The sequence below is a fragment of the Elgaria multicarinata genome, chromosome 3 (assembly GCF_023053635.1).
Source record: "Elgaria multicarinata webbii isolate HBS135686 ecotype San Diego chromosome 3, rElgMul1.1.pri, whole genome shotgun sequence".
NCBI classification, from domain to species: Eukaryota; Metazoa; Chordata; class Lepidosauria; order Squamata; family Anguidae; genus Elgaria; species Elgaria multicarinata.
The window spans coordinates 60,770,650-61,059,007 of NC_086173.1; the positions used below are offsets into that span (position 1 = coordinate 60,770,650).

The following is a 288,358-nucleotide window of genomic DNA, read 5'->3' on the forward strand; positions in this document are numbered from 1 at the left end:
TATGATTTATTACATTTCTGTACCAACACCCAATGGCTGGATCTCTGTGGGCAGTTCACATAACCACCACCTCATTTAAAGCCCCACTGGCTCTGATATGCCGTTTTGGCTCCTGCCACCAACAGAACATTTATGCCTCAGGAGCTTTTTGCAGGCATAAGGGGCATCCGGCAGCATAAGTGCTCTCCTGCCAGTGGGCCTTGCTGTCTGCCAGCGGAGTCATACATGCTACATCCTGGGATTCCTCTGTCAGCCAAATCCCAGGATTGTACTCGTACAGTGTAATCTTATGTATGTTTATTCAAAAAAATGGCCTCACTGGGTTCAATGGGCTAAATATACTTACCCCCAAATAGCATGTTTATGTTTGTACTTTTAGCTACTGTACTACCCTAGCTCTCAAATGGGAAACAAGCTTAGGTAGCTATTATGACTTACCACATCTCTTTTGCTCAGTATTCTTCCTCTGCTTTTCCCAGTGCTAATCTGTCATCTTTTCTCCAAGGGCTGGTTCTTTAGCAATAGAGGGCTGGTTCTAGATTTAGATGCATGGAACAGGGCTGGCAAAAATGCTATGCAGGAGGTCAGAGGACCCTACTGAATGGGGAGAACCCCCAAATTGGGCTGGGGCACTTTCCATCAGTAGTAGGGTGACCATATGAAAAGGAGGACAGGGCTCCTGTATCTTTAACTGTTGTGATGAAGAGGAAATTTCACCAGGTTCTCCATATATACAAATGACATCTGCTGAAATTTTCTTTTCAATACAACTGTTAAAGATACAGGAGCCCTGTCTTCCTTTTCATATGGTCACCCTAATCAGTAGAGCCCTTCCAACCAAGTAACAAAGCAATTTATTTCCTCCCCCAAATCAGCCACTGCATTTGCTAAAGCAGAAATGTCACCAAGAAACCTAAGGTAACTCGAGTCAATCCCACTGTTCGGGTGTTTGTATCTCTTAGCATATGAAACTGTAAATTGCCTCCAGTGACTTGGCAGAAAGGTGTATGTAAGTGTAATAAATGCATAAAGAATGACTTTCTATAAGGAAAAACACACCACCAAACCATAAACAAGTATCGTCTCTCTTCCTTCTAAATTAAAGCTGTTTACAAATGTGTCTTACAGCATCCTGAATTGTCCCAGTCTACAATGAAAGAAAGCCCAGTCTTTCATTTTCTTCATTCAAATTATCTAGATGGGTAGGACTGTGCATGTTCTGCAATTCCATGCAAGCATTCAAGTGCAAATTTAATTCAGGGTGCAAAACACAATTCAACTTTAATTTTCAAATGTATGTTTCTAGTCCACATGTTTGCGAAGATAGGCATGGACATGCCCCAAGTTTCTGATGACATCTCAGGGATGTCATTTCTGATGACGTCTCAGGGATGTCATCTGTATCAAAATGGGGTAGGAGTGGAGTAGAATTTTCCAGGATTGGTGTGGAGGAAACCTGGAAAGGCAGGTGTTACCCTATAAGTATGTTAGCTTTGCCTAAAAATAGTGGGCAGTCCTTCAGATCCTCTGAGGGCCGTCACCTTGCAGAATTGCAGGCTGCTAGTAAAAACTTGAGAAACCTTGTCTTGGAGTTTTTGGCCTCCACTCAGCGAATCCCAATTAGAGCAAATCCCAATTTCCAGGGTTCCTCCACATTGGGTCTTCAATGTCTTGTATAGTTCCTTGCCTCTTCCTATGACTAGCAGCTGTAAAATACATTATGCACATATGCAAATATATACATTTTTTGTAATTAATAGAAGTAACAGAATCCAGATTTTTCTTGAGGCTGAATTTGGGTGTGTTTTTAGTCCAATTCACACAGAACTGTGCTAATGGATTTCATCTGATCAGTCTCCTTACAGCTAGATCCAATTAGCCCTGTGAACTCTCACAGTGTGCTTGACCTCTCCAAACAAGCATACATGTAAGCCAACCATACTGCTGTTGTACTGAAACCAAGTATGATCATTAGGGTTTAAGAAAATACTTTCTCTTTCTCACACACACAGCTTTTCTTTTGACATTTGCATTGGTTCTGGTTTTCTCTGTCTTGAGAGATCAGAAGCAGCTCTAAAACAGTTAGTTCAAGCTATAAAACATTTTGCAAAATAACCAGAGATGCATTGCAAATAAATGATAGCATATATTATTGGCATAGGTAGTTCAAGCATGACCAGGCAGAGAAGGTGTGCAGATTGAAGTAAAGGAGCTAGGGTGGAGTGTAAGGTATTGATCAAGACATATCTGAGGTGGTCAGTTCGGTAGGGTGACCATATGAACATGAGAACAGGGCTCCTGTACCTTTAACAGTTAAAGCTGCAGGAGCCCTGCCCTCTTGTATTTGGTCATGCTAGGCAGGGCTCATGCAGTGTTAACTGTTGTGATGAAGAGGGAATTTCACCAGGTGCTGCATGCACACAAATGACACCTGCAGAATTCCCTTTTCTATAAAACTGTTAAAGATACAGAACCCCTGTCTTCCTTTTCATATGGTCACTCCAGTTTTGGGGGAGTGCAGTATTATGTACAAATCTGCAAAGGCCCTCAAACCGGAAGGACAGGGGGAGATGTTGCATATGGAAATAGGGGGGGGGGGAGGGGAGAGGAGGGATTTGCACTGGCAGTCGACCGCAAAGGGAAGTTTTCCATTCAGTGCAAGAAAGCAACGCATCATGCGCACTTTGTAGTGGTTATGAGGAAGGTCATTGGAGATAGCGTGCGAAGTAGGGGTGTGTAAACAGCGCACAAGTGTATAGGTGCGGCCAATGCAGGGTCTTTGCTGGCTGCAGCACCACGGCCTATATGTGGCGGTGGGGGCGTTACATTCAGCATACCTCCAAGGCCTTGCCCAGGGCTATTCCCACGCAAAGCTACACGGAGCTTCAAGCGATCTGCGGCAGCAGCGCATTACACCCACCGCTCTAGCGTTCTAATTATGCCACCATGCAGCAGGCAGGGAGAAGGCGGGTGCGCCTGCTGCAGCTCCCCCGGCAGTGCAAGTGGGCGGGGTGGGTGCTGCATGCGACTCCATACCAAGGAACGCCGACATTGTTCCTCCACAGCCGGACCCGCGCGAGCGCTCTGTGATGCCGGCCGCTACAGCTGACCTCACCTGCCCCCATTCGGGCCCGGACTAGCTTAGTTGACCCCAATCAAGAAAACCCCCCAAAAGCAAACAACAACAAGAAAAGGAAAAGGTGACTGCAGCTGCGTGTGCACCCTAGATCCTCCACGTCCCGCCTCATTCTATGTGCGACAGTGACAAGCATAAGTCGCCCGCCATTGGAAGCAAAGCTTTCTCTTAACAGGCAGGGGCAGCCAGCCAATCGGAGCCTTCGGTCGGGATGGCGAAGTTGGGGGAGAAATTCGATGGAGAAGCTTGAGAAGGTTGCTATGAGCCTGGCTTGGGGCGGGGCTGCCTAGGGGCCAATAGGCGGCGAGGGAGGACGTCGGTGGGGGAGTGAGGCGCCAATGGGAATCTCGGTAGCTTTTTGGGGGGGCGGGACAAGAGAGGAGGTGGGGAGTGCTCGGTGTGGCGCTAAAGGCGCCGGGAGCGGGGGCGGGGCGGCTACAGTGCGGAGTCGGTTCGAACGCGCGCCGGAGAGAGACGGCTCCGCACGGCGGACCGGCTTCACGGTTGAGAGGCGCCCCCGCGCGCGCACACACACACCGCGTACAGGTGGGGCGCGTGAGTGAGAGGAAGAAGCGGGGAGGGGGAGGCTGAGGCTGTAACCGTCGCTCCGTGTACCCCCGCCCCCGTTCCCTCCATTTCCCGCCTAGTCTGGGCCGGGGGTGGGGGAGGATGCAAGAAGCCGGGGCTTAGCTCGTGCCAGTGTCTCCCTGGACCTGGGTCGCCGTCCTCTGCCTTTCTCTCCTTCCCCGGTATTCAGACCCTCCCCCCTCTCCCGTTCCCACCCTCTCCCTTTCGGAGTGTTGTGTTAAGGCGCATGAAACGAGCGACCCCTCTTCGCTCCTTGGGTATGTGTGGAATGGGATTGGCGGTAATGGTCTCCCCCCTTCTCTCCCGCCCTAACGATACGAGGCAGTACATGTATCAAAACGGCTGTCTGTCGTGGGGCCGGGTCGTAGAAAAACGCACGTGTCCCTTTGTTTAAGGGGGTGGGGTGGGGTTGTCTGGGGCCGGTTGAAGTCAGACGATGCACACCGTTTGGTTTGTATGAGAATGGCGTAAGAGGATTGGGGCCGGGGATGCTGCTCCATTCATCTCTAAACCGCTCTTTGTGTGGCTCCCGGTTGTTCTCCGCCTGTGTAGGTTAGCCGTCCCCCGCCCCGTAATCTCTCTGCCCTATGAAGGTCTTTCTACACGTCCATGGATGGCGTTTGTTCCGTTCTGTTCTACTCTTGAGTGAGGAAGATAGATTTTAGCACAGCTCGCTTTCCCTTCATCACTGTGAGTGCTGGCCAGAACTGGTTCCAAATTGGAGCTTACACCACTTTATTCCCCCAAAACTGGCCAGCTCACCTTAAAGGAGCAAAGCTGTTTAATCTATTAGACCGATTGGTACAGCATGCGAGATGCTACAAATATATGAGAGGTGTTCTATGTCCTTGAAAGGGCAGCATGGAACAAACACACACAGACACCCAATTGCTACATCTGTACTTTTCTTTTTCAAGTCACTTCTTTTTGAGGATGTGAAATGAGAGGTGCAGCCTGATAAATGAGGGTTGTTGGGTGTGTGTGTTTTCCTAATTGGGAGAAATGCCTAGTGATGTTGATTATTCATGACAAAGTTTCTATCCCAGTGTGGCATAAAATAAGGTTGCCAAGTTATCCAGGTAATTGGGTAGCCAAAAAAGGGAACGTGACTATTTCTGTTCTTCTGAACTTGAATGGTGGCTCTTTATTTGTAAATAGTAGATGATGCATTCAAAGGATGTGGTTGTAAGTTAGTTTCACAGTGCAGCTATGGGACACAATTGTCTTGGACTAGAATGACACCAGAATCTGTTTTGAAGATCTGTTTTTTACATTGCTGGTTTACAAGGAAGAAAATGAAATGGCTACCAATTGGGTATTGTAAATAGAAAGTGTATGCAAAACAATTGTTCATGTGGGATCCCATTAGACGAATGCTGCTATAGGTGTGTTCATCAGTATTTTCAAAGGTGCCATCTTGATTTACCTTACAGCAATTTGGTTTTAGCTTTCTTTACTATTCTATTGTTCCTGCTTTCTGCATTACTTATTTTGGTTCTGAATTCAACTGGAGCAGCCTTACAAATGCTCCTTCCCCTCTGTGGGTCCTGCTTTGCGAGCATTTTTTCCTAAAGCATTGTACCATCTTGGCTAGGCGTACTGTGGTCGGTTCTTGGTCTAATGATGTGAATTCAACTGGTCTGCAGTGAAGCAGGCTGCTTCATGGCCCTCTGGTGGATTGAATGACTTCACGCTTGCTTTGCATTTGTTAAGTTTTCGTGACTTATCAGGCTGACGTGCTGTCAGTGTAGACACTAGTAATGTACTTTACAGAATGCTCATTTAAAGGAGGATGAGCTGAATTCTGTTTGAATGCATCATTTTTAAAATTTTCTATATAGAAACGTTTTCACTCCTCCTTAGAAATAGGTGTTAAAGAATACTACACTGTATTAATTTTTAAGGGATGAGATGCTTGGGTTGTGTTTAATGCTGTAGATAAAACTCATTCCAGTATGGAGGGGAACAGTTAGGCACATAGTAACTACTAAGCATTGATTCAGCATCTACCTGTTTCTGTCTAAAACTGTACAGGCAATACAGGGAGTATTAGGGGGAGGGCTGCACATTTTGCAACTTACCTGCATGTTGGAGTGCACTGCTGTTTGCATGAAATAAATCTTATGGTGAGCAACTTTTAATGTAACGTTTAATCTTTATACAAGTATCTCTACTTTAGTCAGATGAGTTATATGTGAAATGAAAACCCTAGCAAAGTGATGCATTTAGAAAGTGCATTCCAACCTGCAGATTAGCAAAACACAGCTTCATGATACACGGTTAACACTTTACCTTGCATAGAGGGAGTTGTCTTCCCATGTTAACTTGGTTGACCATGTTTTTTGACAGAGGGTTGGATGTAGTAGTCATGGAGTGCATGGAAGAAATAAAGCAACAATTTTCTTCTGTAATTTTAGATAATGTCATCTTTACTATTGAATTTGGTACTTTACCAGATGTTTCAAGGGCCTCAAATCTGACTAGTTGCTCTTTTTAACTCTAGAGCACATCAAAATAGCATGTCTTTAATTAGTTTTACATAGCTAATTGCACAGCACAGAACTTGACTTCATCTTGCATTGTCCTTTAAGCTTCACTGTGTACATAATGACAAACCATGGGTTGTTGGGGCTGTGAGCGAGGGAACAAGCGCACTGTCTCCCGTGTGCTTGCCACTTCCATTTTGAATCAAGTTTAATCAAAACTGAGGAATGGGTTTTTTGATGTGACATCTGAACCTCTGGGTTGTTTAGAGTTAAACCAGTGTTTAACCCAACAATCAAATCTACAACAACCAAGAGGTGGAAGCGATGAGAAAGTGGGAGGCAGCACACTTGCTCCCTTGCTTGTGGCTCTGCCAATTCATGAATTAAAACAACTCATGAATTGGCTTTTCCCGTGAACCAAATCAGTTTATGTTCGATGAAGCTGATGCCATGCTGATCATAATACACTTCTAAATGTGTACACTTGGCTATGGAAGAAAATATGCTGTTTCATTAAAAGAACTGTAATTGATTCTATGCTTTGAGTTCTTTGTGTATTTACATGCATGATGGGGAAGGCTTATGACTCATGCATTCTTAATGTTGGAGTATATAAATACTATGAATACTTTAAATAGTCCTTTGACAGTCATTCTCTTTTCTAAAGTATTACCTATTTCATTATAGATTACTATTCCTTAGTTTATGTGTTCCAGTATTACATACCATCTCAAGATTCATTTTACACACACATACACCAATTTGCATTTTCAGTCACCATTGTTTTAGTGTCATGCAGAAGTTATGCTGTTAACTTTGGATGTTTTGTTTTGAGACTTATGACCAAACAAATCAGAGAATAAGAACTTTATTTGAGCTGCTGTCCTGAGGTTTTGGTGTGGGTGATATTAGGGTATATTTTTTTTATTAAAAGTATTGAAGAGGTAAAAAGTCACCAGATTAATCAGGTGTTTCCCGATTGGAAGGGAAAGGAGCTAGGATGAGAGGATCTTTGTTCCATGTTGGTGCACTATCTTTATCTAAAATCCATAAACTATGAGGTGCAGTCTGCTAAATGATGTTTTGGAACTTTTGCTTATCATTCTTAACAGAGGAATAAATACTGCAATGGGGGCAGACAAACTAAAGAAAGGGCTAGGAAATTTCAGAGAATGGAATTAAAATGTAACAAACTAAAGTCCCATCTCATAGTAGGCCTGCTTGATGTTGGTGAATATAGGGGTGTTCCCCATGCTCCCACCTAGCAGCATCATAAAATTATCTTCCAAGGACTTTTTTATTTTGTATTTCAAGTGTTCTTGGGCTAGAATGGCAGAATTGTTTTCTGTCTGTATTCTAGCAGGTCCTTGTTGGCAACTTGGGGGTGACTCATTTCATGATGCCGTCTTCCTCAGAAGTTGCTTTCAAAGTCCAAAATTCTCATAAGAACACAGAAGCTAGCTCTGTTTGAGCAGCTCTTGGGTATATCAGAGGCTGGCAAAATACACTTACCTTTTCTTGGTATCCTTGTAGGGATTATATCTATATGGTACTGACAATTCTGATTATGTCAAAAACTTACTGTATAACTTAGTTTTAGTAGAAGTGAAATTAATGCAGGTATGACGTGGGAAATGCATTACTTGTTTAACATTTGCATAATGAGTGCATGGAACTTGTCAGTGTCCTAATTATGGATTGGTTAGGTAGCTGTGGAACGGTCACTGGGTGCTGCTCCATTCTGTTATTGCACTAAAAATGAATTATCCTATGATAAATACATATATTTAATATAAAGTGAAAACAGTTCTATTCAGAAACTGGTAACCTGCATCAAAGTAATTTGTCATAGGAGACTTCGGTGCATTCCTATGCATGCTTACTTGGGAGTAAACATTTAATATGGTGAAACTACTGGGAGGTATCTACATGGAGCTTTTACTTGTCTTCTGCTCCACCCCAGTCAATTGTGTCAGATGATGCCTGCCCCTCTCCATAGCTAGTGCAGAGTTTCTTGTCCTAAATCTGTTTCCCACATCCCCCCCCAAATCATTTTGTGATAGATTTTCCTGTCACTGTGGATTCAGTACAGTTTGGGAGACTGTGTGACCTCGCTTGCTTTGGTGGAAGCGGTGCCAATTGGCCAAAGGGAATGTTGCATGGGGTGTGGGTGTGGTGAGAGCAGAGAGCTAAACATGGTTACCTGGAATTAACTCATTGCCTTCCATTGCATTTTGTTGAGTACGGCAGTGGGGAGGGGAGCCAGCCCTGCAGCTTTGAAACTGCTGTTGCGAATGTGGGCTCAGTTGCTGACTTTCCCCTCTTTGTTGCTGCACTATTTTGCAGTTGTTGGAGGCTGTTGATTCAAAGCTTCGCAACTACGAAGGAGCACAGCTGAGAGAGGGTGGAATCAGCTACCTAGGGAGGTTGTGGGCTCTCCCACACTAGAGGCATTCAAGAGGCAGCTGGACAACCATCTGTCAGGGATGCTTTAGGGTGGATTCCTGCATTGAGCAGGGGGTTGGACCCGATGGCCTTGTAGGCCCCTTCCAACTCTGCTATTCTATGATTCTATGATTCTATGACTTATTGATTTGAATCTGTGTACGTGCATGCAGGACTCCTTTCACTGAGCAGAAGGGGGGAAAATCCTTTCAGAGTCCCATCATTAGTCACTATTTTCTCTGCATTATGTCCATATAACCAATCCTGCCAAAGTGTTCCATGTTCAATCATACCCTTGTATTGTCTTGGTTGTTGCTTTACAACTGCAATGCTGTGGGTTTTGGTGGGGTATCAGCCATGAAAGTGGTGCCTTATAGATGGGCCCCCTGATTAGAGATGTGAAAGCTTGGGGGGAAATGGAGAAATTCGGGGAAAACTTTTTCCTGTCCCCACCCCCCAAAAAAATAATTGGGAAAAATGAACAGCTTTGGATTATGAAATATTTTCTTTTAGAATTTAAGAGAAAGCCCCAGTTTTTATCCAGCCTTTACTCCCCAAAAATGATTTCTAGAAATGATGTAGAAAGAATAGAAATGTAAAATATCTGCAAATAATGAAGCCATGGGATTTGTAATCCTCTCTAAGATTCTCAGCATTAGTTCTTTTATTTCTTAATAAAATTATTGATCTAAAACATATTTTACTGATATACATTTATGCTTCATTTCTCAACATGTGAGTAGAGTCACCATTGTGCATTCTTGACTGTTTAGGTTTTGTTCTATAGAGCCCTGTGTTTCTGATGCTGTGGCAGTCATTTAATGTAGTTCTAATCTAGTCAGACAATAATTACAAATTTACTGAGTTTACTTTTAAAACTTTTAAAATATGATATTTTTTAGACATAGGTTATACATACAATAATTATAGGAACAGAAAGGCTGCTTTATGTTCTTGAAGCAGCCCTCCACAACCTGGCGCCCTCCAGATGTTTTGGTGTGCAGTGCTGAGCATTCCTGACCATTGGCCATTCTGCCTGAGGCCAATGGTCCATTCTGGGAGTTGAAGTCCAAAATAACTGGAGGGCACAAGGTTGTGGAAGACTGTCTTAAAGCAACGAAAAGGACTTTAGATCTGTAAACAATCCAATTTCCCCCCAAGTTTCCAATTTTATCGAAACTACCTGGAAAGAAAACAGTTCTTTTTCATGGCCTCAATTTCATTTAAGTTTACATCTCTACTTCTGATTAAACATGTGTAGCATGGGCGGACAACTTGTGACCCTCCAGATGTTTTGGCCTACTGTTCCCATTTGCCCTAGCCAGCATAGTCAGTGGTGAAGGATGATGGAAGTTTTAGATCAAAGCACCTGGAGGGCCACAAGTAGCCCAGCCTTGATATATAAGATTGGAATATATGATATATAAGATATATAAGATTGTTATATGTTGGAAACATTGGGACAAAAAAAAGCTGAGATGCAAGCACTTCAGTGGGTTATAGATTAGTATAGAAATTGCATTTCATTGGGGCATTGATGCTTTCCTCTGAAGATGAGATGAAAGCTTCATAACTGGCTAGGTTTCATATACTTTCTTTCTATGAGTAGCAAAATTCTACAGATTTTCCTAAATTCCCCTTCTAGATTAAATTTAATATTACATACCCAATAAATTTAATATATACCCAATATTATCTTAATTTATCGTGTCTGCTAACTTTGAGAAGCTAAAGAATGTTTCTTGATTACTAGTAATTAACATTTTTTCCTTTCCTTTTTACTAGGTTGCAGTTGTTGGATATTTCCATTATGATGGCGCAGAGGACAGTACAGGAGGACCCTGAGAGATACCTCTTTGTGGACAGGGCAGTAATCTACAACCCTGCTACTCAGGCTGACTGGACTGCTAAAAAATTGGTGTGGATTCCTTCAGAACGTCATGGCTTTGAAGCTGCCAGCATCAAAGAGGAAAGGGGAGATGAAGTATTGGTTGAACTGGCAGAAAATGGAAAGAAAGCAGTTGTAAACAAAGATGATATTCAGAAGATGAATCCTCCCAAATTTTCTAAAGTAGAAGACATGGCAGAATTAACCTGTTTAAATGAAGCCTCTGTTCTGCATAATTTGAAGGACCGATACTACTCTGGGCTCATTTATGTAAGTATGTAGTAGCCTACAAAGCTACCTCATTGGCTAAAATGTGAAAAAAGGAGTACCTCTATAATCTTTAAATGATCATTCAAAATGTAAGCTTTGGGCCTTTGTAACTTTAGCTGCAGTGTGGTTTTGATTCTGATTAACACTATTTCTGTTTGATTTTTCTCTGGCCCTTAATACCTTTGATTATAGGCAATGCTAATATGACTTTAGGATGTTGTAGAACTCGATGTAAACACTTTTCAGTGCTTTAGCAAGCTTCTTTTTTAATCTGTTGATGAGAATTGATCATTGTGCGTCTGAAAACTTTTCTGTAAAGGACTCTATTTTGTTCTTTATATTTTTCATCTCAAGTTTAATGTTTGAGGCCACTGGACTAGATCATTTAGATCATCGAGACAAGAGGTATTTGGTGTCACCAGTATGGTGATGGCACAGCTACTTCCAAACCAGGACCTATATTCAGAATGCTTATTCAGTGTTTGGACTGGATAGGGAGGTGGATTTAAGTGTTACACCTAAAGGTGAATCCCGACAAGGTGGAGTGGTGGTGACTGGCAGAACCTATGATCTTTGGAAGTTTGGGACTCCAATCATAGATGGGTTTCACTTCTCCTCATTGGCCAAATTGAAGTCATAGGATTCTGATGCATCATTATCTGTGCTTGGAAAACTGGATTACAGTTAGAGGTGACTTCCACCAGTTCCATCTGCTGATTTGTCTGCAGCTCTTACTGCTGGATAAGGAATTGGCAATCATTCAAACATCAACTAAGGGTTAGACAACTGTAATTCTATTTGGGATACCTTCTAAAGTTTCCAGAGGCAGAGTGTGGAAAATATGAGCCCTTGGTGGCAGGGAGCACATTATGTCTGTGCTCTAATATCTGCACTGGCTCTATATTGTATTTTGGGCACAATTAAAGCTGCTGGTTTTAACTTAGATGTCATCAAATCATTTTATTGTATTTGACTAATAGCCATTACAAAGAGAACAGCTTGATAGACCATGCAATAACAGAATAAAACCATGCAATAACAGAAATCAAATTAGTGAATCACCTGCACAGTCCACTGCAATAGCATTCAGTGTGATTGCGCAAATATGTTTGGCGGCTTTAGAAAGCAAAGCTGTTCTGTGTGTAACATAAGGGTCACAATCTGACAATAGCCAGAAAATTTACACATAGGAACTTTTCCACTGTAAGGATGCCAAAATCTGCCCCAAGAATCTCTCCCTGGGATTTTTATATAGGAGATAATACAGTAAATAGTGTGTGATATCCTCTACGTCTCCCATACCACTGATACAGAACCGTAATTTTCTTGGAACATGTCTGTACCTGCCATCCAAGAATGCTGTGAGCATGGTTTAGAAGTGTAGTTCTGTAAATGAGGTTCTCAAAAAGGCAAAAGTATGTAGGTATTGAGCTCTTTCATGATCTGTTTTAAACAAGTAGTACCATTGAGTAAAATGTGAAGCTTTGATTAAATTTAAATCCTGGCTGTTACCTATTCCATATATAAGAACGTAAGTGCCATGCTGGATCAGACCAAGGGTCCATCTAGTCCAGCACTCTGTTCACACGGTGACCAACCAGCCATTGGCCAGGAATGAACAAGCAGGACATCGTGCAACAGCACCCTCCCACCAATGTTCCCCAGCAACTGGTTCACACAGGCTTACTGCTTCGAATACTGGAGATATGCAGTCTCTCAATTTGTTTTTGGCTCCCGATATGGTAAAATATCTGGTAGAAGTTTTTTGGAAGTTAGCAACTCTTGGCATGATTTAGCCCAGCCACACTTCTTCATTCATTCTCTCAAGCAATGCTTGGGGGGGGGGTCTTCTGGCATATCCAGGACCCTCTTATAATACACAAGAGCTGCCTTCTGAGCCCTGGCTTCTACAGATACTACACCTGTCTCTGCTCTGAGGAAGTGAGCTGTTGTCCCTGGAGGTACTGCCAGCAATAATCTCAGAAACTTATTTTGTCAAACCTCCAACTCCTTCAAAGTCTTATGCCTTACCCCCCAAATCTCAATCCCATATTGGATTTGGGCAACTACTTTTGCAAGAAAACCCTTCAGTGCTGGACCGACCAACCTGCCTCCCCTGAAGTAGAAGAATTTCAGGTTAGCTCGAGTTGTCTTCTGTGCTGTTATTTTAATGTTCTGGAGCTGAATCTTCCAAGAACTGGTCTCATCAAAGTATACACCCAGGTATTTGAAGGAGGAAATCTGATCTATCTTATTTCCACCTAGCTTCCAATTGTATGTGGGGGGACGTTTACCAAAGACCAACACCATGGATTTAGCGTAGTTAATTCTGAGCTGTTCCATTTGGCAGAAATCATAAAGTTTGTTCAGACTTCCCTTTAGCCCAATTTTGTTCATGGATAGCAGTACCAAGTCATCTGCATAGATTTATATTGCAACTTTACGGTTGCCTACTGTGGGAGGGAAGTGCTCTGGGCAATTTAACTCATTTACAATATTGTTAATGTAAAGATTAAACAGACGGTAAATGTAAAGATTGTTCGACTCCTTTGGCTGTACAGATTTCTTTTGATAGACACCCATCTGTGCTGACCCTTAACCTCATAGTTGTATTTGTATAAAGTTCCTGAATCAGGAATAGCAGTTTCATACCAATATTGATCCCTGCAAGCTTGTCCCACAATCGACTCCTATTAATTGAATCGAAGGCTGAGGAGAAGTCAATGAAAGCAGCAAAGAGCCTTTTGGAAGTACCAGTAGTATATTTATAAATTAAATGGTGCAAATCAAAGACCTGGTCCACCATACTATGGCCTTTCCTAAACCCAGCTTGTTCCTGATGTAAAATATTATTTTCATTTTCCCAGTCAAACAACTTTTGGAGGAGGAAACGGCTGTAGATCTTGGAGCTAATATCCAATAAATTGTTTGGCTGATAGTTCTGAGGTTTAGATTTATCTCCTTTCTTATAAATTGGAAATATTATGCTCATCTTCCATCCTTCAGGGAAGATTCCTGTAGAATTGATATGAGAAACTTATTCCTGTAGAATTGATATGAGTAATCCACCATTCAGGATTACTCTTAAAAACCTCTGGTGGGATCATATCCTCCCCAGGTGCTTTGCCCACTGCTAAAGCATGGATAACTTTGCTCTTGTTCTGTGATGGGGGGCCATTCTGGATGTGCAGCCATGTTATGGATGGAAGCTGAACCAGTATTGTCAGCACTTGCGTCATTCCCAATGATATTACTGAAAAAGGAATGCCAAGTATTAGCTGAGACACATGCCTCTAATATGGGATGTGCTCCATTATCTGTTACAGTAATCAAATCCCCAAACATTCTCGCATTTTTTCCATGGCTGCAAGACCCAACTCCTTCCATTGAACTGTCCTAAACATCTTTTCTTTTCTTTTTTCATTTCTGAGGAGGTTCTTGTAAGCTAAGTGACAGGAAGCCAGTGCTTCCAGATCTGCTTTCAGTTTCAGTTGTCTTACCCTCCTAGTAAATTGAGATAGGTTCTTTTTAGCTTGTCTGTATCCAGTGTCATACCATCCACCTTTTTGAGAAACCAGTCCAGATTGATGGACTGTTTTTGTTAGGAATGGCCTTAAGGTATTGGCTATAATTATGCTGTCGTCAATAGGATCTGCACGCCCTTCAACAATGCTTTGGTGTATTCCCAAAAGATAAGTGCTGTTGAGATGCTGCTGAATAGACTGGCTAACAGAAGAGGACCATCTTAAACGTTTCCCACTTATGATTGTTCCCTCAGTTGTGTCCATGGGTAGTGGAGACTATTGGGGAGCTTGTAGAAGAATGGACCAAAGTATAAGTAAGTGATCACTTTCTGGTTGGTCTATAATGTTACAGCTCGCCTTATAAGACGCTGAATTTGGCAAGCAGAGGATGTAATCAATAACACTACCTGACCTACTGTTAAGGAATGTAAAGTATCCATTAGACTTATCCTGCGAACTGCCACGAAGGCATATCAGCTGGAAGCAGGACATTAGCTCAACTAGTCTCCTACCTTCTTCGTTAGCTATTTTGACATGTGAAAAGCAATCGTGTGGAAAGACATCACTACAATCTGGACCAAAAGCAGTTCCATTTTCATTAGGTCTTGAGCCAATACGAGCATTGAAATCACCACAAACCACCATACTTGCTTCAGGAAACTATTTCACTGAGGTGCAATACCTCTGTCAATTCTTCCCAGAGAATCCTTGAGCTAAGTGAAGATTTATCAGGTGGAAAGTAAACATTAAGGCAAATTAAGGTGCCCAGCTCGCACCTCCACCTACCTTTTACCAGTACAGAGAAAATGAAATTACTTTTGGATTGATAGATTACTTCAGTCTCAACATCAAGCTTCACTGAGGGTAACATATCCAGGCCTGCCCTGGCTCTTCCTTTCTTATGGAGTTTCATTGCAGGAAGCAGAGAGGAACTGATCCCCTGCAGCAAAAGAGTTGAGGTTTCCGGTAACCAAGTTTCTTGAAAACAGAATGTTGAAAGACAAAAGAAATTTGCTAAACCCTTGATCTACTAACTTGTTCTGCCACCCAGCAATATTCCATGATAAAATAGAAAGGGGGGAATATGAGTCCAACCCATCTAGTCAGGGAAGTTGCTGGAAGCGATGCTGGGCTTTGGGGGAAAGTAAATAGGGTTTTCCCCATGTTTTTCCTATGCCATTGCCCATCTCCCAAGTTTGAATAATTGTTCAACTGTTATTTGAATCGTGTATATTTATGTCCAAGTTATAATTGGCTTGACTACCCCCAACATAATTTCTAGGGGAAGTGATAGAATTATAAGTAGTAAATAAAGGAGATGGGTCTCCCCAACACTCAGAACCATCTCCTCGTCTGTGTTCTGGGATTGGGATGTTATTTGGATCAGTCACATATGTAGGCATGGCTCCCCCAGTTATGTGGAATCTCTTTGTGGGAATTGACTCTATTTTGCCAATTTGGGGGGCAACTAATGACCTACTTTTGTTGGACCACTTCTTGGTGTGAATAGGTGAATGTAGGTCTCTGTGCTAGTGTGTGCTTACTCCACTTAAAAGACACATTATTATTCTTAAAATGAGAAAGTAAATTCCAAAAACCTTGGCAATGCTCCAAACAAGGGAAGGTTAGTTCAATTGTACCTCTTGTTTTCCTATGTCCCAAGGGGTACAAACAAGAGCAGGTCAGCACCCCCTTATTCTCCCATAATGTCCCAACTATGGATAGTAACTCTGAAAGCACCTCTGAACCTTCTTTCCATGAGCTATTCATCTGTTTCAGTGGCCAATTGTATATGGAGACACAAAAATCAGGCTTACCCAGGAAACCCTTTGTCTGGGATGCCCTTATTAAATCAGATTCAATGTCTACCTGTTTCAACTTCTCCCCCAATTTCCCATACTCAAATTGTATTCTATTCTGCCCCATGATGTTGTCTGGAACACTGGTTTCTATTACTGGGACTTCTTTCCATTCATCTAATATAATTAGGTCCGGGTTAGAAAAAGTAAGGTGGGAAATTTCATTAATTTTTAATTTTTATTTTATTTAAAGTGATACAAAAAAGGAATGAGTACAAACAATCCCCTAACAATATCAAACCAACGGTTATATGAATATGTATAATATACAAAGAAAAAAAGTTGATTGATACAACTTCTAGGGGAAAGAGGCTTAAGAAAAAAGGAGACAAAAAGGAAAAGAAAAAGAGAAAGAAACAAAAAACAAACAAACCCTAAATCATAAAAGTGCTGTATTCCTTCATTTGTTATTACAAGTCCATATATTCAGAGCTGAAACAGACATACATTGTTGTACATTCGGATGTGATACATATTGAATGAATCTCCCCCATATGACTTCAAACGACATTGATTCTGGTTTTCCTTGAATTTGAAGCAAGTCATAAGTTAGGTGGGAAATTTCATTAATGTTATCCTGGTTTTCTTCGACTTCTACTATATCTGACCATGACATCCCCTGTCTTTCCCAGTCCAGTAAAAAATCACTCACATAGTCCCTGAGATGCTGCTTATCAATGAAAGAAATATGAGCCTGCAGCTCTCTCAAATCAGTAATGTTAGTAGTTTCTTGGCTGAGCAGGAGCTGTTGTCAGAATCCCAGTCTCAATTAGGCCTACTATGACTTGCATGCTGGCCTTAAGACTAGAGAGCTCCTTCTTTAATATGTCCAAATTCTTAAATATTTTCTTATTAACTTGGGCTGTGAGGAAACATTGGTCCCTAAGAAATTTGTACACTTTAGCAAGGACTACCTGATTTTTCTTTTCTGTGCTCTTATCCATTGGGTTATCCTGCTGCACAGAACCAGAATTATGCTGGAATATACCATGTCCAGGGACAGAGGGTAAGAACGTTCACACAAAAACATGGGGTCAGGGGACCAATTGTCCACCATTTTCTGTTCTTGTGTTTCTACGAAGTCATCCAGTTGAAAATCCCTGTTATCTTCACCTCTCAACATGCGGATATGATTCAGTGTGTTTACCATAGCAAGAGTGAATTTGTCTTCATTTGGGTTGTCTTCATTATCACTAGATGTTCTGTCAGATTCTGGTGGGAGACAGTATTCCAATATTGACCTCTGTGTAGGTACAGGGAGAGGTTCTTTAAATCTCTTTTGCCCTTTCTGGGATCTGGTTACTACCATAGTGACCTGATCACTCTGAATTCACACCAATAGTTTAAAAGAAAAGGGGGTATGGGAAAAAGAGCAATAGAAAACTCATAAATAGGTTAAAAATAAAAGAAAGGGTGAAGTTAAAAAGGAATGCTCTTTACTAAAATAAAAAAGGGGGGAATAAAAGCAATAAAAACTATTGCAAACTAAAAATGCAATAACAATGTGGACCAAATCCAGACAATCATCCCAGCAATATATATCCAAAACTTTGGGATGGTGCTGGCCATAAATCCAAATATATAAAGGCTTTATAGTTCTTATTTGATATAAGTACTCCATGCATAATTACTAGAGTTCTTCTAATTAAACAATCAAAAGGAAAGAGGAAATGAGACTTTAGTTTGTCTAAAAACAAACATAACTAGAGTCCAAAACTTTTTTAAAAATGCAAATGATTTAATAAAAGTGAGTGAATATGTAGATGTTCTGAATCTGCAGGCACTCCAGTTCTTGATCCCCAAGGATCAATTTAAGCCTGTTTGAAACAGGATACACTGCTAATGTAGAAATGCATTGTACAAAATAGAATGCTTGTGTACAAGTTGCACTCTGTTTAGGGCCAATCTGCTGTACTATACTACCTGTGAGTTTTCAATATTATACATGTTACTGCTTATCACAATATACTTAAGTTAATTGCAGAATTGTCTTAAGAAAAATTCCTTGCTGTATCTTTCCTAGTTTCACTCCTGCCATGGCCTTTGCCAAACTCACTTTCATAATAGGGCTGTTCATGCATTATGGTGGCATTTGGTAGAAAATCATGGGTAAATTAATAACCCACAGTTTGCACGACTGCACACTACATGTAAGTTGTTTCCATTTTCTGTAAGCAAATGTTGATCTGTACAATTGGAGGTTGTCAGCGTGATATATGAACCTGGACAGCTGAGTTCTTTAGGAGCGAAACAACCCAGCAGTTAACCCAACAACAAACCATGGGTTAACCCTCCTAAACAACCCATCAATTTGGGTTTGCATGTCACACTGACAGCCTCCGATTTGTGTTGATTGGAAGTTGTTTACAGAAAATTGAAGCAGCACACAGATGATGTATGGCCATATTAATTGTGGATTAAATAACACAAAATTTGCTGCTGTGACCAGATCATTGTGCCTGGTGGTGGAAGATGCCCTTTTTTTGATGCCCTTTTTTTGATGCCCTTTTTTGTAGTTGATGTCTGCTGCAATGTCTTTGTGCCCTTAAAATTTAAGGTCTTAAATCCTTATTTGAAGATTCAGAGAATCTGTTGGTCTCAGTGAAATAAGAATGCCGCCTCCTTACATTGTTTTGATTTTTAAAACCAGTGAAGTTTTGAATACAATAGATATAAACAATGACAATCTTTGCTAATCTCCAGTCTACCCAAATAATTTTATTTATTTATTTATTTATTTAATTACATTTATATACCGCCCCACAGCCGAAGCTCTCTGGGCGGTTTACAACATTTAAAAATAGTAAACATTAAAAGTATACAATTTAAAAACACACACACACACACACACACACACACATAAAAACAGTATAAAAACAACAGTATCCATTTAAAAACAACAATTGTGGGGTCCATTAATTCCTGTGTTACACTGCCATCTCTTACATAGTCATATGCATCAAAGTTTTCAGCACCTTTGCCCCCCTCACTGGAAATAGGTAGTGTTAGTTATTGTCTCCTACCTTCCCAAATACTCTTTTCCATGTATACATGTTCATATATTGAGAGAAAGCACACAAACTTTAAACTTCAGATTCTTTTCTGCCTCTCACTAAGTAGAGTAGAAAAGGAATATCTAGCTGAAAAAGCAAGGAAGAAATGCAGGGGAGAACCAGAAGTATACTATCTTCTGGTTCCCCCTAGATCACATCCTATATTTATCTATTGGCATATTTTGAGTTGGTGGTGAGAGGTCATTGAGGAATGTGTGGAGTGTATTTTAGTGGTAGAGCACATAATTTGCATGTAAAAGATACTAGGTTCAATTCCCCACATCTCCATTAAAAAGCAGGTCTTGGTTATTCGGATCCTTGAAGAGCCACTGCCAGTCAAAATAGACAGTACTACATTAGATGGGTCAATGAACTTGACTTGTTATAAGGCTAGTTCATGTATTAATATGAAGTATTTAAACTAAATATTGAAATGAACATGAATGTTGAATGTCTCTTCTGCTCTTATGTCAAAGGGACTCTAGAAATAATGCATTCTAATATTAAGCAAAGTGAAGTTCATTTATAGCACATCGGAAATGTAATTTATCACTGGGCTAGTTCAGACCATTGTCACTTCTTACAGTGTTTCTAGCAAAGCAGCTGCTGAACCTGGCATATTCATGGTTGCATGTGTGGTGGCTGAAAAATGTACCATTTCATTTACACACATTACTTCTAGAAAATAGCAAATGTAAGCAGGGGTGCAGTATTGCATCTGGTATTAGTATGCCTACACTGCTGCATCCCAGGGAATTCTTGGTTCATTCCACATGAAGGAAGCAGCAAAATTTAACCCAGCCTATTGTATTTCTCTGACTTTACAGGTCAGATGTGCAGGCAGCAGCCATTGGGCAGTGGCTAATGGAAGGAGAGCAATTGTGAGTTGCCCCTTGCCATACTTCTCCGTTGCAAATTAATAACTTACTTGCAGTACTAGTATCAGTGAATACATCTCAATTTATTGTCTTGAATGGGTGACTTTTTTTAAAAAAAATTTTTTTTTGCTGTTTTAAAGTTTGTATTTATTGTAATTGGATTTCTCCGGCCACACAGTTTCCAACGTGTGAAAAACCTGCCTGTGACACTAGGAGATGAAAACTGTTCTGACACTGCTGCAAGCTTTGCTTTTCAGTGTCTTTAGGGGGCTTTTTTTGCCCCCTTAGTTTTCTTTCCATTGTTGTTGCCAGTGGGACATAGCCTAAAAAGTATAGCAATTTGGTATTTCTCTCAATAATCCTATTTAACTTTTCTCCCTTCATTTAGTCAGTCTGTGAGTGTTTATTGTTGGTTACATAGTATCAGGCTAGAACTGCATGCTTGGTGGCAGATCTAGATCTGGGAATCTGGGTCTGTGCTAAAGAGCTGCAAAGCAGTGTTGTGAGGGGTGGCTTGTGGTGGAGAAGCAGCAAGCAGGAGGAGAGTTGCTTAATCCTTCCCTGATATCTCTGTTTCCCTGAACTAGGGTCTGGATGCACGTTCACTTTATCACAAAGAGAGTTACACCCCCACTTATTGTTTCTCTGCTGCAAATTGTTCATTACCTGGCCACTTTGCTCGACTACTAAATGTATTGATCTACCATTTTGGAGAAATGTGGACATCACAGGGACTCTCACTGTGATACTATAGCTCTTGTATCTGTTACATAGCAGATAGCGGTAGTTCTCATTGGTCAGACAATTATAGATTGAGCAGACTTGTGCCGTTGCTAGTGTGGTGGGATAGAACGTTTGAGCACTGGGCGGTCCTCAAATCCCATTACTAGTAATGAGTGTCCTGCCCATGAGTTCTCTGAACTACAGAGAGCACAGATGTGTGTGAGGAGGTGTGTCTCCCTTCCCAGTGGCTAGGCAGAAGCCCTGTTAAAAATCAAATGAGAGTCTGACCCATGTGATCAGCCTGTGCCAAAGGACTTTTCAGAGTAATGGTAGGTTTTGTTTCACCTTGTGCATGTCTTCCGTGTAGACAAAAAGTGGCACAAATCTCTCAACTCGTCACAATTGTGGAGGCAGCATTTATGAAGGTGGAAGTTGTGAGCAGAAGTTGCACACTTCTTGCTATATCTGAAGTCCTACAGGATGGGAAACAAGACCCTGCTGTTGCTGGGTCCTTTGTGTATGCTGGAGGACCAGGGTAGAATCAGGTTTGTTTTATTTTGCATGGGGTGCTGCCTTTTGCTAAATGACATGCAAAAGAGGAGTCTGATGGTGACTTCAAATAATGGCTGACAGGTAAGCTAACTAAAAATGTGGGAATCTCTACTTTAAACACTTAAAGCAAAACACTCTTCCAGCGTGATCCCTCTGGGAACATTCAATTTCTACTCTCTACCTCTTGTATTCTCAGAAGTAAGCTCATCCCACCCTGGAAATGAGTTTATAAAGGCCTTCAATGCTTTTCATTATTTTGAATACATGAGTAAATATGAATGTGATTTGCTAATGAGGATAAAGAGACAAATCTCTAATGGATACTGTCATTTTGGTGAAATTATGCTATAAAGAAATATCAGAGGCAGTGGCATACTAGTGGAAGTGGATGAGAGCTTGATTTCTGCATGGAAATTATGCAAAGTAGTCAACATGAAGAACACCTAAAATGAAAAGAAAGATTTAAATTGCATAATTCAGACTTAGTCTCATGCAAATCTTATGCTATATAGTCTACAGTCTAAACAGTTTCAGAACCATCTGATATAGAACTTGAAATTTAAATCTTAGTAATGAAAAAAATATGTTTAGTGCATAAAGTTTTTGGAAGAAGGGCGATAGATTGACTTACATGTATCCTGTTATGAAATTATAATTGAATTGATGTATTCATTACCTAATTGAGAGGCAGTTGAAAACACTGCAAAATTCAAGTAACTGATTGTTCCCTTTTCCTGAAGAACAGGTCATAGGCCTTATTGTTCAAAGGGGGCTAGGAATGCTGGAATGTAGTCTTGACAGGGTTCCACAAACACACACACACACACTCAAGCGATACTATGATAAATTATACAAAAGTTTCCTTCAGGATGCTAACAGTGTCCTGCCTGAATGATTCCAGATGCTTTCGGGGCTTTACAACATAGTATACAAACTTCAAATTACTAAGCAATTAACTGTCAAGTGTTGTAGTATTGCTCCACAATTTCGCGAAGTGGCAGCTGAGATGATGGTCCTACAAAAATCCAGAAAGAGAATATAGATGCAAGCAAGAGTATTCTTGTAGGGTAACACTGAGGATCATATGCTGCTAGTGCTACATACACACTTAAGTATATATGTGTGTATGCAAATAATAAATACATGAGAAGCGGAATAAAGATATTTGTGCTTGTGTTTCTGAGAATGTGTCTGTTTTTAGCTTAAAATCCAGCAAGACTAGCTGTCTGCCACAAATGGGACATCTAGCAATGAAGTAAGTTTTTCACAACAAATAAACCCATGTGAACATGTGCCAACTTTTAATGTAACTAATTTTGATTTCAGTCAGCCTTGCATATGCATAACAAATTCTACCTTGGTCAAGGTCTGTAGTGTTTAGACTTAACAGTTAAAGCCTTCTATAAGAACCCTCATTGTTTCCGTGCTTCTTCACCTCTATCTAGGTAGAAGTTAAATGGCTGTAAACTAACAGTGAATTGTATCTCCCTCAGTTTTGAAGTGCATATAGTATACTTTCTGTACCCCACAGTAGCAAATCTGGTATTAAATAATAGATATGAGGGGGTTATGGATCTGTAAAGTGAGATGACTTTCTGTATTGGTGAACACATTCCACCACCCCATAATTACTGAAGTCTGATCCTTGCCTGAGCACTGTAGTCTGTTTGGCAGTTTAGAGTGTTTCTGAGCTCGAGGTCATGCTGTAAGCCACAGATACAAAGTGTCATGGGAAACAAGCAGTATAGTGATGATTCTATGCATTTTGTTGCATTAAACATTACTAGGAGAGGGAGGTATAGGCTACACTTTTTGGTGGTAGGCATCATTGTTCTAGTTCAGCCATTTTTTCTACTTGAAATTTTCCACTGTGGATTTGCCAGGTTATGGGTATAAAGAGTAATGTTGGTTTTGGGGGTGCGGTAGGAGAAGAATGCATTATAATAAATCTAAGTGCTAAACTGCGTGTGTTTCTTTTTTTCTTTTCTTTTTAATGAAAAACAGCCTGTGAAGCAATGGGCAAGACTAGGAGGGAGCAGCTTAACCTTTTCCTTCCAGCCTTCTTGTCTCAGCCATTCCCATTTCCAAGCTGATTTTCTGCCTGTTTTACAGGCAAATCAAATAGGTATTTATAGAGTTCTGGAAGTGGTTTCAGAGGCACTGTTCCAGTGGGTGGACTATTTCGGATGGAACTATTGTCCCCTTGACCACTGTGTTTCAGATGCTTGAGCTTTGATCTTCATTTGATACAGCTACATTTTAGGGGAGAGAAAGGCTGGGGAAAAATGTGCAGGGAGATGTCATGGGATTTGCTTTATTGGGTGTTTTATGCCAGGCAAAAACAGTCTCTGGTATTGGCATCCTATTTGTTTCCTGAAAGTTCTGCCTTTGGTGTGCATATATCTTGGAGCCTAGTGGTCCCATCCAGTCTTTGGTGGGATTTGAAAAACTCCCATGGAGTTGTGGGGGTAACTTATATTATCTTGCTAGGAAGTTTTATTCAAGTCATATAAATGAATTTTAATCTAAGAATAGGTTTCTACATACAACGTATTTTGCACGGTGACTGGTAAGCTATGAGGTGTTGTAGCTTAGTAGTAGAGCACATGTTTTGAGTGCAGAATTTCTCAGGTTCAATCCCCAGTGTCTCCAGGTAGGGTAGGAAAAACTCCTGCCTTAAATCCTGGAGAGCCACTGTCAGTCAGTGCCAACAGTCTGGCTCGGTATAAGGTCGCTTCTTATGTTTCTAAGAATATTAAGTCCTACTATGTACATCTCACACAACCCACCCCAACATAGCATAATTGGTTTATATGGAGCTGAAAACAATTGGCTATATGAAGCACTCTATCTGTTTTTTCTTCTCTATATATATTTTGTATATTTAGACCATTTCAGCTTATTTACTGCTGGCTGTATATTGCTTTTACCCTTAACATCTCTAGTAAATGGTTTCATTAGAGGGTTTCTTTAAGAAGAGGATGGACAGCAGATGAGACAAAGCTCATTCTAAGTGACTTTCTGTCAGACCTCTTTATTACAGCTGACACTTCCTCTAGCTTTCTTTGCCTCCAGGTTTGCAATTAGGGATTGTGTGCCGAGAAGTTGCTTAATTACTGATCCCTTTTTCCATACATTAAAACCTATTAAACCTCCAGGTCGACAGGCTTTTAATTTCTATTTTAACTTTATAGTTCTGTTTAAGAGTCATCTCCAAGTCTCCTGTAGGCCAGTACTGCATACTTTTGAATGTGGAACTGAAGAGGCTAATCAGTGTCATATTTTTTTCTCTCCCTGCAGACATACTCTGGACTCTTCTGTGTAGTCATAAATCCTTACAAAAACCTCCCAATTTATTCTGAGAATATCATTGAAATGTACAGGGGAAAGAAACGCCATGAGATGCCTCCTCACATTTATGCAATATCTGAATCTGCATATAGATGCATGTTGCAAGGTAAGAAGCTTATTTGTATATTGTGTACCAGCATTCACTGTGGCCTGCAGTTTAGAGTTTCTGCTAAATATATATGGAATAGAACAAAAGTCTGTGGGATTCATAGTACTGTACTCTCACCTAAAATACTTTGATAAAAATGTTCCAGTTGTCAAGTGCCTTTCCTTTGGGAAATGGGAGGGCCTTCCTTATTTGCATATTTCCCATGCTCCACTGCGTGGAGTGCCTACCAGCCTAGTGAAAAGGATCACATTTTATGCAGCTTTTAAGTCTACTAGTGCTACTGCCCTGGGATTGGACATGTTCAAAAGCCCCATACAAGATAATAACATAATAATACTTAACATTCATATGATGCAGTCAAGTGTTCAAAGTGCTTCACATGCATTATCTAATTTATTTATTGTCTGGATTGAGTCTCAGTTTGTTGGCCCTCATTCAGCCCATTACTGTGCCCAGGCACTTCCTCGCTGGGTTTGATGAAAAACAGAGGTAAGGCTTGGTGTCAACCTTACGATCTTGTAAGTTAGTATTTCCCATATTGCAGGAAGTGGGAAGCAGAGGAAGCTGAGGTTGAGAAAGGCTTGTTTAAGACAATGTAGTGCAGGAGTCCCCAACCTTTTTGGGTGTTATGGGTGACATCAGAAAAGGGCAGCTGTGCTCAGTGTTGCCAGTTACAACACCCATTTCATAGAAAAGCAAACTGGTGAGACTAAAAGACAAGTGACTTGCCCAAGAAACCTGAAAACAAGGCAGGTGGGGTCTGAGTTGAACATAAAACTATTCCAACAGTTTTCTGTCCAACAGATCACCCATTTCACAGAATAGCAAGCCACTTAATGCCACTTTAAACTTAAAAAATCATCTCATTTATTTCTCCAAATTAACAGGAATATCACACCCAAATAACACACAAGGACTCACACTGCAAAACACAGCCTCTCTCTCTCTCTCTCTCTCTCTCTCTCTCTCTCTCTCTCTCTCTCTCTCATATCTTTGAAGCTGAATTTGTAGGGTAAGATAAATACATTCAAGATGAATACTGTACCAACAGCAGATTCCTTTATCTATGCATGGCAAATATTTTCAGAAAATCAATGCTTTGTTTCGTAAATTTTTGGGGGGATTCCTCTCGGCCACTATTACCTTTGAAAAGCATGCAACTTCTGGATTTGGTTTTGTTGATCTTGCTCTTTATCATTGGGCTTATCTGTTGACCACTACAGAATTTTGGTATTTCCTGATCTGCTTTGGTCAGTTTTGGACTAAATTTTACTACTTGTAGAAAATTTGCCCCTTGGGAACTTCTTGTTTCATACTTTGAATTGTTTTTGTTTTTGTGAACTGCCCAAGGAGCTTCGGCTATTGGGCGGTATAAAAATGCAATAAATCATCATCATCATCTTGGATGATGATATTGACACCTTGGATTTTTCAGAAGAATGTTTTATGAATGGTAAAATCTTTAATGGACTTTAGTGCAGTCTTCCCCAACCTGATGCCCTCCAGATGTTTTGGACTACAACTCCTATAATCCCTCTGGGAGCTGATTGCAATTGTAGTCAAAAACATCTGGAGGGTACCACATTGGAGAAGCCTGCATTTGTGTATTGAAATCTGTTAACTTTAGGATGCTAGATATTAATTAGAATCCTTGAGCATTGGCCTTTCTCAAAAGGAAATGAGAATTAATTTTTGGACAATAGGCATTCAGTAGATAATTTTCTTCCATAACTTCATTGCCAAGAGAAGATAAAATCAGAGAATGAAACACTTGGCTGTTGTTCTTTGGTGCTTGACATTATTAAATACAGTTGTTGTTTCTTGTAAATCAGAGGAAGAGCACTGAAAAGAAATGCTCCATCTGTATCTGCCTGTGGTTATTATGGGGCACTTGTACAGAATTGAAGAGGGAAGCAAACAGGCTGCTCTGGGTAACAAAGCCCTTTAACTTAGAAGGGAGTAAGCACTGATGTAGTAATTTCTGAATAATATTGGGGCTTTGTGCTGATCACTTAGCTGTTTTAAGGGTTTTCTTGATTGAGGCTTTGTCAGGTTTTCCTCTTGATCTGTGCAGCTATGGCTGAAACTGTCCCACCTTCTTTAGAGTCATGTAAGTCCTTTCTGTTGGAGAGCGGAGGAGTTTTGGGGAGTCTTCGAACTGGCATGATGCCCGGGTTGGCAATTTCCTGGGAAAAACTACCCTATTTCTTTGATTCTAAGATGCACTTTTCCCCCCAAATAAACATCTCTAAAAATGGGGTGTGTCTTAGAATCGCGGGCGTGTCTTAGGTTTTTTTTTTCTGTTGGTGGTACTGAAAAACTACCCTATTTCTTCGATTCTAAGATGCACTTTTCCCCCCATATAAACATCTCTAAAAATGGGGTGCGTCTTAGAATCGCGGGCGTGTCTTAGTTTTTTTTTTCTGTTGGTACTGAAATTAGTGTGCGACTTACAATCGATGGCCTCTTACAATCGAAGAAATACGGTACCTTCAGACAGAGTGGACTGCAGTATTTACAAGTAAAGTGAGGAAAACTACATTCTACTAATGAAAATCAGTGAACCCTATACTTAAACTGAAATGAGGTTATCAAGATAACACTAACTGAAAATTAGCTCTCTTAGGTTGTAATCCAATGCATGTTTAGACAGAAAAAGGGCCTATAACTCCCAGCTTGCCTACCTTAATCTGGTGGAGATCAAGCTACATCCAATCAGTGAGTCATATTCCACACTTCCCCAATTCCCTGGAATGTTCCATCTGACTCCAAAGCCTAGTGTCAAATTCTGGTGTGTTTTGCCCCAGAATTCAATAGTACTAACGCATGCAGGTAGGGCTGCTAATCTCTCTCACTATGCTACAATAATTGTGCTACAATAATTTTACCCTGACATTTATACTATATCAATATACTTGTTGTTCTGAACCTGTTATTCTCCTTGTATTCCCTCTAGCTTTATAGGTAGCTAAGAACTCCCAGAGCAACCTGGTGGCTTTTCTTTTGCCATTCTTGTGATTTTATTTTCTTTGCACGGGAACGGGTTGCAGTTGTGCCTCTGTCAAACCACCAGCCCCATTAAAGCCTCATTTTACCCATTTACGTATTTACTTGACGAGACTCTGACAGATAACAGGAGTTAATAAACAAAGTCTGCTTCTCTAAAATGTAATGCTGGTGTTCTGGTGGATTAGAATTAGACTAGCTTCTTAAGTGTGTAGGGAAGAACTGGCAAATGTCAGATGAATTCTGCCTTTGTAATATGCAGGAAGTAGAACAAGAGTCTGGCTATTCTCTCTTAGAGTTGGCATGTCAACTGTGTTTAGTATGGTATATTCAGTTAAAAGAAATTAAATTCTTCTTCATGATCTCAGTGTAGTGCAATGCCTACACAGAGCTTGACTTGAAACATTCTAGAGCTTTACGTCAAAAGCTTGTACTTGTCCCTCCTGTTCTATAGGGGAGGTCCTGAGTGTATGCACATGTTCTGTCTTGGTCAGGAACAAGCAGGAATCTGGTTCCATTCAAATGTCTTCCCTTTAAGCCCTGCCACTCTCAATAGACCTTTCACAGATCTGCCCCATGAGACTCTGTGAGCAAACAATGCAGTAAAATGCCCCACACGTAGGGTATGCCAGACTGATGAAACAAAAAGAAAAGTAACTTGCTCAAGAAAGTAAGTTTAGCACTTGCTCAGACATGTATTTTTGCCTTTTGGACTGTTGGAAGGTGAAGGCATACAGCAGGGGCGGGCAACCTGTGGCCCAAACGGAGACCTAGTGTGGTATAGTGACTGGAGTGTTGGATTGGGACTGGAGAGACCCAGATTCATGTCCCCACTCAGCCATGAAGTTCAATAGGTGACTTTGGGCCAGTTGTTGACTCTCAGCCTAACCGACCTCACAGGGTTGTTGAGATGATAAAGTTGGAAGGGCTACTTTGGGCTTCCTTGGAGATAAAAGTGGAATGTCAATGTAACAAATAATAAATAAATGTTGGTCTACCACTCCCATCATCCCTCACTATTAGAGATGTAAAATTTTCGGAAATTTTGAAGCCATGGAAAAAAAACCGTTTTTCCCCCGGGTTTTTTTTTTGGGGGGGGGAAACTGAAATGTTTGGAAAAATTGAAATGATGCAATATTAGCACTTTTTACAGATTGAAAGTCACTTTGTTACTTTAGTAACATAAAATGTAATTATGTCCAAGTTGGTTTGGCATAAAATTATTACATTTGGTATATTAAAGTACAGTGCATTCAAACAATTGTTACAAATTTAATTTACTATTCTACTTTTTTACTTTTTTTGGTAACAAATAGTGCTACAAGCTCCTGAACTGTTAGGAACCTCTTTGGTTCTGCCAGTTTATGAGGAGCAGGCAAAAAAAAACATTTTTTAAAAAACAACAACAGAAGAAACCACCAACATTAGTAACAAAGAAAATTATTTCTGTCTCCTCTAGTCCTCTAGTGTCAAGACATAAAGCACCCATTCCCATAAAAAGAACTGAGAAAAGTGGGAACCAAGATTCAATGAATATGCATGAAATTTAGTCAGACTCATTTTCTGACCTATAGCTATCACTATTAGTTTCAGTCTCTGTTTCAATGGCAGTGCCCTCTAGAGGCAGAAATGTGTCTTACTCTTGCATTTGAGAGTTGTAGTCTCAGTTTGCAACCTAGGACTTGCTTGTCCTTGGTGCACAGACATTGTAATAATCTGTTACTGTACAGTTTTTAGAAATCATTTGGAGAAGTAAATATCTGAACAACTTGTCTTAAACATTTTATTCATCATGCTGAAATAAAACATCCCATAATCCGTTTTTTCTTTATTTTTTTCAATTTTGGGGGGGGGGGAAACCAGAAGAGGCTTTGGAAAAAAACAGGAAAAAACGGGTTTTTTTCTGATTTTTTCCGGGTTTTTTTCTGAATTTTTCCGGTTTTTTTTCCGGGCCTTCACATCTCTACTCACTATTGACTATGCTGACTAAGGCAGATTGAAATTGCAGTCCAAAAACATCTGGAGTGCTACAAGTTGCCCAAACCTGGCATATCGCCTTTCTCAACCTGATGCCATCTAGGTATTTTGGGCTAAAACTCCCATCATCCCCAGCCAGCATGGCCAGTGGTCAGGGATGTTAGCAGTTGCAGTCCAAAACATCTGGAGGACATCAGGATGGGGATGGCTGCAGGTAGATGAGTAATTAGCTGTATTTAGAGAAAACGTAGGTCTTTACCTCAGTAACAATAAAATAGAACTTAAAATATTTGTATTCATTGTAGGCATTTTCTTTCAGTGGCCATAGTACAGTAAAGCTGTCTGGCATACAAAGTTCTCCACATGGCTGCTTGCTTGCAAAAGGCTTGGTGAATTACTGTTCTGCTCAGAATTAATGCTTGAAATCTAAATTAGCGAAGCTTGTGAATATAAGTAGTACTTGAGAAACTCAGCATTCAAAGTTAAATGTGAAATTCCTTAGTTTATATTCTTTATGTATGCATGTGCCATGAAACACTTTCTCTATATTATGAACATAAATAACAGTTGAGCTCAGTCTTCCTATAAACAAACTTAATTTTTAAGAATGAGTTGTGTTCAAACAAGCCTTACTAAAAGGTTTATAACTGCTTAGGTTTAACAGTAATAGTTGCTTTTCTATAAACACTGGCATAATTCTTCATGGGTTTGTATATCTGACTTGGGCATGCTATATTTAAAGGATGGAATCTGCTAAGTCTTACAAAAATATTGTAATGTTGAACATATTTCCTGTAAACTGCTTGGCAGGTTGATTAACCTAGACATATTGGTATTATTACTAGCAGTTCACTCTTGAGCTGTTCAGCAGTCTTTGACTTGGCTTGCATGACACAACAGCCCACCATGGTGTAATATATATGTTGGGATATATTTGCCATGGTTTGTTGTATTGTGTGAACCAAGGCGGCGGGGGTTGTTCGAGGGTTAGGTGACCCTCAAATATCTCTAAAACAAGCCTGTTCAGTGCATGTTCAGTCTCCAAACATTTTCCTTTCACATGCTGTTTACATCTGACTCCCTATGATCCTGTCCTAAGGTTTTCTCTCTGCCCACCACCACATATGGTATAGAACATTGCATGTAATATAACGGTGTATTTATGGGCACAGTTGTGGAAACATAGCATTCATTAAGGAGAATAAATTTATTTATTTATTTATTTATTTATTTATTACATTTCTATACCGCCCAATAGCCGGAGCTCTCTGGGCGGTTCACAAAAATTAAAACCATTCAAAATATAAAACAGCAGTATAAAACCATAATATAAAATACAATATAAAAGCTCAACCAGATAAAAACAGCAGCAATGCAAAATTACAAATTTAAAACACCAAGTTAAAATTTATTTATAGACTCTTTAAATGCTGGGAGAATAAAAAGGTCTTCACCTGGCGTCTAAAAGCATATAATGTAGGTGCCAAGCAAACCTCCTTAGGGAGCTCATTCCACAGCTGGGGTGCCACAGCAGAGAAGGCCCTCCTCCTGGTAGCCACCTGCCTCACTTCCTTTGGCAGGGGCTTGCGGAGAAGGACTCCTGAGGATGACCTTAGGGTCTGGGCAGGTACGTATGGGAGGAGGCATTCCTTCAGATAGCCGGGCCCCAAGCCGTTTAGGGCTTTAAATGATAATACCAGCACTTTGAATCGGGCCCGGACCTGGACTGGCAGCCAATGAAGCTGGAAAAGGACTGGCATGATGTGGTCTCGTCTACGACTCGGTTCAGAGAACACATTAGTCAGTGGTGAATTATTTAAGCAACAGTTGCTTAAATGTTCATGTTCTCTAGACCCTGGAATTAGCAGAATGAGTGGGAAGGTTTCCACCCATTCATTGGTGAATTAGGATATAACTAAGCCAGGATGGTAGCGGCTATCCTGAGACTGAATATACCTGTGTTTGGTACATTAAACTAGTGTTTTGTTTTTTTAATGTGAATGAATCTTTTAGCTACTAGGGAAATAGGTGGAAAGGCTCACCTTTCCTTATTTCAGGTACCTACCAGTGCATTCTATCAGATAGTCTAAAGTATCTTCTTCTATTTTTTAAACGTTCGTTATTCCCATTTGCTAAATTGCCCCAAAGTCCGGGCTAAACTGTTTACATCACACAGTCCTACAAGGATTCTTTTCTTGATTCATATTCCAATGTGCATTGGATGGCAGAAGTAAGAGGAAAGCATTGTAGCAGTCTTTCAGTCTTTTTAATTTTTCTTTCAAAGGAAATAGTAATGAAATAATGCTTAGCTTGCCCTCTTGTTCTGTGTTGAGACAGACAGCGCTATAAATATCTAATGCTGTAGCATATCCATATTTCTGCATTAAGTGAATATCAATCATACTTAACAGCTCCATTTTTTGCTTATTAAATGGTTCACAAAGGCTGCTACATTAGTTTACTTCTGTGTGAGCTTTGCAAAATGATAAAATTTCGTCTACAATAAGAAATCAGATATTAACCTATTTAATGTGCTTCTATGATGTGACTTCTCCCATTTCATGTAATTTAGAATTATGAAGAACATTTGTTTCAAAATACTTTGCCAGGTGTTTTTGTCTATGAATTTAAAGCAAATTTATAAGCTCGCTAGAATTTATATGATTGTACCCAATTCACACCTCTTGGAACGAATGTGGATCTGAATGCAATTTGTGAGCTTGCGATCTCAGTCATGCAACAAAAAAGGGAAAAAAGCATAAGCATTTTTTGAAAAAAATGTATAGCATGAACACATCTGAAAAATGTACACCAACATCCTTTAGTTAACGGAGAAAAATATGTGTCTCAAATGTGTACATTTAGAAAAATGTTAATAGAAATATGTATGAATTCCATGCAAGAAGAAGGGTGGGGGGAGCTCTCGGTTTGGTATGTGCAAGAGGTGGAATGAGCTTTGAGGTGGAAATTGGAGAACAATGAGCTTGAGTTTTGCTGATTCACACATCCATAGTTTTGTCAAGAATCCTTTCATTGGAAAAATGGTAAAAGGAAGAATAGAACTTTATGGTATACACCCTGACATCAAACATTTTTTAAATATAAATGCTTAAAGCCTTCACTCAGTCAAGTGTAGGCTAGGTTCCAGGGAATGGGTGGGCAACCTGTGGTCCTCCAGATGTTTTGGCCTGTAATCCCCATCATCCTTAGCCAGCATAGCCAAAGCTGAGTGATGATGGGAGTTGTAGGCCAAAACATCTTGAGGGCCACAAGTTGCCTACCCCTTTTCTAGTGTTTTGTTCATAAGTAGTAGTATGTACAATACCCTACTTTGGCAAGATATAGGCGCAGTCCTGTTCAGTTAGTACCTTGTGTGATCTCTGTCTAAATCAGTAGTGTTTCTGGGCTGAACTCAAAAGTGCTGATTTTTTTTTAGCACACATAACTTTATAGTAGATTACTCTTCATCAGCGAAATGATGATTATTGAAGAAGGGAACCTTTTCCTGATGGGTCTCCCTGCAAAATAAATTTCTGTGATGTATTTGTATTGTGTTATAGTAGCCTTTCTGAAAAAAAGTTACATTTTAAAATGCAATATGTAATGAGGCCAATAATTTGAGATTTGTCAAAAGCTTGCTCTGTGAGTTATGCAGTTGTGATTGTCATGCTAAAAATTCTGAGCAGTTCAGTAATTGTTCAAACATCCTTTTGGCAGCTGTTCGAATAAACTGGAGGCAATGCTTGCAACCATTACAAGAAAAGCTGGACACAAGAATTATTGTTGGGGTGTGGAAATTTGAATATCTGTACATGGCTTCTAATACATCAGTTGAAGATTCTGACTTAATTTTTAAAGTATAGGTTTCTGTGCATCCATGGGAGTAAAATCTGAAAACATGCATACATAAAAGTTGATTATCTACATTTTTAAAAAAATGGGGGTGGAAAAATCATTACTCTTCAAAACCTGATATCCTTTGAGTACTCTCAACTTCAGAAAATCTAAACATCCCTATTATGTACTTGTTTTTCCCTGTCATTCAAGAATAGATGTCAGTCATAACTTGTTCCCTTTTCTTTTACAGATCGTGAAGACCAATCAATTCTTTGCACGTAAGTAAATATATTTTGATGCTCAACTTTCTTTTATGATAGCATGGTGATGAAGGCTAGTGCTTGTCCAATAATCCTGGACACTGTTTCTAAAAAGAATTAGGAAAGAGTTAATGTTTAACTGCATTCACTGAATGGTAGATAATTACCACCAAGTTGTGTACTGCAGGTTTTTTTTTTTAAGGGAACAAGGTTTGGCATTCTTCTCTTAGTAAGAATTAGAGTTAGACCTGGTTTGCGCGTAATGACAAACCAAAATACAGGTTTAGTATGAGTTGTTGTATTGGGGGTTGCAGTTGAATCATGGATTGTCATTACATGTGAACCCTGCTTTATAATTTAACTATGCATCTTTAACCATGAACAACCCAGAGTTCACAGCTCAACAACAAACTATGGGTGCTGTTCCTGGGTTGTTTGTGGTTAGTGATGTGAAGCAGTGATGGGGAAACACTGAATATAGTTGTGTCATGACACAACATACATTCTACAGTTTGGAGGAAGAATTGGATGCAATGGGTTAGCAAATTCATGACTAAAGTAGGGGTTAAACCTAGGTTTTGTAGGCAAAACCTCTGCTCCATATAATAGGCACACTGGCTCTAGTGTAAGCTGTTAACTGAAAGTCAGTTGTTACTTCATTTGCTCATGACTTTCTGGAATTTCTTGTTATACTTGAATCCATTGTTTATAGTAGTAATTGACTTGTGGTTCAAAGGCCTAGCTGCAAAACATTGAGCAATGTTATAGGTATCTTGGTTCTGATAAAAGTAGGAACTGTGAATATATTAAGTATTTTATTATAAACTGCTTCTCACAAGACACATGGGACTTGAAAGAAGTTACTTTCACCATTCGACATTTCGTGTTCTATGCTGAGATGTTGATTCATGCCAAAGCAATGTCTAGTTGGTCACTAATTCGTTACTATTTTTCACTCCCAAGGAATGGAAAATGTCTGTCATTACCTATCATGTTGTCCAATTTGTACAATGTATAGACAATTATATTTTTGATGGAACTAATGGCTAGGATGTCAGATATAAATGATGTTATGAAAGTTGATTAGTAACCACAATAAAGACACTGCCAATAAACTGGCAATATTTCCTATTTTTACACAAAACCTGAGATGTGCTTAAAAAGTTATTCATATCCTGCTTTTACGTAGGGCTCTCAGTGAGCTTTTATTGGAGTGATTGATTTGGTCTACTTGTAAGATATTCTTTTTTGCAAGCAAGCATGGTTGAATTGTCAGGAGGACCTGCTGAAATAGGATTTTGGCTTTCTTGCGGAATGCAGATAACTAATTATATGAGGGTTTGGGGGGGAAATGTTAAATTATGATAATTTACGCTATGCAAATTAGAGTAATTTACAATGGAAAATGTTCAGATCATACAGGAAAATTTTCTGATGCCATAGAGCTGGGGTCCCAGAACTTTTGGGTTGGTGGCACATTTAGAATTTTGGGAGTTGAGGTCAAGCTCACAAAGTGGCTTCTATGGGGTTTGCCATTCATAAAATGGCTGCCATGCTCAGCATGATTGGTTACAAAACACTGATTTCCTAGAAGACATGCTACAAGAAAAGTAACTTGCCCAAGAACGTAAATAGAAGGCAGAGGTGGATTTGAGCTCCACAAAGCCTCTCAGATTAAAAAAATAATTTAAAAAAACTTGAGAAATAAAATCTTTAAAAATAAAAATTGGACAGGGAGTCTTGTAGGCACCAAGAGAGTTGTCTGCAATCAAATTGATGGCTGTTGGGATCATGCTGGAATATGTTTATTTTTGTAAACAAAGCTTTAAAAAGTACCCCATGCTACTTTTTTGTCCTCATACAAAACAAGTATTTGACCTTAAATATTTGAGGTCAATGTGGTTTAAGCACTATATTATGTAGAATTTTGTATTAGAGTACTTGTAAAAATTTAATGACAATAGTATTTTCTTCCCTTTTATTGTTTAAATGTAAAGGGATGGGGTGAGGAAACAAATCTGAAAATTGTAATACATTTTAGCAACCCAAAGAACTGTGCATGATGTTCTGACAACAACCACTCATCTACGTATAACTTTGAAACTCCTAAGTTTGACTAATATTGTATTTGCAATTAGCATCCAATGATATGTTGTCCATGGAAAAATAGAGCACCCCACATCACTGCAGGTAATCCTGCTTCACAACACCCTCAAAAGGTTAGGTGTAGTTGACTTCCATAAATTGTCAGAGCACTTCATCTATCCCTTGAACCTCAAATATCTCTAACCTTCGCTTCATATTACATGTGTACGGATTCATAGAGAAATATAGAAGGCAAGGGCATAGGTTATGTGAAGGAAGAGAGGAGGACTGATTGGCTTACAGGCTGTATTGAGGAGCAGAGCTCTTGACAGTCAAGTTCATTATTTAAAACCTTTGAAAGATGGGTAAAAAAATGACCAATAAGGAAATATCATTGAATGTAGGTCCCCAGTATATCACAAGACTATTTGGCAACAAAGTGATGGAATATTCCAAGAGCATTCTACAGGGTTTTGTCCCCTTTCATCAGGAATTAATATTCCATGACATTTTGAGTAGTTAGCCATCTGGCACCAAGTACACCCTTGGGGTGGGGGTGGGAAGTTAACTTCAGTTTCAGTTTCTAGCTAGTTCTTATAAAAAGAGGATAGAACCTACCCTGTCTAATTAACATTATGTTCTGGGTTTGTATGTAATCTGGGTAGGTCTAGTAGTGGTGTTTTTGATATTGTAAATGACCCCTTATCTGCATATTTGAAATTCTTATATCCTACTAAGCATAACGTAATTTCCTGTAGAACCTAGAGCTTATTCTCAAGTTCCTTCTCCTTGAAGTAAGATACATCTTTATGAATGTAAAAGTCTTATGTAATGTAATACAAAACAGTTGTGCAAGTGTGTGTTTTGGTCCACATAACTTCTATTTGGTTCTAAGTTTATGTATTGGCCCAAGTTTTATTTTTCCAGACCAATTAAACAGACACAACAGACTTGGATATTTTGATTGGTGTTCTGCTTTAATGATCAAGCTATTAATGTTGCAGAAGAAGGGCTCTTGGACCAACGCTATATGACAGTTGGTAATGTGAAGATTCAAGTGCTATCTCCTGGGTGGCTTAGGATGTGACTAGGATTTTAGTGTTTAATTGCTAGGTGACTGAATGGTATTTTTGAAGTTGGCTTAGTATTGTGTTTTTATTATTCAAAATACCAAATCTATCACCTAAGTCTGGGTATATCCTTGAAAGGAGCAGAAAATTTGCCCTTGTAATTGCTGACATGTTCATTTTGAAAACATTTCCTGTGTTCAGGTCCAGTGTGGAAATTCTGTCCATTGTCACTCAAGTGGTTAGGTGTAGTTGATTCCCATCAATTGCCAGAGCATTCATCTGCCATTCTTGATTCAAATTAAGACAGTTAATAAGACCACAAGAAGTACCATGCTGGATCAGAGTGAGGGTCCATCCAGTCCAGCAATCTGTTCACACAGTGGCCAACCAGCTGTCAGCCAGGGACCCACAAGCAGGACACAGTGCAGCAGCACTCTCCCACCCATGCTCACCAGCAACTGGTGCATAGGCTTACTGCCTCAGATACTGGAGATAGTGCATAGCCATCAGGGGTTATGGCCATTGGTAACCTTTTCGATGAATTTATCCAACCCCCTTTTAAAGCCATCCAAATTGGTGGCCATCACTGCATCTTGTGGTAGTGAATTCCATAGTTTAACTATGCACTGTGTGAAGAAGTACTTCCTTTTATTTGTCTGGAATCTCCCACTAATCAGCTTCATGGGATGACCCCGGGTTCTAGTATTATGGGACAGGGAGAAAAATGTCTCCCTATCCACATTCTCCACACCATGCATAATTATGTACACCTCTATAATGTCTCCCCTTAGCCTCCTTTTTTCCAAGCTAAACAACCCCAGCTGTTGTAACCTCCCCTCATAGGGCAGATGCTCCAGTCCTTTGATCATTTTAGTTGCCCTTTTCTGCACTTTTTCCAGCTCTACGATATCTTTTTTTAGGTGTGGTGACCAGAACTATACACAGTATTCTAAGTATGGTTGCACCTTAGATTTGTATAAAGGCAATATGGTACTGGCAGTTTTATTCTCAATTCCTTTTCTAATAATGCATAACATGGAGTTTGCCTTCTTTACAGTGGCCGCCATATACTGGGTTGACATTTTCATTGATCTCTCCACCATAACCCCAAGATCTCTTTCTTGTTATGAGATACCTGGATTCTCTGAGAAATATATTTATTAGTTATAATATTTCTTGGCTGCCTTTCAAGGCAGAAGCCCTCCCAAGGTGGATTACAACAATAAAACACTTTATCCATAAGATACTCAAAGCATTAAAACATAAATGTAGTAAAAACAACCATAAAAGCCAGCAACAATAGTACCAACAGCAGTTGTATCAGGAGAAGGCTAAGGTAAAATAATATGTTTTCAAGGCCTTCTTAAAATCCTGCAATGATGGAGCATGATATCCAAAGTGCTATTCCTCTACAGTAGCATCTGACTTAACAAACTCACTGTAATCAGCTACAGGCTGGGTTTGCAGGATTGCAGTGGTAAAAGAAGACATTGTGGTCATACTGTAGAACAACTTTCGTTAGTACAGTTGTCAATTCCACATCTTCTGATAGTTCAGGAAATAAAAGTACCCCACAGTTGTCCAAACATAACATTAAAAACATGATCCTAGCAGTTAAATTGTAGTGAAGAACTTACTATTGTTTCTCTTGTACAAATCTAGCTTTAAACTATGTGTGTTTTTGCAGAGGTGAATCAGGTGCTGGAAAAACAGAAAACACCAAGAAAGTCATTCAGTATCTTGCACATGTTGCTTCCTCTCATAAAGGAAGAAAGGACCACAATATTCCTGTAAGTTTTACCTAGCACTTCATGTTTAATTATCTGTTTTTGTAACACTGTGAATAAAACTCTGTTAAGCCAGTTTCATCCTCATAAGAACAATATGTTGAAAATAGGTCATTTAAATTTTTAAAAACTAGTTTGTAATCACTGCTGTTTGCATCATTGCCTATTGCTCAGGGAAGGGCTCTCTCTGGCCTGAAAAAGATACTTCTGGGAAATATGACTGGATTAGTCACCTCATTATAGTCTTACGGTTACACTGTATTAGAAACTACAAATCATCAATAGTTGGGTGCAGCGTGATATAACGTTTCTGTTATATTCAGCATCTTGTTATGGTGCATTCTTTTAAATACATATTACACAAAGTGAAATAGGCTTTACGTATTCTTGAATGAAATATTATTTAAAGTTCCACTGCCCCACTTCTGAACTCTCTTGGATATTAAAATATAACTTGATGCTCTTGCTTGTTAGCCTAAGGATTATTGTGACGAATATTTGAGACAGAAGCAAGTTTCAAGAGATGCCAGATGTCACATGCTGCTACTGTAGTATAGTGATATGCAATGAGATGGCTCTGATTGCATTTAACTTTTTAACTGGGAGTTGTTGTTTTTAAAAACCTTTTAAGGCATGAATTCTCCCCTTTAGCTGGCATCATCATTATCCTAAATACAAAAGCTAGTTTGCAGGATTCTGTTGCAATATTGTGTACACCAAACCTGAGATTGAAGGAGAGGCTTTAGATGAGCTGCCTCATCTCAGAGGCCATTCTTTGAATTCTGTAGAGCAAAATACACTGCAATAGGAGACATTGGTAAGAAGGCACCTAACCAGCCCCTTACTCTTGTCATTTAGAATTTAGGCACATATCCAAATGCTATCTGAATCTGCCCCATAGTTTTTTGTCATGTGAATGAATAGCTGAGTATAAATTAGTGTCTGACTCTTACGTGGGGAAATACTGCATTTAGGACAGTGTTGGAGTTAGGGGGAAAATGCATCTGTCATTGTTGGGGGCAATTTGTTTTCCTGATGAGGCCTCATGGTTTGAGTGGACATGCACTTGATGCATGTATGCACAGAGCATACACACACTCACATGTGGTTGATGCAATACCTGCACCCTCTCCAGTTGTACTCTGCCTATCATAATAACACTTTGTAGGGAAGCTGGAAATAGAGCATCATTAACTCCGGATAGTTGTGAAAGCATGGTGTGTGTCTTATGGTCTAAGTCTACAAGGCAGCCTTCCCTAACCTGGTGTCCTCCAGATGTTTGTACTCCCATCAGCCCCACTCAGTGGGGCCAATAATCAGGAATGGTGGGTGTTGTAGTCTAAAACATCTGCAGGGTGTTAGGTTGGAGAAGACTGCTTTAAGGTGTGTACCTGCTAAACCCATCCTCAATTCTTCAACTTTATAAATTATATATTTGCATAAATTGACACTGCTACTTGAGGAAAAGAGCATGGGTCTGTACCACTTGAAATCATGATAATGCACTCTGATTTCTAAAACTTCCAGCTATGGGGCACAATTAACAAGAATGCAGCCTTCTTGTGTAAACTGTATATTGATCATAATAAAAATATTCCTGCCATTGCCATCATTTGGCATGGCATGTTTTGGGACTTGATGGCCATAATGTGTATCCACATTATTCAGTGTATAGTGCACAGTAAATGTGAAACTGAGTATCTAATTCATATCTCAGAAGTGCAAGTTTAAATTTGCACCATTAGTCTTTGTTGCTTTTTATGAACTGTGATACTTGATGATGCAGCTTTAGGTGGGTAGCTTTAATTTAACTTCTCTATACATAATCCAGTTTAGAACTATGGCATTATGAACAAAGAAGAATGGTAGGTCCTCCTTGGCTTATGCAAAAAAGATAAATAAATTGGGTGACACAATAACCATTAGTAAACTTTGGCAAATTTTGAGTTCGGGTAAACTACATTTAGGAAACATTCCAGAGCACTGCAGGTTCCTTATACACATATATTTATTATTTATCATGTTTTTACCCAGTTCCTCAGCTAAAAAAGGCTCTCTGAGCAGCTTACAAACAGCAAAGGAGACAGTATAGAGCTCTGTATGTTGGTGTCACATTTTCTTCTGAGAGTTTGGATTTCTTTGTATGTGCAAAACTTGGAGTGTATTCCATCATTTCACAAAAGTGATCAGAGCAGCTCCTGCATACCAATGTCTCTATGCATGTGCATTAGGGATCCTGGTACAGGCATTCATATAAAACAGAGTTGAGACTTTGGTGTGATCCAGAGATATTGACAGACCCTATTTGAAATATTTAATTATTACGTTTCTATAATGTCCAGTAGCTGAAGCCTTCTGTAATTTAGCTATTGGGCAAATACTACATATATTTAAGGCTTGAGATAGCATATATCTCTTATTATTATGATATCAATCCAAATCTTTTCTAAATTACTAGTGTGAGACCTCTAAATACTGTGGAGCTTAAACCATGAGATACCAACAAATACTACTTTTAGATAGTCAACTGTCTTTTGAACATGAAGGTTAACATTTCATCCTGTCTGGCTTAAATGTAGCTATTGCTGTGAACATGGTGGCTAATCAAATGCTAGCATCTATGGAAGTGAAATCTTGCAAAAGGGGGCGGGGGGAGAGGAAGGTCAGATTTGCTAACATGTGAATTTGTTTGTTTGCAACAAACAGCCCGAGTCACCTAAGCCAGTGAAGCACCAGGCAAGTGTCTTTTTTATGCTTCTAAAGTTTATATAGGATTAATCTTGATCTATTGTTTTACATTTTTAGGAGGCTACCTGTCAACATCCAATATAAGTATACAAGTAATTTCTGGTACAGGCATGCAGCTGATAGTGAACTTCATTATTGCTTATATACAGAAACACAAAGATATAACTCCCCATTAGTGAGCATACCACTCCACTATAACAGACAAAGCAGTGAGGCATGAAGACTCCAAGCTTACTGGGTGTTTTGTCCAATAATTTGTTGACTTTATGGGGAAAGTTAAAGTATTTAGTGTTGAAATGCCTACTGATTTCCTGTGGCCCAGGGCAAAGCTGAACTTCAGGCTTCTTAGGGCTAGGTACAACGAAGTGTGACTTCATTAGCTCTTCTAGATACTCAGCAGGGTGGGGTGGGCCTGATATGTGGATTCCAGGGCAGATTGTTCTTGATTCTTCTTTTTCTCCCTTCTCTCCTAACCCCATTTCTTTTTTGCCAGACCTGATTAAATAAATAGCCTATTCCTTCCTGTATAATGTCTTGAACTGATGTAATGTAGTACAAATGTTTAAGCTGAAAAAACTGCTGTTAGATTGAGTAGGAGTTTCATCAGTGACTCCCTGGGATTGTGGAATGCAAGTGTACCCTAAATCCTGCTGAAGGTAGAACAATCCATGATTTGCTAGGTCATAGGCTGGTGAGCTGTTTGGTTCAATGTGTAAACTCAAGCTACTTTGGCTCTACTAGCAAGGAAGGGCTTATACTGCTGATTTCCTATGAAAAAGCAGGGGAGCAACATAGTATATTTTAGATTTTTACTCCATAATATTTATGGCCCAATATTAATCAGTGACAGATGGCTGACTACTTATCCATAAGCTAAAGTGGCTGGAGAAGAATTCTTGGTGTAGAGCAAAAAAATTGGTGGTTCTCCCTGGCAATGTAGCCAGATTAGGCAAGGCGTACATTCTTACTACCTCAAGATTCCTGTTGTCATGTTTACTGGGCTTACTTAATTCTTTGTGAAGTTGATGAAGAGTTCATGGTTACAACTTTGCTGTAGGCTTTCTAAAAAGCTGACAAGTGAATTCTCCTGCAGGAACTCAATAAAACATTTTGAATTCTTAATCCCACTGTGTTTCTGTAGCTCTCATAAGTTCATAACCATTAACATTCTCTTTCATTGTCATTTTGAACTGCAGAGTGGATCCCTGTTGTATGTGAGTAGCATGTAGCTCTTCTAGCTTATCAACTTGCTCTCACAATGAGCCAAATCACAGGGATGCTGAGAGCAATGACTCTCTTCCTTATCTATCACTACACTGCTGATTTGCATGAATATATTGCATGTTATCACACCTGCAGAACATTTCGGATGCTTTTTCCAAGATCTCACTCAATTTACGTTAAGGGCAGGGCAAATCTTGCCTTTGGTTTAAAGCTTCTGTGAAATATTACAGAATGGGAGGATTCTCTTCAGGTGGCCCTGTCTATGGGAGTGGATACATGGCACTAAGACAGTCAAGGTGTACCAAGCATCATAGGGCCCTATATGTAGGAATTAAATTTGAAGCATATTTTGATGTTTTTATAGGTAAGTAATTCTGCAGACTTCAAGGCATTTTGTAGAGACCAAATAAACCGATTACAACTGTTATTTTGTTCATAAACTTTTTGTGGCAAATTGGTTTCTCTCTTCAGTGAACTGAAATTGGTTTTGCTTATTGGAGGCAACTGAAGGCATACTGTACTAGGTTTCTTGGACTGTAACAGGAGATAGTATCAGCATTCCATGGAAGGATTTTTCTTGTTATACTTCATATCTTCAGAACTGTCCAAATCTGAGATCAACTCTATTCCTGACTAGCTCTGTTCCTTCAGGCTCTCCTGAAGTTCAACCACAGAACCCATTAATATAGTCACTATTGTTTATGCAACCCTTAAGACTGTTTCTGCTTGTCAAACCAGACGATGTGAGCTGATCACTTACAGTTTGTTTTCATATCAATGGGCTATTTGTTTGGTCTCCTGCTACTTGGCTTATGTATTTTATTTTATTTTTTCTGCCTTTTCAAGGGGAAAGCTTTTTTTCTGAGATTAGGCTAGAGTAACAGATAAAAATGCAACATTGTGTTCTTTCCTCAATGGAAGCCTTTGGGGATAGGCTTTTACCAAATTAATACAATATTGGACTTCCACAAATTATTTTCATGCTAAAGATCTATTAATTATATAAAGCTTGGAGTCCTAGTTGAACATTGAAATACATGTCTATGACTTAAATCCAACGTTGCTTCCACTCAAGCAATGAGACTTCCCCTTGCTCACCTTCCCACTGTGCCCTGCCACATCTGCAAATCTTCTCAACCCCAGAGGGTTCCTCAACCCTCTGGAGCAAATTTGGATGTGTGTATGTCTGCAGGGAAAGAGGAAGACCTTCCTTTTTGCTGGTGGACAGGCAGGGTTAGATACAACCCTTTGAAATTACATTGCATTGTTTATAAGACACAATTCAGCAAATGTTAAGCACAGTTAAATCCCATTGATTTCAGTGGGAGGCTTAGGCACTTGCTTAAATCACTCCCATTGCAATCAGTGAGACAGAAAATGAGACTAAGAGGATGGATAAGCAGAGGTTGAGCAAGAAATCTATTCAGCGAACACACTCTAAGGAGGTTCTGTACATATATTAAATATAGTAGGCAAAACTCTTTAACACATCTGTAATTACGACCAAACAAAACTAATCTTACTACAAAATATTGGTTGGTATATAGAAGCAGTTGAATCAAGACTTGTGAATGGAGGTCTCTGTTGTAAGGCAGCATTTCTAAGGGGCAAATGTGTTCTATAAACAGTAAGATTGACTGGAAAAAGCAGACCTTTTAGTGTTGCTAATATTAATTTTCCAATTATATTCCAGATACAAATTTACCATCTCTTCTCTCCTTCCCCACCCTCCCCCGCTGCTATCCAAGCCAAGGCAGCGATATCATAACTTCCACCAATTTGTCTCTTCATTGGGCTAATGGATACACACAGGTGTTGAAATGGGCATCAGTGGCATAATATCTTTCCTAAAATGTCTGATCGGGCAACACAGACACTTCTTTCAGGTTCAAGAGGCTTTAAGATAAACTTGCAAAATTGACTTTGTGTCCTGTGTATGTTCTTGTCATAATGTTTTGAGCTCAAGTATAAGAACATTCGGAATTACGACAAGGAGCAAACTTCATTAAATATTCAACTATGATGGTCAATCCAGTTCAAACCAATTTTGCAAGGTCATTAGGCAGAAATCTTTCTAAATTGTAGAGATAGATCCATGACAAACATATGTTCTCTACAGTTGCTAAGTTAAAATGCTAAATACCCATGTTGCATAACAACAACAGCAACTAGATCTTTGCCCACCCCCACTTCTAACACTACCATTTCAATGGAGTGGTGGGACATGAAGTTTCTAAAAAAAATTGGTCTGAAAAATGTCAGAGTTTATTAACCCTGTGTTTTGTTCATCAGCCCACACTTTAATTTGAGCTTTTGTGTTCAATGTAATTCCATCCTTCTCAACTGCTTTTATTGTTATAGTCAAGTCGGTCTCAACTGTTAACAGCATTAAGCCTATTTTGAAAATGCTGTATTGAGAAGACAAATGGGGTCAAGACAACTGAAAAGAAACTGCACCTGGGAAAGCATGCTGCTTTTGGATTGGGTTTGTATAACTTTGTGTTTCTGTCTATATATGTTTTAGGGTGAACTGGAACGTCAGCTTCTGCAGGCCAATCCAATTCTGGAATCTTTTGGGAATGCAAAGACTGTGAAAAATGATAATTCCTCCCGTTTTGTAAGTCTGTCCTTTTTAAAAAAACAACTCTTAGTTAAATCATTAACAGTTCTTTTTAAGCAAACTCACTTAAAAGTAATAAAATTGGGCTCATCTTTGAAACTGTGAACCTTGTTCTCTCCCCCCCCCCACTATGAACCTTCCCCCCACCCCAGACACACGAGATTTGTGCATTAAAAGTACTTGTATTATAAAATGTTTTGATTCAGGTGTGCATAATCTCAACCCTTTTCTGGGTATATTCTAGCCCTGAATTTGGCTCATCTAGGTGCCAATTACAAAGCTAAATAATGAGTATTTCCCTGTTGTGTTGGTATGTACATGTCTTAATAAGCAGGGATGTGCTCAAATATACTAGTTCAGTGTTTGTATATGAGATGTGCATGATATTTAGGTTTAAATAAGGGTGAATTCTTTAAAACCCGTTGGGAATCAGGGACAGCAGCAAGAATTAGTGAAGAAGAATGGAGAATAGTTTTCACAAGAGGAATGACTAACTCAAACTGTGTCAACTTAAAATAAAATATATAGAAAAGATTATTGTGTATGTCGGAAATGAGGGATGCACTCGGCTGATATATGCATGTGTATTGGATGTGTCCAAGATTTTTGGAAACAAGTTAAAAGGGTAGTTTTTAAAATAACAGGATATAGCTTATCCCTTAACCCTACAACAGTGTTATTAGAGCTTTTTTCAATCCGAAGTCCCAAAAATTTGTCAGCCAATGATATCAAATGTGTTAACAGTAGCAAAGATGATTAATGACAAGAACTGGAAAAATAGAAAGCCAGTTGCATCTAAAGAATGGGTTATTCAAGTTTGGCAAATTGTACAATTATTGAAAATCAGTGAAGTAGTCAGATCCCCCAAGTTATGGAGGAATGGAAACCTTTTATTGAAAAATGGCAAAATAATTATGATATAGAGATTATCATATATTCTTCTTTTGCTATTTTATAAGTCATTGGCTTTAGAAGATATGTGAAATTTGATCCTACGTATGGTTTAGTCTATTTAGTTTATTTGATATTTAACTCATTCTTGGATGCTTTTGTGTGGTGTTATGAGAATTTAATTTATTTGATATTAAACTTATTCCTAGATGTTTAATATGTGGTAGTATGCTGGGTGCTTTTATTGAGTAATATAATTGATTGTATATAATGATTGTGTTATAACAATATGTTGTATAATGTTTTATGTATTAATAAAAGCCAATTAAAAAAATTAAAAAGTGAAACAGTATTACTATATAAAACAAGGTAAATTTGAATTGTTGTGAGCTGTCCAGAGATCTTCAGGCAGTACAGAAATGAAAATAGTAATAATAAGATTTATCATGTTTTATCTTTTAAAATCCATTAAAAATAATTGCATTTAATAATAAAGCGAGAATGTGAGCTTAGTTTTACTTTTTCAGTAATCCATGCCACAATGGTGAAGTTCGTAATAAAAAGAACTGATCTGTTCTTATACCTCATTCCCTACAAAAAGAGAGATAACCAAGAATATTTTTAATCTCATAAAACAGGAGCAAAAATGCTTTTAGCTGCCTAGAAAAACTTTGGACCCAATGCTTTTTGGAAAGGATTTTCCTTCCTGTAGGGCCTTGTGTGAATCTTTTGCAACAGAGGAAAATTTTCTGCATTTTATTTGGAGAAAAACAAGTGGCCCCTGAGGAATGAAATCTCTTTCTGATATGCATTGGGCCCAATAAAAGTTTTTCTAGGCCTCTGAGAACAATTTCTTTCCTCTTTTGTGACATTTTTAGTGTCTTTCCCCCTTGCTGTTTCCGACGTTATTTTTAGCCACTCACTTTATTTAGCCTTCCAATCCAACTTTCAATATAGTCTTGTGCACCATTTCTTATATAATGCACATATGTGTGTTCTCTGCACCAGTAGTTACCATTCCAAAGTGGCCGAACATGAGAGTCCCTGGTTAAAATCTTACCTTGGTTTTGAACTCATGGTATGGCTTTAGATAAGGCACTGTAGCCCAATTTAGGGAATAAAACCTAATAAGGGTTTAACAAAATAACAAAACACCTAATGTGGTGCACACTCTGGCTCCACCAGAATAAGGACATAAAATACCTGAGAAGATTGATATATTTTGATTTTGTAATGGCTTCTATAATTTGTAATGGCCTGGGGAGCATTAGGCAGTAATTGGACTGGAAGTCTGCTTCCCCTTTGTGTCAGGGGTTTGGACTTGAGCCAGGATGATGATGATGATGATGATGATGATGATGATGATGATGATGATGATAATAATAATAATGTTGTTGTTGTTGTTGTAATGGCTTGACTCCCTGGTTTAGACATACATGGAATCTCAGTTAAAGGACTGGGAGTGGGCTATGGATAATGTGTACCCTCCTTCCCTATTCTTCCTCTATCCAGTTGTAGTGTTGTGTCACTGCCACCAACATAGGTTAAAATGAAACGAAGTGTTCTCTTAGATGAGCTCCAGTTAAACCCATGTTCTCAAAGCAAGTTCAAGAGTATATCTGGTTTCATTTTAATCTGGATTGGCGAGAATCACAAAACAACAAAAATGGGAATTAATATTTAAGGGTGTTAGTTGTAGGGTCAATGTCTTATGAAGCCATTACACAAAGCTATGAGCAAACATCTCCATTGAAGATGTTTTAGCCTAAATATGTATGTGTGTGTGTGTGTGTGTGTGTGTGTGTGTGTGTATATATATATATTTGATGAGGAAGGCATTTTCTTGTAACTTGGTTGGGTTAGATTGTGGGTGGGGAATGTGTGGCCCTCCTGATGTTGCTGGACAGCAACTCCCAATAGCATTAGCCAGCATAGCCAATGGTAAGGGATGATGGGAGTTGCAGTCCAGTAACATCTGCAGGGCCTCACAATCGCTATCCCTGGGATAGGTCTACCACCAGCGGGATTGTAGAATAGTAAGTATTTGACAACCTTTTAGCCATGCTTTTCAAACCTAAATGTCACCCCATAGATGGAACATTAGCTAAACTTTCACAGATTTCACTGCTTAATATTCTGTTTTGTTCACTTCTTATGGAAGCCACAAAGATTACATGAATGCAGTTAAGTTCTTTTTTCCTGTGAAAAACTTCAGCATCGTTTTCATTTACATTTTTTCTTTAAGTCTGCATTGATGTTGTGAACGTAATCACTCCAGTGGCTCTGGCACTATTTTTGTAATGAGTAGTTTAATGCACTCCAGATGGTGGTTTATTTTTATATAAAAGTAATCTCCAATAGTGAGGATTTTAAAATTCTGACTTGATAAGAGAGAGAGATCCTCCCCCAAAGGAGAAATGTATTATGCATTTTCACCTGATGGGAGTGTAGAAGAGCAATACCAAATACAATCTTGATTTAATAGATGTAACTGTAGTTGAGGGAAATTGCTGGTGCTAATAAATTTTGAGTGTAAGTTATACTATTCAGTGTAATTCTCAATTTAAAGGAACTTGAATATGTAACATATCAACCTGCCCATGCAATGAGATAATCAGAAGAGGCCATTCTCCTTATTCAGTCTATAAGAAATATATTTTTTATTTACAAAAAAAATTCTCTATGGTGATGCCCCCTCTTTGGAATGGTCTCGCACAGGAGGTATGCCCAGACCAAGATTGTATTCTTCTTGGTATCAGGTTAACCTTTATATTTGCCATGAATCTTTAAATTAGTATTTTTACCTGTTTGGAATAGTTTTTATGCTTCTCAGTTTTACTCTATTGCTTAGGTTTTCTGCTATTGTATTTAATATTTGTTTTTGTTTTTCTATCTAACACTCTGAAATCCTCTTTTTGAAAAATGTGGTAACCTCTTATCTATGCTTTCCCTGCAGGGCAAGTTCATCAGAATAAATTTTGATGTTACTGGTTATATTGTTGGGGCCAACATTGAAACATGTATCCTATTTTCAACTACACATTTGATTAATGATTTGACATTAGCTGTACTCATAGTTTGGTTAAAATATAGTGGTAAATTTCTACTGGTGGGTAATACTGGAGAACCTAAGGTTCATCTAGAAGTAACACTTTCTTTATTGATTTCCAGAACAAATGCCAAATATGTTTGAACATTAAATGCTACACAGGTTCCAGGTCTGCTACAGTTAATAAAGCTTTGTCAGCCGAACAGTTCTTAGGCTGTGTTCTGTGTTCTGTTGTGGCATATAGTGTTTCTGCTGTTGTGAGAGCAGCGTTCCTACAAGTGCAATGGAATGAGTGGAAGTGGGTCAGCTCCATTGGATACTGCCCATAAATTTATTTGAAACCTGAGGAAATAATTTCAGTCAGATTGACTTCTGAATAATGTGGTCTATGGGAATGTAACTTGGACTGTTAAATTTTGAAAATGTATTGCACCTCTAACAACATTAGAGCTGCTAATTTAACAACCTATGTTCCATCCTTAGAATTTCTGATGCATATAAAGGCACCATTAAAAATAGAATTCATGGGAAGGACAGAAATGAGCAATTCACTTCTGTTTTAGGAGGGGTTTGTTTCCTTTTCATGACAAGATGCACAGGTGCCCATTAAAATCCTTAACTGCTGTGGCCCAGACTTACTAGAAAAGTCACGTGCAGTTCGTCAAGCCAAAGATGAACGAACTTTTCATATTTTCTATCAGCTGCTAGCTGGGGCAGCTGAACACTTGAAAGGTAAGTCAACATATATTGGCATCTTTTAATTCATTAATTATAGCATTTGAACAGAGGCTGAATTAATGCCATTGTTTAGTATTCCCTTGCTTATGTAAATGAAAAAGATGACTCTATTTCTCAATATTTCTTTGTCCTGGGACTATCCAGGGTATCTTAGGTGAATTGATTCCTAAGTAATAGGTTCTGAAGCTGGATAGAGTTATGGTTCTGTATTTGGAATGCTGCAGTGGTGCAGGCTTCCCTAAAACGAGTGTGATCGATATTGACAGAGAACTGCAACCTAAAGCTTTATACAGTTTGAGTCCTTAGCTGGACAGAAACACTTCAGTTTCAAGTAGGACAGTTGAAGGAGTGCTGGCAGCAACTGCCAAACCCACGTTGGAAAGAAGAGCACTCCAGCTGGGAAGAACGCCAAGCCACTGTAGGCTAGGCCAAAGCAGCATGCTATTTACACTTTAGAACAAGCATCAATCAAGGAAAGAGTCACCTCAGGATCACTAGCATTGTGGATGTAGATACACTTTAAGGGTATTAAATATATACATATGTTTCTCTTGGAATACTGTTTATCTAGAATTGTTTTCTGGAAAGTTTTTTTTTATTATAAATTTCCAGTCCAGTGTGAAAAACTGCTCTGGATTTAACTACCCTATTTCTTTGATTCTAAAACGCACTTTTTTCCCCATATAAACATCTCTAAAAATGGGGTGCGTCTTAGAATCACGGGCATGTCTTAGGTTTTTTTTTTTCTGTTGGTGGTACTGAAATTAGTGTGTGTGTTACAATTGATGGCGTCTTACAATTGAAGAAATATGGTATTATGTTGTGTGTTTAAAAAAATAAAAATTCTAGGGAACTGGTCATTGTTTGAACTTTGTTATTGTTAGTGAATGAAATGCTGACATGCCATTACTAACTGTAGTTTATTTAAACCTGAATAAAAGAATAGAGAACTACTTATTAATACCCAAATTTCTTGAACAAATCTGACTCATCTTTTCACCTCATCACAGCTGACTTACTCCTTGAAGGATTTAATAACTACAGATTCCTGTCCAATGGCTACATACCCATTCCTGGCCAGCAAGATAAGGATAATTTCCAAGAGACAATGGAAGCCATGCATATCATGGGCTTTTCTCATGATGAAATCGTGGGTATGTTTGACCGTTTTGTAGATTTATTGAATGGATAGCAGGATGGAAGTCTTGTATTATATCCAAGGTTAAGTGGCATTTCGCATGAATTCAGAATTTAGCATCCCACACATCCCAGTTTAATAAAAAAATCATTAATAGTTTTAGAGATGGCGTTGAAACTAAGTGTGTGTGTGTGTAATGCCTGGTAAAATCTGAAAAACTTGAAAGAACTTTTGAGCAGGCTTTTGTGGTCAGGGCATCACTGCCATACATATAGCTCATTATCCTTCTCCAAAAGAATAACCACAAAATTAAAAATGGCATAACTTATGGCGGTCACAGCTCCGCTTGGCACAGAACAGGGTTATGTTTATGCAGACTTTCAGTACATTTATTGAATTGGAGATTTCATGGAGTCTGTGACAAATGCCTTTATTTCTTGACTTGGTACACTTGCCAACTATACCTCTAAATTAGACTGAAATAGATATAACCTATCATGGACAGAGGTGGGCAACATGGTACCATATACTATTTTGGATTACAACTACCGTGGTTCAGGAATTATGGGAGTTAGAGTCCAAAACATCTGGGCCCCTGGTTGTCTACCCCTTGTCTAGGGCAGGCACCAGTGTTCCTGTGGTTTTCCTCAACCAGTTAGTTGTTTTTAACTCAGTTGTGTATCAGATATGAATGGAAAGATGTATTTTAAGGCAAATGGATTGTTATCAAGTTTCTCATGTTTCAGCTATGTTGAAAGTGGTATCCTCAGTACTACAGTTTGGTAATATTTCCTTCAAGAAGGAGCGGAACACCGACCAGGCATCTATGCCAGAAAATACAGGTACATGTATTTACAAGCACAGTAGAACCTTACTTGAATTTCATACATTTTATACACTGGTGTTTCAGTCCAAGAAAGAGTTTGCTTAGCTTCCTCTGCATAGTTTTCTGCCAGAGGCAGCTGTAGTTGTAACAAGAACACCCAGTGCTTGAGTACTGAAAAAATTGTATTGTTCACTGTTTTAATTCTGTCTGCACAGCTATTAAAAAGACTGTTTGGAGAATCCCCATGTCAAAGTATTTGTTATTTCAATAAGTATTTGAATTATAACCTCATTTAGGGCTTATCAGCAAAATCTTTAAAACTCCAAGTAAAAATGCTATGTGTAGTTAAATCAGTTTATTTTGCTTGGATCTATAAAATGTTTGTGTTGCCAGGGACAGTGATTCTGGAGCCAAGCACGACTTTTTACAGAAATGGAGAGTGTAAATGCTATATTTAGAACAGCTGATCATTGAAATGACGTGGTGTACATAGGATTGACTTTATCATTTAATAGTATCTGTGTTTGGTGATTTTGTATAATCAAGGAGAAAAAAACCCTCTGACACTAGTAAGAATTTTCTCACGTTTCTATTGAGTATTTGATTTCTTGTGACAAGGACATTCAACATAGTTTAAAAGTCCTGCATGTCTAAGTTGCTGTCTAGTTTCATGTCTTCAGATGTAGTTCATAGGGGAGAGAGAAATCAGTGATGAGCAAGGTTTTTAAAAGCACCTGCTAATGCATAAGTTAGGATGTGATTGACTTTGTGGTCAAAGAAAGTTCATTAAGTTTTCCCCAAGAGCAGTGAGTTAATATTGGTTAAAACACATGCTCTGACTTTGATCAAGCCCAACAATATTTAATGGATATTTCCTGCTTCTACAATGATTAAATAGTAGACTGTTTTAGTATATGTTGACCTAGGTATGCAAGCCCGTAAGAATGAATGCGGGCTTGAGTAGTAGTTTTCAACCTGCATTCTGGAACCTCGAGGGTCAGCTTGTCCTTCACTGCCAATATCCCCTGTGACACGTAAACAAAGGGTAATGCTGGATTTGTGTGAAAGTGCTCACTTGATTCATGCAGGGTAGCACTGATGGCCAGTTGGCCCATATGAGCTGAGTTTGCAGCCTGGAACACTCCCCAGAATCATTTGCAACATGCTGGGGTTCCATGGTAGAGAGGTATATTCATTAGTAAGCATGTTTTCATGGAAAAGGTTCCTTGGTAGGGAAAATGTTTGAGAAACTGTTTCTAGAGCACTTTCTAAATGTTACAATCATTTTTTGAGGGTTAATAGTGATGACTGACTTGGATTGTTTGTATTTATAGTTGCACAGAAACTCTGTCACCTGTTGGGAATGAATGTAATGGAATTTACTCGAGCGATACTCACTCCACGCATTAAAGTTGGCAGGGACTATGTCCAGAAGGCACAAACTAAAGAACAAGTAAGCTTTGATGCTGAATTGTTAATTTTGTTGCATCCGAAGTAGCCATCAACTTCTAGCTAGCAAACTTTACACCAGTGGTCCCCAACCTTTTTGGCACCTGGGACCGGTTTCGTGGAAGCCAATTTTTCCATGGACCGGGGTGGGGGGTTTGAGGGGATGATTTTGGGAAGCCCACTCACCCACCCCCACTCCAACACCCTGGCTTCGGGTGGCGGGTGGCTTCGGAACGGCGTGCCCAGAAGTTGCTTTCCCAGGGCGGCTTCCTGCCGGGCGTGCCGTTCCGAAGCCACACACACACACACCAGCGTCCTGGCTTCGCTTCAGCTGGGCAGACGAGATGGCGCCCTGCACCCAGGTACGCTGAAGTGGGGATGGGGGGTGGGGTGAAAGCAGCTCACCTGTGCAGCCCGATTCCTAACAGGCCACAGACCAGGACTGGTCCAGGGGTTGGGGACCCCTGCTTTACACTATTTCTTTTTGCGCTGGTGGGTTTGGGGAAGGGGGTTGAGTGTCTTATGTGTTATAATAAGTCTGTATATGAGCTCTTGGATCAGGAGCCCTGAAGTTGCTGACATGTTAGTCTTGGTATTTCAGAAATAGCTGCTGCCTGGATCCCCATTAGTGCCTCCTAGCTATGCTTCAGCTTTGGAGTAGCTGATGAGGAACCAAGCCTCCAGGCTGAGCATCAGTACACTGGTGAAACTGAGCAGTGTGGCAAGTTAGATATGTGTGCAGGTACTTGGGTGCGCATCAAAGACAAAATTATGTTTGGATCCTGCTTCAGAAAGTAGGAGTCTGCTTCAGCTTGGACTGCTTTGGAGGCTGCCTGCTTCACTTTGGGTCCAAGTCAGAACCTTGCTTTGGAAAATTGGAATTTTTGTTTTCCCATTTTACTTACATGGGGAAATCAAGAAATGGCTATAACATTTTCCATTTGATTGAATTGGATGCCCCCTTAATATCCCCTTCTGACTGGATGAAGCCTGCCAAAGTTGAGGCAATTAGATGCATGGAGGCTTCTGAAAGTAGCCTTTAAATTGAGTTATAAAAACTGGCATTGACCATAACTTTTTTAATTTGCAGAATTGAATGAAATTTGTAGGCATAGTTTGTCCTTCTGACAGGCTATAGTCTGCCAAATTTCAGAAGGATAGGTGCAGGGGGGTTATGTAAGCGAAATCTTTAAAGTATTTTGGGAATGGGAAATGTATTTGTTTACCCCCCTGTGGGTACATCATAGAGGTGTCTCTAATGAATAAACTGCAGGGGTTCGGGAGTTAGGAAGGATAAAAATCTGTCTAGGGTTTTTGATTTCTACTTAATATGTCACAGAAATTTACCCTAAATGGAGTGGATGGATGACAATTGTTTTGAAAATATATATGAAAGTGTTAGCTACATAATGAAGTGGACACCTTTAACATCTGGGAAATTTTATTTATTTATTTATTTACAACATTTATATATCGCTCCCCATTCAAAATAAAACAATAAAAACACATTAAAATAGATTTGTCGTCAAGGGAAGGCTTCCTGGAACAACAACATTTTCATGAGGCCCTGAAAGGAATACAAACTGATCCCCCTCCCACCCACCCCACACACACACTTTTGGGTATTTGCAGTGATTTATATAACAGAGGGGGATGGGGTGGGGGAGAACTTTATTTGCTTTGCATTTTAATACTATTCCAGTTCAGTGAATTGGGATGCAGTACTCCTTCCGGTTTTCCACATCAAATTCTACATTGCAGTCCTTTGCCTATATTAGTAAAAATGACATATACAAATGCATATCTTAGGTGTAGTTGCATGCAAAAAAGCATACAATTTTTTGTGTGAGCTTAAAAAAAAATTGTGAACTGATGTGAAAATGGGATGCAATTGTTATAGAAGGTGAAACAGATTTGTCCATCCCGTGTGTCTTGAATCCACATGGGATGCGTGTGTGTGAAATAAATGCTTGGTGCAACTATAAAATCCTATCTGCATGTAAAACCCTTAGAGCACCCCTCCCCATGTATTCTTTCAAGCAGAGAAGAGGTGTGTCCTTGCTCCTCATTTCAGAGCAAGAAGCCTAGCTCATCACTAAGCTTTACACTAAGCAGTGGAAGGACAGGCTGCAGGCGGGGGCACCATGTTTAACAGGAAGGTGGAGTCCTGCCCTCCCTGTTCCAGCAGCCAGAGAAGAAGTGCTGTAGGAACTTGATTCAGGCTTTGGGAACTTGGTGAAACTCCACATACCTGGTTGGGAGTAAGTGTCAACAGGAGCCTCCCATTGAAGAGGCAGCAGTGGTTACAGGCATTCCACAGTTAGCACTGGCTCTCAACCCATTCCTAGAAGCTCTGAGTGTTGCTGCCACCATAGACACACCATCACAAAACGCCAAAACACAAGAATAGCCTTGCATAAATTCCTTCTACATCCCTCCCCAAAGCACTGGGATTGAAAGTGAAAAGGAGAGCTCGGGTGAAGTCATTCTCTGGTTGGAAGCTACAGTTATCAAGTCACAAAACTATGCTCTTTCCTGGCATTTTCCTGAGAATTTGGAGAAGTGTATTAATTTTTGCAGGCACATACTGTGTTTCAGTATTCCTCTGAAGCAATCCAATTTGGTTCTAGATTTGGCATTCATTAGAAGCAAAAGCACATCTCTAGCAGCTACAGAAAAACTTGAAAGGTACTTTTTAGAAAGCAACTTTGTCATGCATAGTTGTTCTATTTTAGTTGGCACGAACTTCAGACTTAGATCTCTGTTGCTGAATCTCACTTAATTCCTTTGCAACATTTATACTTGAAAAATATTTGCGCTAGTTTTTCCCCCATTAGAAGTATTAAATGTATTAGCCTGCTCTCATTTGCCCTAGTGTCTATGTTCAGATGCCACTGTGGTTAAGCATTTTGAGCTAAACATTATGGCTTAACGTATCGTGGGAACCATTCCTAACGATGGTAGCTACATAACTACAAATTAAACATTCTCATAACCGTTTGGTGCAAAATGGTTAGTGGCCTAACCATGGCTTAGCATGTTGTCTGAACAGGCCCAATGTGTGTTATTCCTGTTTATGTATAATTTCTGGAAGTTCTTGTTTACATTTTCAGGCGGACTTCGCAGTGGAGGCACTGGCAAAAGCCACTTATGAACGCCTCTTCCGTTGGCTTGTTCACCGCATTAACAAAGCTTTGGATAGGACCAAGCGACAGGGAGCTTCCTTCATTGGCATCCTGGATATTGCTGGATTTGAAATCTTTGAGGTATTAAAATAAAGTCAATCTTAACTAGCTTCGTTGTTTATATATGGTCGCCAGTAGATTATTCATCCCAGTGCTAATTGAGAGTGTTCTGTAAGAAATTATATAAATTGAAAGATCTAGCTATTCCAAATTGTGGTACTGAAAGTTTATAATAGTTGTCCTGCCTTTTATGCAGTCTTAGCAAACTCCCGATGAGATGGGTTTTCTGTCTCAATGATTAGCATTATTTCCTTGATCCCCACCTTTCTGCATGTTTGGCCAAATACCTGTTAGATTATTTGTCCTGCAAATCCGTGTTGCTAGCATCTGGGAGGAAAGTTACCCTTTGACCCTAAGATTTTTTTACTAGCAAACTTTTAGGACTTGATAAACAAGGATAAGTAAACATTCATTTATCCCATGATCATCACCACTATGGTAGTACACACAAAGCATTGGAAGTCTAATTAAATTCCAATAGTTGAAAAGTGAAGTTCGAGCAATAATGGAAGTGGTTTAAAATTTTTTGGAATAATCACCAAATTACAGTGATTGGTAGCCCATTTTTGCTGATAGGAGGAAGAAGAAATGTTGGCATAATCTTGATGTTTATTATGTTCTAGATTATTTTTTCTTCATTAACTTTAATATTTAAAACTTAATAAAAAAAGTTACTTGCAGTGTAATGAATGTAAAAACTAAAAAACTCTAAGAAAATTATAACTTCCTTGATACTTTTTCCCAGTTAAACTCCTTTGAACAACTTTGTATCAACTACACCAATGAGAAGCTGCAGCAGTTATTCAACCACACCATGTTTATCTTGGAGCAGGAAGAGTATCAAAGGGAGGGCATAGAATGGAACTTTATTGACTTTGGACTGGATCTACAACCCTGTATTGATTTAATTGAAAGACCTGTAAGTTCTCTTATCTATGTACTTTTAACAACTGATAGCTTTCTCAACCAAGATGCTTCCACCATAAGTTATTCCATAAACTTTGGTGATCTGAATATCCATTCAAAAGATGTTTCTATTTAAGTATCTTTTGAGTACTTTTCCCCTGTTGATAAATCTTGCAGTCCTGTCCTTCTGAACTGTAGCTGGTGATTTTATTTATTCGCTTTTCTAGTTCAGAATTGAACCACTTACAGCGGCTTACAAACGAACTTAAAACAAACAAAATCCAGCTTAAAAATACATTACGAAGTATGAGCTAAAAAGTGTGGACATTCTAACTTATGCAATACTTGCTTCATTTGACTTGTTTGTTAACAAAGCACTGATACCTTGAAATGTGCCCAAATGTTCTCAAGCTGAGCTTAAGTCTCTTGCCAAAATTTATTTTGTGAACTAAATTGTGAGGAACCATAACATTTTGAATGTCTCCCATCTTACATAGCTCTTATTAAATCAGTTCTGTTTTGATAGCTTTGATTATATTTCAAATAGTTTTACATTGCCATAGCCAGGTATGTATTCTGAAGCAGGACATCAAATTGGCTTGAAAATAACACTGATTGCTTTAGTCAATTATTCCCCTTTAAGTCCTGTTAAATGTGAATCTGACTTTCACCACTCTCATATACATGTCCTGGGGTACAGTTGTGTGGTGAAAGGAACGTTGGAGGAGAGCACATAGAAACAAACAGATATTATTACTAAGTCCTGTTTTTAAAAAATAAAAAATTCTTGTTAGGCAAACCCCCCTGGTGTACTGGCTTTGCTGGATGAAGAATGTTGGTTCCCTAAAGCAACTGACAAGACTTTTGTGGAAAAATTGGTCCAAGAGCAAGGTACTCATTCCAAATTCCAAAAGCCTCGGCAGCTAAAGGACAAGGCAGACTTCTGCATCATTCATTATGCAGGAAAGGTAAGCATTAAATCCTACACAATTTCTTAAACATTTGTCAAAGTATCCTATTGAAGGGGGTTTAAAAGGGGTCAGGAACATATGTACCTTAAGAATCAGGGTAAATATGGTTTCCTGCAGGATTTTTGGTCATAAGGACCTGAGAGTGGAATATGTTGCTCCCAAACTGTGGAACCTGTTTGACTCCGTGCAAAGCACTGCGTATGCTGCAATATTTTAAAGATAATATAAGAACTTAAGAGCTGTGTTGGATCAGACCAAAGGCCTATGTAGTCCAGCATTTTGTTACCGCAGTGGCCAACCAGATGCCAATGGAAAGCTCACAAGCAAGGATATAAGTGCAGTAGTGATTTTGTGCTAGTGTTCCCCAGCAACTGGTATTGAGACGCATGCTGATAATATGCCACCATCACGACTATATCTATTATCACGTAATTAAAACAGTTTTGGCCACCTTTCGGGACAGAAGCCCCCCCCCCCCCCCCAAGGCAGCTCACAACAATAAAATACATAAAACCAGTTAAAATATTAAAAGCAATAAAAACATAGGCACAATAAAATAACAATAAAAGCAATAAAAATAGCCAACAATAAAACCACCAACAGTAATAACGGCAATAGCAGCAACAACAGCAGTGATATGAAGAGAAGGCCATGATAAAATATATGTTCAAGGTCGCCTTAAAAGCCTGCAATGATCGAGCATGGTGGACTGATGATGGCAACTTGTTCCAATGGTGTGGGGCCACTGCAGAGAAGGCCCTCTCACATGTGATCACCCATGTAATTCCTCTCATGGGTGGGCAGATGAGAAGGGCCTCTCTTTCTGATTTTAAAATGCGGGCAGACTGATATGGGTGAAGGTGGTCCTTCAAGTTTGTTGGTCCCAAACTGTTTAAGGTTTTAAAGGTCAAAACCAGCACTTTGAATTGGTCTGAGAAACACATTAGTAACCAGTGCACCTGGTGCAGTATAGGCATTATATAGTCAGCTTGCCTCACCCCCATCAATACTCGGGCTGCTGCATTATGTGCCAGCTGAAGTTTCTGAACTGTCTTCAAAGGCACCCCATGTACAATACATTATAATAGTCCAGCGTGGACATGACTAGTGCATGGATAATTGAGGCAAGGACAATCCTCTCCAGATAGGGCCGCAGTTGAAATGCACTCTTAGACACTGCAGCCACCTGGGCTTTCCCAGTTAGCTCCAAGTACAGGAGGACTCCTGTTGATCTCTCCCTTTTGTTTAAATCAGAGGTGCTGAACCTCTCTCAGTATGGTGCCCGCATTCCAGTCATGGGCAGGGCTAAAAATACCGGGTAAATTTAGCTTAAAGCTCTTCCTGCCTTAGGAGAGGCATTTCAGCTTTTTTTTAAATGGGGAAAACTGCACAAAAGCTGGAGAAACCACCAAATGATCAGCGGTTGGAAGAAAGGGGGTAGGGGCCAGGGGAAAGAAGGTGTGGCTATGTGGGGAACCCTTATTTATTTATTTGTTCCATTTTTATACCACCCAATACCCGAAGCTCTCTGGGCGGTTCACAAAAATTAAAACCATAATAAAACAACCAACAGGTTAAAAGCACAAATACAAAATACAATATAAAAAGCACAACCAGGATAAAACCACACAGCAAAATTGATATAAGATTAAAATACAGAGTTAAAACAGTAAGATTTAAATTTAAGTTAAAATTAAGTGTTAAAATACTGAGAGAATAAAAAGGTCTTCAGCTGGCAGTCTTGCAGTGCTATTTTAAAGGCTGGATAATGTTTCTGAAAGGGGAAAGGGAACTATTCTCAGTGTGACTGTTCGCATGACACTACAGCCCACTGTGGGTAGTAAGCTTGTGGCCCTTGCATGGCATGTATGGCTGCCATTTTGATTCTGAAACCCTCACTCATGGGTTGTTACGTCGTGTAAACATGGCAAGTGTGTGTTATGCGAGGGTTGCTTAACCCTCGCATAACACACGCTCGCCAGATTTGCACAACGTGACAACCACCAAGTGAGGTGTGGGCATATGCAAGATGGTGCCCCTGAGCTCTGTGAATCATTGTGGGTTAGAATAACCCACAATGAGCCCTGACATGGAATCTAAACCCAGCAGTGTGAAGAGGGGACTTGAATGGAAGCTGGAACTGACTTGTCCAAAGGGCAGGGATGGAAGAAACCTTGTCGGTTTTGTTTTCTCTTTAATAACTCTAGCATAAAGTAGCTGTTAGAGGTGAAACTCAGAAAATGCTTTTTCTTACATTATCTAGACTAGCCAACTTCAGCGCCTGTGCTTTTGCAGCCTGAACTCTGGTTTTAAGATGACACAGGCTAAGGAGGAAAGTAACTCTGGAAGGAGTGCATTTTCTTAGCAAGAACATAGTGTAATCTGAACATTGGCTTAAAATGATAGATCCCTAAAACTAAACTTACTTGGTGAAAGAGTTCTGGGATCCTTTGCAGAAATTGAGGAGCAGTTGAACTTGTTACTCCATACAGTGCTTAGTCTGGAAAGCATAAGTTTGAGCAGAGAACTTGTAGGCATAAAGCTGTTTTTAGAAGACCTATCCCATATGCTTACTGAAGACACAGGAAAGTTATAGGATTGTGTCTTTGTTAGCCACTTCCCTTCCATACCAACATGACCCTTGGCAGCCATACATTCATTATTAGGCTAAAAGGGGGTTCATCGGAAGTGAGTTTAATGAATTCATGTGTAGGATCTCCAGGAAAAGGGGTTAAAGTTGTTAATGTATAAGGAGATGCAATCTAACTTTTAATAAGGCAGTTAGCAACATGTGCTATATTCCCATTTGCTTCATTCCAGGTGGATTACAAGGCAGATGAATGGCTTATGAAAAATATGGACCCTTTGAATGACAACGTGGCCACCCTTCTACACCAATCTTCTGACAAATTTGTTGCAGAGCTTTGGAAGGATGGTAAGACTCTGCTCTGAATCAGGGGGGCATATCTGGGAACCTTAACATGTATAAACCACCCAGAGAGCTTCAGCTATTGGGCGGTATATAACTTTAATAAATAAATAAATAAGTGAATCTTAGTGGCCAAGTGTTATTCCCTACCAGAATTTGCAGAAGTGTTATGAACAACTACAATATGGAATTTCATTTGTACAGATGTCCTTTCTAAGTCTGCTGCACTTCGTGTCCACGCATCAAAATTCTTATCTGCAAATGTGTTTGAATAGATTTGCTTCTCTTATCATAATTATTTAGACTCATGTCTGAAAGTCTTCATTTCGGACTAAACCAGCTTCAGCCTTGCATGGAAGCCAGAGTTATTGAAGCTGCTGTTTCTGTTATCAATAATGAAAACAGGGTAGTCTGGGTTCACTGGTAAAGCAGAGGGGTAGCGAGTTAGAAATTTAGAATAATTAAAGTTATGTTAGTCCTTCAATATCTTGATAATGTAGCATAACACTACACTAAGGCTTTTTCTTGCATTGCTAATTCTGTATGTATCGTGTGACAGGACACAAGCATGCTGAACAGTTTTAAGCTTTGGTTGCATTGCTTGGCTTGCTTCCAAGACAATGTTACACTTTACTATCCTCCAGTGCTTGCTTTTCTACTTGGCTTCACACTGGCTTAAGAACATGAGAAGAACCCTGCTAGATCAGACCAAAGGCCTTATTACTTTAGGATCCAATTTCTCACAGTGGCCAGCCAGATGACTATGGGAAGTCCACAACAAGAATATGAGGGCAGTTACCTTCTCACACTTTTGCTCCTCATCAACTGGTATTCAGAGTGATGCTGTGTCTAATCCTGGAGGTAGTATATAGCCATCTTGACTAGAAGCCATTAATAGACTTATCCTCATTTTTTTTTTGCAAATTCTGTAGTTTAATTATGTGCTGTGTAACATTTGCCTTTCCTGAATCTGCCACCACTCAACTTTAGTTGGATGACCTAAAGCTCTAGTATTATGAGAGAGAACAGTTCTCCATGCTTTTTCCACACCATTCATGATTTTATAAATCTCTGTCATGTCTGCCCTTACTCACTTTTTTCCTATGCCGGAAAGCTCCATGTGTTGAAACCTTTCCATATAGGGGAGTTTCTCCAGCCCCATGACCATTTTGGTCATTCATTTCTGCACCTTTTCTAGTTCTACAATTCTCTATTTGAGATTTTACTACCAGAATGGTACACAGTATTCCAAGTGTGGTTGCACCATAGATTTTTGTACACATTATGATACTGGAGGTTTCCTAAATAGTTTGTGAACAAAATTAAATATACTGAAGACTGACTTGGCACATATGTGGATATATAGAGTCAGATCCCAGACTGTGTAATTGCTATGGTATGGTTCATATGAACACCTGTCTGGAAATATTGTACATGCTGTGGATCAGTGGGCACGTGTATGCCTGCATGGATATATAACATGTCTTGCAATATCCAGATTTGTGTAAGCTTTCCATCCCTTTGGGGAGTAATCATGAGAATTGGGCATATCCATCTATGTCCATGTCATATTGAAAACACTGTAGAAGGGGTGCATGCAGGCTCACAGAGCATACAGTATTTTCTTATGCAAGACGATGTGAATCAGCCCTAAATATGCATGAGCTAATGTTCTCTGTTAAAACATTTTCCAATAAACAGTTTCTTATTATACCATATGGATTCACTATTTGATATAGTGTTTACTTGTAAAACCAATTGTTTCTACACTCAGTCATCAGCCTTTTTAGTTTAATCTCTGGGTCCTGGAATGAATACGCTGTGCCTAAGGTACACAGTGGCCCATGTACTTGGTTAAAGCTTGCTTGCAATTCTAAATGGTGTTCTCTTTACTAACTGGACTGTCTTGTATATCTGCTCTTTATTCTTGCTGTTTCTGTGCTGTAGAGATTCACAATATTCAGAGAGCCTCTTTCTATGACAATGTTACTGGTCTTCCTGATGCACCAGGTGAATGAATGAAAAATAAATAGGCCTTCTAAAAGCAGGATTTGAACCTACAGGACAATCATTTTTTGCTTGTAGGCGAGCATGAACCTTTCATTCCATCCTAACCTTAGCTTTACCTCCACAAGGCAAGCTTTCTTGTGTGCATATTATTCGGTTGCTACTGCATACATACAGTGTCTCGTTTTATGTAATGCGCTCTTTAGAAGCTTTGCAATTGAGTAGCTGCATTTTGAAACGCAGGCTTGTTTTCCCAACATATCCTGATAAATTTGGGTATTTAAAATTAGGAGTATCAGTGCTTTGATATGTGTTATACATATTAATATTGTCTGTATTCCCTAAAAAAATAATATACAGGCAATGTTAGTGGCCTTTATATACTATGTTGCGTCTTTAGGATTTGTGTTAAATAGCATGCTGAATGGTTTTTATTTCAAAAGCTGCTCAATTGTATCATTACTAGTACATGCCTATATTTTTAATGATTACTTTTGGGGAGAGTCCTTTAGTACTTGGATCAAATAGACAAATTCTGCTAGGTATATATTCTGCTCATGCTACTCTTTTAGAGCACTTCTAAACTTGAGGCAAATCTCACTTGAGCTGTAATCCTAAACCCCCTTACTAGAAAGTAAGCCTATTTGCACACAGTGAGACCTATTTCTTTGTAAGCATATGCAAGATTGTGCTGTTAGCTACCCAAATAGTTATTGAAAGGCTTTAAAAAGTTGATCTTCTTCCAAGTTTAAGAACAACTTGTATATGAGGCCACAAGCTACTAACCAGCCTTTTCTTTTTTTAAACTAGCCTGCTGGAGGCTGGCACAAGGTGACCATAATGTCACTGGCACTTGGCATCCTTGAGCAATTCCCACAATGTCACCGTGTAGTGTTACTGGAGCACTGTGGGAAATTAAAGTGGTGAGTACCCAGTTCTGCCACTACCTGCCACTGCTGCCAAGTAAGTCCACTGACAGAGGAGGGGCCCATAAGAGCAATTCGCCTGGGTCCCGCTCAGACCCAGAGCTGCCCCTGGGGAGAGCTCTGCCTCTCCTGTAGCAGACTGCTGCATTTGTATGCGTGGTGTAAGAGATGTGGCTTCCCCCCTCTGGCGGCTTGCTTGGTTTCTATGCTAGTGTCAGAGGAGGAATGCAGCACTCCTTTTTTCCTCTGCCAAGCCCACTCATGTACATGCAGGTGAAGGCATAGAATTCCAGGGAGGCCATTTGTGGTTGCCTGTCGCTACCAAGCTAGTCATTTAAATACAAGGTTGTGTTAAAGAGCTAGCTTTGGCAATGTAGCAGCCTCTTTAAAACCCCATAGAATTAAGTATTTTGTAATGCTCTTAATTGTAAGTTAACATAATTTTTGTAGATGATTTATTTATGAATTTTGAATGCATCCAGTTTAAATCTATCATTGTAGTAGCAAATGAAGCATAGCAGTGTGTCTACTTGCTGTTGCTTTTTCTTATTAAAATGTTCATGTGCTGGGCTTCCTTGAAACTGCTAGAGGTCTCTGAAATCTTAATAGAAATTTTGTATTTCATGAAACAGCATGTGTGCATATTTAAGCATTTGGTTTGCTACACTATCAGGTGTTCCCTTAATTTGGGAAGATTTGTTACACTTTGGCTCATCCCTGATTGGAGGATGCAGCACTCATTTTTCCCCATCAGTAAGCATTTTTATAGAATAAAAGTTATTTAAAATGGGTGATTGAGAATCTATCCTATCCTGCAGCTAAACAATTCACCAATGTTGAGTACCATGAAGTGCCACCCTGTCAGTACAACTGCTATATCCAGGGTGTGTAGATTTTCATTTTGTCTGAGATTGTGGGGGAACGGACTGGCTGTATCTTTTTCATGTATTGTAATTCTGTACGTATTTTAAACTTGACTGATAAAGGCTAGGGCACTTTATTATCCAAATTTCTCTCAGGAAAGAGATAAAGGTGAAGTGTATTTGGGTTTAAGAATTTCAGAATCTGGCATAGTTTTGTGTGACTGGGCAGGAATGTTAAAGATCCCGAGTGGAATGGCTAGGTTTATTAGCAAGAAGCTAGCTGAATTCTTAAAAAAATATGTTGGGTTTCTTGGAATACCCAACATAACAGCTCTCTTGAGATTTATTTACTTATTTGTTTTTCTGTCCCAGTTCCTGGTAAAAACATGGCTCCCCAATTTGTGTGTGGTATCTTTCTTTATGGTTGAAGATGTCTTTAAATGAAAAATTGATTTTTATACTCCATAGAAAGAAAGAAAAATACAGTGACATTAGCATTTCCCTTTGGGTCGTCAGTGAAAACATAAAGCGGCTGAGAAAGTCTTATCAATCAATGTCAAACACGTAGTGGAAATTTCAGCTGTATCAATATATTTGACAAGCCTATGAACTTGCATTTGGCATGTTGTAGTGGGGAAAATATCAGGGGCAAACCTACTTAGCCTGTCTTGCAGTTTTATATGGAAATATTTGATGTTTATTTCAAGTTAAACAGAAAATGTGGGAGGGTGGCGGCAGCTTGTATTTAGTGCAACGTTTGATACATGTAGTCATTTGAGTTCTTTAGCTATATTGTAAACTTCCCCGCATTATTCATTTTTTGTTTCCACTCAGTTCTTTGTGGCTTCTTGGTCAAAAATTCCTTTTATGTATGAAAAGGGAATGGCTTTGGTGCACTTAGACAGTAAAATTGTAACCTTTGGGCTTCCTAGTTCATAATTGCCAAAGCTACAATATTCTGCCTGGTATGTTGCTTTCAGTCGTGCTGCTTCCATACATGCTGATTGCTTTGGCACAGGTGGCACCTTCCACCATTTGTCACACAAAGCATTTTGTTGTGCCTTTTACTTCTTTTGAACTGCCTTTGTTTCTGCACCATGTTAGGGTCCACTTAATTTTGTGTTCTTGTTGCCTACAGTGGACCGTATTGTGGGTCTAGATCAAGTCACTGGGATAACAGAGACTGCTTTTGGCTCAGCTTACAAGACCAAGAAGGGCATGTTCCGTACAGTGGGGCAGCTATACAAAGAGTCGCTCACCAAATTGATGGCCACACTTCGAAACACTAACCCAAATTTTGTTCGCTGCATCATTCCAAATCATGAAAAAAGGGTATGTGCTAATACAAGAGTTGTGTTGTCTGATTTCGAGCACAATAGATGCTTCTCAGTTTTCTTTTCAGTTAAGAAAACTGATGTTTTTGTAAATGCTGGATTCCACATTGTACTGCTGATTTTGTGATCCTTGTGTATGGTTAATGTTTTTTTTTTTTTTTTTTACCAAATAAGGCTAAAAGTAAAAGGCTGACTAAAAACAGCTTCTAGTATTCTCCTTTTTGTCACTATTTTTAGGCTGGAAAGCTGGATCCACACCTAGTTCTAGATCAGCTTCGCTGCAATGGTGTTCTAGAAGGAATAAGGATTTGTCGCCAAGGATTTCCAAACAGGATTGTGTTCCAAGAGTTTAGACAGAGGTACTATAGTAACTAGGTTTGGCTCTTACCACAAATGTGTGTTAGAGTTCTGCTTCTTCAGATAATTACATCGAACTTCCTTCCCCCTTACTTTTTCCAATTTCTTTTATTTTAGTCAAACATTGTTCAGTGAATAAATGAAAAGTGGTGTCTGTACATTTTGCTAGTGGCTTATTTATTTATTTTTTGATTGACTTGTAGGTATGAGATTCTGACTCCTAATGCAATTCCTAAGGGTTTTATGGATGGGAAGCAGGCTTGTGAGAGAATGGTAAGTCATTCAGTAGCAGTCTAATGTTGCTAAAACAACTTTCTTGCTTACATTCTTCATGTGAAACAAATGGGTTTGCCTCTTGCATAGATCAGAGCATTGGAGCTGGATCCCAACTTGTATAGAATTGGACAGAGCAAGATTTTTTTCCGAGCTGGTGTTCTGGCACATTTAGAGGAAGAAAGGGATCTGAAGATAACAGACATCATTATCTTCTTCCAGGCAGTGTGCAGGGGATACCTTGCCAGAAAGTAAGTGAACATAGCAATCTTGACAAAAGTCTCTACATAATCTTTAATGGGAAGACTTGTTAGAAACTTGTAAAGGATTTAGTTTAATTGGAAACACTCCATCCACAGTAAGATGAATAGTTACTTAATAGGAAGCTTGAAGATCTTTGTATCTTGGTAATCTTTCTGAATTGTTTCTTACATGTGGTGGACAGCAATCTGAGGGAGTCAATTTTTTAGTGCTAGGATAAACTGTGATTATTGCCCCCTTGCACATAGATATGGCTTTGTTGTGGTTGTGTAAAATGTTTTGCTATAGCTATTAAAATGCAAAACTGTTTGACACAGAAGAGCCTTGGTTTGTCTTTAGGGCCTTTGCTAAGAAGCAACAGCAACTAAGTGCATTGAAAGTTCTGCAGAGAAATTGTGCTGCCTATTTGAAGTTAAGACATTGGCAGTGGTGGAGAGTGTTCACAAAGGTATGTTATCTCTCTCCTCCCCACTCCTCTGTGTTGGAATTCTCAACAGCATGGAAGTGGCATGCCTTGATACCCTCCTTTTCTTTGTATCAAAATTTGCAGGTGAAGCCTTTGCTTCAGGTTACTCGTCAAGAGGAAGAACTTCAGGCTAAGGATGAGGAGCTGCTGAAGGTGAAGGAGAAACAGATAAAGGTGGAATCAGAACTTGAAGAGATGGAAAGGAAACATCAGCAGGTCTGTATACACGATCTGACTTTACGGATAGCTACTGACCTGTGTACAAAGGTGACTTGTTGACTGTATCTGCTCTGGCACAAAAAAGATGTGTTATTTAATATTTTTAATTGTAAATTAAAATTTAATGGTAAATTTAATTTGATACACTTGTCTGTTTACCTACGGAAAATTCTTCTAACTTTGCCTACTGTAATTAGCTATATGTATAATTGGGAAATCTAGGTATATTATAGTGTATGTAGAAATAGGAAGGAAGTGTATGAGAGCAACAGCAAACCTATTTTATTGGGTCTTGTGTGGAAAATAGGCCTGGAGAGATTTCTCTATGTAAACATAGGGCCTGGATCTTAAATACTATTAAGGGGTACAAAGCTGAATTGTGGAATGCTGCAGAAGTACAGTTCAGTCCTTTCTAAATACCTTATGCATCCCCCAGTCCTTGTGTGTGTAATTTCTTCTCCCTTTACATATGTCTTATGGTTGCAAGAATAGATGGAGCATGGTAAAGTGAACATGGATATTGGAGCAGGAGGCTGGAACAGAGGAAAGAAATATTTGCTGCAGATTTAGTTCCCTCTTCTCATCACTTTATTCCCAGACTTGCCTCCTGTTTTCTTCTAGCCTTAGTAAGAACTGGTAGAAAGGTGAAACACACAAAGCGAAACTCTTCCTCCACTAAGGTGTGGAGACCATTCATGCCTGCTATTTCCTTAGCACCTTTTTGCAGTGGGGTAAACTGTATCATATTCTCCCATAACTAGGCAGATTCCCATAGATTGTCACTTGTTGATACCATATTGCAAAGGACTGACAAACATTCTTGCCATGTTTGTAGTTGTTAGAAGAGAAGAACATTCTTGCAGAGCAGTTACAAGCAGAAACAGAACTGTTTGCTGAAGCTGAAGAGATGAGAGCCCGTCTGGCTGCCAAGAAGCAAGAACTAGAAGAAATTCTGCATGATTTAGAATCCCGAGTAGAGGAAGAGGAAGAAAGGAACCAAGTGCTACAGAATGAAAAGAAAAAAATGCAGGCTCATATACAGGTATTTGTTGGTGCACTGCTTGGAAGATAATAGGAAAATATGCCTAAATATTGGTATGCATAAATATTTCTTCAGTAAGAAAGCAATAAAAACTGGCTAAGTTACAGTGGAGTTGAGCTGAGGTTTTTCTTTCAGGACCTAGAGGAGCAGCTTGATGAAGAAGAAGGTGCTCGGCAGAAGCTTCAGCTTGAGAAGGTAACAGCTGAAGCCAAAATAAAGAAGATGGAAGAAGAAATCTTACTGTTAGAGGACCAAAATTCCAAATTCCTTAAGGTGAGAACAGGTGCCACATTCCTCTAACGATAGTGAATGGCAACAACATGGCAATATGTGAACAGTGACTATTATGGGAGTCATACTGGGCCTGACAATGTTTCTGAAGGGTTGGGAATTAGATGTCAGTTCTGTGGTGACTGGATTATGGGAAATCATAAATTCACTGATCTAAATATATGATAGCTTTTATTATTGCATTCAGTCACAACTAAAGAGCCAGTTCACTGCTTAATATTGACTCTAAACAGACACTCTGGACACTGTAGTCTTCTCTAGAGTATGTGGAGTAAAGGGCTTGCCCACCAGTAAATTGGCCGCCTCAATCAAAGACTTTTTAAACGGGGCTTTTATTAAGTCAGTTTGTATCCTGAGAAAATTGGTCTGTTTGGAATGCGTCAATGTATACATGGATATCTGGAAGTATTTCACATTATCTGCCCTTTCTTTGAACCATGGTGTACTCTTATCTTTTTATGTAGCAACAATAGTATCTCAAGGCAGGTAAGAGGTTTTGTTGGACATTATGCCCTTTTATAAAGCTCTGCTGGATACTCTAAAGTGGTGCGATTTCTACTATGCTTCCTGCTAAATATGGAGCTTCTGTAGATATATTTTAGCTGCTTGAAAGCACTTGCCAGTTGCTAACTATAAAACATCTTCTCAACTAGCCCTGGGCAAATCAATACAAATATTTAAAAACTATGGAGAGCCTTGTTCTATCATAACCATCACTGATAGTCATGATGTTTGTCATCTGTAGGACTAATGTCTGGTTCTCTGTGCCCATATGTATACTCTTGACTGTTGGCTTCTCTTACTCAAACAGGAGAAAAAATTAATGGATGATAGAATTGCAGAGTGTAGTTCACAGCTGGCTGAAGAAGAAGAAAAGGCAAAAAACTTAGCTAAACTCAAGAATAAGCAAGAAATGATGATCACAGATCTGGAAGGTAAAGTATGCTAACTATATTAGAACAAATTAACAGCCACTACAAATTAATATAATCCAACATATACCATAAAACATCCATTGAAAGCCTGATACAAAACATGTTGGAATGACTCGGCAAACAAAGTCTTTCCTGGTTGTTGAAAAGACATCAAGATTGGTGCCAGGCAATTGCTTTTGGAAAGCCATTCCATATATGAGGTGCCAGACCTGAGAAGCCATCTTTTCTGGTTGTCATCTGCCTAACGTCAGGTGGCAGAAGGGTCTTCAATGAAGTTCATGAGGTTCTCCATCAGTGTAGAATGGAATCCTTGGTTAGTCCTCCCACTTGCTTCAAAAGACAGGGCTTGTGAAAGTTAGTTTTCAAAACTTTGTCCATTCTTTCTTCCAGTTTCTGACCTGGGTTGTTGTTTTTTGTTTTGGGTAATCAGAAGAAGAACTTCATAAGGTTTGGGCAAGCTCAAGTGCTAAAAGGCAGTCCTCATGTCTTAATCCATTTAGGGCTTTAAAAGTAGCGACCAGCAGCTTATGCTAATTACAAAAACAAATTAGTTAATTCATTTTTAAGCAATGAGGCACTGTTAGAAAACCATAATGAATTACTTTTGTTAACATTGGCTATGGTTTCAATAAACGTGTGTAGCTCACAGAACAGGTCTGCTCTTTGGTTTTTATTCAGGAGCACAAGGGTTTGGTTTTTATTCAGGAGCACATTACTTTTTTTTTTAAGTGAAATCAAACAAATAAGGGCACAATGCTATGCATGTTTAGACAATACAAGTGCTAAAACTCCTAGCATTCCCCAGGCAGCATGGCTGACTGGGGAATGCTGGGAATTATAGGTCCTTTTTCCCCTCTAAACATGCATAGGATTGTGCCTTAAAGCAAATATTAAGCACTAAGTCAATTTATAAAGGCAAGGGTGTTAAATTAGCAGCAGGCTAGTTCTTAAGTTACCTAATTTAACTGGTTTTTCATCTGCAACATTAAATTTGTCATCACAATGCCCCTGACTTCTGCAGAATTAAGGGACAAGTAGCTTCCTTTATCGTGGCATTTGTAGTTTCATTAAATATGTGGCAGTATTTTAACATGGTCAAATAGGCAGTTCAATTGATCATGTTTGATCGATTAATTGATCACCATGCCAGCTCTCACTGTAACAAAGTAGCTGTTCATTTAACCAGGATAAATGCAGCTATTTGACTTGCTTCTTTCAGAGTCTGGTATTTCAGTATTGCAGATTTCAACAGAAAGAAAAATCTTTAGATGGGTTTGACTGCTTTGCATTGTAAATACAGTCGTGTGAAAAAGAAAGTACCACTCTCTTGGAATTGTATGATTTTACATATCAGGACATAATAACAATCATCTGTTCCTTAGGAGGTCTAAAAATTAGGTAAATACAACCTTAGATGAACAACAACACATGACATATTACACCGTGTCATGATTTATTTAACAGAAATAAAGCCAAAATGGAGAAGCCATGTGTGAAAAAGTAAGTACACCCTTACTGCTTCCATAGGAATTAAGATGCTAAGTAGCAGACAGGTGCTGCTAATCAAATGCCCGTGATTAATTGATCATCAGCAAGTATGACCACCTCTGTAAAAGCCAACGTTTTTTCAGTTTGCTGGTCTGGAGCATTCAGATGTGTGTTAACACAATGCCAAGGAGGAAAGACATCAGAAATGATCTTAGAGAAGCAATTGTTGCTGCCCAACAATCTGGGAAGGGTTATAAGGCCATTTCCAAACAATTTAAAGTCCATCATTCTACAGTGAGAAAGATGATTCAAAAGTGGAAAACATTCAAGACTGTGGCCAATCTTCCCAGGAGAGGACGTCCCAGCAAAATCACCCCAAGGGCAGACCGTGCAATGCTCAGAGAAATTGCAAAAAACCCAAGAGTTACATCTCAGACTCTACAGGCCTCAGCGAGCATGTTAAATGTTAAAGTTCATGACAGTACAATTAGAAAAAGACTGAACAAGTATGGTTTGTTTGGAAGGGTTGCCAGGAGAAAGCGTCTTCTCTCTAAAAAGAACATGGCAGCACGGCTTAGGTTTGCAAAGTTGCATCTGAACAAACCACAAGACTTCTGGAACAATGTCCTTTGGACAGACTAGACCAAAGTGGAGATGTTTGGCCATAATGCACAGCGCCACGTTTGGTGAAAACCAAACACAGCATATCAGCACAAACACCTCATACCAACTGTCAAGCACGGTGGTGGAGGGATGATGATTTGGGCTTGTTTTGCCGCCACAGGACCTGGGAACCTTGCAGTCATTGAGTCGACCATGAACTCCTCTGTATACCAAAGTATTCTAGAGTCAAATGTGAGGCCATCTGTCCAACAGCTAAAGCTTGGCTGAAATTGGGTCATGCAACAGGACAATGATCCCAAGCACACCAGCAAATCTACAACAGAATGGCTGAAAAAGAAAAGAATCAATGTGTTGCAATGGCCCAGTCAAAGTCCAGACCTCAACCCGATTGAAAGGCTGTGGTGGGACCTTAAGAGAGCTGTGCATAAACAAATGCCCTCAAACCTCAATGAACTGAAGCAACGTTGTAAAGAAGAGTGGGCCAAAATTCCTCCACAGTGATGTGAGAGACTGATAAAGTCATACAGAAAACAATTACTTCAAGTTATTGCTGCTAAAGGTGGTTCTACAAGCTATTGAATCATAAGGTGTACTTACTTTTTCACACATGACTTCTCCATTTTGGCTTTACTTCTGTTAAATAAATCATGACACGGTGTAATATGTCATGTGTTGTTGTTCATCTGAGGTTGTATTTACCTAATTTTTAGACCTGCTAAGGAACAGATGATTGTTATTATGTCCTGATATGTAAAATCATACAATTCCAAGAGGGTGTACTTCCTTTTTCACACAACTGTACAAATGCACTCTTAATAGTCACTTTGGCAGTTAAACACATCAGTTTATTTTTTGTACACAAGTGGCTATTCAGAAAAGGGGTTACATATTGTAAAAATTAATATAGAAATGTCTATCCTGTTCTTCTAGTGCCTCTGCATACTATTCAGGGAGGCTTAAAATCATAGTATCATATAAAATACATTCAATTTAAATACCACAAAATGTAATGGGCAGGGACAAAATAAAACACAACTTTTCAATACAACATCAGGTACTTAGCAAAGCAAAAGCCTGCTGGACCAATTGTTGAAAGATGGCCAGAGATGATGTTACTTGCACTTCACAAGGCCCTGTCTCTGGTTACCATCCATTTTACGTCCACCCTAGGCAGGGCCTCTCTTTCGGACTTCGGGCAGTAGGCAGATTGGTACAGGAAGAGACAATCCTTCAGACAAGCCATTTAGAACTTCAAAAGTAATCAACATTTTGAATTGTTTCCAGGAGCAAATTGAAATCATTACAAGGTGTTGCTGGATAAGTGTAACCTGGCCCCATGGGGGTGCACTTATTAGAATCCTTGCTGCTGCATTCTGAACCTACTACAGCTTCTGAAGATTCTTCAAAAATAAGCCCATGTACAATGTATCACAATAATCCAATCTTGACGTAACTAAGGCATGAGTTGCCATAGCCAGGTCTGAGTTTATCAGAAATGGATACAGCTGGCGCATCAGGCTGTACAAAAACACTCCTGGCTGCTGCTGCCATTTAGTCGTTCAAATGAGATGAATCCAGACACTCCTAAACTGCACACCTAATATTTCAAGAGGAGCACAACCCTGTCTAAAACAGGTTGAATTCTATTTCAGCCTGCCTGCCTCGTGAAGCAGGAACACTTATTTCTTGTCTAGATTAATTACTAATGCAAAATACTTCGAATTCCTATGGTATTGCTGTACTGGCCCAAGTGAAAGAGAAAAGAGGACAATATTTTTGTATTATACCAATTTCTTGAGGAGAAGGTTCCTAAGTGATTATACTTGCATGCAAAAATTAGGCACTTAGTGTAACATCTTTTAAAAAGGGCTCAGTAATTGGCTATCCTCTTCACGGTTGGTGAAGAGGATAGCAAGTACACTTACCTGGAGACCAGCACTTATGAAGAACTGTACCTCCTCTCATTGATGCATCCCATTCTTCCGTGCACACACACTCTCTCTCAAGTTAGCTCCCCCTAAATGTAACTGTCTCATGCTTTTTTGGTGGTGCGGGGGAATTACCTCTGTTCATGATGCACATTACAGTGATGTTAAGAACTCTGTCAAAAAAGTATTTGTTTTTCTACCCTAATTTATTCCTAAATACATTTGCTTTTCTTAGTTCCAGTGTTCTGTTTATAACAACTCCCCTTGTGCTTTTGACCCTCACTGGATCTTGTTTTGACAAGAAATACCATGAAATGTTTGCAGTGTTACGCTGCCATGTCAACAGTCTATGTATCCCCCTTCTTGGATTTAGATATGCAATTATTTTTGGCTGTAAAACACAATGTCTTGTAGAATTTTGACGTGGCTGTTTCCTAATTTTACACTTTTACTGATCTATGTGTCCTAATTTGGAAGTGATTCTCTCTTTCTCTGTGGCCAACTGACTTGATTATGGATGGATTACAGTTTCTGAATTCCAGCCAGATAAGCTGAAATTGAATAATAATGTTAACTGAACCATACTTGGGAGTGTCTCAAATGGCTTCTTACCAAATTTCTATGGCCATCGCCTTCTTAGCAAATTATTTCTTTGATTCAGTGCAAATGGTGTCTAGCATGCTAGAGCTTTTTGCAAGAATCTCTTCTATAGTCGCTATAAAGCCAGTAACACTGCAGAACACCTTCATGCAGAAGTTATACAATCATCTTGTAGAGTAGAAGCTTTCTTTGATCTAAATAATTCTTAGTGAAAAACATATTTTGGCTCAAAACATATCTGGTTGTCAACAATCCACTTTTTTACACCTGCCAATTAATTTCAGTTATTCTAGTCCCCATCTGGAAGTATGAATGAGATCAGCCAAGTTATCTCTTTTTTATGAAGTAAAGAGTGGCCCCAGCTAAGAGCATTCCTCCTGAGCGATACTCTTCCTTTTTGGAAGGATAGGGGAGAAACTTCCTACTATGGAGGAGGCTGTTTTCCTGGACTTTTTGAGGGGAAACGCCTCAGACAAATGGGTGCTGGACCTGTTCTGCCAGAGCTATTCAAGTTCTTTCTTAACTGGTAAACATCTGTTCTTGTCAGAGGTTGCAGGATAATCAGACTCTAAGCTACTTGTTTTTTAGCGTTCCCTACTGGATGATGATGATTTCAATTATTTATATGCTGTCTTTCACGATAGAAATCCTTCCAAGGCTGCTTACAAGTAAAATAAAGTTCCACTAATGAAATCCCTACAAACAATACTGGGGTGGGTGGATGGGTGGGAGACAATATTTCATAAGGATCCTTCCCACAGGTCAGCTGATGACAGAAGTTGCTGTGGGGGAAGGGAGGGAAAGTCCAGCCAAAGCAGGGGCCTGAGATGGTCCTCACCTTCTCTCATCAAGCTGTGCTTATGGTATTTGGAGACTCTCTTTTCAGGTTTAAGACAAAGTCTGCCTCCCAGAGCAGGGTTGGGCAATTTACGGACCTTTAGATGTATTGGCCTACAACTCCAATTATCCCTCACCATTGGCTATGGTGGCTGATGGGAGTTGTAGGCCCAAACATCTGGAGGGCCATAAGATAACCTCCCCTGTTCCGGAGAGACAGCCCAAGACATGTTGGTCCGCAGTGCAGAAAAGCCAAATGGCTGCCCACCATTTTAATAAAAACATAAAAAGTAATAAACTAAATCACCATCAATTTGCCCCTTATTTATCTTCTGCGTAAATCATCCTGCTGTATCCTACTTAATGTGTCTGCAGATAGGACCTTTTTTATCCCAATTTTGTTGGCTCTAAAGAGGAAGGAAATTTATCAGCTAAGAAATAGAATTTCCTTATTTTTCCTCTAGAGTTCACTTTCATTCTGAAAGACTGCCTTTAAACCCTGATTATATTATTCTTCATGCTGAAGTAGTAGGATGCTGTTTGAAAAATGATGAAAATTTCAAGAAGCTTGGTCATCTATAAATTATTTGTACAGGGTTTTGTTAGATGCTCCATGTATATCAGCTTTCCCCCAAGATGGTGCCCTTACAGTGTTTTGGACCACAAGTCTAGTCAGCAGGGCCAAAGGTCAGGGATGGTGGGAATTGTAATCAAACAGCATCTGGAGGGTGGAGGAAGGTTGGTGTACATTAATGGCCAACCTCTTCAGCTGGGATTGATGCAAATTTTTGTCCCTAAATCCTGAAATAGCAATTTAGGGCACATTTGCTATTTCAGATGCCCATCAGCCTCCACACTCAGAGGCTGATGGACATCCTATACAGAGTCAGAGGAGAAGAGAGGTAATCTCTGCACTCCTCTCTCCATTCTACATTTTAGCTAGAAGGGTGTTTTCACCTGTCAGGCTGAAGCCTCCCCTCACAGACTACTGGCATTGCCCCCTTTCTCTCCTCTCGGCATTTGCAAGCTCGTAGAGGCACCAAGCGCAGTCCTCTTCATGTTGGCGGGGAAGGGGTGGGGAGCATGGACACCCAAGGTCCGAGGTCAAAAATCCTATGGCCCCAGACGCTATGTAGGGGGGATAAGATTGTTCTCCCCATTACCTTAATCCATTTTCAGCATTCACTAAGAAAATAGCATTCAGTAAGCAAATGTTCCTCACTTACCATGAGTGTTTCTCTAAAGAACGCTTGAAAAAAGAAGAAAAGACTCGTCAAGAGCTGGAAAAAGCTAAAAGGAAACTTGATGGGGAGACCACTGATCTACAGGACCAAATTGCAGAGCTGCAAGCCCAGATTGAGGAGCTAAAAATCCAGCTTGCCAAGAAAGAAGAAGAGCTGCAGGCTGCCCTTGCCAGGTAGGATACGGTTATTTGAAATAGGATGCTGTTAAAGACATATGAGCGTTTGCTTTCCTATGGTGGCTGATCAACATCTGAGCAAGTTGTTCTTTAATTGCAAGTTCAGCATATTTTAAAGACCTTAGCTCTGCCAGAGTAATGTCCAGCCCCTTATGTGTGTACTAGGTCTTGCCTCCACATTCTCCTTCTTTCCTGGTCTATAAAGTAGAAAGCATTTTGTGTTGCAACACTTTTAACATGACTGTTTTTTTGGATTTATGTCTGTAAAAATTATTGTGATTGGCAGGTTTCCACTCTGGCAACAAGAGAGTAAGAGCAGTTAATTGTAAATGACATTTGGCTTTGCTCCTTTACAGCAAATGTTTAGGAATTTGCCTTTGCAGATATTGGGGATTTAAGCTGTGTTTTTTAATCTCCAAAAGAATTGGCTCAAGTATGTAATTGGGGAAGATGTCACCTAACTATTGTAGTATAACTTTATCTGATCTTAATACCTAGAAAGTAATAACAATTTTCTTACAGCTGGAAATATATATTTAATGCACAGGTACTGCTCCTAGCCCACCACTATTCCCAGTGCTGCTACTGTCATGGTGTCAGGCTTGGTTAAAGGTCTAAACTTGGATCCAGAATCATTTTTCTGCCAGCAAAAGGATACTGCTTACGTAACAGGCGTTCCACATCCTCGCCTCCCCCTTTCAGCCTCCCCTTGCAGCCTTCAAATCTGCTGCAGATGGTCACATCCAGTGGGTGTGCAGAGGGTGGGAAAGGTCACAGAAGTTCCAAGATTGAAAGGCGATACCTTTCTTCTAGTGGAAGACTGATTATGGATAAGAACATAAGAGCCCTGCTGGATCAGACTAAGGGTCTATCTAGTCCAACAGTGGCCAATCAGCTGTTGGCCATGAACCCACAAGTAGGACACAGTGCAAGAGCACCCCCGACCCATGTTCCCCAGCAACTGGTATACATAAGTTTACTGCCTCTACTACTGGAGATAGCCATTAATCCAACCAATAGAGCTGTCATCTCAGAAAAGAGGACCCTTCATGTGCATCTGGTTTCTTGCATGTGGTAATAATTTAGAGTGCTTATTCACACTCTAACTAGAGAGTTGGTATAGTTCGTGTCCCTTGCCTGTTAAATAGCGGTGGTTCATATCTTTAACTTTGAAAATCGAAGTATTTAGAGTTTAGTTGCAAATAATATTTAAATGATAATTTCTTTTGCCTCAGAAACCAGGATCTTTATGGTTTGTACCATTATCTTGATGTCTTAAGACTGCAGGCACCATTTCAAACAATGTATGTTTCTGCTGTCTTAACTCTCGATCAAGATGCAATTTGTGTGTATGTGTGTGTTGTATCATTGTAATTTATGAATAAACTATTGCATCGTTTTTGGATGTGGTAGATCACATAAAATTTGTGGGGAATGTGATTACTACAGCCTATGATCCACAGGAGGAGCTTATTCTTCAAAAGCCATAGTAGAAGAAGAGTTTATGACTTCCACAGAAATGTTCATTTGTGGAGATAACATGGCTTCAACCAAAGAGCAGGGTACAAAAGGAAGGTGGAAGTAGGCGTAGCCTGGGATAAGGTACAGCACCGAAACCCAGTTTGACACTTTATAGTATCCTGTCTACACTCTCACAAGTGGGGATTCATAGAAATTAAGTGAAATTGGATACAGCAGGGGCTAGACCATTTTTAATTTATTTTTTTAGCAAAATAAAGGATCAAGCTTCACTCTTATTCTAGAATTTATGTTATGTTTCCAGAGGCGATGAGGAAGCTGTGCAAAAGAACAATGCATTGAAACTAATACGAGAACTACAAGCTCAAATTGCAGAGCTGCAAGAGGATCTTGAATCAGAAAAGGCTTCACGCAACAAGGCAGAAAAGCAGAAGAGAGACTTGAGTGAGGAATTAGAGGCATTGAAGACAGAATTGGAAGATACCTTGGATACTACTGCGGCTCAACAAGAGCTCAGGTTAGTAAAGCACTATGGCTATACAAGAAATGTGGTTGTTAATACTATGATTTCTTATGAAGAGCAAATTCTATTCTACTTAATATGAAGTCTTATCTATAACTCTTCCTAGGACATGCCATGAAGGCAAAGCTCAGTTAAAACCTCTGATGAATCAGAGCAGTGGTATTTAGTTACATCTGTGCAAAAACTCTCACATGGGAGGAAAGTTGCCAAAAGTATTATATTGCAATAAAGCAAGATCTACCTCATACTTTTCACAGATTTATCTCCAGTTTGGGGGAAATAAATGGTGTTAACATTTTAAATGGCGGTGTTAGCCTTTCACCCTTGCCATGGAAATCTGTCTTGGGGAAAAAGGGAGGAACATGAAATTCACTAAAACTAGGCTAAAATTCACTAAATCCAGCACAAACTGGATTCTTACTACTGCTACGTAAGGGTAACGCTGGCTGTGTTTTGTGTTTGCTCTTTTGAAAATGTCCTTAAGTTGAATAAATACAAAAACGATTGACAGAAAATAAATACAGTGTTAGAAGCTGAGCACCTTCGTATCTTGTCTTGCTGTTTCTTAGGACAAAGCGTGAGCAGGAAGTTGCTGAACTGAAGAAAGCACTTGAAGAAGAAACCAAGAACCATGAAGCCCAAATTCAGGATATTAGACAGAGACATGCAACAGCCTTGGAAGAGCTCTCGGAACAGCTTGAACAGGCCAAAAGAGTGAGTAGAAAATGCACTTGAATTTGAGGGATTTCATCTGGATAGGATATCAATGTAAAAACAGTATGTTATAATGTTAATACTGCCCATTCTGCACAATGGATCTTGCTACTGCATATCTGCTTCAGTCCAATCTATTAATCTAGCATTGGTTTGGATAAACTAATCAGTTATTTTGAACAGGGCAGGTGTCATTTTTTTTTCTAACAGACTAAAACATGCTCAGGATGAAAGCACCGTAGCGTCATCCTTGCTACCTATTTCAGAGCTCTACAAGCCCATTCGATTTTGCTCTTAATTATCACTTTCTGTGATTCTAGTATATTTCATCAGACATATTGAGTTTTGTGAACTGCTTCGGCTATGGGGCAGTATAGATATATAACAAATGAAATGAAATATTGTCCCGCAATTTGTCTAGATTAGGAGACATTTCACACATTATGCAGAGGCAACCCCAGATTTGCCATTGATTGCACATCCTGGAGGTGGCTGTAGCTGATGTTGGCTCCCTGAAGAGTATGTCTGGATGATATATGTTTGTTGCTTTCACACTCCTTAATTTTTAGGTGTAGACTTCTGATTTTAAGTGGTAAGATTTGTGTCCTCCTACAGCCCCTGTGTAGTTGGTTTGTGATTTGCATTGGCAGCTCTTACTCTGCCCTAGGTGTGTCTGAGCATATCTGATTAACACAATAGCAGTAGAGACTACTTTTGGGTCTTCAATTTCTGCTCACAAATTCTTGTACAGACTTACAGTTATGCTGTAATGCAATATCAAAAATACTTGGCCTATATGTGGAAAAAAAATCATGATGAACAGAAGTCGCCTTAAGTGAAAAAGAGAGCTTCAGCTATTGGGCGGTATAGAAAGGCAATAAATAAATAAATATCTGGTGAATTTAAACTTGAGTCTTGCAAAGAGAATTTCCCAGCAGTTGGGCACAATAATCTTGCAGATGAAGTTGCGATGAATAATGATGATAATTATTTATTTATTACCCACCTCTCTCTGTCTGGATCGAGGCGGAGAACAACACTGAATAAAAAATACCACAAAATGAAGTGTAGTAACTAACTTTCTCTTGCTTCTAGTTCAAAGCAAATCTTGAAAAGAACAAGCAGTGTTTGGAAACGGATAACAAAGAGCTAGCCTGTGAGGTGAAAGTGTTGCAGCAGGTTAGATCTGAGTCTGAACACAAAAGAAAGAAGCTAGATGGTCAAGTGCAGGAACTGCACACCAAGGTCATAGAAGGAGAGAGGCTGAGGACGGAGCTGGCAGAAAAAACAAACAAGCTGCAGGTAACGATCCGAGCTGCATTTCTTTGGCATGACCTAACGAACTGGCTAGGAATGTATTACAAAACATAATTATGTGCACATTTTCCTAAAATGTTCCGGTTGGTTAGTAAGATGTAATATTTAGTTATGGCAGACAGCTAGTGATGGCTGTCCCAGGGAACCATCCATTTGGGTGCAGATAAACCTCAAAAGAAACTAATTTCTCTGCCCCTAGAAAGGATACAAAGGTTGCTGCACATCAGAGGACTGCAGACCTAATGACCCTAGCTCACCTCATAGGTCTTTTGATTTCCTGCATACGGGTGCTTTCTTGGCCACAATTCCAGTCTCATCCATTGCAGTGGGTGCTGCTCCCCTATCACCCTGGTGTCACCATGAAATGTCACTGCCTAATCCTCCTTCTCCTAAGAGGTAAAAAAAACCAAAAAACTTCCTCTGCTGGAGACAGATCTTAAGCCTCAGGGAAGGAATCCCCCACTGGGACATTCCCAGCGTATTGTTAACTATGAACATCAGCCTCCTAGGAAGTGGTTCTACTGCAGGGCCCATGTGGTGGTAGAGACTTGGTCACAAAGGAAAGCAGCCATAGTATAAACTCCCCCATAAGCGTGTCCTTGTAAGGACAGTTAATATTTTAGCAAAAGCCCACATGAACTGCCAAGGTAGCACAAAGTCATGGCCTCTCCACAAGGAAGCAGCACTTATTCTGGAGTGGCTCATACTGTCCATATCAGCGCAGAACATACAAGATGACGTCAACATTACCTTGGACTTTGTCAGCAGACAAGACCTTGATTAAGGAAAATGGGCTTCTGGACCAGAAAGTTTACTTTCAGATTCAAGCTTGGTTCAGCACCATGCAAGTATACATGTTTGCCTCCTCGAGAAACACCTCCTCGAGAAACTCCTCGAGAAACACCTTTCATACAGATGAAAAGAAAATCTGTATGTTTAAACTTTATTCACTTCTTTGAGTTCATTAGCATTAAGAAAATGTGATGAGATGTTACCAAATATTTTTTTCACATGCAACAGTTCTTGCGACCAACAGAATACCACATTATGCAATTTACATAGCATAAATGTGTTGTCATTTGTGACTCTCATTTAAACTCCTTTTTAGGACTGTCATAATTCCTGAGAATTTAGTAACTATTATTATTACTATTACTGATACCATAACATGAAAGGGCATGGCATGGCACCTTACAGAGTTTCACAAAAAGACAGGTCCCTGTCAGGAAAAAGTTTACAAGGAGAAGTCAGACATACATTATTGCTTTCAGATAAAAGATAATATATAGGATGGCTTAGGAGAGGGGTGGGTAAATTCCAGAGTTCCAGGGGACAATTGCACCTCCCTCCCGGGGAACCCACCAGGGGCCATGCCAAAATTTGGCAGCCAAAATTCTGTGGCATGAAAAAGGCTGATTTTTCTCTTTTTTAAAAAAAGGTGAAACTGACTCTTTCTGCCATGTCACCATACTTTGGCAGCAAACTACAGGTTGTTTTCTTTAAACAAATGGAAAGTTACCCCCGTTTTTGCAGCTACGCAATTGAATTTCAGCATCAAATTCAGTGGGGACCACAAAAAAGGCCACATGCGTGGACTGCATGTGGCCCGCTGTGAATTTATGGTGTGCCTTTGTCCGATGATGCCCCTTTGGAAAATGTGGTTATCTTGAAAAGAGTGCAGAAGCAGAAACATCCATTGAACTATAGGTCTCATCTGGCAACTTCGTTATTGTTGAGTTTGAGACCAGGAAATTGAAAAGAAAATGCTTTGGCCAGATGATGCAATATGATATTCATAAAGATGAAATTTCTTTAAAAAGGGACTGCCCAGACATTTGTCTTCTTGGCATTTTGGATTAAAAAAAAAAAAGAATCATTAGGGTGTTTCCACAGCCAAGCGTAAATTTCTGTGGGCATTACAACTTCCTATATTAAGTTGGTGCAGACCTGCAACTTGTGAATGCATAATAGAGTCATGTGCATAGTATCTTGCTTTGGAGGATCTGTCAATAGATTGTCACATGTTACGTTGGTCATAGGTCATTTGCCAGAAAACTTCTTTTTTACAATTTCCAGTAAACTTTGGGATAGGTTTGAAACATGTCCATGAAACATTAGCTGTTTATATAGATTGCTACAGATGTATATGATTAGATTTATACTATTAGAGAATATTGTGAAAGTTACAGGTAAATTCTTGAGGATGCAGAACTTATTTTTTTAAACAACACAACAATAAAAAGTACTTAAACTCTCCATGGCAGTTCAAATAGTTTGCATTTTTGCTGATATTATCATGGATAAAATCCAACATAAGTACTGCTTAGAGTAGACACTACTTTATGTCATGTTGGTCACTGCAGAATTATCCTACTGTGGATAGCCTAGACTCTGAAAAATATTTGCCCTTTATAAGCAAGATGCTAATGGATTTTTTGCTTTGCAGAATGAGCTGGACAATGTCTCAAGTCTCCTAGAAGAAGCAGAGAAAAAAGGCATAAAATTTGCTAAAGATGCTGCCAGTTTGGAGTCTCAGCTACAAGATACCCAGGTGTGTCTACAGTTTTGTTTGCTTTTATTTAAGTCTTTATATTCCACTTTTTGGATCCCATAAGGGACCCAAGGGCAGCTAACAACCTATAAAATTAAAAACAGACTAGGCATGTAAATCAGAGCCATTATACATTAAATCAACAGTGAAGAGCAGAATATTAATTCAAACTTAAGGCCCAGCGAAACAGAAAGGTCTTCAGTGTGAAGGAAGGAATGCTAATAAAAAATGAGGCTTTCAGGTTTCCTTTTGAGCATTACATGTTTCTTCTCTGGCTAGGATTCTGGTCAGTTCAAGAGAGAAGGAGGAAAAAACCTCTGCCTTAGAATTTAATGGGATTGGCATCATACGAGACCCCACATACCAGCCTTCTATAAATGCAGCCTTTTTTTAATCAAGTTTTTTTTATTGTGGATGTAGCCTTGTAGTTTAAAACTACTTGTTAAAGACATTTAATGCAGAGCTAGGAAGTTGATGCATAATTTCCTGGCTCCTTCCTTTTGAACTGCCCATGACCTGTTGGCTTTCCAGGTATTAAAATAGCATGGGTTTTTTTCCGGAGAACCATTTTGGGTTTGTTTGTTTGTTTTCCAAAAAATTGAACAGGTTTGGATTATGAAATATTTTCTTATAGAATTTAAGACAAATTATTTTAATCCTCCCTGTAAGATTCCCAGTATAGTTATTTCCTTATTAAAATTAGTGAACTAAATTATATTTTATTGAAAGACATTTATGCTCAGTTTCCCAACATGTGAGTATGAGTAGAGTCACCATTGTATATTCTTGACAAATGGGGTTTTGTTCTATAGAGTCCTGTTTTTCTGATGGTGTAGCAGTCATTTAAATTAGCACCATTGGCCATGCTGCCTGATGGGAGCTGAAGTCCAAAATATCTGGAGAGCACCAGGTTGGAGAAGTCTGTCTTAAAGCAATAAAAGAGTCTTTAGATCTGTAAAGGATGCTAAAAGAAAAAAGTATTGCTTATTTTTCAATTTTCCCCAAAATTCCTGTTTTTTCCCCTGGGAAAAAAGAAAGAAAAAGCATTTCCCCCCATGGCCTCAGAATTTCTGGAAATTTTACATCTCTAACTATGAATAAGGATTTTAATTGCTTGTTCATGTAGAAAATTATGGATCCAGTTTTTCTCTTGAAATGGTTTGTTCAAACCTTTATCAAAACTCCTATATTGCTTTTTAGGAGCATTTAATCTTTGATGGATAATAATATAGTGATAGCAATGCTACTGTAGTGTACTAACAAAGCATGACCAGCTCTGGTAATTTTAAAGTTGCCCTTTTATCTTTTGTATGATTGCTGTCATTAAAAAGATTAATGTCATACTGTTCACTGGTAATAAGTTGCTGGGATATTTCCTCATTTAACAGGTAACCTTTCTAGCTCTGGTACGTTTAATGAACTGCTTTAAGATCTGAAATGTTTCCCATTATCAAATTAGACTATGATAAGTTCATGCTTTCAGATCAGCCAGCATGAACTCTGTGTTCTTACCCAATCCCATAACATTTCTCAGGAGACAAGCATCCCTTTTATTGAATATCCTCATTAGATTGAAGGGCAGCTGTATCAGGCTGAGTTCAAGTTCTTTTCAGGCAAATGGTGAAACATGAGTGCCTTTTTCATTCCCACAAAAGGAACTGTTGCAAGAGGAGACCCGCCAGAAACTGAACTTGAGTAGCAGGATTCGGCAATTGGAGGAAGAGAAGAACAGTCTGCAAGAGCAGCAGGAAGAAGAGGAGGAGGCGAGAAAAACTTTGGAGAAACATGTGATAGCTCTGCAGTCTCAGGTGAGATACTATGGGATACTACAGGCATTGCATCACTGTATGCAACATGTCCTCTCTAGCCAGGCTTGGCTGGGATGGGTTTTGACTGAAGTGGCTTTTCTTTATTTCACTGCATCATACAAAGTTGCAGTGTTTTATTTATCAGTTAGCTTGGATAGGTACAGCTTCCCATTTCAGGGTGTGGTGGAATGCAATGCAATGCAGTATCTGAAGTTAAAATGGGCCTAGTTTGCACTGTGGTGGTAAACCTGTATATGGACTGTACCACTTCAGTGTGTAGGTGAAAATTTGCCTTGCGGAATGCGTGCTCTTCCATATCAGATAAATATATTTTTAAAATGCACGGCACTTTTAAAACTGACTTGTCAAAAGGAACAGTTGTAGCCTAGATGCCTGCTAATTTTCTGTGCATACTGAATTTTTAAAATAGATGAATATTCAGTCATATATCCTCCCCTCCCCGCCCCCCCCCCCAACAGCCTGAAATGCAGTCCCATGCATAACTTTACCATCTTGGTAAAGATGCTGAATGAGCACTAGGCCACTAGATACATGCATAAAGCACAATGGCTGTTTGTTACCAGGTACAGAAATGTTATAACAACTTTATTTTAACTATTATTAACCTCAGCTGGCTGATTCTAAAAAGAAGGTTGATGATGACATGGGAACTATTGAAGGGTTGGAGGAGAGTAAGAAGAAGCTGCTGAAGGATATGGAAATTCTGAGCCAGCGTCTAGAAGAAAAGGCAATGGCTTATGACAAGCTGGAGAAGACCAAGAACCGTCTTCAGCAAGAGCTGGATGACTTGATGGTGGACCTTGATCATCAGCGACAGATTGTTTCCAACTTGGAAAAGAAGCAGAAGAAATTTGATCAGGTATAGCACCATTTAAATTTGGTTGCTCTCCTATTGATGTTAGATATGGCAGTGAAGTATATCCCCAGTAGATAATCTTGTAACACAAACATTTTATACAAGCCGGCTTTTTAAATGAGCTTTTTTGAGCTGGATATCAGCATGGTGGGTACTTTTCATGGTCCATCTGTGAATGCTCAGAATATGTCAGTTGGAACATGAGCCAAACTAGTTATCTGAAGCCTTGAGGGGGATCCTCATGTCTTTTAGTGACAGGATAGTGATTGGACTGGGGAGGTAATAATAGATGCACCCCATCTCGGAGACATGGCTATTTTCAGTGTGGCTGCTCCAAAACAAAGCACTTGACGGGCTTAAAATGGGAAGTATCAAACCACCATGAAAAAAAAAGTTGGATGTTAAGGGCTTAAAAACATTATGTCTGACTTGTTATAACCATCTATATGTTGCAATGTACAGATGCTGGCAGAAGAGAAGAATATATCTGCTCGCTATGCAGAAGAAAGGGACCGGGCAGAGGCAGAGGCACGAGAAAAAGAGACCAAAGCGCTTTCCCTGGCACGAGCCCTGGAGGAAGCTTTGGAAGCCAAGGAAGAGTTTGAGAGGCAGAACAAGCAACTCCGGACAGACATGGAGGACCTGATGAGTTCCAAAGATGATGTTGGCAAAAACGTGAGTTGTGTTCTGTTCATGTGATTGGGAATAATATTGTACACTTTTTAGACAAGAACTTTTGTTATGTTTGTCAAACTGAAGTTGAAAATACATCCCTCTAATGTTCTATATAATGTTCTGAAATTGAGCATGCTTCAACAGCTGAATGCATTATAAACTGCTTAAAACACAAGTGCTTACAGTCCTTTGTTAAATTCACATGTGTTTCTCCATTGTTGTCTTTGTCATACCTTTATATTCAGGACAGCTCTACATAGTTTTGCATACTCTTCTATCATAGCATTTTTCATCTGCGTGCTCTTCAAAGGCAGAAACAAATGTGCCATCAATCATGGATGATGCACTTGTGCATATGTTTTAGGTGCACCCCATCTCATTTGTATAAACGTAGCTTTGGTATAATTGGACTTGGAAATTTTAGCATATATGGATTGCATCCTTTCTGTTGGCTTAATCAGGATAACTGCAAGGATGGGGAAATCCTTTTTTTCTCTCTCTCTCTGTGACTATAGGTTCATGAGCTGGAAAAATCCAAGCGCACCTTGGAACAGCAAGTGGAGGAGATGCGAACACAGTTAGAAGAGCTAGAGGATGAGTTGCAAGCCACAGAAGATGCCAAATTGCGCCTGGAAGTGAACATGCAAGCCATGAAAGCACAGTTTGAAAGGGATCTCCAAGCCAGGGATGAGCAAAATGAGGAGAAGAAGAGGCTCTTGATAAAACAGGTACAACTAATAACAACACAGAGTAATCATACTGTTGCCTGAGAATTCTTATAAGCGAAGTATCTCACAAAGTAAGAGTCTGTTGTTGGATTTTATTAATTCTTGAGGCTGGAAAGTTAGACCACCAAAGTTTACCTGAAACACAAGTTCAGGCTGCAGATTAAAATCTGTCTTCAGGCATTACAGTTTAATGTTTCCCATACATACTTGCTGCTTGATTATTCCTTTGAAGTAGCAATAATTGAACCCTTTCCCAAATTTCAGATCTTGTTAAATTCATACCTTCTTATCTAGGTTTTGTAGACTGAGTAAACCAAACAGTTGGGATCTTAATTTGTATTAAATCTACATTGTGTGAAGTGATACATTTTTATAACTTTATATATATGAATTGTTTGCTGAACTACCACAACAAAAATGCCTTGGAGAAAGCAATTTGTGAGCTCTGCGGTATCAGATACTGACATAACCTGATTCACACATAATGCTAACCCATGGTTTATTTAACACATGGATTGTTGAATTTTGCGTTGTGGTGTGTGAACCTAACTGTGCTAGCAAACCATGGTTTGTTAACCATGAACAACCCAGAAAGAACCCATTATTTATTGTTGGGTTGTGAAGTCTTGGTTATTTAAACCATGGGTTGTAATTATATGTTAACCCAGAACCGTGAATTGTTTCACCAGGCTATAGAAGTGGTGGGTAAGAGCAGTCCAAACAACAACAAAAAAACCACAGTTGTTATATATGCCTGTACTACCGTGCCAGAAATGTATTTGGGATACAGGGAGGGAGCAGGAGAAGGAAGTGGGAAATAAACAATCTAGGATTGAGAAAACAAACCATGGCTTGCTCGATCATCTGCAAGACAAACCTTCCACTCAAGACCCCCACCAGCCACTCAAGGGCTGCATGCAGACCACAGAGCTGAAGTGTTACCAGTATTCAGATAACACTTATGCCTACCTCTTAATTCCATCTTCTGTTTTTGAAGAGGCAGTGGACATTCTGACGTCTGGTATCAATTTTGGATTAGATGAGGGCAAGTAAACTGAAAGTTAATCCACACAAGATATTGGTTGTGGTTTCTGGTGAGCTAGGAGTTGGTGTATCCCTTATTTTTAATTGAGTTTCACTTTCACCACTTTCAGGGAGGGGCCATAGCTCAGTGGTAGAGCATGCAGAAAGTCCCAGGTTCAATCCCTGACATCTCCAGGTAGGGCTGGAAAAACTCTTGCCTCAAACCCTGGAGAGTCTCTGCCAGTCAGTGTTGACAGTGCAAGGCTTAGCTGGACCAATGGTCTAATTCTGTATAAGGCAGCATCCTATGTTGCCCTGAAGCAGCCGTTTTGCATCTTGGGGTGTTGGTGTTTGGATCTTTCCCTTCTTCTGGATGTAGCCTGGAGTGTACTTTTGCCAGCTTCACCTGACATGCCAGATGTGAACCAGATCTATCTTCATGTACTAGTCACATCTACATTAAACACTTTTAACATGCTTGCCATGAGTCTGTCCTTCAAGTGCAGAAACTTCAGTTGATTCAGAATGTTGCTGTCTGGGTTTTGACAGGAGCTGAGAGAACGGATCACAAACACTACCATTTGCATTGGTGAACAATCTGTTTTGATTACTTCCCATAGAAATGCTAGAAAATAGTTTAAGAAGCTGTCTCCTAAGTTCCAGTTTACGAAACATACCACATTCTTGGCCTGTCGCTTCAGCTTGGTATTGTGTCAAACACATCAAGTTGTTACCTGCTCTTTCCCAGATTTTTGTATAGTTGATCATAAATTACCTTTTATTGTTGCTTTGAAGAATTAATGAGATGATACAAAGCCTTATTGTCTTCCATTTTGGGTACAGGTGCGCCACGAACAAGAGTGCCATTTTGACCTCAGTGCAAGGATAACAATTATGTTTGATAGGTTTTGCCTAAGAAGTACTTAATAAGCTGCAATATTAGTTTATGGACAGGAGCTATGGTTCAAGGGAGATGGAACATCTCAGTGGAAAACTGCTCATAAAATTACTGAGCCGGTGAAAGCACCACTGAGTTTAGCCCACACAGCCCTACAGCATTTTATCTGTTTATATATACCCTCTACTTGGTTTTTCATTAGGCAGAATGTTTCTCCTGAAGAACTAATGAGGGTTGTCAAAGGGCTTTCTTTATGGCTTTCTCATAAGGAAACATGGATTGTTATGTTAAATACCCTGAATGTTTTCATGGACTTCATTTCAGGTAGCGTCATCTATTTGCTTGTTTTTCTTAACTCTGTAGGTCCGGGAGCTAGAAGCAGAATTGGAAGATGAGAGGAAGCAGCGGGCTCTGGCTGTAGCATCCAAGAAGAAAATGGAGGCAGATCTGAAAGACCTAGAAGCTCAGATTGAGGCTGCAAACAAGGCCCGTGATGAAGCCATCAAGCAACTGCGCAAACTCCAGGTGTGCAGAGCAGCTCTACAACTAAAAAGGGCCCATTTATACTAAAATCTCCTCTGAATTCCTTATCAAACTTACTTTAAAAAGAAGGGAGGAACATAACGGGGTAACCTTTTGTAATATATCGTGTGAATAATGTTTACTGGAAACTGTTATTCTGGGTGTGTAGAGTGGACTCTGGCTGGCTGGCCGGCCAAGTTCTCAGAACAAATTTCTTGCCCTTGAATTCCAGGCTCAGATGAAAGATTATCAGCGTGAACTAGAAGAGGCCCGAGCATCTAGAGATGAAATCTTTGCTCAGTCAAAGGAGAATGAGAAAAAACTCAAAAGTCTTGAAGCAGAAATTCTTCAACTGCAAGAGGTATGGTGTTGAGCTTCATGGATGTTCATGTTAGAAAAGGTACCAGATTAATGTAATATAGCTGTGGTTTGAGGCAGTACCCTGGAGATAAGAATGTTTTTATACCCTTTACAGTTTTGGAAAGGTTTCTTTTGGCCTGCAGAGCTTTTGAATTTGGCACACTATTTTTTTCCATTTATGAAGTAGCTGATTTGAAGAAAAATTTCAAGGAGCTGGTAGAGTCAGGCTTGTGTGTCTCATATCTTCATGCTAGGACAACAACGTAGTCAGGGGGCTCATGAGTGTTGGGCACTGGGGTAGGAAAGAAGCGTATATAGCCTGGAAAGAATGGATTAATCTTAGGTTTGGTGATTTTGGGCTTAATGTGTTAGATCTTTATATGATTCTGAAAATTGTCTTGCTTGCTGAGGCCACAGAGATTCCAATGAATATCTTTTCAGGAACTTGCTGCCTCAGAGAGAGCCAGACGCCATGCAGAGCAAGAGAGAGATGAGCTGGCCGATGAGATTGCCAACAGTGCCTCTGGAAAGTAAGTTGTGCTAGAGAGACTTCCCACTAACAGCAGGCATTTATGTGGTGTAAATCATCTGTGTCCGCAGCTTTTGTAGTGCAAGCTTTGATTGTTGTGGCAGGACCTGATTATCACAAGTTTCCTGGCTATAGTTTGCAGTGATGCTCCCTGGTCTTCCTCCTCTGTAGATCTGCCTTGCTTGATGAGAAACGCCGCCTGGAAGCCCGAATTGCACAGCTGGAGGAGGAACTAGAGGAAGAGCAGAGCAACATGGAGCTCCTCAATGATCGTTTCCGGAAAACAACTCTGCAGGTAACCCTCTGCATGTTAGTTGAACATTTTCTGTTTGCTTCTCCAAGTAAAAAGAGATAATCTAAACAACTGTGCTTCCCTTCCTAAAGGTTGACACATTGAACTCTGAACTGGCTGCAGAGCGGAGTACCGCCCAGAAGAGTGAGAATGCCCGTCAGCAGCTAGAGCGGCACAACAAAGAGTTGAAAGCCAAACTGCAGGAGCTAGAGGGTTCAGTGAAGTCCAAGTTCAAAGCGACCATTTCAGCACTGGAAGCAAAGATTGGGCAACTAGAAGAACAACTGGAACAGGAGGCAAAGTAAGCGCAAGCCTCTCAGGAAAGAGTACTTTTAGGAAAGTGAATCATGATTTAATTTTGGGAATTAGAACAAATGTTCCTGAATCTCCTTTTTTGGAAGTTATGAATGAGACAATTATGCCCGTCTCATTAATAACAAGGGACTGTTAGCCCAAGGTCACTTCCATTTCTGTGTTGGTTCGTGTGGGTGTGTGGGTGTATCCAGGGTGGGCTTTGTCTCCCCCTACTTGATCAAGGGATAAGAAACCTTTATTTATTTAAGCATTTTTATCCCACCATTCAGCCAAAAAAGGCTCTCACAGCAGCTTACAAACATATTTCTTGACAGTCCCTGCCCACAGGCTCACAATCCTTGTGATACAAAAAAAAAAAAAAAAAGTGATGCAAAAATCAGATCCAGCATGGCTGTGTTTAGCAGCATGCAAACTATACAGGGGAATTTTTTTAAAATGTGACTACTCAGTAGAGTTAAAACATAAGAGCCATACTGGATCAGACCACGGGTCCATCTAGTCCAGCGTTCTGTTCGGACAGTGCAAACCAGCTGTCGATGAGAGATCCACAAGCAGGATATGAATGCAACAGCACCATCTTGTCCATGTTCCCCAACAACTGGTATACATAGGCTCAACTGCCTCTGTTTACTGGAGGTACTGGAGTTCATAAACACCCTTCTAACACCCTAAAGAGACAAACTGTTTCTCCAGATCATTCACCAAACACCCAAACCTTTGGAAAGTCCTCCAACTGTCTGCAGATTCTTTTCCAAAAAAGTGCACAAAGTTTTCCAAACTCTACCAAAGCCTGCCTCTGAGCTGCTAACTTTGGTGATGTATTATGTGGCCTTCCTAGTAACAATGCCATCAGCTCATAAGGTATCAGAAATCAGTACTCTTTCTTTTAAGGACCCAGCTATGCATTTTCCATAAGGACAGAAAGATCCTTAAACTAGATCTGTCCTTTATTCCAAAGGTTATCTCATTATTTAACAGATATCAGGAACTCATTCTTCCTTTTCTCCCAAAGAATATACATGGCCCAAATTGGCTGTGTACAAAGTTCTTAAAAGTATTCAATTAATGCAGAGCCACATTCAGACAAACAGATAACCTTTTGTCTCTTTTTTCCTTCCTCCATAGCTTAGTGGATCAAGGTTTGCATCACACTGTTTTTTCATTTCCCAAACTGGATGTCTTCCACACCAACAAAGACAGGAGCATTGGTACTTACTAGGGATGTGCATCAGAGTCGCATGAAGGTTGAAGACCAAGCAGAATCAGGAAGCTTTGTTACTGATCTATGCTCTTGAGTTGTGGAGATTTTGTCTCCTGCAAACAGCATATTTTAGTTTCATTTCTCTAAAATGTTGAATGGCGAGAGGGAGTGTGGTTGAGTGACTGACAGATCCACCTTCTAATACTAACACACATTTTAGCAGGGACTCCAATCACTGCTTTGAGGGATGGTTTGAATTCACTTGAGTGTTTAAATAAAATTCTTGCTGTCTTCTGTTTCCTCTCAGCTATACAGTATATCAGTTTGGGAGTAGTAGGTGCTGTGATAGGTTTTTGTGTGGTGAGTGGGGTCGCTTTGCTTCAAGTTTTGTTAGTTAATGATATTTTTTTCTTTTTAACTCAATTCTTATCTCAGACTTCTCGGCCTTTTGGCTAAGATCAAGTGTAGTATCTCAGACTTTTTCAACTTTCTCCTTGAGGTACTCTTTGATTTCTTGGTGGTTCTATTTTGTCTGTGTCTATCTTTATGTAGAATTAGGTAGTGAATCCATATTCTTCTCCCCTAGTTAAGAAAATAAATAAATTGAATTTAATTCCTGTTTCCTGCAGAGGGGTGTGTGTGTGTGTGTGTGTGTGTGTGTGTGTGTGTGTGTGTGTGTGTGAGAGAGAGAGAGAGAGAGAGAGAGAGAGATTATTCTCAAGAACACCAAATAACTGAATTATCCTTAATAGTGTTGTTTTTTCTGCTGTAGGTCCATGGAGAAAATAAAAATTTTGTTATATTTTCCCACAGCAAGATGTACTTTGCCATGGCTAATCTCCCTGCACCTTCAGCTGCAATTGAAATATACTTGACTCCTCTGCACTGTAGTATAAAGTCGGTGTTTGTTCATTGTTATGATGGGTAATTCTGCTCTGTTGAATTTCCGTAGGGAGAGAGCAACGGCCAATAAGTTAGTACGCCGCACAGAGAAGAAGCTGAAAGAGGTATTCATGCAGGTGGAGGATGAGCGCCGGCATGCAGACCAGTACAAGGAACAGGTGAGGAACTACCTGCTCTGCTTAGAAGCTTGGTTGTCTTACCCATTCAGCCACTAAGAGACTTCCTTTGCTAGCTCATAACCACAACGACTGGTGCTTCAAATTACTGCCCCTGTTATGCACAAAGGGAGTTGCAGTAGGCTGTTCCAAACAGACTGTATCCTTCTAGAAAGCTCTGGAAGCAATTCTGCTTCAGTGATCAATTAGTGTAGACACTCTGCAGCTGTTCTGCTGTATTGAGTTGCATTCAGTTGGACCTAGAGACTATGCAAACCACTTCTCTTTTCACTCCTGTAGCCTGTCCAAGCTGCCGTCTTCTTATCACACAGTGTTCATCAGTTGCAAAGAGCTGGCAGATGAGTGTATTGAATGAAGGAGGGCATTATTGGAACATGCAACTCTCCATTCCCTGAAGCAGGGCTATTTTTTCCTCCTTATGGAGAGAAGAGCCTCACTAAGATTTTGTCCTGTCTTTAGTGAGTGAGCAGTACAAGCAGCCAACATTTGCTGTCTAGTGAAAATGGACAAACCTGTTACTAGGCCTATGGACATGCCTTGGCGAATGCAGAACAAAAGGTTGTTAGGTCACTGCCAAGAGGTTATAGATCTTGACAAGGGAACATACCCATTCACTACTTAGATCAGGGATGAATGAGAATAAACAAAGACTCTAAGGTTATCTAATGTATCTTTTGGATGTTTCCTTCTTGGTGCATGCTTCTGGTGATGTTCCCTAGATGGAGAAGGCCAATGCTAGGATGAAACAGCTTAAGCGCCAACTGGAAGAAGCAGAGGAGGAGGCTACACGTGCTAATGCCTCACGCCGTAAGCTCCAGCGTGAGCTGGATGATGCCACTGAAGCTAATGAGGGTCTTAGCAGGGAGGTCAGCACTCTGAAAAACAGGCTAAGGTGAGTAATATGGTAATGGAAGGAGATAGAATCATAGAATAGTAGAGTTGGAAGGGGCCTGTAAGGCCGTCGAGTCCAACCCCCTGCTCAATGCAGGAATCCACCCTAAAGCATCCCTGACAGATGGTTGTCCAGCTGCCTCTTGAATGCCTCTAGTGTGGGAGAGCCCACAACCTCCCTAGGTAACTGATTCCATTGTCATACTGCTCTAACAGTCAGGAAGTTTTTCCTGATGTCCAGCTGGAATCTGGCTTCCTTTAACTTGAGCCCGTTATTCCATGTCCTGCACTCTGGGAGGATCGAGAAGAGATCCTGGCCCTCCTCTGTGTGACAACCTTTTAAGTATTTGAAGAGTGCTCTCATGTCTCCCCTCAATCTTCTGTTCTCCAGGCTAAACATGCCCAGTTCTTTCAGTCTCTCTTCATAGGGCTTTGTTTCCAGATCCCTGATCATCCTGGTTGCCCATGGAGCATGGGCATGTGCTACCAGTGCCTTCAAGCCAGCACAGTAGTGGTGGTGAGGGTCTTCCATTTGGTCTTCCCTTTCCAGTTATTCCATACCCCTCCCCTCTTACTCTAGCCCTGGTTCCTGATAGCTTTCCCCTAATGTGGTCTGGTGCTGTTGAATGACCAAAATGGAACATCACCCGTACAGGGTCAGATCATTAGCTCATGTTCTTGCATGTGCTGAGTGGGCTCCTTGTTAAGTGGCACCCATTGGTGCCCTGAGCTATATCCATATAGGACTTAGGAACATTTCTGATTTTTAGATAATAACTTTTAAAGTGATTTTATGACCCTGATTTGTGAGCATTTGGACAGTAACTAGTGGGTGGGGAGACAGATTTATTTGTGCTCATGGGAGCCTGGTGCACAGTGGGTAGCTGGATTGCACCAACACCGTCTGATAGCTTTCTCTGTGGATCCAAAGACTGTTTTCATCCTTTTACAGGCGGGGTGGCCCAATCACCTTTTCCTCCAGCCGATCTGGGAGGCGCCAACTGCACATTGAAGGGGCTTCCTTGGAGCTTTCAGATGATGATGCTGAGAGTAAGAGCAGTGATATCAACGAGCCTCAAACTGCCCAAACAGAATAGAATGTCCCACTGGGTTGTACAGCCAGCATCCCATCCATGTGACTTTCCCTCCATGCATTTGGAAGCGGAGGAAGAAGACCTTATTGGCCACCAAATTGCCTTGTGGCCCTAGACTTGCCTTAGGCAAAACTGGCACAGTACTAGGTCATGCATAGCAAGTCCGCCGCAGCATACTGCTGTCTGGCTTTGCCATGTTGTAACCTGCTTTGGATATAGGTACCACTGCTTCTTCTACATATTAAAATGTCTCTGTTCAGTGCTTTCTGTTTTGAGGTATCCATTGTAAAGCCATTTTCTAAGGCACCAGGGGTGATTGGGGGTGCTCCCTCAAAAGTCTCTTCTAATATGCCATTCCCAGGCAGCTGGCTCCGCCTTTTTCTATGCATGCTTAGTTGTACAGCATTGGCACTCCATTTCTTTTGGTCTCCTCAATCCTGCTTCCTTGCAGGACCTGACGGTGTCCTTTTCCTGTCATTCTATGATGGACTAAAAATCAACTCATTGACTGTGAAAATGCCCTGAGGGGCTTCAGGAGGAATCCTAAAACTGAGAGCAGCATCATTACTAGTTTCATAACTAGCCAGGTATTTATGCTAATTAATTAGCACTTGCCCACCATGAGCAACTTCTGCCTCTAGACCTGCCTGCCTTCATGGTTGCTACTATGTCCTAGCAGAGAGGCCAGATAGGATATTAACCATTTTCTACATAGTGCTCAGTGCAAATTGGATATACTCACCCCTTCCAGCAACTGCTTTCTTGGTGCAGTGCTGGGTCAGGGGTGTTAGACTAAAGCTGAAGCTCTTGCCATCTATCTTGGTGCCCATCAGTGTGGCTGCCAGAGGATAGCATGTGGAGATTGCCTGTAAATGGACACGCCAGTGGAGTTACCCTCACCCTTTTTTCACTTTCATTTGGACAGTGTTAACTGCACCTAGGTAGTATCCTTTTGTTCCATAGCGGAGAACTGACATTTACAGAAAGTGCCTTAGACTCTACAGTACTAAGACAATGTTACATATATAATTTGCCTATAACAATGATTTAATGTATTAATTTTTGTTCTCCATATCATGTTACACTTCTTCTAGTCCAAGTGGTATTATTGATATTCAGTGATAAAGATTGAATCAGTGTTAACTATGAAATCTTGATCTCTTGCAACATGCTTGAAAATATATTTTTCTTTGGTTAAAAGCTTTAACATATGTTACAAAGCTTTTGTTTTTGTGCATTTGGGTATTAATCATAACTGGCTGTTGACCACCAGGCATCTGACTGCAAATACCTTGTCTCTTTGTATTCCCATATTTCTAGACAATGATTTTTGTAAGACAATAAATTTATTCATTCTAGAGAGACATTAATGTTTGGGCTGTTTACTTGGAAGGAAATGTTCTCACACTTCTACACTCAGACAGAAAATTGCAAATGTCCAGGTTTGTGCCTGTTTGTAATCCCATGGGATTCAGACCTTCTCTTAAAAAAAAAAAAAAAACAACCGAGGAACTCCAAGAGTATTTCTTCAGTACTAAATTCCCCTTGAATCTCATTGTCAAACAATAGGTATTGAATTATTTCAGTAATTAATTTTGTTGTGTTCTAAATTACCTATTAACATTTATTAAAATCAGCCAACCCAAAAAGCAAGGAACACTAATAATAATTAAGAAAGAGAGAATAGAAGATGAAGCACAAAGACAAAATGACTGATGTGTTTCCCAAATTGGGTTAGATCTGGATTTAGTCTTACTAAAATCAGTGGTATCATATGTCCCCTAAATTTCAATTGGGTTTACACAAAGTATGATTAAATCTGGAACAAACCCATTGAGTACATAAAAGTTGCCACATTAGTGACTCAAAACTATGTAATTGTAGCTCTGTTTATGCACTGTCCTCAATTCCTTCATATAGAACGGGGTGGGCAGTTTGTAGGCTGAAACATCTGGAGGGCCACAGCTCTCTTGTCAGGCCTAGCAAACATTGCTAGTGCTGAGGAATGATTGGAAATGTAGGCCAAAACATCTGGAGGGTTACAAGTTGTCCACCCTGCTTAAGGGAGTAGTTGGGTTTCTGTGCGCAGCTATTTTGTTAGGAAGGATAATTGTGAAAATACGGGATTATATAAAAACAGGGTTTGGAAGAAAAAAAAAATGAACTGACCATTTTATATATTGACATAGCAATAAGAATCAGTAGATTTGTGAAATGGGAATAGCCATAAACAACTAAATATATAATTCTTTATTCAATTTAGTTCACCTCTAGATATTCTGTGGGTGACTAGACATATTTGAAAGCAAAATAAGTTTAAGGAAACTGATAAGAACAATATGTCAAATTCTGGTGTAACTATGTCTGTTGACATATTCTCATAAAGGGATTTTTGACCCAAGGCATTAGGGCAGAATACCGCTTGTGGGTTTTCATGAGTATTTTTTTTAAAAAACCTCACGAATTATCAGGAGTTTGGATTACTCTAGTAGTGCCCTGGCTAGATGTGTAGTATACTAAACTAAATGGGTCTTTAAATTGAGTCATCAGGTTAGATCCAATAGCCCGCTAGCAAAAGTGCAACACATCTCTCTCCCTCTCTCCTTTTGTCCCTGTACCACCCGGAAATCTGCTCTGGAGGGTTTGCCAGCCCTGCAGAGCAAATGTGGAAGGCTTATGTGGGGAGGGAATCACCTCTTCTCAATTCTGCTGACTGCAGTTCTATCAGTGTAATGACACCATTGCGTACAATGCAGTATGTGTCTAAACCATTTTCTACATTTCATTTCCATGCCATTTACCAGCCAGCAACAGAAAAATAAGGGATTTGGAGGGCAAAGGTCAGCCTGGTCACCTTGAAGTTTGAAATTAAAAATGTAATAAAGCTCCCCCATTTTCAACCTTATATATTAAATAGCATAAGCAAGGATGTTGTCCCCTCACTGTTGTGGTTTGCTCCATCTCATTGACTATACAGATGTTCAGATTGGTCTGTTCCATCCTACTTCAGTCTCCCTGATGGACTCAAACTGAGCAAGGATTAAGATCTTAAACAGCTCTAGGTGTGCATTTTTTTCAACACAATCACTGTTCTCTATCACAGGATCTTATTATGGATCAAATGTTTACCAGGGCTTCAGCAAGGACCTGGTGATCGTATGGAAGAAGGAGCACAGAGAGCTTCATCTATTGGGCGGTATAAAAATGTAATAAATAAATAGTTAATGGTTAAGGGTCAGCAGTAGTACAAAACTGTGAGAGAGAATAAATAGTCATTTTCAGTGTACCTTTGTCAACTGTCTCGAAAATAAGGAATACCTGACTCATTAGTTGTGCAAATTTGAGAAAAAGGAAAATGGTTCTGTGTAGAAATGTGTTCTAAAGGTGTCAGTACAGCCTATCTCTAGTAAAATGAATCCCCAAACATTCACAAGTCTTGTGCAATATAAAATGGTTCAAACTCTTTCCCCCTAGTTACTATCCATTAAAGTGTTTTAGAGATGTTTGTTTTGTTTTACCACAACTTATGGCCAATAATCCTGTTAGCGGTACAGTATGATTTAAGATGGCTGAAATACAGAATTGTCAGCCTTCAGTTGTGGGGGCTGCAACCATGCAGGGTGCCAGCCAGCCGCACCCTCCTGCAAGATATTCCATTCTTGATTTCTACCCAGTGACACTTGGCGATCTATTGCTACTGAGCACGCTCAATCCTCATTGAGTTGTGTTGGGGGTTCTCCCATTAGATTTTTTTCCTGAAAATGTTTTCTACTTCTGCAAACCTTGGGATATCTCTAAGCCTACTAATAGTTCCCTTTTGTATATGTGGATGGTGCTGTTTTGGCTACAGAAGGACTGACATGTGGAAAATGAATTTCATATTAGTATATAAGATCTTTGCCTTACGAACTATTTACACTGAATGTATTGGGTGAAAATCTACATGTACAATGCCTAGAGACAATAGAAAATTAATTCATCTGCTTTCCTTAAAACAGTTTATATTACTTTGTTTAACTTATTTATATTTACTATGGATTTTGTTTACTCTTGGAGCAGCATACAACAAAGTGGGAAAATAGCTTTGCATTTGAGAGATTGAATGTAACATAGACATAGCACACTTTTTTTGCATCTAATATGGAATCAGTGACCTATGGTCAGTAAAGAAAATGGTTTGAATTGCTGAAACAAAAGCAGCTGCCTCATGAAATCCTCTTTACATAAATTAGTCCTGCCAGATGAGTCAGTGTAGTAACAATACAGTGGCAAAAGAGGGAAGCACTTGCTCAGTAAACTTCATATTAGCCTATTTGGTAGCAGCTTGTTAGTTTCTCTTTCCCACTTTGCAGTACCTCGGATCTCCAGTAACTTCCATCTTATAAGGTAGGGGCAGATCTCTGTTTCCACTGACATCAAAAGCAGCTCAATTCTACGTGATCCAGCGTATAGACATGGATTGGGCCGTGTCAAATGAATTGTGTCTATAAGTGGCAGTGCAATTATTTACTCCATGAAATTTCTGTGATCGCCGTAATTACTACCAGAACACATTTTCTTTACTCAGAGATGGACTGTGTGTTGTGTTGTTGCCCAATCACTACGAAGACTAACAGTGTCCAGCTTCAGCTAGTGCTGACACACAGACAGTTCTTAATTTTTTAAATTTCTACTCAGACAATTCATGCCCAACCCAGGCTCTACTCCGTCAAACATGACTTCCCTTATGTCAAGATATGTCTTTGGCCACTACAGATGGAACAAGCAGCATTTAACTGCAAATATTTTGTCACAGATTCATTAGATTCCACCGTCCACAAAGGTTCACTTTACATACATGAAAGAGCTAGGTCTTAACATTCTGTAGTTTGAAACTCACTTTATTAGACAGACAAAATTCAGACTGAAGAGGAGTCTCTTTGTCCATTTTACAATCAGTAGCAGAGCAGAAGTCTGCTCATAGCTTTTCCCCCAGAATGGATATTATTCGGTCGCTTAATTTCCATGCGGATGTCGACTTCCAAACCTGCATTCTGTTTTCCATATTGTTCTCACATCTTTTTTCAAGCCTGATTGTTTTTGTTGTTGTTCTGGACAAAGTGCAATCGCAGCACCAGCCTGTTCAGTGGCAATTGGTAAAGCACCGCTTTTTTGTTGCAAGCGGCCCCGTGGTCATTTTTCCTTGTCCCTTTTCTTTTAAAAAGGCTTCTGTTCTGGCAGCTACATTAGTCACTGCATTGCTAATGAAGTAGCACTTCATTGCTACTTCAATGCCTCATAATAACAAACCTAGACAATTTCTCCCAACTGCTAGTTTTATTGGGGTGGGGTGCAGAGTATTCAAGATATAAAGGCAATGTATGATTTTACTAGAGGAACAGCTTCCCAGGCAAGAGACCCTGGTCCTTCCCACATGTCACCCTAGTTCAGAAAACAATTGAGGAAGAAAGACCCAAGTTAAGTAGCCTTTTCCCCCTTATGGTTCCAGGACAGCTTGCATGTATTTAGACTTTAAGATTGGGAGAGAGACAAATGTTTAAAGGGCCCATGATTACTTCAGTCCATTGTCAAAGCCAGCTTCCAGGGAGCTAGTTTTGCTCTCGCAGACACCAGTTAACCTTGTAAATGGAACCAGGGTGATGGCTTGCTCAGTTATTGCTGACATGTGCACTTTCTTCAGTATATGCAGCTATACCCCACCCCCTCTTCAGCTATCTTTATGAAGGTGGTGGAGTAGTACTGCACACAAATGCTGTGGAGGAGGATGGTGGGTGTTGCTCATTTGTAACGAGGGATCTCGCAAAAATATTTCGGCTTCTGCTGAAACCCCTTTTACAAACCATCAAACTGGATTTAAACCCCTAGCTATGCAAAAGTCTTGGATGCTCTGCTCAGTAAGGCATGATATGTACAGGTGGCCCCAAGATGAGTGTGCAAGAGCTCTTCTCAGCTACTAGAGTATAGCTCAGCCTTACTAGTAGGAGCTAAGTGGTCCAGCAGTCCAAACACCATGAGGTACTAGAAATGCAGCTCTCTCCCATCCACCCTGACCTGCCACTATTACTCTCAACATGTCAAAAACACAGCTTTCGAAGAGCTGTTTTCATCATACCACCTCCACAGCCAGCTGAATAAGCAATCGCCTTCCTATTTATGCTGTACTAGTTACAAGTCACATCTGCAGGAGAAAACCCGTGTCATTTCCCTTCATAATGAGAAGAGCCTGCACCACCAGCCAAATGCAGGTACCCAAAGCCACCCAAACAGTTCTTCCCATCTGTACCATTATTCCTCAGCACAACAAGAGTGGAAAGTGGGCTCTTCTTTGTGCAATGATACCACCACACCGCTGAAATACCAGCAATCAAAGCACAAAACCAAACACAAAGTGCAGGCAGAAACATCTTTTCTGCAAAAGCCAATGTGTCCACATTAAAAGATCTTTATTTTTGGACCATCTCTCTTGTTAAACCACAGGATGGCAGTCACCACAGAAATCTGACACACTGTTCTAGGGAAAACATGCCTCAGAGATTCTGAATAAATAAAGCTACAAAGCCCAAGTTATGTACAAATATCTTAGGCAAAGATAATATGTTTACAAATCTATGTACAGTAAAACAAATGTAAACAGTCAATGCAGCAAAGGACACACAGGAAAAGGGCTGACAAAATCCAAGCTGTGAGTGGCAATTTGCTCCTAGCCTTCCCTGGCTTTGATTCCCTTCTCCTTCCCTTGCTCTTGGGCAATTCACACTAAGCAGCCAGAGCCCCAAAGTACAGCTCTCTTGAAATAAAATAGGCAAAGTCAGCTGCACAAGATGAAGCTGACTGGAAAGGAATCGCTAAATTGGGGGTGTTTCTCCATTTTAAAAACAATCCGCTTTGGTGAACAGAGAGATAATTGCACATACATTTCTTGTGCTCCACATAGGGGATGCCACATCTAGATATTCTCCATGGCCCACATCCCAGATCTTTAGCAGGAGTGCTGTGTCAGGTACTAAGACCCCCTCATAGTTTCATTGGGAGTATGGAAGGTCCACACAGGTTCATTCTGCATCCCAAGTCCATCAGCTGACCAGGGGAGTTCTAAGCCTTCCCTGACCTCCCTTGAACATGAATTGACTCATCCAGAAAAGAGAAAGCACAGGGATCTTGTGTGCCTAAGTGCAAGGTTTGGAGAAAGGGAGAGCAGTGTGAAAAAGTGGGGGAAAGTTGCTAAGGGGTCATCCAGCATCAATGCAGGGCCAACTTAGCCAAGGAACAAAATGGGGGAGGGGAGAAGAGAAGGAAGGTGATTTGGGCAAGTGCAACTCCAGCATCCTGTGAGACAGACATCAGCGGTGACCACGTTAAAGAACGTCCACGATGGAAATAGAAGAAAATAGATTGTATTGACATAAGGAGTGCTGTGTGTGTGCTGGGTTCTTCTCCGCGCAGCTTCTGGGTACTGCAGCAACCACGCAGCTCCAGCAGGGGGCACTAACGGAAAAGTATCGCAAGCAGCTCTTCTTGTTCCTTCAAGAACTAATCTCAAGTCCCATCATGGCCTTGCATCCCATTCATACGCTCAGAGGGAGCATGCCTGGTGCTGACGATGGTCTGGACCCTCCTAGACCTGGTGGCGGGCCTTGATCAAAGCCGTTGACTGCCCTAGGGATCAATGAGAGAAAATGGTAAATAAGTTGTACCAACAGGTAAAACTGCATTTGGAGCTCTACTCTAGCAATGGGTGCAAAGCTGAACCCTATAGCATAGGAGAGGGGAGTGCTGTGGTAACAGTCAAGGAAGACATGCTCAGTGTGCGCAGCTGAACTGGGAAAGTCCAAAAGACTGTTATTCATATGTTGGTTATGTTACAGCTGCATACTCTTAGATGTTTGCAGAAAGGTAAGGCACAAATTTAATAAATAATAAATAGAAGCCTTTGCACTTTCACCAGGTGACAGGACTGCCTGCTGATCCACAGATACACCAATTACACTCACCCCCACTCCACACACATATCTATATAAAAACATTCCATTTTGCCAGCTTCTTCAAAAACCACTGGGAAGTAGCAAGAGCTGAACAAGTAACATTCGACCCAGAGTGGAGGGTGCTCATTTCCTCCCTGCCTGCACATATACTAAACCAGCCTCTGTTTCCATCACCTTGCCTCTTAGATCCATCCTATATTTGAAAAAAGGCACAGAGAAACTGGACACAATGACTACTACATGTGCCAGAGACAAGCCGCATGGGAATGTGGCAACCTCTCCTGGTGCATCCCAGAACAAAAGCAAACATAATTACAAATGGACTAGATGGCTCACAGAGACACCGGCCTAGTTCACACATCAGGATAGGCTACTGAGACACATGCCAGCCACCACAGTGAACATGCAAACTATGGGAGGGACACACTGAGGAACCCGGGTGTCATGGGTTGAGGGTTAAACAATCCTCAGACTTAGAACAACCCCCGGCCACGGACTGTATATTCAAAATGGTGGCCAGCGTATGTCTCAGAGATCCACGAGTGAATTACTGTGACATGCGAACCGGCCCATCCTATTTCTTAACTGCAATTTTGTGAATTGTGACATATAATAGTACAAGAGTTGGGAATGCTGACATTCAGCATTTCTAAAATATAGCATTTTAAAAATTCTAAATCAATCAATAAATATAAAAAGTTTTGACAAGTGTTTCTGAGTAAGTAAATCCATTATTTGGGTACTTTATTCTGTTTTTCCAATTAGCAGAAATTCCCCTATATATTTCCTGTATGATGATAGTGGACAGAAAGTTATGCTGGGATCCACTGGGAAAGACATGGGGGTGTGATAACAAAGCAAGTTAAATTGCCTAACCATTACACACACTATCCAGATCCTATCTGGTCAGCACAAGCTACCTTTGTCTTGAAGATTTTCTGGACTACCTGGAGTAGGTTCATTTTTGTAAATATTAAGAGTCCGAGAGATGCCAGATTCTGCACTGGAAGCTGGATTCCAAACTTGTAGCATGATCATGAACGTACATTGTTCTAGGCTCCCAACCTTACACACAAATACAACAGTTTTGTGATGCACGTAGCAGTTTTGTGATGCACACTGTAGAAGAAACTAACTCCTACAGGGCCTGGAATTTGGTGACCCTATTAGTCAACAGTGTGTTTGATTGACACATTCCCCCTCTCTCCCTCCTTAGACCTCCTGCTGGTATCCCATCAGCCATTGTGAGTTGTCAGCTGGGCTACAGCGGCAGCACCACTTTGGTTGCTCTTGCCAGGGAACTTCGTAGCCGCCAAAAATAACCAACTGTGTGCGACAAAGTAGTCAGCAGTGCCCAACACATGACACGATAACCAATGGTTGTTCCAAGTCAACTCTGCACAGAGTTGGTTATTTGCGTTGGTTATTTTGGCTGAATAACCAACCGTGGTGTGACAAAGTCCCGACAAACAATACAATAACCAACCGTTGACTATTTAACCCACCACTATCATGTTGTCTAAACTCAGTTGAAATCTCTCCAAGACGCTCACTTGTGGCATACCGCCTTTCACTCAAAAATAGAAATGACTGCCTGTGTTAGGGCAAAGATGGAATGATTGGGCAGCTGAGACAACATCCTACAGCCTTTCTCGCCATTTTTTATTGGAAAAAATAGGCATTGGGGGAAAACTGAAAAGCCATTCATGAATTTTCTTTTGAATGATTGAAATGCTGAAAATATTGTGTTACCTAAACTTTACTCCCTCAACACACTTGCTAATCTACAGTATTGCCAATTGTGTCCTGTAGACAAAACTGTCAAAGCCTGCTTCTGATTCCTCCCACCTTCTGTAGCATGTGGAAGAAAATAGTCTGTTAGGAAATGTGCATGCCAAATGATGAAACAGATTATGTTTCATTGACAAACTAACATGCAAAAGAGTAGAAAAGCTTGTTTTATTCCATGCAAACCTTCAGTTTATTGAAGTCCATCAAGAAGCAAATGAACATGTTCCTTCCCCGCCCTGCCAGCATGGCTGGGGTGGGGGTGGGGAGAGGGAGGAAAGGATGGCCTACCTGGCCAACACCTGGACAAGGTGAGGTGTGGGTGGGGTTGGCCTTAAAGAGTTTAAGGTTGTTATAAAATTAAATCAATAACCAGATTTATGTATAGTCCTGAACATCTATTAAGCTACAGACACTCTTTCTTTTTTTAAAGAATTATAAACAGATTAAAAAGGGATAATTGCGGGTGGTGCATTTATTCATCCCACATCATCCCATGCTGCTACAGATCTTTTGTACTGTTTCAGAACAAGGTTGAATGTGGAAAGGAGACTGTTTCAAAGACCAAATTAAAAAAAACTTCCTTTTGTTTAATACACTGGTGATGATTTTGGTTTTAAACTTAATTTTTGGTCCTATTTTTCCAAGTGGCAAAAACCAAGATATGTTTAAATATCATAAGGATCAGAAGTTTACTGCCCCATCTCTGTGAGTATATTTGTAATTATTGCTTGAATACAATTAATACAATTCAAGCATTTATAATTTTAAACTTCATATAAACATATAAAACAGTACAATTCTAAATGCTAACATATATCATGATTTTATATTATTAAAACAAGTTTTGAACTGTTAGAAATGTATGTGTTTAATTTTGTCCCCAAATTTCATTTTCCCCCCACCCTGAGGAAGGGGTGTGTGGAGAAGCTGTTTTTTCATGGCTCCAATTCCCCCGACCCATCCAAGAAATTATATATTTGTTTATTCGTTCAGTCGCTTCTGACTCTTCGTGACTTCATGGACCAGCCCACGCCAGAGCTTTCTCAGTTCTGCCTCTCATTACTTCTTCCACTCAAATGACATGCATGGAGGACAGAGTCCAACAGAAGACTGACACTCTTGCTATATGAAACCCATCAATCTAGTTACATGCCAAAAACCAATTCAAAGTATAGCCACAAGGTTAGTATCTCAGTCCCATAGCCATGATGGGCAACACACACACTCATCTCCAAGCATCAGGCAAGCTCATCACACCAAACAGTTGCAGTTACCCATGAAATACGCAGGGAATCTGACCTATCCAGAGAGGAGAGATGGAAACAATTCATATTAAAAATACAAGTTTTGCCAGAAGCATTTTCAGAAGCAAAAAAAGTGAAACCACCAGTGAATTCTTAGAACCCATTTAGTCCTTAAACTCAAAGGGAGGAATTGCTTTACAAATTCTAGTGAACAGCACAGCAAAGTTAGAGTTGCAAAGAATCAATCCAATTTACTACCTACATGTTTACGTTACTTCGGAAACATGTTTAAACAAATATGATACATATTTTCAATCCCCTCATTGCAAACATTGTAGAGGGCCTCTGCTTGCACACGTGCATTCATGTTTATTGCATATATTTCTGGTACCAAAATCAGTGGTCTGGGGAGGGCTTACTGTTTTTTAGCAATAGCTAGTACAACTTCATCAAGACAGTTGTGTTTAGAATTTAAGGATGTGGTACATTAATGCCAAGCTAATGCAAGGTACAAAGCAGACCACATGCAATTCTGCCTTGGATTGGGATCCAAGGCATGCTCTGCTGATGGCATTGTCATGACAAACCATTCTGAACTGAACTCAAAGCAAGGAACACACCTAACTGTACTCTTTTGGCAAGGATGTCCAGAGGACAAACTCAAAAAAGACTGTACACTATGTCATCTCAGCCACCACCCATTCGTCCAGAGGTGAAGCACTCAGACTTCAATGAGATCACTTCACTAAACAAATTTACTTTCAGATTCAGCCCAAGTTACAAACTCCACCTAAACTCTCTTGGTTCCAAACCTCAACAGCGATGACATAACACTGACTTCAATAAACTTCCTGTACACGGAACACTTCACTGGTTGTTCGCATGACTCAGTCAGCTGCAATTGTTCTTCAATCAACAGCAAGGTACCCTTCCCACCACCAATTTAGTGGCCACTCAACTCTAATGCACCTTAGAGAGCCAACAGTGCATATCATGCAACTAGCAGAACAGTAGCAAAGCCAGCAGTACAGCAATGAGCGAGTTACCTCAGTCAGTCCCACCACCCAACCACAGGCCGTTCATAAGGCGGCAGCAGCAGCAGTTTGGGTTGGGTCCACAAGCATACGTGGTTGTTTCAGGATCCAGCGACAATTGGGGGCAGGGAGAAGACTACAGGGGCTAGAGAAAGAGAGAGAGAAAGGAGAGGACGAGAAGAAAGGGCATGCCTGAGCTCACTTTCCATGCCATGACAAACTATAGCCCAGCGCTAGCCAGCATGGCAATGTGGTGATGGTAGCCAATTCACAATTTGGTGCTCAACTCTATGAAAATAGTTCATAGTTGGACTTAACGGTGTGGGAAGGGGATGGGGACAAGGGGATGCAGTACAGGAAGAGGGATATGATGCAAAGCCATCAAGTGCCAACACTGGGCCAAAAGCAGAAGCAGTTGAGAAAAGAGATGGTCGTTGATACTTATATGCAAGCTTCTGGGTCACTTGGATGGCTTGTGGCCCAAGAAGAGCCTATGCACTTGTTTTTATGGTATAAACCTCAGAGCAAGGTTTTGTTCCCCAGATATACTATCCTACCTTTAGGCAGCATATACCTAACCACTGTCTAGAAGGAGGGCTGCAGCTACCTATTACTTACTGTTCAAACACTTACTTTGCTCTACATATGTGCTAGTTGCTGTACAAAAAACAGAATTCTTGTAATGTATCTTAAATGGGATATGACAAGATGAAGACAGAGTTCAGGGTTTGACACATGGAAGGAAGTCTGGTGGTTGCACAAATTTAAGCTAAGTGAGAATGAGGCAGGTTTGGGGAAAACTTTGCTGAAAAGGGCCTTGGGGAGGAACCTGGAGTGTGAGAGCCGGGCTGATACAAATGCAGGGATCAGCATAGTAGAAAGCAGAGAAAAGAGTGAAAGACAGCATGAGATTAGCTTATGCAGAATGGAATAGAGGAAGCACATGATGGAAGACTTTGGTGCAGCAACAGAGGGCCGTTACAAAACACACATAAGCCTGGAACAATTCTGGAGGGTCAACTGCACCTCGCATGACACCAACCAGCCGAGCAAACAGGTACTATGGGAACCTGACTAAGAGTGACCCTTCCCACCTTACAATCTACTTATGGTTCACAGCATGGCTCAAGATAGCAAGCGTGGGTGTTAAGAAGCTTGCCTTGGGATTTGAGACCATGAAGCAGTCATGCTTGTTTTCTTCTGCTGCAATACTGGTCTGCAAACCACAGGTAGTATTCACATTGGTACTAAGAGCATCTGCAAGCAATTTCCTACCATACCAATGTGCAAATTGCCAGGATACAGCTTGGCCTACAAGCTATACAGGAAATACCAATCAGCCAGGCATAAAAGGTAGCCAACAGAGCTTCTACACAAATTTTTTTAATAGTGGTTATTCAAGCCTTATCCCATCTATATTAGACTGTTCTTATGCCATCTATGAGGGGCTGCCTTTGAAAAGTGTCCAGGAACTACAATTGGTTCAAAATGTAGGTGCTAGCCTACACTCTAATTTTGCAATGTTCAGTGGTCAACTCCCAGTTCATTTCTAGGACAAACTTGAAATGTTGATTTTGACCTTTAAAGTCATAAACAAGCTCAGCCCAAGATACTTTAAGGTCCACCTGATGTATGGTGGCAAGATGGTGTGGGACAGGAACTTCTTTGTGGTGGCACCGAAGCTATGGAATTCCCTCCCTAGGGAATTTCACCTTGCTCCTTGCCTATTGGCTTTTAGATGACAGGCCAGCACAGCCCTCTTCTGGTGGCCTTTTCTGTTATCCCAGTTAGCTCCTTTTCTTGTTTCTGCTGCTTTGTTTAATGTTTCTGCTAATAATATTCGTAAGAGGTTTTAAGTTTTGCTATAGTTTCATATTGTTTCTAGTGTATCTTGCTAGCCAAGCTGAAAATTTAGTCAACTGGGGAGGGGGGCAGTGTTACAAATATTTTAAATAATATATTTGTTTTAGGTACAATGATTCCAAACCAAGTTATCACCATAAAAGGCAAAAGTGCAGGAAAGAGTAGATACATGGCTGACAATATATGACTCAGTACCTTACAAATACAGAAGTTACTAACCAATGGTAATTAAAGGCTCAGTTGTTCTTCACTTATCAGTCTTACTTTACTCTTGGGAGGAAACCAAAGCATGACATGCCACAAAAAGTGAAGCACTTCTGACCTTGTGCCCTTACTTTGAAGCCCTACATAATAGGTACACTTTCCCTACTCTAGCTTAACAATTGAAGGACCCTCTCTTAACGTGTTTTACCAGCTTCCAAGCACTACTACAAATTGGAGAATATGAAAGTTCAGGTTCCCATCCTCAGAAGGGGAAAAAGTATCCTGTTCTCTGGCTTAACAGAGATGTGTAGATGATGTGCTTCCCAGAGGTTGCAGCCCACATCCACAAGAAAGAGGCCCCGGGGACCAAAACTTTTGCCTATTCGAATGCAACCCTGGCAGAGCCCCAAGCATAACTTAAACTTACGCTTTGTCGTAGAATGTCGTATGTCCTGAATGACAGAACTTCATGCCATTGCTGTTGATCATGCTACTGTTTATGTTCCCTGAAACATAAGATTTCCGTGTTGCCTGGTCCTTTGCAAAGTTTCTACAAGCAGCTAATTTGGATTCCAAAGCCTGAGAAAGAGTGAAAAAGAGAGCTCTTTATTGAAAGTAATTCACCTTGAGGAGGGAATAGAGAAAGCAGAGTCGACACAATAAAAAGCCTGATGAATGACTCAAGGCCTGGCTATGTGCAGTCAGTCATTAGCCTCCACTTAAGAGGTACTGAATTTAAGAGTATGTACTTGAATACAAATTGGTTTTCCAAATATGATGAAATACCAGGTTTCTTAAGCACAGAAATTCCTGAAACAGCAGCCACTCACTTGTCCTTCAAAAACTAGAATAGAGGGAATTGCAATTTGCACCTTTTAAGATAACAGCCTGAAAGAACTGGAAGCAGTCCTAGAGGTATTTGGTGCAAGAGAAGCAGAAATGCTAGAAGGCAAGTATACATCGGATTGCATCCACAGGAACAGCGCTCTGTTTTATTGTTGTTATGTTTTTAATTGTTTATTTCAGATTGTTTATTGCATTACATATGCATGTTAGCAACTAGAGATATAAAATTTATGGAAACGTTGAAGCCGTAGGAAAAAAACCCATTATTTTCTGGGATTTTTTGAAACATTTGGAAAAAATGAAAAAACTAAATTCACTTTTTTCACTGTAGGACAGCGTTCCCCAACTTGATGCCCTCTAGATATTTTGGACTTCCGCTCCCATCTGGAAGGCACCAGGTTGGAGAAGTCTGCTTTAGGTACAGTCTTGGTTTGCTCATAAAATTATCATTATATTCAAAAACTTTTAAAAGTAAACTCAGTTTGTACATTTTTAATTATTGTCTGAATAAATGATACTTTAAAATTTAACATACCAAGATATACATAACATATTTTAGTTTCCCACTTAATGTCTGACCAGAGGGAACATCAGCAAGTAGTTCCTGAAACATCTTTAGCATCCTACGATAGGCCAGAAGAAACTGGAAGAACAGGAGGCAGAGGAAGACTGGTAATACAGTGTCTGTTCCTATTTATAAGGGAGTTTAGGGAAATGCCTAAACCTGTTCCTATTTGTGGGGTGGAGCTTAGGGAAATCTGATCTGAAGGAAAAGCTATCAAGATTTTATTTAACTGGGAAAGGTTCAGCTTACGAATAGTAAGCAACAATATTTAATTTAAGAACATTTGAGCAATTTCAACTTACTATTTGACAAGTGACATTTTATTCATTTTTGTAAATTATTTCCATTAATGAATATTTTATTTTTTTGTTCATTCTGAAAGGTGGCCTCAAGTGATCGTGTGAATCCCATGCATACCCCATAGGAACGAGGCTAGTGAGTTTCTTTCAGGTAGTGAGGGTTTATTCTATTGACAACAGTTGAAATAGCTAAGGCATTCCCTAGTGATGAGGTCTAATTGAGAACTTTATTAAAAACTGTTGCAATGAGTTCTATACACCCAAGCCTCAAACTTAATTAAAAGAAAAAGATGCTCTGCTGGGATCATCCACATGCTATTCTATCGCATCTGGTGACAGTGGTGGGATAACCTAGAAGGGGTTTTTCGCCCCATATTTGGGGTTTAGATTAGAACTACATTAATTGCTATAGCACCAAACAAGAATAAACCCAGAACCACAGAACTCTGTAGAATAAAACCCAAACTGTCAAGAACATACATTTTCTTCCATATTAATGATATGGGAACTCTACTCACATGTTGGGAAACTGTACGTGTCTTCGAGCATCCCTAAATGTCTATCAGTAAAAGTTACACTAGATCAGTAATTTTAAGAAGTAATGGAAGGAATAACTATGCTAGGAATCCTTCAGAAAGAATTAAAAACATTTTCTTCATGTCTTCATTATTTCCACACATTTTAGATCTCTAGCCTTTCTATAAAAGTGTTATTACATATTACATAGTTTTTAGAAATCATTTTGGGGCAGTAAAGGATGGGTAATAACATTTAAACACCTTATCTTAAATTCTAAAAGAAAATATTTCATAATCCAAAGTTGTTCAATTTTTTTCAATTGGGTTTTTGTTTGTTTTTTGCTAATTTTTCCAAGTTTTTCCAAGCCTTCACTTCTTTATAAGCAGCATGTATTTATGATAAACAAAGTAAAAAATAAATACACGTGCATCACTTAAACTTTGCAACTTTGTTTACATTCTTATTAAGGAAATGTCCTTTGACTTCCAGGTCATATCGAAGTGTGTAACCAATCTGAATGTGTGATCGCACCTAGGAAGAGTCTTAGGGTTATGTTTAAACAAACCTAACCCTGGAACTTTCTAAGATGGTAAAAGAGTCCTAGATAGTTCAAGCCAATGCTCTTACCCCCACTTTCCTTAGGAGATCACCCACGATGTTGAGAGCAGATATCCTGGCAGATGGAGTAAGAGGACTGGTACCAAAGCCATTGGGAATAGCTGGAAAAATCCACAAAGGAAACAGGATAGTCACACTGATTGATATTTGCACAAAATCCAAGCAATCAGGATGAAAAAATAGGAAATTGAGAACATCCTCTCTTTAGGATTCTCTGATCCCAACAAATAGTTATCATACCCATAGTCTAGGGTAGCTATACTTTATCTGAAATTTGGGGATCAAGAGTAATGCAGTGCCATGCATGCCATCCAATCTAGCTACTCTCAGCAAAATTGAGCTGTTTAATCACTTTCTAGATCAGGAGTAGGTAACCTGGTGTCGTCCAGATGTTTTGGACTACAGCAAACATAATTCCAGAACCACTGGTCATGCTGGCTGAGGATGATGGGAATTGTAGTTCAAAATATTGGGAGGGCACCAGGCTGCTTTCCCCTGTTCTAGATACAAACTGTTTGGGCATCTTCATTTGCAACTGTAAACATAAATCATCCTGTACAAGCCAAGAATAAGACTTGTAAGAATAAGGCTTGTACAGACTATGCTGAGCTGCCTCAGTATATGAATTAGAGGGAAAAGAAGCATAACTCACACCATATATAATTCTGAAGCTCAGCTCTTACTGACAGTCCTTTAAGTTCTTATCCCCCATTTCCCCAATCTATATTACTATTATATGAGATAGAATGTTATCACTGGAACTGAGGCAAAGGGGAAATAAGTCTTATATAATGCACAAGGATGGATTTGTGTCTTTATATGGTTTAAGAATGTTCTCTAATTTCTACTCTGGCTGAGACTGGCCTAACATTTCTCAGATAGTAAAGCTACAACTATGCAAGAGCTATGGGCTGTAGTAGAACCTGTGGTGTAAATGATCAAACCTGTTTCTATACCCATATGCAATATAAGCAACACAAAAATTCACGACACGCGCTCATGTATCTTCTACCTTTTGGAGAAGGAAAGCTGTTCTCACAGCTTTTCCCAACAGGTGTTGCTGGCAGTGAGAGTGAAGCTTGGACAGCTGAATCCATCTTCTCACAGTCGAGCGTTGGGGAACTAGGAGCTGACTTGCGGGTTACTTCCTGTTGTCTTTCCCGTACTGCTAATTCTTGCCTTAAATCTGTAAATTGGAAGAAAATATTGCAGAAGTTGGTGTCTTAGCACTGGAAACACACATCCCCATCCCTAGTCCCATCCATCTTTCTGTTCTACTCATTCCCTAGCCCCCCCTTACACCACAGTTGTTGTCTTCAAAGGCCAAATGACACAAAAACTGAACATCGCCTGTAGCTCTGTATGCCTTGATCTGAAAGCCTAAACTGGACAGGCATCCTTTGCACTAGAACCTGAAGCCAATATAAACAATCCCCATTGTGTAAAGTACACGGAAACAATGTTAATGAGTAGCCCTTAAGCACAGGGAAAGTGATCATCAAATAAAACTATCTGTTCCCCTACCCCCTCTGTAGAGGAGTGGAGATGCATCTGGCTACCAGCTTTCACACCAAGAGGACCGACCAATGTGAATGTGCACCCTGGCAATCAAACATCTGCTTGCCAGTCAGTCAATGGATTCATATCTTGAGTGGCATCTTACACTTACTTTCTTGATGAAATGTGGAAGAGCCCAAGTCTATAAAATATTTGCGTACACACACAATTAACTTATCAAATTATTAAGCAAGGCAAGCTCTTTTTAATGTCTTGCCAGCTATACCCTCTCAAGGACTGAAATGCTTTACTTGGAACAGGCATATAGCACAACACTTGGGCCTGACTCAGACTGGGGCTCCAACAATGGGGAAGGAATCTATTCCCAGTGCTCCCCCATCTGAGCCTAGTTCTTTTTTCTGTTGCAGCTAATCTTGAGCAACAGACAGGCACTTGGTGCAAATGGACATACAAGTATCTGGAGCAGGGCGACAAACTGCACTGAAAATACTTAACCCTTTTGGCACCACCTCGCAAAACTGCATTCTGCAGCCCTACTAATCTCCAGACTGCTCAACACATTCTGAGAAATGTTCCACAAACCAGGGATTTTCCAAGGAAATTACAGGAGTACAAAGGGGTTTCAAAGTTACTCCACGTCAAATCCTGTCTGCACCCATTCAGAAAATGCATGCAATAAGGCACCCATACCCCATGCACAAGCGGTCAGTATGACTGGAAATATTTATTGTATTTGGTTTAATGACCAATAGATCACCAAGTCTAGACCCTATTTAAGGGCATGATACCTACCACAGAAAGCATCCCAAACGGAACCTTGCCTAGAACTGCCCAGAGAGCTTTGGCTATATAAAGTATATAAATGTAATGAATAAAATAATAATCATGTCTGAGAATGATTCAAATAATTCTGATTTCGCTGTTTCCATGAACCACTAAAAATATTACCACTAAATACATTAGATATGGTTTAGAGTTGTGCCTCAGGTTTACTCTTTTTTCATTCCTTCACTAGAAGGTGCACCTGCAACCTTTGACAGCCAGTCAGCACCTTCATTATGAAACTAAGCAGTAGCTGTAGATTAAGCAGTACCTCTTGCTTCATCCTTCAGCCTTTGTACAGAAACTAGCAGAGATTCCTTGTCATCCAGCTCACTTTCCAGAAAGGCATTTCTCTCTATGGCCTGATTTAGCCTTTGTTCAAAGTCTTCCAAGGAAACAATTGTGGCCCTACAGATAAAAATCCAGAGGATACAGCTCTTCAGTATATATTTAATAGATAGAGACATAGAGTTCAATAACAGAGCATGAGATAACATGAACAAACACATGAACAAACCTAGGAGCTATTTGTGTAGGCTGGTCAGGACAATGCAGAATAGGATGGCAGATCTCCATGTCAGTAATAGGTGCACAGTGAATTTACATGGGCTCTAATCCAGCAATGCAATTAGTGTATTAACCAGATAAAGAATCCTTCCAAATAAGTAGCTTACCAGACCCACTTTTCAAGGTATCATACCAAACATGCACTGGTAAATATAGTCTGCATTTTTGGGTACTTATCTGAAAGGATGGCCTGTAACCAATTAGAGTAAGACTTCACTTTAACAAAAAACACTTCAGACACTATTTTAGGTAGTAAATATTGCACCACCAACCAGCTCCTGTGGGCTCCAAGAAGAGCAGAAACTGATGATTACTTTCCCTAGATCATATTTTATTGATTTGTAACATTTACACACCACTGAATATAATAGAATCTCTCAGCGATTCACAACATTAAAATACAATATTAAAACACAGCACTGAAACACTTCTAACTATAATAAAAGAGCAGTAAATGCAGCAGTAAAATTCTGAATCTGAGTCATCATGCTAGAGAGAAACTTTCAACATCAGCCACAGATTCTACTACATACACAAATTAGGAGTCAGACTTTGTTTAATAGAGTTTGCAAGAGTTTGACATGTAAAGGCTGAGGCAAAAGGAAAAGTATGATTCTGGCGTGCCTTTATATTAATGCATGACTTCTGGAACAGTTCCAACTGACTACCATCAACATGATGGCCCTTACCTTTTAGCACGCTCGAGGTCATCATTGGATTGCTCTAGCTCTCTCACATATTTATGCAGCTGGTCTTTAATTGCCCGTGTCTGGCCCAAGTCATCTTCCAACATTGACACTTGCTTGTAGTTCTGTGCATACTGATGCTCAAGCTTCTCCTGAAAACACAAGACAGAATTAAGAATTCCGCCCATTTGAAATTATACTAAGAGGCTTAAAGGGAGTCCTTCAGTCAAACAAACATTCATATTTACAGATACATTAAGTGACTATCTGAGCCAGGGGTGGGCAACGTGTGCCCTACATGCACACACCCCTTTCCTTTTTTGAAGCCCCTACTGCCACCACATTTGCTGCTGATATTCAGTAGCATAGCAACACAAAAGGGCTGCGTTTTCCTTGTGTGAAGGAAAGCAAGCAGTGATTTGTTGGTGAAATTCAGCAACACACCAACAAAAAACAGCTGGCTTTATAGAAAAATCAGCCCTTTTTTACCTATTGCATTGCCACACCACTGAATTTTGGCAGAAAATTTGGTTATATGGCAGCAGCGTGTGGCCTCTCCATGGTTGGGGTAGGGGCAAATGGACTCCAGAAGTTGCCCACCCCTGATCTTAACCTTAGCAAAAAGGCAAACAAGGTAGCATCCTGCATGATTCAGACATTTTCTGCTAACTTTTCACCCATAAGTCTACTGCATTTCTGAATAGCAGATTCACATATGAGATGGGCAGGAACAAGAGGGACTCTCCAGTAAGAGAACAATATTGCCAGGACTAGTCTTTAAAAGCATCTCAGACTCCAAAGCATCTGATTTTCACTATGCTGGATAGTTATCAGAAAAAGTACTCTTCCCAGGGAAAAACCAGTTAAGCGTTCTTCTGGGTTTATGGCAGGTAATGTCATTAATTCTTCAAAGACCTGCATGGCTTATCAAAGTAATGGAGCAGTTGGCAGTTGACTCTGTCTTGTAAGTCCAAGCTCAATCTTACATCCCTGAAACCAGAGGGCAACCATGAGCAATGTGGATACCTTTCAAGACAGGTTTCTCCCAAAATATTCCCTCATCCCAGAATATACTCCAACAATAGAATGCCGAGTTCACCTCTCATAGGTAAGGAGAGTCATTAGAAATCACTGATGTTCAATATCTAAAGCCCGTGAGCTAAGACTCTAAAAGAACTGAAGGAAGGATATTTCACAATTAAATTGCCCTGCATACTAAATGTAGCCTTTATAGCACCTTTCCCAATCTGATGCCATACAGATGTTTTGGTCTACATACAACTCCCAGGATTCCTGATCATGGGCATACTGGTTGGGGATGCTGAGAGTTGAACCCCAAAACTTCTGGAGGGCACCAGGTTGAGTAAGGCTGCTTTACAACAATGCTGAGAACATCAAACAAGATACACCCCGTTCCATATACAGCCTCACAACACCATGAAAGGTGCAGCTGTACCTTTAAAGTTTCCACTTCCTGCTTCAATCTTTGGTTGTCCGCTTGCAAGTCTCGGTTCCTCTGTTCAGCCTGTACCAGCTGGGCTTCCAACTCTGCTTCCAGTTCTCTGCTGCCCTCTTGAAATTCTGCCAGCTCTTCACGGGCCTCCTGGAAACTGTAAAAGGAATGGTGGCAATGAGTGCGGCATTACTCCATCCATGTCCCCATCTTGTCAATGTATTAGCAAGCCCATAATCCCTTTCCTCCATCAACCCCCAACAGGGGTGAAGCATTTATTGCTGCATCAAGTGAAGTCTATTATTTGGATATTAATCAGGGCTCTGTTGCGAAAACACACTGACAGAATCCTTGCACATTAACTGCATCTCTGCTTTGATACTTAAAAATTTAAGATTTTTTCCAAGAAAAATCCTTTGTTACTTGAATATATGTTATATTCAAAACTGCCTCTACTGAGATGTTGTACTGTTAAAACATAGGAGAGAGATAACCCTGTTCTCTGGCAGAAACAAATCCAAACAGATTGCCTGCAAAACAGAAACAATGAGCTGTTTAGAAACAGTGTTCATCAAGGCTAGGCTTCCCTCCAAACGTTTTGGACTATAACTCCCATCAACCCCACACAGCATGGTCAATGGTAAAAATCCAAAACATCTGGATTAAAAAGGGAGTTGAAGTCTAAAACGTCTGGTGAACACTTGGTTGGGGAAGCTGGTCAAGGCTGTCAGTCTGGCTAAACACCCGGTTTTGTAACTGAAATCACCTTAGCTGCCTAGTAATCTATGCCAGGAGATAGATATTGAGGATGTGACCTCATTGATTCTCTTAGCTGCTTTCAGTATCAAACACAGTATACTCCTGTGAAAATACCTTAGAGGTATTTATTTTTTAACTTAGGAGGCCAAACATTAAAACATACTAATAATAGATCACAAAGTTTTAAACACCTGGATGAATAAAAATGTTTTTTGTACTGGTTCCGGAAGGATAACAATATAGGCAGACCTCTTTGGGCATTCTAAATCTGCGGCACCACATCTGAAAAAGCTTTCTCCCTTGTTAACATTCACCTTACCTCAGATGAGAGGGGCATGTGGAGATGGGCATCAACAAATAATCTGAAGTATAGGTAGGCTGATATGGGAATAAACTGGGGTTAGGAGTTAAGGGACTGCACTGTGATGGTCCAGCTTGTACTTGTCAGGCATGTTTCAGTGATACTAGAGAACTGCTGCTCTGCTCCATGGGGCTTATTCTATGCAATACCTCAAGTTTCCACCTTAGTCCCTATGCTTTTTAACATTTACATGGAATTGCTGGGGAAGCTTGCCTTTAGATCTGAGGTGACGTGTTATTAATATGCTAATGACCCCAGCTCTATTTCTCCTTTTCAGCAAAGGTGAGACACCCCATTCCCTAAAAGGATGTCTGGAGTCAGTGATAGTCTGGAAACTTTAGTACTTTATGTATGCAAAACATTGTGCAGACTGAGCTATAATCCCTCTCTCAATAAATAGAGCGCAATCCAGAAAAATCAAAGGTGTTGGCAGGCATGGCTGATCTGGAATTAGTGAATCCTCTTCTGGATGAGGTTACAGGGTTCCCGAAGGATCAGGTGTACAATTTGGGTTTTGGCACAAAACGCACCAGCTCACAATTTATTTCCAAGAACAATCCAAGGCAATGATCTTGACTTTTAAAGCCCTAAACATCCTTGGTCCAGTTTATCTAAGAGACACCTCTATCATTGAGAGTCCTCTTATGTACAATGGTCATCCAAGGGAGCCCTGTTCCAAGTAAGATATTTGTCATAGGCTAGATTGACAATGAGAAGCAGGGGCTTCTCTCTAGTCTTCTCTCAGAAGGCTTCATTGGGAAATTCACACACACACACACACATTCTAAAGAGGCCTACTAAATCAGTTTGGCTTTTCTTTTCAGAAGGCTGACAAAAACTTGGTTTCAGTGTCAGTGGGTGGAGAAAGGAGAGCAAGCTATATGTGCTGTCATATATTTGTGTATAATCTCTGGAATCTGTCAAGCAGGTTCTCTTGGATTTGTACTTTGTGACTTGGATCCAGATTTAGCCACATACAACTGGGTTAGCGGATGTGTACTTCTCTACCCCCTCCTTCTCACGGCAGCCTATCTAGCTCCCTTAACATTCTACACAAACACAGAGCACCTGGGGACTCTGCTGAATGGCAAACTTCTTTTGAATCTGTGGAGAGGTTAAAAAAAAGTATGTGATATGCCAGTGGAGACTGCAATTCAAGAATAATATTCATGAGCTGCATCCTGGACATCTAAAGTAGCTCTTTCATTCTAAGACAGTGTCATTCAGTCGATATCTTGAAAGATGATCAGCCAGCTATTTTTTGAAGATAATTTAATGCTGATTTGGTTTTAAAATATCACTGTAGTTAGAAGATGGTATGGCTGGGCTTTAAGCAGAGCATTCAAATCTCACAATTTATGAGGCACCTGGATAAAGGGTTCAGTAAATATTTATGTATGTGTTCTGAAAAGTATTAAACCAGTAAAAGAAACCATAACACATACTTTGCTTATTAAGTTAACATCTTTGCTCCTTTTTTTAAAAAATGGCAATGGTCTGGACAAGTAGCAGCTAACAGACTATGAAAAAGCCACACAACAGTAAGGACAATGAATCTACTATCTGGGATATAAGGGGTGTGTGCTTTCTAGTGACCCATACCAGCTGTCTTTGTCTTTCACCCTACACCAGCCATACTCACCATTCAAGCAGCAAACTGAATTCATTCAGATCATGCATGTGCTGGACCATGCTCACACAATGTACAAAGAACAGGGCTTAAATGGCATCCTAATCACTGCTAAGTTACAGTGAATCAGGAGCTCCTACAATTTATGAATTATGCACCAAAAGTAGGCAGCCCTGCATTTAAACTAGATTTCTGTAAAAATATAAAGATACTTCAAAGTTGGGCACAGTATTAATCCAACAGTGTGACACATGAGACTGAATCTGCCAAGGGCAGCGATCAGCAACATTCTTGAGATGATAAAGGGCCCCATTGTTTGCAAAGACAGATTTCAAACAGTGCAAGGCCACCCCCAAATAAATTCTATTCCTGCATCCCAGAGCACATAGCTATGCTGGTGATATGTAGCTTCCAATTGCAAGCTTCTTGCTGCTGCATATGTCAGAAAAAGCAATTTCAATGCATTATCAGAATATCAAACTAAAAGTTACAATAAGCAACTACAAGAATCATACCTTTGTTTATACTTCAAAGACAACTCCTTCCAGTACGCTGTTTCCTCCTCTGGACTTGAAAACTCTGGGATTTCTTCACAGTCCATGATCAGGATCTCCTGTAAAAATCATGACAGAACACATAAGGCCACAATGTTTAGCAGGATGGTTCTGAGATGAACTCTTGGTTCCAGACAAGCCACAGAACTACAAGCTTCCCAAAGCTACAAGCAGGTATAAGGCAAGTAGATATAAACCCCTCATCTATTCCTTTCCTCAAAGAAGTGGACATGGGACGCGGGAGTATTTTAATGGAAATGGAAAAACAGTAAGTAAGCCAAGGATCTTTGCTCTAAGTTCTCAAGAGTCTTCTAAAGATGCATTAAGGGTCCTACAACTTTTTTTTAGAACTGGCGAGGGAATGTTTTTTTTGACATGCTGGCTAGGGAATGCTGGGAGTTAGTTGTAAGACATTTTTTCTGTCTAAGCATGCATAGTATTGCACCTTAAAATGCATTTTAAGTTGAATCTCACTTTAAACATTTTTAAAAGAAACGCTAACTCCAAAAATACTCCCTAGAACAGCCTTCCACAACCTTGTGCCTTCCATGCATATAGTACCTGTATGTTTCCTCCCACAAGGAAAATAGCAACTGGTGGGAGGCAATTTAAATCAGGAACACTGTGCAGGAGTCCTGATCCAAACCTTCCCCACCTCTGCTGCTATTTTTACATTTTAAAAAACACAGGATATCCTGTTCACAGATCTCTTACATCACACGTAGTTTAGCTCTCAATGATACACGGATTTAAGTAGCATTTTCCCTACCCTTCTTAAACTGCCCTTCAGTCATATTCCCAGGACAGATTACAAAAACAATAAAACAATTAAAACATTGCCATTTGCCTCCTTCAAGAGAAAGGCTCAAGCCCCTGCCCATCAAAAGACAATCAGTGTTAGCATTTGATTTATTCTTCTAACTTTGAGGTATTCTTTCCGTCTGCTGCTAGATACAGTCAGCAATAAAGTAGATTCAGCATGGGCTGTCACAGAACAGTTATGAACTAGCACACCCACCCACCACACAATTTGCACGAATGCTAATGTTGTCAGCCAGAGAATACTGCTGAATTCTGACAAGCATCAATAGTCATTTTTGTCCCTTCGGGCACAAAAATTGGCACATCCCACAGTTCCGTGACCCACATTTCTGATCTGAGCATTCAGAGCAGAAACACAAAATACTCTATTGCACTTGATTCTGTACTAAAAATGACAAAGAAGAGGGGGAGCATGAAAATCTAGCACTGCCACTCTGAAGAACAGTGTCATTTTAGCTCAGCTTAAAGAATAAAGATGTAGAAGAGTAGTCAAGGAATATGAATTCTGAGCCATCATTTTATATTGTCATTCTCCCCTCCCACCCATGTATATGGTCCAGCTCAATGGCCCTATAACCAACACAATTGATCCAAAGTAAACTCCCTGAACTGGAGCATAGAACACTTGTACATAAACAGACGTAATCATGGGAAGTGACTCAAGGAACAGATCAAATTACTAAGTGGCATCTTTGGACTTGGCAGATCCTGCCTCCCTATCAGCGTGGTAGTATCAGTGTTTGTACCAAAATACTATTTAAAGACGTCTGTACCGTTTCAGGAATGAACTATTTGTGGGTACTTCCATGCCACAGTGTCTCTGAATTTTCCAAGGCTTTAATTTACAGTTTAAAAGTAAAGGACTAAAACAGTAACATGAGAAACTTCAACCAGACATGATTGAAATAATGTTCCATAAGTTTGTCCTCAACCACAAATCTAATGGGTCTGGAAAAATATTGCTAGTTACAGTCCTAGAATCAATTATAATGGGGATTGGATATAATAATCCTGCTAGCCCAAGGCCTCAGAACAACTGTTTATGGAGCAGAAAACCAAATTGTCCAACTGCAAGACTAGCATATTGTAAAGCCGAATGAGAATGTGGCCAGTGACTTCTAAGGTGTGTGAAGCTGTTTGGCCAGTTAATGGAAAGAAACAGAAATAAAATCTAAATGTGGATTAAGGATGCAAGATTGAGCGACATATTGAGGTCTCTCCAAGCCTTTTTCCTCAGGTCCAAATAGAAAACTACAGTATGCAGTGACTAAAAGACCAAAAAGCATCCAACTTAAATCTTCTCTGATTTGCCTCTGCCATGAGTTCATTCACCAGATGGTAGTTCACAGCCTCAAATCTGCAATAGATAAACAATAATACTGACCTACATTAAACAATTGTTCTAAAGGTTACTGAGATCATGCGTGTGAAACACCTTGGTCACTCTAAAGTGTTCTTGCCCATGACCAAGTTGGCTTCACCCCATCTCACAAGGTTTCCTGCTGAGGTAATGGAATCTGAAAGAGGAGAAATCCAGACCACAGCTACTTACATTAAAGTGCTCTATTGTTCAAGCTCTCTCCAGATTTCATCACATAGCCTCTAAAGAACAGCACCTAAGGGGGCTGGCCAGTTCAACATTGTTCTAATCCCACCCAATACATTTTTAAATTCTAATAAAAGGTATATTAGTATCACAAGGAATCTAGTGCTACCCTTCTTTCCATTATTTCCAACCATGCTATCAAGTACCATGCTAACGTCTAAGGTATTGGTAAGACTCAGGAAAAACAAATAGCAACAATCAGCAATTGCATGGAATGAATCTGTTCAGTGAATCAAATATTATATAACACAATGGGTAATCATTAAAAGCAACATGATACTCTTAAAGCACCATAGAGGACTTACTTTTCTCAGTTTCTTGAGAAGGCAAAGCCAATCTTAAGGAGGAAAAATAACTCACTGTATCTAAAGAACTATCAGAACCCTTGATGAAAGATTGACACTTCAGTGATGCAATTTTCAACAGGCCATCAAGAAATTAAAATCTGGGTTAGTTTAGACACTTAACATCTGCAATAAATGGATGCATGATGTCTCATATAAAATGCATATGTCAAAGAACTATTAATGACTTAATCCTTCTCAAGAGTTCATGGGTTTCATAAAAAGATCAGAAACAAAGCAAGCCAGAAGAAAGACTATGCCTCTGACAAATTCCCTATGGCACCTACAAAAGCACCTCCAAGGACAAATCACATAAAGGAGAGAGAATAACCACTCTCTAACTCAAAAGAGCAGCGTGAAGCCCTTCAATAGTTGGCCAAGATGACCCATGAATAAGGTTGTATGTATACTTATACACACACCTGTGTCTCTGTAGGGTCCTCTAGTTCAGTGTGGATTCTTACCTCATATAGTAGTTGAGCCTTTCATTTCTATTTACTTGTTTACTTATTTTTAAATAAAACAAGACCACACAATGAAACTTAGTTTAGGATAAGAACAAGCACAAACAAGCACTGAAACCGTGTCTGTATGTTTTCTGCATGGAAAACATTGGCTGAGAAGCAGCCAAGCAGGGCAAGCAAGGCTGGTTCAAGGAGCCAGCTGGGACAACTGCACATCAATTAGCAGAAATTAGCTGGATTCCTTCCTCCTGGCATTATATGCCCATGTCAACGTGCCCAAGGCTAACATACTCAGTAGTGCAATTCAGTATTCCTGTCTAACAAAAGCTGAAGTCCCACAGAATTAGGATATTAAAATCATTCACTTTTCACACCAAAAAAAAAAGGGGGGTGCAGAAAAAACTACTATAGCATTACCCAAGCTGGTGCCCTCCAATACCCTATGCACGTTTACTCAGAAGTAAGTTATATTTTGTTCAAATGGAGTTAATTTCGAATAAGCACGCATAGGCTTGTAACTATAACCTTATAGCAAATGATCATGACTTGTATTCTTGTATGTTTAGAGACAACCAAGTCTCTAAGTAGGTCTAAATATTCTGTGCATGCAAGCTACATGGTCATTTTGGATTATGTTTTTGGATTGTTTAATAGATCTATTTAGCTACAATCCAATGGGACTATTCTAATATTGGCTACAACCCAGTGTTTTAATTATTATAGCAACAAGGTAGAAGGCATGCTTGTTCAGGAAACAAATGAACTTCAAAATAGGAAACCTGATCTAAATTAACTAGTTAAAATGATTTTTTCTCGCCAGGATTTAAAATCAACTTGATTTAAAATCACTCTACTTCAATACAAGGAAGAAGATTAAACTCTGCATGGAAGCTTATGAATTTGCAAATGATGTTGAATTACTGAAGATTGATTTCCATAGTATTATTTCCTAGTTGCATTCTTACAATTTATCCAGGGAAGCAAGTGGAAAATTAGACTGACACCCTTCTTTGTAATATGCGAGATATCAAGGCATATGAGACAAATGAATGCCAGACAAACTTTAAGGATGCATCTCTCAGACTTGTTCCTGACCACATGCACATCACACACACACAAACACACCTATATAGTCACTTTCTGCACATAGGAAGCAGCCCTAAAGTAATTAGGTTTAGGGGACAGAAGTACTCCAAATACCCAGCTACTGATATGTGAACTTTTAAGAGAAAACTACGCAAGCAAGCAATGATTGATGTTCCTCCAAAGTGTGTTTCAGCTTTACCATAAGATCTAGCTGACATCAGAATAATGAATCATATGCTTCCAGCAACTGGCTGGGGGAGGATGTCAGCACTTCCTGAAACACACTGCTTAAACCGTTGTTTATCAGATGCTGCTCTGCAGACTGCCACAAAGTCACTCCTGATTTAGTTTTCACACCTATTCAAACAGAAACAACAGTAGCATAACTCATGGTTATGAGGGCATATAAGACTTGTAAAGAGAATCTGCACAGTGAGCATGCTGTGTTTATAATAAAAAACAAGTCACCAGCAAGCATCAGGGAAAGAAGTGCTGCGAAAAGTACTGATGGGATTAGTTATAAAAGGAACTCATCATGTTCATCCCTGAAGTGATACTAAAATAAGTATAATATTCATTCAATAAATTGTGTTCCATCATTTTCCTCAGCAAAACATGATTTAATATTCTTCTGGCAAGTACGTCAGTCATAAATAGAAAGCTACCTGTATTGCAAATTCTCTTAAGTGCACTTTTATTTCCAGTTCTTAAACTTTGATTCAAGAACACATGAAGACTGGTGTGTGAAACTACTATCAATTAAGAGGTGGCAGTTTATGTTCAAGAGCATATCATGATATGAAATTTAGGCTCCAAGATCAATTATATGGGCTCCATTCAGAAGACACCTTAAACCATGACTTTAACCACAGTGAATGAGGAAAAAAGCCTTATTCACCGTGGTTAAAGCCGTGGTTTAAGGTGTCTTCTGAACAGGGCCATGTTCTCATTCAACTGGTTTACTAAAATACATGTATCCTTAAAACAATGTCTAGAAATCTAACTCAATCTATGTTACAACAGACAAACAACTTGAGTCTTTTCAGAAGATGGAATCAGGCTACACCTCAAATTAGGAACCACTTTCTGAAAATTCATTCCAAACTTTGAAATATCCCAATACAGGATACACAAATACAGGAGTTTAACACAGAAACCCATGTGCTTTCCACTACAGCTTGTTAACCTTTCTAAGCCTGAAATATTGAAGAAGTCAAAAAGAAAAAACCTCTGTACTTACACAACGACCTGTATTATATACTCCAGACTAATATCCAAGTTGCCGTTTGCTGCTGCTTCTTTCCTTGGGAAAGTAACGACGTACAAACAAAGCTAAATCCAGTTAAGCTTTCATTTCATTAACTTCTTCCTCCATCTAAAAGCTTATTTGTTGTTGCCATAAGTCTAAACATAGCTAGTAAAGCATGCGTTTCATAAATGATGCAACTTTAGCCGGTGTTCACATGTCCTCAGAACTGTGGAGCCTCACTCTCCCCATAACAAACGTCAGAAGTGAGTCAGCCACTCCCTCCCTTTTGGTCTAATTATTTCCAAGCAGCAAGCCTCCTGGCAGAGTTCCAATGTCAGAGCTCCAATGTCCGAAAGTATCTTTTACAAAGCCTCACACTTTTAAAAATAAGTTATCCCAAATCTGGTCCTAACTGTACACTGAAGACAAAATACACCCATCATGAAGTTAAATACAACTTTACCCTGAGAGAGGCAGACACTGGAAGATGCAATAAAGAATAAATAAACCACACCTTGAGTTCTATGATGGAAGAAAAGTTGGATATGTTTACTAAATAAAACAAATGGCAGGTAGGTAAGGAGTGTCTAACTCTTTCGCTGGAATCTATTTTTCATCTCAATGACTGCAAGATTTGATTCCCCACCCCCAGGAAAAATGATACGTTGAAAAGAGGAAAAAAATCTTGAAAGAACAGGATTTTGAGAAGAAAAGTATGCTCGTCTTGCAAGCAGAAAGGTAACTGAACTCCATTAAATGGGAAATTTGTCCTTAAGGCACCTAAATAACAGCAGTTACTTCCTTAACTTCAAGCAAACATGCAAAATGCTATTTTGAACATGAAAAACGCAATTTTGAGATCAAAGATCAACAGGTCTTTTTATAACATACATTGCTACAGACAGTATAATATAAACCAAGTGGAGCATTCCCAGTGTTAGAGAAATAGGGAGCAGATCGTGCTACACCCCAGGGACAGGCCTGATAATGTTTCATGATAGGAGACAACATAGTGGGCCATGACCAGGTCTACTGCTCCTTCCCCCACATTAATTTTCAGCCCCCAAGCCCTCTGTTAACTCACAGAAAGAGCAGGCGCTACTGTTGTGTAGCTGATTGCTCTTTGCAAAATACTCAGATCTTTCCCTTTGTGTAATATCTGCAGGATGTGTCTAGCTTATTCATGGGGCCCAAGATCTCGGTTATCCTGTCTCCAAGCACTTGGGGTTCTTGACTGAAGCTGTACTGGAGGCTCAGGCCTTCTCTGGCTTTTAAAGTTCTGGAGAAACTATAGGAATCAGGGGCAAAACAACAAAGAGTCCTGTTTCACCTTAAAGACTAACGAATTTAGTACGGCATAAGCTTTCATGGACCAGAGTCTACTTCATCAGATGGATTCAAGAATTTATGCCTTCGGCCTGCAAACCATTTAGGCAGAAAGGTAACCAAACATCACCATCATCATCTGCATCAAAACTATCACCACCTTTGCAAAGTACAACTGAAGTCTTCTACCTACCTCCTCTCCTTTATGAGAGAGCTGAATTCTCTGTGAAGACCAATTTTCTATTTATTTATCAGAAATAATATATATCTCAGATGACTTTGGAAAGACCAGCATAGTTTCTGTATTATTGTATTCGCATTACTTTGAGAATTAAATATACCCACTATACGCCCAGACATTGCCTCTGTACTCACATTAACATATCTACTGTTTAAAAATTCAACGTGGGAAGCAGTCCTCAAAATGCAAGGTGCAAATGAGAACAATAGCAAGTATAGATTTTACTCAGCAGTTTCCCCCCCCCCCCCAAAAAAAACAAAGGTTGATACCAGTTCATCTCCCAAAGCTACAAGTCCCTTGGGACAAAAAATGTAGTTTGGGTTTGTATAAGCCTTAGGGGGTGGGGTGTTGGTTTTTCTCTGCTTGGGGTGAAAATAATGATCTTCCACCAACCTGATATCTCCCCTGCAGAACATGCAGCATCTCTTCTCATACCTGCCACTTTTCTCCTCTGAGCAATAGGAAAATATTCTCAGTGACTCATGGGAACTCAGTGTTCTGACATCATCAGTATATTTGTGTAACCTAGCAACCATTTGACAGCAAAAACACCTAAGCTTTCCCATTTACCAAATATGACAGGCTAGCAGCTAAAAGAATTCTCTACAGCAAAAATTAAAAATAGCATTAGCAAAAGAAGAATTGTCCCAATAAAACTATTATTCTTATTAAGCACCAACATTTATGGTGCCTTACAGGCGAGTAAAGAATACAAACACCTGCCCCAAGGAGTTTGCAATCTAAAATTTGACACAGGAGGGGGGTTCAGAGAATGGAGGAAGATGCAAGCAAGAGTGACAGAGGAAGAATATGCATTGAGTTCAGTTGCACGTGATGGGAACCAGCTACATTTGCTGTTCGCTGCCACATTCACAAATAAAGCAGAAAATGGAGGTGGGAGCTTCAAACATCTAGAATGAAGATATAATACCCTCTTTACATTGACAAGTTACACAATGGAAACCATACAAAAGATTATCAAAATCACTCCCACAAAAAAGTTCAATACCAGAACGTAGCCAAACTGCTGAAAATTTTACATATAGCAGATATCAAAAAGTATTTCTTCACACAATGCACACGCACACTTAAACAAAAAGGGACAGCAAAGAACTCCAAAAGGATCTCTCCAAGCTGCAGGCAAATGAAATTCAATGTAAGTGCAAAATGATGCAGGGTAAAACATCCTAACTTCATATATATGTTGATGGGGTCTGAGCTGGTGACAACTGACGAAAAAAGAATATTGGCATTGTAGACGATAGTTCAATGAAAACATTGACCCAGCATGCAGCTATAAAACTGCCAATACCGTAATCCCTTTATACAAATCTATGGTGTGCATACACTTGGAATATTTTGTAAAGCTCTGGTCACACCTCCAAAAGGTTGTAGAGCTGGAAAAGGTGCAGAAAAAAGCAGCCAAAATGATTGAGGGGCTGAAGCAACTCCACTATGAGGGACCATTACAATGTTTAGGCATTTTTATCTTAGTAGTAAGGAGGATATGATGGATACGTGTAGGATTATGTATGGTGTGGAGACTGGTGAGTAGGGAGAATTTTCTCTCTTGCATAATACTAGAACCCTTGGTCATCCAATCAAGTTGAGTGATGGGACATTCAGAACAGATAAAAATTAGTCCTTCACACAGCAGGTTGTTTGCTACCACAACATGCAGTAATGGCCACCAGCCTCGATGGCTTTAGAAGGGGATTAGACAAATTCATGGAAGATAATGCTATCAATGGCTACTAGTCAACATAGCTATACATTATCTCCAGAAACAGAGGTGATATGCCTCTGAATACCAGTTCCTGGAGAACACAAGAAAGAGGGTGTTATCGCCCTGCTGCTAGGATTTCCCAAAGGCTTCTGGTAGACCACTCTGAAAAACAGGATCTACATGGGCCTTTGATTTGATCCAGTACTGCTGTTCTGATGACCTCATTCAGAGGCTAGTTACGTTGGGACTCCAGGTGGAGAAGGTACCTAGAGAAGGCAGCCAGAAATAGAGAAAAACCATAAGCCAGTGGCTACAGGGTGGGCCTCAGGTGGGCAGACACAGGCCAAACGCTGAAATGGCAACTGAACAGACTTAAGACGCTAAAGATAGACGTAAGAAGAGATCATACGATCCCCCATCCTAGGCACGGAGCTCGCACAGGAGGAGCCGGTGTCGGCGGCTGAGGACAGGCCCTATGTAATGTCAGGAGATAACGGAAGGAAAGCGGTAGTGGGCCGAGGCAAGCCGATGGAGCCCTCCGACGGTAACGTAAGGGCCCGAAGGGCAGGCAGCCAGGGCAGGTCCGGAGAGGACGCTGAGGTGATGGCCGGAAGCACAGCGGGCGACGGGGCTCACTGTCGACGGCGACACTAACAGTCCAGGGACCCCTCCCCACGGCGGGAAAATGAAGAGGGGGGGGAATCCCAGGCTTCTCCCCACCCGCCCCAACGGTCACAGGGAAAGAAGGCCAACAACACCACCACCCCTCCTCCTCCACCACGGGCTCCCTCCCTCAGGGAAGGGCAGCTCGGCCCCGCCCCGCTCTCTCCGCGACGAATGGCACCACCTCAGCCAGTCGCAGCAGCCGGCCATGGCTCCCCTCCCAACTAATAGGAGGACACCAGGGTCGGAATCTGCCCCGTTGTCAGTTCGTAACCAATCGGCGCGAGCTTGTGGGGAAGGAGGGAAACGGTAGTAGTGGGGGGGTGCGAAATAAGGGGGGGGCACACCCGGCTTCGATGGCCCCTCAGCCCCGCTTGCGCTCCCCAAAGCCTGCGCGCGCGCGCACGTATTCCCGGACCCACCCTTATTCCTCGCGCTCCTCACCGGTCCAGCGCTGCGTGTCTGTCACGGCCGCCGTTGCTGCCAGTGCCAATGCCGCCGCATCGCCTCAGTCGCTGACACAGCTCCGAACCCTGCCTCATCCGGGCACCCCCCCCCGTCCAGGAAACGTCACAGAGAGGGCGAGGTCCACCACGAGACGAGGACAACCCCTTGGAGGGGCGGGGCCAGCGCCCTTGAAAGACAGGCCACGAGGAAGGGGTGGGATCATGCAGATTGTGCCACGCCCGCCATGTGTGCGGATGGGTGTGTTTCCCCCCTCCCATCTCGCGTGCAAGGCGCCTCTCTTGCGAGACTCGCTGTACGCAATTGCGGTCGATAGACGTGTAACTTCAAAATCTGGTTGTCTGTAGCCCAGAAAACTGCAATTTATGCCAAGCGTGCATTCAGTTCTTCTTTGTGCTTACCCCGGCGATGGGGGTCGCTTTATCTCCCCTCCATTCAACAAAGAGCACGTGGTAACTGCATCTAGTTTAAATGCATCTCGTGAAATGAAATCTACAAAGTGTGTGGTACAATTAACCGCGCAATCCTATGGATTTTTAGAAAGAAAAAATGTCCTACAACTCCCAGAATTCCTCAGCCAGCCATATTGGCTGAGGGATACTGGGAATTGTAGTCCTTTTTTCTGTCTAAAGCATAGGATTGCGCCCTAAAACCAGACGTTTTTCCTGCGACAAACTAACTTTGCTACCCCGCAGGAAATTACTCAAGCAGTGCAATCCTGTGCATATCTATTACATAATTTCAATTAGACTTACTCCAGGGCCAGGTAAACGTTTTATCAGCTGTGCAGAATCTCATCCCCAAATCTGACCTTCCGGGGATTGTAATCTGGCTCTATGGTATTCCCCAGGAAGCCAGGCCCCTTCTCCCAGTGCCGCCTTCCTTCACAGGTAAGGTGAAGCTAACAGGAAGAGCCTTCTTAGTGATGACATCCAGCTTGTGGCACACTCTATCCTCACCAGGGTTCCTCATTTCTGTTTTTCAGATGTTGACTAGAAAACCTTAGTTCATACGGGCTTTTAACGGCACTTAGATTTGAAGATTCCCTGCTGTAAATATGTGCTGCTTTTATTTTGTCTGTGATAATCTTTTTTGCCTTGAGGCCAATATTTGTTCAAAAGTTGGGATATATATTTATTTATTTTTATTTATTTATTTATCATACTTATACCCCGCTCCTCAGCCAAAAAAGGGATATATATTAGTTGGGAGATATAATTAGTCTCACATGCTTTGAATTTCTCAGGAGGTAAGGCTACAATTTTACAATCCAATCAAGTCAGTGCATGTTTACTTGGAAGTAAGCCTCACCGAGTCCAGTGGGATGGGACATATTTCCTGATAAATACACATAACTGCAATCTTAAATATAATTACTAAGTTGTAAATAGGTTTGTCCCCAGTTTGTGAAATCCGTTCTGTGTATGTCTTGTAGATTGTGCAGTGTTCTTTGTTCTGGTGTCCAATTTGGGGGTGGGGGGAATCTATTATGCAGAAAAATACGGACATAATTTCATAAGAGGGTTTGCAGTAATATACATTAGTACATAACATTTAGCGTATTGTCCCCCATTCTAATCAACTTTTAACCACTTATATTTTCCAGGACGGCATCTCAGCAGAAACTTTCATATTTTCCTATAAATAAATTTGCATACGTTTCGGGTAAGTTTTAAAAAATCCAAAAGTCCACGGACTACAGTGGATTAGAAATCTGAACACATTTTAGTTCATTTTGAATTTCTTCAATATTCCAATAGATTTTTCTTAAGGAGTGGTGTCCCCTCAGATGGTATGTCATACTAAGCGATTTCCTGCAGCTGTACGGAATAGGGGTGAAAGGCCATGCCTTTCCATAAAACATTGAGAATTCCATAGAAGTGAAGCGTGGAAGACACTATACCATTACAGAGCAGTGAGTGTAGAAGAAAGTGATATGACTCATACTAAGCTGTGTGAGAGAATCTGTCTTGTTCACAGGAAGTGGAGAGCAGGAAGTTAAGACAGGAAGAAGGTCAGGAAACAGACTGAGTGCCGCTTTATAACTCTGTCTGTCTGTCTCATACCGTCAAGACAATATAGTTTTGTGCATAAGAGAAACAGAAATAGCAAAAGGGATGTTTGATGAACTTTGGGAATAGATTAAAAGGAAGTACCAAATAACATAGGCCTTTGGCCTGACCTAGAATGGTCCTTCTTATGTTCTTATGTAGTTTTTAAAAAAATGTTCCCATTTCCTTATGTCTAATTTGAGATGTAACAAGTCCTGTTGCTTCTCCATTCCCAGCCAATACACAAATTTAAGGAGGGCAACTGGTGCTCAGCCCTCTTACCTTTTGTGCTGTCCCTCTAACTACTCTTTTTGGGCTGCCTGGGAGGAGGAATAATTTGGCTAAAATGGAGGGGAATCACGGGGATACTTCTGGAGTTCATTAAAGCACACAAACCTTTCTCTTCACAATCTGAACATTGTTCTCAACATTGTCAAGATCCATGATTCTCTCTCTGTTTCCTAAAAATCTGGTACATGTTTGACCATTATTTTTTCCTCTTTGGCCTCTCCTTATTGGCCGTTCATCCTGCCCAAACCTCCATTTTACAGTTCTTATCAGCATTCAGAAGGCTTCCATACCTCATTCAACAGTAAGCCAAGACTGCTTTTTACACTAAGTGACCTGAGGCTGTGCATTTCAGGAACATTTCCCCCCCCCCCCTGCATTAGCACCTTTAGCACACCTTTGTTTTTGTTGCTTAAAAAGAGCAGGATGTGATGGAAGGTGAAAGAGTCTGATGTTTTAGGAAGGACAGGAAAGAGCAAGTAACAAGCACAAGATTCCCACAGCAGTGAGCAGCTAAAGAGACCTGTGGGTATAGATCTGGATGTAAGCTGTAAATCAGGGATGGGCAACTTTAGCTACCTGGCAATGGCTACTTGGCAGAAGTGGCTATGCAGCCATGGCCACCCCTGAAATCCTAGTGATTCTGCAGGGAGTGTGTGCCTTTTCCGCAGTAGAATCAGGCTCCCCACAGCCTGCCAAACAGCTCTCTGGAGCCCCATTCTGCAGGGAAACAAGCCAAATGCTCAGTACACACAGTGGAAGCAGAGAATGGGTGAGGGCTGCACATAGCGGGCTGCATGAGGCCCACAGGCCATGTGTTGCCCTCCACTGCTGTAAAGGCAACAGCAGCAGTTTAGGATGATAGGTCTAACATCACTGAGAGGTCTAGAAGAGCCAGGGATTGCAGCAAAGACAGGCTGCCTTTCTCTTATACCTCACTGTTATGTTCTGTGTCATACAAAAAGCACTTTCATTTATGGTTTTATGGTTGTACTTAGGAACATGGGAAGCTGAGTCAGACCATTGGTCTGTCTAGCCCAATATTGTCAACACTGACTGGCAGCAGCTCTCCAGGATTTTGGGCAGAAGCTTTTCCAGCGCAACCTGGAGATAAGGGGAATCAAACCTAGGACCTTCTGTATGCAAAGCATGTGCTCTGGCACTGACCTATGGCTCCTCCCATACCTTCTCTGCAGCTCTTAAATGTAGATCAATTTTAAGATCCAAGAAAACACGCCAGCTTCAGTGTAATCCTTAGACTGTAAAGGTTTCTACTTCACATCCCCTCATATTTCTCATCTTTTTCATTCCTCCTATAACTGTTGCGCAAATTTTACTATTTCCTCTTCTCTGTGCCTTCTGAAGTGCTTTTTGCTCCCTCTCTCCTTATTTGTCAAGTGACTTTTCCTTTAACTTAGACGTCAGGACCCACTTTTGTAGCAAAGCCTTTTCTCAGCTAACCTAGATTCATCTTGCCTAGTCTGTTACATGGTCCTCTGGCATTCCCTTATTCAACTGACATGGAGATTTTGCCATTTGCTACGTTATCATAGAATAGTAGAGTTGGAAGGGGCCTATAAGGCCATCGAGTCCAACCCCCTGCTCAATGCAGGACCTTAAAGCACATTGCCCTAGCAGAAGATCATCAGTGTTAAGCAGATAGCTAACAATCATAACCTGAATGCCTTCTGTTCCTTTAATTTAGGGGTGGTGAACCAAAATCCTCCAGATGCTTTTGGACTCCAGCACCATCAGCCCCAGCTAGTAGGACCAATGGTCAGTTGGACTTCAACAGCCTGTGAAATCCAACATCTGGGAATTCAACCACATCTGGAGGGCTGCAAAGTCTCCATCCTGACATTAGTTACATGTATCCTAAACCTTTTGCATATTTGTTCTGGTCCTGTGTTTGTATCTCTTCTAATTCGTGATGTCCCACACTGTAAGCATTTAGATCCAGACTGAATTAGTTGCACTTAAATCCTATTGAAATCAGTGTGAAAAGATAGTCGTGACTCCAGTCCCACTGATTTCAATGGGATCCAAACAAAACTAACTTAGTCTGGATTCAATCTAATATGCCAGACAGCCAGTCTTTATTATGGTGGTCCTATGTCTTGCATATTTTTCTGTTAATGTGCAACCTAAAACTGCATGACATTGTTGACCCATGTGCAGCTTGTCATCTGAATAGGGCCATTACCTGGTCAGCTTCTCCAGTTGTTCTGTTCCTCCAATATTTCATACTTAAAGTCTTCATTAATGGAGTATTACCTGAATTCCGTCTGGTGCTCCTAGGATGTTTGGGGAATTATCCTGTTCAGTCTACACTGTAGACTCTACAGTGTTGGCAGTTCCTTGAGGTTTTGTTATCAGTTGCCAATTTCATGAGCACATTCAACTCCATCAGATTCCTTAGTGAAAATAGGAGCCATCCAGCCAGTTTTAAGGATTTTTAGTCCTGTTGATTTCCATGTGAGTGTTCAGCACTCTGAAATTGATGGAACTGGAAGATGCTTAATTTTGACTGCATTGTGCCAGTTGCTTAATAGCACTGGAGTCCGGACAAACTATTAAGAAACGGCACTTACTGCTTCCTAAACCATTAACTGCTGATCTGTGAGTTCAGCTGTTATTGATTAAACTTTGACCAGAGCGTGGAGTTCAGTTCACTGAAGACTGAAGTGCCCCGGGCAGAGCAGAGGCTTTCCTATGGTACACCTGTTGAGAGTGATAGAAGAAGGCTGCTGCATCCACAGCCATCTTCCTTTCATGCAGTCTCTGTCCCTAATAGCTGCTGGTCCTCATATGGTACTGGAATGTCACCTTAATGGTTTCCCTTATTTATCGTTTCTGTAAGCCGGGTAAGTCCAAGTATTTCAAAAGCCAATATATGAAAAGACTCCTGCCTAAAGGATGGAGCTGAATTGTTCATAATGTTTTATTTATTCCATTTATTACATTTCTATGCCACCCAACAGCTGAAGCTCTCTTTGTTTGTAACAATCATAGCATTTGTTTGTAATGATCACAACAGCTTTCCTGCATTCTTCTTAGAACATTCCTGCACATAACGGCCAGAGCTGAGACTATATGAATGTAAGAAGGGTATGGTTGCCGCCATCTCTAAGCCAACATAACGTGCCTCTCTCCGCTGGGACTATATTCATTCCCCCTTCCCTTCCTGCATTCCCCTTCTTAGCTGCTGCACCTGACACATGGCAACATCCCTTGCAAATTTCTCTTTGTCCCATACTGATCAGGCTTTCATCACATTAACAAAGAGACAGTGTTGGGGCCCCTGTTTCCAAACTTGCATTATAGGGGCTGCCTGTCTGGTTAACACTGATTTAAAGCCGATGTTTGTTTTGAGGGGTTTTATTTTCTTTTGCTTGCACCCTGTTGTAATCTGCAGTTGTTCCCAGGCATTCTCGATGGGACCTGAGTCCTGGCACTCACAAAGGCACAGTCACTTAGCATTAATTCTTTCCTGCACCAGGCAGCCAGTGCTCCCCTTTAGCTGTGGTGGGGCTGTGCTTCCCAGGCAGAAGCAAGTCATCCATTCAAAAGCAGACCAAAGAAAAGAGACATAATGGATTCTATTGAAGTGAGATCTGTCTCGTGGGGTGGCGTGATGGGAGCATAGAGGGGCCTGAGAGCAGAAACTAAGGAGCGTCTCATGAAATTTGGGGTCAGGAGTCTCACAAGATTCTCTCTTTCTCTCTCTCTCTCTCTCTCTCATGGGAGTACACATGGCATGGGCATTTTACATGGAGAAGTGAGTCTGGGACGAGATAGGCAGATGCCTTTCAGAGCCTGCTAGCACTTCCATGAGCACAATCTATCGGACTATACCTGTACAGATGCTGAACAGCAGAAGTCCCCAATACGTTACCCGTGGGCACCATGGCACCCTGCGGGCATCTTCAATGGCACCCATGAAGGGGTCCACAATCTTCCAAAAAAATACTTTATTCCCTTCCCCCTATTTTTAAATATATATGCATGGATTTGTATGAAATGCAAACAACTTTCTAGCGGTTATGCATAGGCTTCAACAAAAGGGACCAAATATCCAAATAAGTATCCATTTGAAGGTGGTGTCTATATGGCACCCATTTAAATATTGAATGTGTTGTATGGCCCTCAATCCATTCCTTTATAGGAGATTATTGTTTATCCTTCCAATGTTGTAATATCAGTCTTTTAGTTGTCAACAGGATGCAGAGAATCCATTTACACTGGTCATTTGTTAATTTCCATGAAGCAGGTAAATAATTAAAAAGAGTGTGTACATCAGTGAATATTAAAGACTGTTCCAGTACAAAATGTATCTGTGTAATAACGCACACCCCACCAAAAGAAACAACTACTGGACATTGCCAAAACATATGTTTAAAAGAAACATTAGCTGAATTGCACTGTGTGCAATTAGCCGAATTAGACAATCCCTTATTAAAAACGTGGCAGTGTCCAATAGACATGGAACAAAAGTTTTTCTTGAATAAGATACAGCCTAATATACATAGATACAGCAAGTAGATACCAAAGCAGTGATCCACTGGTTAGGCATTTTGTGGTGGTGCCCACTTCAGTTTCCCAAATTCTCAAATGTGCCCATGTGTCCAAAAAGGCTGGTAACCCCTCCTGTACGGTACCAGTTTTCATTCTGTGCACCAGCTATAAATGTATCCTGACCTTATCTGGAGCTGACTTTGCAACTGGATCTTGCATCTTTGCTATGGCATAGTGCAGTTTGAAAACCCAAACATGGAGGCCTTTTGGGAGTGGAAAGTTGTCTAACTGTAACCATATGCCTATTTATAACAATAAAACATGATTTCTAGGTTGTTTAAGCAAACACCTGTTTTGAAGGCAATGTTCAAACCTTTCTTGGCTTGGGTAGGCCTCCAACACTCCTGGAAGCAATGTACATATAGGACTTTTTCACTGTGACATAAGCTCTTCTTCACAATATAAAGCAAGATAATTTGTTTTCCTGTCAATCCTCAGAAAGTATATGAGCGTGCCTGGTGGGGAGTGACGTGCTTGCATGGTGGAGGCTGACTTGTAACAGCAATAAGAGAATATCAATTAAAATAAATCTTAAAGGTGGCATCTAGAGGCATCCCTACACAGTCCGTTCATCCCCCACCCCACCCCGCAATTGAATCTCAGGTGTTCTCTTGTATGGTCCTCAAAACAGACAAGTCATATCTGTACTGCAGCTCTAGTCAAGGCTGGCCCATGAAATTAGGCTGCCAGAAGCAAAAGATAAGATGACATTCCTGCCCCATTCCATGTACAGAAGCCAACCAGACTGGCAGTTGAATCTTACTTCCACACTGGCTACGACACAGTGTCCTCCACTGCACCTGAAGGAAGTAGGGTAGTTTAAAGAGATGCAGCCCAGTCCATGTGGCACACACAGCTCTCTCTTCCAACGCCTTGCCACCATTTCCTGCCCTTCACTCTGCCTAATGGTAGACCAAATAGCCTTCTGGATAAATTGTGAGGCCTATGCAAGTGGGGAAGTCCACACAAAGGGAGAATACACAACTTCTCACTGAAAATAATAATGTTCTGCACCAGCCACAAGATTACGTTCAGACTCCAATTTGGCTTGTTTGTTTTCTGTTTGTAAGTATTTGATGACGTTTTCAGGCATAGTAGTCCATTATGACAGGACAAAGCTGGCCAAATTTCAGACAACTCATTGCATGGTTTTTTGTGCTACATGTCCTCAAATTTAGGTTCTAAGAATGAAACGGACAATAACTTTTCCAATTCTTAGCAGATTTTCATGAAATTTGTAGGATATAGTAACTATTTCTGAGGGAATCTGCCAAGTTTCAGATGAATAGTTACAGGGACCTGTGTACAAGAGCAGCATTTACAGTTTGGGGGGTTCCAAAAAGGGGTGTGCTTATGTCCCTAGGTTGTGTGTGTGTGGGGGGGGCAATCATTACGAAAATGGCTTATAGCAGAGAAGTGGCTTGATTTAGGTCAGGATTCCGCCATTTCAGAAGCACACCCCTAATACCTACATTTATTTGACAGTCTTGGTAGCAGAGCCAGATTTGAGATACATACAGTGGCTACCAGTGTTTATTGATATCCTCCCAAACAAATCTGCTCTGAGCTCCACTGATCAAGAACCATAAAGTAGATTTATTCCAGAATGATTACATCTGTTCTGTGTCAGATAGTCCATAGGGCCATTATTGTGAATCTTAATTTGACGTAAACTGCTTATTTCCTGCATCAGAGCTGAACAGTAGAATGGGTTATAAAGTGTATTGCACATGGAGATTTGCTCACATTCATGAGAATGCAAATACTGGGAGTGTGCATAATGTACGTGCAAGTAAAGCATGAAGACGGTGGTCACATTTGGAAAATCTTCCAAGGAGGATTGGGAATGAACAGCAACGAGCCTTGGTCTCACACTGTTCCCCCTCCCCATCTCCTGTGTGTGAGGGAAGGAGATTAGAAGCGTCCTCTCCTAGTTAACAGCAAACCATCCTGTTAGTTTGTCTACAAAGCAAGATCTCAAATTGGGTCAATCTGACAACGTTTAGAGCAGCCTCCCCCAACCTAGTGGTCTCCAAATGTGTTGGACTGCAACTTCCAGCATTCCCAACCAGCATGGCCAATGGCGAAGCTGGCTGAGGATGATGGGAGTTGTAGTCGAATGCTTCTGCAGGGCACTGGGTTGGGAAGATTAGATTAGACCCAAACGAAATACATGTCTTGATAAATGTCTCCAGGACAAAATTAGTGAGTTCAAGTGGATGGTTTCAAATGAGGCTGAAACCTATTTTTCCATTGGAGGTTGTTTTCTTTTGTTTACAAAATTCAGACTGAAACCACAGCAAAGCTCACATGACATCATTTAGATTTCTTTCTTTGAAAGTCCTCTTTTCAGCATACAGAAAGATGATGTTGAATTCAAATTTATTTTCTCACATTCATTCTAGCTCTATTTCTAATGAGGTGCTAATTTATTTCAAGGCATTCGGAAAAATTATGGAAATCATGAAATGTGAAATACGTAGAAATTGCCAGCTTTCCCTTTAAAATAAATTGAAGTGGGTTCCTGATCTTTTCCCCGATTACCACTTGTATGTATTTTAAAATGAAAAGCAAGGATCTATGTACATGCACAGTTTATAATGATGTTATACATCATGTGTGTTTTGTATGCAGGTGTATGTACTGCAGTGCAACCTAAGCCATAGCAAGCAGCCATTGGGCATACTTAGGCTGTGATCCTATACCCATTTACCTGGGAGTAAGCTGCATTAAACTCGATGTGACTTGCTTCTGAGTTGACATGGGAAAGATCACACTGTTAATTTAAGAGTTGTGTGCAGTTTCATGCAGCATGCTCTGCTTCTGCTATAAGCATCTGCATCCTGTGTGTTTAGTCTGTGATTTCCAATGACAGCAGGAAGATTATGGACCTCTGGCACTGGCTTAATGCCAGTTTGTTTATTTTAATTATTATAATTTATATTCCACTTCCCCCCCTCTTGTAAGGAACTCCTCCTCTCCATTTTATCCTCACAACAATCCTGTGAGGTAGGTTAGGCTGAGATTAAGTGACTTGCCCAAAATCACCCAGTGAGCTTCATGACTGAGTGGGAACTAGAACCTGGATCTCCCAAGTCCTAGTCCAAAGCTGTCACCGCTACTACACACTGATAGTTGAATACAGTGCCTGTGTGTGTGGCCATGAGGGAGAAGAGGCCTCTGCACACCTCTTTGAAGCATTGCCGTAAGTGGAGGTGGGGGACATGAGGCTTTCCAGATGCTATTGGACTGCAACTCCCATCAGCCTTAGCCATCATAGCTAAAGGTAAGGGATGCTGGGAATTGCAGTTCAACAACATACCAGTGGCCCACATGATCCCCATCCCTGCCATAAAGGAAAAGCCTGTGAACAATGAACTAAACCCTCTCATGTGTTTCCTGTGCCACCATATGGTAGGAGTGCTGCTGCTGGCTCAGATGACCGATGAGAATGGGCCAGCTCCGGCCCACAGTGTGCTAGTTCCCAGGCGTTGATTTTTCAAAGGGTCCATGTAATGGATTCAAAGCCATTCATATCACAGCAATGGAAGGAAGCTCACTTTTCACATGCAAATTGCCCCACAGGAATGATCGTGGGATTTTGCCAGGGAGATGAGCCTCCCTGTTGCTGGGTAACAATTTTCTTTAAGTGGAAGAGGGAGCGAGAGAGAGCATAATTACTCTTCACAGCGATGGGGGGCAAGCGATCAAGCTTAAGCCCCCTCTACGTGCAGGATCCATCACTCTGGATCTGTAGAGGAGCTCAGCTGAATCCATGATCACGATAACTGCCAACAGTCTTGGGGCAATTTCAGAATAGGAACCACGGTATTAAAATGAGGGCATGAATTTGGTCACACAAAGGTGGGCTATAGTGAGGCCTTAAGAAGTGATCCGCTCTGGCAACAGGCACAGGGACTTCATTATTTACTTCTGTTCAGGGAGATGCTGGAGTGAGAGGTTTTCCTGTTCCCTGTCTCTTTTCAAATGCTCCATTGTTCCTTGTTGACCTCTCAGATATCTCCCTGCATCTGGTCCATTCTCCTTGGATACGGTCACCCCCTCTCGTAAACTGTATGTATCCGTGCAAATGAGGTAATATACGAGGTGGATGGGATGGGAGCAATTGCTTTAGTCATCACTGTCCGTGCTAAATGCTTCTCCGTAAGAGCCTGGACTGGTTTAACTGCCATGGTTTCTTCCCAGTATAACTGTTAGCTGGGAGTTTGCAACTGAAAATCCACAGCATCCTCATTAAGCTACAAATCCCAGGATTTGGGGGGGGGGGAGAGCATGACAATTACAAAAGAAATTTCTTTTGGCTTGTAGTATAAATGTGCATTCGTAAGATGCAGTTGTCCTTAGTAAGCAGGTACCACAGAAGAGGCATGCATTATAGATCTTAATTTCCCAGGATACTGAATTGAACAGCCTTGTCCTTGGGCCATTGTGAATCTGTCCTCACGTCCTCCTCTTCCTTCTCCAATAGTTAGAACCTATCTTCAATAGGTAGAACATATCTTCATGTGGTAAGCAGTTCTGTCTGGGCCCCATGAACACAGAATGACTAGATATAAAGCTACTGACTTGCTAGCCACTTCGCTGAGAAGCTAAAGGCATTCGAACAATACAATCTAGATTCTAAATTCTTTCCTAGGAAGAGTTCTGCGAATCTCAAAGGCCTGCATACTCTTTTCATTAGACAGTGATCTGCCATTATCTTACCTATTATGTGACTCTAAACTAGCCTTGTAAATATGCCCCCAAAAGTGACTAGCCTACAGCAACATTTACTAGTCTGCTAGGTAGAGCAGGATGGACAGCTGCATTTGAATGGAGGAGGGAGGCTTACTTTCTGTAGTAGCCAACCTGGTTTGTATGCTGAGACCAGGGGAGGAACAGAGTACCCCATCCCTCCTCTGCTAGTTTGCTCACTTACCTACATGGAATTTATTATTTATTAATATTTATTTATAAAGCGCCATCAATGTTCATGGACGCCTACCTGCAATTCCTAGGGGCTGTCTATACATGTGGAAAGCCCAGCAGTGGCTGCCATGCTTCTCGCCTGCCCAAGGACCTCCACTTCCCTTACTCGGCTTCGTCCTTTTTCTTCTGCTGCCCCTTACGCCTGGAACGCTCTTCCAGAACACTTGAGAACTACAAACTCAATCACTGCTTTTAAAACTCAGCTAAAAACTTTTCTTTTCCCTATAGCCTTCAAATATTGAGTTTGTTCTGACTCTATACTGTTTAGCTTCACCCTACCCGGTGCCTGTTTACACTTCCCTGTGCCTGTTTGCATTCTCCTTCCCTCTTTATTGTTTACTACAACTTATTAGATTGTAAGCCTATGCGGCAGGGTCCTGCTATTTACTGTGTTATCTGTACAGCACCATGTACATTGATGGTGCTATATAAATAAATTAATAATAATAATAATAATAATAATAATAATAATAATAATAATATATGACGCAGCTGCAGCTTCGCAGTCACTGCGGGGCTTTCCCGCAAGGCTGTGCTTTGAAAAAGCCGGGGACTTACCCCAACTTTTTCAATGGGAATGAAGTCAGTACGGGTCTTCTGCTGTCTGCTGTCACTCTGGGGCTGATCCGTGGTGGTCCCTAGTGGAAGGTGACTGGTGATTGGTTGCCTTCCACCAGGAAGAGGGCGAGGTGGGTGGGTTCCTGTACCCGATGGCCACTGGAAACCCCACGGTCCCCCCTCGGCATCAGGATTACCCAACCTCACCCTGGGAGACGAAAACCACGGGTTTTTGGAGGGAGGTAGCGCCATCCCAGTGCCATGAAGACAGCCCCTTGGTCACTTAGGGCGGCCTGTCTAGTGCTTAAATGCAAGGTTGCTCTGAACTAAAAAAGGGAGGGAGGTGCTGGATGTTTTATCTCCTTATGACTAAAATTGAGGCTACCTCTATATAGTCTTTCTGTATATGAGGGTTTTCATTGCTTAGAAAACCAAAATCAACTGACATGAGTATTATAGGGTGCTGAGTATTATATTGGAGGTTGCTGAATACAAAAGCAGCTACGAATCGACGCCTGTGTATGCTCACACACACACACGCACCTGCCTACCATGGCAGAAAGAAGGAGAGGAAACAGCCTGGTGTGCTGCTGAAGCTAAAAATTGCTGAGGCAAGCATGCAGGGCTTCCAAGGGGTGCATCTTGCTCAGGCGACTCTTTCAATGCCAGTAAGAATAATCCGATTTGCTGTGGTGCTTTGAAGAGCTGGAGCTGCTAGAAGAATTCCCATCAGGGTTCAATTGGATACCGAGTTAAGCGGGAATTACCTCTGCTGGGTATATAATCAGGGATAACACCACCTAAATCTTTGGGGAAGAAATTAGGTTTATTGGGCATACTGGAGAAAATTACATGGATGCACAGACGCGGAAAGGCACAGAGAATAAAGGGAGGCAGGGATGGGAGGCAAGAGGAGAGGAGGGTAGTATTTAAATCCCAACTGCCAATTCCTCCTGTTCCCTTCTTATAGCCATCAGCGTTTTTGCTGAGGTGTTGCTGAGCTGATATGTCACTCTAGATTATGAAAGCAAATTAACCCCCTAACCTGCTTTGCCTGCTAATGGAAAGCACATGCTGGGTGCCAGAGAGAAAACCCAGTGCTCTGGCAAGTCTAATGTTATTTTCTAGGACAGGGGAAAACGAAGAAGCAGCCTGCCTCCGTGTCTTCACTGCTGGTGCAGTTGGCTTTATGATGCCCCCACCCGCTTCCTCCAAGGCCTAGATAAGCATACAGATAAGATTTCACATCATGCTTTGTAATGAAGGGAGTGGGGGAGGCAGATTGAATGAGAAACCAAAAGAATTGTCTCAGTGCTGTTATCTTCCTTTTCCTCTCCTCTCCCACTTCCTCATAGTACAGAGAATAGCTCCTCCTACCCTTGGTCATCTCCTCTACCTAAATCAGAAGATCCCGCTGAAATTATCCAAGCTGACCCAGTACAGACTGAGGAATTTCCTATATTACTTGTAGGGGTCTCACATGCTCCCAGTCCTAATGCTCACAGCACAGGAAACCGACGCTCTGGCATTGGCCCATGCAAACATGGCTGCTTCACAAGGCTTCCCTTGTGCAACATACGAGTTGACTCTGAGCAGGGCCGGCTCTACCATTCAGCAAACTGAGGTGTCTGCCTCAGGTGGAGGGGAGTGACAGCAAGATGTTGGAGGGCAGAACTGTGTGTAGGCCATGGGGCCTGCCAAGGTACCTCTGGATGATTTGCTGTAGATTGGTAAGGATTTCTGACTACCAATTTTAATACTGCTATTACTACTACTACTACTAACAACAACAACAACAACAACATGACACCTTCCCTACCCAAAAAATATACTACTGAAATGAAGAAAGCTTGAAGAAAGCAGGGGTGGATTTTTATGTGATAGGACGGTAAGCTGTATTCAGTTCTGATACCCAAAGCAAATTCCTCCGCTCAGAATTCTTTCATTCTAAAGGCTTCATCCCACGTACCTGTTTCCCTTGAATTATCACCGTAGCGTAAAGTTGTTGTTAGCTAAATCACACCCCGGGCGGCAGCGCTCCTAAGATCCTTTGCATACCAAGAAAATGGTTTAAGGAGAGAAATGTAAAAATCATAAAAAATCAACGGATGACCCAATCCAATTCAAATTTGGTATGCTTAAAGCTGTCCTTAATATCTATTACTGTGCCAATTTTGATGACTTTATCTTTAAAATTTACGCAGGTGTAAGCGTTTGTTTAATTTGTACTTTAAACATATCAAATCATCCTCCTGCGCCCCCAGTGGCCGCTCAGAAAACAACAAATGATTTGCTCCTAAAGAGGTAGCAAAATAGGTTGGTTCTTTTGGCTATAACGCACAATTAAAGCAGGATGCATGGGAGTACTTCACAGTCAAAGCAGATTATAAACTGGAAAACTTCGGAGTCCTTTGCACGCAAATCACAGTGATTGCACAGTATAACCCTGGTGTGATGAAGCTCTAACTGTATGTCTTTTGCACTAGGCTCCACTTAGTTGGCAGCATGGGCAACTTGTGATTCTCCAGATGGTTTGGTGACTCCTATGATTCATTACCATTGGCTATGTTGGCTAGGGCAATGCCCGGTAGTCACCTCCTTTTGGGAGAAGGTCATAATAAGATCAGGATTAACTTTGTATTGGAACAGTCTAATATTGAATGATGTGCATGGCCTCCTAAACTATTTACTAGTCTCTTGGAAGCTAACGTATGGTCAGCGCAAATGGATTTTCTGAGCCCTTATGATAGCCAAAAAAACTGATATTACTACGTTGGAAGGATAAATGCTCACCTCCCATAATGCAATGGACTGAGGACCTAACAACACTATAAACATTTGAATAAGAACATAGAACATAATGGGTGATATATAGGCACCACTCATGAGTGAATCAATATATGGATATTTTTACTGCTTTTCTTGAAACTTATGAATAACCTCTTTCTTTTTAAAGAAAGGATATTGTACATCATCAGCATCATTATATATTTATTTGTTACCCGCCTCTCCCTTTGGATTTGAAATTTTGATATTTCTTCACATATATTTTTGTTCTTGTAAAAAAAATTATTCTCAAGATGTGTTTTCTGATTTGTTTTGTTAAATTCACATTAAAAGGGAAAAAAAAGATTAATTAAAAAAATGTTGGCTAGGGCTGATGGGAGCCCTAGCCAATATAGCCAATGGTGAGGAATCATGGGAGTCGTAGTCCTAAACATCTGGAAGGCCACAAGTTGCACACCCTTGACTTAGTGGATCACAGAGTTCTAGCAAATATATATATCAATCCCAAAAGCATGAAGTTTAGTCACTCTGGTCCTAAGATAGCCTGCTGCTCCCAGGTGCAGTGGAGGATGCTGTTCCATTGCCAGTGTTAAAATAAGATTCAACTGTCCATGCTGTCAGCTCCCGCTCTATGCCTCAAGCAGCAAAATGTCTTGGGCCAGGCCTGTCTCTGAGCATTATGCCTTGTCTCTGCCTGCCTCCTTTCTTGCTCACATTCCTCCAGCAGCAGCTCCTCCCTTCCAATATTTTCACCTGAAGAACTAGATCTGGTTGCTGCCTGCCTGCCCACCTTCTTCAGCTAAGAAGCAGTGACTGTCAGACATGTAACCCACGGGCAAGCTACAGGCATATGGGAAGCAACTACTTCTCCTTACCTGGTCTGGGACACCAATGCTGATGGATAAAGTGTACAGCCCTATGCATGTTTAGACAGAAAAAAAGTCCTGCAACTCCCAGCATGCCCCAGGCAACCACGCTGGCTGATGGATGCTGGGAGTTGTACGATTTCTTTCTCTCCAAACATGCATAAGATTGTGCCTTAAGTAACTCCTGGCTTATTCTAATTTCTTCCTTAGGGAGACAGTATTTGGGAGAGCAAACCCCCCCCCCCATTAGAGTAACCAGTCAAGGAACACAGCAGATCTCTGTTTTTATAAACTGAAGATGCACAGCTGTTGTGCATCAGCAAAGTAAAGGAGAAAAGCTCCCTGCATAAATGCACAGGGGTGAATTAATGTATATTTGGAGAGGTGTGTGTGTGTGTTTGTTTATGGGGGGATGATTTGAGGGGATTTTTTTAAAAAAAACCCAAAAAATCAAGGGGTGAACAGATCTGATTCAAACTTGGCATAGCGAAAGCCCTACATAAGAGCTATAATAGTGCCAAGTTTCATCTCTTTGTCTTTAAAAATGATGGAGATGTAAGCATTTTTGTTAATTCCCATAGACTAATGGAACGGAGATCCAATCGGAGCTCTGATGGGTAATCCAACAATGCAGAGAGACAGAGCTGCTCTGAAAATCGGACCGGAAAAGTGCCTCATTGGAGCTCCGCTTTGAATTTCAGAGCAGAGCAGACCTCTGCACACCTCTAGTACACACACACACACACACACACACACACAAACACACCCCTTGCATAACCTTATCTGTGTGTGTGTGTGTGTGTGTGTGTGTGTGTGTGTGTAGAAAAAGCACTTCTCAGGCATGCTTAGCCTTACCCAAAGGGACAGTTTAAATGAATCTGCTGGATTATACACTGGGCCCCCAATTCATAAACTATATTTATGTCACAAAAGTGGCTATCACAGAGCATTCACATTCATTCATAGATACAGCTACTGATGGTCCCTCACTATCCTTCAGCTCTTTTGCAGTACAGTGAGCATTCTGTTTCTCCTGACAGCTTATCAGTATTTTTAATTTACAACAACTGGGGGAAAGTGTGTGTGTGTGTGTGTGTGCGTGCGTCCGTCCGTCCGTGCATGAAGGAGGGTACGGAGCAGGGGAGTAGGCATTATATTATGAACTGCTGGAATTTTAAAGAACGCCATTGTCATGAGACAGATGGTCACACGTTTTCCATTGGGATATTCCAGATAATTAGACCACTGCAGTAGCCCCAGCTTGACCCGAGATCTGCTCTACAGCCCTTAGCTTAAAATTTAATTACCTAGCCCTGGTGACCTGGAAGGGGTAGTAACCCTTAGTTTAGATTAGAGAAAATTGTGTGTGGGGTGGTCAGGGGCAGTGTATGCTAAAAAAAGAAGAAGTCCTATTCTTTTAAAGTTTATTACAAAAAGGAGTCTGATTTTGGTTCCAAAGGGATAGCCTGGCCTGCACCCCACAGTCTCCATAACCCCACAAGCTGCCTGATGTGTCTACCAGATGGTTGGTGTTGGATTTCTGTCCAGACAGCCTAAGCAAAGATAGGTCAGTCGGGCGCTAGCTTAGTGCTTCCTTGTCACGGATCTCAGACAGGCTGGGAGGAGGGATAAAGCATCAGCTGGTGGCAGGTTGGCCAGGGCTGACTAGTAAAGCAGACTGTTGGATCCATTTTTCTGGTCTGCACAATGCTGAGAACAGAGCAGGGAAACTGAATCAATTCCCCCACTGTTTCTAAAGTGCACAAATGCTATCCTAAGTGCACTAACTCCCCAAAGCCCAAGTGGAGTAACTGACCGTGGCTGCTTGGCTGAAACTCATGTGTTTTGCTCCTGGCTGGTGTCCACCCCTTCTTGCCACTTGGAGTCTAAGGCAGCCTTCCCCAACCTCTTGCCCTCCAAAGGTTTTGCACCATAACTCCCAGAATCCCTAACTTTTGGACATGCCAACTTGGGCTGATGGGAGCTGAAGCCCAGAACATTGGGAGGGCACCAGGTTGGGGAAAGCTGATCTAGGATATGTCCACATTATTAGATATGCTATTGGGTAGTATAAAAATTTAATACATAACATAAATAAATAACACAAGTTCACTTTGTCAAAAAAATCTGGGGTTCTGCAGTTTGAGGGTTCTGAGAATCGTTTGTTAAGAGACCCTTAGCCTCCTCCTTCACAGAACCACCATTCCCAGGATGCCTTGGGCAGGGGGCATGACTATTAAGCCATTGTTATTCTACAGCTTTGGTCTGCTCAGCACAGATGTTCCATCACAACATAGGACATTAACACTGCAGTACAAAGTCTTCCAGCATCCACATATGTTTCCGAGGACTGAGTTCCAAAGTGTGTCATTTTTTTGGCTCTTGTGCATAGATTCCAATGCACAATCCATTCCTTTTTCTTTCTTTCTTTGCAGTAGCCATTCTCTTAGTGCAGTATAGATGTGAGAAAGCCGAGGGACATTGTACGGTCAAAGTGTAAGAAGAAAGCATTGGAGAAACGGAGGGTACAAAACCACCTTCTGTAACCTGGCCTCACCTCAGTGTGTTGCTCAATGTACTGCAGTGCTACTAAACACATGTGCTCCCCTGAGCTGTTCACGTCTCCATTGTGTGTGCCCAGAATTAGAAACATTCTCCTGGGGAAGGGGCCACTCTGGGCTAGGGCCCACTGAGGCCAGACATTGTCATTCTGCCAGGTCTTCCAGCCGGCATAAACAAGTGGAACTTCCTATCTAAGCAATATGCAAATACATGAGTTGTGGCTACAGCCTCTTCAGCCACCTGTTTGGCTATGGGCTCTAAGGCCCAGAGGTGATCCAAAATCAGGAAGAAAGGAATTAGGAACATAGGAAACTGCCTTATACATGTTCAATGGCAATGCTGGCTGCAGATGATAGCAACTCCAGTCCCAAATATCTGGAGGGCACCATGTTGGGAAAGCTTGGTCTGCACTGACTGGCAGTGGGCTTCCAGGGTTTCAAATGGAGCTCTTTCCCTTCCCTACTTAGTGAAACTGGGGATTGAACCTGGGACATTCTGCAGGCAAAGCACATGCCCTACCTACGAGTTACATCTCTTCTTCCAACTGAGGAATGGGCAGCTGCCTCTACATCCCCAAACCCGTACCCACCAGAACTTCTACTTACTCACCCTAGGTCATTGAAGAGGCTTATTAATCTGTGCAACATCTAATATGTAGTTTGAATGCTTCAAGCCATTGCTATGGTGCTAGGAAGCCATTTTTAGATGTTATGCATGTACCCACCTTGCCCTAACCCAATCTGCAGTTCTCCCACACCAGAGTCCACCCTCCTTGGAGCATCTGAGTTGTGCTTCTGGTTGCATCAGAAAGTTCATGTTTTGCCAGGTTCTATAGATCTTCCATACATATTCTTGAGCAAGTAGATGTTTTCTTACCTCCTCTTGGATCCCAGCCTCCTTCTCTAGACAAGCAAGGAGAACTCACTTCTAAATAATGCAGAAATGGATGAACTGGCAGTCTCTTCCTTGGGCAACCAAAACCGCTTGTCCTGTAGAGATGAGGGAGAGCAGGAATGAAGGCAGCTGAAAGGATTGTGAAATGCCCCCTTTCTCACCAAATCTCCTCCTCTGGCTCATTATGCAGTTGCTCTGAGCCTTTGGGAAGTGGATAATTTAACTGTTAACCATGCAGGGTTTGGCCTGTATACAATGAAGCCAGCTTGGAGCTACTGGCATTTCCAAGATATTAATTTCTTCTTTGTAGTTCTCACTATGAAAGGTCTTAGGACATATAACACAAGGAATAGCTTGTATGAACTCATCAAGAACCTGCCCATGCCAACATGACACTGGGCATTGTAGGGCTCCAGTCCAAGCTTTGGCATGCCTCTTAGCTTGCAGCTAGTCTTTCCTGAGTGAGAATGCAGGGAACACAGCCGAAAAGGGCTAGGCAAGAGCTGTTGGTGCCTGCAGAAACAGATCTCTGCATCAATTGCCTCTGATGATCTGCTCCAGCATGGAGATCGCCTGGGGTTCCCTTTTCTTGCCAGCACCAAATGCCAGCTGGCATCAACAGGGACCTGTGGGTGTAAGAAGGGAGAAGGCTTGTGACTTAGGCTCATATTTCCCAAGTGAGTCACCCACTTGGCTTTGAGATGTCAATCATCAAGTCCAGTCTCACATAGCAGGAGGTTCTGTAAAGCTGATCCTTGAAGCTGGTTCCACAGCAGAACCATCAGGTTTCAGCCCACTTGGGAAACTGATGTCCACATGAAACTCATCTAGAACATTGTATAGCAGATTCTACTTCTTTCACTCATCAGGAGACAAAAACAATGTGCAGCTGAACCGCAACATCAGGGATGGGAAATGTGTGGCCCTCCAGATCCTGTTGGACTGCAGCTCCCATCATCCCTCACCATTGGCTATGTTGGCAGGGGCTCATGGGAATTGAGTCCACCAACTTCTGGAAGGCCACATGTTCCCCATTCCAGCCTATGATGATTCAGGATTCCTTAGCTGCCTCAAAAATAAATACCATCTTGATTAATTTCTAGTATAGGGGTGGGCAACTTGTGGACCTCCAGATGTTTTGGCCTAAAACTCCCATCAGCTCTGGCCAACATGGGCAATGATGAAGAGTCATGGGCATTGTAGGCCAAAACATCTGGAGGGCCAAAATTCGCCCACCCCCTGCACTACTGTCATTCAGAAGAAGATAACATGAATACTAGTCTCAGGATTTCTGCAAGTAGCCTAAACTCACACTTAAAGCCCTGTTCAGACGACATGCTAAGCCATGGTGATGAAGCATTTTGAGCTAAACATTATCGCTTAGTGTGTCTTGTGAATTATTCCTAACCACAGGGGCTATATTATTATTATTATTATTATTATTATTATTATTATTATTATTGTTATCATCATCATCATCATCATCATCATCATCATCATCATGCTCACTAACCACTTACTGCAAAAGGGTTAGTGGCCTAACCATGGCTTAGCATGTTGTCTGAACAGGCCTAAAGTGTTCATACATTGCAACCATCCCGAGTCTTTCTTTACAAAAAGGTGCATCTGGAGAATGTACTCTGATTAGTCTACAAGCAACCTCACTACCTTTTCCAACCCAGAGTCCTGTTTGACACCCAGATGCCAGCCCTAAACACAAGTCTCTTTTAAAGCACAAAATAATCTGGCAAAGGAGCCTCAAACAAAGAGGGGTAAGCACAGTCTCTTGAATTTCAAGGCAGTACATGCTGAAACTTAAAAAAAGGAACGTTTATTGACAAAGAAAGATGTATTATCATTATTGGCCTCATCTGCAGAAAAGGCAGTGTAGTACTTCACTGTCATCATCATGCTGAATTTACTCCTGCTCACAGTCTTCAGTCCCGTCCCACCACTGTACTCAATGTAGAAACCATATGAAAAATATCACATTTGAATATGCAAAATCAAGGTGTTGTTTGGCAGGAAGATGCATTATGTTCATAGGATCGATCATCTAGGCAGAAAAGTAACAGATGGAGGTTCTGATGGCAGGGGAAAGATATTATTTCAGGGTCATCAGAATATGGGTGATATCGGATAACATGGAGATTGGTAACAGTGGGAAAAGATCATAGGACAGGGCCAAGAACAGAGCTCTAGAACAGGAGTGGGCAGAAGGTAGATCTCCAGAACCTTTGGACTTCAACTTCCAGAAGACAATGGTCAGGAATGCTGGAAGCTGAAGTCCAAAACATCTGGAGATTTACTTTCTTTCCCTACACCCCCGTGCTCTAGAAGACCTGGGCCAACACAGAAGAGCAGACAAGAGCTTCCAGTGACAGATGTTGAATATACAACTCAAAAGGTAGAAAGAAAACAAGCTGAGGGAAGAAGCACTGGGTCCTAACAGCAGAGTAAACCACTGGGGACAGTGTGGCATGACCAGCTGTGCCAAACACAGCACAAAGGTTGAGTTGGGGGAGTTTCTAGGGAGGGAGGCAGGAATGGGCAACTCTACCTCGTTTGCAATAAACCGGAAACATATTTAATGTTATTTCAACTATGTAGAAGCAGATAAAGTGACACAAAAGACAAGCCTGTGAGAGAGGTAACACATTCCCTCTCCATCCAACGAGCTTGCTTCTTTTCTTTGAACAAGTGTGTCTGTGACTCACTTGACCAAGAGAGGAAAAATGTGGTTATATGGACATACCCCCTCCCCTAGCCACAGAGGTTGAATCCCAGCAGAGTATTTGAGGCTTCAAGAATTAATTTATACGGGATGTGGTCCCTGGCAAAGGGGGCGGGGCCAAAATACCGTAGTTTAAAGTCCTTTTTAAAGCCAGCACCTAAGTCTTAGGAAAGGCATTTCATCCTTTTGAAATGGGGGTGGACGTGGAAGTTCCATTTGGCTGTTATGGGCAATAGGCTATGACATACCCAAATTCTACTAAGAGGATCAACAAAGTGCTGGAGGATGTAACATTTAAAGTGTGTGTGTGTGTGTGTGTGTGTGAGAGAGAGAGAGAGAGTGTGTGTGTGTGTGTGTGTGAGAGAGAGAGAGAGAGAGAGTATACATGCACACACATATTTCTCTAAGTAGATATTGACCACATGCGCATTTTATAAGAGTTACACTGCAACTGTAAAATTTTGCATTCATCATCCTTCTGTTATCTTGATTAAAGTCATCTGAATGAGCTGGTTCAAGGAAAGGAAAGGAACCTCTCGTGCAAGCACTGAGTCATTACTGACTCTTGGAGGGACGCCAGCTTTCACTGACGTTTTCTTGGCAGGCCTTATAGCGGGGTGGTTTGCCGTTGCCTTCCCCAGCCGTTATTACCTTTCCCCCAGCTAGCTGGGTACTCATTTTACCGACCTCGGGAGGATGGAAGGCTGAGTCGACCCGAGCCGGCTGCCTGAAACCAGCTTCCGCTGGAATCGAACTCAGGCCATGGGGAGAGTTTCAGCTGCAGAAACTGCTGCTTTACCGCTCATCTGAATGAGCTGGTTCAAAACTGATGCAAAATTGCTGAGCTGGTTGCCAACCATTTATTGTTGGTGTGGTTGTTAGTATCTGAACTCAAAACAAAATTGGAGAGTTATAAATCCTAATTCGCCTGAACCCAAATTTTTAACAGTTCCCTGTTCACAGTATCCATCCTTGAACAGCCCATAATAGCCTTTTGTGCTATGGCAAAACAGCCTTGACAGGCCCTCTAGTGTCAAGAGAAAGAACAGCAAAGAATTCCTTACTTTCACTCTCTGTCTTCCTTCTACCTCTATTATCTACAAATCTCAGTAACCTCTAGTGGTAAGCTCCAGCCCATTACATTGTTATTAAGCTCCTAAGGCACGCACACACGCCTCTCCTTCAGTCTGTCCATTCTCTTCCTCCAGCAATAAAACAAAGGGTGTGTGCGCGTGCGCATGCAAACACTACAATATCATTTCTAGAGAGAAGTTGAAATACTCCCCCCCCTCACAAAAAAAAATGCTTGAAATGATTTTCATGGCCATTTTGCACAATTATGCAAATCACCTCCTGCCAAATGGTACCTTCAAACAGATGTAGACCAAGGAGCCCTCGTCTCACAGTTGAAACTAGGGCAACTCAGGGCCAAGGCACAGGTAGATTTAAAAATGTAAAGGGTGGCTGCAACTTCTTACACTACAGTGGGGATGGGCAACGCATGGCCCGCCAGCTGCACGTGCCCCTCAGGCCTTTTCTGCTGTTCCCCCAACCAACACTACTGCTGAATTTGCTGTGGTGTTGGCAAAAAAAGTGATGACTTTTCTTGAACACCAGGTGCATGTCTTATTTCAAGGGAAAGGGTCGCTTTCCCCCTGGAGACCGCACCACTGAATTTTGGCAGCAAATTCAACAGCATGGCAATGATGGCTAGGGGTTTAGCCCCAGGGAGGGTCCAGGGGCAATGTGGCCTCCCAATATCCAGAAGTTACCCATCCCTGCTCTAGAGTAAGCACAGTGGGCCTAGTCCATATCTAGACAAGAGCATGAGAGTACGTGGTCTTTAACCTTCCCTGCCCCCACCACATTCTTAATCCAGATATATTGCCAAATAGTGATCTATTTGCTTTAAGTTTATGGGTCAGTATTTGGCAACTATGGGTCCCCTGATCTGGGGAGGACAAAAGAGAACCTTTGAATTTGCATAAAATCTATATGTACAGACATATAATGCCTATTATATGTATATAAAAATGTATAAATTATTACTATAACTTAGATCAAAATACCGTGCATCTCACCATAGTGGGGGAGACTGGCCACCAGGTGACGTGTGTGTGCTTGCTCAGTATATTGCCCAGGTCCTAATGCTTGATGCACAGCTTCAAGGCTTCTGCTCTCCCCTCTTGCACTGGACTGTTCTTCAAATAGAGGACACCTTCAAATCGAGGACTATTCTCTGTAAAATAGGAAACATAGCCCTCCTAGTTGTACTTACCTATACCTTAACTTTCTAGGGTGGGCCTCCTGTAGGTGCCTCCGCTGTCTACAGTGACGTGGGTGGGTAGTTACCATAAGGAGAGCCTTCTCAGTGGTGGCACCCCGGTTGTGGAACACTTGCCAGAGAGGTCCTTATGGCCTTTTAATGCCAGATAAAGACCTTTTATTCTCCTGACCTTTTAAGATTTAATTTCAAGCCTGCTGACTCTTTTATACTGCTTGTATGATTTCATGTCTTTCATTTTATTTATCGTATCTACTGTTGAGTTGTTTAATTGTTTTTGTAAAGCACCTGGGAATATGGTTGATATTTTTATATTGAATGCTTTTATGACAGATGGATGGATAGACAGATGGATAGATACTGCTTAGTTTACCAACTAAACCAGAGACATCCTGTCACTGACAATGCCCTAAAGCACAGGCTGAATGGTCCAAAAATTATACTCCGCAGTGCCACCTTGTGGCCTTCCAGTATAAAAGGACTGGAAGCAATTGCGGACCAAAAAATCATTAGAATAGCAAAAAACAGGCAACAGCAGCAGCAGCAAAATAGGCAGACTTTAAAGTTTGCGCAAATCCCAGTTTCAGTCATTTAGCCTTGAGTTGTAATGAAGGCAGGTGCCCATCCACATTCATTTCAGCTGCACTTTGCAAATTCACTTTGTTTCACTGGTGAGATTTTCTTCTGAGGTTTGACAAACTGGCACAGGTTCCTATGCCATTCACAGTAGCCTGTTTCACTGACATTAAACAGACAACACTTTACCCCATCATGTATCTCCATTCCAGGAAAGCTTCCCCCTCTAGATTTCTGGGTATCTGGCTAGCGGCTGCCATTAAAAAGTGCACGTGTGTGTGTGTGTGTGTGTGTTGTAAGTTAAGGAGCAATCCTGTACCTAGTTCTCACTGAAATAGCAAGCCTGTGTCTGGGCTGTACCACTTCAGATTTCATAGGGGGGGGGGGAAGCATCTCACATAATTTAATGGTCTATTAAAAAAAAACTGGTGTTGTCCGAACGCAGACTTCATTTGTTTGTATGTTTGTTCACTTAGACATACCTAGCCCACCTTTCCATGGCAATCACACTCAACGCAGCTTAAAACACAATCTTATCCATGTTTAGACAGAAAAAACTCCTATAACTTTCAGCATTCTCCAGCCCTTAAGCACTTTTAGCAGCTTGGCATGGGAAGGTATTTCCGTCCCGCTTTTCCCTTCAAGAGTACTTAAAGCAGATAGCACCAAAAAAGCAAAATACAGCTCAATGAAACCGCGCCAAAACAAATTAGCAATTATAACATACAAAATTGTCAGTTGATTAAATCAAAGTTATGTTGCTGTTTCTAAAGCCAAGATCTGTGATTGGAAAGCTCACCAAAATAAACGGGAAGGAGCAGCGGTAGTGTGGCCTACAAGCTGAATAGTGCATGGAGGCCTCCCCAGGAAAAGGGATGGAGTGTTGCCATGTGGGGATGACTGTGGGCAGTGCATCAGTGCCAGCTTGAGGCAACTATGTTGAAGCATAAAATATGTGTATACTGAAAGCCTTATGAAGCAGCTGTGTGGGAATAAAGCTGGGGGCCATCTCCGTAAGAAGAGTTCCTCCTCTGGTAAAGACAGTGTAAAGTTCTTCCTCTGGTGAAGTCCAGTTTATCCTTTTTTATCCTTTTTTTAAATTGCATGAAAATTTATAAGCATTTGTGTGCACATTTGTCTCAGTACATGTATTTTTGTTTGCATTTTTATCTAATGTACACTTTTTTTGCAAACAGTTTTTCCTAATATAAAGCATTTTAGTGCTATTTCCCCAAATATGCATATTTCTCTATGCATTTTTTTATTGGAGAACTCTGTTGAAAATTTAAGAAAAGTGCGAATTTTGAAGCATAACTAAGTTTCAGTTCACGTCTTGCTTCAAAAGTGCAAAATTAGGCAAGTTCGGATTAAAGTGTTAACTGAACCAATTTCTCTTCTATCTTAGTGACATCCCAAGAGGCAGCTGGACAACCACCTGTCAGGGATGCTTTAGGGTGGATTCCTGCGTTGAGCAGGGGGGTTGGACTCAATGGCCTTGTAGGTCCCTTCCAACTCTGCTATTCTATGATTTTATGAAAACCCCATTTCATCTGTCCCAGGGCCAGGCTGGTTCCCTGAGAACCTGTTGCGTACCCACAGAGGTAGGCTGCAATGAACATGCACCCGTGGTATCAGGGAGGTGGAAAAGGTTGATACAGAGATACTGGAATCAATGCAAGAGATCAGTTTCAAATCACTGAATAGGTCTATCATATTCTGGGAGAGGAACCGAAACTAGAATTGCAACACAGATCTGGCATGGATATATTCAGTGTGAAATATTTCAAGTATGAAATTAGAACCATGTTCCTTCTATCACATTTTGCAAACCAAAGTCATATTTCATTCATTCATCATTTGACTTCAAAGTTTGTAAGTTTGTGTGTTTTGCAGTTGTTTTAAGCATTTCCATCATGCCTAATGAGAAATTTTGTACTTCCAGGAGGCATTTTCACTTGTCGTGGCGAGAAGTAAAAGGCAGCTATACCATGTAATGCACTCACTGACTTGGGATTCTGGGAGGAGAGGAGGTGGCAACGTTCCTAAATTCAGTATAGCCTGTGATCACCTTAGAGCACTATTGGCTCAGAGGGAGAGTCTTGAGAGGGCGGGATCTGGAAAGGAGGATCCTGGTGCCCATGCTTAGACACAAATTAGAGCTTCGCCATGTCTGTTATATAATTTGGAGTTTTGAATAAACCTAGTTGAACTTCACTTTCTGTACCTCAACTACCTGGCACAAGAGAGATCTTTAGGCAATATGGGAGGGGCAATGCCAAAATATGTGTGCGTGCGTGGAGGGGGATAGTGCAGGATAAGGAAAGATTTCATAAGGCTTAGAAAGTCCCCTGGAAAGAGCAGCTGTGTTTGAAGGTCTTGACACTTCCATTTCTCTTGCCCTGAGATTGAAACCTGAGAGTCCCAAAGTCTGTGTGGAATCTTTGGTAGATCTGGGGCAACCCCAAATACAGTGAAGGCTGGTGACTCTGATTTCGGTGGGGCTGTGAATCCACACAGGGTTTCAGTTCGAACCATCCAGGATGCTAAAGGAGCTTTCCAAGGTGCTGGAGCTATTTGGGGGGGGGAGGATAGGGTTCAGTGCCTTGGATAGCTCCTTTAGCGATCTGGTTGGTTCTGACTTAAACCTGGAGTGGATTCACAGCCCCACTGAAAATGAAGCCACCAGCCTCCACTGCCCAAATATGCAAAGCATGTGGCTGCTTGTTGTTCAAGACAAACAAGTGGATCATTAGTTCCTAACTGTGTTAAATGTCACCAGTCTCAAGGTCAGCCCGAAGCTCAGGGACCTCAATGGCCTCTGAATGATCCCATTCATCAGTGCTGGGGAACCTGTGTTCCTCCAGATGTTACTGAACTCCTACTGCCATCAGCCCCAGCCAGCATGGCTAATGGTCAGGGATGATGGGAATTATAGTCCAACAACATCTGTTGGCCCACAGAGTACCTACCCTTGCCATACATTTTCCTGCAGTTATTTTGGATCAGGCATTGTTAGAGACAGAATACTCAGCTAAGTGAGCTGCAGTTGACCTGAGATTAAGCTCAATATTTGCACAAGGCATCTCTTTGACTAGATGTAGTGCATTACATGTATGTACATGGTGAGGAGATTATGCTTCCTCAGTCTCCCAATGCCACCTGAGACTCTGGCAAGGATTCCATCTCTCTATGCTAAAAAGGTGGTGACATGAGCTGTCAGAATGTAGTGAAGTCACCCAATTTGTTAACCGGTCCAGACTTCAATGCCATATATTTCCAACTAAACCTCGGACTGGTTTGAATTCCACGGGACCTTCTGTCAGTCTCTCCAAACCTGTTTGTTGGTCCAATTTAATTGTACCTCTCAGATTCCCAAGAGAAGAGGTGGAGTGTACGTTCGTACGCCAAGAGAATGGGGACACCGCCCACATCGGCTGACTGAAGCAAGGAGGTGCACACTTGACCTGCCAAGGTATTTTGGTTTCCATTGTTGCTTGAGCGGCAGAAGCCAGTAGGCCTGTTTTGCCAGTGTCTATATATAACTAGGAGGATGAGATCATAGTTTCTTTTTGGCCTAGTTCTCACTGAGGCTGTAAGACTGTGCCTGGACTGCACCACTTCAGAGTGCAGGTGAGGTTCACCTGACTGAATGCCCCTCACTGGAAAAACAAAATAAAAATAAAATCCATGCATGTCAGGGGAGAAGGGTCTGACTCTCATCTTCTTCCTAGTATGCTTGTTTTCTATGGGCCAAGCTATGTGACTGGGCCTCCTGACAACTTTAAGAATGAAAGCAGTTCGGCATTTCCCCACCCCACCCCAATAAAATAAAATAAACTAGCCATTTTATGGTATTTAGAGACTTTTAAAGAAAATGTAAATTTGCATTTCAAATGTTTTGATGTGCATTATAAATATTATTTATTACGTATTTTATGTTTTCTAGTTTGCTTGATAAAGAGATTTTCTCGAAATGCATTGGAGACCTACAACTGGTGTGGTTGTGGTTGTTTTTTGGTTTGGTTTCAGCTTTACAGCTGTTTGTGATCTCCATTGGTGTTGTTCAAATCAACACACACACCCCTTGCTTGGCTAGAGGATGGCTTCTTCGTGTCCTTCATGGGTTTACACATGATTTGGAATTTCCATGGGCTATGATAGCTGCAATTTCCCATTAGATGACAGGCACCAATACCCTAAGTGAGGAAAGTGCCGGAAGCCTGGCATCCTCCTGACCCACAACTTCCGCCTCCGTATTAAATTTCCTCTTCTGTAAATGGGGTCAAGGAGGATGAAGTGATTATTAATTATAGCACCTTCTGAGAGGTTCTGACTGTAAGAGCCAAGCCACACTGTAAACAAAGCACTACTCAAGGCATGGCTCTTGCTGGACTGTACCACTTCAGATTCAGGGTATGGAGTTGTCTTCTGCACTGCTGTTTTTATACTGCTGTTTTTATATTTCTGACTTTTTTTTTAAAAAAAAAAAGTATACTTTTTAATGTTTACTATTTTTAACTGTTGTAAACCGCCCAGAGAGCTTCAGCTATGGGGTGGTATATAAGTGTAATAAAATAAATAAATAAATAAATGTCCCCCCAGTATAAAAATTCCCTCTGCAAAGAAAAGTAGCAAGCAAGGGAGAAGGCTTCTTCACTCCCCTTCTCCTTGCCACACTGGATTTCTATGTGCAGATTTTTATATGGCGCAGTGTTTAAATATAAGATGCCTCACCTACCACCTGAAAGGGTTACAGTCCAGGGAGAGCTGTACTGTACGATCATGACGTTTATCTGTCAAAGCAGCTTCCACAATGGTCACCGTGGACAGGCTGCTAAAAACAGCCTCCACACAGGGAGGATCCCAGTAGTCTAGCCCACAACAGGTAAAACTACTCAGCACATGGCTCACCTTCATCCCATTCTGAGGAACGTCTGTGCCTCCCCCAGCAGATCCTGGGACATGCAGGGGTGCGAGTGAGGGTGAGTCACAAATGTGACCAGGATATCTCACATGGTGAGGACTTGAAAACGTTAATGCAGGGTCAAGGAAACCTCACTGTGGGAAGTCTGCTGTCTTGAAGTGACAGTCACAGACATTCTGGTTGCTACTGCTACTTTCAGCCCAGTGCTATGGAGTGACTGGGAACAGCTACAGAAAAGCTCCTGAAGAGTCCCCTGTGAGCATGTCAGGTAAGGCAACATGCAGTGTGATCATTTGAGCATGGGAAAGAGCTTTATGGATGCCACACAGTGTCCAGTACATGATGCAGGGTAGGGGTGTGCAGACTGGGTCTCTCCACCCTGAAATTCATGGTGGAGCTCCATTGAGGTGATTCTCTGCCCTGATTTCGATGTGGCTCCCTTTACTCTGCCCCATCGGATTACCCGTCGGAGAAATGCCCTTTTTCGGTTAACCACTCTAGTCAGTAGAAATTAGTCAAATAGCTCTTAAGTAGGTCTATAGACATGCCAAGCTAGAATTAGAACCATTCAAGCCTTAATTTTTTAGGAATTTTAAAAATGTTTTTAGTTTTAAAATTATTATTTTTAAAAATCAAGGTCATTTTTAAAGATAAAGAGATTAAACTTGGCACAACGATAGCTCTTAAGTAGGGCTTTAGTCATGGCAAGTTTGTATCAGATCCATTCATGCCTTGATTTTTTAGGAAATTTTAAATCCCCCCTCAAACCATTATCCCTCTCAAACAAACAAACACACACACACACACACACACACATACGTACGTTAATCCACTCCTGCTCATTTATGGAGGGAGCTTTCATCCTTTACTTTGCTGATGCAGAGCTCCATTGCTGGTGGTGGAAGTTTCTACTCCAGACTTCCACAACCTGGTGCCCTTCAGATCTATTGGATGGACACACCCCCACACCCCCCCACACACACTGGAAGCCCAGCCAGCCAACATGAGTAATAGTTTAACTGAAATAAGAGCCTGTGGAAATGTGGATGATTAACTTCTATGAGTCCGAGCAGAAACGCGCTCCCTCTCTCCCCCCCATCCAGAATCAGCAGCCAGTTAGTGTTTCCCACTCCCCTGAACACTGTGAATGGAGGAAAACATGGTCATAGACAGCACTGTGGCAATTCGTAAATAGTTAGCCACAGTTGACAACATCTACCCCTCACCCCACTCTGTGTCTTCCAAATATGGAGACATTCAATTGACACACACACACACACCATTGATGCCTGAAAAACAGTTAGATAATTTTGGAGACATTAGAAACTCAGATTGGGCACATCTCTGCTCTGATATTAATCAATAGGTTTGGAAGCGGCCAATCTCCGCTCTGGAAGATCGAATGCTCCATGGATATTTGCAGTTACCAGATAATTCTAGGGTGGAGTACACACCCCTAGTGCAGGGACCTGGGAATTTTCCCTAGAGGGTGTTAAAAGTAGCTGTAGGATGGGACACCTGAGATCAGGAAAAGAGCCCAGGGGAAGGGCTCTACCAGCACCATTGCTCTGACCCTTAGAGCCCCCAAACCACACCGTGGTGGCTTTAGAGCAGCCTTCCCCAACCTGGTATCCTCTGGATATGTTAAACTACAATTCCATGGGTGTGCTGGCTAGTTGATGATGGGAATTGTAGTCCAACACATCTGGCAGGTGCCAGGTTGGGCAAAGGCTGCTTTAAAATAAGAAAACTGTTAGGAGATCTGATGATGGATCTCCTGCTTAATATCTACTTTGGTCCCAGGATGGATGGCAAACCCACTGGGAGGAATGGCGATAACTGCCCAGTGTGCCATAAAGGCCACCGGTCATGCTGCAGGCTCCCTACTCACAAAAAGAGGGCATAACAGCACTTGACAGGGGCTTCTTCCCACTGTTGGTTTGTCTGGACTCCACGGTGCAAAGCCGTCCAGAGATGCAGCCATTTGTCGACCCTTTGTGCAACACCAAGGTACTGTATGTGTGTGCCTGATAGGGGTCCTTGGGCATCCCCAAAAGGCAAAGGGAGGGATGGTGATTCCATTCACCAAACACAAGAGGAACCATCCCTGGAAAACAGGGACAGCTGCAGCATATGAGGTCATCATTGTCATCCACTTCCTCCATTTCTGAGTCGTATTTAGAAGTTCTGCACTAATGGTGCAATACCATAAGAAGGTCATGGTTGTGCAGGTTGAAAGGCTAGGCTTGAGGATCTATCCCTGCCCTTTTTCAAATTCCTTCCCCTGTTTTGAAGGGCTTTGTTTTCCTGTGGTTTGCCTTTACCCTACATCAGGCAGGATCAAAACAGGCCAGATATAGAACTGGTGTAGCAGACTTCCTATTGCCAAGAGCATCAGGAAGTCCCCAATTCAACCCTTGCTTTATCATGAACTCGGTATCCAGAGCAAATCCTCCCATCTGCATTATGGGAATATAGCACAGGCCTACCTTTGTGGGTTTATGTAAGGAATATTTATTTAATTAATATATATTTTTAATGTATAAACTGCCCTTCATCCACAAGGGTAAGTAAGTAGTTTATTTGTGTCGCAAAAGCCATTACAATAAAACACATTAAAACAACAACAACAACAACTAAGATATACATCAAATTAAAACAATAATAAAACGTAACAGTAAAAGATTACTCATCAAGACAGTTCAACTTGTCACAGAATTTCCTCCTTAGAATTACTGCTCTGAAAGCAAAGCAGGCCACCTTTTCAGAGACCTGGGGCAGTCTATCCCCCAATAAAAACTGATCAAATACCCATCAGATCTACCTGATAGCATGTTTAAATCACTAAATAAGGCTGTCCCTAAATCTTCATAAATTGGGCAGACAAGCAGATAATGAGGGAGGTCTCAGCAATACTACAAACGAGAAGGATCTTGGAATTGTTGTAGATCACAAGCTGAATATGAGCCAACAGTGTGATATGGCTGCAAGAAAGGCAAATGCTATTTTGGGGCTGCATTAATAGAAGTATAGCTTCCAAATCACGTGAGGTATTGGTTCCTCTCTTTCCGGCACTGATTAGGCCTCATCTAGAGTATTGCGTCCAATTCTGGGCTCCACAATTCAAGAAGGACGAAGACAAGCTGGAGCGTGTTCAGAGGAGGGCAACCAGGATGATCAGGGATCTGGAAACAAAGCCCTATGAAGAGAGACTGAAAGAACTGGGCATGTTTAGCCTGGAGAAGAGAAGATTGAGGGGAGACATGATAGCACTCTTCAAATACTTAAAAGATTGTCACACAGAGGAGGGCCAGGATCTCTTCTCGATCCTCCCAAAGTGCAGGACACGGAAAAACGGGCTCAAGTTAAAGGAAGCCAGATTCCAGCTGGACATCAGGAAAACCTTCCTGACTGTTAGAACAGTACGACAATGGAATCAGTTACCTAGGGAGATTGTGGGCTCTCCCACACTAGAGGCCTTCAAGAGGCAGCTGGACAACCACCTGTCAGGGATGCTTCAGGGTAGATTCCTGCATTGAGCAGGGGGTTGGACTCGATGGCCTTGTAGGCCCCTTCCAACTCTGCTATTCCATGATTCTATGATTCAGGCATGTTGGCCCCGCATGGGCAGACACTTTGTTCATAGGGAATCTGACGGTAACGTCCAGAGATTATATCAGAACTCACAGACTGAAATCATAAAGCTGTAAAAGCTTTTCTCCATTTGAAATTTGTAATATTCATTATATATTGTGGGTAGGGAGGTCTGAATGGGTAATCTGGCGTACCAAGGAGCACATTTTGAGGCAGAGTACACAACATTTTAAAAATCTAATCCAATATAAACACACCATATAATTACAAATTAAAAGGCCAAAAAAACAAAAAACACAATGACTCTTCAACCAGCAAACCATACAAAACACAACAAGCAATTAAGTTAAAAATAAATCAAATTAAATTGAAAAACAAATGTTAAAATTCTAAATTGTTAAAATATTACTTTAATTTGGCACTAAAAAGAAAACAAAATCAGCGCCCATCGTAACGCCTTTGGGAAGTCGTCTCAAAGTCAGGCCGTAACCACAGAAACAGACCTCTCCTTTGTAAATGCATAGTGTATTTCATCCCAGTGATGGTCTTTGGAGAAGGGCCTCTTCTGAACTTCTTAATGGATAGGTAGGAGAGGATAGGAGGAGATCCCTCAAATATTACAGAATTGCAAGAACATAAAGTATGTGGCACACTTTCAACACACGAAAGCGTGATATAAATCAATGATATAAAGGTTTTGTTTATTATTATTTCAAATTATTTGATGGGGATAGTACCTTCTTCCTTAAACCTCCTTCCAATTAGCTGCAGTTTAATCCTGGATTCGGCACTTAATTGAAGTCAAATTTTATCCCCTCCAGTTGTCTTGGGCAACCTAAAGTTGGAGTTGGCCCTGTTTCTAGAAGATACTAACCTAAACTCAGGTGGAGGTGGTATCTGGAACAGGGTTCTCACTAAATGTCAAGGGTGTGGAGGGATTTACATGGAGGAGGCACCTCGGATCAGGCCATTTACAGATTGCAATCCTATGCATGCTTCCTAAGGATTAACTCTCATAAACTCAAAGGGAACAAACTTTGGAACAAACACATCTAGGATTATACTACCCAAATAAAATCTACCACCTTGTTCTTGAAAATCAACTGGTAACTGCTATGTCGCTCCCTTAATACTGGTGATACATGCTTTTGGGTGCTCTGACTCCAACCTAATAGCCAGGCACCTACATTGGTCTAGATCAGTGGTCTTCAAACTGGTCCAGACATGAGACCCACTTTGGACTCCCAACTTGCAATATGGGACCCACTTGAACAATTTCACAATTGCTCAATATGGCGACATCAGCTTTGCCATGACCCATCCAACTGAGCCTGTGACCTACTTTTGGGTCACGACCCACCAGTTGAAGACCACTGGTCTAGATTTTAGACTCTAGAATCTAGATCAGGGTAGGCAATTTGTGGCTATTCCAGATGTTTTGGTCTACAATTCTCCTCAGCCCCAGCCAGCATAGCCAGTGGGGAGGGATGATAGGAGTTGCAGGCCAAAACATCTAGAGGGCCACAAGTTGTTCACCTCTAGGCTAAACAATTGAAGTTTCTGAACTGTTTTCAAGGGGCAATACCATGTGGAGCAGCCTTCCCTAGCCAACAGGGCCATTGGTACCAGGTTGGGGAAGGCTGTAGTAATTCTGCTGATGAGGATGCCCTTTGAGTGTCATTGACTTTAGGGTTGTTGCTGGCAGTATGGTATCCCTCCTTCTGTATGTCAGGGGCAGTAAGCCTATATACATCAGTTGCTGGGGAACATGGGTGGAAAGGTCCTGCTTGTGGTTGGACAGTATATGGTTGGACAGCATATGAACAGAGTGCTGGACCATATGGATCCAGCATGGCTTTTCTTATGTCAGAGTGTCTGGTCTTCCTTGTTAGCTCTCAAGGAAATTAGGGGAAAGCTGAGATGGGAAGGTTTAGGCCAAATAGATCTACATCTCAGTTCCAATATCTCATGCAATAGGCTGTCCATATGATTTCCAGGCATGGCATGACATGGCATGGCATGGCATGGCATAGAAAAGGCCTCCCTTAGCATTTCCAAGGCAACATGATTCAGACACTCTGTTCTGGTGACTCCTCCCTGAGTCCTGAATCTGGCAGGAGAAACCTTCGATGCACAAACAAGTTCCTCCACATTCACTCCTTGGGAGCCACCCTCCTGGCTGCTTGCTCTTCTTAAAGATCTGATGCAAGGGCAAAGGCAGGGACAATGCGTGAGCCACGCAGCAGACACCCCATTTTATACAAACAGGGCTCGTTCATAGTGGTGCCTGGGAAAGTCAGAGCTGGGAACGCTGAACGCATGGAGAGGCGATTGTTCACTGGCTTTGGGGGGAAGTAGGGAGCTTGGGGACAAGGTGGTGGCAAGATGCTAGAGGGGCTTCTCTCATGGGAAAGCTCCAGAGCCGAAGAAAACCATGCGTGCTCTGAATGATCTCCATGGGGCTGAGGCATACGTGCGCATCTGCTGAACTGTACGTATCTGTGTAACACATCGATCTCTGGGTGAGTTAATGATGCAATTATAGGAGAGGCATTGTGAGGATTTATCTTTTAAAAGGTGTGTGTGTGTGTGTGTGTGTGTGTGTGTGTGTGTGACATTCACAGTTTTTAGCAGTTTTTTTTTTTTTTTAAAAAAAACACAACCCAGCTTAAATGGCAATAATTTTTTCTTTTCTTTTTATTTGGTCTTCTTGCTTATGGAGAAAATATAACTGTTTGAAAGGTTTTAAATTCAAAAGGGGGGGAATGTTTACACCCATTATTAATTGCTATTTTTAATTCTGTCTGAGGCTTGTTCCGTGGTGGTTCTTAGCCCTTTTCCCATCTGCCTCATCTAAAAGGTCTGTAGTTACCTATCCACAGAGGGTAGTCGCTCAGTGTAGCATGACAGGCCCTCATTACAGGCCAAGACTCTCTCCCTCCCTCTGTAGTACAGAGGTGTTTAACCTCTTTTAGCCTGAGGGCCAAATCTCTTGAGGGCTGCATCCTAGTGGTGGGCGGGGCTGAAGGCAAAAGGGGCGAGGCCAAAGACAAGGGGCCAAAATACCAGCCTAGTTTAGCTTAAAGCCCTTACTGCCAGTTACTAGGCCTTAGGAGAGGGATTTCAACAAACTGCACAAAAGAAGGGAAGCCACCCAATGATTGGTGGTCAGAGAAGGGGTGGAACCAGGGGAAGAAGGCGTGGCTATTTGGGGAACCCTGGAGGACCAGATTGTGACTAGATATGGGAGTTCCACCTCCTGATGTAGTAGATCCATCTCATAAACTCTCCTGTTCTGCCTTTCGTCCAGCTGGGTGCCCCACAGGCGATCGAGAGGGCAGGGATGTCGCAGAGCAAAACCAGCAAGGATGCTTCTGCTGCCATCTTGGCTGAGTGCCCTGTATGTTATGAGCCATTTCAGTCTCCGAAAGTGTCGCGCCGAGTGCTGAGCTGTGGGCACACCTTTTGCCATGACTGCCTGGTCAAGTGCCTGCTGGCATCACGGGACGAAGGCCGGCTCCAGAACAGCCTCATCTGCCCTGTCTGCCGCTTTGTGACCTTCCTCTGCAAGAAGAGGCACTGCTGGTCCGCCAAGCCGTCCCTGACCCCTCCCTCCTCTCTGGAGTTGCCGCTCTCACCCTCTTCATTGCCCTGCGGAGTGGCAAACACATTAGCGGTGCCCGGCCAGTTCCTGATGCCGCTGCATGTTTTCAATAGGCGCCAGAGTGACTGCAGCTGTCCTGGCATGGACACGATGGTGCGGCCTGGTGGCTTGGAGCAGGAGTCACACATCTTCATGATCACCCAGTGTGGAATGCCGTTGATTGAGGAGAACTATGGAGTCGTCGCACAGAACAGCAACGTAGAAGCTCCAGGATCAGTGGTATCTCAGAGGTCTCTTGGAGCAGGCTGCTTCCAGTCGCCCATTATGCTGGCGATTTTCCTTGTCTCTGCTGTTGCTCTGCTGGGGGCTGTTCTCCCCTGGCTACTCCTGGTGAAAAAGAATGACTAAGCATGGTGGATGGACTTCCCTGTAGGATCTTCCTGCCTACCCTGTGGAGCTACTTCACGAACAAAGCAATCCCATGCCACATCTGCGGTCTGGAAGGCTGAAATCTGGCAGGGTTCTGACAGAGGGGAGATCCACGAAGGAAACTGGGAACTGCAGGAAATGCTATTTGTGTCATCCTTCTTTTGTCCTGGTTGATAGTCCCCTAGGCATGGTTCAGAGAAGCAACGAGGAACTCCAAGAGAGAGAGAGTCTAAATCTGCTAAGTCCATTATTTATGTTTTTATTTATTTGTTCCATGTATATCCTGCCCTTCCTCTTTAAGGAGGAGAGAGCTTTCTTATCGTTTCACAACTCCCTTGGAAGGTCAAGGTAGATTGAGAGATGGCAACGTTTCCCAAGGCTGTCCAATGAGTTTCACAACTAATCAGGGATCTGAATCCAAGTTTCATGTAGCAAAACCCAACGCTCCAGCTACATCTGGAGGCAATGCTGAACTCATAGGGGGAGGGAGAAAATGCCTCTCACCTGCTGAATGTAATTCCATCCAGTGGAGGCTGGTGACTCCAATTTTTGTGGTGTTGTAAATCCACTCCGGATTGCAGTCAGACCAACCGGAACTCTAGAGGAGGTATCCAAGATGCCGAATCCTATCCCCAAAGCAGGCTCAGCACTTTGGATAGGTACTTTAGAGTTCTGGCTGGTTCTGACTGAAACCCAGAGTGGATTCACATCCTCGCCGAAATCGGAGCCACCAGTCTCCATTGCTTCCCTCTCTGGTTTTGGTGCCCATCGTAATGAAATATACCACAGCCTTTGAGAGAAGCCTCAGGCAGCCTGGGTGATGGTTCCAGCATCAAAGCAACGCTGTGCTGCTGTGCTGCCAGAGCAAATGCCAGCTCTCCTATTCCACTGCTCTGCATCACTAACTCCGAAGGATTTTCCTCCTCCACACCAGAGGCGGTTGCAGTGCTTCAGGATATGGAATGATCCCTGCTCCTGCTGCTCTGAAGGTAGGGCACAGCTCAGGTGAGTCAGATCCTGGGATACAATTTAGTTCTCTTGCGCCAGACATTAGCAACAGCTATTCATAATCGGTTATTTCCAGATCCTTCTTGGCCTCCTTTTTGATGTTGCAGCAGACCATCTAATATTGTATTTCATGGCTGACAAGATCAAATGCTGCTTTTCGGTGGGTTTAAAAAGTATTTTTAATACCTTCTGTACTTTTTTTTCTACTTTTGATATTATTGTTATGACCTACAGTAACTAAGATTAATAAAATATTTCATTGCTGTTGCAGTGCTTAGCAAATGGTGTGTTTCAGATTACAAGGGCAATTTTGTCAGATTGTCTTCTCTTCACTCCCAGGACTGATATTTTCAAAATCTGCACTTACTTGCATTTGCCTAGGTAGGAATACATGGGGTGTGCATGTGTATTGAATACACAGACCACAAGCACCCTCTTTTTGAAGTTAAGACAACATGCAGTTTGTAATCTCCCAAAGCAACCTTCTCCAACCTGACGTGTTGGACTACAGAAATGTTGGACATAGCTCCCCAAATCCTCTCAGCATGGCCAGTGGATTGTGGGAGTTGTTGTCCAGCAAATATGGGGGGCACTGAATTAGGGAAGGCTGCCCTAGGGAATTGCTCAGCTGTGGGTAGGATTGTCAGCCGCCCATGGCGGATGGGACAAAGCACAAATGGCCTGAATGTGAATTCACACGTCACCATAGCATCAAGGGGTGAATAGCAGGCCTGCAACACTATCACAGATCAAATGCCACAGGCAGAGCTGTCATTACATTGTACATCCTTTTTAAACTCTATCTCAGGGGTGGGCAATATGTGGCATCACTACCTCCCCCAAATTGTAGCGGCCATTTTGAGGCCTTTATGGTATGTGGGGGGGGGGGGGGCATGTGACCCACGGAGAGAGCAGGAGGCAAAAATGCAACCCGAAGTTGCCACCCCCTCTCTATACTTTTCAGTGGAGGTAGCCCAAGCATTCAGCTGAGAGGGATGCAAGAGTGAGTTATGTGTGTGCGAACCATTGTGTGAAAATCATGGTTTCTTCCCCAAACAGTCCTCAGCTTGATCCAAATGGATCCTGGAAGGTGCTTTCAAGAATCTTAAAATACCCCACTTTTATATTTATTTTTCTGTGACTGAGAAGAATTTGTTATTCAATAAATGTTTCTATATTACAGGGAGTGGTTCAATGGGTGTGAATATTTTACCATTGTAGCCAAGTCCTCATGGAGGGCAAAACTAGAAATGATGTGAGAAGTTTATAATTAGGATAAGTGCCCATGAGTATTTTTTAAAAAACAAAATTAATTAGCACCTCCACATGGCTGCTTTGAGATGAAGAAGTGGTGTTCTAGGAAAAGGTGTTTAATCCTTTCCTTCCATACCCTTAACTGCTGATAATCATCCTCTCTCTCCCCCCTCCCCACCTTATTAGTTTGATTTGGAGAAAAAGATTGGTACAGAAGCTCTCAAAGGTGATAGTGGGAACTTTCGCCACAAGGCATTTATTGTGCACTTGTGATTTCTTACTCTTAGTTGTTTACGGGTTCTCAGGTTTAGTTTCTGTTTTTTCAGAACACTTTCCTAAGGGTTTTAGAATGAGGAAAATGGGCTATTATTACTGACCATGCTTTTTCTACTTGTGTATTCATGCTATTTTGCTATAGCACAGCTCCACCTAGAGGTTATGTAGCAGAAAAGCAGGAAAGGAAAAGTTTGGATCTCAGTCCTGTGATGAAAATGAAAACAGATAGTGGATTAACAGCCTCGTGTAGAAAAACTCAGAATGAGAGAGAGAGAGAGAGAGAGAGAGAGAGAGAGAGAGAGAGAGAGAAGTGGAAACAAACAATGGACTAAAGACTGTATGTGATTTCTAACCTGTCCTCCAGTTTTCTGTCTTTTGCTGTGGTGGGGACATCAGGGTTTTCAACAGTGGGGCAATCTACACCAGTCTCTTATTGCAGGATTGTATCGTAGTAATCGCTAATGGGCCACATGATGTTCACCTGCTCCTGCAGTGATCTTGGCTCCACCACTCAGTTTTCCTGGAATATCCCTGACTGTTTTTGTCATGTTTTTTTCCAGCTCTCAAACATATCTCTGTGCAAGAGTGCATATTTGTCAGAGTTCCTATTCCCCCATGTGTTTCTGTGAATCTGCACTCGTGTGCATCCCTCATGAGTAATTAAAATAAATAAATCCTGTGCCCCGTAGCCATCTGCCTAACCCCACCCATTTCCACTGATACACATGCAGGAGTGCCGTAATGGGGCACACGTGCTCCCACAATGGCACTCCTGTCACTGCGGGAAACTTCGCTCGTGTTTGCCCTGTGAGTGCTGATTGCGGAAGCTGGAAAAGTCTCAATGACCCCTCCTCCATTGCGAAAGGGCTGTAGGTGTAGATTAGGCCAGTGAGGGCCAGCCTGCTATCATCTGGTGAGTGATGCAGCTAAAGCAGGACTTCAGGGTTGAGGTCCAGGCCCCTGCAGCCTGGGGTGGGGTGGGGAGGGCGTCAACACCAGGCTGGCATGGGCATGTTGGGGCCACCGGAGATTACAATGGATGCCGCAGCATCTTTTCGTTATTCTTATAAACATTTTAGAGTCACGGTGGCTGGCCAGGCATACACCAGGTTACAATTACATCAATAAGGTTTTGAATTATAAACAAGTAACTCTTACTGGCTCTGTCAATATATCTTCTTTCATACACAATACTCTAGATCACACTTCCAAACAATCACTTCACAAATCACCACAGACCAAACCAGACCTTCCCTGGTCTGGTCTCTCCCCTGCAGGAGCTATACTAGAGAGACCAGATACAAGAGGGCAGGGCTCCTGCAGCTTTAACTGTTGTGATGAAGAGGGAATTTCGCCAGGTGCTGCATGCATACAAAGGACACCTGCTGAAATTCCATTTTCTATGCAACTGTTAAAGATACAGGGGCCCTGTCTTCCTTTCCATATGGTCACCCTAGATTTTTAGCTCTTTTTCATTGACACAGAAACAAGCAAGAACCATTTCCCTGTCTATGCAAGTGCTTCAGTGTGGCATACTTTGGAGGGATCATAGCTTTGGAAACGATCATAGGTCAGTAGTTGGGGAGGGACCATGACCCACTGCCAGCCAAAGAAAGCAATACTGGGCTAGACGTACAAATCTTCTGACTTCTGTGGTGTACTCTTGTCTTCTGCTTGGAACGGATAGCGTGGCTCCTTCTGGAGAATGGGGCTGATATGCAAAGGACCCTGGCGGAGGCCCAAGGGCAGGAAATCGTGGCCTGCTACTCCCTTCCAGGCCTGTGTTTAATGTATGCTTGCTTTCTGCTGGCAGAGCTCCAACACAAGAAGAAGAGAGAGGAAAGGTTGCAAGGTGCACTGTTATCTCCGAAATCAGGGACACTGCTGTGCAGGATGACCTCAGTCGTCTTGGCTAATCATATGACTTGATTGCAGATTGGCATGGAGCCAGTGTTAAACCAACCCACGGAATGGCACACCGTGGAACGCAATGATATGTCAGTCCTCTTCTGGTGGTTGTTATCTGTCTTGTCTCTAGAATGCAGTCCAAAGTCTCCAATCTGATATATAGATTCTACAGTGCTGTGGCACTTGGGGCATAGCCTGGCCAGACAGTGATCTTTGTTTCCATGATGGCTGCATCCCGTTTGCTGCATCCATCCTGACTCAACCAGCCCTTTTGCAATACAAATCTGCTAGTGCTCCTTGTAGCCACAAGGGGGTGCAAGTGTCTTGTCATGATGTGATTCTCCTTCTAAGAGCTTGTGGGTGCGGTGGGGTGTGGGTGTGGGTGGGTGCTTGCACTATGGCCACATCAAAAAGGCTACAAAGCTGCAAATATTGACCCACAAATTGGTATAGCTCAGACAGGTCTTGCTTATTTAGGAAAATCATTTCCCATTAGAGGATAATTGCTTTCTCACCTGTGAACATAAGCATATATGCAGCTACACAGATAAGATGCTACTGACGGGGATAAAAAGCTTAATCCATCGAGGTACTTGAATCCTTTGGGAAGCTGTTACAGAGGTGAGCGATTCCATCAACTATCTGTTGTAGCTGCATGGACAAAAAGACTGGCAAGATGCTGCAAGTAAAGGATCCGTTTCCAATAGCACCACCAATATGGAGCGTGTGGTGCAAACCATCCAAATTCAGTCATACTTAGAGCAGGCCCACTGGAATAACTGGGATGTAAGTTAGGCTGCGTCTACACCAGCCTGATAGTCTGAGCTGGTCACGACCGAGTCCCTGTGCGTCCATATGATGCACAGGGACTCCCGGGGTCAGGGTGGGACGGGGATGGTTTTTCCCAGGGATAAAAAAAACCCTGGGGAAACCCTATTCTTCCTGCAGTCTCCAGATCATCCCAAGACCACGAGAGGTGTGGGCGCCCGTCCCACCTGGTGCTGTGCTTACTTGCAAGTAAGTGCAGCACCAGAAATGGGCACAGAGCCACACTGCGCAGCACTGTGCCCATCGAGGGAGGGGGTGGTAGGTAGGGGGTTTGGGGGGCGGTTTCAGGTTGTTGTTTTTAAAAATGCTCACATTTTCAATGGAGCGGGGCCTCGCTCTTGTGTGACTGGCCCCACTGCTTAAAAGAAGAAGAAGGAGGAAGAAGGAAGTGCCTGTGCCGTCTCTGGACATGGCGTGGGTGTGTGGACCCAGGGGAATGATCTCAGAACCAGGAAATCCTGAGATCCTCCCCCCTCCCTCCTGGAAGGCCAGGAGGTGTAGAAAGGGCCTTAGTCTCCACTACTTCAGTTCCCTGGATTTCAGTGGGTCTACTTTAAGTATGACTAAATCAGGGTCCAACCCCAATCCAGATCTTGTGTTTGTATTTCACGTTAATTGATTGTGCAGTGTTGGTTTAATAACAGAGGAAGGTTTGAGAAGACCAGGGTGGGAGCTTAGTCATCCTTATGGATATCTACATTAGGGGAAAGTGTTGTCCTGCTGAGGGCCCTTATGCCTGGAACGCTCTTCCAGAACATTTGAGAACTACAAGTTCAACCGCAGCTTTTAAAGCTCAGCTAAAAACTTTTCTTTTTCCTAAAGCTTTTAAAACTTGATTTTGTTCTGACTTTTATACTGTTAGTTTTACTCTACCCTGTGCCTGTTTGGTGCATTCTCTTCCCCTCCTTATTGTTTTATTATGATTTTATTAGAATGTAAGCCTATGCGGCAGGGTCTTGCTATATACTGTTTTACTCTGTACAGCACCATGTACATTGATGGTGCTATATAAATAATAATAATAATAATAATAATAATAATAATAATAATAATAGAGCTGGAGCTTAGCAGCAAACAGGGAAGTTATGGGTTATTGACCAGGCAACAGCAGAGGGCTGGCTCTTGGTACTTATATTGGTGTTGTCAATATGGAAGACTTCTGTTCTTTCCCAAGTAAAGGAGATGGTGTTAAGCATCCGCATTGGGCCAGAAGAGAACGTGGAGGCCTGAGCATACACAGTTCACCTCAACCTTTTTTAGGGTGACCATATGAAAAGGAGGACAGGGCTCCTGTATCTTTAATTGTAATGTAGAAAAGGGAATTTCAGCAGGTGTCAATTGAAGTGGGTGAAATTCTCTCTTCATCAACACAGTTAAAGCTGCAGAAGCTCTGCCCTCTTTTGTATCTGGCCACTCTACTATAGCTAGTGTAGCTTTAACTGTTGTGATGAAGAGGGAATTTCACCTTCTTCAATTGACATCTGCTGCAATTCCCTTTTCTACATTACTGTTAAAGATACAGGACCCCTGTCCTCCTTTTCATATGGTCAGCCTAACCTTTTTGGCTTGTCTTTCTAGCCTTGCACCATGTGGCAGTGAACCAATGAACCAAAGCACGTGTGTGTGTGTGTGTGTGTGTGTGTGTCCCCATTTCTGCATGGCTATGTGATTCATGATTGGTAGCATTAGAGCCCTAGTCCTGACAGCTGATCATTCATTGCAGGAAATGACTTGAGCTTACTTAGGGCCCATTCATAGCCTGTAACTCAATTGATGAAATATTAGCTTATACACAATGCATGGTAAAGTCATTAACTTTCTGGTAATTGCCTCTCCCAGTCAGGCTGATTGGGTTATCTGCCATCTGCGATAATGGACTGGGGGATTGACTCTCTCTGCTGACACACTCTTTCTGCCCAGAACACTGCAGCTCACTCAGGCCTAGCACACAGTTTGGTCAGATTGGCAGAAGAATGGGCAGGATCCAACACCAGAGGTGACAGAATCCTAGTGCCCACCTCTCAGGGAGCTATCTCAATACCCCCTCCCCAAAAAGGTTGTCTAAATCCTAGAATACCTAGAGATAGGTGTAGTGGATCCACATGGTACCATTCAGAACAGATTTCTTTAATGTCCAGCTAAAGAGCCTTATTATGAGCCAGGGTTTCCGAGACTGTGGACTGAATCCACTTTTAAGCTGGACCGACTGCTTAAAACTGATGAATATGGACTCCCCCACCCATCCTTCCCACAGCAGTCCCTCCAGTTCCCTGAAAATGCTACACAGAGCAGGGTGACCATATGGAAAGGAGGAAAGGGCTCCTGTACCTTTAACAGTTGCATAGAAAATGGAATTTCAGCAGGTGTCATTTGTATGCATGCAGCACCTGGTGAAATTCCCTCTTCATCACAACAGTTAAAGGTGCAGGGGCTATACTAGAGTGACCAGATTTAAAAGAGGGCAGGGCACCTGCAGCTTTAACTGTTGTGATGAAGAAGAAATTTCACCAGGTTCCCCATATATACAAATGGCACCTGCTGAAATTTCCTTTTCAATACAACTGTTAAAGATACAGGAGCCCAGTCCTCTTTTTCACATGGTCACACTAGATAATGGAAATGGAAAGCATCAGGAGTTGAGAAGAAGGTTCTGCTTTAAAACCCAGCAATGATGACCAATCTGGGAATTGTATGAAGCCTGGAAGTGCTTCCTTGCTCGCTCAACAACAGCCAGGAAGATGCACTGGAGAGACCCATTAGGCGCCACTTGGCTTCGCTCGGCTTTGCTGCTTAGTTGCTGAATAATTGAGCAGGAGCTCAGCAGGCCCACCGGGTCAGCAGCAGCACAGCCAGAGTCACACAGAAGGCCAATCTTCTCTCATTCACTTAATGAGTTGCTTCTCAGAGAGAGCCCCCCTTCCCCCCCCCCCCTCCAGAAGGTCACAAAGACGCCATGGCCTTGCCTGGAATGCTGCGCCCAAATCGTTTGGGGCTCATCCACAGATAAAGCCATTCTGCTCTCTGCCTTCTGAATCTCTGCCGCCAGAGAGAGAAACAGGGAAGGATCAGGATTTGAGTCACAGGCGTGTGAGTCCATTGGTGTCTCTCAGGATAGAAGATGTAAAATTTCCAGAAATTTTGAAGCGATGGGGAGAAATATGGGGTGGGGGGGACAGAAATGTTTGGAAAAATAAGCAATACTTAATTTGTTTTTTAGTGCTCTTTACAGATCTAAAGTTACTTTTTTTGCTTTAGCACAGCTTTCCCCAATGTGGTGCCCTCTGGATATTTTGGTCTTCAGCTCCCATCAGCCTCAGGCAGCATAACCAATGGTCAAGAATGCTGGGCACTGTAGTCCAAAACATCTGAAGGGTTCTAGGTTGAGGAAGGCTGCTTTAGAAATATAAAACAGTATTGCTGTTCCTAAAGTTGTTATTTATAGCTTGGTTTGTTGATAACATTATAATTAAAATGCAGCGGCCAGATTGATCATAGGGACCAGAAGGTTTGAGCAGATAAGACCCACTGTGGCCCACTTGCATTGGCTCCCTGTATGTTTCTGAGCCCAATTCAAGATGCTGATTTAACCTATAAAGCCTTACACGGCTTGGGACCACAATACCTGATGGAATGCCTTTCCTGACATGAACCTACCCGATCACTACGTTCAACATCTAAGGACCTCCTTTGGGTGCCTACTCTGAGGGAAGCTCGGAGGATGGCAACAAGAGAGAGGGCCTTCTCTGTGATGGCCCCCCAACTGTGGACCAATCTCCCTGACATTGTCATCTTTTCGGCGCCAGGTCAAGATTTTTCTCTTTTCCCACGCATTTAGCAATATGTAATGAGCCTGGGTCTGTTTTTTGGCTCATAGTTTTGAAAGTGGTTTTAAATGTATGTGTATATTGCATGTTTTGTGGTTTTTAATTTTTGTTAAATTGTTTTCAGTGTTTTTATCTGATGTGAACTGCCCAGAGAGCTTCAGCTATGGGGCGTTATATAAATACAATAAATAAAATAAAATTATTATAATTTTAAAAGTAAGCTCAGTAAATGTGTATTTATTTATTTATTTATTTATTTTATTTATTACATTTTTATACCGCCCAATAGCCGAAGCTCTCTGGGCGGTTCACAAAAATTAAAACCATCATAAAACAACCAACAAGTTGAAAATACAAATACAAAATACAATATAAAAAGCACAACCAGGATAAAACCACACAGCAAAATTGATATAAGGTTAAAATACAGAGTTAAAACAGTATAATTTAAATTTAAGTTAAAATTAAGTGTTAAAATACTGAGTGAATAAAAAGGTCTTCAGCTGGCGACAAAAGGAGTACAGTGTAGGCGCCAGGCGGACCTCTCTGGGGAGCTCATTCCACAACCGGGGTGCCACAGCGGAGAAAGCCCTCCTCCTAGTAGCCACCTGCCTCACTTCCTTAATTATTGTCTGAATAAACTATAGTTTTCAGTTTAATATATCAAACATGGCAATTTTATGAACAAACCAAGATATGCATAATATATTTTAGGTTCCTGTTTAACATCTGACATTTAACATTTAACAAGTAATCCTTGAAACATCTGAATCATCCAAGAAGCCAGAAGAAGCAGGAAAAACGGGGGTGGGTGGGCAGAGGAAAACTTGTTCCTAAACCTGACCCTGTTTAGCAGAAAGGAAGGGTGGCTGGAGCACAGAGTTGCTGTTCTCCTCTTGCTCTGCAGTGGATACTCGACAACTGAAGCTCTGGATAGGATTGCGCCCTTTAGCAATCTCAACCTATTATCTGAAGAGTGACATTTTGTTTACTTTTGTAAATAATTTCCATAATTTCCATCTTTTTTTTTGTTCATTTTGAAAGGCAGTCTCTAGTGTCAGTGTGAATCCCATGTCTACACCATAGGAACTAGGCTGCTCAGTTTCTTATCAGTAGAGAGTGTTTATTCTAGTGGCAGCAATTAAAAGTTTTTATAGCTCAGGCAGCATTCCCTAGTGGTAAAGTCTAACTGAGAACTTTATGACCTTCTTCAGATGGTGGGGGGCTCGTGTTTCCCTCCCATTGCTTTACCTCGTGCTACTGTCCCACAATACACACAAATAGCTTCCTCTTCCTTCACACGCTGAAGAAAGAGAAAGTAAACAAAGACCACGTGGCCCATTGAAGTGGGCTTTTTAACCGCACTGCTCTCCCTGCACACAGCAGGAAATGGTGGCACATTTTGCTGTAGGAGGAAAAATCGGATTTTTCCGGGCCCTTTTTTTTTAACAGGAAAACAAGCAGACGGAGCGAGAGGCACGCGGAGGCAGACAGTGTCATGAAAAGGACCTGAGAAAATCCGTGAATGCCCAGTGACGAGCATGAAATAAAACGCTCATCTGATGATCCTCTATGAAAACCCAAACTGTCAAGAATGCAAATTTTCTTCCATATGTTGACTCTGCTCACTTGTTAGAAAACTGAGCATATCTTATAGCATCCCTAAATATCTATCAGTAAAAGATACACTAAATCAACAATTTTGACAAGGAATGGAATGGAAGAAATAACTATACTGGGAATCTTACTTATATATTTATTTCATTTTTATACCGCCCAATAGCCAAAGCTCTCTGGGTGGTTCACAAAAATTAAAACCATGAAGAACATAATAAAACAACTAACAATCTAAAAACACAAATACAAAATACAGTATAAAAAGCACAGAGAACATAAAAAAAAAAACACCCACATTTCCCCCCATGGCTTCATTATTATTTCCAGACCTTTTACATCTCATATATATATAAAAGTCTTTACATAGTTTTTGGAAAGCATCGTTGGGGGCATAGAGGCTGGGTATATAAACACCCTCTCTTAAATTCTTAAAGGAAACAAAAACAGCCCATGGGCGAGAGGAGAAAAGAAAAAAATGGAGGGTTTTTTTCCTAAAATTGTCTGTGTGTCCCCCCCTTTTCCGGCCTTCACATGTTTACTCAGGATGGATAAATGTGCATTTGTGAAAAGAATGTGTCTTGACTAAATGCCCTGACATGACCCACATGATGTATGGCATAGTCATAGGGACGTGATCCATTCTGCCTGAAAAATCCATGAGGGCGATCTTGTGGAGTGTGTCACAAACTTGCAGGTCCTGTCCTCCTGATGAAAAATGTGTCTCTCCCATTTTTGATGTCCTGCAGGGGCCTTCTATTTCCTTTCTTTTCATGTTTGCCGCATGTGAACTGATCTCTTTAACTCTCCCCATATCCACACCTTGCTCCACGGACAGCCTAGCAACCAACATTGTATCCGTTCTGCTTCCTTGCAGCCTGTGATGAGCCTCACATATTCTTTTCGCAAAGTAACGGCAATTAGGAGCTGGCACTAACGCTGAAGCACCCATTTGGATCCTTGCCAGGTTAGGGGGGCTGCTGTTTCTTCTATTACTCAGAAACAAGCCACCCATTCACATCCTTTGGGGGCGGGGGTGCTCTCTCTGGTAATTAAAGATGTATGACCACCATGAAAGAGCAGCGGTTACTATTGGTAGACCGACACTAAGAAAGTACCGTATACAGTGGTGGTGCTTGGCTGCTCTGGGGTTACAGCAACCTTCCTCGAATAAAGCTTTGGCGCAAAGCTGAGAATAGTAGGAAAGGTTCCATTAAAGAGAAGTACCCATCACAAATATCGCTGCGCACAAGTGGCCACTCGAAACCCCTCACTCTATTTGTGATGCTGCCACTGCAAGTGGCAACAGCAGCAACAGTGTGGGCAGCCTGGCCTCCATTTTGCATTCTCCACAATGTTCCAACCTATCTAGCATCATTCCAGGGCATGGGGCGCATGGCGGGGGGAGGCGGCCAATGGCGGAGGATATGTGGAGAAAGTTGAACAATTTTCGATTGCTGTTTAAATCTCTTTGTCTTTTTACTGTTTTATTTCTACGTCCACTGCTTCGGAATCTGTTTTAGATATGGAGCGGTGCATACATATTGTAAATTAATAAATAAATTCAGTAAAGCGGTCTCCAATTTCTGGTGGGGGGAGGGTTAAAAAGTCCAGAAATCTTCTCAGAAAAATGTCTCTAATGCAGATATCTCTAATTCCTTCTTTGAAAGCCCAGCAGCAAGTCTAGGTGGGAGAGAGTGTGGTGTTAGGCTTGGGGGAAGGAATAGAGCTACTGCTGTGCCAAAAATTGTCCTCCAGATTCCCAAATGTTTTCTTCACACATGAAACTGGCTTGTTTTTCTGCTTCATTCTCAGGGCACTTTAGAATTGGCTTTGAATTTATTTGGAGGGTGGTTCTGAGCCACCTTAACACTGCTAGGTGGCTGACGGTGCTATGTGCATTTGCCTATTACACATCTCACTATCACTCTGTAGCCTCCTAAGCTTCCCACACATCCTGATATGGAAAAGGCCCACGCGGCAGGAGTTACCTCATGACGTGTTCCCCTTAAATGAATTGCGGGAACCTGGGAGCTAGACTGCTAGAGATGATTCAACACTCTCACACACTCCTCTCAACCAGCCCGTCAGTAAGATATGCACAATTCCCTGAATCCCATCCTTGAGAATTTCTCCAAAATTTTCTTCTCCTTTGAATTTCTTTTCAAAAGCCATTTATTTTCTGTCAAATTGAATGAGAATGTTATTTTAAAAGTGGAAGCTTTTTGGGCCAAGCAAGAATGAGAACAGATTTTTCTCCCCCCACCCAAACCCCCTGGTACAGTCTCTGTTTGGGATGGGTTCACCTTCACTAAGCCTGTTCCTTCCCAGTTTCTAGCAGCGATCCACATGGAAATCCTCAAATTCTAAGGTGACTTTTGAGTGCCAGGCATGTTGTGGGGAAGGTGGACATACATTGTAAGTGTGGTAGAAGTGGCCTACTGGCCGTATCCTGGAAACAAATGCCTCAGAGAGGGTGACCAAAAGAGAGGAAACCCATCACATATCTCAGGCACCTTTGCATCTTGTCTCCTTGGCCCAGCCCAGGCCCCATTTCAGTCACTAACCTTTTACATGCCTTGGCTTTTTAAAAGAATGGGGCATTGCTTTGGGAAAATGCAAATGGAGCCTTTTTTTAATTAATCACCCCCATTCTTTCAGCAAGCCTGCAGGAGGGTACTTTCACCAGTCCAATATATGCAGCCTTGCCTTGTCAATTTCCTTGTATGTTTCAGCTATCAAAGGAAGCAAGGAAGAGAGGGACACACACACACACACACACACACACACACACACACACACACTATCTCCCACTTAGCAATGAAATCATCTCACTTTCAAGTGATGAACTGACACTTCTCAGTGTCTTCCTCCCATTTAACGTTTCCCTGAGTTTCCAGCAAGTCCGGAGATGGGAGATATTAACTCTCCTTCTCCTTCTTCACATTTACATCCCAGGGTGGCACATATAGGCCTTAGCTAGACCTAAGGATTATCCCAGGCAAATGGAGGGGTTGTCCCTGCCTGCTCCCGGGATCCCCTGTGTATCATTTGGATGCACAGGGATGATCCCGGGATATAGGCCTGGTCTAGCTATGGCCATAATCCTTTTCTTTTCTATTTATCCTCACAACAACAACCCTGTGAGATAGGCTGGGCTGAGAGTCTGTGACTGGCTCATAGTCACCAGTAAGCTTCCATGGCCGAGTGGGGACTAGAACCCAGTTCCAAAACTCTAGCCACTGCACCACACTGACTCTCAAAGTCTTCTCCCCACGTGCTGAAGTTTCAGTCCAAGTCAGCCCCAGCACTGCTACCAGTGGTGTTTTTTTTAAAAAAACAACAACAACTGGAAGGGTGCTTTCTCAGAGCAGTTACTGTGGAAACCTCAGCAGTAACATTCAAAGCCCCTCAAATTAAAAAAAACAAACAGGTAGCAAACAAGTGACAGCCCACACCCACACCCACACCAGTGTTGTTTGGGCATTGGTCAAGGGGCACTCAGGGGTGAGGGAGGCTGGAGGCAGAACTGGTGAGTTCGCAAAGAGTGCCAGGGGCTTTTTTGCTGCTCTTATCCAGCATCGCTGTAGCCAATGCCAGTGACCCATCATAAAATCGCTGTCCCTGATTCAGACAACACAGCAACCTACCATGGGTACGAACAACCCTACAACCAGCCATGGGCTTTCAGGATGGCTTGTTTGTGAAAATTAAGCCACCCTGTGGAGAATGCGCACAGTTTGGACAACAAGACAGCCCACCATGGCTGGCTGCCATGGCTTCCTGGTTTGCATTGCACTTGCATTGGCTCTGATGCCAATATCTTGTAAGGTGTTAGTCATAATGTGCTCTGAGCCTCTTCAGGATAAACGTCTCTAAATGACAGGCACAAAGTACAATGCAGGAATTGGAAATCAAAATGTTATGATGTATTTTGATAATCCTTTAAAAATAATATTACTCACTCTTGCAAAGTTATCCCAAATTCGCAGTTAGACTATATCTTTATTTGCATCAACCAAAAAGGCACAAAAGAGTGTGCAAGCATTTGAGTTCTCCAGAATTCTTTATCAAGCTAGATGATCCCCCCAAAAAACAGAAAGATAAGGGGGGGGAGTACAGCTGTTAGGCCTGAGGTTGTGGCCATGGCCCATGGGATCCAGAGATGAGAACCAAAAATTGAGCCATTTCAGGAAGGAGAATATCTCCCTCACCATCTGTAAAATACTCATAAATTTTCAAAACCAGTCCAACCTGTGTGAGTTTTCTTGGAGAAGTGGAGAGTCTTCTTGTCTGTCTTTTGATCTGTCCCTTACCTGTGTAACCAATAAATGCTGGATCAAACTTTGACCCTATACACACCCTTTTGTTATTATCTGCCAACTAAGCAACTAGATTTTTTTTAAAACAAGGAAATAAATCTTTATAAGTTATGTATTCAGCAAGTTTATTTCCCCCCGCTGTCAACAAGAGCAGATCCAACTTTGTTGGCTGGTTTCTTAGCAATAGGCATTTGCATGCCTTTTCTTTCTGATTGCTGTTGTAGACAGACCCATGGCATTAAAAAACCTTGCTGACACTTCTGAACCAGCAGCAACAGGGGGAATGACTGGCCCTCAGAATAGCCACCCACTAAATACTATGGATCTGCAATGTTGCAGAATAATGAAAAAACTAAAGGATGGTCCCAAATAACAGATACCTGGCACCTTGAAATGCATTGTGTAAGGCACAGATACGTGTCATCTCCTTTGCCAACTAATTAATTTGTAAAAATAGAGGGGCCCTGTGTTCATTTATGTCAAAGCATCATCCTCTACCCCAGCGACCCTGCCCGGCCACCCAAGGAGTCTGGGAAATGGCAGGAGTTGCTTCATGGTAAGATAAATATACTTTGTACATGTTCAGAGGATTTCTAGCCTTAATTATTACTTTTCAGGTTTTAGAGTGAAGCCTGTGCATTAAACCAAGTTTAAGGGGGGGCGGGCTCAGCCTTAGCAAGGTTGGGCTCAAATGAAGCCCTTCTTGTAAGTATTTGTCTTCTACCTGTCAAAGCTTACTCTGAACTCAGCAAGGTGCCCTGAACAACAGATGTACAGATTGACAGGCAGGACCCATTGCAGTGCCATGCTGTGCCATCCTTCCTCACGCAGCAAGAGTGGCACATTGGGAGGCCGCTCGTGGCCAGGTTTAAATCATGCTGATGATCGAATCAATTAAGCATTAGCAAAAAGGCAACAATTTATGAGCAGGGGAGCCTCCTGACTTGTTCCAGACAGGCCTGGGCTAGTTTGGATTTCCACCAGACTATTAATTTGTTTTTAAAAGGCTGTGCGTGTGTATGTTTGACAGCGGGAACTGTTTACATATCATTATGCAAACGAATGCATGTAAATGAGACCTTTATTCCTCCCATCTGCGGTAGAGACTCCTCCACATGGGCAGGAAGCTACTGAGCACAAGGGAATAAACAGACTGGGATGCAGCTTTGAAAGAATCCACAGTCCTCCATGCTCCACAAAGCAGGGAGCTCGGATGTCTTTTCTGATGGATGCTTCCTGGAGTTCAGGGCCAAATCAGGCAGGAGGTGGGAAGATCTGTACTTTCAAAAATATGTAGCACACCTATGGAGTTGGAGTCCAAATCAGATGGGCTACATGGTACTGGGGACAGGAGAGGGGACTTTAACCGTATCCCCTGTGCCATGTTCCCTGACCTGAATCATCCCTCTCAAGATGTGGCGCATCTATGGCTGGACTTTGGGGCCTGAACTCCAAATGACTCCCCAGAGAGTGGCAGGTGATGGGGCACGGCAAGTCAGCCCTGGGCCAGCACCAGAGCTGATGCTTCTTGTCACAGTATCCTTTCTTTTTATTTTAAAAGATATGTTATACTTGTGGGTGGCCAACCAGTCCTGTACACAACAGATGCTCATGTTATTATTTTTACTTTAAAAAAATATTGCCCATTTTATACTACCCATTGGCACTTATTCCCACGTAAATATATTTAGCATCAGGGCAGCAGAAGCAAGCTCCATTTTATTCCTATAATCACAATGGCACTATGATTCAAATGAGTTTAAAATGCAAAATTGCACATGGTCAGTGTATTATTTTCAAAAACTGGGTTGGCAAATAGTTTTGTTGTTATAACACATCAGGAAAATAGTAGCAGACTTAGGAGGTCATCAGACAAGTGTTTTATTGCACGCTCGTTACTGGGCACTTACGGATTTTCGTGGGTCTTATTCACATTGTTGTCTGTGTCCTGCATGCATCCTGTCCCTTCTAGACTTCTTTACACAACAATAACAACAAAAGACTTGGATAAATTGAATTATTTTGGAGAAGGAACTTGCCTCTATCTCCTGCTGCGTGCAGGAGAAGCAGCGGGATCAAAACAGCCCACTGAATGGGCCACGTGCACGTTGTTTACTTCCTCTTTTGAAAGGGGAAGTAATGAGGGACAAATGCACAAACACAATTTCCCAATGTGATGATGCTCTTTATGCATGGAATGTAGCAGAGAAAGAGAAATGTGAGTACACAACTAACAACTGAAGTAATACAGATGGCCATCTAAAGCCCACCCACACATCTGCCCCCCACTCCACTGGCAAAACCATTACGTCCAGAGCCTAAAATTAACTAGTGGCACCACTGCCACCAAGTTGCTATTTGCCCCACAAGGAAAAACTTACATAGTGGATGAGATTATTTGGGCTGGGGGGAAAGAAGCAGGGGAAATGGATTAAAGACTTTTAATTTTTATTTATTTATTACATTTATATTCCGGCTTTTTTCCTCCAAGGAACCCAAGGCCGCTTACATAGTCCTCCTCCTCCTCCTCCTCCTCCTCCTCCTCCTCCTCTCCATTTCATCCTCACAACAACCTACATGTGATGTAGGTTGGGACAAAGTGACTATGACTGGGACAAAATCACCCAGTATACTTCCATGGCTTAGAATCTGGGGTCCAACACTCTAACTACTACACCACACTGGCTCTCAAAGTCTTCTCTCCAAGTGCTGAGGCCTCGGTCCAAGTCAGCCCCATCATTGCTACAAGTATTTTTTTTAATAAAAAACTAGAGGAGAGCCTTGTGATGTAAGAGAGCTTCGGCTATTGGGCGGTATAAAAATGTAATAAATAAACGAACAAACAAATAAATAAATAAATTCTACTGCATAAGACTGAGTTGTTAAGTTTGATATAAAGGTTTATTAATTAATAAGAGCGATTGAAAAGTTTAAAGAAAGTACTCGCTGCATATTTAGTATGAAGCCACAGAGGGCGAGTGAGTGCTGGATGGAAGGAGAGTGCTGATTGAATGTTTGTGTGGAGCGTCTGGATTGGTGTGAGAGAATGGGAGGGGTCAGAGGACTGTGGAGTATATATGCTTCCGCTGATGGGAGAGAGGTATGATGATGTTGTTGGATGAGTTTTGGATTAGAGATAGGAAGGGTCTGTGTGCTTTGTTGTTTTGGTGGATTAGAGTGTGGGAGAGAGAATAGTCTAGCCTAGAAAGGGTAGAGTAGGCAGGAGAACCTTAAATTACATTTGAAACGTTTAAGAGAAAGAACTGACTGAAACCAATACACGTTGTGCTTTATAACCATTACACTTGAGAACTAAAGAAACCGTTAAGCTTTTGTACCTGCAATAACTACTTGTTAATAAATTACATTTAATTACAACTGGTGTGGTCCTTAGAATACCTGGGAAGGGTATGGGTGGCAGCAGAAGGGAGAATTTGGGGGTAAGGGTGCTGAACTGTGTAGCTGTGGGGCCTAAGAAGTGAAGGCGTGTCACAGGGATGGCTGCAGCATGCTGGGTCCTTTAGTTCAGGAAAGGAATAAAGGAGCAGTATAAGGTGGGGGTTGTCACAAGCCTGACTACAGATGATCTGCATCACCATGTCTGGTTTGACTTATAACAAGAGACCTAGAATTCTCTGGGGGTGGCTACAGCCAATATTCCATCCTCAGAATCCAGGAGCTTGGAAATCATTTTAGTCCATCTTGACTTTCTCTAGCATCTCTACATGGGCATCTTCCCTGCCCCCCAGAAATTACTTTTTAATAATTATTAGGGTGATAGCTAGCTGCAACCACCCTCCATCTTCATTTCCTCCAGAAATATTCTGGGGATATGAAGATGGGAGGTGGCTCCGACTTTCTTGGTACTTGGCTTTCAAAAGTGGACCCCAGTATTTGCCCCACTATGCCAGGTGTTGGTGCACCTAGTCCTTCAAGGAGCTGATTGCCATCAGTCTACTGATAAGACTTCTCCCCAAACCTCTGCCCAATCTCTTTCAGAAGTTACATGTAGATGTTAAATAGCCTGGAGAATAAAATTCAACCTTATGGAACTCTACGGAAAAATCCTGTTAGGTAGAGCAGTGCAAACTTTGAAACCTGCCTGATAGGTAGAAAATGAACCACTCCCCAACCCAAGTTACCATGACTGATGGCATCAACAGCAGCTGAGACTGAATCATTCAGAAGAATCAACGGAGTCACACTCCCTGTGTGATAGATACACTCCAACATCTGACACCTAATGTCTACCATGACAACCAAGTCTATTTCAATGTCAATACCAGTTCTGAAACTGGTCTGATAAAGATCTAGATAATCAGTTTCATCCAGGAGTTCCTGGGGCTGTTCTAATACCAGAATTGAATTGTTGCAATGTGCAATTTAACTCATCCATTGTTGATGTTAGTTATTTCCAGTTTATAGCATCTAGTTATTTTCCTAAAGCACTAGCTGTCAAATGTAGTCAAAGGGTGGAATCCAATTATGCTCTTCCACTGATGGGAATGCTTTGGTTGGCAAAACCAGGGAGGGGTTGATTCCCCCTCCCACTGCAGCCCCCCCCTTCAAAATCTGATCCAGAGACTTGAGGGACTCAGAAACAGTTTTTGGAGGGCCATGGGCAGATGGAGGAGGGAGGATTGGAGGAGAAATTCCCGTTATGCAAGAGAATTTCTGCTCACAGCATTGGATTCCACTTGGGGTGTTCATCAGATTTGGCCAAATTCCAAATGCAGAAAAGAATTGGCCTGACTCTGACAGAATTGGAAAATGTCCGAATCAAAGTGGGACTCCACCAAAGCAGTTTGAATCTGGGATTCAGAGGGACACAGACAGCATGTCTCCAAAAATGAACACATATCTCCCCAAACTCTCCATATATGGAAAATACCCAAAGATCTCTCCAAAATGGAAGAATGGGCATTAAAATGGCACATGTAGTTCAATGTTAAAAAATTACCAAGTGATGAATGTTGGAGGGAAAATATCACAAATTCACTTATATGTGATCCAAGCTGGCAGTGACTGCCGAAGTGATAATGCACATTTGCATTAATGCAAATTAACTATTCCACATTAGTGCTAATGCACACTTGCACTAATGTGCACTTGCACTAATGTAAATCAGAACAAAGCCACACAACCCCAAGTGAAAAACAGTCTGCAAGTCAGCAGAATCTGCATGACTTGGAAAAAGCTGGTCTGCTTGGGTATCCACTGGTTGGATGCATAGAAATACTACCTCGTTTGAACCCTTTGCAGAGTTTTCTGACATCCCTAACATGTATAGATGCAAATGTAGAAATAATTATTAAAATGTAAATAGATATGCAATCCATTGTACCATAGGAGGGGAAACTGCTCCATCTTCTCTCTAGGTGCCAAGTGTCAGGTAGCAATTTCAAGGCCCTTATTGCTCTCCCTTCTTATGGTACTTTATCTTTAAACTGGACTTGGACTTCAAATTTTAAACCTAAGAATTTTAAGATGCTGTGATTATTTTAATATTGCATTGGTTTTATATGCACTTATCTAATTTTATGTATTATATTTGGTATTGTTGCCTGTCTTAATCCAGCGGGCGAGGTGGGTAATAAATATATTATTATTATTATCATTATTATTATTATTATTAATAATAATAATAATAAATTAATAAAATTATTATTATTATTATTATTATTATTATTATTATTATTATTATTATTATTATTATTATTCTTGGACTGTCCTCCATAGAGGTTGACACACGGCCACCCTATTTGAAGAGGAGCATGGTAGGAGTGACCATGAGGCAATGAAAATGGAAGGCATAACTTATTTTTAAAAAATCTCGGCTGTAGCTGCGCATCCTTCTTGCATAATGATCAGCAACTAGAAAGTCCAGGGCTAAATCCAGCCTCCTGAAGAGTATCATCTGGCTTTAAGTTGCCAAATGAGAGGCAAGAGAGGAATGAGAAGAGAGTGGTGGCTATGGCAATAAGTCTGATGGCAGCCCAGTTTGGGACCCCCCAGACCACTGTCCTCCAGCAGCCTCCTCCCCAAAATGGCCCTCTGATCAATTTAATTCCTCTAAAAGGAACTAAATTTATCATTCCTCCAACCATCAACACTCCTCAGCAGAAACAGTTTTTATTCTGAAAATGAAGCAGACTGGTTTTCCAGAGCATAGAGGTCATTTGAAACCCATGATTTCCCCCCTCTCTACACCCCTTGTCCCCTCACCTGCCCAGTGCTCCTGGAAAGAGGCCAAAAGACGAGAAGTTGCCACCAAAGTGGTGCTCAGCAGCTGCTATAAGACTCTGACCACTGGAGCTATGTTTAGGCTAGCACTGAATCATAGCATCATAGAATTGTGGAGTTGGGCCTATAAGGTCATCAACCCCCTGCTCAGTACAGGAATCCACATTCTTGACAGATGGCTGTCCATCGGCCTCTTGAATTTCTTTAGGGTGGGAGAGCCCATGACCTCTCTAGGGAATTGGTTCCATTGTTGTACTGCTGCTCTATGTCCAGCCAGAATCTGGCTTCCTGTAACTTGAGCTCATTATTCCGTGTCCTGCACTCTGGGATGATCAAGAAGAGATCCTGGCCCTCCTCTGTGTGACAACCTTTCAAGTACTTGAGGCATACATTGAGCCCAGGCTGGGCCCAGTGTTGTGATTCTGGCACAACAGCACATCTTCTACACTCTCACACACATTCTCTCTTTAGCAGTACAGACTCCCTTGGAAAAATGCACGTTGTGTGAAATTAGATTTGTAACCATTTTAATAAATACAGAAGGGAAAGGAAGGCCTTAACAGCCCAGGGGAGGGGAGTGTCCTTCAAACCATCAACATTTCAAAAGAATTAGCCTGAGATAGAATGGATGGAGGGGCCTCCATCTTGGGGAGGAAGCAGCAGCCACTGGAGGAGGATTAGAAAATGGGCTGAATTCTTCAGTCCTTGAGTTGCAGGAGAGATCAAGGCATTCACCAAGGCTTTCACGTTAAGATTCACAGCTGTTGGCCTTGTATAACTGTAAAGCAGGATTGAGTCTGGGATAGGGTATTTGTGCATTAAGGAGCTGCTTAGAAGACAGGCTTTTGATATGGTGACCATATGAAAATGAGGACAGGGCTCCTTTTCTACACAATCTTTAACAGCTGTATAGAAAAGGGGGTTTCAGCTTACAAAGGTGTCATTTGTAAGCATGCAGGACCTGGTGAAATTCCCTCTTCGTCACAATTAGAATCATAGAATAGCAGAGTTGGAAGGGGCCTACAAGACCATCGAGTCCAACCCCCTGCTCAATGCAGGAATCCACCCTAAAGCATCCCTGACAGATCCCTGACAGCTGCAAGAGGGCATGGCCAAGGGAATGGGTGGTACCAAAGAAAGGGGGCGTGCATGGCCTTCTTGGGACCAGCAGAGGGCCAGATTGAAACTCCTGGAGGGACAGATTTGGATCCCGGGCCCTGAGGTTCTGCTTCCCTGGTGTCAAGTGATCACAATATCCACTTACGTGTGTTACACAGAAAACACTGCTGTGAAGGAAAGCTACACCTGCAGTACAGGCACAGTGTTCTATGTGACGGTGGTTCTGGACTTCATTGGCTAGCTCTTGAATCAGGGCTGGCGTTACCATTAGGCCAACTAGGCAGCAGCCTAGGGCGCAGACCTCAGAGGGTCGCAATAGCTCGGTAAACCCATAGTTAGCTCTTCTATTGCAATCGATGGGGCTCCAGCTTTTGTTGGATCATGCCTAGAATCTCTAATTTTCCTGTAGGCGCACACAGCCAATGGGTTACTGGAGAGGGAGAGGCGTGGCCGCAGGAGGGGAAGGCAGCGTGAGTCAGATTCCCTGTTCGGAGTTCGGGTTTGTGCGCATGTGTGTTTGTATTTGCGCGCGTCTGTCTCTCTTTCTCTAGCTCTCTTTATGCATGCTGGGGACACTTCTCCTGAAAGGTCAGTGTAGAGCAGCGGTTCTCAACCTGTGGATCAGGACCCCTTTGGGGGTTGAATGACCCTTTCACAGGGTCGCCTTAGACCATCGGAAAACACATATTTCTGATGGTCTTAGGAAACTGTATTGACTGAACTATGTCATGTATCATCTTTTGTATTATTAAAGCTATTGTTATGTATTATTTTCATTATTAGCAAACCATCCCATGACAATGGATCGTGTAGAGAAGAACAAAAATAATTTTATGGTTGGGGGTCACCACAACATGAGGAACTGTATTAAAGGGTCGCAGCATTAGGAAGGTTGAGAACCACTGGTGTAGAGGGACTCTCCGCGTGGAGGATCAGACGCCACAGCTGCGGCACGATGAAAGGCTGCTGGGCATTGGAGCTGCTCACTCTGCTGACGCTCAGCCACTGGACCAGGGGAGAGGAGGCGCGTCCTTTGGTTTCGCGCCTCTCCTTGCGGATTTGAGGATCGGCGAGTGTAGAATAGACTCCCTCCACACAGCTGAGCTTAGGCAGAGAGTGGAGGAGAGGGAGGGGGAAAGGGGGTCTGGAAGAGAAGCGTTTGCTTTGCAACCGACTTGGGCGGCTGCTGAGGATTTCAGTGGAGTTGCTGTAAGTTGAAGAGGAAGCAGTTTGGCACCTTTCCTCAGAGGCAGGGCAGTTAGGGTTTCAGGCGGCTTGACTTCACCACACCTCTCCATTGAGAAGGATTTCACTTCTGGCTGGAAGTAAAGTTCTCAAGTAAATTTTCCTCCCGAACCACTATGCCAGTCACGGGATGCGCCTTCTTTTACGCTACGCTCCACAGTTCCCATTAAGCAGTAGCAAGAAGGGCAGTGGGAAGCCGTTTTGTCGTCATCGTCTGCCAACCCCTCAAGGCGTTCCTTTAAAAATATCTTCCATTGATTTCAAAGTTGGCATTTTGGGGGGTGGGGTGCAAGTAGCTCGCCTTTCCTCGGGCGCAAAATAGTCTGGCGCCGGCCCTGTCTTGAATATATACATAGGCACATTTTACTTTGGCTCTCAGGAACAGCTTACCTAGAAACCCCTTGGAGATTTTGCTCTATTAAGCAGTATGCACATATTACCAATAAATAAAATAATAAATAACCCTTCAGTTTTGATCATGACTCAGGAAAGTCTGCCTGTAACTATTAAGAGATGTTAAAATGGCGATCCAGTATGTGAAAACCCCTTCATGGTATCTTCGGGTCTGATTGCTAATGTGCCAGAGTTCAAGAATCACGATGTGAGTCACTAATAGGCACTCTGGATCAAATTCAGCCTCTTAGTGCTGCTGGTGTTGTGGACTATGTGCGGCAAGAGATGGATCGCTTGTTTCAAGCTTCCTTCTCCTCCCATGCAAACTCCTCCCATGCTAAGCTAATATTTACTTTTCACGGAGATGATCAATAAGGAAAGTAGCCATTGTGCAAGGCTAAAAAGCACAATGGGCCCAGCACGAATATCTATTTGCACTGAGTTCAGTACGCTGAGCATTTATTTGTGCATGGCAGCAGCATTGATTGCCAGAGGATGCAGTCACAAAGGTCTTTCGTTTCCCTGAAGCTTGCTTGGGTCCCAGGGAATAGAGGCACACTAGAGGAATAGTGGTGCATGAGAAGCCTCTTGGGTCTTTGTAATTAAGGCAGATATGCCACTCAGAAACCTGAGAAGTGAGAACAAGCTAACCTTTGTGCTGAGCTGCCATCCAGTTCTATGGTGTGAACTGTTTGGTCACTGCTCAGGGTGGCAGCAGGAGGGATATTTTGAGGCATGCTGTCACCCCTTGTGATGACCAGGAATAGGGTGACCATATAGAAAGGAGGACAGGGCTCCTGCAGCTTTAACTGTTGTGATGAAGAGGGAATTTCACCAGGTGCTGTACGCATACAAATGACACCTGCTGAAATCCCGTTTTCTGTGCAACTGTTAAAGATACAGGAGCCCTGTCCTCCTTTCCATATGGTCACCCTAACCAGGAAGATCCTAAGGACAAGGAATGCTGTGGGGCAGGTTGTACAACCATCCAGAATATACAGGATGCTGTCATGCCCTGTTTTGCTTCATTCTCTTCTGAGTGTCAAGAGGGCAAGTCTGAAGGAAAGCAAGTCTGACTTTACAGTGCTAACCCTCCATTTAAAGAGGGGATTGGCCAACAGAGAAAGACTCTTGTAGAAGCTTTTTGGTGGATCATTGGAAAGCAAACTCTCCATGTCGTCGGTGCCTTGCTCAGCTGCATAAAGTGCGACCTTTTGTGCCCGCCTGATCCATGCAACCAATGAAATGATGTGGACCTGTTTGGCATGATCTCCTCCCAGCCTGCAACATGTCTGCAACAAATCTAACCTCACACTGCACAGCTTCCTGGAATTACAGGCATCTATGAAATCGTTATCAATACCTAGCAACCTTCTGCCCTGCTATATAATCCACCATTTCCCCACTTCTGATCTGCATTATCCTGCGGCGTTTGCAGTCCAGTGTGAGTACAGCAAAGAAGGAGGAGGGGAACTGATCATATCCACCCCTGGGTACACGTGGCTCTGCTGCAGTTCTAAGCTACTTTTTAAATTAAGGTCTGTACTCTGCTTCTAACTGAGGACTCGGACCAGTTCAGCTTGAACAGAGGTGATCATAATGGGCAAAAATCCATCATGCAAAATGGATGTAAAAGCAAAAGACTTAAATGCAGCTTTCCCCATGTGAGCATGTTCCCCAACCTGGTGCCCTCCAATGTTGGACTACAAGTCCTATCATCTCGTGCCAGTATGGCTGCGAGGATGCTTGCTGTAGTGCAGTGTTCTGAGTGTGTAGCTTTGAACACAATAGCTTCAGGCCGAAGGCTTCTGAACGCATCCAGCTGTCTTGGAGCAAACCAGCAAGTTCCAAATGTAAGTGGGCAAGTGTGGCCCCATTCGCTAAGTCTTCTTCTTCTCCTCTGTAGTTTTATCAGTTTTTTTTAGTGCACTAGGAACAAAAACACAAAATCATCATAATAAAGATTTAGCCTAGCAGAGCCATGTTTCCTACCTGTGAAAGTGGAGGATGAAATCCACACATTCTTTGACAAGTTCAGAATTAGGGCTCCTGGGCCGAAGTAGTGTGTGGAAAGGATGAAACTGACAAGGATATTGACAGGAGGGGAATATACCTCAGTGGGGCTACACAGCAGACAGATGAACTTGCAAATGTGTGCACTTGCACAAGATTAGCAATATTAAAAAAAAAAAAAGATTATGACATCATTTGCGCAAATTTCAAGACCCCTTCAGCTTTGTGTAAATTACAATCTGTGCAAATTGCAGAACCCACCCACCCCTGCAAAATATGCAAAATATTTCCAGAATCGGGGGGGGGGGAATCCTGCTACAGTCTGCTGCCACTTACTGGAACATAAATGCCTCGGAATCCCATTGGGCTTAAATGGAATGGAATTCCTAGCATCAGACATCCCAAGGCATAAAGAACAATAGAATCAAAGGAAGTGAGAGCATTTAGGCTGCATTTCTATATCCACTTACCTGGGAGAAAGCCCCATTGAAGTCCATGGGACTTACTTCTAAGTAGATACGTATAACATTTAACACTGAATTGGTTAACTAAACCACACCTGCTTTTCTAATTCCCCGGTAATATTTTCTACAGGGTTATACATAGAAGAGTTGAATGAAAAATATACCAATAGATTTAAAATGATGCAATGTCCTAAACTAAAATATGTTTCTGAAGCTGGTGCATTATTGCAGAAGTAAATGTGGAATCAGCTCACTTTGCAGCCAGTGTGGGTTTGGAAGCATTTCAGTTGCATGAAACCTTAATTTCAGATTGTCATGCATGCCTGGAAGTTCTCCACCCTTTGCATAGTGAAAAATACAAGTGCAGAATACCGAGTGATTGGGACATACATAAAACACATTACATATACTGAAGGACCCAGGGAGGCTTTTGTGAAAGCTTCCCTGCCTTCTCATAATGTCCAATGAAAAATCGTTATGAGCCATTTATCTGGCAGCTGTCCCAACAAGGAAGCATGTGGGCAACAGATCCGGAAACTTTATTGCCCATTGTAAATGATTAAACAGTGGGACACAGTGCTAGACTTAGCTCTTGGCTGGATCATTTTATAATTTGCCCTGTTGTGGAGGGACATTTGCCCATTTGCTTTTCCTGCCAGTTCAGGAATGCTGCCAGATAAATGCCAGGAATAATGACAGATGGAGTGAAAGCTTCCCCAGCAGGCCTCTGTACATTTGTTGTTTGTGGCAGAACATCAGGGTGGCCATTTGGAAAAGAGGACAGGGCTCCTGTATCTTTAACAGTTGCATAGAAAAGAGAATTTCAGCAGGGGTCATTTGTATGCATTAAGCACCTGGTGAAATTCCCTCTTCTTCACAACAGTTAAAGCTGCAGGAGCCCTGCCCTCTTGACCAGTTACAAAAGAAGACAGCGCTCCTGCAGCTTTAACAGTTGTGATGAAGAGGGAATTTCACCAGGTGCTTAATGCATACAAATGACCCCTGCTGAAATTCTCTTTTCTATGCATCTGTTTAAGATACAGGAGCCCTGTCCTCTTTTCCATATGGTCACCTTATCACAAAGGAAAGAAGGTAGTGGGCAGAAGGAAAAGGAATGGCAGGGCTTGAATGGAATGTCTTTATTGGATCACACCCATTTTCTTTCCCTTAGCAGATGGTTGGCCAAGAATGTTGAAGCCCTGGTGTGTCGCATTCATTTTTTTATTAGTTGAAAGCAAATAAGCTGAAACGTAACCCTGGCAAGATAGAGGTTTTGTTGCTTGGGGGTTCCTCTGCCCTAGAAATAGGTGCATAACCTGTTTTGGCTGGAGGTACATTTCCCCCTGAAAATAAATTTTAGAAAATTGGTTCACAGTTCAGGGATATACCTGGATCCAGTTCTGCTCCTAGATGGTCAGGTAGTGGTGCTAGCTAGGAACACTCCCTGCCAGTTTTGACTTTGACCACCAGCTATACACTTTGCAGGGAGGAAATGGATTTGGATACAGTCATTCATGCCCTAGTCAGTTACAGTAGGTGGGTACAAGAGATACACGTCCTATCTCTGGGGAAGTCTACACCAGCCATTTATTGCAGGATTGTATCGTAGTCATTGCTAACGGGACACATGACGTTCACCTGCTCTCACGGTGATCTTGGTTCCACCTCTCAGTTACACCAGAATATCCCTGACTGCTTTGGGTATGGTTTTTCCGGCTCTCTCGCTTCCGTTGTGAAGAACGTTTGTGGTGTGCCCCTGCCCCCTTTGTGAGGTTGATGCTGTTCACCGCAATCTTTGGGCTCAGCAAACAGGCAATCAGCTGTGAGGGGCATGTGCACGGATATCAAGTAATTAAGGAAAAAATCCTGTGCCCCGTAGCCATCTGTTTAGTCCTGCCCACTTCTACCGATACACAGGCGGAACCACCGTAATGGGGCAGACGTGCTCCCACAATGGCACTCTTGTCATTGCGGGAAACTTCGCTCATGTGTGCTCTATAAGTGCCGATCATGGAAGCAGGAAAAGTCGCCATCGCCCTTCCTCTGTTGCGAAAGGGCTGTAGGTGTAGATTAGGACTGTCTCAGAATCTGAGAGTAGTCTGCCTGGCTCCATCACTGCTTTCATTTTTATGGACAGCTAAGGGCCAAATCAGACATTACTTAAATGCATATCTAGAGCCTACATCTTCCTTTCATTTTTATTGTAGAGTAGGCAAGGGGACCTTAATATGGATCTAGCATGTGGGGTACGGAAGGTTAAGATTCAGATCAGCCCCCCCCCCGCACCTACTTTAGAATAAAAACGAAGAGGGGGCGGAGCTTGGCAGCCATGGCGGTGGCAGGTTTCTTCTGAGGCTCTGAGCGGCGTTGCCGGAAAAAGCAATTATCTATTTTTTAATGGGCATAAATCTTTGAGCAAACGACAGGAAATGATTATAAAAGCTATCGGAGCTGGAAAGTGTTGAGAAGAGCCGATGGGATGAGGTGAGCTTGACGGAATGTCTTTATAAACTGCAGAGGCAAAACCGAAAGTAAAGTAACATGATTGATGTCGCAGTTTGAAAAGAAAGAACTTATGCTTGTTAGACGTTGATCTGATTTACAGCGATCCTCACTTCTCATCCTTTATCTTAAGTTGGAAAGATTGAAATACTGGCTTTGAAGTTGTTTGCTGTAATCTTTGTAAAGTGGAAAGTGGAAGCTGTTTGCGGTGTGCCGAGAAGGGGGGGGGTGAAGGGGAAGAAACAGCATTCTGTGAGGGAGATGTGGGATTTTGAGAAACTGTGAATGATTGGATCTGATCCCCTCTAGTGAATGCTGTTGTGAACTGAATATATTTCCTCCCCCTCGGGAAGAAGGTGGTGTGTTTGGCACATAAAAGAGAAGCCAGTAAAAGTTGCTAAGGAAGTGGGGGCTCTAAGATTTATGCCCTACTCAGAAGGGTCCTATGTCCAACATTAAAAAAAAGATTAAGAAGTGGGAAAAGTTGAATATACAAAAAAAGAAACCTTCAAATCATAATTTAACCCACCTCTCCCACCTGGAAGATACAGCCCCTGGAACAGACCAGGAAGACGAAGTTATAGACCCAGTTTCTTTGGATACAGTACCAAATAAAGAAAAGAATATGGCTGAAGGGGGAAAAGCAATGGACAGCAATTTTCCCTCCCTAGCAGAAATTAAGGCAGTTATTGTAGAGAATAATATCATCATTTTTAAAAAAATGGATCTGCAAATGAATGAATTTAGACAACAAATGCGTGTTCTTTCGGATAAGACCGCAGAAAACTCGGATAAGATCAAAGAGATAGAGGCAAAAGCGGAATTGGACCAGAAGAAGCAAAAGGCTTTTGAAAAATCAACAAATATTCAATTTAAGGAATGGGAATTACGTCTGATCGCCTTGGAAGACCAATCTCGTAGATCTTCAATTCGAATAAAGCAGCTGAAGCAGATACAAGGAGAAGATCTTAGAGAAATCATTCTGAACTGGTTCAAAGAGCTGATGCCTGACATACCAATAGATGGATCGGATCTGGACCGAGTCCACCGCGTGGGGGGGCAAAACTACAAAGGGACTAGAGATATTTTGGTGAAATTTGGTAACTATTATAAAAAAGAGCAAATCATGAAAGAATTGAGATCTTTGACCCAGTTACAATATAAAGGCAAAGCAGTGCAAATTTATAATGATCTTTCTCAACATACATTAAATTGGAGACGGAGTATTAAACCAATAACTGGAATGTTAATGCAGAACAAAATTCCATACGCATGGGGTTACCCGGTTTTCTTAAGATTTACATATGGGAGGAGGGAACACAGAGTAACCTCATTGGATCAAGGTAAAGAATTGCTGAAGAGGCTGGGTCTGGATGGGGAAGCAAATGGGGCTGGAGTGGGTGGGGGAGGGAATGAGGCTGGGACATCTGGAGAGTAAGAGAATTGTTAATTATGTTTGGAGATAATTGCAAATAGAAATGCTAATATAGAAACCTGCCGGCCAGGCGCAGCACTGCCTCCCCCCCCCTTTAAAGTAGATGGCTGGAGTGCTAGACTCACGGGGATATGGGGGGGGATTAGAGTGGGGGGGTGGGGAGGGGGGGAAGGTAGGAGAGGAGGGATTGGGGTAGGAGGGTGGGGGTTCTATGTATGGAGTTTGTGTTTTTATGTAAGCAAGTTTGAACTGCTGAGCACAAGGGATCGGAAGAGATTTCAAAAGGGTGATTATGGATAAAAAGATAAAGGTATCAACACTCAATGTTAAAGGTTTGGGGGCAGTCGTGAAAAGGAAGAGAATAGAACAAATGCTTAATAAAGAGGGATCAGATATTATAATGGTCCAAGAGACACACCAAGGCTCCGAGAATTCGAATATGATAAAATTAAAGTGGTTAGCCTATTATGAAAAGTCATTAGGGACATCGAAAAAAAATGGAGTGGCCACTTTGATTTCAAAAAAAAGTGGGTTTATATTAGAAGAAGTAAAAAAGGATGATAAGGGCAGATATCTTATGTTAAAAGGTAAAATTGAGGGAAAGGTCTATACTTTGATTAATGTTTATGCCCCAAATGAGAGGCATAGAGAGTTTTTTATAAAGTTGTTTAAAGAAATAGAAGAATTTAAGGAGGGGTATGTTATATTAGCTGGGGATTTTAATATGGTTATGGATAATAAACGGGACAGGTCAAATCCCACTAATGCTGAAAAGAGGAACAATATGACTATATTGAATAAATTAGTAAAAGAAAATGATTATTTAGATTCGTGGCGTTTACTTAACGGGAATAGGCCTGGATTTTCATACTTTTCCCCAGTTCATCATACATACTCCAGGATAGATTATATATTTGTTTCAAAAGATTTTGCAACGAGGATCTGTAAAATGGAAATGGGGGTAATAAAAGTAACTGATCATGCCTTGTTAAGTCTAGAATTTACAGTTAAGAAAGATTATAAAGAGGCATATAGATGGAAGCTGAATACAAAGATATTGAAATATAATAAAATAGTAGATAAAATTCGGAAGGAACTGTCGGAGTCATGGGAAATTAATGAAAAAGGAGGAACAGCTGGGTCAGTCATTTGGGACACCATGAAGGCTGTAGCAAGAGGAATCTGTATTAGAGAAACATGTAGTTTAAAAAGACAACAACGTGCAGAACAGGAAAAGTTAGAGATAGAAATTAAAAACTTGGAGGAAAGATATTGGCGAGTTAAAGATAAATATAAATTAGTGGAAATACAAGCTAAGAAGAAACAATTAGAAAATTTAAATATAGAAGAGATTCAAAAGAATTTAATGTATATGAAAAGGGAATATTTTGAAAACAGTGATAAGAACTCGAGGTTGCTTGCCAAGCTCACACAAAAAGAAAAAGGGAGGAATGGGATAGAAACGTTGAAAGATAGCCGAGGGAATTATTGTCATGCAATGAAAGCTAAAATAAAAATTTTTCAGGAATTCTATCAGGAATTGTATAAGAGTAAAGAAAGTCAACAAGAAAAGGTGGAGGAGTATATTGGAAGGTTTATAAAGAAGGGAATAAAATTAGAATATAAGGAGTTAATGGAGTCAGTAATAACTCAAAGAGAAGTTGAAGAGGTTATTGATAAGTTAAAAGTTGGTAAATCACCGGGAGCAGATGGTTTGGGTCCAGAATATTATAAGGTCTTCAAAGACTGTTTAGTTCCAAAATTAATGGAACTTTATAATAGGATATTATCAGGAGAGAAGATACCTGAATCATGGGAACATTCAGTGATAATTCTGATCCCAAAACCAGATAAAGATTTGACTAATCCCGATTCTTATAGACCTATTTCTTTAATAAATCAGGATGCTAAAATTTTTACATCTATTATGGCCAAACGGCTAAATAAATTTTTGGCAGAATATATAGGAGCAGATCAATGTGGGTTTGTGGTAGGAAGGCATATGCATAATTTAGTGGGTAGAGTTTTAAATGTAATAAATGTAATTAAAAAAGCAAATATTAAGGCAGGTATTATGGCATTAGATATTTTTAAAGCTTTTGATTGTGTGAGCTGGCAGGCACTAAAGAGTATTATAGATAAATTGGGATTTGGAAATAAATTTAAAAATGTAATAGAACAGCTATATTCCCAAAATACGGCGGTAGTGGTGGTAAATGACGGACTTACTGAAAAGATACGACTAGCCAGAGGAACAAGACAAGGATGTCCGCTCTCGCCGGTCCTGTTTGTAATGGTTATGGAAGTTTTGGCGAAGGCACTAAGGGAGGATGAAGAGTTAGAAGGAATTGGAGAGGTAAGGGAAATAAAGTTAAACATGTTTGCGGATGACACTTTATTGACCATTAAGAATCCATTAAGAAAGTTAGAAAGAATTAAATATCAGTTGAGGGAATTTGAGGAAATTACAGGGTTAAAAATAAATTGGTCTAAATCAGAGATGATGTTGTTTAACTATACCAAGAAGGAAGAAAAGGATTGGGAATTTAAGGGAATGGAATTGAAAGTTAAGAATGAGATTAAATATTTGGGAATTAAAATTACAAAAAATTTAGAGAATCTTGAAAAGGAAAATTTAACGAGGTTAAAGAAAGAGGTATTAGAGAAATTGGAGAAATATAAAAGATTAAATTTATCTTGGTTCGGAAGAATAGCCTTAATAAAAATGAAGATATTAGCTAAAATTAATTTTGTATTTAGAATGTTACCTATAAAAATATCAGAAACCGAGATAAAAAGTTGGCAAAATATTATTAATAAATATTGTAATGGAGAAAAGAGAGCAAGAGTGAATAAAAATAATTGGTACCTAAGCCAAAAAAAGGGGGGAATGGGTCTCCCAAACATAAAATTATACTACGTAGCAAATAGATTAAGACATGTTGTAGAAGCAATTATGGGAGTAGGAGATTTATATTGGATGGAAGAAAAAACCATAAATAAGGTAGAGATGAATTTGGAGAATGTTTTTTTTAAAGACGGAGGAAGAAAGTGGGTTGGAAGTATAGATAATCCACTCCTGAGGACTCAATGGGAAATTTGGAGTAAATTTAAAGGGAAGCTGCTTCCGAGCAACTCTCCCTTAGCACCGATAATAATGTTAAAGAATTTCCCAGAGGATCTAAAGGGTAGATTATGTAAAATATTAAAAGAGAAAAATAAAATAAGATTAAAGGATTGGGTAAGAGATATTAAAACAAGAGAGGATATGGAAAATTTGTTAAAGGAGAAGAAGCTATCTTGGCTAGAATATGGTCAATTAGAGCAATGGAATAAAAAGTGGATTAAAGATAATAGAATGTGCAGAAAGATGACGAGGTTTGAAGAATTAGTAGTAAGTAAGGAGGAAGGGAAAGGAGGGAGTATAGTTTCAAAAGGATTAATGAGTGAAATATATAAAATATTGTTAGAGAAGGAGTTTAGAGAGAATACAGAGAAAATGGTTTGGGAATCAGATTTGAAGATACAAATAGGGCGACAGAGCTGGGAGGGACTATGGAAACAAAGAGTGTTGAGAAGTTTATCAGTAAGAATAAAGGAGAATTATTTTAAAATCCTATGGAGGTGGTACCTAACCCCGGTTAGATTGAATAAGATAAGTGATCAACATTCAGCAAATTGTTGGAGAGGTTGTGGGGAAAAAGGAACGTATTTACATATGTGGTGGCAATGCAAATATGTACAAAGATTATGGAAGATGGTGTTCTCAGAAATTGAAGAAATAGTGGGAATGAAAATAGAACAAACACCAAAAATAGCATTGCTGTCACTATTTGAAGATATAAAGTGTGGAAAAGGAACTATAGAGCTGATATCGAATTTGTTGGTTGCAGCACGACTGATGGTAGCTAGGAACTGGAAGGTCCAAGGGGAATATACTATTGAGGAATGGTACAAAGAAGTATGGGACATAGCCATTAATGATAAACTGACATGTAATATTAAGTGGAGAAAAGGCGTAACTAAAATAAATGAGTTCGAAGGAATTTGGAAACAATTCCTAGTGTTTGTGTTTACTAAGGGAAGTGGGAAACCACCAGCAGAAGAAACGATTAGATTTTGGACTCAAGAATGATCCCGAGGTGGGGGGTGCACTTTTATGTTAAGAACGAAGATGTTGTAGTAGGATAAGGTATATGTAATAGTTTTTGATATTTGTACTCAACAATCATTCAATATGTATGCAGCAGATATTTGATGTTTTTCTTTTTCTTATTGTGTTTTGTTTCAGTTATATTTTGGTAATGTTTATCTATGTTTATATAGTGTTGAAAATGAATAAAAAAAATTAAAAAAAAAATAGAATAAAAACGAAGAAAAAGTTGTTGCTGCTAGTGATGGGTTTTCGTTTTGTTTTTTGGCCCTAAGGCTTCCATGTTTCAATGGGGGGGGGTGTCTTGGATGCTACTTTTAAAGTAACAATGAGATTTGATGGTTGCGGATCGTTAGAACTACTCTTTTAGGTTCATATTAATTCAGGGCCAGCACCAGACTCCACTGTGCCACCGGTATAGCACTCCCGATGGGGCCCTGCCCTGCCACGCTCTTCACTGCCAAAGGCCCCACCCGCCAAAGGCCGTTGCCTGCCCCCCACTGGCCACTGCTGGCCAGCTGGCCAGACAAACCCACCCGCTCACTCACCTTGCCAGCGCATCCTCTCCCCCCCCCCAGGTTGGTTTTTTTTTTTTTGCCAGGGTGACGTTGGTAGTGGTGGTAGCGATGGTGGTGGTAGCAGAGGTGGTGGCGGTGGCAAAGGTGGCAATGGCAGCCCCTCCTCTTCCACTTCTCCTGGCTCAAACAGCCATAGTCGACCCTTCAGTCCTCCATGTGTGTTAGGGTAACCATATTTGGGGAACCCAAAAAAGAGGTCACCCAGTGAGCGGGGCGGGAAAGCACGTTTTCCAAGGCCTCTGGAAAGTGCATTCCCCCGCCACACTAATGGCAGCTGCCATTAGCATGGCAGGGAGGAGTGATTCACTTTCCGGAGGCCCCAGAAAGCGTGCTTTCCCTTCCTTTGCGCCAATTGGGGCCTTAAAGGCTCTGATTGGAGTGGAGGAGGGGAAAGCGTGTCATTCCCCGTCCCCCGTTCTAATCGGGACCTTTTTAAGAATGTCCGGGAATGACACACTTTCCTCTTTAAGGCCCTGATTGGAGCAGTGAGGTGGAGGGGAATGACTTGCCTCCGGAAAGCACTTCATTCCCCCGCCATGCTAATGGTGGCCTTAAAGGGGAAAGCATGTCATTCACAGACATTCTAAAAAATTACAGAAAATTCCCCGACACCCAGGATAGAACAAAAATCCCGGACAAATCCAGGGAAGGGGGACTTAGCCAATGAGGGCCTAGGAGTGATGTAAAGAGTGCCCTGTCCCCTCATTAGCTGTATTCTTTCCAAAAGGAGCATTTAATTGACTCAGATCGCTACGACTCAAAAGGTAAATAAAAAACTTTTCTTTTAAGATGGGGCACTGCTGGGCTTCAAGGCTCAACCATGGCACTTCCTTTTGTCAGTGGAGGTGGTCTGGAAGGCAAGGAGAAGGATTGGGGGTGGGGACTTCTGAACCTCTGGGCCCTCGGTAGCTTCCCGCCTATGCTGCCCACTGACACTGGGGCTGGCTGTATTGCAGAGCTTTTCCAACAGACACACCTAATGTATTTATTTATTTATTACATTTTTATACTGCCCAATAGCCGAAGCTCTCTGGGGGGGGGGGTTCACAAAAATTAAATCCATGAAGAGAATAATAAAACAACCAACAATCTAAAAACACAAATACAATATACAATATAAAAAGCACAACCAGGATAAAACCACATAGCAGAAATTGATATAGGTTTAAGTTAGATTAGGTGTTAAAATACTGGGAAAATAAAAAGGTCTTCAGGTGGCAACGGAAGGAGTACAGTGTAGGCACCAGGCGAACCTTTCTGGTATATATATATATATATATATATATATATATATATATATATATATATTCAAATCAAATCTCTGCTGTAGCAGGTAGTAGGATATGCAAACACTCGCTGCAAAAACTCAGCACCTGACAGCAAAAGCACAAGAGCTGAATACCATGATGCAGGCAGATGTGAAGGAAAACATACCACCAGTAGCACTTTGAAGGTCTTTCCCCTACACACTGTCCTTTATTCAGAAACTTTAGCTAGTTCAGAATTTGGCAACCAGGTTGCTGACAGAGAGTAGGCGATGAGCCTAGTTCTGGCTCAACTGCACTGGTTGTCATTGTGTTCCTAGGCCAAATTCAGACTCCTGTTTTAACCTATAAAGCCCTACACGGCCCAATATCTCAAGGACCGTCTCTCCCCATATGAACCTACCCAGCCCCGGAGGTCAGCTTCAGAGGCCCTTCTTTGTGTGTTCCCTCCGAGAGAAATTCAGGGGGTGTCAGTGAGACCTCCATATTTATGGAACGCTCACTGTCATCGCCGGGTAAAGACATACTCATTTCCCCAGGCATTTGGACATTAGTTATGGCCCAATTGTTGTGGGTTGCTTTTGTGGTGTTCATTCCAGGCTGTGAGCAGGGGAAGAGTTTGGATTTTTCATATTGTATTGTTTTTAGATGATGTTTTTATGGTATTTATTTTTATTATTGTGCTGATTATGATTTACACCCCCACCCTGCCCCATTATATTAATCTTGTATTTCTGTATTTCTTTATATAAGTTGAGACTGCTTTTTGCAGTGGGAATTGACACATAGATGTTGTTGTTATTGTTGTTGTTGTTATCATCATCTTTCCTGTCTCTAGTCTTCAAAGAAACCATGAAATCAACATAGTTGGCCAGTACATGTGATAATGCGCAGCAACATTTTGAACTAAGTGGAGCTTACTTCTGAGTAGACATGCATAGAATTGCTGTTAATATGGTAAATTATCAGAACGGCCGCCTTGACACAGAAACTAAGTTCACATCATAAGGACTTGTATCTTGGCTAGATTTTAAGAAGAGGTAAGATAAGCCCCTGGCAGGGATTGTTTAACTCCAGTAACTTCTGCCACAGTTGTGTTCTTGTGTGTTAGATAAGCGTAGAAGTGTTGAATGTTCTCTGGAATTCCATAACCTCTCTCACACCACCACCCTTTCCCATTCAGAATTCTGCAGATATTCACTCAGTTCAAAGGTATGTATCTTAAGAAGATACAAATGCTGCTAAACACTCGCCACCTATCTAAAACCCCAGGCTAGGTACACACCTTACTGTGGGATGAGTAGATATTAGCACTTCTTCCCGGAGTGGTTTCTTCTGCTGTCCAGAGAAAAGATCAGGTGCTTCCAGAAAGTTTTCTTTCTTGCTTGCTTATTGCTGATTCTTTTGCTGGCTGTAGAATGTAGATCAATCAAATGACTAATTCCTTCAGAGGGACCTCAATGTTGAAAGTATACCAAAAAGCCCAGATTACCAGGCTAAACGCCAGTAGCAGAGCTCCAGAGTAAATAAAGAAGTCCCATGAGCTCAGAAAGCCACAAATCCCGAGGAGGAGGAGGACCAGTCCAGCCACATCACATAGAAGAGCCACAATGAATACCAGAATACACCGACCCATGTAAAAAGAGGAGGCCATGGCTAAAGCTTTCCACATAGGGAGCATCAGCAAAGAGACAGCTGGAGCTTTAGCATCCTCCTGTGTTATTCTCAGACTACCTGCCAAACCATGCTGGCTCACTTACTGCCAGAAGGAAGTATAAATGTCACAACACACCTCCCAACACATAGCCCGTGTAAGTCTTTAACTTCTTCCTGTTCTGTCATCATACTAGCCGTGACACACTGTTGCTGGGTAGGAGTCCCACTACACTGATTCTTTTTGCTTGCTTGCTTTTTCAGAGCAACTAGTAAGGCAGCCTTCCCCAACGTGATGCCCTCCAGATGTTTGGGACTTGTACTCCCATCAGCCCCAGCCAGCATGGTCAAAGGTCAGGAATGTCGGGGGGGTTGTTGTTGTTGTTGTTGTTGTTGTTGTTGTTGTTGTTGTTATTATTATTATTATTATTATTATTATTATTATTATTTAAAAAATCATTTCTATACTGCCCAGTAGCTGAAGCTTTCTGGGCCATTCACAAAAATTAAAATCATAGAGTACAACCTGAAGTATAAAATATGGAACCTTAAATCACAAAATATGGGAACGTAAACCACAAGATAAAACCACAAGATAAGATTTGTAGTCCATATGTATTACATATCCATAGGCCACATGTATAATGTGTCATTTATATTTAAATCAGATATTTATACTCTTTTTTTTAAAAAAAAAAAAAAGCTGTCAGTACTGCACTTTCTATGCATTCATATAAATACATCTAATCAAGCCCCACACTACCAAGCGCAGGAAGGCAGGGGTGCAATTAGATACTGTTAGATTCTGGACCTAATGGTCTTACAGACCCACCCTTTAGGGCAACCTTCTTCAACCTGCTGCTCTCCAGATGAATTGAACTACAAATCCCAGCATCCCCTATGCTGGGAATTGCAGTTGAACACATCAGGGGGCCACCAGGCTGGGGAAGGCTGTTTTAGGCAATAATGCTTAGTACTGCACCTGCTTCAAAATGTAAAAGCCCCTGCTGTGCTTGGGGGCCCTCCTGCTCATTCTGTTGAGTAGGCGCCTATACCTCTGACCCAAATGTGTGCCCTAAATGCACTATTCCCAAAGGGTCTCCCTGGCAAAGACAACAGCAATCCCAAATAATAAAGCTTCATTTAAAATTTGCCAATGGAATCATATGGCATCTTCTGTAGGGTTGTGAATTTTTTGGCTAGCACCCTTTAACAACAAGGCGAGGCACAGACCCTAGTAGTTTATCTCTATGCCATGAAAAGCTTATGGGCTTTGCGGTCTGGGTGTTTCTTTTAGCCAATTGCACAACCCTGTTATATATATAGTAACCATAAAACACAGCCATTCTGTTTGCAGTTTGTTCTGTGATTTAAAGGCATACTGTTGAAAACCAATATTGAATCATATTGTGAATGTGAAATACATTTTTTATTACGTAGCAAGTTGCTTTCATTTCTCTTTAAAAGACACACTTTCCTTTTGAAATGCACTTACAATAGAAACATGGGAAGCTAACTTATACTGGGTCAGACTATTGACCCACTAGCTCAGCATTGCCATAGACTGGCAGCTGCTCTCCAGGAGGCTTTTGCTGCCCTGTTATAACCTGGGCCCTGTCTACACGTCGTACTGAAGGCGCATGCATGCGCCCCCAGTATGACCCCAAAACGATGGTGTAGACGGCAGCCCAGAAGAGACGGAAGAGGAGGCGGCTGGGGAACCAGCCGCGTCCTTGCTGCCGCCGCCTCCCCGTCGGCCTCCTGCTGCCAGGGTAAGAGCTCTCCGACCCGGGTCGCTCTTACCCCGGCAGCAGGAGGCCGGTGGGGAGGCAGCGGCGGCAAGGACGCGGCCGGTTCCCCAGCCGCCTCCTCTTCCGTCTCTTCTGGGCTGCCGTCTACACCATCGTTTTGGGGTCGTACTGGGGGCACATGCATGCGCCTTCAGTATGACGTGTAGACAGGGCCATGATGGGATCTGAGCTGGCGGTGACCGAACAAGAAAGAGATCTTGGGGTTGCGGTGGACAGATCGATGAAAATGTCCACCCAGTGTATGGTGGCCACTGTAAAGAAGGCAAACTCCATATTAGGCATTATAAGAAAAGGAATTGTGAATAAAATGGCCAGTATCCTACTGCCTTTATACAAATCTGTAATGTGACCACACTTACTGTGTACAGTTCTCGTCACCACGCTTAAAAAAGGATATCATAGAGCTGGAAAAAGTGCAGAAAAGAGCAACTAAAATGATTAAGGGGCTGGAGCATCTCCCCTATGAGGGAAAGTTACATCAACTGTGATTGTATAGCTTGGAAAAAAAGGCTAAGGGAAGACATGATAGAGGTATACACAATTATGCAAGGTGTGGAGAATGTGGATAGGGAGATATTTTCTTCCTCTCTCAAAATACTAGAACCTGGGGTCAAGGACTACAGAGTTCTGATGAATGAAAAACCAGTTGTTGTTTTTCTTCTCTTCAACCGCTAGCAATGTCACAGAAAGAGCAACTGGAGCATGCAGTGACAGAAGCAGAAGGACTTGAACATCCAGGATTTTCCAAGTAAGCACCTAATGCTGCTTGGAAAACTCCACCAAAACTCTTTGACCGTTCCTGCTTCTGGAAAGTGAGTTTGCAAAGAGCTCTAAACATTGGGTCATTGGCTCAGGCCTGCGATACACTGCTTCTACATCCCTCCATCCAAAGCACTGGGACTAGAGAGCCTTGGTAAAACCATTCATTGTGATTACAAGTTAGAGCTGTCAGTCACAAAACTACCCCCCTCCTCTCTCTCTCCCCGCCCCTCTGGTGTTTTCCTTATAGGGAGAGCCTGGGGGAGAAATGTATCAATATTTGCAGGCCTCCTGTCTAGGTCTCTGTGTCCCTCCGGATCACTAACAAAGTTTCATGACGGTTCAGGTTCGGTCTGCCTCAGAGAGGAGTCCCGCTTTGATTCAGGCATCTCCTGAATCTTTCCGAAACACTCCGATTCGGGACTGGATTCAGGATTCGCTCAAATCCGAAGCACACCCCTGCTATCAACTGTATGCCCAGATGGACCTTTGGCCAGATGGATCACCTCCCACCCCCACCCCGCCTCTGGCTAACGTGCATAACTAACATTCCTCAGCAGCAAAATACCAACCCTGATCCAGCTTGCTCTGCCACTTGTCACTCATCCATCTCCTCCCAAGGCACCTGCTTTTCCACTGTGGCAACAACAACAATGCACCAAGTAACACTACTCTGCTGCCTGTGGTTATGCATAAGCCTCCAGGCTGGCTCATCAGCTCAGAAAACTAACTGATTTTACTAAATGATTATTATAATGCCAGTGCTGGTGCCTCTCCCAGGGCTATCTATACACCGCACCAGGAGTCACGGTCTGACTTGCTCCACACATGTTTGTTACAGCCAAGCAGGAATTCCAGTCCTTGAGGTGAATGACTGGTGCACATCACATGGCATGGAGTGCAGCAGGGAAGATGGGTTTGAACAGTTCTAGCGCAGCCTTTCCCAACCTAGTGCCCTCCCAAGGTCTTGGACTACAACTCCCATCATACTCAGCCAGCCTGCAAAACTGTTGAGTTGAGGCAATATCAACATTATTATTATTATTATTATTATTATTATTATTATTATTATTATTATTATTATTTATATAGCACCATCAATGTACATGGTGCTGTACAGAGTAAAACAGTAAATAGCAAGACCCTGCCGCATAGGCTTACATTCTAATAAAATCATAATAAAACAATAAGGAGGGGAAGAGAATGCAAACAGGCACAGCGTAGGGTAAACAGGCGCTGGATAGGGTAAAACTAACATCACGAGCTTTTCTAGACGATGCTTTTTTGGTGTACTTATCATTCCTCACTCATGGTGGTTTGCTTCCAGTTTTTAAAACAATTTTGCAAGGGGGGGGTAGGGAACGGAGGAAATCCAGTATTTTTTGTTAGTGAAACAAAGCACTAGTCAGGCTTGTAGCCAGCCTAAAAGTTCGGGAGGGGGGGGGCACCTAAAAAGTAGGGGGCAGTTCATCTCATTTGCAGCCTTTTTCAAGATTAAAAAATATAAACTGTTTTTTAATTATTTGTTTGAATAATAATGATGATGATGATGATGATGATGATGATGATGATGATGATGATGATAGGAGCACAGAAAAAGTAGGCCAGGCCAGGCTCCAACTAACCCCACATCACCCCCGGCTTGGCTACCAGCTTGGCGCTAGCTCACTCCCACCAATATAGTTGCATTATTTTCCTCTATCACAGTGGCACTTAGAGGTTTTGTAAAACTGCAAAACTGGATCTAAATGGACTATTTCCCCTCTCACTAGCTGGAAGGTTTCACTTTCCCAAATTGAGATGGGTAGCACAATCCAAAAGCAGAAGAGAGATTTCCAGCTATCAAGCGATGTTACTGGAGCTATCTGCCTTATTTAAAGTGAGGAAAGGTATCCAGGGATGACATGAATAAGCAGATTGTGCTTTCTTTGTCCCCAAACACCTCTCATTTGTCCTTGTTTCATCTTCCTACGTCTCTCATGCACTCCATCAGTTGGAGATGTCATGGGTCTGATAATTGCTCCTTCCCAGAGGGGAAAAGCAGCTAGCTGCCAAAGATGCTAAAAGACACAGCAGAGACATTTTCAGGGCCTGAGATTAGGGACAAGAAGGACACCTCCTCTTACATGGTCCTCTTAATTGCAGACCATTTCCTCCTTCTCTTCCACATATGTCAGTAGAGGGCACTTGCTCCAAACCCCTATAGAAGGAGCAGCATTTATAGTCAGGAAAACTAGAATACATGAGTCTTACCCAGAACCTGGGCTGCAAGCTATGTTAGTCTAACGTAAGCTCCATTCATTTCAATGGGTCTACTCTAAGTAGAACAAATACTAGATTACAACCCCAGCAATGCTGTCATCAGGGTTGGGGTGGGATGCTTTATCAATTGTAACAGAGTATTAAAAGGTAATAAGCTTCAAAAGAAAAAAGAGAAGTTCTCAAAGAATAATAGAATAGATTTCAAAAGAAAAAACTGGAACATTAAAATAGAATAGTATATTGCTGATACTGGAAGAGATGTCAGCTGTTCACCCTGTAATTTTATTAGACAAGTAAATTGTTCAGTCCCAAGGACGTGAATAAGGTCGCTGGGTGCTGTTTGCCCCTTGACATATCTGCTTGATCCTCGTTTATTGTGGCTCATATAGAAAAGTCAGGAGAAATTAATGGCATGTCTTTGAAACAGTAGTGGTGGGAGGGGGGAAGAGGTGGGCTATGTTCCATCTAGTCACAAAGAGGCAGCTAGAGCCATGTTAAAGAAGCTTTCCCCTCATCCATATGAAAAGGGAAAATACAGGCCAGTGCCTGATCTCACTTTTCTGGCCAAGGTTCCTGGGCAGATGGCAGCGGAGCACTCTCAAGTACTTCTGGATGGAACAGACGATCAAGACCAATCTTTCTCAACATGGTGCCCTCCAGATGTTTTGGACTTTGACTCCCATCATTCCTCACCATTTTCCATGCTGGCTGTGGCTGATGGGAGTCAAACTCCAACACATCTGGAAGGCACCACATTGGGCAGGCTGTCCTAGACCCTCAAGTGGGAGCTGTGGACAGGGCCAAAGCTCTCTGGGCGGTTTACAAAAGTTAATGGAAGGTTTGTATTTCTAAAACAAAAATGCATTGATCACACCCTTTAACAGTGTAAAACACTCTGAGGTCATTCTGCCTCTCCACAGCCTTGCGGGTTATGTGAGCATTCCTGTTTTATAGATTAAGGGACTAAGCCTGAAAATGTTGAGATTTGTTGAAGGCCACACACCGATTGCCTACTGGGCTAAACTGGGATTGCATCTTGCACTCATTAAGAGCCTTCAATCGCGATTTCCCAAAACAAAACAAGTGTCAACACCTGCCCTGAAGAAGAATTTATGGCACCTTCAGGAGGGATCAAGCCTTGGGAGTAGAGATGTTGCTGGCTCATGAATCCCTGAATCATATTAGAACTCAGGCAACCTCACCGGTTCCTTTGGAATGCTGTAATAGCCACTCCCGCATGTCTGGAGCCCATGCAGCAATGCTCTTGTCATGTTTGGATGACTGCAATCGGATGGGAGGGGAGGATCATGGAGAAGGCTCCCATTGGCTTCACCGGTGTTAGGAAAGTTTAAAGCTGCTGTGGGAATCCCCCCCACCCCCCCGGACACGCACACAATTTAAGTCACCTGAACTTTACCATCACAGTACAGGGCTGAGTCACAGGGAGAGGAGTAACAACGATGGCATTTCAAGGAGAACCCTGTTGTTGAGAAACTGGAATCCACAAGTCTGAATCCTGGTGTAGATTTCCATGAATGCAACATTCACCTCTCCCATCGCTGAGCCGTTTATTGCAGGGCCAGATCTACACCAAGCAGGATATAACACTTTGAAAACGGCTTGAAAACTGTATATGAAGTGTGTCCTGGGTCCCAACAGTTGTCAATATTGTTATAAAATGTTTTAAAACAGTAGTGTAGATCCTGCCTATGACTGTATAACAGTCATCACTAACTGGCCACATGACATTCACCTGCTCCTGCAGTGATCTAGGCTCCACCTTTCAGTTTCCCGGAATATCCCTGACTGCTTTTGTCACATTTTTCCAGCTCTCTTGCATCTATTTGGAAGGCTGTTTGTGGTGCCCCCCCCCCTTGTGAGGTCACTGCTATCGTCATGAGTTCCGGGCTCAGCGAACAGCCAATCAGCTGTGAGGGGCATGTGCATGGGTATCAGAGGTGTGCGGGAGTGGACCTGTCTGCCACATCTGCCACATGTTTTGGATGGGTATTGGCATGTTTTACTGCCAAGTGTGCAGCTGCCTACAATACTGCAAATAACACAATTATTATTCTGCCATGACAATCACGGGTCACATATGATGGCCAGATTCTAAACTAAGGGAAGAGCTAAATAGACTAGTCTAAAAGCAATCTTTTCTTGTTTTAAGGAAACCCACTGATGATCTCCCATCAAATCCTACCCAGCAGCAGTGCTTGAATTATGGAGAGTGTGTAGCCAAGCCTTTATAAAATCCCAGAGACCCCTCCTCCCCAATTTAACTAAAATTATACCACTCTATATATTCTAAAAGCTATAACAAAGGAAGTTATCTTGTGCAGTCTACACTGAAAAACCACCACCTAGAATCGCAGCGATCCACCAACATGTGTTAAATGTATACAGCAAATGTTCTCTTAACTGTTAAGAAGTTACTGATCTGTTGACGGGTATGCCTTCTTGCTTTAGCACTTGGCTAGATCAGATCAAGATCCACCTAGTCTAACATTCTTTGCAAGAATCAGTCCCAGCAACCGGCACTAATTGGTCCAGAATTTGGTCAGTGGAACATAATCTACTTTCTGCCTGTGCCTGTTCTAAGAGTCAAAGCCCTGAGGTTAAATGTTAGGGTATAAGTTCTGTTAATCATAGGCTAAACATACTACCATATATTTTTTTCAATCGGGGATCATACACACACTTTTATAGTGGACTTCCCCTCTAACTTCTCAGAGCACATGCCATGCAGTATCTCTGTAATATTTAAAACAATCCTGCAAGGTAGGTCATAATCAAAGCTGAAAGACAGTTTTATTGATTAATTGATTGATTGATTGATTGCATTTATATCCCGCCTTTTTCCTCCAAGGAACCCAAGGCGGTGTACATAATCCTCTCCATTTTATCCTCTCAACAGCAACCCTGTGAGGTAGGTTGGGCTGAGAGTCTGTGACTGGCCCAAAGTCATCCAGTGGGTTTCCATGGCTGAGTGGGGACTAGAACCTGGATCTCCTGACTTTCAGTCCAACACCTTAGCCACTACACCACACTGACTCATACATAAGCCTTTCCAGCATGTTAAGAATTGAACCAAGACTTGCAGCTCAAAGCTCGTGCCGTTCATTGCTATGCCACAACAGCAGAATATAGCTTTGGTTCATGTGCCATTTCTAGATCACTAGCCTTATGCTGAGGCTATGGAATTATAAAAAAATTGAGATCCCTCAATCTGCATAAAAAATATCTTCATGCTTAGGAAACAGTCTGAGGTCTCTAAAACACTACAAATCACCAGATGCACTTTTGTTGAGGAAAGGATGAAAAACACACCACATTGCTCAGGGTTCTGATCCCCCAAATCAATATTTTAATGAAGGAAATATTTAGCTATGCACATGCATATGCAAAGCCTCTTTTCTATGATAGGAATATGGACACATAAGGGACAAACCAGATGTTACTTTAAAGGAGTGTCTACTGTCTAGCAGTTACATCATGCTTTCATTTTTACTGTAGATTAGGCGCAAGGGACTTAATCCAGAACTTAAAAGTTTCCCTAACCCCATGGTAGGGTCCCAATCTGGATTGAGGGCCCTGTGCCTACTCTAAGGTCAAAATGAAAAAAAGACACAGCTGCTAGACACACATTTGAAGTGATGTTTGTTTTGGTCCTAAGTATGACAAGGTGAAACTAGTGTTTTCTGCACCAATAGCTTTTAGTACCTTCTCTGCTTGCACATTACTCTGGTACATCAAGATATGTCACAGTGGAGGATGAGCTAGCAAATATTTGTTTACTCAACCCTCTCATTATAGATTAGGCACACAGCCCCAGGCAGGCAGTTTCCTCTTGCTAAATTATTTTAGGGTGGAACGAAATTCTATTAGAATGCAGCTTTCAAATCAGATAAATGTGTGGTTTAACATCAGATAAAGCCGTCCACTGGCATTTAGGTACCAAGGTCTGGTCCAGTGGATAACATACTGACTACCAAATGAACAAACAGAAGCTATGAACGTCTGGGATAATGTAGCATTAAAGGGGAGGGCTTTAATGTTCCTGACACTGTCAATCATTTTTTTTAAAAAAAATCACTAAAATAATAAAGCCTCGAAGGGGAAGAGTCTTGTCTGCTGTATGTCCTCCTTAAAAAAATAACGCAGCTAAGAAGGGTAAAAGGTAATGGCATGGCATTACAACATTTCTTTCTTGTGTAGTAATGTTATGTCAGCTTCAAATGACTCAAAAGGAAGAAAATATTATTCAAGATCTGTGTTTGAACATTCCGTATACTTGTGCAATTCTGATATTCAAGTCTGGTGACATCTGTGTATCTGAACAGGACATTTGGTCAGTGCTTTTAAGTTGAGAGGGCATGAAGGTGTGGGAACAATTAAGGCACCTTTATGTCCAGTTGGTTACAATGAGTCAGATTTAGACGCAAAGCTCCATTGAAATTGCTTTGGCTTATCTTTGACTGGATCCTGCCCATATCTCTTGTATTTTTGATGTTAGCAGCAAGCTTACGTACACCAGTAGCTCAGGAAGAACGGGAGACACAGACTTAGAATTAAGGAAGAGGGCACCTCTTGAGTGCATCTCCGTCCAAGAATTTGTTTTTAGTAATGGAATTGAACCCAGATCCTTCACACACAGAAACATTCCTGTTTCCCCTTCCACGCTTTTTGGATTTTTTATTTTTCCATTTCAGCAGCCTAATTCGGGGGTGGGAAAAAGTTGCTGCTATTATTAAACAATTGTGAGTCAGAAATCCTTGGTGATCTACTGCAAATCACTTATTAGACCCTGATGCACCTTCTACCCAGCCGTTTTACCCAAGGTAAACTATATGTGGCAGATTCATGATTTAATATACTGCTATTTCCTTTTCCTTTTTTTATAAAGAAAAATGAAGTGGCAGCCAAATTTATCAAAGCAGCAACATGTAAGAAGCAGCTTTTGAGCCATTCCTCTGACTTCTGGGTTTTCAATTACTATAACTGGTGGGATGCTGAAATCATTTATGCCAGTAGTAGGCAACCTGGTGCCCTCCAGGTGGTACTACATCTCCCATCAGCCTCCAGCTAACATAACGAGTTGTCAGGGATTATGGGAGTTGTTGTCCAAACCAACCCAAGGGGGAAAGTAATATACCTTCTTCTTTTTTTTAAAAAAAAAAAAGCATTAAAATTCCTTCACCCACAGAAACATATCTGTATATTGGCTTTAGTACAGCAATGTGTGCTGCTGCAATAGAAGTTTCTTTGCAAATTGTAATTCCAATTTCAATACTTGAAATGGAATCGTTCTGGTAAGGGTTAAAAAAGAAACACTCCCGCATCCCATGGTGTTTTCCAGATCCAAGTCCTCCCCACCATTTTCGGCTGTTTGCACCAAGAGGAATGTATTTTTTTCCCATGCAGGGCAATAGGACCCTGGGGAGGATGAATTTGACAGGGACATCAGCTTGGGAGTAAAGGAACCCTCTTCTCCTGCTGTGAACTATTTTCTTGTCTTCCACCCCTATGGATGGATTTCAATTTTAAAGAAGCCTCAGGAAATCCCATCATGAATAGGCTGCATAATGGATCTTTTGGCCATGAACATGACCGGTGCAATGAATGTCAGGGCGGTGAGACTAGGGAAATGCCTTCAGTCCTCTTGCACTATGTGCCATATGTAATTGTTAATAATGTTAGCTAAAGCATTGGGGGGAGGATCCAGTGTGAGCAACTGTGTCCTGGTAGAAGGGGATTTCCCTGCCCCACGGCAATGCCCTGAAAATGATACACAGTGTTGGGAGACCCTGCGGAATGGGGTGAGCTGTGGTGTTTGGGCGGAGGGAGGAGAAATCTCCCAAAATGGACAGGAGGATCTTCCGCAAATGGAGCTCTTCCTCTTGAGGAAGGCAGATCCTCAATCCAACCCTAGGGGGGAATAAAGGATATTTTAAATCAAATGACTTAATTCTAACCAATATGCCCACTACAGATGAAAGCAAAAGAAACAGAATAGTTAGGCTCTAATCATTACGTTCTCAGAGTTACTCAAACCATAATAGTTAAGGAATAATACAAGTAATAGCCATGGAATTAAAGAGAAGAAATGGAGAACTGCAGTAGTCGTGAAAACGGATTGTGTTGCAGGAGAACAACCTTATGGTCAGCAGCATAACATTTGCATAATAAAGCACTGCACAACCTCCCTCCCCCATTCCAATGTAGCCACAAGCAGCCAGAATGTATATATATATTAAATAAAAAGTTATTTTATTATTTTAAAAAACCTTTACACTCTCCACTTTTCTTGTAAACAAGTACACAGTTGCACAAACTAACTGTACCTAAAGCTTCCCACAGAAGAGGTGTCAATGGGAAAGCCAGCTTTCTTGCACAGCTTAGCCGATGCAGATCAGCAATAGTCCTAAGAGACCGTTAAAAGCAGGCCCTCTTGGGCAGAGAAAACACTGCAGAGTGCTATAGAAAATGCAGGACAAGAGCAAGCCATGCCTACGGCATTCCTTCACAAAGATTCAGCATCTAAAGGAAGTCCTTCTGCAGGACAAGGAGCAACTGGCTCCACTGTGCTGGCGAGTCCTTGTGTCCTTGTAGGCGATTTCTGTACAAATGGCATCCAAAGGGGTGGCAGTGCTGTATTTTGGCAAAATAGTCTTTGGCAAAAGCCGAACAGAACTCCGACACTAACGGAACCGGGCCCTTCCAGCAGCTCCAGTACAGGGAGGAGCTCCATCACTCAACAGCAACATGACGCACTGTGCAACAGCAGATGGATGGGAGTCTCACGTTGACCTAGGGGAGAAAAAGAAGAATGACTGACTCACATCATGTACACATCTAGAATGTATAAAGGCATATCAGCACGTTGAGCATTAGTTTGGGCCAAGGCCAGGTAGACGAGTATTAGTGGCCATGCTGGCCATCTAGCTCAGTATTAAAAACAAGGCAAAGTAGGTTGCCCCAGTCAACTGCTGCTGCTTCAGTAAACAGGTTCAAAGGCTTGGCTTGTTTTTCTTGCTTCACTGCTTGCCTTGAGTTAGTGTAAGCTGCCTAATCCCAAAAGGGAGTCCTGTTGGTACAAACTAGAGAACTTTATCCCACCCTCAGTAGAAAGCATGTGAGCAATAGATTCTAGACAGATAAGCCCAAATATTTGTTTACACCATCTTCAGGTGTTGACTCTCACCTCAGACAGGTAAAAAACAACCACACACACACACACTGGTTTCTCTCCCCAGGCCCCTGCCCTGCATGCCTTACGATTTGTGTTAAAGGGCATACAGTAAGTTCAGGTCTTTGTCCCAGATGAGTTTTAAACTCATGGAATAAGGAGGCTGCAGTTTAATTAGGGAGGTGGTTTAATTCACTGGATAACCAGCTTGGCAAAAAGCTTATCAGTGTCTGTGTACTTTCCCTTCAATGAAAGGGAGTTATCTCAGCATTCTTGTGCAAATGGCACTCTATTCCAGGATTGAGAAATCCTTCTGTTACTTCTTTGATGGACAACAAAACGGGGTCAGATAAAATAAAATCACAAAGCATTGGTGGTGCAGAAGAAAAGAAAATGATGACGTGAGGGCCTATTGGTTGTAGGAGTTCATAGCGTGACGAATATCCCTGAATTATACTTGCTTTACTTGTGATGATGAAGAAAACTGCCTCTCAACTAAAAGAATTTAGAAAGATATGGTTGGCATCAGATGCAGAAAATTCAGTTAACACTGAAGAAGGATTGTTGCTGTCCAATTCCCTTTTGCATCTGAGACTCACCCAAACCAGCGGTCTCAGATGTTTTGGACTGCAACTCCCAGGATTCCTGACCATTGGCCATGCTGGCTGCGACTGACAGGAGTTGAAGTCCAAAGCACCAGGAGGCAGATGTTCAAAACTAAGACAAATGCAACTGTCAACCCATACGATATATTCCCCTTTAGGGGCAAATCGGATCTTGTGGTGGTGTGACCCAACTCAAGCTGTGCCAAGTTTACCTAAAGGCAGTTGGAAGGCTTCAAGTGCAGCATGGGTGGGCAAGGAGAAGGGGACCTATGGTGTTTCTCATCAGTGAGGTTTTTTTAGTCCCGTTAGGAGAAAAAAACAAAACGATGGGGCAAAGAGATTTTGGGGTGAAAGCAGATAGAGAAAGGCTTCATATCTGCCCCCCCCCCCCCCGCAATGCTGTTCTTTCCATCAACTCCACCGCACTTTATATGGATCTGGCAGCAGCCTGACTTTTATGCATGGATCTGTCGCCATGATGTCTAGCTTGGATGCAGGCAATCTTTTGTTACAGTCTACTCAGCCTCTGGGGAGCTGGGCATGGAGGCATAAAGCTTTGCAGATCACAAAAGGAGGGGGAAAAGGTTTGTTTAGAGAACATTACATGCTACTCGAGGGACAGCAGTCCCACACAGTACACTGTCTAAGTGCTTTTATTTTATTATGCAATCGCAGCATGTAATAGGGTAATGAAGCAAATGGAGAAAAGCAGCATGGAGCACCCATGGGGCAGTATATCCAGAAGCAATTGAAGCAAAAGGCCCATCACCAGGCTGGCATCACCAAAGCAGGGACATGAAAGGTATACAGTCACCCTTACCAGCACAATTCCATTTCAAGTATTGAAATTGGAATTACAATTTGCAAAGAAACTTCTCTTGCAGCAACATACATTGCTCTACCAAAGCCAATATACAGATATGTTTCTGCGGAGTGGGGTGAAGGGATTTTAATGTGGTTTTTTTAAGAAGGTATATTACTTTCCCCCTTGGGATGGTTTGGACAACAACTCCCATAATCCCTGACAACTGGTTATGCTAGCTGGGGGCTGATGGGAGATGTAGTACCACCTGGAGAGCACCAAGTTGCCTACTACTGGCATAAATGATTTCAGCACCCCACCAGTTATAGTCATTGAAAACCCACAAATCAGAGGAATGGCTGAAAAGCTGCCTCTTACACAAGTCACTCTATGAGAGGCTGTACCACAGTTGAAGAACCAAGTCTTTATTTTCCAACATGGAAATGTTAGAAAGCTGAAATATGTTAATAAGTCACCGGCAACCCTAAAACAGGCAATGGGTTCTAGGTGGCTTATTAACCTCCCCAGCAACCTACGCTTACCAGGTTTGCACATAACAAGATACGTTCCCCCCCGCACATACACATTTCAATTTTCAAAATTCACCCATGATGGCTTGTCATTATGTGAGAACTAAGTGAAAGAATGATTGGAAACCAATGCTGAAAACCATTTCTAAGATAGGATATACTTTGCCTCAATCAGCACGATTGTTGCTGTTGTTGTTTTTAATAAAAAGGACAAGAAGAAGCTATATTGATTTTGTTGAGAATTTGATATCAGACTATGTAGAGGAAAGAACAGGAAATCAGCAAATACGCCTTTCAAAAGAATTTATGTCAAGTGTTGTTCAAGATCTTTTTGGGAGGGAATTAAGAGAACCTTTTAGTGGCTGAAATGTGACAATCAAAGGATGTAAGGCCTTGAGATATATATTTTCATTACATTTTTCATTACATGTTGTAATATGTAAAACATGGATATTATTTTATGTAGTGAACATGCATATACATATATTTCTGTGTGAGTTGCAACGTAGGTTACTTTTTCACCCTTGGCACCTGCATTCTAAAGCTGCCACATGTATCGCAGACAATTTTCTAACATGTGTGCTCAGAAAGAAAGATATTCCTACAACGAGGTACAGACCATTCCCACCCCGCCACTCTACATACACACCGGCAGAGGTAGGTAACCCAGTGACCTCCAGATGTTTTGGACTGCAACTCCCATAATCCAGTACACTTGGCCCTGCTGACTGGGTTGGTGGGAGTTGTCATCCAAAGCATTTGGAGGGAACCAGGTTACCTATCCCTGTAAATGCAACAACTGAATTTGTTCAGAATACAGGCAGATAAACTATTGTTAATCAGTAGATGGCCCTGTGCAGACAACAGAATGCATATTCCTTAACAGAGAGTGTCCTCTCCAGCGATGGAAGTGGCAATCATCAGCTTCAAAGCACTCGGCATAAAACAAATGGCTGAGGAGGGAAGAAATGGACCTAAAATGGTGGCTGCTAAGGGTTTCGTACCGCAAAGGATGTTGGGATATGGGGCGGAGCATTCAGAGGACTCAAGAGCTCAGTAGAAAGGTTTGTTTTAGAATGTAGTTTAGGAAACTGGAAAACGGGCAAGGTTTATGGTGTCTTGTGCGACAGCAGAGCTTGTAGTTAGTGCTAATCCCAGAGAACAGTTTTGCTAACCATAGACCCTGAAATGTCATCTGAACAGGCCAGATGTCTCAGGATGGTTTGAGGCACTGACCCAAAGCAGTGAAGGAAGCATAATGTAAGCTCCCTCCATTGCCACTTCTGGGTCTTGATGAAAAGAGAGGAAATGCACAGGGTCACTGGAAAGAAGAATTTTAAACAAAAAGAAATGTAGGCACATTTTGTCTGTTGCCACTTTGGATGATCATTCAACATTCTCTGGGAGACTGAATAAGGAAAATAAGGAAAATAAGGATGGTTAATCTGTATTGTTGTTTTTCTGGGTGAAAAGTAAGGATGCTAAGCTTCAAGCAGAATTCTGTCTTGCCCAGAATGAAGGGCTATAGGACAAGAGGGATTTTATAGCAATGGATAAAAACAAAGCTATAAAACAGTTAAGCCCACTATAATGATTATAACATTGTACGTAAGATACAGAATGTGAAGGCCATTGCTTAGCTAGGATAAAGAATTTGGTTCTTGAAGAAATTCTTAATGACTACTTTGCCGGGTTTTTTTAAAGTCTATTAAAAAAACCCCACCTATATTGAAACTACATCATACGGAAAGAGTGTTTGAAGAAGAGCATGAGAAATGAAATTAGTACCTCAAACTGTAGAAAGACCATAATGCTCCGAATGTACTTGGGTGCAAGGTGGAGAGCTGGGGGGGGGGGGAGAAGAGGAGAGACCAGAATTCCATCCAAGAACAGAGGACCTACAAGCATTAGCAGACTCCCTTGCATAATGTTTTTTTCTTTGGGGTGGTACCTAACAACAGGAGGCTATCAATATACCGAAAGCGATAAATGCGATTGTTTTATTTAATCAGCATGTTAGCACAAAAGAACAAACATTTAAAAGAAAGAAAGAAAAAGAGAGAAAGAAAACTGAAAGTAGATGGACAGTATTAGGGGTCTACCAAAGTTTATGGGTCTGGTGAGCTCTCGGGGCCCTAGCAGACTGGGTTTTGTTCTGACAAAGTTAAGCCCATTTAGGTTTTAGCATTTCCCCCCAAAAGAGCATATATTCTAAACATGGTTACAATACAAAGTTACATACAAAGGTTTTCACGCCATAAAAAAGAAAAGTGGAATTAGCTACCATCAAGGGCTAGGTTGGAAATCTTAGTTTCCTCACAAAGAATTGGCTTGTATCGTTTCTTCTTTCAAATACCCAAATTAGGTTTCAGGATTTCTGCATCTAACACAACATGGACATCCATATTTTGAGTCATGGAAATGCCTTCAGAAGACCAGGGGGTCATTATCATGACAGATGCTTGAACGGAACATCTGATTAAGCCAAGTGTGACATCCATCATGCCAATCAACACCCAGCTGAGGAACTGGCAAGGCAAGAGCGGGTTATTTAGAAGCAGGAAACCACTGCCTAGGGAAACAAACCATTTACAATGTGCAGCTAACAGGGTTTAGTGCTTCCTTCCCAGAGGCAATGGAATCTTTCCCAGGCAGAATGAGAGGAGAAGCTACTTTGCAGAAGCTGAGCCTTCCTTGGGAGCAGGGCCAATAGTACTCGCAGGCAAGATGTACAAGACAAAAACAGCAGCAGGAACGAAGCACACGCAGCAGGCAGGGAGTGTAATTAGGGAATCCCATCCGACTACCATATACATTTGTTTCTGTACACATTCGTGACCCTTGCCTGCTCCAGAGGTTGTGGGGACAGAGAACATGCATGGGAGAAAAGCACACTGAAGGACCATTGGCACCCACTGGGAAAGCAGACCCAATGTGGCGTAGTAGCTCTTAGAGAGTTGGGTTAGGATTGGGGAGATCCAGGTTCAAATCCCCACTCAGCCAAGAAGCTCACTGGATGACCTTGAGCCAGTCACTCTTGCTCAGCCTAACCTACCTCACAGGGCTGTTGTGAGGATAAAATCGTGAAGGGGAAACCGTGTACGCTGTGTTAAGTTCCTTGGAGGAAAAGTGGGACACAAATGTAATAAATAAGGCAATAGAAAGCAACTGAGGTCCTCCCAACCAACAAGACATCCAGGAGTTCTGTTGAGACAGGAGCCCCTGACTATTCGGATGGCTTAAAGCTAGCCAGGAGGAACAGCCTACGGATGACCAAGTATTGAACCTAAAGTTTTCTTAGCTTAAAGAAAGGTTGGGGGAACCAGATGTTGTTGGACCACATCTCCCCTCTTCCCTTACCACTGGTTACACTGGCTGAGGCTGATGGGAGTTGTGGTCCAACAAAATTTGTAGGGCCACAGATTCCAAAGCACTGATTTAAAGGATCAGTTTTTGTTTGTGTGCTAGGCGTGAACCTTGACATGAGGGCATTGACTTCAATGGCTTGCCCTGCTAGAATAATGGCCTTCCTCCTAATAATCTTCAGGATGTATAAGAGTCCACTGCAGATAGAAAAGAAAGGCATTTGGGACGTTTGTGCTTTTGTTTCAGGACTACAATAGAGCTCTAGTCCGTGCAAAGTTCAATTAGGAAGGACAAAGTGGCTTTATTATGTCAAAAATAATTATAAATAATTATTTATAATTAAATAAAATAATTATTATGTCAAAAATAATACAGAAGGACAGTAGCCCTGTTAGTCTGTTGCAGCAAAACAACAACAGCAGAGTGTCTTGAGGCACCTTAAAGATGAACAAATTTATTCTGGCAGAGCTTTTGTGGACACTGCCGACTTCATCAGACGTGTTAACCTCAAATTGACAGATTTATTGCGAATATCCGCTGCCTGCACTTTTTGCATTTCAGCTCTCTTTGACAATACAGATTACATCTCCCCCATCCCCAGCATGTGTACATAAATCTGTCAATTTGAGGTTAGCACTTCATGTACATGATGAAGTCAACAAGTGTCCACCAAAGCTGATGCCAGATTAAATTTGTTTATCTTTAAGGTGACACAAGACTCTTTCTTCTTTTATTATGTTTATTTATTTATTTATTACATTTATATACCGCCCCACAGCCTAAGCTCTCTGGGCGGTTCACAACGGTTAAAAATAGTAAATATTAAAGAGTATACAAGATTTAAAAAACCGTCAGAAACAAAAACAGTATAAAAAAACAGTACCCATGATACTGGGCCATGAGAAGGGCCACAGGTAAAGGAATGGTATTAGGGACAGTGTATCGCCTTTTACCAAGAGGTGTATTAAAAGCTGGCTGAAGAGAGATGTAAACCGCTAAAATGGTTTACAAAGATGGCGTTGGCTTTGGACGTGGAGAACCCAGGTGACACTGAAGGACTGTTGTTGTCCAATCTCCTTCCCCAACCCAGCGCCCTCAGATGTTTTGGGCTTCAATTCCCAGCATTCCTGACCATTGGCCATGCTGGCTGGGGCTGATGGGAATTGAAGTCCAAAGAGAGAGAAAAGCAGTCAACACATGTTCAGAGGCGCATTGATCGCCAGAGCGTGTTTGAGCGGATGCTGAATGCTCCTTCTCCCTGGCCACTGGCATAAATTCAGCAAGCCTTAAGCGCGCACCCTTCCGCCGCCCCCGTAGTGGAGGGAGGGGAGACTGAAGCAAGAGCGGGGCCGAGCTGGTTACCTGGCTTCCTTCCTTCCTCCCGGCACTGGAGGGGCTTGCGCTATACCAGTCGCTCCCCTGTCTTCGCCTGCTCAGGATGCGCGGCCGGGCGCAGGCGGCCGAGCTCCAGGGGGCCGGCGGGCCGGAGCGAGGCTGCAGTTCGCGCGCCCTTCGCTGGAGGGCTGCGATCCGGCGGCAGGGAGGGCACAGGCGCCGGGCGCCGGCGCTGGGACAGGCGCTCCGAGAGCTTGGCCGCCAGGCGCAGGAGGCTGCCCGGGCTGCGGGGCTGGCTCGGGCTGGGCTGGGCCCCGAGCGGCAGTTCTTCGGCCGGCACCCCGCGCAGGTTCCCCGAGTACCAGAAGAGCCAGCAGAGCAGCGACAGGAAGAGCAGCAGCCCGCCGGTCAGCATCAGGAAATCCCCGAAGGCGCGCCCGTTCAGCGCCGGATGTCCCACGGCGCCCGCCAGCACCAAGGCCAGCCCGGCCGCGTCCAGCACGAGCGCGGCCACCAGGAAGGCCGGGCAGCGTCCGTAGCAACCTCGGGCCATGCCCGCACTGGCCGCGGAGCATCCGCGGGCGGGGAAGCGGCGGCAGCCAAAGTCCCCAGCCACGCCCGCTCAGGTGTGGGCTGGCCCCGCCCCTTTACCTGCCCGAAATCAGACTCGGCTCAAGTGCACATCGGGCCACGTCGCCGCTGGTTGCGCGCCGAGTCCAAGCGGGCCGCTCTTTCTGCGGAGGCGGGGCGGGGGACTCACGAGCGGTCACGGCTGCACCTCTCGTCCTCTTGTCGAGGGCTGCGAGGTCATCGCGCTCTCCCAGCTGTGTGGCGGCCACACCTGGAACTCCTAGTACAAAGAGTCTTGCGGCTCCTGAAATCACGACGGCTGGGATGTTTTCCCTTGCCCCAGGCTGGAAAGGGTTTCTTGGAAAGGAGTACACCTCTGGTGCGGCCCGTCTCAAAAAGGGACATCGTGTTCTGGAAGGGGCGCAGAAAAAGGGCAACCAGAAGGGGCGGGGGCGCTGGTTGGAACACGAAGAAAACTTCAGGGTTCCGAGCTTTTTAGTTTAGGAAAAACAGACAAGCAAAGGGGAACAGGATAGATGTTTATAAAATTGTGCGGTATGTGAAGAAAGTGGACAGGTCTCTCTTTATATAATCCCAGAGCTAGAGTCCATGGAATGTAGAGGTGGGCAGAAAGTAGAGCGCCAGATGTTTTGGACTACAGTTCCCAGCATTCCTGACCATTGGCCATGCTGGCAGGGGCTTTGGGGAGTTGAATTCCAAAACGTCTGGAGCCATCCCCTGATCCAGTGAAACCAAATCCGCAGGAGATCCAGGACAGACAAAAGGAAGTGCTTTTTTAATATACAGTGCATAAGTGGCTGTATGAACTTGCTTGCTACCACAAGATGTGGTGAGAAGGCAACAAGCACAGGGCTAAACAGCACGCTACGTTAAAATACATAGCACGCAGCTGATCCTCATGTTTTTTCTTACTGCAGTGTAAGTACATGGGCCCAATCTGGATCACCGTGTGTGAGTAGGGGGAGGTTAAACCTTCACATCCAGCTGTTCCCTCCTCACTCCCTCAAGGGCTAAAAAAAAAAGTGAAACTTGATGGCACTATATAAATAAATAAATAAATAATAATAATTAATAATAATAAAAAACTCCCTCTGTTGGTGCCAATGAAGTTATTATTTTCTAGCCCCTGCATCTCAGGGAAGGAAATTTAGAAGTGGGAAGGTTTATACCTCTCCTACTCATGTCCGGTGGTCCCGATCTAGATTGGTGGGGGCACGGGGGTGCATGTGCTTACACTGAGGTAAGAAAAATGTGAGGATCAGCTACATGCTATATATTTGAACACAGTGTATAGTCGTTTAGCCCTTAGATGCCTTTAAAAGAGGCATAGGCCTAAACTACACCTGCAGCCCTTTGGGGAGTGGGGAGGGATGATTGCGGGGTTTCCAGCTTCCAAGATCATCCTTCAGGGGCCACACATCCAGCGAGTTCTCCCAGAATTAAACAAGAGCCATCCCAGGCAAAGTTTTTTTTTTAAAAAAAATTATTATTATTACTCCTGACACTTGTGCAATTTGTGATCCTGCGCAAAGCTGTGATTTTTAAAACAACAACAAAATTCAGTGCTGGAAGACGCTGAGACCCATCCAAAATGTAGTGAAAATGGTCTCCCCCTCACCCCCAATACCCACGGGCTTGCCCCTGTTTGCTGATCCCCACTACTCGCGAGGAACAGCGACGACCTTGGGAGGGGGGGGCACACCACCCATGGACCTCGGGATTGTCCCAAGACAGCGGGGAAAAACTGGAAAAAAGCAGCAGTCAGCGATGTCACGGGAAAGCAGAGTGGTCATCCCTGGATCACCGCGAGATCAGCTGTGCATCATGTGGCCCAGTAAGGATGATTTTGATACTATCTTGGGATAAATGGCAGGTGTAGATTAGGCCTTAGACTAATTCATGGAGGATAGGGCTATCAATGGCTCCTAGTCACAGTGGTTTTATGGAGCACCTAACATGCCACTTCCCTCCCTGTGACTAAGACGCCCAGGCTCTCAGGTCCTTTGCTGGTGGCATGTTAGAACTCATGGGATGGGGGGGAAGCAACAGCTACTACTTTCATGCCCTGGTTCTCAGGGGCATCTGAAGGAAACAGGATAATGGTTTACCCTGGTCCTTTGTCCAGACCCAGCAGAGATGTTCTTGCCTTCCCCACCCCCCACCCCCAGGAGGTCAGGTGGTGTCTATGGGGTGTTCCCCATTTTATCGTCATGGCAATCTGATGAGGTGGGTTACGCTGAGGGATAGTGGTTGGTCCAAAGCTACTCTGTGAGCTTTTTGTACAAGGGGACTCACAGCCAGGCCTCTCTGATCCAGTATAATGACTTGCCCTAAGCAGAAGCTTCTATTCCCCCCCCCCCCCCATTATCAGTGATTGAAAGTGGAGAATGATTGAGGGGAAGGAAATAAAAAAGCAAAATGAGCAACCCGCATGTTTGCCATTCTTTACCCTCTTGACTGTGAACACAACCGGTTGGTCAATGGGTGTGAGCATACAGTGAATCCCTGCAATAGCATACACGCCCTCAGAGCTGCTCTGCCAGGAGCTGAGTTCACGTCTCGTTTGTTCACTGACCTGAGCCACAAGGTTGCACCTTTCTTGCTCTCTGTGCTAATGAAAAATGACTGATACTCCTGGTTCAGTGCTAACATTTGCCACTGTAGATCAGATTCCCCTTGGTCCCTCAGCCAAAGTGCCCGGAAAACCACCCCTTTGTCATTCTTTTAACTGCCCTCATTATGAGTCAAATGAAAAGGTGTTGACACATAAATGAACATACATTAGTTTATCTCCCAAACCTGTTTCGTCATTTTGGGGTTTCTGCTTGAGCTTGACCACTTCTTTCACGTTCTGTCTGTCTGTAACTAAGGGCTATGTTAGACATGGTATTAATTGTATGTGGGCAATGAAGATCCCTCGTGTTAATAGTAAGTACCAGCAATGGGGGGTGGGAATCAGGATTGTGACTTCAGCATGTGGAGAGGGGTTTAACCTCCCCCCCTCTCTGCTGTGTCCCCAATGAAAATTCTCATCCTTGAATTTATTTATTCATTTGTTACTTTTATATCCTGCCTTTCCTCTGAGGAGCCCAAGTTGGTGTACAATGATCGTCCTCTCCATTTTATCCTCACAACAACCCTGTGCGGTAGGTTAGGCCAAGAGTCAATGACTGGCCCAAAGTCACCCGGTGAGCTGAGTGGGGACTAGAACCCGGGTCTCCTGAGGCCTAGCCCATCACTCTAACCACTACACTGGCTTTTGATGTTGCTGTTTCTCTGGGAGGGAAGGTTCCATAGACTGTAATGGAAACTTGTTTCCTGGGGCAAAAGGCAGCTTCTTGGGAGGGGAGACAATTTTCATCTCGTGGTGTGTGTGTGTGTGCGTGCGTGCATGAGCCCGAGCCTGTTAAACTCTCCTATTTACATGCCACATTTCCTTAAGGCACATCTAATTTATCCCTGAGATAAATTATAATTTATCCCGAAGTCTTTCATGTTCTTTGCTAATGCAAAAGCAACTGTATTGTATCAGATTGTGAGAAAAAGAGGCAATTTATTATTATTTGTATTCCATGTATGGGTCAAAGCCCAGAGGTTATTGGGCAGTTTAAAAGTTAAATAAATAAAGCCCCTCTGTTTCTGTGGCGCAGTGAGGGAAACGTTTCATTTAACAATAATTAAAAAATGGAGTTATAATACCATCTACAGAAATGAGTCTATTCTTTGGCTTGAATTTATATACCTTTGTATATTTTTTAAAGGTAGATTGCTCATCTACCTTTAGATTGACAAAGTGTTAACTTTGTGGACTTCCTTGCCTTTTCCAGGAAATAGAAATATCTTGACTAATGTTTCTTTCTACTGGATTATTTAAGACTGCTTCTAACCAGGTGTCCCTGGAAAGCTCAGGAAAAATCCTGTTCAGCCGACATTCCCGGCCCAAAATCCAGACAGAAGAGGCTTGCCTGCAAACAGATAAGCGGAGAGAAGTGTTGGTGTCAAAGAGAAGTGTTGGTGATGAGATGAACCTTTGACCACTTAGAATTACAAAGTCAGTTAGGTTCCCTAGAGTCCTGGTTGCTCTCAATGGCTGTCTTGCAACTAGATTTGCTGAGCAGGTTTCAGTTTAGCCAGGAAGAGCACTGATAAACTTCTTCCGCCTTGTTTTCAGCTGAAATAAGATCTTCTGCACTCCTGCCCTTTATCCAGCAGCTTTGTTGTGATAGTAGGTATTTCTGAAGTGTCATGCGTGTCCTTGGCCGGTGTGACGGCTCTGTCAAACGCAACGCTGCTCCTCGCCTTTCAGCTATTTAGCCTTTCACTCGTGTTCAGCCTGGAGGGCTTTGGGTTGCAGTCTGTCCTCATCATTTAATAGGAAAACATGAAGAACTAGCTTTTCCGGGACCGATTCAACGGACTTTGAAGTAAATGGAAAGAGGAAATTACCCAAACCTTTTTGTCCCTCTTAAGCAACAATTGAATTTGAGGCTCTTGCACAGGAAGAGCTTTTATTTAAAACTTCCTGCTTCAGGTGCATCCCAGTGTAGCTGAGGGCAAGGTGCACACAAGACGGAAAGAGTTTTATTTCAGGGTTGTAGCAAGGGCCAGTTTCAGGATTTCTTGAGATGCCAAGACTCATCAGTGGGCCCCTTTAATTAGGGAGAGCTGGAAGAGGTAGGATGCAGAAATGTGGGTGCACACCAGGGTCCCATTCAAGTAAGCGAGCCTAGCCATATGCCAAATGCAGTATTGTTCTGGAGGCTTATATACAAATTTGGCATCCTTTGATAGCGGGACTAATGAAGACTACAGTGATAGGATACATTTTGTCCAGCTTCTCCACATCTCCTCAGTGCCCTGGTTGTTGGGATCAGGACCCTGACAACTAGCTCACCTTGCCTCCCTCCGGAACCCACTGTATCCACACCAAGGGCAAATCAAGGCTTCTGTTTTTGAAGGCTAGGCCTCTCTGCAGCCGCCAGGGAAGGATTTACTATCAAAGTGAGAAACATCCCAGAGTGAGAGCACAGTCAAAGTTTGGGTTCATTGTCTCTCATTTCTGCTGTCATCCTGTGATTTCTCAGCCACATGGACATTCCTCATGCATAAAGAGTGTCATCAGATGAGCATTTTATAGAACTCTCATTACTGGCCACTCACGGATGTTCACAGGTCCTTTTGATGATGCCATCTGCCTCCTGTGCATCTCCTGCTCCTTTTCTCAGTTTTCGAGTCCCAAAATAAATCTCTTTTAATACGACTCTTCTGAGGCTGCACTATAAAATGCCCATGAGAGGGCGCTATCCCCATTGAAATCTACAGGCCACGTGGTCACTGGTCTCTTCATGAAAAGTGCTAATTTCAACCACGGAATACTTATTTATTTATTGCATTTTTATACCACCCAGTAGCCAAAGCTATTTTATACAAAGCTATTGTATAAAATACAATATAAAAGCACAACCAGGATAAAACCAGCAGCAGTGCAGAAACACAAATTTAAAATACAAATTTAAAACAGCAAAGTTAAAATTTAATTTATAGACTGTTAAAATGCTGAGAGAATAAAAAGGTCTTCACCTGGTATCTAAAAGCATATAATATAGGTGCCAGGCGAACCTCCTTAGGGAGCTCATTCCATAGCCGGGGTGCCACAGCACAGAAGGCCCTCCTCCTGATAGCCACCTGCCTCACTTCCTTTGGCAGGGGCTCATAGGGAAGGACCCCTGAGGATGACCTTAGGGTCCGGGCAGGTACATGTTGGAGGAGGCATTCCTTTAGATCGCCTGGCCCCAAACCGTTTAGGGCTTTAAATGTTAATACCAGCACTTTGAATCGGACCTGGACCTGGACTAGCAGCCACAGAAGTTGGAAAAGGACTGGCATGATGTGGTCTCGTTGGCCAGTCCCTGTTAATAAACATGGAATAGAACCAGAAAGACAGCCCATGGTGAGGAAATGTGATTCCCCCCGCCCCCCTCTGATGATTCTGAAAATGTGAATAATCTTGGGCGATGTTGTATTGTGGGATGTAGGTGCCAGACTGAGGGGGCTCACCCTCAGCGGCTGACCTACTGTACAGCAATTCGACACACCAACATGACATGCATGCAGTCATATCTATTCATCATCTTGTATTGGAAAACACTTGCAGAGTCTGGACCAAACATATAATCCTATCTCATGGCAGAGAGAGCACTATAACCAGGGCCGGCCCTACCATCAGGCAGGAGGCAGCAATAAGATATTCAAGAGAGAACTATGTGCCTTGCAAACTACTCTGAGCCTCCTATGTTTGCCTGCTGCCTTCAATTTCAGTAGAGAATATTGTCCTATCATTGGTGTGGAAGTCAGATTCATCTGCCAGGCTAGTCAGCTTTTGTACATGGAATGGGAGGGGGCGCCATCTTGTCCTTAGCCTCAGGCAGCAAAATGTCTTGGTTTAGCCCTGTCCGTAACTGATTTTCTGATTTAGCTCTCAGCATGTAAAGCTAATGAGTCATCCCTCTGCTTCTGGGTCACAACAATCCAGACAGTTGCATGCAGGGTGTGTTGTGTGCAACTAGCCATGCATCCTGTGCAGTGATCCCTCTGAGATAGGGATGGAGATGTCAACTATTTTCATTAAGGTAAGCAGGAAGATACCTTCCCATTCAATCCAAACTATGACAATGGGCACTGAATTCATATGGATGCCCCCACGCCAGCTATCAAAACTTGGCAACCATATTGCTGTCCTTGTGGTGCCAGGCAAAGATTCTTTCGTTCTCCTAGGCCCTCTGAGATCTTGTTCTTTTAGACCCTTTGACATTGATAGGGCTTTTAGCTCTAATATTTACCAGTTGTTTTTAGCTCCTGTGTTTATATTGCATTTTATTGTGTTTCTATTTGTGTAGTTGGGCTTTTATGCTACATTAGATGGTTTAAGATTTATTGTTGGATTTCAAAAATGGTATCTTTGTTCTGTTTTTAATAGATGTTGTAAGAAGTCTAGGGAACTTGTTTTTCAAGTGCCTAACAAAAAAACATAACAAACAAGCAAACAAAATATGTCCTCGGAAGTATCACCCACTGTGTTAAATGTAACTTATTCCAAGAATAATGTGTGCAAGACTGCAGTTGCCATTTGAACATTTTCTGTGACCCAATTGTGCATCAGGCTCTGTATGTACAACTTCTGAACCGCTCCAGCGCTGGGAACGCCTTGCTCGGTCGAGGTTGCTGGCACCCTGCCAAGGAATGTGTGTGCAAAATACTCTGTTGAATGTGAAGATTTCAATCTTGCAAGAGGACCTATGCATCAGCTTGCCTTGTTGGATCAGAGGTGTGATGTACAAACATGGCCAGAATAAAGAAATGCTGGATGTGGGAATGTCAGAGAGAAAGGGGAAGAAGGGCTTGGCAGATTGTGGCTGAGTCTGCCATGAATGGGAGGCGTATCATCTGGAGAGAGAGAGAGAGGAACATAGGAAGCTGCTTTATGCTGAGTCAGGATTAGTCCACTAGTCCAGAAGAGTGACTAAGGCCTCATCTACACCAAGCAGGATATAACACTATGAAAGCAGTATGAAAGTGGTATATAAAAGGCAGGAGCCACACCAAGCAGGATATAGCAGTATGAAAGAGTTATATGATTTGTGTCAATGGGCCCCAACAGTTGTCAGTGCAATTCAATACCTCTATAAAGCAGTAGTGTGGCTCGTGCCCTTTATAAACTGCTTTCATACTTCTTTCATAGTGGAATATCCTGCTTGGGCAGGATCTACACTACTACTTATAACGGTTTATAATGGTTATGACAACTGTTCAGGCCCAGGACACATTACATATACAGTTTTCATACCGTTTTAAAAGTGTTATATCCTGCTTGGTGTAGATTGGTTGTTGGTGTAGATGAGGCCTAAGACCAAAGACCTCTTTAGTTCAGCATTCTGTTCACACAGTGGCCAACCAGATACTTTATGCTGAGTCAGACTATTCATCCATCTAGTTCAGTATCACCTACAAAGGCCTTCCCCAATCTGTTGCCTTTCAGGTGTGTTGGATTACATCTTCCATTATGCTGGCTAGAGGGTGACCGGTTGGAGAAGGCTGGTCCACACACTGACTGGCAGCACCTTCCCAAGGGTGGCCAGCTCTACCTGGAGATGGCCAGGGATTGAACCTGGGACCTTCCGCATGTGAAGTACATGCTCTGCCATTGAACTATGGCTTCACTCCAGTCAGGGAGTATAGGTGACATTGAATACTTAACCAAAAACATCCTAGGAGAAGAAGAGTGGTGGGTAGCGGAGTGGAGGCCACTCACTGATGCTTAGTGTTACTCTTTTGAAATGGGATGTGCAATGTTAATGCCCTCCTGAGAAGACTAAACATCCTGATAAGAGGCAGCATAGAGGTCACTGTGTCAGGGTCCCAGTAGCTGCTACTGGCATGATTTATTAAGCTGATCAGAGTCTAGGATGCCTGGCTGCTTTTGCAAAGCAGGATGCAAGAGAGTCCAAGCAGTCCCTTCCAGACTGACATGGAGAGTACAAGGTTCGTTAGCAAAAGATTTATTAGTCAGGTACTCAAAACAACCAATGCCGTAGATATCAAACAAGAATTCTCTGCAGGAGCACCAAATAAAATAGGGCCAGTGGGGGAAGTCTATGGGAGACTTTTATGTTTCAGTTTGGGAAGGCTGGGAAAATTTATGGGAGCAGGCAAGGGATCAGCATATCATGACGGATGCCACCTCCAGCGGTCTGAATGGAAGCCGCCCTAGGTAGGAAGGGCAGCCTTGCTTGAAACACAGTATCGTACAGTGGTTAGAGCAGCCTTCCCAACCCAGTGCCCTCCAAATGTGCTGGACTACAAGTCCCATGCTGGCTGGGGATGGTGGGAGTTAGACTGCAGTCATCCCCAGCCAGTATGGGACTTATAGTCCAGCACATTTGGAGGGCACTGGGTTGGGAAGGCTGCTCTAACCACTGCTCTAACATTTGGACTGTGCCGGGTTGGGAAAGGCTGGGTTTGAATATTGAACTAGGATTGGAGAGGAACCAGATTCAAATCCCTGGTCAGCCACAAAGCTCACTGGATGGCCAGCATCTTTCAACCTAGCACACCTCACAGGGTTGTTGCATGGAGAACATTAGTGAGAAGGTTTGCCACCTTGAGTTTTTCTGAGGGAGAGAGGGAGGGGGGGGGAAAAGAAATCAATAAATCTTTGTTCGATGGCAGTTCTGTTCCAGTTGTGCTGCTTCTCTACCTGTTGGGGTGCATACTGGAACAGGCAACGGGGATGCCATGGCTGGCAGAATGAGGGCAGGTGACCATCAACAGGTACAAGGACACAAGCTACATTAAAGTCAATGCTGGTAAACTGAGGATGTGTCACGCAGAATCTGTATTGGGGTAGTCAGTGGTGGACATGATTTCTCTGACATTCCACTCCTGCAGAGGTCAGATAGCCCAACTTTTCCCTCTGCTTGGAACCTTGCAGTGTGGTACAGTGGTTAGGGCAGCCTACTCCAACCTAGTGCCTGCCCGATGTGTTGGACTGTAACTCGCATCTTCCCCAGCCAGCACGACTCCCATCATCACTCCTGCACAGTTCACGATGTCAAACCAGAGCTGCATTTCATTCGACTCACATTTCCATTTTGCTGCCGTTCTTGTGCAGTTTGTATAAGATTTATGCTATGCAGATGCCCCCAACCTTCATTGATGGCCTGGCTCAGCAGATTCCCAGTTCCTGGAGTTGTGTGCCAAGAATCCTGTCTGCTGCAGTGCAAGGGATCAATTGGTGGTGGTACTGATCTAGTTTGATCTCTCCCTAAATAACCTGGGGGCCTGGCTATTTCTACAAACTCCAGAAAGGGTGGGGTGGGGTGGGGGAGAAAGCCAGAGCCAGAGAAGGCAGGGGGAGAGAGAGATTTACTTAGCTTGGCTTTTAACAGCAGACGGAAGCAGTGCAGCACTTAGAAAGCACTGATTCCCAGGAGAACGGCAGCAACACCAGTGTGGTTAGTGTCAGGAAACACTTAGCGTGCTTAGATGTCAGCTGCTGCCCTCGTCCCGCATAGAAACCTTGCTTTCAAAGGGCTAAGTTCCGTCATGTTTTCCCACAGAGTGGCAGAAAGTGTACTGCATCCTCCCATTAACCTCCACCCCTCATGTTGTGCAGGAGGTACATAGGCTCTGAGATCAGCTCTTTTACCGGGTGATTGCGCCACTGTGGCCCAGCTCTGTAGCAGTAAAAGAGAAATGATGCCCAATTATAGAATCACTTTTAAAAAAGAAGAAGACAAAAAGTCATTACCGATGTTAGGGGATCCTGTGACACACTGTACAAACTGCCTCACCCTTCTTCTCTCCTGCCTAGGTTTCAGAGGGGATCTTGGGCATCGAAGGGCTTGTGCAGCCAAGGCTGCAATCCTATGCACACTTGGGGCTAAGGCCTTAGCTAGACCTAAGGTTTATCCTGGGGTCGTCCCGGGGTCGTCCCTGCCTGTTCCTGGGATCCTCTGTGTGTCATTTAGATGCACAGGGATGATCCCGGGATAAACCTTAGGTCTAGCTAAGGCCTAAGTCAAACTGAACTGCATAGTCCTGAGTAGACATGCCTAGGATTGTACTCTAATTCTGACTTTGAAATAAGAACCTACTGAGGACTGCAATTCTGGCTCTGATGTAACTGCCATATGCAGTCAGTGAGGCTAAAACATTATCAGTGTACGTTTAACCGATAGAGACAAGAAGCTGGGCGCTCCTGTTGACCAGAGACAAATCTCCATTTTCTGCTACCTCTCCTTAGTAAAAGATGATGATGCATGCTCATTTCTCGTCTTCTTTTTTATACCAAACATTTTTATACCAAATAGTTTTTGCTTCTGTTGTGGTGATAGTACATCTTCCCAGCCCTGGACACACTTGACCCTTCCTCGAGAGAGCACATGTATTGCTCTTGTGATCAGCATGTGAGGGTCACGAGTGCCAGTTGGTTATAGCTTCAGACAGAGTGACCAGTAACACAGGCCCAGCCCTGGGGCCATTTTTATTTACAGTCTCTTTACATGTACTAACAGTGGCCTTCTGCACCACACAAATACATAGGGACATAGGAAGCTGAGGGTGACCATATTTTGGAAACCAAAAAGGAGGACAACATGGTCGCCCCCAAGGGGACATGCCCACCCGAACATAGCCTTGGTCACATGTCTGATTTTACAGCACACATTTAAGACAAATCTGTTCTACATAAGATCTTAATGTTAAAATCACTGAAATAAAGAACAAGTGAGAGATTCAATGTATCTGAAATTAACTTCACTCACTCCTACTTTTGTAGGTTTTGCTGTACTTTGAAGCTTTTGCTCTACTCTGTGTGTTACATTCTCCCCTTACCTCAAATATCTTTTCTGACTGTATCTTCACTCATTGCAAGCTGCTGTTGTTGTTAACAGGGTTTGCTACTGGCCCCAGATCTGTTTCAAATTTGGTATGGCTAAAGCTCTACCTAAAAGCTATCATGGTGCCAACTTTCAGCTCTTTATCTTTAAAAATGACAGTTTAAAAAATAATTTTAAAACCTCATTTTTTAAAAAATTCCTAAAAAATCAATGGATGAACGGATCTGTTTCAAATTTGGTGTGGCTAAAGCTCTACCCAAATCCTATCATGGTACAAAGTTTCATCTCTTTATCTTTAAAAATGACGATTTTAAAAATAATAATTTCAAAACCTCAATTTTTAAAAATTTCCTAAAAAATCAATGGATGAACGGATCTGTTTCAAATTTGGTGTGGCGAAAGCTCTACCTAAATCCTTTCATGGTGCAAAGTTTCATCTTTTTATCTTTAAAAATGACGATTTTAAAAATAATAATTTTAAAACCTCAATTTTTAAAAAATTCCTAAAAAATCAATGGATGAACGGATCTGTTTCAAATTTGGTATGACTAAAGCCCTTCCTAAGAGCTACTATCATGCTGTTTCATGTCTTTATCTTAAAAAATGACGGAGTTATAAGCATTTTTGTTAATTCCCATTAGAGTTGCTCTTTGAAAAAAAAATCTGGATTTCCCCTCCCCCTCCCGGATTTGCCATCAAAAACCCGGACAAATCCGCTCATATGGTCACCCTATCTTAGACTGAGTCAGACCCGTGGTCCATCTAGCCCACTATTGTCGACACTGACTGGCAGCAATGGCTCTCCAAGGTTTCAGCAGGATTCTTTCCTTGCCCTACCTGGAGATGACAGGGATTGAACCAGGGTCCTTCAACATACAAAGCAGGTGCCCTACCACTGAGCTACAGCCCCTCCCAGCACTGGAGTATGCAACCTACAATATCTTTGCCACTGGCACTGCCTCACAATGGTATTTTTTTAGGTTTCCTTCTGGCTGTCCACATTTCCACTCTGCAAACCCAATGCTTACTTAGGCCCCCTATTTAACAAAAAGGTATGAATAGCTGCCTGGCCATCCTCCCGGACCAAGGACCCCCCCCCCCCCCCCGGGAAGAAACCAATTCCAGTGTGCCTAGGATATTATGCTATGTACAGGCATTGAATCTGAATTCATGGGAGTGTCATGCCAACTATAAAATATAATTAGGGTATGCTTGTTTCATTGGAACGTACACTTGCATGGAAAGGTCCTTAGAACCTGCTGGCTGCTCAGAACCTCAACCCCAAAGCTGGGATCTGAGAGTCATACAGAGATGCCCAGGGGCTGGAAACTAGTCCGCCATATCACTCTACTAACTTATCATCACCACTGGCATAAGGAGAAGATGCACACTTCCAACTGAGAAGGTGAGAGGAGTCTATGCTATATCAGAAGAATATTAATTTAACGCTGCATTTGAAAATTACTTTCACCATCATTTGGCTGCTTGAATATTTACCTCTTTAAAATTATTGTTGCCGATTTTAAACTTCTTTTTAAAAATTACTTTAACACATTATCATTGTATTATTGTATTTGCTTTTATTATGTATGTCACCCTCAATGCTTCAACTTTAGGGTGGCATAAATTGAAATAAATAATAATAATAATAATAATAATAATAATAATAATAATAATAATAGCATTTCTCTACTCCCTCCCCAAAGAACAGAGTAAGGCATAATTTATAGGAAGCTACATAATTTAACCAGCTCCTTGAGAAACACAGCCTGATTGCAAAAGGTGAAGCCCATGTTGAATACTTGTATCAGAGGTGGGTGTAGGGTAGGGTAAGGTAGGGTGACCATATAGAAAGGAGGACAGGGCTCCTTCTTTATCTTTAATAGTTGTATAGAAAAGGGAATTTCAGCAGGTGTCATTTGTATGCATGCAGCACCTGGTGAAATTCCCGCTTTATCACAACAGTTAAAGCTGCAGGAGCTTGCAGCTTTAACTGTTGTGATGAAGAGGGATTTTCACCAGGTGCTGCATGTATACAAATGACACCTGCTGAAATTCCCTTTTCTATATAACTGTTAAAGATCCAGGAGCCCTGTCCTCCTTTTCCATATGTTCACCCTACAGTGTGGGGAAGGGAAGTGAAATAAACCTTAAGAGAACAGGCTCCCCCTTCCTTAAGCACAATCTCAGATGGATTGGAATTATTATTATTATTATTATTTATTTATATAGCACCATCGATGTACATGGTGCTGTACAGATAACACAGTAAATAGCAAGACCCTGCCGCATAGGAATAGCAGGATGGTTGCTTGGAATCAAGTATCATACTGCTCCAAAAATCAAAAGCTCTATCTTTGTGTGGCTGTACTAATGCTAGTGGGAATGGCTGAGTTGCCATTTGGAGAGGAAAGCAGCCCTGGAAGGAGGCACTTTGGTATAATCCAGGAGCCAGAATGATATCTAAAAGGCAGCTACTGGAAACAGTTGTAAAATTAGCTGAAGGCTTCTGTAAGGAGTAAAATCTAAAGCCTCTGGGCAGCCCCTCTGATTTGTTCTTCATAAATATCCTAATGCTTCATTGCAAGAACTATACAACCAGCATAGTACAAAACTCTTCACGGCATTTTCTGAGATAATCCCTGTGACAATGCACCCACGATATCTGTGCAGATCTCTTTCCACACCTGTCTTCTGGCAGGAGCCTGAGTATTTTTTAAATGTTCTTCCTGGTTGCCAAGCCCAATGCTTGGCTGACTCTCAGCACTTGGCTTTGGTGCTCTTTGGAGTCTTCATGGGCTGAGAAACTCTGCTTGAAGTGATCCTGTTTTCTGTGACAGAGACATGCTCCTCACTGGAGCACAAGGCATTGGCAGTGGTGCGATTTCTCTCTCAACCACCAAGAGGTGGATTCGGTGAGGAACAATCTTGTGCATGGGTGGAGAAAGCCATTTTTAAACACTGACACGCCTCAACCTCTCAGTATGTTCACGCTTTCAAAAGATGATTTCATGTCCATGATTTTAAAAATTGTTCTTGTGTGTACTTTAGTATTCTTGGCAAACCTCTCATTCTTACTACTTGTCCTTGGGTCTGTTTCAGTTCATCAGAGTTCATTCACAACTGGGTTGCGTAGGTGACCATTTCATTGACCACCAGTCTAATAGGTAAAAGTTTTTTGTTCAGCTGTCTTTTGGACTCTGTTAAATCCAAAACAGGGAGCAGGACAGGAAGAAAATAACACCATCAGTGGTAAAATACAACATCTGCATTAGCCTGGTGAGAGAGCATGAAAACCAATTTCTGCATGTCCCTCTTTTCAAAGTCTTTTTTTTACCATGATTATCTCTAAATGTGAGAGCATATGTCTCCAATTTGCGAGTCCATGCTACAATCAACAGACCCACCCACCCCTGGGAAAGCTCGGATATTACCCTCTCATCCTAAGTCTGAGACTTTTATGCACTTAATATTTTTACTTGCACAGTTGTTTGCTTGCAGAATTGCTTCTCTCTCTCTCTCTCTCTCTCTCTCTCTCTCTCTCTCTCTCTCTCTCTCTCTCTCTCTCTCTCTCTCTCTCTCTCTCTGTGTGTGTGTGTGTGTGTGTGTGTGTGTGTGAGAGAGAGAGAGAGAGAGAGAGAGAGAGAGAGAGAGAGAGAGAGAGAGAGAGAGAGACTGAAATTTTGGAAATCTTTGAACATAATTTTCTGCAAGTTGTTTCGTGGGGCTTTTTTTTTGTCCTCAAAGCCATTTGTCATGGTTGCACCATTGCGAGTCCTGCTGAGGGTACTGGAGGGTCATGAGCATAGGCCTCAGCTTTCTGGTAGTATACTCCCCCTGCCCCAATCAGGCTCCTGAGATGCAGTGTACCCTTTAAAGCAATATTCCATATGACAAATGTACAGTCACGTTTAGTCCAAAGAACTCTTCTGGGATCTGAGCTGCCCATTTTCACTCCTGCTCACCTAACATGGGAAATCCTTGTTGTATGTGTGTGGACAGGGGTTGGATATAATGTTATTCACTGGCTGAGGACCCAAAGTCACCCAACAGTGCCTCTTCCTGAAGATGGATCAATCCCATGCATACAGGAGGAAGAAGGTGGATTTGTGGTGGAGTGAGTTTCCTTTCAGACAGTGTTGATTTTACTTGTAGATCCATACAACAAAGGCTGGGCCCTGTCCTGCTAACACCATCCTTTTCACCTCTTGGCAGAACTGGAGAGCAGCCACCTTCAGCGGTTGAGAAAGAAAGACTTAATGCTCTGGAGGATGTGATATTTCTGCTTCTGGCGCAGCTTTTTCCGGATGATGGGGATCCAGACAAGGCCACAGACTAGCAGCATGAGGCCCAGTGACAGGAAGGCTGGTCCGCACAGTTTAAAAACCTCCTTGGTCATATTGCTGTTCTTTTCTGGCTTTTCTGGCTTGGTCGTTTCTGGCTTGGTCGTATTGGTGTTTTTGTCTATGACGAAGCAGGTCAAGCTGGTGATAGCCACGCCAAAAAGGAACACTGCTCCACCCACAGACAGGACAATGACCGGCTTGTGGTAGACATCCCACTTGTTCTGGGGAGGAGTATTCCAACCGGACTCACTGCGCGAGCTGATACACAAGGTACTGGCAGTTTGGCTGGGCAGCAAATCCTTGGACTCAGGGGACTTCTCTCCTGCCTCCATTTCTCTGGATTGGGTTTCCATGGCTACCAGTGTTACAGGCTCATCATGACATTAACACCTCTTGGAGAAGAAAAGAGAGACAGAGGAGCAGGTTATTTTGGTAGACAATGGGCCTGTTCAGACAACACACTAAGCTATGTTTAGGCTGCCAAACCTTTTGCAGCAAATGGTTATTGAGCATGTTTAAACCATGGTGTTGTAGCCACCACGCAACAAGCTAAGTTATGGTTCACATGACATGCTAAGCCATGATGTTTAGCTCATACTTAACCACCGTGGCTTAGTGTGTCATCTGAACAGGGTCATTGAGCTGATTCTCCTCTTCCACCCAAATGCTTGGACCATGGATTAATTATGTAACAGATGGAAGGAGCACCTCATTGTTTCAGATAGACGCCAGGTATAGGCCACAAATGCAGGTCAGTCTTACTGCTCCCCAAACTGCCTCTTGCGCACGTCTGCTTGCCCTGACCTCAACGCTTCTGAGGGATACAAAGTTCACATGTACATATTTTTAGCTGTGGACCTGCTGTGGAAGTTCAGTCACCACATTTCTGACACATGCACTTATCTTTCTTCCCAATTAGGCTCAGGGACAATTGGTCCTTCTCATTAGGATATTTGCAAAGCCTTTATGAAAACAGGGAAGCAATTTCCCTGCTTTTCAGAGCAAGGCTGTGCACAGAACTGACTGGCCAGCCCCAAAGCCACCCCCACCCCCGAATGGGTTTCAAATACTTTTTTAAAAGGGAGTGGGGTGAGATTAAAAAGATAAAGTGATAATTTGAGCAGGCTCTTTGGCGGATGGGAAACCCTCAAAATTCAAATGGACGGTGTTTTTGAAGCACAGGGAGGGGGAAGAATTCAATTGTGATCTGAAGCCAAAGGAGAAACAGAGCTTGCCCCCAATTACCAATCTTTGTTTTTTACCGTGCACAACCTGAATTTGAAGCAATCCCTTTTCATAACCTACGTAGCTAGCTTTTATTTCTGCCGATGTTCAGTAACACCAGTACAAGCAAATGTTCATTCTCATTTCCCAAATACCACACAACACTTTGACTTAATCATCATGAAATTAATGTATAGCAAAGAGTTAAGAGGAATGAGGGCAGCATATGGAACAGTTCCACAGTGAAATGAAGTGAAAATAGGACCTTCTGACCTATTCTGATTTGCTAGGCGAAATGTGCAAAGACTGCTTCCACAAATCTGGGCTACTCTCATGATGCATTGCATGCAGAGGCATTGATCCACAATAGACCCAGCTTTTCTCTCAGAACTTTGCTTTTAATCCTAAACTCGTGGGTTTGATCATTGGCAGTGGTGGTGGGTCATTCCTCCCAAGAGCGCTGCCCATGCCACACTGCATCCCACTCCACCTGCTGCTCTTCAGGCAGGACACATGCATAATCTGTATCATTAATCTGATTTTGCAGGCTAAGGAGTGACACGGTATGATGGAATGCATATTATGAACCCTTCAGCAGGGAGCCAGTGTTTGGGGTGTGATTCTTTGGGCCAGGAAGACAGAAGATCTGTTCAGGCTAGTGCCCATGCTCAGGCTAGTGCCCATCTGCCCTTGTTGCACCTATATTTCAGCTTCAGAGCCTTCAGTGCCTGGGTCATTAGCTCGCTGTGACCAGGACACACCCCTGCCTCACCCTAGTGACACCCATTTGATGTCAGGGTCTGTCAGGTTGGCCCACCCTTCTGTATATCACTGACATGGTTTTATACTGTTGTTTTATACTTTGAATGGTTTTAATTTTTGTGAACCACCCAGAGAGCTCCAGCTATTGAGCAGTATAGAAATGCAATAAATAAATAAATGTTTTGTGCTGACTTTCATATACCTTGTTTTAATACAGAGGTGGGGAACTGGATTGGTCCTGGGGCCAGATTGCCTCCTGGGGCCAATCTAGGGGCAGTGGATGATGTCAGGGGGTGGGCCTCTCCGTGAAACCCTTCCCCTGAATCTCCTCCCCCTAAAAATAAGTCAGACTTACTGGGGTGGGGTTTTTTTGTGGCGCGAAGAAGGCTAGAAGGAGCGGGAGGCGCACGGGAGGCAGATGACATTGTGAGAGGGACCCCTAAAAATCTGTGAGTGCCCAATAATGAGAATGCAATAAAATACTCATCTGATGGAACTCACAGTCTCTCTCTCTCTCTCTCTCTCTCTCTCTCTCTCACACACACACACACACATTACAAACAAAGCTGAAGAAGTAAAAACCAAAAGAACAAATGGCCCAGACTTCCACAGGCACCAGAGCTAAGGCATTAGAAGCTCCATTGTCTCTAGAGTAGAGTCTTTTTATAGTCTGCTACCAGATTGCTCCACCCTCACTGCTATGGTTGATTTGTTCAATATTGAAGCAAAATGGTTATGCAAAGAGGCTGGGAACTGCCAGTCTTTATCAGCAGGGCATTGAACAAACAAAGAGGAACCTTACCAGCAAATCCCCTGCCAACTGTTCCAATGTTGTTCCAACCAGCACGCTCACAAACGCTAGGGCTTGCTACCATATTTCTTTAAAAAAACCCACCCATCCCAATTTGTACTGAACATTCTCTTTGGCTGCAGTGAGGAGCCGTAAAATGAATGAGAACAGCCTTTGCTGTCAGGTGTGGCTTCAGGTAGAAGCTTTTGCTCAATTGCTTGTGCCTCCTTCTAGAGAATCCTGGCAATTGTAAATGTATGAGTGTGTTGATAACTTTGTAAGAAGATCCGTACCCCCACCCTCATCCCAGAAAGTGCTTCATGTCACAGTCTCAGTCTGGATCAGGGCCCCTGTAGCTACTTTTTATTTTTTTAAAATATGGGGACTCCCAACCATCGGATTCAAATACACCTTTACCATAATGTATATAGTTTGATCCTCAGTATGCACTTTGCTGGTTTCTAGTAATGAACCTGCTATTTCCTTTGCTCAACCTCCCTTTCCTTTATGGAGGTGATCAAAGAGTTTATGTGTTGTTTGTGACACAGCCCTATCCTTTGCACATTGCAGTTGTGTAATAAGACACCCAGAGGTTCTGGGTCAGTTTCAGAAACAAGGGGGATGTTATAAGGGGGATGTTTTGTAGGCTATGTGGTTGAGGTCAGGTACATCCATTAGGTTGTATGGAGCTGTGATTAGGGGTGTCTGAGAAATATGCAAGAGAATGAAATGATTTCAGATTTCTATGAATCTTCCCCATGGATATTGCAGGTGACTGGCTTTTCCCAAGCTGCACGGATTCCACAGACTTGCAGGTTTTTTAAATTTATTTATTTTCTGGAATTTTACACAAATTTATTCATAGAAAACTATGTAAAATATTTTTTAAAAAAATCCCACTCTCCCAAATGCACATTTCCCCCTTGGCTAAAGCATGAAAATGCACATTTTGGGGGGATATGCACATTTTGTACATTTTTACAAAGTGTGAATTTGCACAAGTGCAAATTTGCACAAATGTGAATTTGCGCAAATTTGGGAAATTGCGGGGGGTGGGATCTGATTCTGTCAGTGAGAGGAAGTTGGAATGTGCTGACTTGGATGCCATTGTTTTGCCAGAGTCCAATACGGATGGGGCTGGGGTACCATCTAGTCATGTTATGGATACCGTTCACCTTATGCAATCTGAGGATGTGGACAAACTGCTTGGAGGACTGAGGCCTACTACTCGCCCTTTAGATCCTTGTCCATCCAGCTTTTGAAATCTGCCAGTTCAAAAATATGGAGATGGGGAGGCAAAACTGACACACATCCTCAGTTTCAATGGATGCCTTCCCTTCTCCCTTTGAAGAAACAGTGTGAATGAAAGGAGCTCCTTCAAACTGAAGGAGAAGGACTGCAGGTCAAGGTGTAAAACAATTCTGCAGTTTTCTAGCCTGGTTGTGAAACTGACCAGAAAAATCAAGGGGTGAGTTTGACATTGACTGGGGTGGAATCAAACAGGCAAGTTATCTAGCCAGGTTGCAGAAATGACCAGAAAATGGCAGAACTTGCAGCCTCGTCATAACTGTGTTTATTCAAAAACAGGGTGCTAAAATGGTGCTGAGGAGGACCCATTTCAAAATGTCTGGAAAAGGGGTGTGTGGCACCCATGGCGAATCCACAAAGGGGAGCTGACAACACTGCCCACTTGCCTATGGTGTGTCCACTTGTGAGATGAACACTCCAAAGCACCAGACCCCATGGAGTATGAAGAGTCAAAGGGAATTCTGCTTTTAGCATACAGTGGAAGAGCAATGCTGGGCAGCACTAGGAGCCCGCCCTCTGGAAGCATTGCTGCTTTCCCTGTTGAGTCTCAATCTCCCTTTCCTTAAAGTAGGGGTGGAAAACTTGTGGCCCTCCAGATGTTTTGGCTACAACTCTCATCATTGGCTACGCTTTCCATGGCTGCTGGTAGTTGTAGGCCAGAACATCTGGTGGTCCACAACTTGGAGAGGAAACAGAGGAGCATGCCAGGGCGAGAAAGAGGCTTCCTTCAATAACATGCACAAACCTCAGCCTTTCCCTCCCTCTCTCCCTCCCTTTGAGATGGTTCCTGGGAAATCTCTTCTAATGGATGTTTCTTTTGTTATGCAAACAAACAATCACACAAAAGAGCCTTGGCCTTCAGAACTCCTAGGATGGGTTTGACCCATTTTAAAACTTTTTTAAAAATAATAATAAACATAAATAAATCAAAATTCCACTATGTTTGAATAAAGGCACTCTGAAATTGCACAAAAGGCACTGTGAAATTGCACTTTTAAAAAATGGAGACAGGGAGGCAAAGCTGACACACATTCTCAATTTCTGAGCAGGGGAGTAGAGGTACATGAACTGGGCTAGTGCTTTCATTTCCTTCCATTTGGCACATTTCAGGTAACTCTAGGGGAGGACAAATCCCCTCCCAGGGCACTGAACGCAGCAGGAGTTGCTTCTGTGCTGTTCTCACCTTTCCAGTAGCTCTTCATGAGATGAGAATGCCCTGGTCCCTCCAAAGTCTTCTAGTTGGGTTTAGTAAATGCCTTAGTGGCCTTGGGCCCCTGACATTTGCCCGACACTTCCAATCTTTGGTGCTGGCCATTCACAAAGGGGGGGGGAAGGTTCTGTAGGGTGGGTGTTGATAACTAGGCTGAATCCACCATAGCAAATTCATTCCACCCCACTTTGGGAGTCAGGAAGCAAGGTCTGCAACCATTCTACTGCCCTGTGTAGGACCTGATCTTGTTGAGCTCAATAGAAATGGAGGATCGATGGCCCTGACACATCCCTCCTAATGCATTTATGCATGAGACAACAGGACAAGAATTGGGGGCCCCAACAGGCACAAAGCCTTCTCCTGGTGTGCCTGGTCTTGCTAGGCCTGGCAGGTGCAAAGGACATGACAGCTGAGATTCAAACTCAATGGAAAGAGTCATTGGCTTGCGCTATGGTAAAAGGGACGGAAAGCCAAAACTCAGGATCTGGAGCAAAACTCAGGCTCCTGAATGACCTGGAAACTGCCCTCGCAACGGCAAGATCTGAGGCTTTCCAAATGGGAGTGCACCCACGCTAGGTCTGGAAGCTCAGGAAGCTGCCCCCACTCTTACAAGGAAAGCAATTGTACTAGTCCAGCCTTCCCAAACTTGGTGCCCTCCAAATGTTTTGGACTTCAACTCCCATCAACTTCAGTCAGCATGGCCAATTGTCAGGAATGCTGGGAGTTGCAGTTTAAAACATCTGGAGGGCATCAGGTTGGGGAAGGCTGCACTCATCCATCTCCTGTTCTCTGACCCAGGATGCAGCATCTTACTCAGCCATGCCATGAGATGTTGATATCAAAACCAGTGATCAGGCAGCGTTACCCTGACTATGCAGTTCTCACATGGCAGGAGATTGACATGTGTTATCTGATGGCTCGTCCAGAAGGGTCCCATTTCAGAGAACCTGAGCACTGTTCCGACATCCCCACCCTTTGCAATTCACATATACAGAGTTTCATGCTGTTCCCTATGGATCCAAGCAGCCCCCATTCATCCTCAACAGAGATCTGTGTGTGCCATAAAGGTAGACCAACACCAGGGCTGGACATATTCTGGTAGTTCAGGATCTACTGATAGATCTCTGAGTGATTTGCAGAACATGAGCGAAACACACACACACACACACACACACACACACACACACACACCTGAGTTTTTTGTTTAGCAGCAACAAAATGACTCCCCCTACCCTGCCCCAATTATACTGCTGAAATGAAGAAAACATGGGCTAGCCTTGCAAGCAGAAGGACTGAGCATTATTTCTGGTACTGGAAACAAATTCCTGTGCTCAGAGCTCTTGATTTCTAAGCGTATCTCTTTTGAACTTGACTCTGGTTGGTGGATCCAGTAAAATACAAAGTAGATCCCACAAGCCTAAAGTCTGCGTACATGATGCTCATGGCTAGTCTGCCATAGACCCTTTTGAGAATGAAGTCTCTCAGGAAGAAGGACCCCTGCCTTTCCCTGGAAAACACCCCATGCTTTCAGTTGCTAACACTGAGTCCTGATATCTGGGATAACTCTAGGAAAAGCCCTGCACAAAGCTCTTGCCTCCAGCTGGGGCTTCGGTCTTCAGTGAAGAGGTCCGTTACGCCAGTGAATATGGGTGGGACTTGGTTGCAGCAGGCTTGTTTATTTCGGTGTGGGCTTCCTCCATGTCGGGAGCATCCTGATCCCCAGCTCTTTTCAGCTCGTGCAGCAGGGGGAGTGAATGTCATGTCTACTTCAAGATTCATTCAATAGCGCCAAGCCCCCAAAATAAAATAAAAGTAGAAGAGACCAGCTAAAATCTAGTCCAGATTTAGAAGGCAACTCATATTCTCTCCCCCCCCCCCCGGCCCTATAGAATTTTGACCTTAAGGGATCTGAGTCCACGGTCCTCTCCTGCCACCCAACACAAAACACCCACCCACACCCATCACAACAGTAAGTGTTTCTACTTACAGGGCCTGTGGCTGGCTGCACTTGGCTGGCTGCTCTGTTTAGGCATGGAATGCGTCCTAAAGTGGATGTTGCGATTTCCTGAGTAGCTTTGCTCCCGGCCTCAGATTATCCCCCTCTGATATCATCTGCATTGAGTGGCTCATAAACCTTGGAGCATGTTCCAGCTTAGATGAGCTCACCCGTTCTGCAGCCAATGGCTTGCCTTAACCCCTCGCTTGCTGAAGCTCCAGTCAATGGGATGAGCTGTGAGGCCAGCTGTTCTTACTAAGCAAACAACGCTGCACAGCCATAGCTGCATTGCAAAGGAGGGCAGGTGTGGATTGTGGTGCCAGTAGAGCATAGACAAAAGAGGGAGCATCAAGAACATGGGAGTGGTTCTGATGACTCAGGATCACTGAATGGGAGCATATACAGCCTCCCCTTCCTTGCAAGTGTTGCGATCTGTGGCTTTCACCACATTTCATGTCTATAAAATGAGGATATAGAGTTAGTTCCTCTTTCAAGTAGCTAGTATTTCTAAGCTAAAACACACACACATGGTGTGTTTCAAGTGAATTCTAAAGAAATTTGGCCTGCTGGAACCTTTTTTTGGAGTAGGATCAAACAGTTGTGCCCATAATGAAAAGTCCCATTGCACTCTTTCAGACTATCCCCCATCATATGAAATATGGATGACATGCTTTGATTAATTTCTGGATAAATGCTTCCTTTCCTTTTTGGACAGGGGCATTAACAGAAATATTTAAAAACCAAGAGCCTTTCTACATAACGCATTTATTATGTGCTCATGATTTCTAACTCACAGTAGTTTGTGGGTGCTTTACACAATATCAGCATCCTCCAGGGCCTCTCCCATGCTTTGCAAGTATAATAGGGTTATTGTTTTTCCTAATGAGAAAAATCTGCTAGTTCTTTGAATGTCGGAATGAAACCCTGGTGTATTTTTGCAAATCTGCTATACCACAGTGCCACCTAGTAGTTGTGTTATTCTTAATCATACAAAGAATCTGGAAGCAGAAACTTCAGTAAAGGCCTATGTCAAAAAATTCATGTAGAAAAACCCTAAATATAAAAGGAAGGGGGAAGGATTAATGTACATGAGCAGGCATCAGTATCAGTGAACCCTACAGGTCAAAACACTTTGAGAAATGGCACCAAATACATCCAAGTCCTTCCAAAATCCCTCTTCATATTAATAACTCATTCATTCATCACCATCTGGAGAAACATCTACTTTCAAATGTGGAGAAGAAGCACTTCAACTACCAGTTATGGGTGACACATCCAGCAGTAGCATAGTAGTGGTCAATTTTGATGTGCAGGTGCTCATCATTACAGTCCCCATAGCCAATGCTCCCAATGAGAGTCCAAAATAGTGCAGTGTGGATCCATATCAATGAACCAGTTCTAGTTTTCATCTCTACCAGGAGCAGGTCCTTTGAAAAGCTAATGGGCCTTCACTGCCCATTCAAGAGATCAAAGACACCCCAAGTTACTTTGCATTACAACAGGGAACAATATATTGTTACTGGGGAAATGCATTCAGCCCAGCTAGGGTTTTTTCGCACAATCTCTGCAGCCCACCATGGCTTATTTTAGCCACTGCAGGTTGCAGCATGTGCTGGGCACCTTTTGAATATTCAAATTAGGGTAAGCAGTCACTGTGGCTTGTCATGAACCTGGCGAGAATATGAAAATGAATTTCCCCAGCAAATGAATTGTATTTTATTTATTTATTTATTACATTTATATACTGCCCCACAACCGAAGCTCTCTGGGCAGTTCACAAAAGTTAAAACAGTAAACATTAAAAAGTATACAAAATTTAAAAACCATCAGAAACATAAAAACAACAGTATAAAAACAACAGTATCCATTTAAAAACAACAGTTCTAGGGTCCGTTAGAAAACAAACAAACTTAGCGTTGTTAAATGCTGTTAAATGCTTGGGAGAAGAGAAAAGTCTTGACCTGGCGCCTGAAAGATAACAGAGTTGGCACCAGGCGAGCCTCATCAGGGAGATCATTCCACAGTTGGGGGGCCATCACTGAAAAGGCCCTCTCCCGAAAAGGTCCTTTTCCAAGCAACAATATACTGTTCCCTGTTGTAATGCAAAGTATTTTGAGGTGGATCTACACTACTGCTTTATAACAGTTTATAACCATTTTGACAACAGTTTGGAACCAGGACACATTACATATACCATTTTCAAACTATTTTCAAAGTGTTATATCCTGTGTAGTGCAGATCTGGCCTAGGTCTTGAAGGTTAAACAACCCTCACTTAAACTATGGTCTGTTTTAGGGCTATTCTGCTACCCTCATTAGGTTCACATGATATGACACAGTGACCTCCCATCATGGCTTGAATCTTCAAAAGGGCAGCTGCCACATACTGCAACCCACCGTGGCTTAAATAAGCCATGGTGGGCTGTGATGATTGTGTCAATCCAGTCACTGTCAGGATTGCAGCTAAGCTTAGGGGGAACAGGGAAGGGGTGTGTGTGTGTGTGTGTGTGTGTGTGAGAGAGAGAGAGAGAGAGATGGCCCTTGAGAGGCCCAAATCCACTACAACACTGACACCCAGATTCCTTCCATTTCATGAAACTTCAGATTATTGGAAAAAAGGCCAATATTTTTTTACAGAGGTAAGAAGTTAAAAATCAAACATACAAGTAGATTAAATAAGTTTCAATTTCCCCCTGTGATGAGGTTCTGTTCTTGGGCAAGCCTGTGACAAACATGATTTTGCTTTCTCTGTGCTTTCAACAGCACAGAGGATGCATTCCTTATTAATCTGGCCAGTGTCATTGGTGTTCAGCACACTCTCAGGACAATTTTATGCCATATCACGGGAACAAGATATCATCTTTAAGCATTGTGTACTTTTGTCCAACTATTCTTATGAGTAGCCATTTACCTGAAATATAAACCCATTTCTTTTTCATTTAAGGGCCAAATTAGATGTGACCTCAGACATGTGTGAATTTATCTCCCAAAACCTTTTGTTTCTTGTTAAAAGCAGTGGGGGTGGGGGTGGGGTTGCATCATTGGGGTCAGGGTCATGGCCCTGGGGAGGGGTTTTTAATCCTTGCCCTCACACTGATTCTCTAATGTAACTTTTCCCTCTACGGCAGTGGTTCTCAACCTTCCTAATGCCGCAACCCTTTACTACAGTTCCTCATGTTGTGGTGACCCCCAACCGTAAAATTATTTTTGTTCTTCTCTACACAATCCATTGTCATGGGATAGTTTGCTAATGAAAATAATACATAACAATACCTTTAATAATACAAAAGATGATACATGACATAGTTTAGTCAATACAGTTTCCTAAGACCATTGGAAATATGTGTTTTCCAATGGTCTTAGGCGACCCCTGTGAAAGGGTCATTCGACCCCCAAAGGGGTCCCGACCCACAGGTTGAGAACCGCTGCTCTACGGCTACGCACACCCAGAATTATTATTAGCAAAGAGGAAGACATGCAGGCACCCAAGGTAACTCTCAGGAACTGTTTTTCAATTTTATAGAAGATTGCTCTCATTTATATCATCCCATAATAACAATTTGCTAAAGGGTATTCTGAAGGAGTATTTGAGAGAAGATAGATGCAGTATATGCACATAGCCCAAGGCCTCCTGGAGATTATGTATAAAGGCCAGAGAATGTACACAATTCCTTCTTCATGAAATGATTATAAGCACATTCTCCATGAGGTATGGTGAACGTGCACAATAGCTGGTTGTTATGTACATTAGCCATTCAACTCACATTAATCCTAACATACACACACACACAACACACACACACACACACACACACACACACACACACACACACACCTCACTTGGAAACCTGGGAATCAGACAGGGTACACGTCCTCTCTCTCTCTCTGTATACAAGCATGCTATTTTCTCCAAAATAAACACAAGCAGTTCCCCCTAAAATAATAATTCCTCCTCCTCCTCCTCCTCCTCCTCCTCCTCCTCCTCCTCCTCCTCCTCCTCCTCCTCTTCTTCTTCTTCATCATCATCATCATTTATTTTATTATTATTTATTGCATTTGTATACCACCCCATGGCCGAAGCTCTCTCAACAGTTCACATAAGATAAAAACACTTTAAAAAGCGTTCTGTCAGGTATTGTGGTCCTAAGCCGCGTAAGGCTTTACAGGTTAAAACCAGCACCTTGAATAGGGCTCGGAAACATACAGGCAGCCAGTGCAAGCAGGCTAGAGTGGGTCTTATATGCTTGAACTTTCTGGCCCCTGTTATCAATCTGGCCACTGCATTTTGCACAAGCTGCAGCTTCCGAACCTTCTTCAAAGGCTGCCCCACATAGAGGGCATTGCAGTAATCTAATTTGGAGGTCACCAGAGCGTAGACAACTGAAGCCAGGTTATCCCTGTCCAGATAGGGGCTTAGCTGGGTCACCAACTGAAGCTGGTAGAAGGCACTCCGTGCCACTGAGGCCACCTGAGCCTCAGGTGACAGAGATATTTCTAGGAGAACCCCCAAGCTACGAACCTGCTCCTTCAGGGGGAGTGCAACTTACTTGGAAAACTCATGTAAAAAGTTGCAAATGCCTTTGGGCCTTCACAAATTGTACTGGATTGCATATTTACAAGAAGAAAGAAGAAAAACTCTGGAATTTTATTATCCCTGGGAAAGGCCTAGATCAGTGATGGGGAGCCATTTCTAGCCCAAGAGTGAAATTGGTCCCACACGAGGATGTCAAAGACTGGTTAGATGCCAGTAGTGTGCCCAAAGTGGATGGAGCCATTACTGGCATGCACCCCACATTATTGGCACACAGAAACACACACCCCATTCACATTTATACAATCACATAACCATACATGCATACTACATAAACACACACTTCACAGCTCTACCCCCTCAGCTAAGCCATCCAAACTGCAGGCGGGGAGGCAACCCACCCCTCCTCCCTTGCGAAAGGGCTGTAGGTGTAGATTAGGCCTATGGCTTTCAAGATCAAAACCAGCACTTTGAATCAGGCTTGGCAATGCACTGGTGACCACTGTAACTGGTGCAGTAGAGGCAGTATGTGATCTCTGGAGGTCAGACAGGCTCCAACCTTGTACTCCTTTCGGCGCCTCCTGAAAACATCTTTATTCCAAGAAGCCTTTCTTTAACATGCAGCCTTGGATTTCTGTGTTGTTATTGTTTTGCTTCTTTTTAAATTTTGTTTTAACTGTTTTTTTCTGGTTTTAGTTTCATTTTACCTTGTACACCGCTCCGAAATTTTTCCAATGAGGAGCGGTATATAAATATTCTAAATAAATAAATAAATAAATCTGACTCTCTCACCCCCACCAACACTTGAACAGCTACATTTGATACTAGCCGAAGTGTCCAAGCATCTTTAAAGGCAGCCCCTTGTGCAGCACATTGCAGTAGTCTAGTAGTCTTCAGCTCATTATAGTGGCACAATGCATTAGCACCAACTGTCTGTCCCCAGCAATCTACATGGATCAGGGTGATCCATACAGGGACCCAGTCTCTCACATTATGGGGTGCCTTGTGAAGTTGCCCCATGCAGATGCATTTCCAGTGGTTTCTACAACACAGCCAGCAACCCATAACATGGCAATCAGATTTAGTTCAGTAGCTTATCGCTGAGAGAAACTGCGGCCTGTGCCTTAGACATGGAGTCTCACGCTCTCTTCCTATGACTGCTTTGGAGTGCTGCTGCCATCTAGCGGTAAGAAGTGAAACAAAACGATGGTCGGGCTGGTGGGGCTGGGTTTTCTCCGCACCGTGGACCTGAGATAAGCAGTACAGGAAGCAGCAGTATAGGAAGCAATACAGCTTCACTCTAGCTGAAATTTCAGAGAAAGAAACTGGAATGTCCCCATCAACATGACTAAGGCTTTGCCACACTTGCAGGGAAACAGATTCAAATGCATTAGATGAGAGGTTGAAGGTCAATGGAGGGAGATCCATAATCAGATCTCCCAGGTTTAGCTGCTGCTGCTGCTGCTGCTGCTGCTGCTGCTTCTTCTTCTGCTTCTGCTTCTTCTTCTTCTTCTTCTTCTTCTTCTTCTTCTTCTTCTTCTTCTTCTTCTTCTTCTTCTTCTTCTTCTTCCTTTAAAGCATCTGAGATGTGTTATGTTTACCCTCGCAGGGGAAAAAGCAGTCTTACCTGCTGTGTATGTATGTGAAGTAGGGAATCTGTGCAAGAGAAAGCCCCCCTCCTCCCCAAGGGCTAAAGCTCCAATCTGATTCATAAAGTGGCCACATCTTCTCTTTGAAGGGCTGTTTAGGCCAAGCGTAATTTAAAGATAAAGAGCCACAAGAAGGAAGAGCAGGGAGGGGCCTTAAAGATGGCCACCACCAGTGAGCATCAAGATAGCAAGCTGAACAGGCACACAAGTCAACTGGTCAGTCTTCCCCACTATTGTACTTCTATTAAAATCATAGTAATTATTTCTAAATTTGCACCTACACATAGTTGTTAGCACATCCAAACGATATGCAAATCTTTGTCTTCTTTTGTCCTCTTTTTGGGGGGATATGTGCCAGCTGCCACCATCCTGCTTCAGGATTTTCCAGAACTACTTTTAAGCTTTTAAAAACCCCACAGGAAATCCCACTGTTTTGTCTAGTTCAGCCTCTAGAGGGAGAAGACAGATGTGCAATATGAACAAGTTGTGGAAAAGGAAGGAAGGAATTGCTTGGCTGCAGTAGTACACTTCCTTCCCATGCTGCTTTATAATGGTTTATAATGGCACTGACCACTGTTGGGGCCCAGGACATGTTCCATATTCCGTTTTCAAATTGTTTTCATAGAGTTATATCCTGCTTGGTGTAGATCTGGCCAAGGAAAGGAAACGTTATCCAGAGAGCACGAAAGATGAAACATGGATGTCTCACCTGGCCACCAGGTGGTGGTGTTGCTCCACTGAGAGACTGTTGTAGCTAGGATGGAGAATGTCGGCTTTTTCAAGTGGCAAATTGCACAGGTTGTCACTTGGTCCGATCTGTACTGCCGTCTCACACATCTCACTGATACAGCACATGCTTTGCATGCAGAAGCTGCCAGGTTCAAACTGTAGCATCTTCAGGTAAAAGAGGAATCTGGTAGCCAGTGGGGATGGGAAAGATTCCCTGCCAGATCCCCTGGAGACCTGCTGCCAGTCAAGAATACTGGGCTAGATGGACACATAATCTGACCTTGCATAAGGCAGCTTCTTATGTTCTAATACAGCTGAGACAAGTTTTGGCAAAAGTTCATAGACAAAGACATAAGCAAAGACTAGGCCATTTTGGATAGCTAGCTCATCTTCTCCCTGACCTAGTAGAAGGGAATGTGTGACCTTCCAGAAGCTGTTGAACTCCAACTCCCATCAGCCCCATCCCTCATGGCCAAGGGTAAAGGATGATGGGGATTGTAGCCCAGCGACATTTGGAGGGTCACAGATTCCCCATGCCTATCATAGATGGTCCAACCATAATCACTTAAGGCAGGGAACACAGGTACCAGTGGCCCTCCAGGTGTTGCTGGACTACAGTCCCCATCGTCACTGATCATTGGCCATGCTGGCTGGGGCTGATGGGAGTTAGAATTCAACAATATAGAGGGCCACAGGTTCCCCACTAACGTGACCAGATGCAAAATAGGAAGGAAAGGAAAGGAACCTCTCGTGCAAGCACTTGAGTCATTGCTTACTCCTAGAGGGACGCCTGCTTTCGCTGACGTTTTCTTGGCAGACTTTGGGTAGACTTTGGTTTGCCATTGCCTTCCCCAGTTGCAGTTACCTTTCCCCCAGCTAGCTGGGTACTCATTTTACCGACCTGGGAAGGATGGAAGGCTGAGTCAACCTGAGCCGGCTGCCTGAGAACCATCTTCCTCTGGGATCAAACTCAGGCCATGGGAAGAGTTTTGGCTGCAGTAACTGCCGCTTACCATTAAATTAATGCAGAATTTGAACACATGCAACTTTTTTTTCTTACTCTGGCATGTGAGAACAACGAGTGTCTAAAATGCAGGATGCAAGTTTTACGGTAGCTCCACACAACCTGCTAAATCCCCTTCTTTTGTATGACTATCAAAGGTCACATTATGACCTACTCTTACAAGTAGGGGTGTGCAAGGACCCCCCGCTCCGCCCCATGGGCAGATCCAAAAATTTTGGATCGGCCCGCTCCACTCCACGCCGCTCTGCCCATAGTCCGCTCCTCTTTGCCGCGGAGCTCCGGCTCCGAATCGGAGCTCTGCAGTGGAGGGGAGTGGCGCCAGGTAAGACCCCCTCCCTCCTCTCCCTTACCTGCAGAGACCAAGGGGGAGAGGGGCCTTACCTGCGTCCGTCCACGGTCCCTCGGCTTCTTCAATTGAGCCTGTGGCTCAACCAGGAAGTCTGGGCCGCAAGTGCAGCCTAGACTTCCTGGTTGAGCCGCGGGCTCAATTGAAGACGCCGAGGGACCGCGGACGGACGCAGGTAAGGGAGAGCGGTTTACCTGGCTTTCCCCGCCGCCGCCACTCGTGCGGCGACGGCGGGAGAGCCAGGTAAGGGACCAAGGGGGAGGGGGCCTTACCTGCGTCCGTCCGCGGTCCCTCGGACGGACGCAGTGCGGCCTAGACTTCCTGGTTGAGCCGCGGGCTCAATTGAAGAAGCCGAGGGACCGCGGACAGACGCAGGTAAGGGAGAGGAGGGAGGGGGGGTTTACCGGGCCCTGCTGCTGTCGCCGCATGGGCGACAGAGACAGCGGCAGGGCCCGGTAAACCCCACTTACCTTTCTGGGGGAGCTCCGGATCGAGGCGAAGGATCCGCCTTCACTTCGATCCTCTTCACCACGCTCCGCCAGCCTCCCAATCCGCTTTGCTTCCGCCTTAAGGGTAGGCGAAGCCCCCCGCTCCACTCCTGCTTCTCTGGTTCGAGGAGAAGCGGAGCACATCCTTACTTACAAGGTCCTGAGGAGCAGTTATGGTTTGCCTTCCATGAAGTCAGCATAATTGGCTGGTGATAGCAACAATCCACTTGCATCTGGTCCCTCACCCATGATGGGGACCATGATTTCCAGCCCATTCATTTATTCATCATATACCTCCCCAAAACTCTTACCTTGCAAGACCCAGCTTCCTCTTATCACTGGTAGGCAGGGGCCATAGCTCAGTGGTAGAGCACACACAAAAGGTCCCAGGCCCTGTCCCCAGCACCTCCAAGAAGGACTGGGAAAGCCCCCATCCTGGAGAACTGCTTTCTGTCAGTGGCCTGGTTCAGACAACACGCTAAACCATGCTGCTTAACCCCAAAATGGTTAATGGAATGCATGCATTCCGTTAACCATTTTGTGGTTAAGCAGCACGGTTTAGCGTATTGTCTGAACCAGGCCAGTGTAGACAGTATTACTGAGCTAGCTCTGACTCAGTATAAGCCATCTTCCTGTGTTTGTAGTACAGAGCATATGCTGCTGCTCATGCATTTATGGAGCTGGACCTCCACTTAGATAGTACAGCTAGGAAAAACCTTTGCCTGTGATGCTACAGATCTCAAAGAATCGAGATCTGCTACCAGTCACTGTAGATATGGTTGTTTAGATGCAGCCACTTGTCTGACAGACTCAATACAGGGTGGGCTCTTTGTCCTTGTGATGTGAGCAATTTCCCAGGGGCCACATTTGCTGTGTTGGTGCCACAGAACAGTAGACCACCTTGATCAGGACCAATTTATGTTTGAAATGCAGGATGCAATCTTTTCCCATTAGCATAAATCTTTACGAGTGTGTGTGTGTGTGTGTAAGGCTGTGTGGATGTATGTATACAAACAGGGGTTGACTTTGACTTGCTTTTGACTTTGGGCCCACTCAGGTTCCGCTCCTGACTTATACGTGTTGCACCTTAAAGAGACTGTAACACACAAGTCTGCAACAGGACATGTTCATCCCAGAACTCAGCGGGCGAAGATCCCAGGCGAGGAAAGTATAAAGATGGATTTTTGTCCTGCTCTGAGATGGGAGCAAAATGGTGTGGATGGTGCTACACAAATTCTAATCAGTGGCGTGATGATGAGCTACTGGGCAAGAAGGAAAAGGGATGGTTTTAATTTATTGTCGGCTCTAATCAGCGAACAGACAGATTTTACTATGTGCAAATTATACACAGCCATTACATCAGTTAGTTGAGACTATTACTGGGCCACAAGGGGGTGGTGCTGCCTTGTCGCACATACAAGCATAGCGACGAATGCACAAAGACAAAATGTGTGCACTGCTGTCAGATTGGAGTGAGTCCCTTTGAAAGATCTGGGATTTCTGGAGGCATCCTGCCCATTTGGTTTCAGCCCCTGAGCTGAGCTCCGTTCCCTCCGAGCATCCCGTGTATTTATCTTCTAAATCGCTTTTTTAAAAGCAAGCATGCTTTATTGCGCTATTGATCAGGCAAAGCCCAGAATAATCAATGAGGCATAAAGAATTCTACCCAGATGACAGAAGAGCAATTAACTAAAGTATATGGCCAGAGCGTTAGCCCATTTAATTAATTAATGAGGTCACTTCGCCAAGTGTTTCATAAAAGCCTTTGGGGAAGGAGGCTGCAGTTTGCAGGGTCCCACGAGACAGGCCATTTTCCACTGAAGGATTCCGTGGCCTCTGCGGCGTCAACAGAGACGGCGCATTTTATCTGACATCCAGCTGCCCTTCAGCACCAGTGTGGCCCAGGGAAGGAAGAGATCAATGTCAAGGAAGGGGACATTCTATACTTATTCTAGTTATGAAATGGACCCCGAATCAGCACAGCAAGGGATTTTCTGAATTTTCTTGGCAAAGAAGCATGCATGTTTCTGAGTTACATAGAACTCCCCACTGAGGAGAACTGGAAAGGGAGGAATCTCATTTCCAGCAAGATTGCATATTTATAGGCTGCTTTCATAATCCAAGGACTAAAATTTTCTAATTAAATCCAACAAAGAGTCTTGTTGGATCTTAGACGATAAATTAAAACATAAGCTTTCATGGACTCAAGTTCAGTTCATCGGACGTATGATGTAGGCTCTAGTCCACAAAAGCTTAAGTCATAATAAATGTGTAAGAATTTAAGGAGTTACATGACTCTGTTGCTTTTGCTGCAACAGACTGACATGGCTGCTACCCTTCTGGAAGCTGTCAACCTCTTGTTCTTTGTTTTCAGAAAGTCCAATCCTAAACATGTCTACTCAGAAGTAAGACCCACTGATTTCAATAGGACTTGCTCTGAGGTAAATGCACACACGGTCTTATTCTCTGCATTTGCTTTTAGGCTGCAATCCTAAACACACTTACTAGGGAGTATGCACCGTTAAACATAGCAGGACTTATGTCCTTGGTATTATACGGATACTCGTTTTAGAACCACCTGGAGAAGTTTTTGTTATATAAACATCATTAGATAAACACATAGACAGATAGACAGGTACACACACAAGCCAACATGCAGGTGTCAGGACTAAATTTAGTTTGTGAGGATTCCACATAGCTACCACACAACATTCTACAGAGAACCGACGGAAAATGTGTTCACGGGAGACCATGCAAAAGACATGGAGGGATGTGCCAGCATCTTTGCAAATTGGTTCTTGATGGGGTTTTGTACATGGTGATGGTAGAGACAAAAGGAAAGCTGAGTGGTTTGAAAAAATCTTTATCCTGGAGGGAAAGGGCTGGCTCATGCACTGAATGGATGAAAAAATGCAAAAGGAAACATCTCTCAAAGTTAGTGGTTGCTGCTGGGTCTATTGACTCCATCTGCCTGCACAGGTAGTACTGATGCCAGGGACAACAGTGGCACCAGGGGAAAGGACGATGTTCAGGGATGTTCCAATGGGTGGAAACGGCAGGGAACCAGATTCTGACTAAACAGTAGGAGAAATTCAGGATCTCGGTTACACTTTAGAAGAAATGAATTTGTGCGAGAGCTGTTCAGCAGTGGAACAGTTTGCCTTGGGAGGTGGCGGGTTTTTCTTCGCTGGAGGTATTGAGAGGTCTAGGATGCTGCAGCTGGACCCTGTGGTGCAGAGCCTGCATTGAGCAGGATTTTGGTCTGGGTGATTTGCAAGGCCCCTTCCGACTCTATGATTCTACGACGGGAGGTTGAAATGCTTGTGTGAGGGATGCATTTGGCACTGATGCAGCTTGCTCTTGAAGAGGGTCTAACATGTGCAAGGGAGAGAAAATGGTATTCTGCTGCAAGGGTGCCTGGCTGGCACCACTACCTGGCATCCTAGGGCAGCTGCTGGAGACCCAGCTCAGCCCCCTATTCTCCCACGAGGTAAGCCTGCCAGTTATCCAAGGGTGACACCATCCTAGGAGGGCCCCCACCAGAGGACATTATTCCACGTGCTCCCTCAAACCCTGCAAAGACAGGAGAGTGTAATGGATAACTAGAGAGGAAGCACAGAGCAAGGCCACATCCAGAGCGCTCCGTTACACGGCCCTGCTAGGAAGTGGACAAGCCGAGTGGATGAGAGACCTGCCTGGACAATATTTATGTCACAATTTTATTTATTAATACTCTAAAAGTGACTTTTAGGGCCCCAATGTTGCCTAATGAATAATGAAGGATGTCCCGTTAAGGTGTACACATAGACACTGAATGCATTTGACTGGCAGTCTGGCTGATGGATGCTGTGTATTACAACCATCCTGCGTGTGGAGAAATCAATCCATCTCCTTGGGGAAATTAGCTGTGTCGGAGAAAGAGGCAAGGTGCAGGCAACATTGCGGCAGGAAGACAGACATCGTTCCTCCATCAATCTCAGGTATGGGTTGGAGCATTGGCAAGTGGGAGAGACTGTGTAATTGGAGGGGTTGGAGCAGGGCTGGGCCTGCCTCTCAAGTCTGCCAGGAGAGGTCAGGAGCAGGGCGGTTCTGGCCTGGTGGTGGATATTGATCCGGACATGACAGCACTAGCCAATATCCCAGAGAGGTGGCTGGGCAGGTTCACATGGAGGGTCTCTGCTTGATATTAGCTGAACTGTTCAAATCCTAGAAGGGGATGAGGCAGGCAGAAGGAGAGCTGCAAGAGATCATGAGAGAAGCAGGTCCAGGGAAACAGGAAAGAAGAATGGAGAGGACAGCCGGATAGAGAGAATGGCTCCACCTAGAAGAGAGGTAGCAACAGGGTGGCCATGTATTCTCTTTTGCAGAGGACTGCCCTTTATTTGAAGACATTCTTCTGTTTCAAGGGCTGAGCTGACCCATTCCAGTTTGAAAGTCAAGGGCCACTAGAATGGTTGCCCATCAATAGTTAGCACTTGGACAACACGCTGAACAGGCAGATCACAGTCTCCCACAGTATGGTGAGATGTACTATATTTAAATTATAATAATTTCTAAATCTGCATCTATGCATATTAATTAGCATAAGCACACTTTTAACTGCAATGTTCTGCAAATTGGTGACCTCAAAAGAGAGGCATGCTTCCTCAGTTTTGGGGATTCATACGTGGCCACCCCAGGCAGAAAATAGATCAGGATCTCTGGGGGATTTGCAGGAGTCGGCAAGGATTTCTGACTCCCAAGTGTTCAACAGCAATAGCAAAATGAAGGACGCTTGGGAACGGGGGAGGGGTGGCAGCAGAGGGGGTGCATAACTCTGAGTGGATTTTTGTGTGGAAGGACTTCCATTGAGTTCTGGTATGCAAAATGAATTCCTGGGCTCTAAATTCTTTAATCCTAAATGTATGCCTTTTACATCATGTTCTGGTTGTTGGGTTTTGAGGCTGAAGTCAAAAACTAAGTAGGAGAAAGAAAGGAAGTGAAAACTAAGGGAAGAATTGGTCAAGAGGGGAGTTGTGCATGACCAAGACTGCCCAGGTAAGGAATCACATATAATGAGCCAACCCTCTTGCTGCAGGCCTGTATTTGTCATATATTCCGACATTCCCAGCTGCTAAAATGTTGGGGTTTATATGGGTTGTTTGGGGAGGATTTGGGGGGGGGGGCATATTGTCAGCTGCCGTGTGGGTTATCAGAGTGTCAAGGAAACAGTTGCTTGTTCTAATATCCATTGGACACTTCTAGGCTTTGAACATATCTTTGACAATTGGTTTGTGTGTGTAAATGGACCAAAAATACAAAGGATGCTGCTATTGAGGCATAACCTTTGGCTCAGGCCTCATAGTTTGGCAGAGAACTACCTGAAAAGATTCAGCTACACACACCGTAGACAGTTGTAGAACACCGTAGAACGCTGGACAGTTCATATTTCTCCAGAGCAATCTACATATTCCTTGCAATTTAATATCTATATCAGAATTATAATCATGGTCGTGGTGTTGGTGGGGGTGTTTCCAGGCGTTGGGAGGCATGGATAGAGCTACCAATCCCAATTTACTCTGTCTGTGTGATCTGTCCTTGGCTTTCGCTTTCCATCTTGATAAGGGTGTAAAAGGTCTCCATCTTACAGGGGAGAAGAGCCCAGAAGGATTATGTACAAAAAAGGTCAAGAAAGATGCAAGCCTATACAGTAGCACTCCTGCAGTGATTAACTCCCTCATTCAGGCTTTATGATAAGTGTCTAATCACCTCTTATCCCTCAGATATTCTTTCCAATAACATTAGCCACAATCAACTCATTTAGCTTTACTGTGGAATTAATATCTAATCTGACAGCCCCTTACAAGTTTTCAACAAAAGGTTTCAGTTGGAGAATGGGCAGCCCATTTTATGCATCGTTTCTTTGCACTTTTTTTTAAAAAAAAAAAAAAAGGGAAAAAAGACATTGCACAATGACCTTTTAAAATTAATTTATGGGGCATTGGAGAACCATAAAATACCATCTCCAACACACAGGCCTGTTTAGGGATGTGCTTCGGCAGAAAGGGAGTTGAAAGGTATAAACATTGAAGCCATGGCACACCGGCTGGCCCTGCAGCCCCACAACCCAGTAGAGTGAGTACCTGCTCCAATTATGGTTGCATATTAACGAACTGGTATAGCCTTACCTGTACCTGCAGGGTTAAGCAGAGGGAAGTATGTGAATTTAATAGGGATGAACACATCTATCAATTTCTCTTTCTTATTTTTCCATTCTTTAAGTTCATCTCATCCTAACCTTTGAATTTTTTGTCACACAGTTTTTTGCAAGCCATTTTCCTAATACAGTGATTTTAAAAAAATGTTATTTCCATAAACATTTATGTTTGTGTGCACTTTTCCCTTCATATATATCTTTTTGTCTGCATTTGTTGATTGGAGAACTCCCGTGCAAAATTTGGAGAAGCGCAAATTTCAAAGGATAACTGAGTCTCAGTTTGTGTTTTTGTTCGAAAGTGCAAAATTGGGTGAATTTGCATTAAAATGCAGACTTAAAAGGCCCTTCTCCCCCAGCCCTAGAATTTAATGCCAAAGGGTAGGCTGGCAGTATGGGAGGGGAAAATACTGGATCTGAAGTGGAAAATCCCCCCCTCCTTCCAGTTCCCCCCTCCTTTTGTTTCATCTGTTTGTCTAAATCAGGGGTAGGCAACCTGTTTTTATTATTATTATTGTTTATTTATATAGCACCATTAATGTACATGGTGCTGTACAAAGTAAAACAATAAATAGCAAGACCCTGCCGCATAGGCTTACATTCTAATAAGATGTCTTGGCCTACAACTCCCATGATCCCTCATCATTGGCTATGCTGGGGAGGGCTGATGGGAGTTGTAGGTCAAAACAAATCTGGAGGACCACAAGTTGCCCACTCCTGGGGCTAAACTACACCTACCGCCCTTTCACAATGGAGGAGGGATAATTGGGAGATTTCTCACTTCTGGGATTGTCGCTAATGGGACACACACGAGGGAGATTTCCCACAAGTAAAGGGGAGGCATTGAGGGAAGACGTGTGCCCCATGATGGCAGTTCTGAATGGGTATCAGAAGAAGTGGGTGGGACTGGACAGAGGGTATGGGAAATGGATTTTTTTAAATAACTTCTCCGAGGTGCACACCAGAGCAGACACATAGTAACGCAGGAGGGATAGGTACTGTGTCAAAGGTGCGCTCTTGTGCATCGATAAGTTTGTGTAAAAAAAGAGAAAAGAAACACTAGACGATGAAACACACTGATGCCCAGGCACATGTCCCTCACGGTGAATTGGCTGTTCACTGTGCTAGGAGCTCATGCTGAACAGCTTCGCAAAGGGAGGGGGGCACGCCAGCTGCAGATTTTGGGATTGTAGCAAGAGAGCCGGAAAAAACGTGGTGTTAGGGATGTGCTCGGGGAGGTCTCCTCGGAGGAGGAGGAGGAGGAGGAGAGCACTTCTGCAGAAGAGGGAATGTTGGTTCCCACAGTCGAGCCAGAAAGAGGCTCACAGAGGGAGGAAGGGTCTGGAACAGAAGAAGGGCCAGAGGCACAGGGTGACCAGGATTTAGCCGTACCTGAGGTTTCTGAGGAGGTGGACGTGGAGCCGCCCAGCCCTCAGGAACGCCGACGGCACAAGCGAGCAGTAGAGAGGCAGGCGGTCAGAAGGAGTGTGCGCGTGCACAGTCGGGGAGAGAGGAATGCGTTGTGTAAATAACAACCTAGGGTGATAAGGCACAGCTGGGGATGAGGGCGTAGGTCGGATGCCAAAAGTAGAAAAGAGGAAGCAGGACGCTTTGCAAGTTCTGGCAGACACCTGAAATAATTCCTAGCAGCCAGCCTGTTCCCTGCTCGGAACCCTGCTTCATCGGATCCTGCTCCCATCATGTGGATTCAGCTCTTGACCTTGGACTGCCCTGACAACGCTCGTCCGTCTTGCTCCTGCCCTTGGACTCTGGAACGACATTGACCACGTCTCTCCGTCTCGCTCCTGCTGCTGACTTCGGACCGTGCTAACATCGCTCTCCATCCTGCTCCTGCCCCCCCCCCCCCGGAACCCCGGACCGGTTTGGCTACGCTTCCTGGCTTTGGGCTCCAGTCAGTATCTTGAACTCTACAAACTTTATGCAGCCTCTGTGCTAAGCGGCTGCTCTGCGGAAGCCTTCATTCCGTGGGACGCTGAAACCCGATCTCGGGCTAGCTAATCTCCTGTTGCGCTGGCTAAAGGATTATTAGCATAATAAAAGCACTTGAAAGCAGATACCGGGTGGCTGCGTTTCTAACACGTGGCAAAAGCAGTCAGCGATATTCCTGAATAACTGAGGGGTCAACCTGAGATCACTGTGGGAGTAGGTGAATGTCATGGGGCCCGGTAGGGATGATTGCAATTTCAGGAATAAACAGCCAGTGTAGTCAAGGCCCTGGTCTAGCCTGTGGGTAAGGACCTATCCACTTTATTCAAGGACAACACTTAGGCCTTAGCTAGACCTACTGTAAAGTTCGGGGGAGAGGAGGGGAAACCTCACATTGTGAATAATGTGAGATCTCACCCTCGTTTACATGTAAGGCACGATGACCTCAAGAAGAGAGGCGTTGCGCCTGCCATTTTTTTAAAAAATTGAAGGGCTGGCTGCGCACGAGCACTCGAGCAACTGAAGGTAGGTTTTTGTTTTTTTAAAAAAATTGATTTCCCCACTCCCCCCACCCTAGCCCCGATGGGCGCGGTTCCTGGTTCCGCAAGAGTAATTGCGCGGAGCCGGCTCAAGCCACAGCAACGGGCCACACCTTCCGTGGTCCCGGGCTCAGCCCAGGACCGTGGAAAAAGCGGGCCCAAAGTGTAGGGCTGTATCCCGGAGCCAGGGAGGGATGATCCCTCTCTGATCCTGGGATCCCCTGTGCGTCATCTGGCCGCACAGGGATGATCCCAGGTTTCACTCTGGGATAAAGGCTGGTCTAGCTAAGGCCTTAGTATATTTTAAGTGCTTCTATTATTCTATCAATAATCAAGGGTGAGTGTGCGCATCCTAAGGTTCTGGTTAAAGCCCTAGAAATATCAGGAAAAAACACACATACAGTATAATATAACATTGACTTCTTCATTATGCCAATATCTTCTTTTCCTATGTAGCAATTATGGCACTTGAGCTGTGCAAAAATAGCTTTTGAAATTCTCTACCTTATCACTTAGGTAGATTAGCCCTGTGATTAGCCCTATGGGAGGACCAATTTCACTGAATTTCTCCAGTGGGAGGCGAAATTCTCAACCGTTTCTCACAGGTAAGGCTCAACATTGGCAAGAGCTGTAGCACAGCTGAGCTTCTTCCTTTTTTTGTAAGGATTTTTGGAGGTTTTGTGTTGCCACTGCACTTAGCAAAAGCATCAGCTGTGTTCACAGGATGACCCTTATTTTGCATTCAGCATCATGCAGGTGTGACAGAGACAATGTTGGGTCCAGCTCCAGGAAGGAGCCAAACTCTGAGCCAAAATCTATCTCCAATTTTCTGAAGGTTTTTTTTCTCCCATGAGAGTGGCTTCATTTGTTCTGCCTCCTTCTCAGGGTATTTATACTTTTGGCATGGACTGGGGCAGGAGGCGGATTAGCATCCCTTATCACTGCAAGGCAGCCGAAGGTGCTGTGCTTGTGTTTCCTTTCTATTACACATCTCTCCATTGCCCTATAGCTTCCCTAAACTGTCTGTACTTCCTGATCTGAAAAAGCCCTATGGGAGGACCTACCTCACGATGTCTTCCCCTCGGTTTAAATTGAAGTGTAGGAAACTGAGGAGTGATGATTATACAATGGGAAAAAGGACACTTGTACATACTCTGTAGCCACCTCCTAAGTAAGGTAGGCACAAGAAACCCAGAACCAAACCCATGAGAATTTCTCCAAAATTTCTCCTCCTTTGAATTTATTTTCAAAAGCAATGTCTTTTCTATAAAATTGAATGATGCAGGGAACTTTACACAAGTGGGGGAAGGAGGATGCCCGAACGCCAATATCTTTGATGTTGTTGTTCTGTACTGAATCAAGGTAAGATTCATTAACTCCACCCACTTTTGATTTGGCCCCACCCACTGCTGGGATGCAGGCACACTCTCTCTCAATTAAAGTAATGCAAACCTGGACAGGAAAAACATTTTCCTACCCTGCCTTACTCGTATTGCTTTGCTATCAGATTTATTCTCTGTGTAGCATTTCCTGTTCAAGGTCTGAGGCTGCATTTTGCTTAGGTTCAGTATTAACAAGGATTCCCTAGTGATCTTTGGCTAATTGGTGGATTTAATTAGGCTTCAGCGGATGCCTGCTGTTGGTGAGATGAATGTTCCTGTTTGATGAATTCTGGCTCAAGCTTATTCTCTTTCCCTATATCTCTGTAGCCAGTTAAAAATATATTAAACCAGAAACTCCCAGAGCCAATGTGAGTGCTACAGGAGTTTTGAGAGCCCATCACCAAGTTGCGTTGGAGACAAGAGAACAGCAGGACCTGAGTTTGGTATGTTTTGATGTCAAGGACTGAACACAAACAGTGTTTAGTTTTTGGACAAAATTCCATGGATGGAATCCTATGCAGTAGAGTGGATGTGTGTTGGGAATGGGGGAGATATGGAAGCCACTGACTTGGCTCGCACGACATGCTACAGCTATTTAATCCATGATGAGCCGTGGTGCCCTTGGTCACCACTTTGTATATCCAATCCTAGGGTGACCATATGAAAAGGAGGACAGGGCTCCCGTATCTTTAAAAGTTGCATAGAAAAGGGAATTTCAGCAGGTATCATTTGAATATATGGAGAACCTGGTGAAATTCCCTCTTCATCACAGCAGTTAAGGCTGCAGGAGCTATACTAGAGTGACCAGATTTAAAAGAGGTCAGGGCACCTGCAGATTTAACTGTGGTGATGAAGAGGGAATTTCATGAGGTTCCCCATATATACAAATGACACCTGCTGAAATTTCCTTTTCAATACAACTGTTAAAGATACAGGAGCCCTGTCCTCCTTTCCATATGGTCACCCTATCCAATCCCACCACTCAAATGTTGTTGTGTTGTGCGAACGCAACCCATGTTCCCTGGGTTTGCATGACAGACAACCCCCGAGCAGGTGTTGGCTATGCAAAATGGCTGGCTCACCCATGGCAGACTGTCATGTCGTGTGAACCGGTGCATTGTGTTCACCAAAGACTTGTCAATCCCGGTGTCTTATCCTATTTACTGCAACATTTCCTTCCCACCATCAGAAGGCAGACTGAGGAGCTCCCTGTGAATGTGTGGAGAGAGTTATGGGGCTATGCAAGCATGCCAACTCTGCCCCCAACATCTCTGGCCTGCCAGAGACCCTTGCGCATTGTGTATTGAGTGCCAACAACTGAAAGGGGATTCTAAGCATGTTCTGCTGAATGCTTGTAATGCTCTTCCCCACAACCAGTGAACCCTGAAGTTTCCTGATTGCAGGAAGGATTCCAAGTATATTCAGCTAAACATGCTTAGAATCTCCCTGCAAACCTTTGGAAGCTGTGGCGGGGCAAGGCATACATGTGCAACCCCACTGCCCTCTTTGTGCATCCATAGCCAACACCTAATTAGGGCTCTAGAATATATTATTATGAATGCCAGCCATGCTGGCCTGTCCAAATCCTTTGTCAGGCAAATTTCCAAAAACTGCCTTCCACAACAAGAAGGGCCCCACTTACAGAAGAACCCTCCACACCATTTTTGGGGATCCCACACACACTACAGCTCACCCCATTAAGCAGGGCTTCCTGATTCTCTGTGTAGCATTTTCAGAGGGCTGGAAGAGTTGCCATGGGGAGGAGGGGGGCAGGGAAGGCCACTTCATCCAGTGCAGTAGATCCATCTTAAATCTGGATCTAAGTCCTTGTTAATGACCCAGCCCAGGATGTCCCTAAGTACCACAGAGACTACTCTGGAAATGTGAGAGCCAGTGGATGAAGGGGATACACATTTCTGTCTGCCCCTTCAGCTAAGGATGGTACAAACCAAATCTATCTATATGTGTGGGAAAATAATAGAAGCAGGTTGGAGGACAGTAAGAGGAGGGGCATGCAGTTTCAGGCAGATTGGAAGAAGGAGAGGAAGCGCGTGTTCTATCTTTGAGCTCTGAAAAACATCTGGGGATTGAGATGCCCAGTGGGATCCAGTGCGAGAAAGTGGATTTGCTCCCTGTAGGAGTGCTATGCAGAAAAGGGCAACCTAAATAATCAAGGGGCTGGAGCAACTCCACGATGACGAAAGGTTACAATATTTAGGGCTTTTTTCAGTTAGAAAAAAAGGCAAGGAGGGGGGAATGTGATCCAGGTTATAAAATTATACATGGTGTGGGGGAAATGGATAGAGAGGACTAGGGGTCATTCAATGAAACTTAATGGTCGCAGATTCAGAAAAGACAAAAGGAAGGACATCTTTACACAGCACATAGTTAGTCCATGGAATTTGCTACCATGAGATGTGGTGATGGCCACTAATTTGGAACACTTTAAAAGGTGGCTAGCCAAATTCATGGCGGATAAGGGTATCCATGGCTATTGCTCATAATGGCTGTATATTGCCCATAGGATCAGAGGCAGTAGGGAATATGAGTGAGAGCAGGCTATTGCATTTATGTCCTGCCTGTGGCCTTCACACAGGCATCTGGTCAGCCACTGTGGGAACAAGGTGCAGGCTTAGATGGACCTTTGGTCTGATCCATCAGTGCTCTCCTTACATTCTTAGATGCTGTCTGCTTCCACTTATACTCATCTCATATGAGCTTCTTTACATGACTGATTTATTGCACTCTTATTATTGGCCACTTACAGAAGTTTGTGGATCCTTTACATGATGCTGTCAACTTCCAGGGTATCTCCTGTGCTTTTCTCCAGTAATATCCCCCCCTTTTTTTAATGGAGATATTTAAAATAATCATGGGAATAATTCTGCCACTAGATGGTGTTGTTTCATGGACTTTATGGCACATTGCCCAGAGGGGAAGTTTTCAATTACAAATCACATTGTTACCATTGTTCACTATCTAAAGGAGCGTGTAGTGAATGTGGAAAGACCCAAGAAAACAAAAGCCTGGTAAGAATGTGGTTCCCCCCCCTTAATATAGGGATGCACTGCACATGTAAGTGAAACCCAAATATTTTAAAAGTCTCCAGTGATCTTAACTTCCAAGGAAACTAAACCAAGTTAAGCTCTGCTCCTGGAATCCCTCAATTCAGGCAAGTGGGGAGCACATACATCTCACTACGCAGCATTGTGTGCTGCAGCAGACATTGCACAGACCATAAGCTCATGGCCCTAGGAGAGGAAGGGCTGCATCAGCAATGAGAAAAGTGCCAGCCATACTCTCTCCTGATTTGACTGCACCTGCAGATCCAGAGATTATATATCCAAGATGCACTGGAGTGGCAAATTTCTTTTCTTATTACCAGAGGGTCCCTCTCTCCCTCTTATTCACATAGCAGCAGCAACAATGTACTTTCTTGTGGGCATTATTTTTTTTGCAAAGCAAAACAGCTTCCTGTTCAGGGTTGCTGTCCTCACAGCCGGAATGTCTGCTTCACTTAAGCCCAAGCCTATGCCTATTGTACTGCTTCGTGGCAACGTTGAGCCGTGCATCATACTTGAGCGATGAATTCATTGCAGAGTGTCAGAATCTAAACAGCAGCATCTCATGCTCTACTGGATTCCATTAGGTGGGTGTGGCCATTTCGCTTTTGTTTTTTTAAAAATTACACGTGAATTGATTTTGTCCCACAGTTGGCCTTTTATGCTTTTCAAACAATTAATGAGAGCTTCATCAGCCCAAGCCAATTTTACGTTCTTGCATTATTAATGGGGAACATACATTATCCTCCTGGGTGATGAGTCTAAGGCAGGCTCCATTGGAATTGATTTTCCTTGAGCTGAGAAACGTACGGAATATGAAGGTGCAGGATGTATAAATCACGTTGTTTAAATAGCAGAGACCATTAAGGCTTTCCACTGAGTAATGCTGATGACAACCTCATGGACTTCCCAGTGTAAACTCAGAATGAAGCCTGCTTCAGAGACGGAGTAATATCAGGGAACTTTTGACCATTATTTGAAGGAAAACACAAGAAGGGTACACATTATTATTTTTTAAGATCAATGCAAGCAACTTCCCCCTTAATGCTGCCACTGCTTTAGTCCCCATGCAATATTCTTAGTTTGACAACTGTTTTTTTTTTAAAGGAAGTTATGGGGAATTGAGAAGTTTGTTCTCTATAGCCCCATATAAGACAAAGAGGTGAGCAAATTAACTAGTCCAAGTTACAGACAGCTTCTGGTCTAGTTAATTTCATTCATAAAGAAAACAAAGATAGGGTGGAGATAGCCTGGTACTATTTTCTTTTTGAAAGTGACAATGCAGATATGTGAATCAGTGCTTGTCCCTGCAATTTTAAAAAGATTTTAAAACAAGTTCAAAACCTGTACTAGGTATGGAAGGTGTGATTTATCACTAAAGTGCTATGGGAGACTTGGGACAGATGTAGAGGATTTGTTTGTCTAAGTTATATAGTGGCAAGACAAAAGATAAATGAGCATTTTAATTTCCTTGCAAAGCATGTTCTTAAACATAACACATTACTCCCCTGTTTAATTTCTGTGAATGCATTATTTATTTGAGAAATATTTATCCCACTTTTCTCCTCCCCCCCAAAAAAAGGAGTCACTCAAAGCAGCTTACAGATTAAACATTAAAACACACCCAGCATTTGGGTTGCTTGTATGCCAGTGTCTTGTCATGTGTCCAAAATAAATTTCCTCAAGTTGAGCCAAGACAAGGAGGACTCCCTCAGTGAAGCACGGCAGGAACTACAGAGACAGGAGCTCAGGATGAAACTGAGCACAGCTCATGTGAAGAGTACCTGGAACCACCACCGCCCCTAAAGCAGAGCTGGCTGGGGAGCCTTTTTCAGCCTGAGGGCCGAGTTCAAGTTCGGAGAAGGGAGCCACATTCTAGGCAGGATGGAAGGCAAAAAGGGTGGAGCAAAAAGGTGGGGCCAAAAATACAAACAACGCAAAACAAAAACAAACAAACCACCAGCACATTTTAGCTTAAAGCTGTTACTGCTAGTAACTAGGCCCTGGGAGAAGCATTTCAACCTTTTAAAATAGGGGGAAACTCCGCAAAAGCCAGAAAGCTACCAAACCATTGGCGTTGGAGGGAAAGGAGGTGTGGCCAACAGAAGGGGGTGTGGCCATTGGGGGGACCCTGGAGGGCCAGATTGGGACCTCAGGAGGGCCTGTGGGTCCGCAGCCCAGCCCTAAAAGAAGATGCTGAGGAAGCACTGCCAAGATATAAGAGTTTCTACCGGGGCCATCTCTTGACAACAACGATGCCTTTGTGGCTCGTTCCCTTGAAACCCCGCAGCATTGCAGCTGCATTGTGGGAATGTTAATCTTCATTGCAGGAGAGAGCACTGGCTTTTCTGCTGAAAAAATCAAGCCCCTCTTTCTTCACATGGCAGCCATCCAGTCTCCCAAAAATCCTATATAGAGGCTGAGTTCACACAACACACTAACCCACCCAGTGTGGGTTATTGAATAGGGTGACCATATTAAAAGGAGAACAGGGCTCCTGTATCTTTAACAGTTGAATAGAAAAGGGAAATTCAGCAGGTGTCATTTGTATATATGGGGAACCTGATGAAATTCCCTCTTCATCACATTTAAAGTGCAGGAGCTATACCAGAGTGACCAGATTTAAAAGAGGACAGGGCACCTGCAGCTTTAACTGGTGTGATGAAGAAGTAATTTCACCACTTTCTCCATATATACAAATGACACCTGCAGAAATTCCCTTTTCAATACAACTGTTAAAGATACAGGAGCCCAGTCCTCCTTTTCATATGGTCACCTTATTGTTGAACCATGGGCTATCGTGTTGTCTGAACACAGTGTGTTTGCCACAGGGTGGGCTATCATGTTGCCTGAATGCAGCACTTTTTCTGCAGGGTGGGTTACAATGTCGCAGAACTTTTTCTGCAGGGCTGCTCGTTGGTTTTCAAGGTGGCTTGTTCGAGAAAACTAAACTACACTGCATGGTTAACAACCTACACTGCAGAAGATGCACTGCATTCAGACAACACGTTAACCCACCCTGCGGAAAATGCAGTACATTCAGACAACACAATAGCAGATGGTAGGTTAGCGTGCTGCGTGAACCCATTCAGACTCTGAATGGGTTCACGCAGCACGCTAACCTACCATCTGCTATTTTGTTGTCTGAATGTACTGCATTTTCCGCAGGGTGGGTTAACGTGTTGTCTGAATGCAGTGCATCTTCTGCAGTGTAGCTTGTTAACTTTGCAGTGTAGTTTAGTTTTCTCGAACAAGCCACTTTTCATATGGTCACCCTAAGTCAGAGAGTCTGCTGAGTGGGTGAGCTGTGGTGTGGAGGGAGGCAGAAACCTCCGAAATTGGGTGTGGGGGATCTTCCTCTTGCAGAAGGCAGATCCTGGGTCCATATCATAGGCAGCACTCAAACCAGTTAACCTCACCCCACCCCTAGCAGTAAACCAGCTTATTTGGTAAAGGTGCACCTGAATAAAAATGCCTTTGCCTGCTGGCAGAAGGACAACAAAGAGGAAGCCAACCTATCCTCCTTTGGTAGAGAGTTCTGGAGCTTGGGGCAGTGACTGAGAAGACCTTCTCTAATGTCCACACCAAAGGTGCCTGTGCTGGTGGTGGGGCCCAGAGAAGGGCTTCCCCCAAAGATCTTAAAACCAGACAGACCCATATGGGACAATGCAGTGTTTCCAGTAGCCTGGTCCCAAATCATACACCTTCTAGTTGTCCTTGTTTTTGATGCACCCAATCTGTCAGGGTTGGGTTTATTTTTCCACAGTCTGCTGCTGCTGCTGGTGTCTCTCTCTCTCTCTCTCTCTCTCTGTGTGTGTGTGTGTGTGTAAGTACATGCTTGCAAAATCTGGGATGTAATGATATAGGCAGATTTCTCATGCTATCCCCTTTTCTGCCTATTGTCTCATTCTTCTCTCATTATTAGACCGTACCTTTCCTTTGGGGGGGGGGGAAATACATGTTCCCATTGCTCCCATTCGCTATGGCACCTTAATTTTTATCTGCTATTTTTTTTCTTATGGTAAAAGCTGAACCTAGGACACAATTGAGCCAATGTTCCCCTACTGATCTCATTGTGTCACTTAAGCATGTGCTTAACTCTCTCCCAGTGAAGCTGATGGATGCATTTAAGTGCTAAACTTTGGCTGAATTTTGTCCCTGGCTACTCTGAGATCCAATCCCAGAGCTTGCCTACATCACAGCCATATCTCAAAAAATCTCTCTCCTTCCCCACAAATTGGATCAAATGAATTATGGTGTGTCTGCTGTATTGGTTTATAGGTGCAATTGCACAAATTCAGCATTTATTAAGAGGAAAGAGGCTGAGCCTGCAATTCTGAGAAGGGGAAGCACATATACATAGAAAATACAAAAGGTGCAATCCGGGACAATGATGGAGAAAACCGAAATGCAATGTGACGAGAACGCTCATCTGGACTGAGGACTGCAGTGTGCCAGCTATGGAAATCCAGTCGTTGAGTTATTGTGGGAAATGTGGGGAGGGGAGTAGGGGGTCCTTAGTGAAATCCACAAGTCCTACCCACTGATTTGCTCCAGTTTTAGCCAAATTATTCCCCAGCACCACCATGGGAGCCTTCTAAAATACCTAAGCAAAACCCTAAAGAGTTAAGTGGTTCTGATTCCCACCCTTATATTTGAAATGCTGATGACATGGGAAATAATAGCAGTGCCAATTAACATTGCCAGGAAAACATCAAAATGCTGTGTAAAATAGAAGCCATAATGTGCAGGTGCAGAGATGCTGCCCGCGTCGTATTTGTTACCTTTGGGACTGGGGATCTCAGACTATGGCAGGATCTACACTACTGCTTTAAAATGGTCTATAACAGTAGTGACAACGGTTGGGGCCCAGGACACACTCCATGTACAGTTTTCAAACCATTTTCAAAGTGTCGTACCCTGCTTGGTGTAGATCTGGCACATGAAACTGGAGCAAGAGATGCTGGTCCTTTAATGCAACCCAGCCTGGGCCATGCTGGCCAGGAATGGTGGAAGTTGCAGTCCATCACATCTGGACAGAACCAGGATGGGGAGGGCTGCTTCAGTGCAGGATTGCAGTGCATCCAGGAATGCCTCCTTGTCACCTTTTACTTTCTGTATGAGATGCTTCTCTACAGGTTCTGCACACTTATTTCCTGACCTTTTCTTGGCCTAAAAGGAATGCTTATATACATATGTACATATATCAGAATCATATATATATATATATATATATATATATATATATATATATATATGAATGATTCTGCCCCTTAGCCTAAAGCCATTTCTGTGGATTTTCTGCAAGAGAGAGAGAGAGAGAGCATAAATTGAAGCCGTGCTCTGATAAAGCAACCCCCTAGAGTGCTTCTTGCAGCACATTGCAGGCTCAGCGTGAATTGTGAGCAAATAAGTACTGAGATGGAGAGCGTTGGGAGGAAAAAAAGGGGCTCTTGTGCTGCTTTGCTGGGAGTGAATATTAGCAGCAGGTGAAGAGAGCCCTCCCTTCCCCTGCGTCACCCAATGATATACAGTCAACAAAGAGTAGCTGTTCAGCCTCCCACTAATACAAAACTTCCCATAAAGCACCGTAGCCGTCCATCGACTTCTGCAGTGGACCTGTGAATAATATGTGTCACACAGAGTATGCAATCCGACCGACAGCTTGCAAAATGTGCTGTCACGGGGAAGATCCCAGCCTGACTGTCCGTAAGCACGGTCTCCTCCTATCTGTGGGCGTGCTTGTTAACGGGAATTTATGGCAGTTGCAAAGCTTCCAGGGTACATTGGCAATATTCTGTTAGGAGCACTGTGGTGGGTGGTGTTCTCGCAACTGGTGTTCTCGTTGTGGGCTCTCCCACACTAGAGGCCTTCAAGAGGCAGCTGGACAACCATCTGTCAGGGATGCTTTAGGGTGGATTCCTGCACTGAGCAGGGGGTTGGACTTGATGGCCTTATAGGCCCCTTCCAACTCTACTATTCTATGATTCTATGATTCTAACTCCCCCAGTTTACATAGCTGTGCAGTGGCAACGAACCACAAGGCAGAAGCTAAGCAGGCATCCTGGCCTTCTTTTTCCAAGCCAACTTGGTGCTATGGACTGTCGCCAGTATTTCTAAATCTAGTATCTACTTCTAGGAGAAACAAAAACACAAAGAACCTGTGTTATTAGTACTGGTACCTTGATGCAATCCCCAAATTGCCGTTTGGACAGCTGTGTCAGCAAGTTGCCCATCCCGATCCCATGTGTGCCCATATATATCTATATAGATATAACCCCTGTTTAATTGAATGGCAATTCTCTTCCTCTTCTCCTCTCCTGCTGTCAGCTTCTAAAGCAGCCAGCCACCAATTCTCCCCTATTTCAGTAGGGGGAGAGCTTGAGTCGTCTGCTGACGTTAACCTCCTGTTTTGATAGTACTGGAGAGAGGTTTGCTCAGGATCTCAAACTGATGAATTTTCAGATACTCTCTCAGATCTTTAATTTTCCTCTGGGATACGCAGCTCGCTTTGCTAGAAACATATGGGGGTTGACAGGAAATAGTTCTTTTTGTGGCTGCCACTTTTAGAACATTCTGTAGTTGGGTTTTTTGTTTTATCATCGATGGACGACGAGAGGGAAAAACACCATGAAAGAGCATTTGCTTAACAAACCGATGGAAACTATAAACAAGGATGCTCCGCTCAGAACAAATTGCTAATGGACAGGGGCGTTGCTAGGCACTTAAAAGATCTGGGCCTCAGCCCCATAGGACACAAACTTGCATAAAATCTGCACATCCTAATATATATATATATATATATATATATATATATATATATATATGCAAATTTTGAAATAATTACTAGGATTTATTTAAATCTCACAGGAGGCAAAGTCGGGCAATTAACTTATCATCCAAATAATCACAAATGAAATGAATTGTTCAATTAATTTGCACCCTACCTCAGATCATCCCAAATCAATGGAAAAAGTCGTCGTCGTCCCCATCTTAATTGCCATGCACAAAACTGAAGTACTTTGGCCACAAAATGAGAAGACAGGATACCCTGGAGAAGAGGCTGATGCTAGGGAATGTGGAAGGCAAAAGGAAGAGGGGCCGACCAAGGGCAAGATGGATGGATGATATTCTGGAGGTGACAGACTTGACCTTGGGGGAGCTAGGGGTGGCAACGGCCGACAGAAAGCTCTGGCGTGGGCTGGTCCATGAAGTCACGAAGAGGCGGAAATGACTGAACGAATAAACAAACAAAAAACCAGAAATATTGAAAGGGGGAGTGCTGCAGTATGTAGGAAGATGAGAGTTAACCTTTCTCTACCCCCCTTAAAATTTCCATCTCTGCATGGTAATTAAGCTTAGACAACAACCTTCCATTAACAACAACTAGGGTGACCATATGGAAAGGAAGACAGGGCTCCTGTATCTTCAGCAGTTGCATAGAAAAGGGAATTTCAGGAGGTGTCATTTGTATGCATGGGCAACCTGGTGAAATCCCCTCTTCATCACAACAGTTAAAACTGCAGGAGCCCTGCACTCATTTGTGTCTGTTCACTGTAGTATAGCTCCTGAAGCTTTAACTGTTGTGATGAAGAGGGAATTTCATTAGGTGCTGAAGGCATACAAATGACACCTGCTGAATTTCCCCTTTCTATACAACAGTTAAGGATACAGGAGCCCTGTCCTCCTTTCCACAGGGTCACCCTATTTAATGTGCCACAGGACTTTTTATTGTTTTTGCTGCAACAGACTATTCTAGTGTGGGTGGTGGGCTGTGCTGTGGGTAGCAGGGTAGATGTGGAGGTCTATTCTAGGAAGAAGAGTGCTAACAGGCTCTGACCAGAAACACTGCCATCAGAATTCCACATTCTGGACATTATATTTATTTATTTATTTATTTATTTATTTAAACTTCATTTAGTGTTTTCTTTTCCTCTTGGGTTGCTCTTGCTGAATTTCTGAGAAAGAGCAAACAACATGGGCAGAACTGTTAAGATCAAATAGCCCTCTAATTCATGAATTATAACTGCACAGCTTGAGATAAGCAATCCTACAATGTGGAGAGCAATTTCTCTCCTCAGAAACTTCCTCCAACACCCGTCATTCACTAGGTGTAGGACACCATTCTACCCAGATTCCATCAGAAGCGATTGAGAAGCAAAGTCCAGGACAGTCTCTCCTGCTTAATACAAGTCCGAATATTTCCTCAGTTGTAGCCTTGCACTAGCTCTGACAAGCAATTTCCTGTACGTTTGTTATGAATGTACTGTATGTGTGTAGCTTTTATTTGGGGGATCGTATACACCTAAAAGAAGATCCCTTTAATTCTTTTTTTTAATGCTCCATGAAATCAAAAGGGCATTGCTAAATCTGTACAAATCTGCATAAAACGTCCTTATATTAATCTAGATGTAAATTATGCATATATGCAAAATTTAGAAAAATGCTAAAATTTCAATAAAAAGAGGATATAATTTATAATAATATTTAAATAGAAATATCATACCCCCACCATAGTGGGGAAGACTGTGACTACTATGCGTGCCGCCCAGATGCTTCAAAGTCCTTGTTGTTCTCCTTTCTTATGGTTCTTTATCTTTCAGCTGGACTTGGCCGGACTGCTCTACAGGACACCTTCAACAGAGGACTGCCACCTAACTGCCCTTCAAATAGAGGACTGTCCTTTCTAAAGCAGGATGTATGGGCATCCGTCAGCAAGCCAGTTTTAAAAGCAACACTGGCACCTAAATGCCTAAATTTTTGCACCCCTTTCAAAAATCCATCTGTAGCCATTTTTTGGCCACTTCCCAATATTTTAAGATCTCAAAAGTGACAGAACTAACACATCTATAGTGTTTTCTTACGGTATAGGGAAAGTGGAGCAACTCCTTTACAGGGCAAGGTTTTTAGTTGAGAGTCTCAAATATCTGTTCAGCGTTCACACACAAGTAAGGAGGAATCTCTTGCAATTAGGGAAAATTCCCAAGATCTGAGTACTGTAAAGCTGAATAGGGCTGAGTAGATTGAAGAGTGGACTCAAAACTCTTAAGACACAAGCTTCAAATATAAAAAGTAGAGGTGGGTTTATTTAAGGAATCAGAAAGAGGGGGGAATAAAAACAGAAAGGTTCAAAAAGCAAACACAGGAAAATTCCTACACACCTAGTTTGATGTTCTGGCTGGCAAGCAGAGGCCTTGGTTATGAAGAAAATAAAGTAAACATTCCTAAGGGTGCGATCCTATGCACATTTAGCCAGAAAAGAAACGAAACACTGGCTGGGGCATGCTTGGAGTTGTAGGACATTTTCTATCTAAACATGCATAGGACTGTGCCCTAAGGCACTTTGAAGCTTGGCACCTGTGAAGTATTATAGAATCATAGAATCATAGAATAGCAGAGTTGGAAGGGGCCTACAAGGCCATCGAGTCCAACCCCCTGCTCAATGCAGGAATCCACCCTAAAGCATCCCTGACAGATGGTTGTCCAGCTGCCTCTTGAATGCCTCTAGTGTGGGAGAGCCCACAACCTCCCTAGGTAGCTGATTCCATTGTCGCACTGCTCTAACAGTCAGGAAGTTTTTCCTGATGTCCAGCCGGAATCTAGCTTCCTTTAACTTGAGCCCGTTATTCCGTGTCCTGCACGGAATCCATTTAATCCATTTACGACTGCCAACAGAAGAGGGGAGGAAGGTGTGGGACACCAAAACATACATTTGCTCAGGAATGCTCTGGTCTGAGCTGAAGATGGCTGGTTACAAGGCAAGTGCATGGAGCATCTTGCCCATGGTTTGAAACTGTGGCCATTGCTAGACCAGGCTATATCCCGGGCTGATACCCGGGATCGCCCCTGTGCATCCAGATGACGCACAGGGGATCCTGAGCTCAGGCAGGGATATAGCCTCGTCTAGCAATGGATCATCCCTGCCTGACCCGGGATATAGCCTACCCCTTTGGGCCTGCTTTTTCCTAAGTCCCGGGCCCGGGACCGCAGAAGGTGTAGGCCTTTGCGCCACTTTTCCCGGCTATGCTTGGTTACTCGCACGTAGCCGGGAGAAGCCGCGCACAGGCCACAGCGCTCCCCAGGAGCACTGCACCCATCGGAAGCAGGGGGGGAGCAAGGAAATTAATGTTGTTTTTTAAAAAAACTTACCTTGGGTCGCTTGTGCGCTCATGCGCAGCCGGCCCTTTAAGATTAAAAAAAATGGCAGACGTGATGGGGCTTTCATTCAGCCTGTCGCATCTGATGTGTAGACTGGGGCGACAGCCTGCGATAGTTGTATCACGGGCTCTCCCCTCCTGCGTTGCGGATTTTCAGGTAGCTCTAGCAAAGGCCATAAACTCATTACACAAGCAAAAATATACTTTCTCGCCATGCGATTTAGTAGGGTGAGCAACTGTCAGGATTTCCCCGGATTTGTCCTGGTTTTTGTTCTTTCCATGGTGTCAGGGGGGATTTTCTATAATTTTCAATAATGTCCTGGAATGACACACCTTCCCCTTTAAGGCTGCCATTAGCATGGCAGGAGTGAATGACATGCGTTCTTGAGGCACATCATTCCCCCACCCCGAGCTCCAATTGAGGTCTTAAAGGGGAAAGTGGGTCATTCGTGGACATTATAGAAAAGGCCCCAGTTGGAGTGGATGGTGGTGGTGCAGAATGAAATCCTTTCCCCTCCTCCACTCCAATCGGGTTCTTTAAGGTGGCGAGGGAATAACATACTTTCTGCAGGACTCAGAAAGCTGCTTCCCCAAACGCACACTAGGTGTCCTCTTTTTTGGTTTCCCAAATATGGTCACCCTAGATTTAGGGACAACTGAGGAATATCCATGCATTCAGGGACATGTTTTAATCTGCAGAGAAGTAGGTATGAATGTATAATGTATAATGTATAATGCCCCATGAGCATTATGAAAGGGCCTGTGCCAATGGCTCAGCTGACAGACCAGCTCCATTTGGTTTTTCCTTTCCCTCAGTCTGTTTCCTGGTCATGATAAGAACTTTGTAACTTTAAGAACTGGAGTTTACATGTTTTCCTTAGCCAGGGCCAGCTCTGCCAAGAGCCATGGGGAATCACATGGCTCAAGCAGTGGATTGGAGATTTGGAGGGGAGACAGTTTGTGTCCCATCCCATCCATCAGCCACAGGGCTGAACATTGCTGGTGCCACCTCTGCACATTGCAAAGGCACATATTCAATACATATCAACATTTCTGCTGTCGTTGCTTATGTCCAACAGTCATACAACATTAATAACACATTCCATTGAGCAGTAAGGTCCATTTGTACTATTCTGTTAGGAAAAATCCAGGAAAACAAAAGCTCAATAACAGAAACAGCTGTCTTCACTTTCATGATAGCTTCAATATCTGAACCCACATTGAACTCTGTTCCAACTGTGATAAAGCAGTCGGAGAGTACAATAGTAGGAAGCAACTTTTCTCATGAAAGACAAAATTGCAATTTTGGAGAGGTTCCATCTCTTTACAGCAGGGTGAGTTACAATTTCATATCTCTATGGGTAACTGCATTTTCAACTCGGCTCCTGGCAGAAGATGCAGCATGGGCTGAAAGCTGCTTAATACTGGCCCAAAATGCTACTGGCAGACATCAGCCTGGCCATCCCATCCATCAGCCACAGGACTGACCATTGCTGGTGCCACCTCTGCACTCTGCTGCATGCATGAACAATGCTGCTTCTGCTGCTGTCTGCCAGCTCCTGTTCTGTGCTGTTTCTGTGTGATGAGAGCTTAGAAGCATTGAGAGCTGGTGAGGCCTGGGTTCTACAGTTCCCCTATGATGAATCAGGTCTTTAACAGGGTTTTGTGGAACCTTTCAGGTTTCCCAAAAAGGCAGGAACAGGAACCGTATGCATTCCGAGTCTGTGCATCCCACTTAGGATGACCAAGTGCCACCTTTTACAGAGCACAGTCCCTTATCCAAAGGGCTGCCAGAGAACTGTCCTCTATTTTTAAGATTACCTTTATCGGAAGAGCTGGACCAGTCCAAGTCCATTTAAAGATAAAGGACCATCAGAATGGTTGCCCATCAACACAGTGAGCACCTGGGCACCAGAATGAACGGGCAGGCACATGGGTCACCTGGTCACACGCTCCCATATTATACCGAAGTACTGTATTTTTATTTAAATTATAATTATTTCTATATTTGCGTCTATACACAAAGTGTTGTGCAAATCACTACCATGGGGGGGGGGGATTCATAAGTGACCACACTAATCTGTAAGGTGCCATTTTAAAATTCTTACAATGCCCCCAATATAGCTTCACTCTGGGGCATTGTGGGGAATTAAAATGGGGCTGGCAGACCACGGGGTGCCCATGGCAGGTAGCAGCTGTTGAAATGCCAAATGCTGACAATAGATGCATTTGGAAATTGAAAATAAGGCCACAAATATCTCAGCATCTCCCCCGTCACACACACAGACGTCCATGCACACACACAAATATTTCTTCTTATCTTTCTAAGTTATGAGCAATGTTTGTGGAAAGGCCAGAAATCATACAAGGAGAAGCAAAATGAGCATATATACTATGAGGCATTTTTCTCTTTTAGGAATATGATGGTGACTTTTGCATTGTAGTTATTAGAAACTCTAGTGCCTGCTGTATTTTAGGACCATAAACAGGTGCCCCAAAGGGGCTGGGGATATGCTGATCAAGATAGTACTCAGTTTAATTCAAGATTATTGGTACAGCAAGAATAACCGTGAAAATAAAACTATATCTTTATTGCAAAATCAATTGTAATATTTCATTAAATCATAGGAAAGACACATTGCAAAGGCACATATTCAATACATATCAACATTTCTGCTGTCGTTGCTTACGTCCAACAGTCACACAGCGTTAATAACACAGTCCATTGAGCAGTAAGGTCCATTTGTACTATTGTGTTAGGAAAAATCCAGGAAAGCAAAAGGTCAATTGTACTGGTAGTTATAACAGAAACAGCTGTCTTCACTTTCATGATAGCTTCAATATCTGAACCCACGTTGAACTCTGTTCCAACTGTGATAAAGCAGTCGGAGAGTACAATAGAAGGAAGCAACTTTTCTCATGAAAGACAGAATTGCAATTTTGGAGAGGTTCCATCTCTTTACAGCAGGGTGAGTTACTCTCCAATTTCATATCTCTATGGGTAACTGCATTTTCAACTCGGCTCCTGGCATAAGATGCAGCAAGGGCTGAAAGCTGCTCAATACTGGTCTAAAATGCTACTGGCAAACATGATTCTGGCCAGCTAGAACATATAATTCCAGTGGTGCTTGATCCTCATGGACTTCTTCTTTGTTGCTAGGAGGCTCCAATCAAAGTTCTGGTTCTTACCGTTGAAACAGCTTGAGACTGGGGTTCCTTAAGGACTGCCTTCTCCCACGTGCTCTCCAAATCAACAGCAGAGGTCTTGCACAGTGTTCTCTCTTGAATAAGAGGTGGTAGTTGAGTAGAAGAGGTGGTGTCTTTTCTGTTTTGGCACCAATGTTATGAAAAAACTTTCCACAGAGAAGGACACCCACCGCCAACTTTTAGTTTGTTTCATTGGCTAGCTAAAATGTGGCTTTTTATGGAACATTTCGGAAAGCTGATCATTGTATGCATTTTCTCCTGTCTCTATGATTGGAGGGGGGCCCTTTCTAATTGCTTTTATGGTATTGGTTGTATGTATATATTCATTTAAAACAATTCTACACTGCTCTGCACCCACAAAAGTGGGCTCCTGAGCAGTTTACAAAGACATATTATTTCTTTATTTTTTATTTTACTGGTGTTCTAATTGTGATTATGATTATGAATTATTTCGTTTTTAGCCACTTCAGACTCTCTTAGGATTAAAAAAATTAAATAAAATAAAGAATTAATGATAACAATAGACTTGGTTGTGTATGGATAGGAAAATTTGGCTGGGAAGTAACCTGAAGGCACAAGATGATGTTGGTAGGCAAATAATAGGCCCAGGCATATGAGATGGTTCTCCTGTTAATATTTCTTAGAGATGAACAAAAGGGAACCTAATGTTGAGCAATTCTCAGAATTAGTATCTTGTGTCCATATGTTCCAGTGTTTATTACGCAGTTGTCCTGCCTCATTCACAGAATTTTACGTGGTGTCCAGACAACATTGTCATTAATTTGAAGCCCTCCTGTCTGTTCTTGCTGCTGCTTCTATCTCTTTTGTTTCTACAAAATATCTATTAAGGAAGAAAAGACAGATTAGTTGCACAATGCCTTTCGGCTGGTACTGCTGGAGCCCTCCATGTTGAGGCACTCATGGAGGCAATGACTGATACAGGCAGGCACAGACTTAGCAGAAGTTTATATTTAACTCATACAACTGAATGCATTAGATTCTTAACTCTGCATGTTCAGCCAGTTCTTCATGTGCAAGATTGAAGACTTGTGAACATTCTGAAATCCACTCCAAGGGTGGACTTGTGAACTTCATGGAATCCAACTAAAAAGGGAAATCAACCATAATTGGCTTGAGCTTTGCTTTTGCAGTGATGGAACATGGGTTGACCGGGACTCATACACAGACCCAGAATCTACTCCAGACTGGCAATGTTCTAAATGGATGTCCTTTTCCATGCCTGGTGTCTGTGACACCACCTACTCCTGATAAAGTTCAACAGTACCTACTGGAACACCCAGTAAGTTGGCAACATGCTGGGATGACTGGATAGGTTTATCTCATTTCTTCTTCCCCACCCCAATACACATCCAAAACTTAAGCTCTTTTCCGCAATGATTTGTCCAGATAGAACTGGCCAGCTCTTATAATTCAACCATAGAAGGGCTTAGAACTCCCCAAGCAGCTGGACAGATGACAGCAGCCTTCCACAACCTGGTACAATCCAGGTGTTTCAGACTACAAGCATGCTTCACCATTCGCCATACTGACTTGGGCTACTGGGAGTCAAAGTCCAAAACATCTGGAAGGCAGCAGTTGGGAAAGTTTGCATTTGAGGCTCTGGGGGTGGTGGTGTAAGGAGATTCAACCTGACTGGTGGTAGCCTATCAGTCATACTCTTTTGGAACCTTTTTTTTGTGGGGGGGAAAGGTCCCCCAGAAGGGAAAGTCATCCCTGCTCCCAGATCTGTCACAGCGTCCCATCTAATAGATTTACCTTTTAGCGCAGCACTTGGGTAGTGGCATTTAGCCTCGAGGAATCACTTTGGAGAAAGATATTTCTATAGCTGCACTTAAACTTCTCGGCAGGAGAGAGATGAAATTACTTCCCATTTTCTTCGTCTCCCCCTCCCCCCTTTACCCTTTGGGAAAGTGTCTGAAATTGACACTAATGTGCTTCCTGGAGCATCGAGAGCAGGGAAATTACTGCACTTCTCCCTGCTAGTGTGTGAAACAGCGACTGAGGATTCTGAATGAATGGAATTGGATAGCTGAGCCTGCTGGGCCCACTGCTGGGACTTGAGGTGTGCCCATCTCTGTGCTGCTGGGCGCAACGTAGCATAAAGCAGGATGGGCTGAACAGAGTCTGAGAAACAGATTGTTCCAGGGGATTTTTTTAGTGGTACCAAAAGCATTATGAGAGGTCTCACAACCTGCCCAGAGGTGCAGGCAATTCTCTCTCTCTCTCTCTCTCTCTCTCTCTCTCTCTCTCTCACACACACACACACACACACACACACCACCAAGAATGACCTTCAAACACAGGTTCAGGTGTGTTCAGAGACAGAATTAATTTGCCAGCTGGCAGAGGCAACTGTTTCAAGGTTTTTAGCAGGAATGGAGGAGCGTGATTCCAAGGGTGTTTGATGTAGTACTCAAGGCAGCACAATTGTTGCTGGTAGCAGAGAGATTTTTTTTTTTAAAAAAGGGAAAACTTCACCAGGTAGATGATACAACAGGAATCTAGCAATCAAGGGACAACCCCTCCCCCCCCTCCCCGCTGATTCATCATGCTGAAGAATAAGGCAAAGACCAAGCTAGCCGCTTTTTGCTCTGCAACGTTGGTTTGCTTATCTGCAGAAAGTGCCTCCATAGGCCCACAGGACAAATCGCAGCTGTCCTGCTGGAAATGGGGAGGAAGAGGTGGGAGCTCTGTGTTGAATTCATAAGCAAATGATTGCACAGTCGTGCTGCTGCCTATTCAACATAGCCAAAAGCCCAGCAAAAGACTGGGAATGGAAAACAGAGAGCCTGCTTTGGAAGCGATTAACCTGCTTCAATAGAGTTTCCTCCACGCTCTGTGCTGTGCTTGAATGAAAGGAGAGGGGGGAGGGGGGAGAGGGGAAAATGCACAAGGCAATTCTCTGAGAAATACGTACAAAGCAATGCAAAGGTTTAGGGGGCAGCTACAGACCCATCTGCTGCCTGGACAGGCGTTGTGGTTGACTCTGCCAACTAGGTGAACCAGGCAGGCATCTGTATGGGCTATGGGGGTTGGGTGTATTGAATGAGAAACCCACAAAATCCTACACACACACACTGCAAAGAGACGTCATACATGTGAACACAACCCCAGCAACCATTCTGAACAAGGACTGCGCAGGCAAACTCAGGCAGCCCAACCAATGGTCTCAAAACTACCCAGTGACCTTCATTGGCCAAGTGAAGACTAGAACCTAGATCTCCCAACTCCAATGCTCTATCCACCATACTGCCCTGGCTCTCATGGCTTCTCCCAAAGAATCCTGGGAATTGTAGATCTTCTCACAGTTCCCGGGGA

The 288,358-nt window shown here is 42.4% G+C and overlaps 5 protein-coding genes across 9 annotated transcripts; 2 read left to right on the forward strand and 3 right to left on the reverse strand.

Annotated features, from left to right (window-relative positions):
• Positions 1 to 3,597: 3,597 nt before the first annotated feature.
• MYH10 (myosin heavy chain 10) lies at positions 3,598 to 97,729 on the forward strand. The gene is made up of 44 exons (XM_063120432.1): positions 3,598 to 3,682; positions 10,441 to 10,813; positions 24,703 to 24,859; positions 33,933 to 33,960; positions 38,785 to 38,887; positions 41,591 to 41,620; positions 42,829 to 42,846; positions 45,381 to 45,473; positions 49,324 to 49,387; positions 50,050 to 50,148; positions 51,165 to 51,308; positions 52,039 to 52,134; positions 53,453 to 53,571; positions 56,681 to 56,833; positions 57,558 to 57,731; positions 58,513 to 58,686; positions 61,510 to 61,624; positions 63,566 to 63,628; positions 66,553 to 66,746; positions 66,986 to 67,107; positions 67,309 to 67,378; positions 67,469 to 67,629; positions 67,979 to 68,087; positions 68,190 to 68,321; positions 69,160 to 69,366; positions 69,502 to 69,639; positions 70,469 to 70,592; positions 77,315 to 77,486; positions 79,273 to 79,485; positions 80,061 to 80,205; positions 81,301 to 81,507; positions 83,969 to 84,073; positions 85,729 to 85,876; positions 86,508 to 86,761; positions 87,221 to 87,433; positions 87,949 to 88,161; positions 90,446 to 90,607; positions 90,837 to 90,965; positions 91,406 to 91,494; positions 91,665 to 91,788; positions 91,878 to 92,086; positions 94,254 to 94,362; positions 95,100 to 95,272; positions 96,224 to 97,729. The coding sequence occupies exons 2-44, from the start codon at positions 10,466 to 10,468 to the stop codon at positions 96,366 to 96,368; spliced, it is 6,045 nt and encodes a 2,014-aa protein (XP_062976502.1). The 5' UTR covers positions 3,598 to 3,682; positions 10,441 to 10,465; the 3' UTR covers positions 96,369 to 97,729.
• A 5,062-nt stretch (positions 97,730 to 102,791) lies between these two features.
• Positions 102,792 to 131,778, reverse strand: NDEL1 (nudE neurodevelopment protein 1 like 1). 5 transcript variants are annotated; one of them, XR_010025202.1, is made up of 11 exons: positions 131,652 to 131,778; positions 121,642 to 121,739; positions 118,380 to 118,533; positions 116,927 to 117,075; positions 115,942 to 116,078; positions 114,343 to 114,516; positions 113,340 to 113,431; positions 110,911 to 111,062; positions 108,429 to 108,561; positions 107,413 to 107,437; positions 103,958 to 104,021 (listed from the first exon to the last, which is right to left on the reverse strand). XR_010025202.1 is itself a non-coding variant. In XM_063120435.1 (9 exons), the coding sequence occupies exons 1-9, from the start codon at positions 121,725 to 121,727 to the stop codon at positions 104,004 to 104,006; spliced, it is 987 nt and encodes a 328-aa protein (XP_062976505.1). In that variant the 5' UTR covers positions 121,728 to 121,739; the 3' UTR covers positions 102,792 to 104,003. The 5 variants fall into 5 exon arrangements, 3 of the variants coding, with proteins under 3 accessions (XP_062976505.1, XP_062976504.1, XP_062976503.1); XR_010025201.1 differs by lacking the exon at positions 131,652 to 131,778 and adding an exon at positions 127,243 to 127,497; XM_063120435.1 differs by lacking the exons at positions 108,429 to 108,561; positions 131,652 to 131,778 and having other exon boundaries at positions 102,792 to 104,021.
• Positions 131,779 to 167,558: 35,780 nt separating this feature from the next.
• Positions 167,559 to 169,587, forward strand: RNF222 (ring finger protein 222). The gene is made up of 2 exons (XM_063123254.1): positions 167,559 to 167,876; positions 168,665 to 169,587. Exon 2 carries the CDS (start codon positions 168,698 to 168,700, stop codon positions 169,364 to 169,366), a length of 669 nt encoding a protein of 222 aa, XP_062979324.1. The 5' UTR covers positions 167,559 to 167,876; positions 168,665 to 168,697; the 3' UTR covers positions 169,367 to 169,587.
• A 56,623-nt stretch (positions 169,588 to 226,210) lies between these two features.
• On the reverse strand, positions 226,211 to 226,696 carry TMEM238L (transmembrane protein 238 like). The gene has a single exon (XM_063121527.1). It carries the CDS (start codon positions 226,694 to 226,696, stop codon positions 226,211 to 226,213), a length of 486 nt encoding a protein of 161 aa, XP_062977597.1.
• Positions 226,697 to 242,296: 15,600 nt separating this feature from the next.
• Positions 242,297 to 249,943, reverse strand: PIRT (phosphoinositide interacting regulator of transient receptor potential channels). Its single transcript, XM_063123255.1, has 2 exons — positions 249,758 to 249,943; positions 242,297 to 242,868 (listed from the first exon to the last, which is right to left on the reverse strand). The coding sequence occupies exon 2, from the start codon at positions 242,827 to 242,829 to the stop codon at positions 242,365 to 242,367; it is 465 nt and encodes a 154-aa protein (XP_062979325.1). The 5' UTR covers positions 242,830 to 242,868; positions 249,758 to 249,943; the 3' UTR covers positions 242,297 to 242,364.
• Positions 249,944 to 288,358: the final 38,415 nt, after the last annotated feature.

Excerpts from the sequence above, each read along its gene's own strand:
- MYH10 (XM_063120432.1), top strand. The coding sequence starts at position 10,466 with ATGATGGCGCAGAGGACAGTACAGGAGGACCCTGAGAGATACCTCTTT. Across the intron at positions 58,687-61,509 it reads TCATTCATTATGCAGGAAAG|GTGGATTACAAGGCAGATGA; the intron begins GTAAGCATTAAA and ends GCTTCATTCCAG. Across the intron at positions 67,108-67,308 it reads TTCCAAGAGTTTAGACAGAG|GTATGAGATTCTGACTCCTA; the intron begins GTACTATAGTAA and ends ATTGACTTGTAG.
- NDEL1 (XM_063120433.1), bottom strand. The coding sequence starts at position 121,727 with ATGGACTGTGAAGAAATCCCAGAGTTTTCAAGTCCAGAGGAGGAAACA. Across the intron at positions 118,534-121,641 it reads TCTTTGAAGTATAAACAAAG|TTTCCAGGAGGCCCGTGAAG; the intron begins GTATGATTCTTG and ends TTCCTTTTACAG. Across the intron at positions 113,432-114,342 it reads CAGCTTTCCTTCTCCAAAAG|CTATTCCCAATGGCTTTGGT; the intron begins GTAGAAGATACA and ends GGATTTTTCCAG.
- RNF222 (XM_063123254.1), top strand. The coding sequence starts at position 168,698 with ATGTCGCAGAGCAAAACCAGCAAGGATGCTTCTGCTGCCATCTTGGCT.
- TMEM238L (XM_063121527.1), bottom strand. The coding sequence starts at position 226,696 with ATGGCCCGAGGTTGCTACGGACGCTGCCCGGCCTTCCTGGTGGCCGCG.
- PIRT (XM_063123255.1), bottom strand. The coding sequence starts at position 242,829 with ATGGAAACCCAATCCAGAGAAATGGAGGCAGGAGAGAAGTCCCCTGAG.